The sequence below is a fragment of the Macrosteles quadrilineatus genome, unplaced genomic scaffold, assembly GCF_028750875.1.
Source record: "Macrosteles quadrilineatus isolate MER2022 unplaced genomic scaffold, UCM_ALF_1.0 Scaffold_8__2_contigs__length_117827958, whole genome shotgun sequence".
Classification (NCBI taxonomy): domain Eukaryota; kingdom Metazoa; phylum Arthropoda; class Insecta; order Hemiptera; family Cicadellidae; genus Macrosteles; species Macrosteles quadrilineatus.
The window spans coordinates 52,507,658-52,743,879 of record NW_026542601.1 but is presented as its reverse complement, the minus strand read 5'-3'; the positions used below and the strand labels follow the sequence as shown (position 1 = coordinate 52,743,879).

The 236,222-nt window shown below is 36.2% G+C and overlaps 3 protein-coding genes and 1 non-coding gene across 5 annotated transcripts; 2 read left to right on the top strand and 2 right to left on the bottom strand.

Moving 5' to 3' along the window:
* Positions 1-14,804: 14,804 nt before the first annotated feature.
* Positions 14,805-21,810, top strand: LOC129000386 (uncharacterized). The gene is made up of 4 exons (XM_054427350.1): positions 14,805-14,851; positions 19,106-19,331; positions 20,395-20,694; positions 21,369-21,810. The coding sequence occupies exons 1-4, from the start codon at positions 14,805-14,807 to the stop codon at positions 21,561-21,563; spliced, it is 768 nt and encodes a 255-aa protein (XP_054283325.1). The 3' UTR covers positions 21,564-21,810.
* A 32,321-nt stretch (positions 21,811-54,131) lies between these two features.
* LOC128999730 (cAMP-dependent protein kinase catalytic subunit 3) lies at positions 54,132-201,237 on the bottom strand. 2 transcript variants are annotated; one of them, XM_054426381.1, is made up of 9 exons: positions 201,214-201,237; positions 197,031-197,186; positions 78,625-78,793; positions 76,608-76,717; positions 70,648-70,801; positions 64,032-64,123; positions 60,803-60,984; positions 59,523-59,600; positions 54,132-56,592 (listed from the first exon to the last, which is right to left on the bottom strand). In XM_054426381.1, exons 2-9 carry the CDS (start codon positions 197,176-197,178, stop codon positions 56,467-56,469), a joined length of 1,059 nt encoding a protein of 352 aa, XP_054282356.1. In that variant the 5' UTR covers positions 197,179-197,186; positions 201,214-201,237; the 3' UTR covers positions 54,132-56,466. The 2 variants fall into 2 exon arrangements, with proteins under 2 accessions (XP_054282356.1, XP_054282355.1); XM_054426380.1 differs by lacking the exon at positions 201,214-201,237 and adding an exon at positions 199,656-199,730.
* Positions 181,271-181,362, bottom strand: Trnay-gua (transfer RNA tyrosine (anticodon GUA)). The gene is given in 2 exon segments: positions 181,271-181,306; positions 181,326-181,362. It is a non-coding gene; the product is annotated as a tRNA-Tyr (tRNA).
* Positions 197,527-234,388, top strand: LOC128999729 (intraflagellar transport protein 81 homolog). The gene is made up of 13 exons (XM_054426379.1): positions 197,527-197,706; positions 198,437-198,573; positions 202,264-202,444; positions 203,462-203,617; positions 204,708-204,903; positions 206,149-206,312; positions 207,789-207,974; positions 208,340-208,549; positions 213,754-213,865; positions 214,794-214,909; positions 227,727-227,875; positions 233,289-233,417; positions 234,273-234,388. The coding sequence occupies exons 1-13, from the start codon at positions 197,599-197,601 to the stop codon at positions 234,367-234,369; spliced, it is 1,941 nt and encodes a 646-aa protein (XP_054282354.1). The 5' UTR covers positions 197,527-197,598; the 3' UTR covers positions 234,370-234,388.
* The last annotated feature ends 1,834 nt before the right edge of the window (positions 234,389-236,222 follow it).

Below are 236,222 nucleotides of genomic sequence, written 5' to 3'. Positions count from 1 at the left end.
TTTGCGAAAAATTGAAAATATACAGAGTGTAACTGTCTAAAGGACCCTTTAGTCTTTACCAATCATTACCGACCATTGAAAGCATTATATTGAATTTAATAATAATATTCACAATTTAAAAACCAACCCGCCTCATTTTTCTTGTTTTCTTTTTTTCTTACAAATAAGAAAATCATACAATTTCTAGCTTCACGGAAAGCTTATATTTTCCCATGTCTCATTGTTACATTTTCAATTATCTTATTTGTTTCTAATAGTACCGTCTATCTGTTGTCTCCTTGAAATGAAATAGATATTCTAGTGCAATGCACTGAAGTAAGGTGAAAAGTCAACTTGCATTGACTCAGCTTATAATGTACCCTTACAAATTAACTTCGGATTAAATACAAATGGTCATTTACGGCATTGTCTTGTTGCATGAGCATAAACTAATAAACTAAAAAAAAAAACATATAGGCTCCTTACTGCCTTTAGTACAACTGGAATGTTTGAAATAACTGTCATATGCTATGATAGATATTTGGAAATACTCTAGTGCAGATGAAGATCTGTACTAGAGTGTAAATCCAAAATGTTGATCGTAGATAAAATCACGATTCTATGAAAGTATTTTTTTAAATCACTAATTTGCTATGTTACTAACCTTGTCACGTTCTCGTCTGCATATATACTAAATCATCAAACAGTTACACTACCAGTAACAAAATTAAATAAATTAGGTTTTACACGTGGTTATTCAAGATTCCACCAAATTGTAAGTAAAATACTGTAAACCTAACTATACAAATCTGTAAAATAGTTTAAGTATATACTTCAGAACTTAATAAAGCTTATACCTAACGTATCCAACGCTTTCGTATGTCGCTCCTGCTTTAGTCTAGTCAAAATATTGACTGAACCTTACAGACGAGAAAGCAATTCTGTAATACTTCCAGACACGTTCCGAAGAGAGTATTTTTGACAATTTCAGCTGCAAAAATAACTCATCAATCACGAAAATCGATCTTTACAATCTCATCTTAGTCTTTGCTACACTCCAACGTGCCTTTGACGACCTTTGAAACGCCATCTGGAAATATCTGCATTTTCTCAAACCCCTTGGGGAAAATATATTTCTCCCTTCACTCCTATAGTGAATCAAAAAGAGTTTAGTAAATCTACTAAGTGTATAAGGACTTCATTTATTTTTCCTGTCGTATAAAATATTAATAGTTTTACTCACATTAAGCTTAATAGTATTTTATAGGGCTATCTTTTTTATTTATTTAGATCTTTCGCTTACGTTACAGTTAATTGATATAACTTTGAACAATAGAGCGTTAGAAAACCTCAACCAGTCTACAAATATTAGCCCAGTTACAAATAGTTTGATTAAAACGGTTTTAAATATATTTTTGTATAAAATCCACATTAAAATAAATTAAATCTATATATATATGAGAATTCCCTCTACTTAAAGCAACACAAATTTATTTTTATTTTTTCACAAAATCTATTTCAATTCAAACTTGTTACACTGTAAAAAGAATAGGTTTTGTAAACACTACTTTATTTAGCTCTTGTAGTTTATCGGTCGTTTCCTACCCAAAACAGGCCATAACGTAACAACTGTGACATTATTGAGATTTATGCTGTATCCAGGCAGTAATTGTAATTGATGTTTGCTATGCAATAGTATACGCGCCACTGTGTACCACTCTGTTAGGCCTACAATTCACAATATTACTACAAAACTGTCACGTGATATTTACAAAAGAAATCAGACTATAAGGATATAGATAGAGGTTTATTTCCTATTTAAATTACATTGCAATCAACTAACAGCTTAGACGAAGCATGGCCAACATTTACAATAATTCCCATTATGAAGTAACTAATTAGAATTACAATTGAAAAAGACAAAGGTACAACGACAAAGACAAAGGGAGGTTGACGAATGCTTTAAATGGTGAATGCTATTGTTTTATATATATTTTTAATATTCGTTTCATATTTCCCATGAATAATGAGAGCTTCGTTCTGATTAAAAAATTGGATGAATCATGTAACTTATATAATTTATTTTGTGTTTTGTGCAAGTTCAACGCCATTAAATAACATAATAATTTCCAGCCTATTTAATAAAAAGATTTCGTATAGCTTCTGGCTGGAGCAATCTGTGTTGAGTGAAAGGAAGAAATACAGATTTACAGATACCTTGTTGGAATAAATAATATAATTAAATTGCAGTTGAAACCATCAAATTACTGTAAACTTTAAGTTCATTGTTCCTGATTTACTCACACGCTAGCAGTTTTAGTGGGTTCATTTTTATAGATGAAGAATAAGTTTGTGATGTTTGGAAAACTCTAAATATTTACTCCCAGATAAACTGTCAAGAATTTGAGAGGGCTTGGAGAAACTCGATAAAACACAAGAGAGAAGTAAGTAAAAATTAGAAATAACAAACATTGATGAGTTGGTGGCCCAGACGGAAGTGCAATGGTCAGTAAACCCATTGAAAAACACTTAAGCGTTATACGAACAGTTTCTGGTTTGGCCCAGCTCATTCCTGTGTTGTACCGCCTCACTCCTTTTTTTTCTTCTTACGTTCCATATGGATTTGCAAACAAAAAACTGTAACACTTGGCATGAAAAATAAAGTATGAAGTATTAACACTCTAATACAAGGCTGGGTAATATGTTTAAATAAGTTTTTAGTGTTTCACAGAATGTGTTCTAAAAGTCCATATTTGAAAACACCATGCATGTTTTTATAAATGTTGCTAGCCTAGTGATTAGCGTCTCGGACTTTGGTGCGAGAGGAACCGATTCTATCTCCGGCTAATCCACAAAGATTTCAGGAGTTGAACCAAATTTCCTTAAACGATTTTGTGATCCGGTCATTAAAATGCCACTTACAACTAAATGATAAACAAAAATTTAAGTTAGTAAACTAATATATTTATTTTTAGTTGGACGAACCATCATGTTCGTAAAGGTTTCTCCCCGTAAGGATCACAAACATCTGGTAAATAGCGAAGCAATTCTGTGATATTTGTGACAGATTCCCAGGAAGAAGTAAGAGATGAAACGCAGAAGTCGTTATGTGGCTATAAATATTTATAACTCATTACCTGAGACATGACGTTTGCTACGCGGAAGAAGCAGAATTCCATTAGAATTTGTCGAGTGGCAAAAAATTATTCCAATCCAATAAAATTATACAGAGATAGATTTTTACGGCTTCGTTTACGTTTGTAACCTTAAATGAAAGTCAAAGATAACAGAATCATAATTTTATTATTTAAAGATTATTTTTATTATTTCCTTAGCAGAATCAGTTTATATACTATAACATTTAGTTTTAAAACATATAGATATGCTTTACTTTATTAAATAAATTATATTAGATACAAAGACCAACACATTCCAAGGAGTACATTTTCCCGAACTTTGCAACAGGAGGGGGAAGCAAAAGAGGAGAACTATTCTTTAAAGTATGTCATAGAAAAAATTAAACTACAATTAACTACTGTATTTTGTTGAGGGGGAACTCTTTGACTCCAGGTCTTGGTCAAACTTTGTAGCCTCATCACGCAATAATGGCTGAACATATTTTTGATAAACTTACCAAGGTAATTTTGATAAATTGTGGGAAAGTTTTATAGAAAGAAATCCAAATTTATAATCCTTATACAGTTTAAAACTAACTGAAAAGATTAAATTTTTGCGTTTATTGGTTGCGAATTGACAACGCAAATGTAAACAAAGAAACAAAGAATGTAGCCTAAAAAAACACACAAAAACAATATACTTGTTAAATACAGTAATAGAAAAACATTCAGGTGATAACCATTGATCAAAGAATACTCAGAAGGTATTACAGACGGCTGGGAACTACCACTGATCAAATAGGTACAATATTTTTCAGATTTTGTTTACGCATTTTAAATTTGGACAAAAATAAATAATTTTAATTAGCTATTTGTAACTTACTAACAAACAACTGTCAAGTGAATACTTTCTTATGGCTCCTAGCGGGTCGTCCCCCTGAGGAGGTAGGGACTAACTGAATAATGTTTTAAAATGGTTTAGTAGCTCTATCTTAATTATTTTTTAAATACTTAACGGCCCCGAGAATTTGTTTTCCCCCTGTATAGGCTATTTGTGTATCCTCTCGTCAACAGTATATTCTAGTTGATTTTGTGTTAACGCTTGGGAAATAAACAAATAAACTCAAACTTTAATACTAGTAGTTATGATTATCCTATACACATGAACGATCCAACCATAAGGTTAGAAAAATTAACATTTCATTACAAATTCTTACAGTTAGTAATAGAATCTATTATTTAATAAAAAAATATAAATTCTTATAACATTGTAAAAATCAACTTATTAGTTATAGAAAAATATTAAGAGGCTTAACAATTCACATACCAAATTTTACGTACGGGAATTACGATCATGTCTGCGGTTTGATTGAGGGGTTCCTTCAAGGGAAAACCACCCTATTAAAATGTACTTGGAGCTTCACTGGAAATCCAATGAAATGGCATGATTAGAAGATATACTTCTAATTATGAGGTTAGTTGAGTAAACTATTTTAGGAGATAAGAACCTTAAACTTTTCTTGTATGAAATTAAAATATCTTAACGTTATTATTATTATCCATACGAAATAATTTAAATGTAGACCTATTCAGCCTTACAAGGAGAAAACTTGAAGTATTTTGATACAAAATTACGTTGAGACTGCCTTTAGAAACACTTTTACACTCGTACCAGATGCAAAATTTGTAGATTAACTTTGCATATAATGACGTTATTTACGACTACGTGTAAAAATACCCCGCCGCAGCAAACTTGCAGACTAAGCAAATTTCCATTTGCCTGATTGGATTTACACTAAAATGCATCCTTAAAAATATCACATTTATTTCCTATTTAAATAGAACTAGTTAAACGAGTACTTAGGTTTGCTGCAACAGGGAGGGTAAAAAGGTGTTTTTTGTTGTAAAATGTTAATAGGTTAGTAAGAAATTAAAGTATTATACAAATTCGATCAAAATATGTTCATAAACAAGCAAATTACAACAGTTGACTTATTCTCCATAAGAATAACATAGGAATTTTAAATTTACAATTTTTTTGAATTTTCTCCGTAACCATTAGGCGCACAATAATGCTTCAATATACTAAATGATTTGTTTTTTAAGCTCTACAAAATGGTTTGGAAAGAAATTGTGAAATTTTGTGTTTTTAGGGTCAAAAATGGGAACCCTATTTTTACCCAATAAAACCCCGTTCCCATGGTCCGATCATGCTGGTTCGCGAACTCGTTCGAATGAATGTAGGTTTACACGTTTATACCAAATTTCATCAAAATCGGATCATTTTTGCTAGAGTTAGCGTGCTAACGGTCACACACACACACATATATATACGAATTTGAACGGATGGTGTTTTTGGCCTCTAGGGACCTCAAAACGAAAAAAGTAAATCGGTCCCGGGTCCAGGTCTTACCATGAGTACTACGGTAATAGCTTATTCCCTTTATGGGAAATTCGCTAAAAGCTAAGTTTTTAAACCCAACGTGTACAGTAACTATTATAAGCTATTGTAACCCCCCGGTAGTTTTGATATGGAAAAAATCTTTTGGCAACAACACTAGTGTTTATACCATTCTCCTACAAATGAAATACCAGTAGTGATGAAAACCCCCAAAAATATCAATTAAGTAACTTGTTCTTCTCCAGAAACATTGTCCAGTTTTGATGCAATTTCGTATCTTTCAAATCACTTGTATTATTTTTACCGCAGCTCAGGATATTTTAAATAAAAGATTTTTTAGTCTGAAGCATGACTAATTAGGTCCTATTTTGATGTATACTTGTTTAAAAAAATTTTCGTTCCATTGATTTGCGTAATTTCCTCCTGGTTTGTCTATTTTCTCTTAGAATTTTAAGTAAATACAACCAATTTCCAATAGAAAGTTTGTTATATAGTTTTTACGACTTGTGATTAGAGTAAAATGTCCAACGATTGAGAGTCAACATGAGCATCGTGCCCTAATCGTAATGTATATTTTGTTTGTTATTATAAAATTGTTTATTTAAGGTTTATTTTTTGTATTTTTTGTAAGCTAACAAACTGATAAACTATCTGTGTGGCTTTTATAATAACAACTTTCCAGCTTCTACTGGGTTCATGCTATGTTATGTTTCAGGTACTTTTATCACATGAGGACGGGATTCGATTTCAGATTCCAAAGACGTCTGGAAGACTTTATTATTACAAAATCTGTTGGGAAAAGTCCACAATAATATCTTAAGGGTGTTTGGTAGAAAATTTGATCTCGGATTTTTTTGTTATTGTTCAAGTATACTAAAATTTAGAGACACAAACCTATATAAGAAATATTTTTTATGTTGAATATTAAGGGAATATGGATATTCAGGGGATATGGAGCTTGAAAGTAGTAAATTTGTCATATTTTGGTACCAATTCTCAGGGGGAATGGGTAATGCGATTCTAACAGGCAATTCTGGTGTGAAAAAATAAGATAATAATCATTAGCTATTTAAAATTTAAAATTCTTAACTTTTGAAATTTATTTTTATTTTTATAAAATTTTAAAATATAAAAAAATTAATAATTGTTAAAAAAATGTTATTGGTAAAATTCATCTATATGTTGGATTTTTTTATGCGATAATATGTTAACTCTTTTGGATTGTGAATTCGTACCTTTGATGCCTTGCACTGGCGGCACACTACTCGTTGAGTGTGTACACTCACGCCAGGGCTATAAAATACATTAACACAACACTATGTAATTATTAACATCATGTAACATTAACACAATACATGTATCGTTGTCAGCCCCAGCGTGAGTGTACACACTCTCAACGAGTAGTGCGCTGCCAGCGCAAGGCATCAAAGGTACGAATTCACAGCCCAAAAGAGTTAATATATCGCATTTTTTAAATTCCAACATATAGACGAAATTTGCCCAAAGACAAACAGCTATTTTTAAAAATTATTATAGTTTTTTTATTTTATAACAAACAAACAAAAAGTTTAAAGTTACAAAAATTAAATTTTAAATATCTAGTGATCATTATCTTATTTTTTCACCTGAATGCCAATTTGGGTGAGAATCGCATTACCCATTCCCCCTGTGAATTGGTACCAAAATATGACAAATTTACTACTTTCAAGCCCCGTATCTCCCTTAATATTCAACAAGAAAAAATATTTATTTTATATTTGTATCTCTAAATTTTAGTATAATTGAACAATAACAAAAATACCCCCGCCGCAGCAAACCTGACGCCTAAGCGAATTTCCATTTGGCTAAATTGATTTTCAATTGATCTATTTAAATAACATTAGGTTTAACGGATACCTAGGTTTGCTGATACAAGGAAACTAATAAAGTGTGTGTTTTAAGTAAAATAATTATTGCTTAGTATAAAATGAATATATTTGCCAAGTTTGATCAAAAGATATCCATAAACAAGCAAACTACAACATTTTACAATATTCTCCATAAGAATAACATGGGAATTTTAAATTTACCATTTTTTAAGTTTTCTCCGTAACCAATAACCGTACAAAAACACTTTGATATACTGAATTGTTTGTTTTTTAAAGCTCTTTAAGAAGGTTTAGAGATAAATTGTGAAATTTTGTGTTTTGAGGGTCAAAAGTGAGAAAACCCAATTTTTACCCCATAAAACCCTGTTCCCATGGTCCGATCATGCTGGATCATGCTCATTCAAGTTTATCCCGCCTTACACCTTCAAACCAAATTTCATCAAAATCGGATAAAAATTACTCAAGTTATCGTGTTCACGGACACACACACACACACACACATATATATATATATATATACATATATAAAAATTTGAACGAGTGGTGGCCTCTGGGGACATCAAAATGAAAAAGTAAATCGGTCCCGGGCCTAAGTCTTACCATGAGACCTACGGTAATAGCTACTTCCCTATAGGGAAATTCGCTAAAACCGAGATAAAATTTTCGACCAAACACCCTTAAATAACACTCACGTTCTCATACTATTCCGGCACCGTATTTTTAGCATTTTCGTCACACTACTCGTACATAACACCACAGACATGCCCAATAAGAACTGTGACAACTTCAGCCATAGACTTCAACTCATCCATCACGAGAATCGATAGCAATACATTCTCGTAGCCACAGTAATACATCGTAAAATCTGCATTCACTACTTTTCCGTTTCTTTGTACCTACGAAATACCGGGATTCCAGGTAATTCTGAAAAAAACCTCTTGTACTCAGATAAAATTATGGTATTTTTACACAAGTATTTCATAAGTAGTATTGTATACAAATGGCTACTTTGCCGATTGGTAACTCTGTGTTATAGGTTAGTCATAGTTTTTTGTCTAGAGGTAACATTTTTAGGAGAACTCCGTTTCGTTGGCAGCCATTGTGACGTTTTGGGCTCATTAAAGTTGGTCATCACTGAGTAACAGTACTCCGTGAAAACGTTGTAAATGGCCAACTACAACGAGGCCTAACGTCTGCTCAAGTTAACTGCGATATAACACAATTATCCCGGAATAACACTGTATTGCAGTTAATTGTTACCATTAGTCTTATTTCTAGTACTTTTAATAGCTTTCCCCAGATTAGTTGTAAACATGTTTGAAACATATGTTTACCTGTAAAAGAATATGGAGACTAATACAACATTCATAGACGAAATGTTGGACCTATGAAGCTTGTATTGTATTTAAAATTGAAATAGACATTTCAATACCAACAAAGAACCTTAACGAGCTGTACATTAACGAGATGCATTACGTTTTAATTGATAGTTTAAAAAAATTATCTAATGACTCATAACTTTACATTAAGTTATGTATTAATTGTACATGTTTGAATATACAAAAACTTTCTATTGTATTCAAAATAGTAGTTTTCAGTCGATATCACTCACTTAGGCCTACGTCTAACCAAATACTTAACCCCGAAATCATCTCCAGACATAATAATACAATAAAAGTTACCAAATGTAGTATACAAATTCAACACCATTAGCGTGTAGTATTTGCTAATAATACCAACTTCACAATTTAAACGGCAAATATAAAATCCTATAGCATTTTCAAAATAATATACTATAAATAAAGTGAATATCTCTTACATAACATAGTAAAAGTAACCTATTCACCTATTTCGATGAACGACTATGATTAGTAATTGACATTATGATAACACGTTTGATAATTTAATTCATTTTCAATTTCCAATACAGTAACATGAATCATACTGATGACTTAACACTCTGTTTGGTATACAACAACCATAGAGAGTAACCACTGTAATTACCTTATGTCTTGTTTACATTTCTGTGTGTGTTTAAATGGTTAGACTATTATCAATAATGTTGTCAAAGAGGTGTTTTGTTCATCACCAATAATGGATTAAACATACTCCATTGTAATATATCAGCACTACGCTATGAATGAACCAAAGGCTCATGGTTCGTTTCCGTCCGTTTTTTTTTTTTTTGTAGTGGGTGATTTGTTCTTTACTAGATTTATTGTTATTTATCAAACTGTGTGACAATTATTAATCTAACTGTAATCATATATTTTAAAACTACGGTTTGTTCTATGGTGAAACCAATAAGTAGAAAAAATAACTGTAAAATCCAACTAAAATAAAATCAAAATATTTCGAGTGATAAATTCTTAACCTCAATTTGATCCAACCAAATTGATGTAAAATGATGTACACTTTAATCTGTTGTATAGTGACAGCCGAAAATATAGTTTTTCCATTAGTAACAAATTTAGTAGTTTTTGAACAATACGCATGTTTAAAAAAAACTTGGACAATAATATTCCACCACACTTTGGCGCAAATTTATAACACTATTTCATCCAAATGCTTCTACCTCTTTCGGATCTTCAACTTTAAATATCTGGCAGACTATATTGACATTTTAAAAGGTTTGGAGTGCTGCAAAGTCTCTGGTAATGCAGCATTTAAAACGGTAGACATCAACTTGTAGTATTTTCTTTTTAAACGAGATGTATATTCAAGATATACATTTTTATTTATTATCGTATCGCAGGACTACTAACATATCGTATCGTATCATTAGCCTAAAAGTTATTGTATTACATCACAAACAGCGGTAAAAAGAATACCTTGTCATCGAATACAAAATTATCACTACAAATCTAGCGTGTAGGTAATATTTTAACAGACCTAGATTTGATATTCGATTTTATTAGAGGTTGGTTATAATAAGGAATATGATAATTGTAATGAAGGTAATTAGGTGCTACTAAGGTGGTAGCAATTCTTATCCTAATTTTCTTGAAACTATAAAATTGTTTACCGAGTTTTATAATAGAGTTTATTTTCGTAGACATAAAATGTCTACAAGTTTTTCTATACATTGGGCTTTAAATAAATGATCCTGGCTAATGAAACAGCTGATCTTAGTCAGTAACAAAGCTACACAGATCATCTCACACCATTCTACACTCATCCTTCACTCATATTTGGGAAAATTAACCGCCCCTAAGTGGCGTCCCCATCCTAATGATTGATAATTGATTGATTTGATACAATTTTTGTCCAAACATAGTGTTTATGGGAAACATTTAAACTTTCCCCGTAACTCTTTTCAGTGAGATGAATATAAATATGTTAGAATTACAGTAGTTGTGCTATTGAAACTTTTACAAAAAATATCTTTAACCTTTGTTTAAGATTTGATCGCATTAATCTCCCATCAATCAAAACTTGCAAGACAAGTTAGGCCGCTTCAGGTGATATGGTGTTGAGTAAAGTGGTGTATGAGACGAGAGAAATAACTTATCATTTGGTTTGTAGATAATCACAAAGACCTAACAGTAAAAAGCAAAATAGGAAGAAAGAGGAAGAAAGAGGAAGAAATCTATTTATTCCCAATTTTTTCAGAAATGTGTCGGGGAGGAATGAATATATGATAGGTGAGAAAAAAATCATCTCGGTGGGGGGGCGGGGGCGGGTGATGGGAGGGGTAAATGCCCCGATTTGCGATTGGTGAGTTGTAGCTTAAATTGTTTAGTGTAAAAGTTAAAGCTTATTAAATTTGCTACAACTTTGATCGTATACATTGTAAGTGAAAAACGCATGGTTTCTGAGATATCCACGCTCAAAAAGAAATAATGTTCGAAAAACGATTTTCAACTCACATTTTTCATAAAAATCTTATTAAATAAGTTATAAATCCTAACTCTAGATATTTATAAGTTTTTTGACAATTTAATTAAATTTAAAAGAGAATATAAAATAGCTTGAAAACTGAGTGGTTACTGCTCATATTGCGATCAGAAGCTAAAATGATCCTTTAAAATACAGAGCCAAGATCTCCTTGGTCATTGGGCTAATCTAGATCAGTTACAAAGCTACACAATGCATCTCTCCGTTCTACACACGTTCTTCATTCATATGAATTTGGCTTAATATAAGTAGTTTGCATTGAATTTTATTATTAATAATGTTATATATTTTTTTTACTTGCTGTTGTTAAATTCATTGTATAACAATAACCCATTCAATAGTCGAATATCTAAGAAACTATTGTTTTGTATATTTCAGATAAAACTGTGTAAAATGTAAGAGATACTATATGACAATGGTATTGGCAAAATACATTTGATCAGTACTTAATGTCCTTGATAAAATAGTCCTAAGTAAGAAATATTGTGTTTTTTTTACAAAATCTTCCTTGGGCATACAGTTTGTGGGTTAACTTGCTGTAAATTAGCAATATGCATTATAGCAATAATTTCTTCAGCTCTCAATTGTGTATGGAGTTGTTGAACATACGGAACAGTTGCAGCAGTCACTGTACCGTGATTGATGAGTCACTGTCTGCTGCCAGGTTTACAACACTGTTTGTCACAGATACTTGCTTAGTTGTGTAAGGAGTTGTAGAACAGATGGGAACAGTTGCAACAGTCACTGTACCATGATTGATCAGTCACAGACTGACAGGTTTATAGCACTGTTTGTCACAGATACTTGCTTAGTTGTGTAAGGAGTTGTTGAACAGATGGAACAGTTTCGGCAATCACTGCACTGTGATTGACGAGTCACTGTCTGACAGGTTTATAGCACTGTTTATCACAGATACTTGCTTAGTTGTGTAAGGAGTTGTAGATCAGATGGGAACAGTTGCAACAGTCACTGCACCACGATTGATGAGTCACTGACTGACAGGTTTATAGCACTGTTTGTCGTAGATACTTGCTCAGTTGTGTAAGGAGTTGTTGAACACATGAGAACAGTTCCAGCAATCACTGTACCGTGATTGATGAGTCACCTACTGTCTGACAGGTTTACAGCACTGTTTGTCACAGATACTTGCTCAGATGTGTAAGGAGTTGTTGAACAGATGGGAACAGTTCCAGCAATCACTGTACCGTGATTGATGAGTCACTGACTGACAGGCACTGTCACAGATACTCAGTTGTGTTAGGTGTTGTTGAACAGTCGCAGCAGTTACTGTGTCTATTCTGAGTATTCGATATACACGTGACTTACATTGTTTTTCTGTATTACCTGTTGATAAGATTGTAAATAAAGAAATACTTTCATGTTATTAAAATGTCCTAATAAAAAAAATATATATGATATGGAAATTTTGTCTTCAAAAAGAAATTATTTTAACAAAATGTTACATTTTTGTTTTATATACTTCATATTTTTTATTTTGCTAATAATTTTTTTGGTCGACACCAGTAGTTCAGTCAGAAAGCGGTCCAAACCTATCAAATGTTTGTGGATTTAACTCATCCCTCACGCACTGAAGTACAAGCCGCTGACCACTATGCTACCAACACACCATATCTGATGCCACAGTCCTTTCATTTGGTTTTCCTGTAGTATCTTCTTTTCTATAAATATAGCCAACCTAAATCTATGAAAAGTTTAAAAAATACACACCTTTATCCATCTGTTATTTGTGTCCTCAAATTGGTTTCCGTTCCCCATTGAAAGTGTAAGTTAAGTACGGAGGATCTTACACATTCTTCAACTGTAACTTGAGACATTTTATCAGACATTATTGGTATTGGGACAAAGTACACAAAGGGGAAAGCCGACCTGTGATGTGGAGAGGACCAATGATATAAGCGGATAACGAAGCCACACATCGGCACAGAAACAAAGCTAGTCAGCTATTGTCCCTACAGTTGCCAAAGTAACGGTGCGATGTGCCGGGGCTCAGTGTTACCTGTGTTGTAGTCAGGTAAGGAATGCTTTTAGATATGTTTTTGGCTCCCTTTTAGCAGACATTTAACAACTTTGTGTGTGTTTTTTTTAAATTTTAATCACGGAACGGTTTCAGCATTTTTAAAGGGTGGTCACTCCCTTTAAAACTTTCAAGGGCCATAAAGATGGCGAAAGTTTAGAATGGTCGGAGAGGATTAGGTAAAGGCAGCTAATGAGGGGGGCATATAGGATGGAGAATGAGGCATAGACCTACTTTAAAAAAACAGTTCTTAGGAAGAATGTTTAAAAGGAAAGTGGGTGGATCATGTGAAACGATGTGGGGAAGAGAGGATCGAAATAGTATACAGTATGTTTTATATTTTATTCTTACAGTTGTTCTATTTTATGAGGAAATTGTCCAAACCCTGGTCTTGGTACTATCTAACGCCCACTTTGTAATAAGAAACGTTAATGGATAGCTTATAGTTGGTTAACTTAAAAATGAATAAATAAAAAAATGAAAAAATTAATAAATGAACAAATCAAAAAAGAATAAACGAATAAATGAATGAACGAATGAACGAATGAACGAATGAACGAATGAACGAATGAACGAATAAACTAATAAACTAATACACGAATATAAACGAATAAACGAATAAATGAATAAATGATTTTATTTTCATTTAGTATAAAGTTATTACATACATGGACAGTGTTTGGAAATTGACTGGCCGTTTAATTGCGTCTTAATTTTTGGTAAAGTGAAGATAACAAATAAAACAAGCGCCTTGAGATTTTACTTAATTCGTAATTTTAAAAATGCCATTACGTCAAATTAATCAATTTAATTCAGTCGGTAGGTTAATCCATGAGATTTATAAGATTTTATGGTTTAAATTGAACGGCTTAGTGTTTTAAAAGCAGCTTAAAACAAATCGAACTAGATATTGTTTACCATTTAGCTTTATGAAATTACCAACCATGGCTGTTTTAGTTACATTTCATTTTAACCAGTGGATACAGTGGTAAATTTTACATGGCATTTCATGCTAATTTGTGTGTTGACTAGTTTCTGTAGTTAAATATGACAACAATTTCCACTAATTTGCAGCCTGATAAAACACATGTTCCAACCAAGTAAATCACATTTTTTTTTTTTATACCAAACTGGAAGAGAATTCTAAAATGAAATCCTACACACAAAACTTACAAGCAAGACTTACAAAATATTGCCTTCCTATTACTGATTTTAAAAGTAAATTTTGTTCAATGTGGTTTTTGTAGGTAGCCATGTACCTTTACATTTAAGGTATTGTTACTTGTTTTTAACGATTTAAAGAAATAAACAAATTATAAGGTAGGGTAAGCTTGACCTCTGGTAACTCTGTCACCACAGGTTTCAATTTTACATTAGGATTGGAGTCTACGAGATTATTCAAGGAGATGGCTGTACATACTCATCTTAGTATGAAATATAGCTTTTTTCAACTTATAAATGTGCACATCACCCTGTGCTGATGATTATTTTGAGGAACTGAGAAGATAATGTCAGTCTCTCTATTCAGCCTCGGCCTTTGTGGCATTAAAGACAGGTGAGGGGATGGTGGGAGGGGGAGAGTACATAATTCTGGTCTTCAGCCAGTTAGACACTTTTTGCCCCTCCATAAAAGAATATACACTCCTATTATTTCATTTGTCACACTATTTTCATGGCTGTATTATCAAAGAAAATATTTATGTACAGAAAAATAATTTTAACAACAGATTAAGTAATTTGTCGAAGAACAATATTATTTCTTGTATCTCAAGTTGTCAAATATGTAGATACTAATCCAAACGAGATTATGTAATTTTTAACTATATGCAAGACTCCTTTGTTATATATATAATTTGTCTGTTCGTCTAGTCTATTTTTTAGTTCATTGCAACAAAACTATATTCTATGTTTATGTCTCCAACTCACACAACACAAACACTGATTATGAGACCAAAAGTCCATCGTTGAGGAAAATTCTTCACTATATAGTAAGTAGGCTAAACATAGGTTCGGGTTCAAAAATGGTGTAAAAATGGTGATTATAAAAAATAAAATATAATCGATTATTTACATCCCAACAAATATGAAGCACTGGCGGTTTTACCCAGTACAAGGCGTTTCATTGGAATTGCATCTGACTTTGTCTAACTTCAAAAATAACTCAATTTCAAAATATATTTCATATTTTTATATCTATGTTTATCTTGGCGTAAAAATCTCGAAGTAGATCAAGGAATTTTAATTGCAATGTGCCGACTTACCGCCAGGAAATAAAAATTGGAATCAATGGCTGAAATTAATTTTTGGATTCTCACTAAGAAATAGTTGGATATCTATTATAATTTTCTTGCGAACAAAATCCAAGTAGTTCCACATCTGTATTTGTCACATATCTAATCCCATATCTACCCTGCTGAGTCTCGTAACCTACTTCTCGGCGTCTGGCTTCTCTCTATTGTTATTTTTCAATCCGACATAAATTACTTCATATGCCAGGTGTGCAACAGGATGTCTTGCTGCCACGTTGTATTGTTAAGTAGGATTGCTCAAAAATCACATTATGATTTATTGGGCTTGAATTATTGGGCTTTAGTATTATTCTATGCAATTAAAATCGAACTATGATAATGCTCCTGTTACGATTAGTGGGGTAAAGTTACGATATTTAAAAATTAGACGTATTTGTACTTTATTTACTTAATTTATCATACGAAAAGCCCGAGTGAAAGTAAAATTGAGTCTTGTAACAAAGTATACATCTTTTAAATTATGCCTATTGACTCGATAAAGTTCTATCGATTTAACACTTGTAAATTGATAAATATGTCCTTTATAAATATGTTATGTGCAATAAAGGTTTTTACAGTATAGTATATGTTAGAGTTACTATTATAAAATTACCTAATATAGATAATCGATATATAATGGGGAAAGAAACTTCAACGGGCATAGGTGTACTTCAATTTAATATGAATGTAGGATGGATGTAGATTGTAGTGAGATGGGTTTCATAGCTTTGTTACTTCCTGAAATCTTTGAAGCTGTCTCTTTAACCAAAATCAATGATCTAGGACACACAATTTTTATTTCAATTGGAGTTCCAGAATATAGGGTGAGTAGAGCATTTGATTGGCTGATCCAACAGAGACAGATGGCAGATGCAGATATTCGATATTTTCATCTATAGCCTATCAATTATAAAATGAAACTGTTATAACCTAACCTAACTAACCAAACTTGCTGATTATGAAAAAAACAAATAAAGCTTGCTGATGATGATGATAATGATAAAATAAACTAATCGATTACATATTTTCAATCAATATTAGGGTAGCCCAGTTAAGAAACATGTTAAAAGTCATGACGTTACTCAGCCAAATATCTGTGATCATCCAATCAAAAGACTCCATTTGCCCTTTATGCCGGAACTCAAATAAAAATAAAAATTATGCATGAACCAAAAAGCTTCTCAATTTTCTTAGAATGAAATCGACGATCTACAGATTGTTAGTAGAGAGATCTCTATAATCAAACAGGTAAGCTGTATAGAAAAAACTTCTTCGTCCATTGAAAATTGTTTATGATAAAGCTGAGGTGTTTCATTTGCAATTAAATCAGTAATTTTAAAGTTTTTGAACAGAAAGAAATTATTCATTTTCTTATAGCACGCCTAGAAGAGTGTACGCACACAACACTACAGTTACACTTAGAAAAATATTATTTAATAAAATAGATCAAAGAATGAAAAAAAAGAAAATGGATCTGATTAAAATAGATGGAAGGCTCAACTCATAAGACACCGCAGAGAGGAAATCGTTTTACCATCTAAAATATAAACAGTGAGTTAACCAAGTGTAAGTTTATGTATTTTTAAGGTTCGTAGTTTTAAAAATATCCGAATATTGGACAAAAAGATATGCAATAATTACAACAAGTCCTGAATGTTTTAAAACAGTCCCCTATATACTGGTACCTAGGGAGTATGACCTATTTGAATTAGTTGGCACGCTTTATATTTAACCAACCAAAGTTGGCAGGAATGACAAAGGTTTGGGGTGGAAGGGTTGACTTCCGTATCTGTGAAGCCAATTAATGTCATTAGCCTTGAAATTTAGCTAGCGGTAACATTCCAGGGTAGCTGGAGTGGACAGTTTAACCTGTCCCAAAACTGACTAACCAACACCAGACAGGCAATTTAAAAAGCATAACACGTTTTTATTCATATTATGGAGCACATTTGCTAACATAATCTATCAAGCTTAGACGTTTGGTGGTTTAAAGTAACTTATCCTTACCATTGTTTAAAAATATTCCGTATGGTAAAAAGTATTACATAATATAATTGTTTCGATACTTATTTTTATATTTCCACACAAATTAATACAAACCCTTAATTTTTACAGGATACAACATCGGTGTTTTTATTTTGTTATTTTTAATTTAATTTTATTTATTTAGTTTTAATATTTATTTTATTATTTTTTATTATTCAATATAGGAGTATAAATGTTTTATTTTATTTTCTAGCTACATTAGAGGAAAATTAAGAACAGCTAATATATTTTTCAAGTCACTTATAATAATTTTCCAGCTTCATAAAGTCAGGTAGTTTCAACAGTTTTATCGATTTGAAAAATTGAGTTTACATAATTAATTAATGTTTCAAATGTTAAATATTCAAACTTTGAGTTTATTAGACTGAACGCAGAGGGATATAAATTAGTTGAAATTATTCAAAATTAACTAAATGATCTATGAGAAGATTCGTCATCATGTCAAAATAATTCAAATGAAACCATTAATCTACGATCGCAACTACTGTCATTCGCTACTGTACTTAAATTCTAAATCTATTGGTTGAAGGTTATACCATTGACTATTGTTATATAGTCAATGGTTATACCTACAGGTGGCTGGTTTTTATTTTCACTGAGAGAAATAAAATGCACAGTTGGGCTTGAAAGAACCATAGTATTGGAACCATAGTGCTATTGTTCATGGTATTGTATGTTTTGAGCGTAGAGCCAAAGATAAAATCTACGCCCTTGTATTGCTTAGTCTAAGGTAGAGCACATATAAGCGGTACACATACACCTACACATAGGTCATTGGCACGCATGAAGCCGTACACTAAGTGGGTTACCTGTACTTACAATACAATATTACAATAGACTAGGCTTATTGCAATGTACGATACCCAACAGATGGTAGGATTAGTAGATTTAACATCACCCTTCCTTTAAAGGCTCTATTTACACACCTATCCCAAAGTTGTGAAGGAGCAAATTAAAACTTTGCAGTCTTTATTACGTATGTAGTGTGAAATAGTGTAATGCTAGTTTGAATCAAAACTTACTACAAACGTAGGCATTTTTCTATCTGAATTATTGTTTTATATTTCGGGGTTTTATTCACGCTATTGATATTGTTTACGTTCTCTTACCCTGGTCATGAACCTGTTTGACCCGTTCTTAGATCAAATCATTATTGGTAGCCCAATTACAAATGACACTTGCAACAAGAATAGATATTGCTAGGAATCGAACCAGCAATCTTCAAATTTGAAGGCGTATTTACACCCTGTGAGTAAATTAGCACTAGAAATAAACACTTCACCCTTCAACAACCACGTTAGGGGTTTTTTACTTTTCTAAGACTCATTTTATACACATTTACTTATTTTTTTTATGTGTTTTTTGTTCCTCCTAGGTAAACCTTGCTTTTTTAACTCTTTTTCCCATTTTCAATAAAAAGTGTCTCAAGGCTACAATTCAACATGAAGGTTTTTGTTTACACTGTTCCTTTCCAGACCTCATAAGATGTACTTAGCCCCATCCCCCACCGACTCAGAGCCTGAGGGCTGGCTCCTCGACACCCTGATGGGGACAGACGCCCAGGTGGCGGACCAGGAGTTCTGGCAGAGTGACAATACTCTGGACTCCGGAGGGCCTTTGGAGTATCGAACATTATTTGACTGCAGAGGTTTCATTTTTAACATCGGCCAGGCAAACGACCACAGTCCGAGCTGTCTCCAGGTATGTGTTTTATCAACGACCTTTGGATACTGAAGTAGTCGATCTACTTGGACTCGATGTAGCCATGTTTAAAATTTAAAAGAAATTTGGTTGAATGGGTCATTCGTAGAGTGGGCTACAGTTTAAGATTCCATTTTCCTTTTTGGTTCATCTAATAATATTTTTTATGCGACTTAAAAGAGACTTTATAGTAAAAAGTTGGCACAGATCACAAAGTGCACTCGGTCGAAGGCTCAAGGTTTAAACTAAGTTCATTTGTAGGGTATAACTGACGACAACCAAAAACAAAAGGCTTACCTTACGATCCAATTAATTTATTGTGGAGACCTAGGTTTCTACGCCGGAGCGTTATCGTCAGTCCTAGGCTAAGCTAAACTTTTTGTGTTTCATCTCTTACTTGAATTAGAAACCCATCCAAATTTCCTGGCTGTTAACCTCCTCGACAATAGTGAAGCTACATATAGGCTCAAAAGAGTTAATCCAATAGACCTTCCAAATCGTTTTTAGTTAAACTTTTTAAAAGTTTTTGTATGTTAGTGCACTTGATGGAGTGTAACTAACCCATGTTAAAATGGTTATTGAATTTACTTATTATTCTAGTATTGAATAGATTGTAAATAAATACTTGTAAAAAAAAAATCTCTTACTTGAGATATTGTCGGTTGAATAGAATATTTACAAATATAGACACTGATTATACATAAATATTTACAAAGACACTGTGGAGAAGTTAGATGCATGGCCATGATCTTGTCAGTCCTAACCTCCAAAAAAATCTTTAAGGTGTTTTGGTATAATTTATACCCAGCTGTAATTTTGTGCATGTTTACCTATGGACACTGCAGTATCAAAATTGGACTCAGTCCCGTTTTCTTGCGCTGTGTTGCCTTCATCGCCATCTTCAGAACAGAAATGTAAATGATTTGATTTTATAAAATGGCCTTTGATAAACATTGAACTAAACCATGCTATTATTTTTACATGCATTTTTTCCTGTAGATCCTGATTGATACTCAGACTTTTTATTCCCTATACTTGTGCTTAATTTAACTTTATTCCACAGGCTCCCAGACCTACCACTTTGCCGTTATCTCCGTCTCCGGAACAACTGGCTACTCTGCTACGCCCCAGCTCTCCGGGGGACCGTCACCTCGCCGCGGTGTTGCGCACGCCCCTGCCTTGCCCCAGCCTGGCGCTGCTCAGGTGTGTGGAGGTGGATCCGGGGACGGCAGAGGCAGAGTTGGCGGCGCCCCGGGGGCAGTTCCTGAAGGCGGCGTCCAACTTACACTCTCGTTTAGTCGACCTCGACTCTGAAAATAGCTGTCTGCTGCACCAAGGCATTCTACTGAGAGTGGACTTTCAGGTGAATTCGGTTTTATAAATTAGATTGTATTTTAGGGTGCCTAGATCCATTTATTTCATTCGGTATAGTAAGTTTATGGCATTTGTTTGGTTTTAGTACGGTTTGTGCCTTACACCTAAAAGGTAGCAAGATATTATCTATTTGAAACAAGAGTTTAATAAAGACTTTTCTTTTAGTTAGAATAAAAAAACCATTCATCTACAAGGTATTAAAAATTGGGTGGAGTGAATACAAATAAAATGCGTAGGTATATTCACTCGACCCAAGAACGTCCACTCTTTAACTAAATAAATGTACTTAAAGTTAACAAATAATATAATTTTTGTGTTTCATTTTTAGTTTTTGAATATTTATATCAGTTGTAATTGAATACTGCAAGATTACACATGTTAGTTTGTTTTGTTTCTTCAAAGAGGGGTATTCCAGATTTTTCGTCTGTATGTCACACTCTAAAGATTAAATTGCTAACCTCAAATAAAATTACTGTATTCCATAAATACTCTTTTTTTACTTCATATTTGTTTATAACTCATTTGACGATTGAGAAGTTGTAATCACCGCTGAAACATATATACCAAGTTTCTCCACAAGTCTTTGGATCGTCTGATGAGGTGCGTTCTAACTATTATTTTTCAGATTTGCTTAGCTTCACCTTACTGGATTAATACTTGCAGGAACTCCTAGCCACGACCGACTACCTGGTAACCCAAGCAAGACGTCTCCACCAGGATCTTCAGGACGTACTCTACCTCAACGACCTGCTCTGGATGCTGAGAGGACGACTAGAGCGGGTGTCCAAGAGACGGTGGCCTTTCCTAGAGGGTCACGTACCTCTTGGAGTCCGAGAAGAAGCGAACCTGGTCGTCTGATGGTGTAGATTCTAGGCTAAGTCAAAACATATTTTAATGCTTATGTGTTTTAGTGCAGACATTTGTGTTTCATTGGGAGGTGTGAGAAAATATCGGAGATTTTTGGATAAGTGAAGTTTTGCATAGTATTTTCTTCACTTAAGAGCCTTGGATAATTCCAGGTGGGCTCTGTGCGAAAACATTGAATACTGTAATTCCTAATGCAGATATACTGACGAATTGTAATTTTGTCTTTCAGTAAAGAAGATACTGGGTTCGTTTTGGAAGTTCTTTTTTATTAAAACATTATGCAATAGAAAGGATCTTTTCACTGAAGACCGGTGTGATACTACCTCTTAACAGTCTCAGAGGATGGAAAAATAAGCAAATTAAAAGATTATTTTTTTTTTCTTTAGTCGTGACTCACTTTTCGTAGGTACCGCACCACTTGTCTACCGCACGCACTTGGTAAATTTACTTGATTGATGTACTCTAACATTTGTCCTCTCTTCTTATGTGTGGGTGTGTTTATTTAAGTTTTGCATCACCATTCCAATGACAACCTCATGGAGGACTACTCAGCCTATCATTTTATATTTGCTGATGGCCTTAGGAGTACGAAACCGTTTTAGTTTGGCAAAAACACATTACATTACTGAAGATTAGATACTGTACATACACTTATACTGTATTTAATTTACCTGGGGTTCCACCAAATCATATTATAATATTACACTAAATTTGTGTTATTTGTGCAGCAAGGAAACGGAGGGGAAAATAAAATTCATTCATCATGTACTAACGGTAAAAAAAGTATACTGGTATCTGCATGTGGGGATTTTTCAAAGATTGCAACGAGTTAGCTTTTTATTAAGTTAGTTTTGTTGTATTGACATGGTATTAGAATAATGGAATAAGAATAAGATTTTTAATATCGAAGAATATTATATACCAAATCCAAGCAGTTTATTATTATGAATGGAATTAAAATACTCGCTAATTGTAATTCTGTTACCAGTGGTACAGGATATAAAAAATAACATTTATAATAATATTATTTGTTATTTTTGTTTCTGGTGTATTATTCCTTCAATGTGTACTTTGTAATATTTTAGGGTTAGTTTTGTAAATATGTAAATTTTAATAAACCCAAATAAATATCCTAAGTGGATAAGCGAACAACAGAATAAGTATCATTTGCCCCTTAGTGTATAAGTAACTTAGAAACGTAGATAATCTTATTCTACATATAAAAGGTCGATAGTCTTAAGTAATCAATATGCTATTTAAATATATGTTATTTAAATAGATTTGATTGAAAATCTATTCTGGCAAATGGAAATTCGGCAGGTTTGCTGCGGCGGGGGTATTTTAACCTAAATGTGAGTGAAGAATGAGTGTAGGATGAGTGGCACGATCTTGTAGTCTTGTTAGTGACTAAGCCCCACATGTTCCTTTGACACGGCTGTTAATTAATAGCCCATACAGCCAATGACAACTAAGGGACCTAACAGTTTATAGTGAAATCCGAACCACATTTTCCCTTGTATTTAACGAATTGGTCTAATTATCAGGATAGTACTGCGGATAGTCGTAGAGGACGTTAATACACAACAGGGATCATCGGATCCACAGTGCATGTCTATATCCACAATTTGTAACCTCCTAGGATTACAGGGCGACGCCACCGTCCTAGTTTATTCAGTTAATGTATAGGCAATAGTATGTATAGGTAATAGTTAATGTAAGGCATTAAAATGAACTGGGTTTGACCAATTAATATTGTTCCTTAACACAAAAATCGTTAAATGCTGTCTTGGGTACTTACAAAAAGGCAACTACTCTCTTCCTTGACACTTTTGAGCCTGAAAACAAAAATGTTTAAAAACTGAAAACGTCGTTTAAAAATGTGATCTGTTTAACTAAAAACGTTTGTTTAAATTATTAAAACCTATTGTATCGTAGAGAAGATGAGATTTCTGAATGTCTGTCTTTTTTATAAAAGTAAAAAAATCTAATAGTTAATGCAAAAAAACCCTGAACTTAGTGGACTAGAGCTTTACACAAAGTGGGCCATGAAACCTACCAACATGGGTAGGCTCCATGTTCTTAAAATCTAATCTTGCTACACCCCAAGGGCATAAGAAGATTCCAGTAAGAGCGTTCGGACGTAGTTATCAAATCTCCATAGCAAAATTGCAATTTTTACATCTTTTCCTATTTACTTTATGTACGGTTTGATAAGCAATATTAGGTTTGACCATTGACTATTTGATACTGAAGGTTACACTAATGATAATTAAATACAGTGGCACAACAGGTGTGTGTTTTCTACAGTATATTCAAAGAACCGCGTTTATCAATTTTTCCATCTTCCCTATTTTAAAACACGAGTAAACAAACCAATTATTATATGCACATTTAAAGGTGGTAGCAAGTTTATATGTAAAACAAGTACATGTAATATCTTGGAATTACTAAACCTCAGTTGTGTAGAATTTTAAAACAAACCCTGAGACATGAAGAACAGAGGTAGATAGAATTGTACGACACATTGTCTTGACAAGTGAGACTGAAACATCTGGCGTTGACAAGTACTTTAAACACACAGAAACAAACACAAACGCACACGCAAACACACCAACACGGACACATACACACACGCATTAAGCAATAGTATGTCCCCAAGTGCAGTTCCATATACAACACGAATAAAATTTAAAAACTTGGTGACAATGCTTAAACACACGTACGTTGCATAATATTTGAGTTGACTTAGTTAATCTTTACTTTTATACTTAACATTTTTACATAAAAAAATACAGTTATGCTCATTAAAAAATCAAATAGTTACAAACAATATTTTATTTTAAACCTCTACCTTCACTATGGTATGAGGAAACTGCTCAACGGTCGTATCTTATTTTATTTAGAAAACTGAGTTATTATAATAAACGTTGCCAATTAGACACAGTAACAATAAACTTAAATTTATGATCCGAATAGAAACTATAAGTAACTTAGATTAAAATGTTATGACCGTACTTCTGGTGTAAAATTATTTATAATTAAGACACTGAATCTTGGATTATTTACTTTGCCTGCATATCTGGAAAAATTCACACTAAATGTGTAAACCAACTGCTGTTCTGATTATAAGAAGGTTTCAACTGACTACAAGATCCCCATCCGTAGAACGAGTACACACAGCTAAGTACTAGGCCTAAATAAAATTGCTACAAACTTTTGCAAAATGTTAAAAAAAAATAAGTCATGTCAGCTTTACTTATATCCATCTCATATTTTAGTGAGATATGGATGAGTTTAATTATACAAACTGAATCAATATAGATTAAATTATTAACACAACATTCATCATCGTGGGCTGTGTCATAACAAACACTCAATTATGTTGAACTAAAGTTATTAGAAGATATAATACCAAAAAGATATAATCTTAACAATAGAGCTCAATATAAAGTTGCCATCGGCGAAGCTAAACTTGCACAATGAAACTGGAAAAGACTTACTTAAAGCACACACGAGGAGCTTTACATAATCTATAAGATAAAGTTTGTAATCAATTAAAGTTTTAAGTGTTCATGGAAACCGATTTTAGCTTCTACAGATTTATCCACTGTTGTGAGTTTGCTGAAACTTTATAAAATCATATTGAACTTGAAACGTTGTTATCATTTTAGAACTTGTTCTACAGATTTATCCACTGTTGTGAGTTTGCTGAAACTTTATAAAATCATATTGAACTTGAAACCTTGTTATCATTTTAGAACTTTTTGGTGTGCAGCTTAACACGATTTTTCATGGAAATACAGACCTTGTCATGTCATTTTTACATTCATTATCTTAACTTTTGTTTATGAAGAAATAGAGTACATTGAACAGTGTTACTACTGGTAATATTTTGGGTTAAAAATAAATTAAATATAACGATTTTGGTGTAAAATAAGGCAAAGTTAGTCGGGGAACACTTAGTTTGCCTGATCTTACAACTAAAAAACTTCTATTTCAGTTATTTCTCGTCTGATATTTTTTATCTTGGTATTGTTTGATAGGGAGCTAAAAATTCTAAAAAAAAGTATTCTTGGCATTTTTGCACAGGATTAGCATGTTTGAGCTATTTAAGGTATAAAAATTCAAATGGCCACCAATATGCAATTTACAATCAGACCAACTTTATTATTTTTTCTATATTAGGTCTTGTGTATGTTAACATGCTTACTAATGACAAACTTCACAGATAAAAATATTTTTCTATAAAAACAAAATGGCGGATATCTTGGTAAATATGCATTTTCAGACATACCTTCTCATTAACTTTTTTCTTCCTTTCCGTATGAGGATTCATTTCCCAAAGTCCTGTATACTACCTATATCCACACAGCTAGCTGCAAAAAACAATTAGTTCGAATTATGGTAAAAATAATAACAAAACAATCAATGCAGAAATAATCCTACATGGATCCATATGATTAGCAGATGTTACTTTTTAAAAGTGCCTGCTTTGAGAGAATTACACAAATATTGCAACTATACCTTTTTTTGACAGAGGGTCAGGCTTTCAAGTAACCATGGGATTGCATCGCAGCTGGAACAGCTTATTTTGCACACAACCATACCTTATGAGGTTTGTTTTCTTACTCTTGTACATTTAACATATTTATGAAAAAGCGTTATTGTTTTCAAGCAAGTGTTCTACATTCAACTATCTTAAAACATTGCCAGAAGTAGTTGTTCGTGCGTTTCGAGCGTTTATTGCTCGTCTTTATTTTCTAAAAATATCAGGCAGTTTTTGAGAATGCATTCTGAAAGATTTCTTGATATGACACTCTTATGCGAATTAGGTATTTTCTTGTAAAACGAAGACGCAAAAAATACTTTATCCTTCTTGGGCAATAACCATCATGATTGAAACGGCAAATGTCTTATTACTGGTCGAGCAATATAACCATATATATGCAATAAGTGCTTTAAACCCAGTTTAATGAACTTTTAAATTCGTCCTAATGTAAAGGAATGAAACAAAAGTAGAAAGGCTCATTTTAACTTTGTAACACAGAACAAAACTCAACAAAAGAGTCCCAAGGGCTTGTGAAACTACTTGAGTGTTAATTAGTACTTCGCAAATGTTACTGATACTGCTTGGGGTTACATTTAATTATCAACTTAATTAAATTAAATAATGTGTCATTTTCACTTCAAGAGAAAGTTGAATTTACAATTTATAAATAATTTTTAATAACACAGGGCTTTAAATATTTTCATGATCATCATTTTACTTGTTGGTGTTATAAATATAATCTTAAAAACTTCCAACATAGTACCAGAGGTCCTAACATTGCTCGGTGGTATTTGATTTGTTTGGGTTGTTGTACAATCAGCTAAAGTTTTGTAGAAACCTACAGAAAAGGTTTATTTTTATTCGAAACCATTTAATTCTAATTATAAATGTACTCTTATAATAAATAACATACTTAAATGTAGTCTAGTATATGTCTTTAGTACAAGGTATGATACCTTAAAAGGTCGGTAGAGAGCTCAAGGAAACCCATTGATAATGGTCATTTAGGTACAGCGTTGAACCAAATGAAAAAACACATTTGCTGTCCATTGAACTTGCAACCTTTTGATGATCAGACAAGCACTGGAACAACAAACTGTTATTCGGCAATATAGAAATATCTGAAAATGTGAGTTTATGTGAGTGATAGAATGTTGTCAAGTTACAACTCAAAGCTACAATCAGCTGACAGAAACTCAATTCCAATAATTTTATACCCCAAGTGGTTGACACAATCACTCCGTGATTTCTCTGCTTACGAGACAAAAAAATCCGGCGTAAACGAAAATATGATTTTTTTGTACTTTCAGGAAATACAAACGAGAATAGTTATTTGTGTAACTAGTGGTGAAAGTGGCACTTAGCTGCACACGAGAGCAATGTTTACGCACGAGCCGCAGGCGAGTGCGGAATGATCTCGAGTGCAGCAAAGGCCTTTTTCACTCGTGTTACACATTATATTTTTCCTACAGTCACTATAAAGTATATAAATAATTAGTCTTTCAAACACTATACAACACGTTTTTAGGTTCAGCTGGCAACACAAATAGGTGCCCTAGAGAAAGTAGTACGCGCGGTCCGTATCACTCCGCTATTTTTCCTCGGCAAGAAATGTGCTCCGTGTTTTGAGAATATAATATAGTTCCGTATGTTTTTGTAATTTGAAGTGGTTTCCGTGCCTAAAAAAACGCTTTAAATGTATTTTCTTGTTTATTAAGATCGTAGGAATGTTTTAAAAACGTTTAAAAGAAAAGTCCAGAAAGTTCAGAAATACCGAAACTATAAACACGAAATGACAGGTTAAATCGTAGTTATAATAGTCCATCAGCTGCTCATAGTATTATTATCTTTAAGTGTTGCCAACCTATTTCCAAGCGTACACGGATTACGTGCATAATAGAACCACGCTGCTTTGTGTTGTTTCGTTGGAATCCTGATGTGCGGCAAAGTATAAACCGTACGGCAAAGTATAAACCGTACGGCAAAGTATAAATGTGCAGCAATTAGCAGCTTTCTGTACTATAAACAGTACAAGGAAGCCAACTTTGTCGGGTGACTGTAGGAAAATATCATTTTAGTACCAACAATTACTCAACAATACGGAAAAACTCAAAACAAAGCAATCAGTCAATCAATATTTTATTTTTATGAAACTTTTGTTGTTTGTGTGTCTGAAAATGGTGTATGTTTCAACACCGATAGATTAATAATTTTCTAGTTTTCTAACTGTTCATTTTGCTAATCAAATTTGTTTAACAAATTATCCGCTTTCTAGGTCGAAATTTAGTGCATTTAATGTATGTATGTGTAGTTGAGTGAGTTGGTGTCTCATAGTAACTCATTAAGTAGGGCGACGGACTTCGGATCCACTGATGTAGTCGGTTCGGTTCCAGGTGAACGCCACTACATTTGATATGTTCAGTCATAGATCTATGCTTGTACTAACCAGCTCAAGGGTGCCATTATTTTACCATGGAGAGACAGCAATGGGTTGCTTTTCTGTATACGTTCCGAGGTTTATGTGAACAGACAAATTCAAGGTCAATGAGGATGTTGACTTCTTAACAAAATCTAAGAGCATGAATGTGCACGAATGTATTATGAAACAAGCCGGTGCGTGCGACAGTGTTTCCCAGTTTCATTGTACAAGTTTGGAGACGGTAACTTTATATTGAGCTCTATTGTTGCGTTCAAATCCTTTTTGCTGTGGTATTATGCTTGACAAAGGCATTCTTGCAGCTTCATTAATTATAAGTTTTCAATCGCGGTAACTGATGGCGCTGCTGTTATGGTGATTATAATTTTTTGAATGCATCGCTAACAGTAAAGATAATACAAATATAGATTATTAGGCTGATGTTCATCTTTGATAGTAAGTTTATGTTGTTGGAAGAATAAATTGTAGAGAATATTTTCCCTCATTGTTAGCTAAAAAAGGTTTTCACGACGATTTGGAGGAAAGTACTTCAAACATTCCTGGAGGTTTCTGTGTCAGGTTTTTGTGATTTTCCAGCGATGGTTTGGTTTTTTGCTAATCTTGTTATGCTTAGGTATTTTCTCCCCCGAGGGCGGGAACAGATTCAATTGATCAAAATCTTTTACTAATCGTGATTCATTTACATTTCCGCAAAAGCCAAAACGCCATCCGTTCAAATACATAAAATAAACCCTATATACATATCATAATCATTATTTAATCACTAAAAACAAAAAATACAATTATAATTATAGAAAACTAAAGTTAATTTTGGATTTCGTGAATCGGGATTTCTTATTTCCTTAATTTTGTACATACTATATACTGTAATATTTCTTTCAAAACTCAACTGAATGATTTTTTAGAATATCGCATTTGATTTGTGCTATGGTGTTGGTTAATTTACCCTAGAGTAATCTTTGGATAAGGATGTAGACCATATGTAGACTATATTTTATATGGACCAGGTATAGTATATTTTCGTTTAAAAAATGACATAGTTGAATGAACTCACAAAATTTGCATCAATCAAAGATTCATTTTTCTCTCTTGGTTGCTCGTGTGACTTAGTATAGCTTACAGTAAGTCACCATATCAGTTTGTGGTAAAATGTCGGTACAATCGACAGAAATCTGTAATAAAAAACAGCGCATTCAATTCAACTATGTCGACATGGATTTCTAAAATTAGCGGAAACTTTAACATGAGGAGGAAATGTGAAGTTCTGACAATTGTTAAAGCCTATGCCATGTCTAGTATAATGCCTGTGATCACTTGATCCATGTTAGAAGGTAAGAGCCTATATTTTATCGAGCACATAACTCATCGGGCCCAACAGTCCACAATCTGAATTGCTAATTGTGCGTATGTTAACCGCAGACCGCAATGCTCAGCTTAAGGGAGAAACACATTTCAGACATGACCAGAAAAATGTATAATCTAAAACATGTATTTTTTGTAATTTAGACTCAGACAAAATTTGAGCCCAACTTAAAGAACGGTGACAGGAAAATCAAAAGATAATTTCAATCGTATATATTAAAAAACTTATGACAACAAGCCTGACTATACTACTGGGCCGAATTACACGCGGGTTGTACCAAAAGGAAGGTTATCGGTTCTATATATTCAGGTTTTATTTATAATGTTTTATTTTAGAATATTTATGTTGATTGGTCAAAAATGGAAATTCAACTTAACTTATGGAGATTTAACATGGGGTTAATTCTATATATTAATAGACGAGCATGTTTATTGAAAACCTTTTTACTCAGCTCCTGTGCATCGCAGGGAAAATCTATGCATAGTGTTGGAAAGATGTTTGTCTGTATATATGTAGAACACCTTTATAAATTATAATAGGTTCAAAGTAAGCAAAACAAATGAATTTTACATTTTTAAAAAATTAACATGGTCTTTATGGGTTACCATGTTGGTGACGAAATAATAACAAAACGTAATTAGAAAATCAAAACAAATGGAAGAAATTCCAATCGAATGTTTTATTTCCAGCGTGGGATGAAAATAGAGAAGTTTGCAAAATATATATTTTTGGTCGAGTTTTCGACCACGGGACGAGCTCTAATTTGCAGTAAAAGGATTGATGGGATGAAAGACAAGATTATTGATTACTGTAGAGGAATAATTTAGACTTAAGATGAATTTTTAGTCTCAGAATCATAGTAGATTGAAAAGAATGTTGTTTTCTTGTAAAGAAACTGTATAGTTTTGCAACTTACCGTCTCGATATACTCAGCTTATTTTTCTATCGTCTAATGATTCGTGTATTTTATGTATAAAATAATTCTTTTCTGAAAAATAAGGGTTAATATTTGTGAACTCTATGTTTTAACTGATCTGCGAATTTACTTTATTTCAACTAACAAATTTGACAAGTAATAATTGTAATGAGAGTGAGAATGAATGAAAAGAACTTTTATCACCTTTAGAAAGGTTTTTAATAACTTGAACAATACTACATTGAATTATAATGGATTTGTTTACAAACACAACAAAACAATAATAAAGAATTGAAGACACATGTTTTTTCACTACAATAATGTTATAACAGTAGTAAAATATATAATAAAATCCTGTGCTATAAACATTTCTTCTACTTAGAATGGGATACAATGAAGTACACTATTGCAAATTCAATACAGTATAATCAAATAAAGTACGACACAATTTAATACATTTTATTAAATCCAATACCCTGCAAGGTGTTCCTGTACTCTATAGAAGAATTCGATGTCAGATCCATCGTGTACGCTATATTCTACCCAATTAAAATGTGTTGCATATAATACGCAAAAACGTCAAACTATTAATGCGATAAATAAGCACCATCATGTTTTCCATCAGACTTTTACTTAAACTGAATGAAGAGAGGTAAAATGACGGATTTCTCTAAAATTCACTTAAATGTCAGTTTAAAACAGCCACAAGAGTTAATAGGCGTCCATATACTTTACATTTTACGGGGTGAAACTTTGTGATTTATGTGCAGAATGTTCTGTAGTAAAAAAGTTAAAATGTAGTGTTTGATTTTTGATGAGTACATTAGTAAAATAATGAAGTAAAAAAATTGATTTTAATTCACAATCGAATCTGTTGTATTGTAACGACGGTTGTGTTTTAACTTAAAAAGTATTTTAAAATCGCAGTGACTCTGGAAACAATAGTAAAATGCAGATGAAGGTATTATGTATTATTATACATCACCACCAGTGATTAAAGTTTAACTCAAAATAACTCCACACTAAAAAACTGAGGTCTCATTGGCTAAATAATCTAACAATAATTATATTATCAAACAAATAAAGAGTTACGAAAATATAAATAACTATTTAAAACAATTAACACACTCATATCCATTCATTTGTTTGGGTTACGTGATGCAGGGGTACCAAAAAGAAATGTTGAAATTGTCACATGGTTGTTCCTTTTTCCCCCGTTGTGTGAGCTATAGAGCTATGTGGACTTTTGACAGGTTGGCATAACACAGTAAATACAACTGTAGCCCTCTTTCGCGCTACCTACTGAGAAATCGACTAATCTTTACAGAACATTAAAACATAACTTAATTAAAACTTAATCAATTATAGATGTGTAATACTATAGTATACCGTAAATTTATGGAAGCAAATTTTATCAAACTGTGCCCTCTCCCAATGCAAACGCAAAGCTTGAGTTTAACTGCAATAAACATTTTATACTTATATGCAAACCCCGTACGAAGGACAGGTACTCTGCAACTGCAAGTTCTTTATAACCTGGAGACTACAAATGAAGAAGTGACTGAAGGGGGGTTCTAAGTGTGTGAGAGGGTGAGAGAAAGTGACGAGGAAACTCAGACTTGGGGGGGGGGGGTAATTATCTCAAGGGAGGCTTTTAGTGAAGCTGGCGTCTCAGACTCGTTGAGGGTTGTTAGAATTATTCAATCAACTACGGTTATAAATTTAAAATATCTTCTAAACTAATCAAACCTTCGCGTTTATCCGATCACGAGTAAAAGTTAAATGACCTCGTTTACTCTGTACGGGGATATGTTACGGTTTAATAAGTTAATATTAGTTTTAGATATTGCATTGAGTCAATTGATTGTAGAAATTGTGATAATGTGCTTAATCACTAATTAAAAAAATACATACTGAGTCAACTTCTTGGTCAAATTTCATATCACACTGTTTGTTGCTGGGTTATTAACAATTTCGTCATTGATTATAAAGCCTGAGTAAATACTGGTCAGTTGTGTGTGTTCAAGGAAGGTGTGCACTCGCACCATTTAAATAACTCAACTTTATTTAAATAACACTGGACATAACCCAAAAAATATTGATAAAACCAGACATTTACAATAGAAATATTACAAAAATAGGTCATTGAAATCATTATCTATATAATCAAACATTGAACCTATAATAAAGATAAAACAAGGAAAATAGTTAATTGAAATTCTATTACAATCCATCGACCAAATCTATGACTGGTTATGTAATATGTATGTACTTTAATGGAATCACTGACATTTTTTTAATAAATTTCAAACTTGATTAAAATTTGTGTTTGCGATATTCTATCATGGCTTATAAAACATATAGTTACAGAAAAAATATTACAGAAATATATTACAGGAATATTACAGAAAAAATATTTAAGAGGAAATAAAGAAAAAAACATCCAAAATAATAACAAGCGTTTTCGTGAAGGTACAAAATTGATAAAACTAACTAAATTTCAATTAAAAAGACGCTTTGTGGCTTCGGTTAGGGTTTTATTACTTTAACTTCGTAATTTTTTGCTACAAAAATATGTACATTCACCCTCAAAAATATTTATTTCTCGTAATAAAAACTTGCATAGCCAACAGTATTGTTCCTGTTGAGCTAAATCAGTCAATGGATAAACGTTAACTTCGTTTGTTTTAGTAAGGAAAACATTGTTTGGGCGAGGAAAACATTTGAGTAAGGAAAAGTAATGTTTAGTACAGGCAAAATCGTATATTTTGCTAGATTGGAACTCTAAGATTTTCAAATAGCTCAGCTGTACGAAAATGAGCTGTTTTTGTACACAGAGTGATAGAAAAGTTTAATGTTGTATTCAAACTAAACATTATAAATATTTAAAACTTTTGAAAGTGTATTCTTCATTAAAAAATTAGATTTATGAAATTATAACTTACATTTTTTTTTAAGTTAGTATACCGTTGGCCAAGAAATGAAACATAGACCTACGTTTACAACAGGTGTATTGCACTTAATTGCATGGTATAGTTTATGAGTTCAGGAATTTTTTAAGTGGGCATTAATAAATATAGTTTTTAAGTGCAGTTAATATTTTTTGTAAATATTCATAGATTGGAGTAAGAATATCACAAAAACTAATAAAAGATGTCGAAAGTTGAACCAAAGGCGGGAACATCTTTTCGGGCAGAAGTGTGGCCAAAGTTCTAAATGAAGGAAGTTTTCCTAATTGGCAAGAAGATGATACGACTGCCGATAAGGAGACAGAAACGACTAAAGTTACTAACTTTTGAACAAATAGATTTCCATTTTCCAAATTTTTAACTAGATGTAATATAAAATATTGGTTCTGATCATTTTTTATGTTCAACCATGAATAAACAATCTTTTACTTTATTGTCTTTGGTGCTTAACAAAGTAAAGTAGGCCTAACTCAAACTTTTAAACTATCATTATCTACTTCAAAAGCCAATATAAAATATATTGAAGATATTATTTTAAAATTAAAGAAAAATAGTCCTGGTATAGATGGAATAAGGGTATGCGATTTAAAAAAGTGTAATTTAGAAGCCCGCTGAAGGGCTGGTTAATACTGTATAATAAATGTATCGCTTGATGAGGGCGGAATGACAACTCTGCTAAAAACTGCTATTATAAGGCCTGTTTATAAATCAGGTTGTTATAATTCATACCAGAACTATGACCCAATTTTGATTCTGTCTTCAATAGATAAAATAATGGAAAGGTACATAGCACAACATTTATATAAATACTTAGCATAAAATTATGTAATAAATAAAAGTCAGTATGGTTTCTAGAAAAACAAAAGTACAGAGTTATTGCTAAAAGATAATACTAACAAAGAATTAGCGCAGGGCAATCAAGTAATGATAACTTTTATAGACTTTACTAAAGATTTTGATACACTGCAGTTTGATGAAATATTTACAGCACTCAAGGACATAGGAATTGCTGGCAGGTTTTTAGAATGGTTTAGAGACTATCCGAAAAACAGGAATATTATTGTAAAAGTGCATAGTACATTTAGTGAAGAAGCAGCACTTTTTTCTGGGGTACCTCAAGGAAGTATTTTGGGCCCAATCTTATGTAATAAATAAAAGTCAGTATGGTTTCTAGAAAAACAAACGTACAGAGTTATTGCTAAAAGATAATACTAACAAAGAGTTAAAACAGAAATATTATTGTAAAAGTGCATAGTACATTTAGTGAAGAAGCAGCACTTTTTTCTGGGGTACCTCAAGGAAGTATTTTGGGCCCAATCTTATATATAATACATGCAAATACACTCCCAAAATATATATAAGAAGCAATGGTTTTTATGTACGCTGATGACACTGCCCTTGTCGTATCAAACAAAAATATAATAGAGGCAGAAAAAATGAGCAGAATGCTATTTAGAATGGTTTCATGACTATGGATTGATAATAAATGGCAAAGCGTCCAAGGTCATGCATGTGCATTCACCTGAATTTAAATGTTATAATGTAAGTACTACTTACCATAATTTTGATTGTTTACATGATCATACTCCCCCTGTTTATCCCAAAAAGTTGATTTTAGAACTTGAATTTCAGTTAAGTGCTTAACTTCAATTTCAAATATTAAACCAAGCGAGACTGGCAAACTTAAAAGTAATACCGTCCTTAACTAAACCGAACATTTCGCGACAACGAAAATTCAAGCTAACTTCTAAATGAAGGAAGTTTGACCCAATCTAATTGGCAGCATCCGGTATAATCGTTCCAGTAACACTTATAAAACTCATCATTGGTTCAACTAACTTTAATTTCAACTATCTCATGGAACCATTGTCACTTCAACTTCATCTTTTCCCAATCTAACTTTGCATTATCAGTGTGAAATTCACTGTTCATTGCCATAAAACGTTATAGATTATGAATTGGTTGAATGTGAATTAAACAATACTTTAATTGGATTATTGTATTTAGCTTAGATGATGGCAAAATATTCATCACACTGGTTGAAATAGTATATTTCATCACTAAGGCGTAAAGTGTATTTTCAACCCTTTTTCATTTGTCGACCTCGTCCGTTTAACTTCAGCTGGTGTTAAGGAAGAGTCATTTTAGACTAGTGATGAAATGCTATCTTAACATGGGAAAAGTACTTAATCCTTTAAGTATGGCTCGAAGGCACAGCATAAAAAAGGTGTAACGTGACCATTTGTACCCCACAAATGATCCTCTTAGCTCATTGAGTATGGCGGTGGCATGGCAGACTGATGACATCTTGATTGTGGAATTACCGAAATAAGGGAAGGAACCTCTTGCCTCGGAAAACAGGGACGTTCGTTGAACTTAACCTACTCGTACATTAATGTTTAACTTTTACGTATAACAAATTTAAAATATCATCGGAATATTGTATTTCTACAGAAGCACCACGTAAAATTCTGATCAAGAAATGATTTATAGTATTATTCTAGTTCCTAAAAATTAATTTCAAAGACTATTGTTTAGGATTCCTTAAAATTTCCTTTCGAATCTCTAAAAGTAATAATTGTGATAAATCTTGATATTAACAGTAATACAATTCAAGTATTTTTGATATAATACTGATTATACAGTATTCAGATGAAAATTAATTCAGTTTTACTTAGAAAGACAAGGTAATCTACGGAGGATTGCATAAAACGTAGGGCCAGAGTATGCAAAAAATATTTTAAAATCGTGGCTTAGCTACTTTTATGTTGAATGCATTATTTCACTCTCCATAACCACGTAGTCAGATAATATTCTATTAAAGTTCTATAAGAGAATCCTCAGGGTCTAGACTGATACTGAGTATGCTACGTATTGAGATTTGTTATGACTATTTCCTTTACTCCTACTAAAACTAGATGTGTCTAGGTAAAAAATAAATAGACAATTGGAAACAATAATACATTATGGCAATCGAACAAATGTTCAAACAGATTGCATCTGTCGATAAAATTAATAAAAACTAATTTACCCTCAACTAACTTAAACGCTACCTCTTTGGATGCAAAAACTCCTCGCGGACAGTTGAAAAAGAGCTGACTGCAATTTCTCAACAGGTACAAACTTGTTATAACTTTCTTAATTTTAAAGTTGTTCTGATTCTGCCTACCAAGAAAAGTATCAAAGTTGTTTTGTAATATTCCGATCGCGCTGGATTCAAAACAAACTAGTTGTAGCCGAATTCAATTTCACCAAAATCATTGAGTACTAGCTTTGACTATTGCCGCAACTCAGTATCCAATATTCAATGGTACTAGTAAGAAAGTTGAAGTTAAAACTTTAAGATGTGGTTTATAATTATCATTGTTCCCCCTAAGCAAGTACTTTATCGAAAAATTTTAATTTTGACCGAATGTAGAAAACAATTTGGCTCTCAAAATCCTCTATGAAAACGCAATCCATTAGATAAGTGTAGGGCATTCGGACACATCGGCTTTTTATTGTTTAGGCAATTTGATATATTAATCTTGTATGTTTACTTTGGCATGGATTTGTTTTTTTGAAAATGCTCTGGAAAGAGTAGAAAACGTGAGTAAAAAAAAATAATAATTATGATATCATAGGGTTCGTGAAACATTCTGAAGAGTGTATGATATTTTGTTTTCTATATGTGACTGCATTCCAAACCAATGACAACATTGTCTCCTCTACATGCGGATACAGTATTAGGGGGGGATACGTAAAACAATCATGTATTACATAATATGAAATCAACTCTTACTGTAGCCAAAAAATAGATCTGACCAGCTATTCTGTATTTAATTTTTTTAACTGGGTGTCATTAGATACAGGATTTGATATGCTAAATGCTTTTACAAAGCGTTTGAAAGTTTTTTGCCTGTTTTTTGCATAGCTTTTGCTTTAGTTTTATTTTTGCATGGTTTGCTTGTTTCCCTATCATCATATTTATCTAGCATGTATTTGTAAGTCAAGATGGACTATTTATTATTTATTTTGCATTGCGAGTGAAATAACCTATTGCATTGCATGGCCAAATAAAACATCGAATCATTGAAATGAAAGTGTTCTTGGCATTTTTTTATCAAATAGTAAATTCTTAGTAATGTCAATATCACAAAAATTAAAATTGCCGCCATTTTTTAATTTTGTATTGGCCCAAGTAATTTTTCCCCTAACATAGGTATCTTTTACTTTTCACATCCGTAACCACATCTGTAATAGACTCTGGTTTTTTATAATCCGTCCAAAGGCATTCGCAAATTATTTATCTAAACTATTTTTGCACCAGCGCATTACATCTGGGGGCTTGGAGGAGGGGGTTTCTCAATAATATTGTAGGTAGAACATACAAATTTATGAAAAAATCACTTAAGATTAAAATTAAAACTGGCCACAAAAACTTATCAGTAAACAATTTCCTTCAATGTTTATGAGGCTACAACGAGGGGTTTAACCGTTTGCCGAAAGAATTTAGAAGGACCGATATTGTAAAAAATCCATTGGACCTCAACAGCTGAAAATCGTTTTCGGAATTATAACTAAACGAGTCGCAATTTCCAGTTATGGTTTAATCCTGAGAGAGTGAATTCGTTTGCATTCTGAGTAGTGGATTATACAGTAGCTTTCCAGCTTTGCAAAACATAGAGTCAGTTGGCCTGCCGATGAAAAAAAACTTTATTCGATTTAATTTGTCATGTGATCATAAACTTATTATTGATTGCAACATACTGTAATGTACGAAAAACTAAGCAATGAACCAAAACTAAGTGTTAGGCAGATTTTCAAATCATGGCGTCAGCTGCTGCCGATAAAAAACTCGTTTCTATAAAACTTATAGGCCTAAGCTTACTAAAATTTACAACTGTGAAAAAATGTCGTGGAAACTCTAAAAAACAATTAGCAATAAACATAAATCTCTCTACGTTCCAAAAGTACTTTCTTTATTCGTCAAAAAGTTATCATACTCAGTAATGTATGTTCTTCAGATTTATACAGTTCAATAATGAATTATACATACAACTTAAACTGTACGAATATTGCTACAAAAAAGAATTTTTCACTCTAGTGTAATTATGCTAAAATTACTTGTATCCATGAAGAAATTTTAAATTTTTAACACAATATAGAGCTTACGATTGCTATAGGCTATATATATATATATTATATATGTTAGTGCTCTAAAACCTGTGTTCTATCCTGATTAATGTAAAACAACAACAGGCTAATGGATTACATGTACTTATTCGACGAAAAATCAGGAAAATTCAATTTATAAAAGAATTTCTATACTCATTTGAGAATATCTTGGAACGCATATACAGAGAGTACGTTTTTCAGTGTATAAGTAAGAAACTAAAAAAAGGGGTCTTTCCCCCCTGAAACATCTGGCGTGTACAGATTATCATGCAACGATTGTCCCAAAGTATATATAGGCCAATCAGGTCGTTCATTTAGGAAAAGGTATGTAGAACATCTTCCCAAGCCTAAATTGCAAACACAAAAATCGAAGTTTGCAGAACACCTAATGAACGAAAATCACAATGTCAACAGTTGTATAGATAATTTAGAGATATTACACAAATGTAATAAAGGTAACAAAATGAACGTTCTTGAAACCTTTGAAATTTATAAAGCAATCAAAAATTCCCCAAATGATGTTTTGAACGAGAAGTTAAATTTTGGATCAAACATTTTATTTGATAGAGTGACCAAACTACAGTACAATAGAAGAGATAAACAGCTGGTTCCCCTCCCCCAAGGTCAACACCATCAAGTAGGCATCGGCTAACCTACACTCTTATCAAACCCCGCAGTCTGGTTTTGTCCTTGGCCGGCCTCACGCGCATGTACATGATTTGTAAATATAAATGTTTTCGTGTGTGTTTATGTGTATGTGTGAAGTAATTTTGACGACGGCTTATGCAAGAAAATATGTTTGACTTTTGAAGACTGAAGAGATTTGAAAATGGGGTTTTAACCCCGAAACTAGTCATCCAAGACAATAGAGGATTGATTGACGACAGGTTAGTAACCTCATTTTATGTCTGATGTAGATAACCTGATATGTAGTTGTGTTGACTATCAGTGTATTATTTTTGTAGTGAATAGTGGTAATAGTGGTATAGTGTAGTGAAAAATAGCGTTCGTACCACGGGCCGAAATGGAGTTACAGCTCTCGATCGTTTTAAACTATCTCGAGCCGGCAAAACCTCATTTTCGGCCCTAGGTACGAAATATACTATTTTATACTGGTGCCAAAAATGATTTATTCAGATGTGAAGTAAATGTTTTTATGATGACTCGGAAACTTATAATACCCATGAAACAAAGCTCTGTATTTTTCGATACGTAATAAAATGGCGGTTTAAATGTCGTCATTATTCATTAACTTTATAAGTAGTTTTACTGTTGAATTATTAATTATCGCTACGATTTTATATATAAACCTACCCCACTGTTGAAATACTAATTTTATTACTTATTAATTCTATACTATCTTAGGTCTACAAAATGTATCTCCAAATTCAAAAGTTTAATTTATATTTTATAATGTTACAGTGAAATGTTTAAAATATCTTGAAATTCGTTGATTTTTGTTGGATTCTTCTGAAAGAATACTTTGAAAGGAGCTGATTGCATTCTCACAAATTGCAAAACTTGTTACAAGTTTGGTCATTTTGAAGTTGTTCCTATTTTGATATACTTAGTTTTCCACAGCAAAAATATAATGTTTATTCTCTATACTAAAGTGTTTGATGTAAATAATGATTTTAAGCTCATTGTTTAATACAAAATGCCTAATTGTTATATTGGTGTTGATTTTTCGGTATAATCTAAATTTTCAGTTCACATTTATTTATCTATCTGCCTTATATAAATTACAGTACATTCTTTCCACCCTTGGTTTTTAGTGAATTCCTTTATAGGGAAGAAGCTTATACCATACCATAGGCTACATGGAAACACCTAGACCCAGGACAGATTTTATTTCTCATTTTGATGTCTACTGATGCCAAAGACACTATTCGTTTGAATGTTAATATAAATAGATATATATATATATAACTAAGATACAGTATATAAACTACTTGATCTGTTAAAATTGCGATAGTGTACAATAGACCAAATCGATATATGTCAAACAATGTAGGACAACAAAGTTTTAATCGGAAATAGTTTTAGTCCTAGGCTTGAAACTTTTAGTACGTTACTAAGGTATTCAGTATAACACCCTTATATTCTACAACTATAATATCCAACTTACATTATTTGCTGTAGTATGATTTAACTGAAAAGTCCAGTTCTTAAAGCCATTCCATACATTTTCGTTCTGAAAGATCGACTTTTCGAAGTAGCTTTTTTTGTAAACGACTTATTTACAAGACTTTAGAGGAAACACTAAAACATTTATCTTAACGTTTGTTAGTTCTTCATCTATTACTTCCTCCAAATAGACTTTGTCTTTTCACAAATATTCATCTTGTTCAATCCTTTACTAACCTTGGCTTAGATTTTCCTGATGAAGATTTATCCTTCATAGGTAAAGACCCAATTGGGGTCTTTATGTGTTCCCTATAAACTTTGTTCCATGGTCTAATCGATAGCTTGAATTACTTTGGTTTGTATGATTTATATTCAAGCAGCCAAGGCAGTTAAAAACAAATAATTGGTGAAATTTAGAAAAGTGTAGCGTTGTATTTTTATTAGAGCAATTTCTTTGTGAAAATCAGCCAAAATAATTACATAATTTTAATGCAACAAAGAAATTCAACAAAAAAGTAACCTAATTATAAATGTAAAAACAGTGATAATTACAAATAGAAAAGAAAACTGAAAAATGTTCAGTGAATATTTCACTCTAACGTCAGTTTAAAACAGCCACAAGAGTTAATAGGCGTCCATCTACTTTACATTTTACGGGGTGAAACTTTGTGATTTATGTGCAGAATGTTCTGTGATAACAAACATTGTTGAATTTCAGAGAGTTGTTTGTTTTGGAAAACTCTGTATACAAACCAAACAGTTCTGCAATCCCCATATTCATGTAGTTTTTAAAACTAAGTTAGTATTAGTTTTACAGTTTGTTTCGCAATTTGTATGTTTACGTTTATTTAAGAGCACGGTCCAAACTTACTCTGATATACGTATATCACCAACCTTCATAGCCTAATATCGAATGTCACAACCTCGAAGAATTTGGGTCAAACATATAAGTATTTTATGGGACATCAATCAATATGTTTTCACTACAGTATCCTTTATTGTGGGATTGTTGTTTACTTATTGTCTTCGACTACAGGTAGGTTTAAAGTAAAAAAAAACTTATATGTGAGCGTATATTAAAAAAATTATTTATTAAGCTTTTCCAATTTGAATATTGTTTTTATAATCAATAATAGAGGTGTAACTATTATTACAGTAAATTTAAAGAACGAAAGTATCTTCTTCCGCATTCTTTCCCAATTCCAAAGCATTGACGTAACGGTAAACAGCATGATACAAAATATATCGTCCAAACCATAAGTACGGTTACTTTGCTCTGTATGTATAAATGTACTTTGCTGCTTATATGTATGTAGGCTACTTGGACGTACTTTTCATTTTATTTTTAGTGCGTTGGAGGCTATGTAATAGTTTACCAAATCAATTAAAACAGAACCCCTTTAAAATATAATTGATATTTTTAAACCCATTTTTATTTAAAAATTTAAAAAAACTAAAGTTAAATTTAACGAATCACATAGAAGGTTGGGTGAGAAGAGAGTATCAGGAAGGGGTGATAGGGGCTGTAGGTGATGAAACTAACGTGAGAGAGGGTAATTATCAAAGGGGAGACATTTAGGGTTGCCGGAGATTACTGATGGAACTATATCTGTACGTTATGAGGTGTCGCATTGAAAATTAAAATATTAGTACGAATTGCAACTTTTTGTTCTATATTAAATGCCAAATGTATATGATCAATTAAGCTTAGTATAAAGTTAAACTTTAACTTTATACTAAGCCTAATTGGTCATATATATTGGCTTTCCCTTCAAGGAACTAATAAGGCCAATACACATACCAACAAATTGAGAAAATACAAACGATTCTCAATAATCTGATACATTATGGACTAGGACTATATTGGTGCCATGAAATATTGATCATTATGTTTTAAAAGTGAATTAGCTAGAATAGCTAAAATAGATAAGAAAAAAGGTATAATTTTTGAATAAGTGGACTGTATTTTTTTTACTGATGAATTTTGTTTACATAAAAGGATCAAGTGGACATTGTCTGAACAATAATGTAAATTTGTTGAAATAGATCCTTTATAATAATAAAAGGAATCACTTACTGTTCATCGTTAACTTCTTGGAAGTTAAATACAAATATTTTATAATAATTTTCTAGCATACTTGTTTGGAATAATTGGAATTGAAATAATGAACACTAATAAATACTTAAGAGTTAGAAAAGAGGTGGGTAGCCCTATCAAGAAAACCACCATGACTTAAGAGTATGATTTATATAGTTTATTCATGAATAAGTACAAATACAATGTACATCTCAGTCGTCAAAGGCAGTACTTACAGTAGATTTTAAACTATCAAAGCTATCTAAACTTAAGTTTTGTGACTTAGAATTATAGAACTCGATTTTCATTTCTACTACAAAAGGGAGCAATTCGAACTATCTTCCAAACCAGTCCAATAACTTCTTATAAAGATTTCTTTCTGTGTTTAAGAATTTTTACTTTTCCTTGCTTGTACATTCTTAAAAAACTCTTAAAAAAATTTCTCTATCTTTACAACCACCAGATCTTGCCCATATTAGCTGCGAAACAGCCGCAATCTTCAGATACCTAAGCATTCTACAGCTTAAAAAACAAAAACATCTATATTATAACAGAATCCTGTTCTTCAATGATTAGCCGAATCATCTAAAAATTGAGTCAAACCCTCTATTTTTTTATCCTCCGGAATATACTAATATCTAAATGCTACTATCGTGTCCGTGAGTTTATTGCTGACGGGCAGTCATGGGCATAATATAAGGCGATTTGTATATATTTTATGCATTAATGTAATTGACGTAACAAATGCATGTAAGTCCGTTTAAATAAATGACTTTTTGACTTTATCCCATAACGCTGACTCAGTGAAGTTATTAGGTACATTATTCTCATAAAATGTGATTTACAAATAAATATTTTTCCAAATCAAATTAAGTTACATAAATTATGCTACCAAGGTATTACTTATACAATTAGCAGTAACAATAAGCTATTGGGATGGGTAACTTGTTTGAGATGACAATTCAAACTCCGAAAAAATAAAGGCATTAAAACAGAATGTTTTGCTCTTCTAAAATCTTTTAATCCGTCCTTGTTTTGTTCCTGGTTGCTGCAACACAATGCGGATGAAATTTTGTGTTATGTATGTGTCTTTTACTAACTAAAATAATAGTTGTAATAATAGATCATTATCACACACTTGAAACAAATAATACAATAACACCAATACATTTGGTAACAGCAATTTTTTTTTAAATTATAAAGATATCAAGATCATAATAGTAATGTCTGATTTGGTTGATAAAGCTTTACTCAATACTAAAGAATTTTTCCGGTTATATTAAATTCAACTCAACACATACTACACGCTTTTAGTTGATATGAAATTTATGCTTTTAAAGTCTTTAATGTATTCAAGTCATAGTAATAAGTCTCAAAGTGGTATAACTACAGATAATCTGTCATATTATGACTAAGGAAAATTATATTTTTCTTTTAAAAGTTTTATATTTGTCCAATGTTTAAACTAAACCCTTACCTTTGAGAGTCATTTGAATATATTAACAAGTTTGCATTAAAACTTTCAAGGCAGTGACATGATATAAAATGCCTACCTTAAAAATGTCAAACGTCCACGATGTATGTTCCCTTCAAGTTATGCTACTAAGGCGTATTTTTCACTTACATGTAGGCCTAGGGAGTTGAGAACGGGGTAAGTCAGGAGTCAGATGCCGTGGTCGCGACTGTGTTACTGTACAAAGATCAGCTTTTTCTTAGTCGCCAAAGTTCAAGTGCAACTGGGTCCTGGTCCGAAAAATTAGCAGTCAATGATTACCTCATGCTACACAAATTTTGGGGACATGTGTAAACTTTGGTACGGTCATAACCTACCAAGGTGCAATTATATCTAAATCTCAATATCCAAAGTAGAGTAGCTCGTTGAGAAGGGGTCGAGGCCTAGCGAGGTTGTCGTTCCATCAAGGGCTTATCACTGGCATTCACAGGCCATTAAAATCACAATTTATTCGCCTTTATAAAACACAAAACATTATCCTGTATACAAAAAAGATAATTTTTCTAGGAATATACACGATTGTTTAATATTGTCAGATTTCGACCCTTCTCATCCAAAATCCGTCAAAAGTCAACCAGCTCGAGTTAAAAGCAATTATTGTAAACTGTATGCAATAAAAAAAATATAATTTGCCAACGAAATCAAGATATTTTAAACGAGGGAAAATATTTTTCTGTAACAATATTGTTATTTGAATGCTTTATAAAATGTATGAATATAAAATAACCGATTCAGCAATGTTTGTAACGGAGGCATTCAAGAGAATATCAGTAAATCTCCGTGACCGCACCATCACTAATATAGAAATATTTAGAAATAAATACTGTAATACGTTTAAAAAATTACTAAATACATTTCTTTATAATTTTCATGGTAAGCCTTAACTACAAATCGTTATTATAGGTATACATGATTAAATATAGGCCAACACATCTACATACTTTATGCTATTATTGTGTAATAGCATTAAATAGGTACTGAAGTAGGCATCCCATTTATGGACAAACTGTATCCAATTAAAAAAAAATAACTAGTAGGATGATCTACTTCTAGAATGTGCTATTGTCAACATTTTCTTTTATTATGCATTTAATTTATGATGCTGTGATTAATATAACATAAAATATGTTTTCACCACACTATGATGTTTTTAGCTGTTTTACATACGTTGATTGGTGGCTGAATGTTACGTTTTACTGGCCATGCCAGCTGTCATCGTCATTTGGGGACCGAGCAGGTTTTTACATCCCTGGGGCCGCAAAATCAACTGTTCCCTTATTTATTAAAACAATAATGTAAATATACAAGCTGTAACCATAGCATTGCAATAGACTTGTTTTTTTTTTGTCACTGCTGCCTAGCAACTGTTTATTATTATTTTTGCTGATTCCTCAAATTATTTCTTCACATATAAGAATAACCCTTAAGTTGTAGTTGTGTTGACTGTTAGTGTACATTATTATTGTGGTGAATTGTAGTAAGGGTATAGTGTGGTGAAAAATTGCGATCGTACCACGGACCGAAATGGTTTTGCAGCTCTCGATCGTTTTAAGTTCTAGACTTTGTCTCGAACTTAAAAAACTATCTCGGGCCAGCAAAACCTCATTTTCGGCCCTAGGTACGAAATATACTATTTCGTTTACAATAAGCTGAAATTGGTTCTTTGATGAAAAGTTGGTGTATTCAACAGAAATTTGTCATATGCATTGGCTCACTCTGTCAATGGTATTTTCCCTACGGTTACTTTCATGTGACAACTTTGGGAATGCAATGTTTAGTTTTGTTCATAGTCAAAGATAATACAGGGTGCAGGGAAGTATCCCTACTTTTAAGATGACACTGTGAGATGTGGGGATGTGCTGGAGGAGTGGGGTTAAATGAGGCTGTTTCTATGGGATTTTCTAATAATAGCACTAGCACTATCAGTAATAGACATGGCTTGGTTGAGTGAGCAATGTGCAATCACTTGCCGCAAAACTGTTCCATTTTTGTGTGGGTGAAGGACTTTTGTGTATGTGGTGGTGAATTAGGAAGGGGATTTGGGGCTCAAAAAACCGTCCAGATTCCTGAAAACATTGAGGTTGTCAGAAGATCGATTTTGCAGTCTCCTCAAATTTCTGCTTGTAAGCAGATGCATAATGCATCCACACTGGTGTTGTCTAATCGTACTGTCCCTCGTATTCTCCATGAGGACCTACACCTCCATCTTTACAAGATGGTAGTTACTCACACAATGGGACTGGCAACAACGAATGCAGGCATATTAAATCTTAATTTGCGGGCCTGCCTCATGATGCTCGGGTTTTGTTTAGTTATTAGGCACACTTCCATATTTCTGGAGCAGTAAATAATTGCACTATTGGAGTTCACTGCACTATTCTAACCCTAGGGAGGTTCAGAAGAGGATCCTAGATGCTTTAAATGATGCAATTCACATTGCAGTTGGCCGCATTCCATTACAAATGCTTCACAGAGTTATGATGAACTCCAGAACCAGACTACAGCAGTGTATTGTGTAGTGTGTGACAAAGAGGGACACCACCTTCAAGATTTGCTGTTTAAAACCAAGTAAAGTTATTAAAATAGACTCCCAGATTCAACCTTTTAATCCCAATATAATGTTTAGTTCCTACATATTTTATTGTTGTCTTTTGAATATACCACCCCACCCTGTATTGTTGTCATTTTCAATCAGTTTGTCTACATAACAAAGTGTCTCACTAAATAGTTATGTAAAGCTTTGAAATCTAGACTTCAACGTGTTTGTCAGCTAATTATCTTACACGAATCAATAAACTTCAACATTCCTCTAACTTCGAGGACATACTTTACAAGACAGGCAAATTTTTTGAACTCCTAAATTAAGAAAGTTTACAGATCTAATTGAGTTTACCTCTCATAACTATTCAATGAACTATTAGAGACTTGTGAAATATTTGGTATGCTTAAATATTTGAGAAAAGTGTACATTGCTTAAAATTTATGTATGCATATTTTTTTGTTATTACAGTTTTACATCATACACCAAAAGAAAGTAAAAATAAGCATATTTTTCGGTTTTGTGTGATTGTGTTTCCATCAGAATCGCACAAGTGCTCTTGTTTGTTTGTGTTTAGGAGGTTTTTGAATCCACCATCCGTTCATGGACATTGTTCAATGTTTTCAAAGCTACTTGTGTTTTAAACCTTTTAAAAAAGCATTTTTATCTTATGATTATAGAGGACGTTTCCAAACTTCCTTTGTACAGTCTATTTGTAAATCACAGAAAATTAATTGACCACTAATTACTCATATCTATGTTTCATTTACTTTGTATTCATGTAATGAGATTTTAGTATACTTATATTGTCAAAGTCCTCCATAGATCACCTCGTCCACACGGGTTTGAAATTTCCCCATGTTCTTAAACAACAAATCTGTATTAAAGCTTTAAAATGTTCTCAAATATTTCATACTTTTGTCTCCATTGTTGAACTTAAGTAAAGCTACAAATATTTTCTCTTTGCAGAATGAAGCATAGCATAGAAACTAAATGTATTACCTAACTTGGTTGTAGTTTAAGTGCTGTATTTTAAACTACCACAAGAGAGTGGCGTAACATATTGTGGAACTTCTTTCATTTAAAAAGTTAGTTTAAGCTTGTGTTTCACAAAAGCACCTTTTGACATCCAAGACTTGATTAAACAAAACTGACAAATTAACATTACAAACCCTTAACTAGTTAGTAAAATATTTAATCGTAACCCAAAATCTGTAGGGCTTGCCTTCAAATGTGCAGTTTACTGGTTCAATCCCAAAAAAAATCAATAGTGAAACATGCTCATTTACAAAAGCAGTGCTGTATCAACCCCCGGGTATCAAGACCGGAGTTTTGATGGTTCCCTGATAATAAATGTAAACAAACCCCAAATATCTATCTCAATTAAAAAAATATATATATGTTTCTGGTATTTCCCTAAGTTGTACACTGTATAATGTACAGAAAGAGGGAGAGAAATTTTGTAGGAGCAAGCTGGTCTAATGGTTAGAATGCGGGACTTCGGTTCCAGAGGTCCCGGGTTCAAATCCCACCAAATCACCAATGGATTTTATCCATGTGATAATGCCTCAACCCCTAGGTCTAGCCTGAAGTAATGTGAAAAATAATTCCGGGCTCATGCCTAGAGTCCTAGGAAAAATATGTACAGAAAGAGAGTTCAACACACTCTCAAAATGTTTTTGTAAAATGTTGATGTTATCAGTCAAAAAAATTTTAAGTATGGAAATGTTTATAAAATATGGGAGATTTTCCTTAAGAACAAACTTTTTAGTTAAGATACAAAAACTAGTTAAAAGACTTTATAAGAGCTGTACCACTGCATATATTATCCCCCACATTATTACCTACCAGTGCGATGAAATACTTAACTTACAATAAGCAATCAAAAATTAATTAAATCCTTTTTCAACACACTATGATATTTTTAGCCGTTTTACAAACGTTAATTGGAGGCTGAAAGCTAAGTATTGCTGTCCATGCCAACTGTCATTGTTATTTGGGATGGATACTGCTTGTGTATACATATTGCATTGAAATAGACTTGTTTTATTGTCACCACTGTCTAGTAACTATTTATTATCTTTGCTGATTTATCTAAATATTTCTTCATGTGCTTCACAAGCTGAAATTGTGTGCATTTGTTGTAAATATTTTCTCAATTTTGTATACTGTGTTGATAAATATCGTTCGTACCACTGGCCGAATGGGTTTTGCAGCTCTCAATCGTTACAAGTTCTCGACTTTGTTAACTTCATCTTGAGAACGCAAAACCTCATTTTCAGCCCTAGGTCTGAAATATACCGTACTATTAAACACCTCTCCTTTTTAACATCTCTTTTTTTTTTTGTAAAATGAGTAAACCAGTGAATGGCTATTTCGTATACAAACATCGAGCATACTGAGCATATTGAGCTTATTGTTTTGCCTTGTCTATCACAAATGGTATAAGTAACTTTGGAACCTGATTCCAATCAACTCTATCACTGGTTCAAAAATGAAGTGCCAATCATCCTTTGCTAACACAAAAAAATTAAGTGTTTTAACCAGTTCATCTTCTAGCTTCCCACTATAGAGTCTCCTACAAAGAGGGTTGGTTGTATTTGTCATGGTTCTTTGATTATTGATGCAATATAATATATATACTATACGTAATACACAGTAATATGTCAAGGTACACTTCTGTACTTATTTAAAGATCAAAATACGCACCAGCAATTATTTAAGGAGCCGCTCATTTACTGGGTCCCAAATTTGGGTATAACCAGTGAATGACCAATGTGTCAGTCTTTTATTATCTAGATTTAAATCAATTTTCTTTCAATGTTTTGGAAACAATGTTTTCTGATGGTTAAGAGCTTGTCAGGAAATACAAAATCTCATCAGAAATCATGTGTGTACACTATAACCAGAATTACAGAGAATACAGTTTTAAAATAATTTACCAGATAAATAGTGGCCATTTACTGGAATACATGTTATAAGGCCCCGGCCACACGAGGCGAATTTAAGCCGCGCGGCTTATCTTCGCGCGAAGTGCCTGGCCACGTGAATCCTGTTGGGTTTTCCCAGTATCAGTACTCTATTAACACATAGTTCAGTTAACTCTTATTAATCATGGACGAAACACTTAGTTTGTGCATTAGAGGCTTGTCGTAATCTAGAACCAAATGTTAACATAAATCATTGGGTCCATCCCTTCATAACGGAAAAACCAATTTTGTGTTCTAAACCTTTTACGAGCACATGTGAAACCATAGTTCGGAGTTTGTATGTATCAAACATGGTTTAAACACCACACAACTGGTAAAAAACACACGAAACAAACTCAAAAACCATTGGAAATGTCCGAAGAATATCTCCAATAAGCGCTTCTGCCACAAGGTCGAACCGTATCGTGTGGCCACCTCATAAGACTGCATGTGTCATCCCCTCCAACGCGGCTTAACTTCGCGCGGTCGAGGGACGACATGGCGCGGCTCAACCGCACATGCGGCTTAACTTCGCCTCGTGTGGCCACTCTCATTTGATTCAATGTGTTGTCGACCCCCTTAACTTCGCGCGGCTTAACTTCCGCCTTAACTTAACCGCCTCGTGTGGCCGGGGCCTAACAATCCTGAAATAATTTTTATTATATGCAGGTTTTTTTAATTACTTTTTTTTGTAAGTAAATGTTATTGCTCTTTTCCTTTAGAGTTTTTTCCCGTGCGGTTTCCCGGATTAGAATAGGACTGCAGCTTTCCCGCATCGTTAAAAAAGGTCACAGGGTTTGGAAGATCCTTATCTTCATGCTTTCAACTTTCTTCTGCACTAAGTTTTATTCTTATCTTTGGCTTGGTCCTCAAAATCTTTGGTCTTTCCCGTCACTCTTCTTTCATCATGCCCTCATCAAATTTTCCGTATTCATTTTGACCTACCCCACAGAGAAGTAAGGAAGAGAGGACAGAGAGAGACATGCAATGGCGTACATTTAAGTGGTGTCTAGGGCAAAGGCCCTCATGTATTACAACACTCACAGAGGAGAAAGACCCTGGGAATTTTCAAAGTGTGCTCGCTGTTTGGGCTCTCCCTTACTCGTGATAAGTATTATTCTGCCTCAACATAGGCCTACCAGAACTGAAAGGGCACGGTTTTCCCATGATGTTCCCTCTGTACCTTACCTCTCTGTGCCGACCCACACTGGTAGACCCTGAGACTGATCCTACTGTGCAGAAGGGCTGATGGTGCATTGTCAGAGACCAGCGCCTTCAAACCCTAGTCATGAAGTGTGACATGGGGCTGCACCCAAGGATCATTAAATTTTTATGGTATTTATATTTTTAAAGGCAAGGTTCCAATCTTAAATATTCTTAACAATAGAAAAATCTACTGTAGAATAATGTTTAAGGGGAAAACGGAATCTAAGGAGATATAGTCCAGTCAATGAATGCTCAAAAGGGGGGTGTAGAGGACATTGCGAGGGGGAAATTTTTTTTCTGCGGGAATGTGTTCGGGGTAGTTAGAAGATAAAAATACCAAAAGTCCCCGCCCCTGGCCCTGCTGCTTCAACGGGGGGAGGGGGGAAAGACCCCATTTTTTAGTTTTTTACTTCTACACTGAAAACCGTGCATCGTACGGAAAAAATGTAAATTATAAAAAGAAAGATGATGAAATTCTCTACAAGAATGATCATATTCATTTCTTCCGTATATGCATTAGTTTAAAAGATATTCTCAAAATAATATAAAAATTCTTAAATAAATTGATTTTTCACGCGTTTTTTTGTCAAATAAGTTTATATAATCCATTAGCCTGTTGTTGTTTCACATCAATCAGGATAGAAAACAGGTTTTTGAACACTAACCTATATAATATAATATATCAATCGTATATATTGTGTTAAAAATAGTTTATATAAATTTAAATAAATTATATATATTTGTCATGGAAACAAGTAATTTTGGCATAATTATTATATTAAAAATTAAAAAGATTATGTTTGTAGCTATATTTGTCCAGGTTTATTTATAACAATTACCAAAACCAAGACTTAATATTATTGTTCATGATCTGGCTCACTTGGGACGAGAGGGTCCGACTTCTGTTCCAAAAACTGGTGCCATCTGGAACTGAAAACCACCATCTAAGACATCTCCATCTCCATCATTCAATTCTTGTTGATTAACCTCAATATTGGCTATCAAAGTGAGAATTCGGTGTAGGCCTGTATATTCTTCATCTTCCTCATTCATCAGAATGGGCATTTCATGTAAAAAGATCCCTTAGCAGTTCTGGCATAATGGAGAACTCTTATTGGACATTTTCTTGCATGCACAAATTGCACATCTGGCACTGTTATAATCTTGAGTACATTTGCAAAAAACTTGGTTAAGGGATTAACTGTTCCTGGTTACTATAATTTTGGTGTCTCTTTTCAAATGAATATCTACTGACTAGTGGCGGTCCCTTGGGGGGGGGGGGGAGTTCTGATTAGAAACTATCTTTGTATATGGTATAGTTTAAATTTATTAGTCCAGTGCAATTAGGTTATGACCCGGACAAAATTGATAACCGGCTGAAAATTGGTGGAAATGTTCAAAACAATGTCCTGAGTGGCCCACACAAAGTACCAAGAAATCCCAGTTGGGGAACGGCCGCCATTTTGAAAAAAAAACTGCCGCTATCTTGGAAATTTAGATTTCTTGCTGTATCTTTTGAAGTAATTGTCCGAAAGACCTTATTTAAGTCTCAAATTAAACGTTTTGGGCTCACGTATGAGGGTAATATATAATTATAGAGTTTATTATGTTCTAAGCATAAATATTATTTATATTAACATCAAAAATGTCTATAATAATGATATAGATACGGTTATGTCACCACTCTTATACGAATTGTGGATATTTATATGCATGCAACGTGGATGCGATACTCCCTGGTGTGGATTAACGTCCGCACGGGTGAGTACTACGACTATCCGCAGTACTATCCTGATAATTAGACCAATTCGTAATTACCAAGGCAAAAATGTGGTTCGGATTCCACTATAAACTGTAGGTCCCTTAGTTGCCATTAGCTGTATGGGCTATTAATTAACCTGTGTGTAAGGAATAAGTCGGTCTTAGTCACTAACAAGACTACAAGATCGCGCCACTCATCCTACACTCATCTCCATTCACACTTGGCTTAAAATACCTACTTTGTATGGTTGCCATTTCATAGAACAATATTAACAGTATAGATATTGAGTCTAATAAACAAGAATTGGATTATGGAGAGACCATGAACAATAGTATTAAGTCTTGGTTTCAGTAATTGTTATAGATAAACCTGGACATAGCTACAAACATAATCTTTTTGATTTTTAATGTAATAATTATGCCAAAACTACTTGTTTCCATGACAAATATACATAATTTATTTAAATTTATATAAACTATTTTTAACACAATATATACGATTGATATATTATATTATATAGGTTAGTGTTCAAAAACCTGTTTTCTATCCTAATTAATGTGAAACAACAACAGGCTAATGGATTATATAAACTTATTTGACAAAAACACGTGAAAATCAATTTATTTAACAATTTTTATATTATTTTGAGAATATCTTTTAAACTAATGCATATACGGAAGAAATGAATATGACCATTCTTGTAAAGAATTTCATCATCTTTCTTTTTATGATTTACATTTTTTCCGTACGATGCACGGTTTTCAGTGTAGAAGTAAAAAACTAAAAATTGGGGTCTTTCCCCCCCTCCCCCCGTTGAAGCAGCAGGGCCAGGGGCGGGGACTTTTGGTATTTTTATCTTCTAACTACCCCGAACACATTCCCGCAGAAAAAAAATTTCCCCCTCTCCATGTCCTCTACAATCCCTTTATTGACTGGACTAATATTAAAACTGAAAAGGAAGGAAAACACTCTGTATAAAACTAACCTTGTTTTATTTTTAAGACACATTAACTTACACTGTACAAAACTATTATTGTTCATGTGAAAATTTAATGTACTGACACACAAATACTAAATAATTAAATATAACTCTTTGAGTTTAAAAAACTAATAAATGATCACAGTTAAATACAAATATAAACAAATCTTCTTGAAATACTGCACAACTGGATGAAATTGTAATCTTATTCACTAACAATAGAGCAAGGGTGTTCTTAGCCAAATAAAAATCTATATGTTTTATAGTAATTTAACAATGGAAACTTTCATTTGTTATCTTGACACGAAAGCTAACTGAATTCTCAACACATAAAAGTTATCTCAATGGTGAGTTGGGGCAGAAATGGTGTTCTGACTCTGCTTTTCCAAAAAACACTTCTGTATATAGGCATATAATAGGAGAGCTGTGTTTTTCTGAGATAATGGTAAGCGTATACAGGCATTGGAATATTTACAACTACGCAACAATAAAAATTTTGGCTATCTCAAAAATTTTTCAAAGCAGCGATTTTGAAATTGAAATCCAATTTGTTAACGTTCTTAAGGGTGCATTATTTTTCAAACACTATAAAACATTTGTCAATCCTTTTTAGGAGTCACAATTCTGTTTGGGTTTTGTTACCATCTTACAGAATTTTAATTTAGTTCTAACACATTGGGTGCGGCGGTATCCATATGGATACCTGGAGTCCATCACGTAGAGGCGGCGGTATCCATATGGATACTTGGGTCCTCCTGAACTTCAATATTTTCCTGTGGCTCAGCCGTTTGATATTTCGAACTAATACTTTGTAGCCACCTGCGTTGACACAGTTGAATGACCGTGGTGACCTTGGTTTCTATTTTTGTCGCGTTATCAGTAGGGGGGGCGGGATGGGGGTGGGCGAGCGCGCCACGTGCGTTTGTTTACGACCCTTTGCAGAATGTTTCCACGTTAGCGTGTAGTGGGTGACTTGCTTTTTGTTGTGTTGTAGGTTGGTAGTAAAATTTCCCCATAAAATCCCCGTCTGGCAAACTTAAAAATCAACTTTTTGTCCCGTCTTTCTCCCTCCAATTGTTAATACGATGGGACCGGCTACGTTCCAAGCAGTGCTGCTATATGTGAGTGTTTAGCGAACTACGTCGACTCTTGTTATAAAACAGGACATCACCGCACGTTATTTGCTATTCGTCATACCGAAATATGAGAGCCAATCACCCGGCAATCGGGTTTGTTCGACGCTGCGGGCTGCGCCGTACTGGGGCTACGCCTGCTGTTTGATGGTCCGCAGCGAACGTGTTAAAACAGAACTGAGCATATCCAATAGTTATAAGTTTGAAAGATGCCCTTGAAAGTATACTTGATGTAGCCCATATATTGTTTTACAGAAAAATACCCTTGCTATATTGTGCAAAAACACATCTACTCTTTTCATGTAAGTATATTTCATAATACAATGTTATTACTGGTACAGTAAACTAAACCTTGACAAAACACCAAATCCTATAAAACTTGTTCTAAAAGTGCCTTAAAACACTTAATCAATTGGTGTTTACATGGTGTGCTACTATAAAATGTGAAGACAAACTCATCTTACAATCTTACATTCTTGTTTAGGTTTACATTTTGTTTTTAGCCATACGTTTTTCATTACGGTTGTCTTTATTTATATGTATGTTTGTATTACATGTTTATGTACCGTACTTCAATTTATAAAAAGTGAAAAAAAAGTCTCCTTAAAAAGTTCAAGAAGTACTTTATACAGGGTTTTTCCTGGGACATTAATATTGTTTAATTCAGTATTAGGTTTAAAAGATAAGTATGCATTAGAATAGGAAGCTTTTAGATTCAATGATAAGATATTGATGTCTGTGTAAGAAAAACTAAGGATTTGGGTATTTAGTTTCAAGTGGTTCATCCATGGAAATCAAATAGTTAAGTCAACAATTATATTTCCACTTTTTTGGCACAGTTGGTAAAAGTTTCATTGTAAAAGTTTTCAAAAATTATCATTGTTTCTAGTATAAAATGTACCATATTTTTTAACAATAAACAAATGAAAACATATACCAAACTTTTAAAATTATTAAAACAACGCTAACTATCCGTTTGTATATACAAATTTCACTAGCTTAAATCTATAACATAAAGCTCTGAATGCTATGTATAAAGCTTGGCTATCTAAAAGACTACCAAAGCCTTTTCTGTATCACAATCAAAATTAGCAACATAAAATAAGTCTCCTATGAAATAAAAAATGAGCTTAAACAAATATCGAGTGGTGGACGAAAGATAGCTTTAGGAACTAGGAGTGCGTGTTTCGCTTTTGTATCAGAAGTCATCGAAAAGCTTCATATCTACTTCACTAACACACGGTGCTGACTTCCAGTCGGCCTCAGGATACTCGTCAAAGTTGCGGGTGTCTCCCTCGTACGCTATCCTGGGAACTATGGGAGGCTGAAATAGACAAGTTCTTATTACATGGAGTCAGATTACCCATCAAATTTTGTATTTGAAACATAACTGGAAAATTATTTTATACAAGTGACATCCATAACAAGTAAAAGGGATCGCCTACAAGCCTCAGATGCAGCCAAGCATACTAGATGAAATCTGACACCATCGTTCTTTGTTTTACAACTACTGTTTTTGTCCTTATGAGAAACAGGGGACAACTATGGGGTGGACAGCCAAGCTGAACAGGAATCGCATAGAGGGCCACTACACGTGGCTGGCCCAAGCTGTGGAGCTACCTTCAGCACTGAAAATGTAGTGTCATTAAATAAAGTGAGAGGGCCACTAAGTGTGGCCTTCCCAATCTAAAGGAAAGGAAAAGAGAACAATAAATGTGACCATAAAGGATTAAACAGCTTCTGCAGTTGGGGCAGAATTGTAAATTACCCAAACTATCCTCGGTCACAACCAATGGTGGACATATTTTGTTATCTTGTTTAAATAAAAAATCCCCTAACAGATTACTGGAGAAATTCATTTCTCAATGGAACAAAATTTCCTAAGCAAAGTCCCCCTCCCTAGTGATTCCAAATTTATAGACTTGAAACAAGGAGAACAAGGAAGAACAAGGAACAAAGGAACTAGGAAGAAGAAAAAGGAGGTTAGAACTCTTAGAGCATGGGTATTGTTGCTGCACGACAAATGCAAACTACAGAGTAACTTAGTGGAACAAAATAAGTTACGGCATATAGTCTATTAGTCTATACTTTAAAACTTAGAAGCAGTTTAAGTTAGCTGTAGGCGTAGATAAGAGAACTTCAAATGCTAGTTACTGTAGACTCCCTCCTATCCGGACACCTTTCAACCGGACATCGGTTTAACCGGACTACACTTGGCGGAAATGACATCTCTTTAACTGGACAATTTTTATCAGCACATCGGTTTAACCGGACTAGATCGGCAGGAAGTGGGCTGTACTGAAACGACTGTTCTCGTGGGAAAGATTTGAGACCAGTGATTAGGTGTCTAAAAACAATGCTCTCCTAAATAATTTAAGTCAAATATTTGGGCTACCTATTAAGTTTTTGGGGACGTCGGTTTAACCGGAAAACCCGTTATCCGGACTGGCCTCGGTCTCGAGGAGTCCGGATAAGAGGGAGTCTACTGTAGGCCTATATAGAACAGGCTGCAAACCCGTGCAAAGTGCCGTGGAGTATCCCGATCAATTTAAACAATATTTTGTTGACTCTGTCTGTCAAATTGTCAAGGACACTCCACCCTGTTCTGCTGAGGCTGTCAGCAATGTTAATTCTTAATTCTGCACCTTGTTCCTTGCTGAAATGGAATAATGTCACCACTGACTACACTGTGAAAGTAGTTAACAATTTCAAGCCCTCACCTTGTGCTGATGTTTACGGCATGTCGCCCAACTTTCTGAAGAGCATAGTTAAATATTTGGCTGTGCCCCTGGCATTAATTCTCAACTTGTGTTTTGATCAAGGTTACTTCCGTGATGAGTTAAAATTATCAAAGACAGTGCCTGTGTTTAAAAAGGCGACGCGAGCCTAGTCTGCAGCTACCATCCTATCAGCATTATTCCAAAGTTCTTGAAACTATCATCAACAGACAACTAATGGATTATTTTGTAGTTAACAGCCTATTGAACAACTCCCTACATTGTTTTAGAAAACTCAATTAACCATTACAGCTGTTGCAGCCCTCATGGAAAACTTATATCAGGCTTTTGAATGTGAGGAGTCTGTGCTGCTAACAATTGAAATTATATTAGAATTTAAAAAAAAGTATAAAATAATTTATATTGGTATACATAAGTATAGGGTAGAAATTAAAAGTGTGTGCACGGCTCGACTTTCAAACCAAGTTGAGCCTATAGGCTAGGTTTAGTCTATAGTATTGGACTATAGTATAAAAGCTCGGGTCATTTAGAACCAAGTCAAGTTAAATCGAACATAGCTATTATCCTGCCGATATGGCCATGGTAATGTCTTAGAGATTGCCAGATGCTAACAATTTTGTTGTAGATGATGAAGAGCACGGGAAATGATTAAGATGTCTCTGCAATATCGCAAAAAATTTTCACGATCACGATATGACTACAATCGCTGCAGGTAATCAGATAAAAATAAAGGACGAATCAGGTTTTCTCAATAATGGCCGAATGATTTTGATAAAAATTAAGTATGTTATAATCCTTTAAATTCTGAATAAAATGGTATGAATTTATTCCATTTCTATAAAAAGTTATGGTTCAAAAGTTATTGTAACATATGTTATATTCCCATAAAAAACCCCATAAAATAAAAAAAATGATTTTAGGAAAATACTGGGTTATTTGATTAAATTAATGTGTTTTGGTCCTTATAACTAAACAAAATAGTGCAACACGGTTCAAAAGATATTGCAACTTTTGTGAATTTCCCTGTTAAATATTATAGTTACTCCCACCACTTACCCATGATAAAGGTAGTTGACAAGCTTATGGGAGAAAGTATGTGTCAGATTGCTGATAACGTTTATTTGATCTTGTCAAGAATTCACGCTCTTGTGCCAGAGCAATATGGTCATTTAAAGTCATAAAAATACATTGGTTTAATGTTTTGACAAGAAAAATGTTGCAAAGCCAATTAAACACAAATAGTTTTAGCATTTAAATTTTCTTTGTTGCTGGCTAAATTTGGGATCTGTGTACGGCTGGCTAAATTTCGGATCTGTGTTGACACATTTTGTGATCGCAGGGACATGATTGTCATCACCCACAACCACAGCTTAGCTAAATCATGAATGACTACGGTTTTTTCAGAGAAATTGTGAAAATATTGATCTGAATAGATTTGAGTAAATCCACCTGTTATATTTTTAAAATTATTTTAGTAATAAGCTATAAAATATTTGTTATATAACAGTTAACCAACCTTGAGTCTTCTCTGACACACATCTTGCCAGTTGACACCCTTGAACCATCTATGCCTCTTTATGTCATCAGCACCATTCTGTAACAAATCAAAGAAAATGAATATTTCTATGATTTGCAACTAAAACAGAACTTCTCATATTTTTCTTGATTCTGTGTTGTAAGACATAAAGTAAATTTCAACAAAATGATAAAGAAAATTAACACCGGTCACGACATAATTGGATGAGTCCCCTGCAGTTGTGGTGAAGGTAAATCTATAGGAACTCATGGACATATCCACGTATCCATCCATATATGTGAACATCTTGCCCCTTCACGAGGACATTAACATCTCTCACAATAGTGGCAGAATCGTGACATCTTCTGTGTTTGTGAGGACATCATCCTCATTTCATACGATCGCCCAAAGTCATGAACATCTCTTTGGTCTCAGAATATCCATGAACAAAACTGACAAAAAAATATGGTAACCTATTTCTTTACACAAAACGTTGTTTTTTTGCTGATTTGTGGTGATAACTATTAAGGAGCTTTAGTAATTCTGAGCTGGTGGGAAGAGTTGATGTAATTTATTAAAACTAGGCCACACACTGCCGTTACAGACAAAGAGACGTTAGTGCAGATGGAGGAGATTCATGTTGCTTTGTGTTTTTTTTTTTTTTCTGATAAGACTGACAAAGGGCACATTAGACAACTGAATACATTGGATTACAAAGTGTCGGAGTGAGCGACAACTATAACTTCGTAAGATAAATAATCTCAACTCAATCAAAATATGATTGATCTGCAATTTGGTCCCACTTGTGTGCATTGATGTCGAGTTAATAATTTTTGCCTCTTATTTTAGGGTAGTTTTTGAAGCATGGACAGTCTCTGTGGTTTTGTTATTAGAGGAACTATTTAGTATTTAGAAATAGTTATTTTCACTTGATTTAGATTGGTTGATTTAAATTTATTGGTGAGTCGGTGGCTCAGTCGATAGCGTCGCCGACTTCGGGCCCAAGGCAGAAGTGTCGTGGGTTCGGATCCTGGTCACTGCCACTAACTTTTATCAGTACGGTTCACCTTTGTACTGTCCCGGCTCACCCCTTGCTTTGCTGAATACGTTCCACGCACATGGAATGTTAACATGGTAATGTGCTTGAGGATACATTTCAAAATTGAGTTTATCCAAGAGTGATGCATCTACAATGGAGTATGTCTATGTTTCATTTTGTGACAATGCTAGGATAGTTGAAAACAGATAACAGATAACAGAAAAACCAGCATTTTACTTACCTTCATATTCCCTAACCTCTTTGTTCTGTCTCCCACCAGAAGTTTCTTGATCAGATCTTTTGCAACAGGATCCAGGTTTCTCGGCCATTCTATTTTGCCAGCTAAAATCTTCTCGTATATACCGAAAGGGTTATCATCAAAGAATGGTGGGTAGCCAGCAAGCATCTCATAAATTAGCACTCCTGAAAAAGAAGAAACAAACAATAAAAACAAAGAACTTACTGATTAAGAAAACAATCAATGATAAAAAACCGTTAATATGTAATTTTAAACTACAAGATTCAGTTCAGACTTAGAATAGGTATATATTTGACACCATGATAAGTAGACAAGCTTTATGATAGTAGCACAGTGTGAAGTAATTAATTTATTTCAGCAGAAGTAATTTTATTTTTACGGTTGAGTTTGTCTCCGTTAGTTGAGTCAGTGGTTGGATGTGACTAATGCGTACAAATCACATTCTAGTAAAACATGGTTAATAATGATATGAGACAGAGAGGGAGTGGAGGGTGTCATAAAAGTTTTGAGTTAGTGAGAATGAAAATCATAGACACTATTTATCTCACTAGACACCCACTAGTTCCCACCATTCACACATTCTATGATATGAATTGTTGCTGTTCACAAGCATAGACTTTATAATAATAAGATAGTTGTCAGTAAATTTAGGTCTCCAAAGAACTCTAGTCAGGGCCAAAAGAGCTAGTTTAAATGTGACACTAACACTGGGCTATTTACTTTGCTAGGCCTATAACTATTCCAGCCAGTTTCCACTCTAGTGCGGTGATTAGTTTTGTCACAGTAACCAATAACAACGACAAGGAAAGTTGTCGCTTTTACCTTGTACGAATCGTCTTCTGTGATTACATTTCCATGACCCACAACGTTTATATGGTTTCGTTATGATGGTAACGTTGGGGTTTTAAAGTATATCACCACAGTTAACGAATATCCATGGAGAAAAGTGTATGGACTTAAAAAATGTACATGAGTAAGGGATTGTGCAGAAGGCCACAAACATTTACGGAGAGGTATTGATTCTCTGTCAAGACAGTAATTGAAGTTGAAGAAACTTGGTTTCCACATTGGTTTCTTTGAGGTTACCAGGGTTTAAATTTGTGCTTGGAAGTCTAAGAGACCTATCCTTAAGCTTGGCAATCACTGGCAATAGCAAATTGCGATTCACTTGAAAATGTTCAGTAATTTTGGCTACTTCCAGGCTTGGATTTACCACTAGGCCTTTTAGGCCATGGCCTAGGGCCGCAAGCATGAGGGGGCTGTAGAGGATTGACAATAAACATTTTTTTCAAACCATCAGTTTGCGGTAATTGCAGGTGACAACAATGATGTCCCCGTAATTGCAGCCCAAAGGAGGTGTTCCCGATCCCGCCGCTATCGTGTCGTGGGTGTGTGTGACGACATTCCCTTGATTTAGGATAAGTGTTCACGATTTCTCCGCAATCGTGGGGGACAATGATGATTTTCCCGTGATTGTGGCCCGCTGGACATCATTTTCAATATTTCACCGCTATTGCAGGGAATTTCTCCCAGTGGGGTGGGGGCTGCTCAAGTAATTTGGCCTAGAGCCGCAAGTACCTTCAATATGGCACTGGTTACTTCCAAAAACAAAATTTGTGAACAACTGCAGCCGGCCTGCGCCGGGTAAAGAATTGTGCAAGCTCCCTCCACCCCTTATGCACATTTTCTACATCCAATCGCATTTCTCCATTCACTTCAATTAATTAACAATAGATTTTAAAACACGAGAGATGATTTGTGAGTTTTTGGGTACCGGTAGTGAAATTATAGACAACCAGAGTAATTGTATATACATACCGTTTGGATATAAAGCAATAAGTAAAAACTAAACACTCATTAGAGAAATTTAATAACAGAAAACCAAACACAAGGGGTGACAAATGGATCAGAACTGGGGGAATTTATAGTGAGTGTACCCCATTTAAGAGATGATACAGGGCTGGCGTCCCTGTTATGTGAATTTTAACATTATGACTGTATGTAAGGGTGATGGAGGAGGATTCTGGAGAACGAAATGAGTTTAAATCTGTTCCTAGAAAGATGTGTTTGAGGTATTGTGACTTTTACTAGGTGCCGATCGGCAAATACACATGTTTTTATTAAATAAGGCTACAAGTGTCCACGAGGAAACTTTTAGTAGTCATTTCTCAAGGTTTAATAGGGTGTTAATGCCTTATATCATAGACATCTGATCACATAAAGCATTTCATAAGTGGCAGGAGCCTTGATTTTCCTCCACATTGCTATTTAAACAATAGAATACCGTATGTACTTACATTGATACATACATTGATATACTTACATTTGATTGATATTGATATATTTCATTGTTATTTACATCATCATTATAAGATATTTACAAGTGTTTCATTGGTTTCATTTTACAAAACCTGTAATCAGATCATATTTTCAAGTCTTGTTTACGTTAACTCTATTTCAGAAAAAAGAGTCTTTCCAGCAGCTAGAGTTGGCTTAATTAGTATGGGGGTTTAAGAAGGAGGTTTAATCGTGCAGCTCCTTAAGTGGAGAGTTTCCTTTCTGTTTCTACAAATGTATTCGCTTATGGATTGGATTGGACGGATAGAGTCTGATGCGTGTCTAATGTTGTCATGGTGTATATCAATATGTCTGGTTTGTTGGAAGGCTATTGTATGAAGAATAGTTTCACAGATTTTACAGAAAAGCTGAGAGCAAGACCTTTTCTACTACGGGAGAACAATCCGAATTAGTGTGGGGACCAGCTAAAATAATAGTGGGGGGATGCCCAACTCATAATGGTTAAAGAGGAAATAACGATATAAAAATTGCATTCCTATTATAACATTTATTTGATACCCTATTTTATTTGATTCTTTACTTTGTTTCATGTATTGTTGATCATATGTTGATTATTTTTTGTTAAGAGTTACATTAGAGTTTTTAGATCTGAGACCATGAAGTTGTGTACTAGTTTGTACACAACATCTAGTGTGTTATTCTTTGTTAGTGAATTAAATTTGTCTTTCAGGTAAATAGTCTCAGTATTATTACATAAAGTTCTTAATCTCATTCCTTTAAGTTAATTTTAGTAAGAACTGTAAGTTTGGTAATCCAACATTCCTGGTTCCAAAAGTGTCAAATTATCGAGAGTCCACTGTACTGAGAATGATCAGAAAGCTAATACCACCAATCAGTTTTATCTAAAACTCACCCAGCGCCCACCAATCAACAGCTCGGTTGTGTCCCTTGGACTGGATGATTTCTGGAGCCAAATACTCTGGAGTTCCACACAAAGTCCACGTCCTAATACAGACATCTTGTTATTATAACAGCAACACAAATTTGTAATGTCAATTATCATTATCATTATGTTATTCATAGAATGATGAATTGCCTTCATCTGGTTTTTATGTTCCTGATGAAGAACACAGAAATAAAAAGAAATGAATTTACAGACTGTGTCCTGATATTACTTCATATTATAGGTTCAATAAGTAAAACATAATAAAAGCCTGCTCACTGAAATCATAAGAAGACTCACATACTTTTTATAGTTAGCAGAGTGGTTATTGGACATAGAAATAAAAAAGTTGCTGGTTCAATCCTGAGAAAATGTTAGTAGCTTTATGTCGGTTCGGTTACAAACTGGGACCATCTGTCCTTGACCATTAACACGTTCGCTGCTGAAGGCACCAGGAGCTGAACTAATGCTCGCCGCTGCGTAACATTGCCACCGATACACTGAATTACAGTAAAAACAACAGTAGTTATACCTGATGACAATGTTCTGCAATAAAACTGGCTATGGACATAGTACTAAGTGATTCTGATTCTGATAGATAGCAGCACTACCCAGGTCGCAGTCGGTAAAGTAGTGTTGCTATCTAGCAGGAAAGAGGTGGGACAAAGCCCCGTTCTAAACGACCCTTGTGGTGATTGTGTGAAACTATATTTTTTATTGTCAGAAAAGTACGTCCCCACAAGCTGCAAAGAAATATAGGACTGGCTGTGTGGAGTTGGAGTAGCTGGTTGATCCATGGAAACGTTAAACAACAATGAACAGTGACGTTCCGGGACGTTCCTAGCTTCTGGCTCAATGGCCCGGCTGACGTTCCGGACACAAACGTACAGCAAACGTGTTAATAATTAAGTGGTCATGACTAATACATTCGAGACACTACCAGGGCCCTGTTTCATAAAAATACTAGTCTAGTAATTACTAGTCTAGTAAATACTAGTCCCGTATTTACCTGTCCTACTAATTTGTGTTTCATAAACGTTTTTATACCGCTAGTAAATACTAGTGTATTTTACTAGTCACGTGACCAAAAATACTAGTCACGTGACCAACTTTACAAGGTAAACTTTCAAAACAAATTTCTAACCTCAATCACGGGTTTTCTGGCGCTTTATAAAGGGTTTAAATTTTGTTTTCATTTGATACAAAAAGTAAATAGTTGTAGAAACGCAGTGTTTTCTTTGAATTAATAACTATATAGACACATAAGTAAAACAATCACATATTATTTATCAAAACGCTATTACTTATGTTCATCAATAACCCCGCCGACGCGCCGGCGCGGCGCGGCGTCGTGTCGCTGCAATCAACACGGTGATTGTAGTAGCTAGCCGGTTGTAGGCCTAGTTGCGGCGCTCAACAGTTGGGTGGAAATTGATCTGTTGCTGCCGCATTCGCTGTGATTTGTATAGTTTTTGTTTTATTTTGACATATAAAATTAAGCTTGCTATGAGTAAAGAAAAGAAGGCTCAAATTTTGAATTTAACCCTTAGAGTGCCAGGCGAGAAATAAAAGTAACGCTCAAAAAATGCCGATGATTTTTCCCGAAGGTCGCGCTAAAAATGCCGAGCGCGATCTGGCGATTTTTAGGTTAAAATTTCGTAAAAATCGAATTTTCGATATTTCGACCAACGAAAATCGATGTATCGCATCTAGCAACTTTCGACTCAATGTTAATATATGGGTTAAAAGAATCCGAGTATTTATTCGGTTGTTATGACAGCTGTTCGATCATTACGAAACGTCCGGTCAGCCGGACGTTGGCACTTTTGGCTCGTTCTAAAAACGTCCGGTCGGCCGGACGTTGGCACTTTTGGCTCGTTTTAAAAACGTCCGGTTCCCCGGACGTTGGCACTCAAAGGGTTAATTAAATCGTCTAAGGACATTTTGTTAGGAACGTTTTCAAGTACCCTAACCTATGTTTTCAAATATTCGAATCCATAAGAACATTTGGGTTAAAAACCATCCTGTGATATTCTAATTTTGAGTCAACAAACCATGAATAATAAGCCTAAACGTTTATTGATGTAACAAATAATTGCAACGCCGTTACAAGCAATGGAAAAGTAGGTTTTCAAGTATAGTAAAACATGGCATATATGCGCTTAGCTCAGAGGTAGAGATTTCGCTTCTCATGTGGTGGGTCCCAGGTTCAAATCCGCACCACTCACTATACTTTAGTTCCATTAATTAAACTTTTACATGCTTTACAAGCTCTAATCAACATCTAATTTTTTTATTACTTTGAATAACAAATTCGGAATACCAAAATAGATTAAAAAAGTCATGTTTTTATGATAAGCAGTTCAGTCCAACGCCCAAAAATCAAATATAGGCCTACAAAATTGTTAGTACATCACAGGGTTTTAGCTATTTAGGGAAACAAATAATAAGCACCTAAAAAAATACAATGCAACTCCTCTTTAAAATTGTCTTACTATTATTTCCTATTAAAATGTCTTTAAATAAAACCGAGAGCCTTGGGTGTAAAATAATCTGATTAATGTTGCAATGTTGGATACATTTTTGTACATCTTTGTATGCAGTTTTAATTTGGTTTCTCTCAAAGCTTAAAAATCTTTTCTCTGTGATAGCTAAATAGTTGATATAACAATGAAATTTAACTCAAGTAAAATTATACTAAAATTTCACAGAAATTGATAACTTATAATTATAATTAATTCTAATAGGGCGATTGTACAAACATTATAAAATTCAATTTCACTCATTTTGTACTACGCCAAATTTATTAATTGTAATTTATATCTAATAATAATTATCATTTTAGCACTCACAGATCTATTTTTATCTTAAATTGCAAACGTGAGCCAATTCGCACTTGCAAAAAGAACTTAATAATTCATTTTTTTAAATGATGTGAGTAATGAAATAACTCTCTTTCCAAAAATACTAGTCTACTTCAAATAATACGGGTGTAGAGAGGTTGTTAGAAAATGGCAAGTATTTACCAGTGTAATTTACAAGAGTAAAACTTATTTATGAAACACATTGCTGTCTAGACTAGTAAAAACCACTAGTAATACTAGTCCCTACACTAGTAACTAGTATTTTACACCAGTAGGTTTATGAAACGTAGACTTGTAAAATACACTAGTATTACTAGTCCATGGACTAGTAAATACTAGACTAGTAGTTTTATGAAACAGGGCCCAGGCTGACCACACAGATTGAGAATTCCGGGAGGTTTGCGTAAATGTATTGAATCAAGAACTATGCGGAAATTTTGAACCACACTGGAATAACCTGTTTTAGTTTGTGGTCACGTTGAAATTGCGATCGTCATCTGTGGACACAGCAAAATCGTTAACATCTTCGGAGGTCGTGGCAAAATCTAGAAAAAGTTCTGCGGTCACGGGAAGATTAAAAAACATCTTCCGCGGTCGCGGATAATCAAGAACACCTTGCGCAGTCACGGTGATATTGAGAATATCTTCCGTGGTCGCGGCAACATACAGAATATCTTCCAAGGTCATGTTAAATTTGAGAGCATCTTCTGCGGTCATGGCAAAATTGAGAAACCTTCAATAGTCACAGTAAGATCGAGAACATATTCTGTGGTCAAAGCGAAATCATGAACATATTGTATTTCGGCCGTTTCCACGATTTTGGCGAAACCGTAAACATCTTCTGCAGTCACAGTAAACTTTTAACATCTTCAGAAGTCACGGTGAAATAATGAACGTCTTCCACAGTCATTGTACAGTTGAGTACATAGTCCACGATCACAACAAAATCGTTAAGATCTTCTGTGGTCATGTAAAAATCAAGAACATTTAGTAATCACAGCAAAATCATGAGTATCTTCCGAGTTTAAAAAGATCTTGAACATCTCCTGCGGTCATGGGACATCATCGTTCATCATCAATAAAAATAAAATCATCAATTTTTAATTGCGCATCTTCGTAAAGCTCTCCGTGGTCGCAGAAATTTGAGCTCAATTCAATCCAAGCTTGGCCCAACAATAATTTTCTGTTCGTATTTCTCGTGTCAACCGTTGGTCCGACCAGACCCAAAAATATGAAATTCTCGGACCCGCAGACCATACTAGGTACACTTGGGGACTAGGAATCAAGACTGGCTGGGAAAACCAGGTTTTTTTGTCGGGAAATCTGAGAAAAATTAGAGAATTTTGTATAGGGGTTCTGTCCAAAACAACCGATTCTTTTTTCAGTCTGTGGAGTAAAACATAACAGTTAAACGATTTACATTACGATTAAACATTAAACAATAACATTAAACGATTTACGATTTACAGGCCACAGTAGGAAGTACCTATTCAAATTTTAAAAACAAAGCAACAACCAGTGTTGGGAAGTAGCGCGCTACAAGTAGCGACGCTACAGTAGCGCGCTACTTTTTTTGTAGCGTTAGCTGTAGCTACGCTACTTTTAAGATTTCATAGCTTTAGCTGTAGCTAGCTACATTTTTAAAGTAGTTGTAGCGGAACTTTAGCTACTTTTCTCGCTACATTAACATTGTTTGAGATAGTGATTTTTATCATAACCTCAACCTTACGTGAAACAACCTCTTTCAAACTGAGATTTTCAAAAAAATTAGGCCTACTTCCTTGGCTTCATACAGCTGGTTGCAGCCGTTTCATTCCCTATTACAACGTTGTGTGGACATGGAGGCCATTAAATGAGTGTTATCCACATTTTTGGCTCTCATTTCCTTAATTTACTACTCTATATGATTACTGTCAGATAAAATAAAATCGCTAGTTGCAGACGACGTTTAAACGATACCGGTGACAAGAGAAGCTATTGAATGCTTGCAAGTGATTGACAGGGAAATTAGTAATCAATTTAGTTTCTTTATTATATTGATAGTGTACCAACTTGGGTTTTAATGGAACCCAACACTAAACCTTAAAGTAATGAGAAAGCTGGTCTAGCTTCAGCTGTTGATTGTGGTTCGTCATCACAAGCCCTTCCTTGGTTAGATTACAAAGATTGTTCAAAGGTTTACTAAATTAACAAAGAGGAAATTACCTGATGAGATTTAAGATGTGCCTAGACTACATGATAATTGTAACAAAAAAATCTCCATATGAAACTTAGATTGAAAAAATAGCATAGTTTACTCCTGCTAAAAGCTCTTGTATAGGCCTATTCCTAGGCTATGCTATGGGTTAAGACGAATACCAAGTTCAATTATTAGGAATATATCTGTTTAGTCCTTTGCAAGAACAAGCCTACTACAGCCAACTTTGTTACATAGCCAAGTAGGCCTACATGTTATTTTTACTTTACAAATTTCAACATGTTTAAATCAAAAGCCGATTTCAGGATAACTTAAGTTGCTGAATACTGTTTTCTGTACCAACTATAGGTTGAAGCACAATTTGCCCTATGCATAATGACAATAAAGGACGATTTCTTGATATTGAAAAGTGTTATTCATAGAACAAGTAACTTATCACTATGGTTAAAAGTTATAGCAATGTCGTTTTTTAACATTAAAAGTAAAGAAATGCAATAAACTCCAATTTCAGGAGGCTAGTCTCTGTAACACAAAAAAGTATTTTTAAATAATCGTTTTACAGTTTTATTGGTCTTAATTGTTGATAAGACATCTATAAATGAATCTATGTTAAAGAAATAAAATGAGCTTTTAAAATATAGTTTTTTGTATGTCCTTTGAACTTAATGAAATTTACATATAAGATGCTTAAAAATAATGCAATATTTAAAAAATAAGTTCTAAATATGATGATGGGACACCCAACTATTTGGTTCTGTTGTTGTAATTTTAGGTTTATAATGCCAACAAATTAAATACAATCTAGGAATAAATTGTTTTCCAAGTAATGTTAGATACAATACTGACATTTTTTGTTTAAATGTTTGTTCAATAAAAATGTAGTTGCAATTGATTTTACATTTACCTAATGTGCGTGGAATAAAAAGTAACGTCTTTGGAAGAAAAGTAGCTAAAATTGTAGCTGTAGCTACATTTCATTGTAGCTGTAGTTGTAGCTAGCTACTTTTTCGGAACTGTAGCAGTAGTTGTAGCTAGCTACATTTTAAAAGTAGCTTCCCCAACACTGGCAACAACATATCAATTGACAAAGCAAATTTAGGTTTAAACAAGGGTAAAAGCAAGAATTTTAGATATAAATTTTAATCATTTTTTCAAGTACTCCTCAGACTACCCTTGGGGTTTTTTTGTACCCCAACCCCCGGCCCCTCTTTTGGAAAAGTCAGAAGGACGCCCATGATCTCACTTTTTTCTACACTCATTCTTCACTCATATTTGGGTTAAATACACACGTAGATGGTGTTTCCATCTCAGTGGTGATTATAATAGTTGGCATTTATTAATTTGGTAGCATTCTGCTGCTAACTCTTACCAATGTATATTATGCATGAATGTTCATATAGTTAGTTCATTGTGCCTGCTAGATCATATGAATGAAATGTCTAAAGCTCTAAGGGTCTAAGGCCTTGACTTATTTGTATAATGCTAGCTATAAATTCAATTTAACACTTAAGCAGCTAGCAGTTACCTGTCATGTAAGACCTTGGCAAAACCAAAATCTGTGATCTTAAGATGTCCATCTCTATCCAACAGAAGATTCTCTGGTTTCAAGTCTCTGTAGACGACGGACAGCGAGTGAAGGTACTCCAACGCCACCACAATCTCTGAGGCGTAGAAGTTGGCTGGAATAAAAATCAATTATTATACATTATGCATGGTCTACTGTAGAAACATTGAACGATCTCAAATTTTAAGGAGAGAAGAGACGATATAGAACTGTTAGCTCCCTTAGCATTTGGGCTTTAAGGTACCTTCTAGGGCATTAGGGTAAATTTTGGGTGGCTTAATGTTTAAGGTATCAGGGTACTGTTTTGGGGGGCACCTTAATGTTTTACTGTCATCATATAAATACACCCCAACAGCACAATGGGCTTGCTGGGAACTTGTTCCAAGTCCATTGGCCCAAGTCCCCAAGCCTGGTTTAGACTCAGGGACCAAAGTCTGTAGGCTTGGTTTTGACTTGTTTTAGAGACCGAAGTTGGCAGTTGTTCAACTTGTTATGGGTTTGGCTCCCCAAGTCCAACCCAAGTCCCAACCCCAAACCTACAGTGAACTCATGGGCACAAACCCACTCTAAGCTTGGAATGGTGGATACAAAACGGGTCTGGTGGATTAAGCAGGCTCATTATGGACTTGTTCGGGACTTGGAGACCCAAGCCCAATTTTAGTAGGCTCATATTGGACTTGGCTTAGACTCATATTGGAATTGGTTTTAGCACATTTTAGACTTGGGCAAACAAGCTCACACTGATAAATTAAACAGGCTCATTATGGACTTGGAGACCCAAGCCAGCTTTTAGTAGGCTCATATTGGACTTGGCCTAGACTCATATTGGAATTGGTTTTAGCACATTTTAGACTTGGGCAAACAAGCTCACACCTATAGACTCACTCAGAACTTGGTACGAAGTTTTATATACTTCAATTACTGTCATGATCAGAGATAATAATAATAATTATTATTAGAATAGGCTATAGTAATAGTAATAGTAATATAATGTATACCTATTTAACATATAAGCTGTTTCACACCATTCATTTGCTAGCCCACATTTTTTCTTATAATTAATTTTTTACCAAGAAAGATTTATGATAAAATAAAGCCTATTTTATGAGTGATCTTGAAAAAATATTGGTTATATATGAGGTTTAGAAAGCAAGACATTCACATTTCAAGACAATTTATTAATATAATAAATACAACGCCCACTATCTTCCACTTCACCTTCAACTTCTTTTCTGAACCCATCAACTCCACCGCTTGCTTCAGAAGATCTATAAAAAATACAATTGCATTAGAATTATTTGGTTTATTAAAATTTATCATTTAAATCATTTCTCATTATTTTTATTTGTTATTATAATTATTTGATTATTTGGAGTTTGTTGGTGTTGCAAACACAGGGTGTTAACTTACCTTTGTTTTCAAAATTGTTATCAAACTTTTATTTCTTACTATTTTACTTTTATACGTAAACTAATGATTTGGCCTGTTTTTATCTGTAGACTAGGATTGACTATAATGGTTAAGGTCAAACACAAATTTTGGCACTGTTCTGTTGGGTTCAGCAGTAGACTATTAGAGTATAGTATAGTGAGTGACGTTGTCGATTCAGTGAAGCGCTGAGTATGTCAAAGGTTAAAGCACAAAAGGTTTAGGTTATAAACAAAATTCTACGGGTTCTTGATGCAATGAAATTAATTGTTTGCTTAACTTAGCTTACTTATATCATCATAGACTAACCAACACAAGTATATTTTTTATCAATGGAGTTTAAATCTTACCTTTACAGGAATCCCTTAATTCTTCTTTGCTTCGTCTTGGTATCAAAACCATAAACAAAACTCACAACTAGTAACGAAACGAGTAACTCACAACACCAGAACTAGATAAGTGAGAACTGACAACTGAGAGTGAGGAAGTCTAAATCCAACAAAAATGGTGGTTCAGCACAAAGAAACAGGTTTTAGGAGCGTTCTGGGTAGGGGTGGAGGGAAAATTCTTTTGTCATATGGCACTGCTCACTTTAGACTCACATGAACAAGCTTGTCGTGGGTCTGGTTAGGTGTTTAAATTGTGGACTTGGCCAACCAGGTTATATATGTAAATAAAACAAGTTTAGTTTTGGCGCATTCACACAAGTTCACTTAACCAAAGCTGTTTTAAATTTGTAGTGGGTTCCAAACTCCAAGTTTGTCATACCAATTCAGAAATATGTAAAAACCAAGTTTGGTCCAAGCTCACGTGCTGTCTGGGCAGATTAATAGTAAAACTTTTGGTTGACACACACACAGTAAGGTTATGTAAGACATAGCAAAATGCTTGATTTGAGGTACAGGTAACTCACAAACAAATTACCAATCCTGACCAATAACTTCCACCCCAGTCCAGTGGCGGCAGGCACGCAGGGGTCGCAGTGAGGCGGGGGGCTGCGAGCCTTGACCGGACTTTTTCGGTAAATTTTTTGGTAACTTTTTTTACCTATCATAACAATAATTATATGAGTATTACCATAAATTTTTATGAAAAATTATAGGGCTGTGTTTAGAATCGATGTGGATAACAGAATGAACTTTATTTTAACGAACAAATCGTGAATTAACCTAGGAGGCTAGAACACTAGCTATTAACTCATTCTATTCTTCTGTGAGATAAATTTGTTTACTTCATGTAAGGTCAAAAATGTTACCTTTGGGTCTCGGGCCAAGATCATAGGTTGGTTCAAAATCAGTTTGCTTTGAAAAGTGTTGATTTTTAGAAGAGAATATCAATTTTTAGAGCTGAGCTGAGCCTGGCCTGGGAGCTTGAGGGATTTGATTTAAGCTTTTATGACCGCGATAACATTGTGACCACAGAACACGTCTGCGAGAATCACACCCACACTTTTAAAAGACACACTTTTGCAGCGATCACAAATTCCAACAAGGACATTCCAACATTCCCCCGCAGGTGAGGATGACAATTTCTCCACAGATGCAGGATATGTTCAATATTTTGACGCTATCGCAGAAGACAATGATGACATTTCTTTTCCTGCAAGAGAAATTTAGGATTTTGCCTCGATTGCGTGAGACGATGGATATGTAGTCTACACAACCGCAGGAGATCCAAATCCTGGGTTTGGATCCAATCACGGAAAACGATAATCTTTCCTTGACCTATGAATATATTCAGGATTTTGCCACGATAATTGAAGATGATCATAATCATCTAGAATTTAGGCGTCATAATGCCTCGGGAGATGTTGTGTTAAGCCCAAGTGCAAGCTTATGTAGAAATACCTGTGACAATGTTGGGACAATTGGGAGAGAGTGGCACGGGGAAAAAACATGGCGGGTTCATATCGCTGCCTGAGTCAGCCATAGTTTATTTTAGGTAATTAACCCTCTCCCACAAGCTTTGCCACTGATACGTGATCTAATCACAGGAAGTAGGCCAGAACTGAAATAAGATTTAAACCCTCGGTCTATGGTGGTGTTTCCTGGATGGAGAGAAAACTCTTATTCATTAGTCAGACCTTTACAGTCTACCACATTAATTATTGTTAATCCAAAACCCAGGTGTGCAGTTGTTTTGTTTTAACTTTCCTTCCTAGGTTGCAAGACATGTCAGGCAAAGCTTTCTGCAATATTTTCAATTTTTATTCGCTCAAATTGTTTTAAGAGAAGTTTTAGTTATCGGTTATGATACTCTCGATTGTCATGTCAATAAACGATATTGGCACTTGGGGATCAAAAGGTTAATGGTGTAAGAGTTGGTGTGTGGGACGTCGCACCGGCCAGCCTATTGCCATGGTAATAACAGTAATAGCAATTGTGTAAGCATAAACATGCACAGAAGCTCCACTTTGAATTAGTGCAATAGCTGTTTCGGTAGGCCGAGGTTGCGACATTACCACTTTTATCTTAGAGGAGGCCTTCATTGAAAAAACTCACGTTTTAGTATTTACACTTTATCTTTACAATTAACTTAATAATTTAAGGTGTAATCGATTTTTACATGGTTTAGAATATCCCATCATTTAAGGTCTAGGTATTAATTAGATCCTAGTGAACATTTAATTTTAAGGGAAATTATGTAAAAGGTGGATTATCGTTTGAATTATTTCAGTTTATCCTTGGTGAAACCCTAAAAAAGGAAGACAATTTGGGTATTTTTGAGCCACGAGCTCAGTAACTCACAATAAGTTTATGTTCTAATAAGTTTCTTATAAGTGACAGTAGTAGTTAATATGTTTATAACATATGGTAATTGTTCTACATATGTTTTGTGTAATTTTGTTGAACAAAAATCTCTCAAATACTTCATTAGATTTACCAACAAAAAACTTATCAAATCGTTGAACAACTTCATCTAATTCAATATCTTCAAACAGCTAGAAAAAATTAAAAGGCGAGAGAAGCTATACGGTGATATGAGGAAGACGGAGCCTGATCAGTTTAAACTTGATGAACCAGTGCTTTTCAGATTCAAACCAAAGTGTTGGCTGAGAGCAAAGATTGTTCAAGTTGGTCCTGAACCACGATCGTACAAAATCCAGACTGATGATGGACGAGAATACCGAAGAAACTCATGGTTCCTAAGAAGAGACAAGTCATTCAGAATCTCCCATGATGTGAATAAAGGTCAATCGTCCAGGTCAGAAGAACATAACAATGACTCAGCTCCTGTTGTAAGACGAGGGGAAAGGATTAGAAGAACACCAAATAAATTTGACTTGTGAAGGAGGGATGACAGTAGTAGTTAATATGTTTATAACATATGGTAATTGTTCTACATATGTTTTGTGTTATTGTTTTTATATTTTGATTGAGTTTTTGTTAAATTAGAAATAAACAACCTTTCTTGAGTTCAGTATAATTATTTAATAATTAATCTAATGACAATAAGCTGAATGAACAATCAAGATGAATGTCTTGTACTATATATTTCATCAATATAACTCTTGTACATTATTAGATGGTATTTTGCATAATGCTTGTATCATCTATAAGACACCAAGAGAACTTTTTTTAATTTCCAACAGTTCCATAACCCTCCCTCTTTTAACACAGTATTTTAATTAAGAACCAAACTTTAAAACAAAACTGCTGTATTCTGTGTAGAGTTTTATGATAAAAGGCCATTAAAACTTGAGTCCAAGTCAATTAATTGCTACTGAATCATGTTATATTGGCTGAATGAGTTTCTTGACAGTTTAATGGCTCTTTTGAAGTGTTTTGTAATGGAAACTCTCAGTTTTAGAGATTGCAGCCAAATACTTACTATATAATAGTGTTACTACAGTGTTGGTAAAATAATCTGACAACAAAAAGTGTTTTCAACACATTACTATATGGGAGACTGAAAGCTATGTTTTACTGTTCATGCCAGCTGTCATCGTCATTTGGGGGCCGAGCAGGTTTTTACATCCCTAGGGCAGAAAATTAGCTGTTCGTTTATTTTCTTAAAACAGTAATCTATATATTAAATACACAAGCAGTGCATTGCAATAGAATTTACATATATTCTATTATTTACATCCAGCACACTTGGTCATTGGTTCAGTAACCTTGATTTTTATTCTAAAACTAGTTTTAGCTTCAACATAGGAAAGAGATTTCCCCTTCTATCAATATAGTCAACGCTTAAAATTTGTACTTGTTCTACTATTCCAAGGTTTTACTTTCTGGTTTTTTTTTTATGAAGAAACGAATATTTTGTCCAACAAAAACGCCACCTAGTTAAGTCCTCCTCCCCTTCACAGCATTACCAACAAAGCAAAAAAAATAAAAACAAAAGACATAATTTATTATCTTGTCTAGTTTGATTTACTTATCTGCCAGCCTTGCTTCATCAGATTCCTCCAAACCCATTGCTTTTTCAGTTTTAACTCAAACTGTTTTATTTTTTATCTTTGAACAATGTTGATTGATTAGAAGACTCACCTGTACTCGTTGTGAAGGTGCCTGCATTCCTCAGGTATGAAAACAATTCTCCTCCACAGACATATTCAAACAGCATGTAAAGGTTACTGGGATCTCTGTAGTGCCACTTCCTGCAGAAAGAAACATTCAAAAATCAATTCTCAGAATTAAAAGGTTGGACAAAATCTGATTACAATTCATATGGTGAATAAGCCAAAAGAAATCTTGATGTCAAAGTCGAAAATTTACATAGCAGCATCAGAAATTGAGATGGAGCTGCAATTCATTTTACTCAGAACAGGCAGGATTTTCATAATTAAGGCCTAATCGAATTATGTATTCTTAAATTAGTATTAGTTGTCTGTTCGGTTATTATTGTTACCTCCGTAATTCATTTTAAAGTTTAACTCGAACCCTAAGAAAGGTTTCTAAAATTAATCATCTACATGGCCAATATTGTACCAAGGAGTTGTCTTAAATAAGTACACTATTTCTGGGATAATCTTGGCAATATTATGTATTCTTAAATTAAGTGTTAATAAGTGTTCATGACCTCTTGTAGAAAGAAATATCTATTTTATTTATTTAATTACTTTATGATTCAAGTGTTAACCAATATAACCCATAGGCACATATTATTAACTCCTTGTTTAAAGTTTATTTTTGGTGATGGTGAATTTATATTACTTTTAAGATTATTGCAACACTTTTCCATCGTAATTAGTGAATTTGTATTTTCTTTAACAATCGCCATGCTGGATGGTGGGAAGAAAACTCAACCTTTTTCAAACCTTGAAATACAGCCTTTCCCAAATTATTACATTGATTTTAGATTTAAATTAAAATAATAACCATATCTTCCTAATCAGTTATTTTTTAACAGTTCAAAGCCGAGTTAATATATCCTATCATATATGATTATTGTTATTGATACGCATAATACAAACATTAATAATTCTCTCTGACAGTATAAGCTACATCTTTCGCCAAATAGTTTTTGATCATTGATTTCAGATAACAACTACAATTAGAACACTACCTTCCCAATCGATTCATACAATCGGTGCCAACTAAGAAAGTCCAAACAACGGACTTTAAATCTTCATTAGCACGAAAGAGAGACAGTTTGAACCTTGTTTCTTCTATTATGTTGGAGTAAGATTTAATCTCCACAAGTACTCCTTGTAGCTATTTGGCACAAAGCCTAAGCACCTGTCTACCTTTATATCATATTTGCTTTGGAGAATTTAGCAAATTGGCCGAGAGAATAAAATTAGAAACTAAATTTACAGTTTTGCAGTTGCAAGTTGAAACGTATTTGGCTGTATTCATGTGAATGATATAGGAAAAGATTTTGTTGAAGAGGAAACTGCACTAAAGAATAGCTAGGGAGGGGACACTTGCATGAGACTAATGCACTCTGAAATTCTTAATAACCTATTTACTACCTCAAATTAAATTTTAAAGAGTACAGTAGGCCTACAGTAATAGAGTACCTATAGTTAGAACAGTTAATTAGGTATTTAAAAAAAACAAAAAAACTAGAGGTTATAAACAGTAATCAATCTTCTCTATTAGATATTCTGCACCTGAAATAGGTAGCTGACAACGTTGTAATTCTAGGAGAGTTACACAAAAGATGTATTTAAGACTTTAGTGCATGTAGTCCTACTTATTCTCTATTTACAGTTTGTTCACACAAATAATTATTGGTTTTAAACAAATATCAAGCAAATATGAAATATTTAATTGTCAACAGTCAGTTTTATTCCAGTTAGACCAATAGTTAGGTAACGAAGTGCTCTGCTAATAACATCAGAAGGTTGCCAATTTGATTACGTAAAAAGTCAGTAGCTTTTTGATGGTTCAACACCGGACCCAGCTGTGCTTGGTCATTAAAGTAATAATATAAAATGGTCCTAGCTAATGATACAGCCAGAAAGCATATAGTCAGTAATCTACACGCTACACCCTTGGTGCATTCAAGATCAACTACGAGTAGCACACAAATTACTCCAAAATGATCTACAGTACTCACATGTTTACAATAAAAGGGTGTCTGACTAGGAGCAGGATGTTTTTCTCATTTTTCACATGGTCGACTTGTTTTAATCTGATGACATCACTGATGGACAGGATCTTCATGGCAAAATATTTATTTGAACTTTTTTCTCTGCAAAGACAGACACGGCCAAACGTTCCAGTTCCTGCAATAAAAATGAAAAACTATTATTTTCTATTTATTACAGGTTTGCGTGATCTTACTGTAAGGATTGGTCGGTATAATCTAACGATTGTATATTAAGAAGTATTTGTTCCAATTAAACGCACAACTACATCCGACTGGGTTAAAATTTTCAAAAAAGATAGGTCATGAATCTGGCCAGAAAATTGGCCTTGTACATTTTCATACAGTTAATGTTGATGTCTCCTCCTTCTTAGCTCCTTGTTGTAGGCACTTTGCCAAAACAAGCAAAAGCCTTTCTCGTTGGCAACAAAAAGAATACGTGGACCCACAACTACATTTACACTATTTAATTACATGTCAATTGTTTTACAGAATAAATGATGAGGTGTGTAACCGTTGTTTACAATAGGTTGAAAGAACTATATTCTATACAGTGTCCTCTCCCGACAAGTAACTATTCCATCATACTCAAATAAAAATAGTAAAATTTCGAAAAGTGTGATTCTAGAAAATATTTCAACACCATATTCTCTGGCATAGTGATTACCAGTAATTGCTTTACTTTTAGTAATAAAAGCTTGCCTTAGTCACTAACAAGACTACAAGATCGCGCCACTCATCCTACATTCATCTCCATTCATACTTGGCTTAAAATACCTACTTTGTATCCTGGTCGCCATTTAATAAGAAAGTACATTAAAGAAAGTATAAGTTCGTTATCAAAATAACTACAGAACTAGTAGAGTAGGTCTACAGTATACATATTATGAGTGCAGCTACTATACAACCACAATCACAATTCGGACACGATTTAACTATTTTTTACTATCAAATCAGAAACATAATTAGTAAAGGGGGTTTTTATTGTGTTTTACGAACAATCCCAATCCACACTACATAGAGACGACTGGAACATCAATAACTGATTAGCCAGGCGATAAATAATAGTCTGCAGTTGGCGTAAACAGTCTTGAAACAAAATGAATTCATGAGTTCTTGAATCTGATTTGGATATTTTGGTTACTGGGTCGTAGAGTCGACCGTGACACAAAAACACACAACACTCACACTCACGCACACACACGATAGTCTGAGTGCAATGATTTACGATTGTTGTCAACACAACCTTAACCTCGCCATTGTTATAATAATTTTTCTTGTCCAAAAATAAACCCTTAAACATAAGTTATTAAGTTTGGTCTGTCTTGCGGTTCATTAATTATGTTGCTAATTTTGGGATTAGCTTTTCTACTTTAACAGGGTGTGGACATAAATTAAAGAAATAGTATGTCTATACCTATTACGGACACTAGTCCGGAAAATGGGTGTTCACCGGACCAGTAAAATGACTGTTCTCATACTCGCTCCATGCACGTAATGAAATCCCATTTCAAGCAGGCGGCAATCAGATGTTTCTCGAACTAAATCAAATCAAAAGTACCAATTTGGTTTTAATAAAATGTTTAAGAATATGCATAGTGAACTAATGAAGCTACTATACGGATTATGTTAACGGAAGCTTGTCAACATTATCGTTCTTAAAAGTATTTATTTTACTTTCCAAACCATTGGAAATTAAATTTATTGATCACATAGTAATATATTTATTTACGCATGATAAAAACTAGGAACCATCAGAACATTTCTTGTTAAATTACAATGTTTTCCATTTTCCCAATATAAAAAGTAAAAATTATGTTGTTTTGGAGGATAAATGTAATCGATAAATGTCTAGGAAATATATTAATGGGGTTTTTTCTTGTAGATATAATTTGATCAAAAAGTGATGATACGGAATAATTTTCCGACTAATTTCGTGTATCTGAGTGGGTGGTTCGAGTAGCATCGTGCTCGCATGGTATTCAGAGGGTCGTCGGTAAAATCCTGCGCAAGTTAGTAGCTTGTTGATGGGCCGAAGCTATCCTTGATCATTCATCATTGAGCATTTAAAAGTGGCCGTGACAAAGGTACTCAAAGCCCAAATTTTTCTACACTCATTCTTCACTCATATTCAAGTTAAACCCCTCAGCATTGTGCCTCTGCCTCAATGTAATGATGCAAAACTAATTTTATACGACAAGTCGTATTTTCGCTTCGCTAGACTCAATAGAGTAGTTGAACCCTTCTCTTTCACCCTCCACGAAACAATAAACAAAGCAAACTTTCAACCCCCAACGCTTAAAAGAGTTAAGAATATGTCTACTTCTCTTGGACTGAGGCCAGAATCGATGTCTGTCTTTTTGTGTCTGCGAAACATCAAGATGTAAACACGCCCACTATTAAGCCGGAAGGCCAAGGGATTATATTATTTTAAAACTATAAACAACTTTGACTTTAGTTTCTAAAACTGATCCGAATTAATTCGATCTATGATGTGTATATCCTTTACTGTACTATAACATGTACTGCAACCTCTGTTTTCTTAAACAAGTTAAATCATTGTTTATTTTTAAACAAATCTTAGTAAGTTGTAAAAAATGACTGCTGCAAACCGCATATAAATTTCTTAGAAACTAAACAAATCTATATATAATATCTTTTTTTAAAGTGCACATTGGTAGTTGCCGACATGTTTCGAAAACTAGACGAGGTCATCCTGCTGTTATATTGTAAATCAAAACATTTTTTTTAACTTTAGGTATATATCTAGAAAAACATAATTTCTCAGTTATCATTTGTCCAAACTAAGCTTATCAGATGACGTTTAAATCTGCATCATTTACTAAATTTTATGTAACCTGTTTTTTATAAACGGTTTTTGTGGAGTTTGGCATAAAATATTTTAAAAGCTGCGATTTTGAAACGAAGCAAAAGGTTTTTTGCACATAGGTAGTAGTTAGACGAATACACATTTTTGAAAGAATGTCAGACTAGAAGAATGTAGCCAAACTAGGTGTAATAAAAGTGATTTTAAAAAATCCAGACAGACGCAAAATGGTTCGAGATAAGACACATGTAGAATTGAAAATTTGCTTTTTTGACCTCTCGAATAATCTGGTAAAGTTTGTCCTGGACACCCTGTATATAAAATGGCTAAAATAAAATAGATCTCAATGATAAAAAGGTAATCAAAACAGTTTATGTGATAACAACAACAACTTTGATAATATAAATTACAAGTAAAATACAATCTGAAACATTAAGTAAATGTAGATGGCTGCAAAAACAGTGAATATAAAAATACAACATTATGCACTCGCGTGAGAACGTATACGTTTGTTTTAAATATGTGATTAAAAGTAGAGTCTAAATAAGATTAAATTATACCTACTACAATATGCTCAATGCTCAATTAATATGCTCAATTTCTAGTTAAGAGCATACTTGTTACTACACTCAATGCACGTAGTAAAACTACTATACTATTTCTACTCAACAAATAAGCAAGTCACTAAAATTTCCCAAAAACAGCACATAAAGTATATTTATTGAAAATATTACATTACACTGTATTTATATTTCACTTCACTGTATAGTTAACAACGATATAATGACTTGTAATGGTCGTGGTTAAAACAATAAGTTAAAATGTAGGCCTATTTGTTGCTGAGGAGGTGTTCTTCACTCGAGGGCCGAGTACTCCAATGTTGCTGACGTGACGTAGCCCGGCGCTGCACTCTGGCTCTTCAATACGGTCAAATTTCATAATCACTTCCCTTAAAGGTAAATTAGATAGTATGGGGTTTTTCACAATCCCTGTTTTGAGTCGTGTAAATTATTAAAATGACTACCGTAATGTGTTAAAATATTACATAGTGTATTTTCTACTAAACCTCGTGCAAAAATAACACATTTATTGTTGCGCTGTCCAGAATGTTATGTTGGCGATTCGACAACATTGTAAGTTTAAGTATTTGTATTTATTATAAGCGTCAACTTTTTTTCGTAGGTAGGTTTAACCACAATAATCGTGAATCTGACAAAAATAAACTTGAGTTTGAAAACAATAATCATACATTTTACGTAAAAATATATTTAGGCGCAAGATGTCTGAATATGAGAATAGAATAAATTGCAACTCACTCAAAGATTTATAAGAAAACAAAAATTCACAAAATCTTCTCAAATGTATTTCGAATTCCGACAATGAGGTTTATCCTCTAAACCTCGAAATGCCTCAGTTACGCTCACTACAGTGAAATGTTTATTGTTACCGAAATACTTGTTTTACTATCCGCACTCATATTTTACAAACACTGCCGTCTCATTGGCTGTTTATATTTTACGAGTCGTAGACGCTTCGCTTCTTTTCCCACTTTGAAGATTTAGAGTGGAAAATATAAATAAATAACTTGTGAGTTTCCAGAAACGAGAACAAAATAAGACTAAAAGGTCTTGAGGATATACGTGTCAACCTAGTTATTTATACTTAACTTACAATGTGTTTGTTCATTCTTTTTTAAGGCATTGTGAAACCATTAACAACATGACGGAACAGCTCTCTGCCGTCACCGTAACTGTGTAACGTGAAAGCTCTCATACCCTTCTTGTCACCAAAATAATACCGGTACGGTGAAAAACGTGAGTAACCTTAGTGTAAAAGGAGCGTTACAATGTTAAATGATTTCTTCTTAGTATATTACAGTAGTGACAAATTTCCTTCCATTTTATGATGTAACTAGCAACAGAGCCCGTTGTGGTTAAATACAACCTCTAGTAAAATAATGGTTGTGAAATCCATACACCACTTTACTCACTAATATTAATGGTACAGATTAAGCATATGACATTACAATCGCATACTTAACATAAGAAACTCACTTTAAACACAAATGCAAATTGCTAACAACAACATAATCAAAAGAAAAATCAATTAAATAACAATATAACAATAAGCTGTTATCTTAGGTATTCAAATGCCTCTCAATTTGTCATTAACCTACCTTATTACTGTCATTTAAAGAAGGAACTCCAATAATACTAATGCGAAACTTACTCGTAGTTAAAATTATGGTTTGTATTCTACATTTATTTAATAGTGATTTTCATAACCTTTATACTTTTAGCTATTATTATTAAAAAGTTATTAATGTAAAAACCTTTGTAAGCTTACTTTAAAATAGGTAATGTAGTATATTATACTTTACGTTGATGATGGAGTATTGAAAACTGTGCTATGCATTATTGAAATTTTTCAGAAATATAAAAACATTCATTCTTTCATTTAAATACACCGAAAGCTATGCAACGTTACCAGACTGACGATTCAAAAATGACACCAAAATTGATTGAAGTGGTACGTTTAAAGGAGAAATAGTCTTAATCCCAAGAATACTGATGATTTCATCCGAATTACTCTCTGAATTTAAGCAACTACAATTTCCTATGTGTCTTGCTTTCGCAATCACCAACTAGTAAGGCACTAGGCCAATCCCTGACTATCGTCTGTTTCAATTTAGAAAATGCATGCTTTTCACACGGACAGCTGTATGTTGCGTGCTCAAGTGGTGGTAGGTACGTCTAAAAACTTATATATTCATACACCTAATGAAAAAAAAACCATTGTTTATCCACTGGCAAATAAGTAAAATATTCTATTTTTATTTTTAGTATACACTTTTATTATTTATCGTAAAGAACAAATTACCATTTAAAATAATACAGTAGTTGTTATACGCAGCAACGCTGCTAGTTGTTTGGTTATTGTTAACTATTCTGCTTATTGTTAATGGTTGTGAGTTACTGTGTTTCAATGTATTTTTTTAACCATCATATTATGTTATGTAAGTTAGGGAATATTTTCCTTTAAATTGGTTTTGTCAAATGCTACGATACGAGACATCAAACTCCAAATGCAACTACAGTAAAAGAGGAGACAAATATGGTTCTGGTACATATATAATCGCTATTTAGTGGAAAGAGTTTAGAGAACGGATACAGTTCTCCTCGCCTGAAATCTTTACCTTCTTTCATGGATAGAACTATAGAGAACCACCAGGTGATGGTTTTATAGAGTGGCTGAATTGCATTGGCTATGAACGTCTCTTAAATCACACAACGGCACAAGATCGAACCTGGTCCTCCAGTGAGGTGATTCCCAGCGCTGTAAAAATATAAATTCTGTCGAATATTTTTTCTCCCGCAAAGATTGAATGCAGGATGGGTATAACAGACCACTTTGCAAATATATTATGTAATAATAACATTTTTTCAAGATAAATTGTCTATATGATGAGTATGGACAGAAACATATTACATAGTCCATAAACAATAATCGAGAAAAAATATTCCTGAACTACTTAAGCTTACTTAAGCTAACAAAGTTACACAGACTCCAGATTGGTACCTAACTTTTCCATCCTTGTCGACGTCCTTAAAGCGTGTACTAATTATACCGTCATGGATAATTATGAATTATTTAGGCGTTACCGTGAAATGTTTAAGCTCAGAGGAAAGCCAGCCTTCGAAGACTGTCCAAATTACAGCCAGTAGGTGCTAGATTGGGCATAAACATAGAGTGTGAACTGTAAGGGTCTAAATGACGACAATGACCTTGAGTCGCACCTCTTAGCTTGGGTCAGCGAAACAGTGTTGTCGTATATGTTTACACATAATATGTGAAAATATGTTTATGTGTAATACTACTATTTAACTACTTACAAAAAAATATCAAACAGCACAAATTCATTTAAATGTTTTTTGTTTACAGAATACTGTAGCCTAATGTATAGTTTAGAGAATAAAGATAACTTGTTTATTTTATTTTGATGCACGATCATAATATGCTCGAAGAAAAGAAAAAAGTTATCTTTATTCTCTAAATTATAGATTATTCTGTAAACAAGAAACATTTAGGTATGGACTGTTTTATGAACTTTATTTTATGTCATATTTTACACTTAGGGCCTATTCTGTAAGCTAGCACACAAATATTATTATGTACTACCAAATTAAAGGAGTAGACAATTCTCTGTTTATATTGACTGTATAATCTATGGTATTATTGAGTACTGCTGTATGTTGCATTTTCATCAGGAGCTTGCCAGACTGGCATCCATCTTCTTTGCAACGTAGACGCCCAATGTTATAATGCGTAGTTTTCTACCCAAATACCAGTTTTCTTGAGGTACTGACTTTAAACCATCGAGTTTTTTGTCCCAAAATCCCCCAATTCCAATCTTTTAACAAAACCCTTCCGCTGGAACATAGTTTGCTCGTATTAAAGTGTATAATGTGATCCAATACTATAGACTAATAATTCTTGTGTTTAAATTTTTACGCTTGACCGTTTTGCTAATTTCAGTCTTGTTGTCTTTTGTCATCGGTTGATCAATTTCAGTCTTGTAAAAAGTCAGTTTTCGAAGTGCGAATATCTCCAGTTTTACGTCAATGGTGTCACAACACAACTTGTCTAAATGTAGACTGACTATTTCTGTCTTTGTCAGTAACATCTTCAATCATACATCTACCGTCTTTCTCACTCTGTATTTTGCTTTGCGACTTTCAGTTCTGGTTGGTAAAAATTATCTAAACTTTTTACGTCTTAGTTCTGCTCAATCAAAAAAGTTGTCTCTTTAAACTAGATATACGTGAGTAAAATTATAAAAAAGCTTTTTTCTTGTTTTCTACTTATCTTACAGTTGTGTAAAAGCGACATAAATTAAAAGCGTGTAACATTTCATTACAATGTCGCGAGTAAAATCTATATAAATAAAATTAGAGTTTTGTCTGTACATTGCTCAGAATCATAAACTTTTAGGTTATTTTTACGTGTTATACATTAGAGAAACCGAAACAAGTCTCATCTAAATTTATGTCTGTCTTCCAGTCTGTTACGACCCAAGAGCCATTTTACGCGGCCTACTCCTGAAAAACGAGAGTACCTATCAAGTTCCAAATCATTTTAATGCATTCACTGGATTGGCGAGATTGTCTTTAGCCATTAAAATATGGCGTCACCACTTTGTAAATAAAATTACGGACGTTTAAAAACCCATTTTTGTTCGATTTTTGTAAAGTTTTCTCCCAATGTTTAGCACATATTCTTCTATGAAATAACGAACAGCTGTTCAAATCAAGATTATTTCTTCTAGCTGTCACTGATATGTTTACATTGAATGTTGTTTACAAATACCGCAACCATTTCCGATCACGTTTTGAAAGCAAATCCAAACCAAGTACGGTGCAATTAGACCTAAACCGGGACATCCAAAAAAAAAGTTTCAAACCAGTGCCAAATTGTTGAGTACACTTCCCTCAATATGTAAAAAAAAGTTACACTGATTTGAGTGTCGGGTTTGGGGGGAGGGGGTGAAAATGGGGTGAAAATAGGACTTTTTTTACTTTTTCGCAAATACCTCAAAAACTGTGCGTTTTTCTTAAAATATAATAAATTACACAAATAATCTACATTAACTTTCGAACAAAATGATACCATACAATACCTATCTACTATGAACGGTTCAGGTAATATTGAGCGGTAAATGTGATTTTTTTCTTAAAATTCTAAAAAAAGTTGTTTTTTAAATGAAAGAAACCCATGGACACCCATAAAAAAAGTTTCTAATGAATGCCAAATTGTTCAATAAACCTCCCTTAATATGTATAAAAAAGTTACACGGATTTGAGTGTCGGATTTGGGAAGGAGGGTTAAAAGAAAAGGGGGGGTGGATGGGACTTTTTTTACTTTTTTGCAAAATACCTCAAAAACGGTGAGTTTTTCTCTAAATATAATGAATTACAAAAATAATCTATATTAAATTTCAAACAAGATGATGCCATACAATACCTATCTACTATGAACGGTTCAGGTAATATTGAGGGGTAAATGTGATTTTTTTCTTAAAATTCTAAAAAAGTTGTTTTTTAAATGGAGGAAACCCATGGACACCCATAAAAAAAGTTTCTAATGAGTGCCAAATTGTTCAATAAACCTCCCTTAATATGTATAAAAAAGTTACACGGATTTGAGTGTCAGATTTGGGAAGGAGGGTTAAAAGAAAAGGGGGGGGGAATGGGACTTTTTTGCTATTTTCCAAATATCTCGAAAACGGTGCGTTTTTCTTAAAATATAATGAATTACAAAAATAATCTATATTAAATTTCAAACAAGATGATGCCATACAATACCTATCTACTATGAACGGTTCAGGTAATATTGAGGGGTAAATGTGATTTTTTTCTTAAAATTCTAAAAAAGTTGTTTTTTAAATGGAGGAAACCCATGGACACCCATAAAAAAAGTTTCTAATGAGTGCCAAATTGTTCAATAAACCTCCCTTAATATGTATAAAAAAGTTACACGGATTTGAGTGTCAGATTTGGGAAGGAGGGTTAAAAGAAAAGGGGGGGGGGAATGGGACTTTTTTGCTATTTTCCAAATATCTCGAAAACGGTGCGTTTTTCTTAAAATATAATGAATTACAAAAATAATCTATATTAAATTTCAAACAAGATGATGCCATACAATACCTATCTACTATGAACGGTTCAGGTAATATTGAGGGGTAAATGTGATTTTTTTCTTAAATTTCTAAAAAAAAGTAGTTTTTTTATCTGGAGGAAACCCATGGACACCCATAAAAAAAGTTTCTAACAAGTGCCAAATTGTTCAATAACACTCCCTTAATATGTGTAAAAAAGTTACACTGATTTTCGTGCCGGTCTTGGGTGTGAAAACGGGGTTGGGAATTTTATTCATAAGTAATTTTGTAAATTTTGTTAAGTAACACTTTTTATTTTCCATTTTATCACAAATATAACTACAATATAAATAAATATGACTTACTTACCTAAAAAAGACAAACCTACCTAGATACGGGAACAGGGTGAACTTTCTACCGTTTGAATTCTTAAGAAGATGGAATAAAAAATAACTGAAGTTACAACGATTTTTAGTTGTAAAATTATTGTGATTAAGGCTGCGCTATTCAGGGTTGCCTCATTTTACAAATAAAAATCGTAATATTTATTTATTTTTTATCATTTTAAAAGATAAATAAAAGTGTTACAGACATTTTTTCATAAAATTAGCCATTTCTAGCAATTTCAATTTTAAAAAATTAAATGGCCGCCATTTTACAATTTTTATTGGAATAAGATATTTTTTTCTAACGTGGGTCTATTTTACCACAACATACATACCAAGTTTGTTAATGATCGGTTAAAAAATTCAAAGATGAAATAATGTTTTTGTGAAAAAAACAAAATGGCAAATATCTGGTTAACGAAGCGATTTTGGAAAAAAATACACTTGATTTTCTTTTTATTTTCACCCATAGAACCATTTCCTGGGGTTTGGCTGTTTACTTACAGGACTCCCTGTATACAGGATGTCTCACCTAAAGTGAACCAATAGCTAACTTTTTTATCATGGGTTATACAGTTAGTTGACTTCTTATGGGACACTCCCCTTTATTTTTTTAGATGATTTGGAATGGTTCCCAATTTTAAAAATATGTTCGCCATTTTTATAATATGGCCGACAACTTTGTTATTTCTTATGGAACACCCTGTAGTTTATGATTGTTTTAGTATATAAATCCAATTTAAAAACATTTTTAATTTTGACATTTTCTCTTAAAAGCTACTCGTTTAGGAGTTACAGCATGTTACACTTATGGAAAAAGGCTTGTTGTGTACATTCCGCATCCTGTAGCTCATAAACGAGTAAGTTAATAGAGAAAATGCAAAGAACAAAAACTTTTTTATGGGTATCCATGGTTTTCCTGCATTTAAAAAACAACTTTTTAGAATTAAAAACTAAAAATCACATTTACCCCTCAATATCTCCTAACACGTTCATGGTAGATAGGTATTGTATGGCATCATCTTGTTTGAAATTTAATATAGATTATTTTTGTAATTCATTATATTTTAAGAAAAACGCACCGTTTTCGAGATATTTGGAAAATAGCAAAAAAAGTCCCATTCCCCCCCCCCTTTTCTTTTAACCCTCCTTCCCAAATCCGACACTCAAATCCGTGTAACTTTTTTATAAATATTAAGGGAGGATAATTGAACAATTTGGCACTCATTAGAAACTTTTTTTATGGGTGTCCATGGGTTTCCTCCATTAAAAAAACAACTTTTTTTTTGAATTTTAAGAAAAAAATCACATTTACCCCTCAATATTACCTGAACCGTTCATAGTAGATAGGTATTGTATGGTATCATTTTGTTCGAAATTTAATGTAGATTATATTTGTAATTTGTTATATTTAGAGAAAAACGCACCGTTTTTGAGGTATTTGCAAAAAAGTAAAAAAAAACCAACCAACCCCCCCTTTTCTTTTAACCCTCCTTCCCAAATCCGACACTCAAATCCGTGTAACCTTTTTATACATATCAAGGGAGGTTTATTGAACAATTTGGCACTCATTAGAAACTTTTTTTATAGGTGTCCATGGGTTTCCTCCATTTAAAAAACAACTTTTTTAGAATTTTAAGAAAAAATCACATTTACCCCTCAATATTACCTGAACCGTTCATAGTAGATAGGTATTGTATGGTATCATTTTGTTAGACATTTAATGTAGATTATTTTTGTAATTTATTATATTTTAAGAAAAACGCACCGTTTTTGAGGTATTTGCGAAAAAGTAAAAAAAGTCCTATTTTCACCCCAATTTTCACCCCCTCCCCCCCAAACCCGACACTCAAATCAGTGTAACTTTTTTTTACACATTGAGGGAAGTGTATTCAACAATTTGGCACTGGTTTGAAACTTTTTTTTTGGATTTCCCGGTTTGCTCTTTTTTAAGCTAATTGCACTGTACTAATTAAGATTAAAAACGTTTTTCCATACATAACGGATTTAATTAATCGCAAGTGCAATAATTTGTATGGTAACAGTAAATGAAAATAGAGATTCTTTGTGCATTAAATTGTTCTTGAGTTTTGATAACCGGGAAATAGACCTTGAATCAGTGTTGTATATTGCTGGGAAACTTACATTTTTTAAATGAGCGTTTTCAGTCAAGACTCGGCACACGACCGACGCGCGTCTACTTGTCCATAGTAAAAATAAAAGTAGGCCTACCGTGTATTTATGTTTTATTCGATATGTGTATAAGTGTAAGTTCATGTATGTGTTTCAAAAACTCCAAGATGCACCTAATGGGGAAGCTCAAGACCTTATATTAGGACTGATGATGGCGATTTAATTTCGCCGAAATGCATCTCCTGTAATAGGATACATTAGGATCGACCGGCGGACACAGGTAATTTAGCCCTTTATTGATTGTCATACCGATCCGGAACAACAACAAACGACATAAAATGAAGTTATGTATAATAAATAGTTTGGCCAGCATATCTGAAAATATGCAAACCAACTACTGTTCTTTATATAAGAAGGTTTCAAGTGATACTATAAGATCCCCGTGCGTAGAACGGGTACACAGCTAGTGTTTAAATAAAATGCTAAACTAAATAAAAGACCAATAAAATATTTACATTTCTTATACTTTTAAAATATTTTTAGGATACGTCTAAAACTGTGTAATTCAACGTATCAAATTATATTTATTTAGAATATTTTTAGTTATTTTCAAGTTTTTGCACTGTATCTGTATACGCCAGAGACTCCAGACGGCTATTTAAATGCCTTTGATGGAAACGGTCCAATCTCTAAGTAAACTAAAGCCTGCAATTCTTTTCGGCGATTGCCAATAACAGATATCGATTGAACGATGTCTACTACTGAATACTGAGTTAGTAGGCCTACATCACTATTAATAAAGTTTCTTTCTTCAATAACTTTTTAGAATTCTTAGTCACACTTAATATTTCAACTTATCAGATTCGATATTTCATAAAACTATTATTTTAATCAATAGATTTGCCGGGTGTTGAGTGGGTTATATTGGTTTGATTCCGAGCTTAGTCCGATTCTGGACGCTGATGATATTCGCCAATGGGCTAAGCATCGATGATGTATGGTGACGAGAGTCTGGACTATTCCCTTACAAAATACGTACACAATTCTAAGAATGCAGAAAACACAAAATAATAATTAAAAATGCGTGACAGCGACAGGCTTTCTTTAATAGCTTGAACGATTTTCTCTCTTTTCTATCCCCCACTATTTCCATTATTTGCGCTACATTTCAAAGCCGTTGTCTGCAGGAAGAAATCAGTCTTTTGAATGAGCAAGACTGACTTTGCTGCGTCAAAGAGTACGAGTACAACAAAGGTTCTGTGTATAAATCTGTTGAATATGTTCAACACATTTTTACCATAACTAAACAAAATGTGTCATGCTTTACTTTTTGTTACACTAGTACTGTAGTATGAAGTCGTTGTAAACCTATCCTCGACCCCAATATCTCTAACAGAATTTTCGCTAAATTTTCACTACAAATAACCCCACCCCTTTACAACATCTCACTTGGGACTCTTTTGACTACCATTTGTGAGAACATTTCAACGCGAAACTAGCAAATTCAATTTTTGTTCACTTTTCTAATGTATTTGCCAAAAATCCAATAACCCTCTCTTTGTCTTCAGACATAATTCTTAGCTATGTTTAAGCCAATTATTTACAACGATTCATTCCTCTTTACATCATCCTGAGTTGAGGCTCAATTTTAAATAGATAGATCCTATTCTAGATTTCTAATTGGTTTCTCCTTTCTGACGTTTTTCACCGAAAAATAATATAACCCAACGTCTATAAACTCATGTTTAGCCACCTTTTTATTCTCAACCATAATTTTTACCAACACTTTGCCAAGTATTTACTAAAATCCATTTTCCATTTTTGTATCCAGCTAGTTTTACTAACGCAAATTTGTATTTAAGAGTATAAGAGCAAAAGGTTTAGGTTTCCCGGTTTACTAGCCTCTTTCGAAATGCACCAATTTAGCCTATGGCCTAGTTTACAGCGTCCTTTGCGACCCGTTAAATCCATCGATTGTTTCGGTGTCAACCGTGTCCGATTAAATTCGTTTGCCAAACTTTTCGCACTGCGCCATCTTCCCTCCTCCGTGGCTGAACATGTAGACTCAGACTAATTTTAAACCGTTTATCAGTTGTTATAAGCCAAAACTCACCCACAATTTCTTGTACTTCCGAAGAAACACTTTCGATTAGTGAGAGTTCAGTACACCTCTTAATAAGTAGTTATTTTCGATCATCAGTGGCACTAAGGCGGTATAAATTAACATATCAAGTATAACCTGTCTTTAACCTGTCTCATTACCAGCCACTCCTCCCAGACACTTGACCTTACATACTCAGCGCTTCGCTGGAGGCTATATTTGATAATACACCATTTCTGAGCATTAGTTATTCTTCCTCCCTCCCTGACCTTTATGATACATGACCTTACATATGCCAAAATAAGACATCTCTAAACGGTTTAACTTTTTCAAGGAAGAATTTGATTCTTCAGTTTTGTTTAGAACTAAAGGTGTTTGTCAGTGGTTTATCGTACCTAGACGTTAACAACCAGTTAACGCATTGGTTGCCTAGTGGTTCAAGAATATTCATGACATTTGTCTATTGGTTGCCGACTTAAGCGGTGTGACGAAGAAATACCGGATATACATAAGGTAATGTTCGCCGGCCGATGTGTTTCTGTATAGGAATGTACAGAATCGAATTTAGGTAATCGATGTAGATGTCTCTTGGATTAGTTTCCGGCCGGTTTGGATGAATTCGGGTTTAAGGTTTGGAACATACTAAAGTAAAGGTTATTTGTGCCTAATACTTAAATACAAAAGACAATATTACAGCTAGCCTAAATGTTATGAGGGAGCGGGCTGGAGGTCCTGGCAGGTCGACCGAAGCTTATTGTGCATATGGTAAAAGTAAATATATAATAGTGCGTATCCATATATACGGTTTTCGTGTATTTGTAATTTGACAACATTTGTTAGACGAATATGAAGAATTTAATTTTTTTGTAGTGTGACACAAGTCTGTTAAAACAATGGTGACCAATAAGAAGCAAACTTACTTTACTTAATACTTTATTATGAAATGGCGACCACACGAATGTAGGCATTTTAAGCCAAGTATGAATGTCTGGGTACGAAAACCATTGACTATTGGAGAGTTTCGGCAGAAAAGTGAGAGCCTGAGCGACAGGTGGCAGGTGAGAATGTATTTTTACACTAGCCGTAGTAAGAATAGACCAGTCCTTCTTGCGTCTTCGTACGCTGCACATTATAGTGAACATCCAAGTGCACTGAATACGATGAAAAAACTAATATCGATAGTCAATGAATCTTCAGAAATTAGTTTATTCTCTGTGGTGATTCTCTATGGAGCAGGCAACGTACTGCGTTTAAGGAAAACATTTATGAATATCTTTTAAATTATGGAAATAAGTAAAGAAACCTCCCCTTTTAAACCTCTTTTCATTGGTCACATCGGACTTCTAAAACACATGCTTTAGTATGATTTATAAAAACTTTAATCTAAAAAAAAACTCGTAGGTTAATCATTTACTAAATACGCCTAGACCTTGTAACCTTGTCACCTTGTTGTGTGTTGTACCTTGTCACGAGTGGTAAAATAAGTGGGACAAGACTCGCATGGTGCAAAGCAACATAAGAAAACTCTTATTTATATTTTAAATTTTCTTATAACGCCCAGCAAGGGGTAAGCCAGCATAAAAGCAATAATGGACACTACTGTGCTACGCTACCTACATAAATAGAATACATAACTTAATAGTAGATGAAGCGAAGGAACTCCAATCCAAGACATCACTTGGTTGCACTACCTGGGCAAGTGAGTTCATGGAGCATATTCAGGAACTGAGCAATCGAGTTCAGGAACTGAGCAATCGAGTTCATAAACTGAGCAATCGAGTTCACAAACTGAGCAATCGAGTTCAGGAACTGAGCAATCGAGTTCAGGAACTGAGCAATCGAGTTCATAAACTGAGCAATCGAGTTCACAAACTGAGCAATCGAGTTCAGGAACTGAGCAATCGAGTTCAGGAACTGAGCAATCGAGTTCATAAACTGAGCAATCGAGTTAACAAACTGAGCAATCGAGTTCATAAACTGAGCAATCGAGTTCATAAACTGAGCAATCGAGTTCAGAAACTGAGCAATCGAGTTCACAAACTGAGCAATCGAGTTCACAAACTGAGCAATCGAGTTCAGAAACTGAGCAATCGAGTTCAGAAACTGAGCAATCGAGTTCATAAACTGAGCAATAGAGTTCAGAAACTGAGCAATCGAGTTCACAAACTGAGCAATCGAGTTCAGGAACTGAGCAATCGAGTTAATTCATCTCGTAAGATTCCGCACATATATTTCTTGGATAGGTTCAGATAAATGTAAATAAAAACCTGATTTTTTGTATGACTATTAAAATAATTGGCAGCTTAAGTTTGACTCAAATAGTCTGCAAAACAAAAGAAATAATGATTTATTCCACCACAATTAAATAACAATCATTAAAGAACAAAACATGATCAAATACGTTTGAACGTTGTAACTTATAATATCAAACACCAAACAATTTTGTACACATAATTATCGTGCAGCACTTCACATGTACTTGTTTATCAACAAAACCGCTTCTAATATGCATCAGGAAGGTGTTAAACGGGAGTGATCAACATTAGTGTCGGGTTGGCTCGACTTGCCAAGTGAATACGAGACGAAACTGGCAAACATCGTCTTACAAACACACATGTACAATACACACACAATACTAGTCTCTCACACTAACACACACTAGTTCTATAACGCACTTCTATAAGTTGGCAAGTGAAGCTTAAAATTTATTTTCAGCAACTGTGAATAAAATTACCACCAGCGCCACACAATCGTACATTGTCTCTTGGCTGAGGTTTAAACGTAGCATTTAATTGCGACTGATCCAAACTGAGATGTTTTTAACGGACAATTTTTTTTATGTGTACATAGTACAAAGTAGCACAATTTTGGTTCAATAATTCCCTTTACTGATGGGGACATTTTCCGAACCGCATCGAATACTCATCGATAGATCGATCATGTCTCATCGAATACATCACTGGACTTTTCTTGAAACTAGCTAAATCTTTAAAATAAAATGTTGAACATAATACTGTATTTATGTCTTCCCAAGCTATATCCCTTTGCTTTAATCTTGTATTGCTTCAAGCTAACACAGCTACAGCTAACTGCTCTTGCCAATGTATAACTATTCTGTCTGTTTTGGTCGATTGAAAATGTAACTTGCTTTAGATACTACTGTACTACACCAACGCAATAAGAATTTCAAGAACAAAATACAAATAAATTTAAATTTCAATTAGTATGAATATCGACAAAGGATGGTAGTAAAATATATAGGAATAGGACGGAACACAAATGAATCAGAATAACAACAAGATAGTATATTTTCTATCAGAACTATTTTCTTCGATACAATAAATTTTCAAAGGGGAAATGTACAGCAAATGTCCTATACTTCGTGGTTATACTTTTTACTGAGAGGATGAAAATCGACTTAAGCCCCACAGAGCATGTATTGAGAATAGCAGTTTTCGCTGTTGTATATTTTGTAACTAGACCTAAAGTGAGTCGTTTCAGTTTAAGTTTGTCGAGGTCGAAAGATGAAAGAGGGCCAAAAGAAACATTTTGTCCGTGCGATTATCTATATTTTTCGTCATACTGTACGATTATTAAAGCAAAATAATTCACAAAACGTAAATCTCGTATGACTATATAAACCTTCATAAATTAGCTCCCAAAATGTTGCTATTACGAACAGCTAATTCTGCTATTTAGATGCAATAAGTATTACTCTGCCAACACAATAATACTGCCATATTTTATTCTTGGATTTTGGCTAGGCTATATTTAAAAGGGTAGAGTGATATTTTGTAAATAGGGACTATTTTTTTTACAAACCAGCGGATGAATCACTAAGTCAGACAATTTAGAGCTGATGTCCTCGACTTTGTAGTAGATTCTTTTTTTAAGATTTGAAAAGAGCTACTAAGCCCCGCAACGAATTTTTCAGCTGTTTTCGCTGCAGTATAACGAAAGCTCTGGAGATTGAATTCTAATTTAACCTTGAACCAGGTGGATAAATTCACCAGTGGGCGCCGATGGTTGACTGATGTCCTGATAGCCTTATGACTTATGACTGACACGACATCGCCCTACCGAGGTCGCCAGCTCTCCTTATACAGCGGCTATCAAATAATCGGCAATCCTAATTGGTATCGGCGCCAGGTACAACCGATCCAGCTGTTTTACTTTACTACCCAAAGAAACATAAGAGTAGGCGAACAAGGTTCTTGTTTATAACACGACAATTTAGATAGCAAGCAAGTTGTTTTATGTTTTGGTGTACCAAAGTTGATAGAATATGAATTCGGAATTAAATTCACGTAGTAACTCTGCGACGTTTGTTTTGTTTACAAATTGTCTTGTAATTGAAGTTATTTGATTTAACTTTAAGTTTTCTGTTCGAAAGCATGTAGGTTAAGAGACGCAACAAAAGGGTAGCCTACGGAGTAAGATTGTGAACCTTGATGAGAATATATTTCGTCTAGACTCTGGACAGTATAACATGCAGCCCTTTAATAGATTAAAAAGTTAGACATTTTAACTTCTAAAATACACCTAAATGACTTAATAACGTTCAAGGACTAAAATTCGATCGCAGCTTATGTTTGTGTATAAAATTGCCAGTTAGCCTAACACTGATATTGATATCTGATTGTCCCCTTTATTGTTTTCTTATTCATGCATTCCAGAAGATATCAAAGCGAAACCCCTCTGCCTACTTTGTCACGTGTTTAAACGCAGCTTGGGTGTATTCTAACCCGAATGTAAATCGGAGACGAGTGTCGGACGAGTAACATATTTTACCAGCATTGTTAATGCTACTGACTAAAGACAGGCAGCTGTATTTTAGCCAGGAGCATTATTTAAACGCATAATGATCAAGCTCCACTTTCAAGTTTCGTATCATTAAACACCTATTGATTTCTCAGGATCGAACCGGAGACCATCTCTGACTAGACATTTAAGCATACACTGCAGTTTCCTGCTAGGCTGGCGTGTTATTTGAGGGAAAGCGTTCCCATGACGGGAAATGGGCAGAACGGTGGCACACATACAGAAACGTGTCAGATGAAAATCACTAAATCATTGTGATACTTTATGCAAACTAAGCAAACTGAGAACTTCTATGATTATCTGGGGTGTTTCACTTTAAAATAGCAGTCCAAGATTATTGACAGGATGAAAATACGTAAATTTTAAGATTTCAATGGCTGAATAACAGCTGAATTTCTGTTAAGCTCCAAAAAATATCAAGGTTATCCAGTCGATCCTGAGAAACGTCGGAACCTTTTTTGTGGCACCATTGACTATTAATATTGATAGCCTAGTCAACGACGGCACATAACTGGTTCTATGATAATTAGCATTTTAACTAGAGTTCCAGTCTAAAGAAGTGGCGTATCTCAGTCAGTAATGAGTCATTCCACTCTTCCCACACTCCATATTATAACAGTGATATATAATTAAAATCACTTGAACCAATAAAACAATAGCAATGTATATTGTATTAAAAATCTTACATCGATAAATAAATATCAAAGTAGTTTTGTATATACAGTACAATACTTGTAAATGGTTTTTTTTTATTTTTACGTTTTATTCCTTTAAGGAAGTTAAAACGAGTCTATTTTCGATTTCTGTCTGTGTCTTTGTCAGTTGCTATACCGCACAAGTAGCCAACCTTTATACGTCAACGTTTCAAGGGTATACAGAAGCTCTGTTTTAGACGAAATGTGTTCATCATTCTCTATAATCTGTAGTCTACATTACAGAACGCTTACACTAGGTGTATCGTCTAATTGAACGGTGCCTGAGTGTGTTATATATTTCTGTTAATATCATCATTATTGAATTTATAATTACAGCGAGTGAGTGTGTGTGATGTATGTGTGTGCGTGTGGTGGTACCACTCGGTACGGATATTATAAAATGCTCACCACTTGTATCGATTACGGGGGACAAACTAAACTCCAACCCTCAACTCCTGTCTCGAGGGGAGGAAATCAACGAACACTGATAACCATTGATTATACGGTGTTTTGCAGAAGATATCTGCACTTCTTCAACTTAATCTTTAGTTCACAGACCTGTTAGTAAGAAAAATTAGCTCAATACGACTTATTTTAGAATAGCCTATTCTAACGTAATCTAACCAAGCAACACTGTCAACTATTGAAAATTAAGGCTTGAAAAGAAAATTCCTCATTTCTTTGACATTTTATGTTAAACAAAGATACCTAGTTAAGTAAAATAAGCAATGCGTATCCTATTTAAACATAACGTAGCCGTAAATAACCTAACCTAAACAACAACCACTTATGAATTTTATTCAAGCTAAGAAGTCTGAAGATACGCAATAAGAAGGGTATTTATAGCCTAATATATAGTACCCCCGCCGCAGCAAACCTGCAGACTAAGCGAATTTCAACTTGTCTGATTTGTTTTTATTAAAATATTTCCATAAATAAGACATATTTATTCCCAATTTAAATAAAATTAGATTTAACGAGTGCTTAGGTTTGCTGCTACGGGGAAGGTAAAAAGTGTTTTTTTTTGTCATACTTCAATAGTATGAATATAGTATAAATAAATTTGCCAAATTTTATCAATATATTTCCACAAACAAGTAAACTACAACAGTTTTCATTTTCTCCATAAGAATTACATGGGAATTTTAAATTACACTATTTTCGTTTTTTCTCCGTGACCATTAGGCATACAACAGCGCTTCAATATACTAAATTATTTATTTTTTTAAGCTCTGCAAAACGATTTAGGAAGAAATTGTAAATTTATTTGTTTTTAGGATCAAAAACGGGAAAACCGCATTTTTACCCCATAAAATCCCACATAAACTCCCCGTAAAACCCCCCATAAACTCCCCGTTCCCATGGTCCGATTATGCTGGTTCGCGAACTCGTCCGAATAAACGTAGGTTTATACATTTGTACTCAATTTAATCAAAATCGGATCATTTTTGCTCGAGTCATCGCGCTAACGGACACACTTTTTGTCCGCATATTGTCAGAGTCGTATATTCATATTGATATATATATAAATTATTCCCTATATGGGAAATTCGCTAAAAAGTAGTACAGTATAACATTTTGTGCTAAGTGTACACTTAAAAAATATACCGGTACACAATAACAATTGTGTCTCTTAGAATACAAACATTTATTGGTTCAATGAAATAATGTCATGGAAAAAACTGTCATGTAGTATAACACATAAGATTAAAGAGTTGATTCAATTTCAAGATATTATGTAAACATGAATGTGTCTCGTGAGGTTTTTAGCCCCGTCGAGTGTTTTGGGTTACTAAAATAGAAGGTTCCACTTGGGTACCAAGGTCGGCTTAAAATCGCGTTTTATTATTGTGCTTTTAAACCCTTTAAAATCAATTTTCTTTTATTACTTTTAGCAAGGTAAACCAAAAATGTATTATTTTTTCGCATAATTGGTTATTAATCTTCTTGAGGGATTCACCCACTTTGCATTTTATTTATTTCTAGAGGTCACTTTTAAGATCCAGTGATGCTGACTAGCTTTCTTTATACGGTAAGTAAATCACTCTTTTTGGTGTGGATATAAAATTTAAAAAAATAATTAATTATAAATTAATAGTTTTATTTACCAAGGCTAATATAAAAAACATAATCTTTAATAAAAGGGCTATGCATTGAATTAGTTTTGCTTCGGCAACAAGTTTTGATCTCAATTAAAATTTGAAATCTGCACACAGAACCCTCGTTTGAATCAATTTTAATATTTTACCAACATAGCTGTTTTACCACAATTCTCGTTATACAAGTTATGTTAGGCTCACTCACAAGAAGGATTAGCACATACATACTACAAGCAGTTATACAGCAATACAGCAACGTTAAGTTTATGACAGGGTTTGGTTTAAGTTCATGGATTTAAGGTTAAATCCTTATGGAAAAATGCCAGCTGAATTCGTTCCTAATGTCTCAACAAAATTAAACAAAATTATCAAAATTAGTCTGCAGCGTATATCACCGAGGTGAGTTAAATTGAAAGATAGTTTGAAATAATTAAACCTACAGTGACGAAGACAAATTATTTTAGTTTTGAACAGTGACGTTTTCACGTAAACGTAGTTTGTTTTTGTGAGAAACGACAACTGCCAGTTCTCGGTAAACGCTTTCGCTAAGTAACACCTTGTTAGGAAGCGCAACACGTACTTTCAAATAGTTATGAGGTTCGCGACCATGCGACAGTTATTGAGCCAACTTGTCAAATGTAGGTTGACGTTGGTATTGTGGTTTTTGCGCAGTCGATAGCTGAAATTGGTTATGTAAACGAGTTGTTTAAATGAAGTGGGGTGAATATAAATATACAGAATTTTAGAATAAGCATGCCTTTGGATAGTACATGGGACACCCACTCCCTACTGAAAAGCCGTTGCTATTTATTTATACATTGATATTTATACAAATAAAATATAGTCGCCACACAAAGAGTGAACTAATTATTAAATGGTTCAGTGCTTAAAAAGTCGACCAAAAATATTTAATGTACAGGCTTCTCTATTTCCACCCCAAGCTGTAAATAAAACATGTGATTGTAGTTTCTTCCATTTGCTTTGATTTTCTGTAAATATTTTGTTGTTATTTCGTCACCAGCATGGCAACCCATAACGCCCATGTTATTTTAAGACATTTTAAATTCATTTTTTGTGCTTATTTTTGAGCCTATTTTAGTTTATAAATGGATTCTACACATCTACAGGAAAATATCTTTCTAACAGTAAGCGTAGATTTTCCCTGCGATGCATACGAACTGAGTAAAACGGTTGTTAAAGAAACATGCTTGTCTATTAATATATCGATATTACCAAAACTCTAGTTTTTCTCATATTTTAATACTTTGATAATTGATATGGCATGTGATGTTGTGTAATTTGCCATTTGAGATTGGCTTGGTTTACTAACCATGGCTAACCATAGGAATCAGTAATTGACAGTAGCACTCCGATGATGGCTCTTTCAACTAAGAACATTTTCATTCTAAACCTGTATACAACTTGCACAACGAGATGGGATATCTACTACTCTACATAGTAAAAGTAAGATTTCACAAAAAATAATTAAAACACCACAGCAATCGAAATTACTCACATGTATGTGAAATTTTCACTCTGTTATTCTCATAAAATTACATAGTTTAATTGTATTTCGGAACTAAACGCAACTCAAACGTGAACGGGGCGAATGTGAGAATATCCATACGTTGGAATAACAATGATTTAATATTTGTCAAAGCTATACAAATCATTCCCCCTGCATTCATGTGCATTAAAATAAGTACTTAACGTACGTTGTAGCATTAGTCAAGTGATTACGTGATATTCACCACACAACTCAAAACTTAACATTTCTTATCATGTAAACAAAACCCTCTAATTACTTACAAAAAGGTCAACGAAAATCAACTAATCGATGTCCAAACAGGAGGCAAGTAAATCACACACACACAGCATTCAACTGTCCTTTTACTAAACAAATCAAACTAAACAGTAGTCAACAAATCGGATTCCCCAATAGAAAAACTAACAGAATCAAGTAACTGACCTATCAAGCGAAACAGAACAGTAGTCTAGCAACCTTAGCATCTGGTATAGACTATTAATTACAGCGTCTGGACGGAAAACAACACGAAACCAACAAATCTGAAAGATGTCACATATAATTAATTTCCCACGCCGTGAAAGTAGGTTGATCGTGTGTGTGTGTGTATGTATTTGTTCACAAGTGTGTGCGTGTATTTATGTGTATATATTCACATGTGTGCGTGAACTGGAGGGGGTGTCAGTGGCACAAATCCAGAGTTTCCTATATTTATAGAGCCTCTACGTCAAATGGAGAGTCCTTGGGTTGGTCCCCTAGCTTATGTCGCTCCAGCGCTGTATTGACGGTGGTAATAGATGAATAGATTAGGTATATTTACATGGTCTTAGAAGCAATAGTGTTGAACATAAGAGGTAATATGGTTATAGTCATCCAATAATATTTTAATGTCAAAGAAAATATTAAACAATATTTTTATGGAAAGTTATCTACATAATCATACTGTATTAGGATCATCATCTATGGAGGAAATCCCATACGAAGTAAAAAGCGGCATACTCCGGGACATCTTTATGGGTCAAAGTTAGAAGACAATTTAAAATTGCACTTGCTCTAAAAACACTTTACTTAGCAGATAGTAACCCTTTGTTTTATTTGAAAGATATTTTTATCTTCGATTTTTCAACCGCTTATCTTTATAAAACTCGATTCGTATGGCAAGGTGGCAAAGCCATTTCAAAATGTCGGCTATAACATTATTAATCTTAAAAATCAACAGTCAAAAACACACAGATTTATCAAAATAAGGCTTTTAGCTTAAAACCGGGTGCCAATTTTTAAATTTTAAATCAAAACCAATGTAAAATTTTGTAATAAACCAGTCTCTACCACCTTTAGAACGATGATACCGGGAGTCAAACTTCGTACATTGTGCATTCTTCTTGTACCTAAATTAAACTAAATATTTCATAGTTAAATGAATGTTTAAAACACGAAGGGTATCTATAAGCGGAAGGTGTAACGACCCAAAAGCCGTCAAGGGGATAAAAGCCGTTTTTAAGTTTTATTTAGAAGTATTAGTTTTCGTTCGGGGTAAACCGCGCCCGCGTTGACAACGGCATCGAAGGAGCAGGCCTACGTCATCGTAGTGGGGAGGAAATTAGTTAGCTACCCTGCCGCCAGGAGCGATGGGGAAGAAGGGCCAGAGGAGCCGACCTCGAGTTCAGTTATCTACCGGCCTCAGATTGATAAGGACGTCGCTGTTTGGAGCAATCCAACAATTAGCAAAGACCCGAGTCATCCTGGTGAGTTAAATAAAGTTTTCCCCTTGGTGGTGGAGCCCTTAACTATTGTGTGCTACCGTTATAGAATTCCGTTTATTTTTAGTTGTAGAGAAGTTTTAATTTTTATTTTAATTGTGCCGCAAAAGCGCGCTGCGCGCGACTTGCACGCTGTTTCCCGCCGTCAGCACACATACCCTCGGCTCTTACTTGCCACGAAATTTATTCAAATCACCCGAGTAATATCCGTAGGGATTATCCCGTTACCCCGAGCCGTCTTACGTAAATTTTGGTTTAAGAAACCCCGTACCGACTCTGGTGATCGACCGAGCCTAATTTTCCCGACACGTTTACTTTGGTGATTACCAAGTATAACGACCGAGTCTCGTTTTAGTTAAGTTTCTAATTAATTAGGTTATTCGCATTCATCATAGGTTATTCAAAATTCTAAATTTAATTTCACATATTTTTCGAGTGGCTATGATGAGCACTTTTTGAAGGTAAGCTTAACATTGTAAGCATTATTGTTGTAATTAATATTCTGAGCCAATAAACTCGAAACGCTAATTAATTAACGAACACGTTAGAGTCCTGGACTATCTCATAGTAGGCTAAGCTATCTGGACAAATTTAAGGTGTGACAGAATTTCAGGTGAGACGACAAACACGTGCTTTAAAATATAATTTTGTCTCTCAACCCGAAATTTCGTCATATCAAATGGCGATCCGAACAGGGACTATTGAATGTTAACGATATTTTATGGCGCCCGAAGGCATAGTCGATAATTAATTCTTTTGGCTCAGGATTTAATAAATATTACACATACGAACATTACCATAATCAGTTTTGTGTACGAGACGTAATATTACAGTGGAATATTGGTTTTATACCGTAGAACTAGATACGATTAAACGTCAGTACTGTTGTTTAACGTACTACGTTTGTGTAATAGAATTACAGGATATTTATTGGAATTTAATTGATTTCGAACTTAACCGTTTATACACCGTGTTTATTTGTACCAGTGTTTATACATTTCCTCTGATAATTTATTGTTATTCGATTATAATTATTTAAGTAGGAAATAGTTAACACTGCCTTCCGATTTAATTCATAGTATTCTGTAAGAATTGTTCTGCTTTAAGAAGGCTAGTCGACCGGTCAGTTCACTAGTGTTGCGCTTGCCTATTGTTCTCTGTATGAATGGGTAAGAGATAAGAGCGGCCCGATCAGCTGTTTGATAACGGTTTGTTATTGGAGTTTCCCCGTAGTTCTTTCAATTCTAGTGGGCTTATTTCTGACAATATTTACATCCATTGCATTGCGTAATATTTATAACGAAATTGACGCGCTTTAAATATTTGGGATCAGAACTGTTTTATAATAATATTGTTGATTAACATATTGTTATACTTCTGGTTGTCCTAATATTTAACAGCAATCAGAATACCCCAGTTTTATTGTATTGTAATACATTTAATATTGTTACACACAGGAAATAATATTGTTTGATATATAATACAGGATTATTATATTTTGGATTGAGCCTAATTACGACGGTTTACGTACACGTTAGTGATATAATAATATTGTTGGTTAACATATTATTGTATTGCTCAGTAACAATTAATTCACAACGATCATTAGGTTAACGTATTATCGGAACTTTGTTTACTTTTTGCGATTGTAAACATTGATTGTTGGGGTATTGTATCAGTGGTTTAAATATTATACTGAACATTTGCGATTAGCGACGAGCCTTACGACAGTTACACAGTCTTTTACGTATTTTTTTTCGACAACAACCATTATCGTCGACTGTTGTATTTCCTAATAATAATTTAAAAATGACACCTTGGGAATTATTTTTGCGCCTTTGGACTTATCTTTTCCCAGTTATGTATATGCTGACTCCAGATGAATCAGGGAAAAGGCCCCCGCGCAAAAACAATGACCCACCGCCAACTGCTACCGCTCCCGCCGTCACAACCGCTCCCGCCGTCACAACCGCTCCCGCCGTCACAACCGCTCCCGCCGTCACAACCGCTCCCGCTGTTACTACCGCTCCCACCGTTACCACTACAACTGCCGTCACCACTTCAACGTATGTCGCTACAGCAACCACCGCTGCCACTGCCGTTACCACTCGTGGGTCTACGGAATCGATCGTGCCGCGCACACCGTTTGACGAACCGCGCGTCGGGTGGATTTATAGACTGAGCAAAGAGGAGCTGCAGAATGAGATGAGTAAATACGGCCTTTCTACGGCAGGTACGGCAGATGAACTTAGGAAGAGTTTTGTGGATTTTTGGCGATCGCCATTCTCCGCAATTACCCGTACCGAACCCTACCGGACCGTTGATCCTCCACGCACTCTTAATATCCCGCCGGCGAATTGCGGGTTGGAATACGCGTCTAAGGACAAGTTAGGCGTTCATACCGCCCTCGACGAACGTGACAGTGTACGGGAGATACTTGGGTTGTCACCGAATGCGGACTCTACGCTAGTGAGACGGGTCCTAGCCTCAATGGTGAATACCTTGAGGTCAAACGACGCGACTCCCACGGGACACTACGCGACCGACACGGTTCCTGCTCACGCCGCACCCCCTACCACGAATTATGCCGATCTGTGCTACGGTGCGGTACCACGTCCTAACGCCTCGGCAACTCGCGAGTTGCGAGATGCCGATCCATCGAGCCACGCTGGCCCCTCAGGCCGCCAATCGCTAGACGGAGCCTCCATTTACAACGTCGTTCGTAAGTGGAACCTTCGTTTTGACGGTCGCAAAGACCCGGTATCGTTCCTGGAACGCTTGGAGGAGCTAATGGAGGCGTATTCCTTAGCCCCAGACCAGGTCTTCAGGGCTCTGCCGGAACTGTTGACTAGTAACGCCTTGTTATGGTACCGCAATAACCGGGAAGCGTGGGCCGATTTCCAGGATTTTCGTAGCCATTTCGAAATCCAATATCTACCTCTCGGTTATCGCCGTAACTTGGACGAAGAGATTCGTAAGCGGACACAGGGTGACCAGGAGCCGTTCAGAGATTTTGTGGTCGCGTTAAGCACGCTAATTCGAAGGAGAGGATCCATTTCGTCCCACGATAAGATTGACTTGATTTATACGAATATGCGACCCGAATACAAACTTATGGTTCGACGCCAGGACTGCTTGACTCTGACCGAACTGATTAAGCGTGCCGAGGAGTACGAGTCCTACGTTAGGGATAAGAGCACGTTTCGTCCTCCACCCCCTCCGGCTATCTCTCTCATTCCTGAAACCGCGTATCACGGGCGAAGGCGTTCTGAACGTCCGGTCGATAACGCCGCAGTCACTGCTGAGCCACCACGCGAATCGAGCTCCCGGACCTACCCGCAGCACCAAAGGTACGACCGCGCGCGGCAAGGACCGAGTTCGCGATCCAAGGCACAAACCCTATCCGTGCCCAACTCCCACACGAGTGTGAGAGGGGTGGCACTGGAGAAAACCGTCCACGTCAACAACCAGTACGTTTGCTGGAATTGTGACCGTACGGGACACTTGTTCCGCGACTGCCCCGAACCAAGAACATGGAAGTGTTTTTATTGCAAAACCAAAGGCGTCTCGACCGCAAAATGCAATTGTAAAGCGGGAAACGCACACAGGATTCAGCTAAGGAGGGGGAGGCTGAGTCCAAATCCCCGATCCGGACCACAACCCCCCAAGAATGGAGCGCGTGGCTCCAACGAATAAAAGATTTCCCTGTCTCGACCAATCACGATGTTGTTTCCCTCGATACAAGACCCTTCGTAACCGTAGAAATTTTCAGTCGACCGTTTAGGGCACTCGTGGATACCGGCGCTATGGTCAGCCTCATTGGTGACCGTCTCGCAACGTTTTTACAATCCCGAGGGGTCCCGCCTATAGACAGCGATGTCGATATAAGAATGGCGAATGGCATGCTGTCTCACATCACGACTGGATACCGAGTTCGCGGATTATTCGGCGGACTCGAATACGAATGGGACGCGTTGCATGTGACGGGATTGACTTGCGATTTAGTCTTAGGAATATCGCAAGTTAACGACCTCGGCTTGGTGCGATTTGAACTCACTGTAGGACGAGGTCCTGGAGAATGTTCCGGACCCACCGAAGACGTAGCTGCAGTGAGTAGGCTGTCGGTTGATCAGAGCGTGCGACTAAAGACGTTTCTAGCTAACGAACTCGCGCTCTTCGATAAGGTCAGCGGCAAAACCCACCTTATAGAGCACGTGATAACTCTTAAGGAGGGTGCCGAACCGGTAAAACAGCGATCGTACCCACGTAATCCGGCAATGCAGGATATTATTAAGAAAGAAGTCGAAACCATGCTTGAGGATGGGGTTATCGAGCCTGCGAATAGCCCCTGGAGCTCTAACATCGTGATGGTTAAGAAATCTTCCGGCGGGCTGCGACCTTGTGTAGATTTGCGACGAGTTAACGAAGCCTCGGTGCGTGACGCATATCCTTTGCCCCGAATAAATTTTATCTTGGAGAAATTGAGGACGGCAAAGTTTATCAGCACACTCGACTTGAAGCAGGGCTATTGGCAAGTTCCTCTCTCGGAGAATAGTAGGCCAATCACTGCTTTTACCGTGCCTGGACTTGGTGTTTACCAGTTCACCGTGATGCCGTTTGGCCTCCATTCCGCTGGTGCTACGTTCCAACGACTCCTAGACCGAGTGATAGGCCCGGAACTTGAGCCCTACGCGTTCGCCTACCTCGACGATTTAGTTCTGGTGTCTACTACATTCGACAAACACCTTGACTTGTTACAGGAGGTATTCGGTAGGCTAAGAAACGCCGGATTACGACTAAACCCGGAGAAATGCAACTTCTGTAAGACGGAACTACGATACCTCGGACATATAGTGAATGATCAGGGCATAGGCACCGATCCCGAGAAGGTAGCTGCCATCAAACACTTCCCCCGACCTATCAACGTCAAAACCCTGCGGAGCTTCCTTGGTTTAGCCTCCTGGTATAGACGTTTCGTCCGTGATTTTGCCGCCACTTCTCGACCTTTGACTCAACTTTTACGCAAAGATTGTAAGTGGAATTGGGACACAGAGCAGGAGCGGGCTTTTGAATCTCTGAAAGACAAGCTCGTTACCGCACCGATACTTGCGTGCCCCGATTTCTCAAAAACATTCGTCTTGCAAGTTGACGCTTCCGATTATGGTCTAGGCGCGGCGCTCACTCAGGACAACGACGGGAAGGAAGCTGTAGTAGCGTATGCGAGTCGTCTTCTCACTAATCAGGAGAAGAACTACTCTACGACCGAGAAAGAGTGCCTGGCACTCGTATGGGCAGCGAAGAAGTTTAGGCCGTACCTTGAAGGTTACCGGTTCGTAGCCGTCACCGATCACGTGGCTCTCAAATGGTTGTTACGACATCCCGAGCCAACCGGACGGCTAGCGCGCTGGATAATGGAGTTACAGCAACACGACTTTGAAGTTAAGTACCGCAAAGGGACCCTTAACCGTGTTGCTGATGCCTTATCCCGTCAACCGAACGTCCCGGTAACCCCCGACGTGAACGTCACGTCAGCCGAAGGTCGAGGCGGTACGGAAGCCTCTAGCGACACCGCACCCTCTTCACGTGACGACTGGGTAGCCGTCCTGTCGAGTAAAGTTAGGGCGAACCCTACAAAGTACCGGCATTACAACGTTCGAGGGGACAAACTTTACAAAACTAAGACCAATAAGAGCAACGGGGAATTGAGCTGGAAGTTATGCGTTCCAGAGGACCTGCAGGCCGAAGTTCTGCGCGAGACCCACGACCTGGCGATAGCCGGTCATCTCGGGGTCAAGAAAACCTTGGCGCGTGTGAACGAGAGATATTTTTGGCCTGGCTGGAGGAAATCCGTCAAGGCATACGTACGTTCCTGCCGAAAGTGTCAAGCATACAAGGTCCCTCAGGATAAGCCGGCCGGACAGATGTATTACCGTAACCCTAAGGGCCCGTGGCATGTTATTTCCACCGACTTGATGGGCCCGCTGCCTCGTTCGAAGAGCGGAAACACATTTATTCTGGCTTTCCAAGACGTATTTAGCAAGTGGACGGAGATGTGCCCTATCAGATCAGCTACCGCTAAGAACGTAGCGTCCAAGTTTAGGGAGCGAATTCTCCTACGATACGGGTCTCCAGAAGTCTTACTTTGCGATAACGGGGTCCAGTTTGTGTCGAAAGTGTTTAGAGACTTGGCTGAGGATTGGCGCATCGAATTTCGCAACACGGCGCCTTACTCTCCTCAGTCGAACCCCATCGAGCGCCAGAATCGCGTGATCAAGACCATGGTGTCACAGTACGTGGGCGAAGACCATCGCACTTGGGACACGCATCTGCCTGAGTTCCAGTTCGCGTTGAACTCCGCGATTCATGACTCAACGGGTTACTCTCCGGCGGTCCTATTACTGGGCAGACAGCTGCGCCCACCGCGAGCCCTGGCAGATTCCCACCTGGGTCTAGCCGAAGCGTCCGTCGACGAGTCGTTGGAGGATATCCACGACCAGCGTCAAGCGCGGTTCCGCCATATCTACGACAAATGCCGTAAGAATCTGGAGGCTGCTTTCCGGCGACAGGCCAACTACTACAACCTACGACGCAGGCCCGCAAATTTTAACGTAGGTGACGTGGTGCTACGCAGAATGCGCACGCTCTCCTCGGCCGCTGATTCCGTCGTAGGCAAGTTGGCACCGAAATTCCGAGGGCCATGTACAATACGAGGACGTATTGGGGCGAATCTATACTCCGTTTCCGACCCCTCGAGCCGTGCATACGTGACAGTACATGCGAAGGATCTAAAGCCGTTCGTCGAGCGCTAGCACGCGAAATACGAGAGCGACGCGCGAGGTGGCTTACTGGTGGGTCCACGGACATTTGATTACCGTTCGCCACTCGTGCCGGCATGCGCCGCGTGTCACGATATGAAGGTAGAGCGCGCGATACTTTAAGGTTACTATGTGTTTCCCTTCCTTAGGTGGGTCATATGGTGGCGGGTGCAGTTCATTAGCTTAGAGTTGACGATGCATGTTTGCTTTCAGGTTGAGATCACCCGCTATCACTTTAGACTGCTTCTGCCTTTTTAGCTAGTGCACGATAAGCTTGATTTTCTCCGCTGTAGTAATTGCATGCTTTCCGCTTTCTATTGACACACAATTTTCTGATTTTTCTTACCCGACCCCGACACCGTTCACCCTTCACCGTCATCGTTCTCCCGTTCCATCGTTCTCCGTTTTGTACACGAATTTCCCGCTTGAACCATGTACGCATTCGCCCTACGTCCGAACATCCCAGTCGCCACGGATGAGTTGACGACCCTCTACCCAAACGAGCTGATCTCGGAGGGGGTTATCGATGCGTTCCTCCGCATCGTTGAGCGGCGCAGCACGCTATTCGGCATGGCCTCCGTTTTCGCGTTGCGAGTCCGGTTCCGTGCTGCCTTTTTGGGTGGGGGCTATGACGCCGTTCAGAATGAACTGGGACGAACCGATCTTTTTTGCCGCGACATCGTCCTGGTTCCGCTTTTGTTGACTCACATCAGCGACGTTGGTCATTGGTCGCTGATTATCGCCCGGCCCAAAGATAGACTCATCCTGGCCTACGATTCGGCCGACACAAACCTCGATGGCGAGATGCGCTGGGTCCTGGAGTTATTCCGGACTCATGCTCATGACCACCAGCGTGAGTTCGTGTCGACCGAATGGCGTCTGTTAGGGACACCCGAATCGCTTCCCCGCCAGATAGACGACAATTCTTGCGGGATCTACGTTTGCGTTTTCTCGGATTGGGTGGCCCGTGGTCGGAACTTCAACCGTAGTTTTTGCCCACTCGTTGCCCGGAAGACCGTTTTCCGGGTCCTCATCCGTCAGCGGTTCGACAATGAAGACTACGGGATGTTGGAGCCAGAAGACCCCAGGAGGGACAACCGGTTCGCCGGCACGCCACCGCCCGTCCAGCCACCCCGGATTGTTTTGAGTTCTCCAAAGGACGACGTGGTCCTCGGTCCCTTCACCGACCACGACCCGCTGCTCCAGGAGCTAGAAGAGGCTATTAACGCGCCATCGTGGACGACCGTCTCACCTTTCTTTCCCCCACTGGTGAAAACCGTGGGTGGAGAGGATGCAGGCCTCGTCAGGGTACCGGGACCAGCCACACCATCTGAGGCAACCGCCGGACCCTCCGCCCCGAGGGAGGGGGAAGAGTCATTAACCCAGCCGACAGAGTTCGCCGAAGCGTCTGTAGCAGCTGACGACGACGTTATAATCCTGGACACATCCGACTTGGAAGGCGAGGAGGAAGAGGAACCACCCCGTCGACCCGCGGTTGCAACGGCCGCGCTGGTGGAGGTATCCCCAGCCGACCGTCGCAATGCTCCCGCCGATGCACGTCACGCCCTGATCGCCACCGCGTCGACTAGCCGGCCAGTGCCACGGGAGGTACGCGCCCTCCTGTCCAACTTGCCGTTGGAAGACACGGGGCGGCGCAGGAAGAACCAAAGGATGAAGGTCTTCAGGGAAGACGGTACGTTTTTCCGGGTCCGAACGAAGAAGCTGCGGACAATGAAGGACATCTATTGAGGCGACGCGCCCATTTAAAGAAGAGTTTTTAGTTTCCGTTTTCTTTGTTTTCGCTCAAGTAGAGCTTCGCGACAGATGTCGTTAATACCCTAAGTTTGGGTATTCTTTTTTTCTTTTTTTTCGTTTTTCTTTTTTTCTCTGCGAGGTAAGAAGGGGGTGTAACGACCCAAAAGCCGTCAAGGGGATAAAAGCCGTTTTTAAGTTTTATTTAGAAGTATTAGTTTTCGTTCGGGGTAAACCGCGCCCGCGTTGACAACGGCATCGAAGGAGCAGGCCTACGTCATCGTAGTGGGGAGGAAATTAGTTAGCTACCCTGCCGCCAGGAGCGATGGGGAAGAAGGGCCAGAGGAGCCGACCTCGAGTTCAGTTATCTACCGGCCTCAGATTGATAAGGACGTCGCTGTTTGGAGCAATCCAACAATTAGCAAAGACCCGAGTCATCCTGGTGAGTTAAATAAAGTTTTCCCCTTGGTGGTGGAGCCCTTAACTATTGTGTGCTACCGTTATAGAATTCCGTTTATTTTTAGTTGTAGAGAAGTTTTAATTTTTATTTTAATTGTGCCGCAAAAGCGCGCTGCGCGCGACTTGCACGCTGTTTCCCGCCGTCAGCACACATACCCTCGGCTCTTACTTGCCACGAAATTTATTCAAATCACCCGAGTAATATCCGTAGGGATTATCCCGTTACCCCGAGCCGTCTTACGTAAATTTTGGTTTAAGAAACCCCGTACCGACTCTGGTGATCGACCGAGCCTAATTTTCCCGACACGTTTACTTTGGTGATTACCAAGTATAACGACCGAGTCTCGTTTTAGTTAAGTTTCTAATTAATTAGGTTATTCGCATTCATCATAGGTTATTCAAAATTCTAAATTTAATTTCACATATTTTTCGAGTGGCTATGATGAGCACTTTTTGAAGGTAAGCTTAACATTGTAAGCATTATTGTTGTAATTAATATTCTGAGCCAATAAACTCGAAACGCTAATTAATTAACGAACACGTTAGAGTCCTGGACTATCTCATAGTAGGCTAAGCTATCTGGACAAATTTAAGGTGTGACAGAATTTCAGGTGAGACGACAAACACGTGCTTTAAAATATAATTTTGTCTCTCAACCCGAAATTTCGTCATAAAGTCTTTCACAAAGAACCCAAACAGTGATTAGTCGAGAGAGAGAAAGGAGGAATGAAAGAGGAGAGAGCTAAAAGTCAGTGTAAACAAAGGGGTTAAGAGGGAGAACACGTAAACCAATAAGGTGAGAAGTAGAAAGGTCCGTTGATGGATGCGGCGCCGATAAAATAGAACAACACAACTTTACCTAACAAGATGTCTTCAACTCTTTTATATCTACTTTTGGATTTGTTACAGCAAAACTGATCTTTCCACGCCGGTCATATTCATTTCATCTTGTGTTCCAGTCTTGGTTCGAATCTAACACAAAGCGAGTAAACGTCTTGTCCGAAATAACGACATTTTCCCTCGACTATTGCCTCATTTCACAGCCTCTCACAATTATATTACAGCTTAATTAGGACTCTCAGGACTCAAGTTCTTCTCGGTTCACTCCTAGCTCCTAGATCATCAGCTACACATGCAATCTAGAGTAAGGTACCATACCATGGTATAGAGTATGGCCTATGCAACGTATTGGAACTTATTTATTAGTCCTTTTCTCTTCCGTGTTATGCTTGTTGTCAACTTAAATTATAACCTTTTTACGTTTGTTGTTTTATTGTTGTTGTAAATTTCATATTCCATCTTGTTATCGAAATTGTATGCTATTTTGTACTTGCATATAAAAATGGTCATCCTTAAATAAATTAATTAATGCAATAATAATAATGACAAATATATAGATTACAGATTATATACATACTACTGCGTATTTAATAAACTACCCCGGTGACTATTTTAAAGTACTGTAGATTGCAAAACATTCACCAAAAAGAAAATTATAAAACTTTAATATTACCTCTCAAATTTTAAATTGATATTTCCAACACTACATTAGTTACGCACCGTGTACCAAGTAGGTTCAAAGAGATTTATTCAATTTCAATGAGTTACGTTGTAACGACCCAAAACCCGTCAAGGGGTAAAAACCCGATTTTTAAAAAGTTCATTTTAAATATTATAATTTTCTACGTTCGGGGTAAGCCGCGCCCGCGTTGTCAGCGGCATCGTAGGGACAAGGGTCCTACGTCATCGTAGAGGGGATGACGCTAGTTACCTACCCCGCCGCCAGGGGCGATGGCGAAGAAGGACCAGAAGAGCGGACCTCATGATCAGTCGTCCACCCGCTACCGAACCGTCAGTACGCTTGCTGTTTGGAGACAATCCAACAGTCTATAACCTCCTAAATTCTGGTCAATTAAAGATTTCCCCCGTTCCTGGTAGAATCATAAGTCATCAGGTTAGTGTGCCACCGAATTTATTTTGTTTAATCTCATTTTTAGAGAAGTTTTATTATTTTTATTTTACTGTGCCGCAGTCGCGCGCACCCCGCACGCTTTTTCACGTACGAGCACACTACCTTTTGTCTTAAACCAGCTTCGGAAATCAGTTAAGTTGCCGGAACGGTTTACGTACGACTTACCCCGTTACCCCGGACCGTCCTACGTAAATTTGGTTTAAAAACCCCGTATCGACTCTGGTGATCGACCGAGTCTAATTTTCCCGACACGTTTACTTTGGTGATTACCAAGTATAACGACCGAATCACGTTTTAGTTCAGTTTCTAATTAATTAGGCTTATTCACATGTCGATAGGTTATTCACAATTCTAAATTTAACTTCACATATTTTTCGAGTGGCTATGATGAGCACTTGTTGAAGGTAAGCTTAACATTGTAAGCATTATTGTTGTAATTAATATTCTGAGCCAATAAACTCGAAACGATAATTAATTAACAAACACGTTAGAGCCCTGGACTATCTCATTGTAGGCTAAGCTATCTGGACAAATTTAAGGTGTGACAGAATTTCAGGTGAGACGACAATCACGTACTATAAAATCTCAATTTTGTCTCTCAATCCGAAATTTCGTCATATCAAATGGCGATCCGAACAGGGACTATTGAATGTTAACGATATTTTATGGCGCCCGAAGGCATAGTCGATAATTAATTCTTTTGGCTCAGGATTTAATAAATATTACACATACGAACATTACCATAATCAGTTTTGTGTACGAGACGTAATATTACAGTGGAATATTGGTTTTATACCGTAGAACTAGATACGATTAAACGTCAGTACTGTTGTTTAACGTACTACGTTTGTGTAATAGAATTACAGGATATTTATTGGAATTTAATTGATTTCGAACTTAACCGTTTATACACCGTGTTTATTTGTACCAGTGTTTATACATTTCCTCTGATAATTTATTGTTATTCGATTATAATTATTTAAGTAGGAAATAGTTAACACTGCCTTCCGATTTAATTCATAGTATTCTGTAAGAATTGTTCTGCTTTAAGAAGGCTAGTTCGACCGGTCAGTTCACTAGTGTTGCGCTTGCCTATTGTTCTCTGTATGAATGGGTAAGAGATAAGAGCGGCCCGATCAGCTGTTTGATAACGGTTTGTTATTGGAGTTTCCCCGTAGTTCTTCAATTCTAGTGGGCTTATTTCTGACAATATTTACATCCATTGCATTGCGTAATATTTATAACGAAATTGACGCGCTTTAAATATTTGGGATCAGAACTGTTTTATAATAATATTGTTGATTAACATATTGTTATACTTCTGGTTGTCCTAATATTTAACAGCAATCAGAATACCCCAGTTTTATTGTATTGTAATACATTTAATATTGTTACACACAGGAAATAATATTGTTTGATATATAATACAGGATTATTATATTTTGGATTGAGCCTAATTACGACGGTTTACGTACACGTTAGTGATATATAATATTGTTGGTTAACATATTATTGTATTGCTCAGTAACAATTAATTCACAACGATCATTAGGTTAACGTATTATCGGAACTTTGTTTACTTTTTGCGATTGTAAACATTGATTGTTGGGGTATTGTATCAGTGGTTTAAATATTATACTGAACATTTGCGATTAGCGACGAGCCTTACGACAGTTACACAGTCTTTTACGTATTTTTTTTCGACAACAACCATTATCGTCGACTGTTGTATTTCCTAATAATAATTTAAAAATGACACCTTGGGAATTATTTTTGCGCCTTTGGACTTATCTTTTCCCAGTTATGTATATGCTGACTCCAGATGAATCAGGGAAAAGGCCCCCGCGCAAAAACAATGACCCACCGCCAACTGCTACCGCTCCCGCCGTCACAACCGCTCCCGCCGTCACAACCGCTCCCGCCGTCACAACCGCTCCCGCCGTCACAACCGCTCCCGCTGTTACTACCGCTCCCACCGTTACCACTACAACTGCCGTCACCACTTCAACGTATGTCGCTACAGCAACCACCGCTGCCACTGCCGTTACCACTCGTGGGTCTACGGAATCGATCGTGCCGCGCACACCGTTTGACGAACCGCGCGTCGGGTGGATTTATAGACTGAGCAAAGAGGAGCTGCAGAATGAGATGAGTAAATACGGCCTTTCTACGGCAGGTACGGCAGATGAACTTAGGAAGAGTTTTGTGGATTTTTGGCGATCGCCATTCTCCGCAATTACCCGTACCGAACCCTACCGGACCGTTGATCCTCCACGCACTCTTAATATCCCGCCGGCGAATTGCGGGTTGGAATACGCGTCTAAGGACAAGTTAGGCGTTCATACCGCCCTCGACGAACGTGACAGTGTACGGGAGATACTTGGGTTGTCACCGAATGCGGACTCTACGCTAGTGAGACGGGTCCTAGCCTCAATGGTGAATACCTTGAGGTCAAACGACGCGACTCCCACGGGACACTACGCGACCGACACGGTTCCTGCTCACGCCGCACCCCCTACCACGAATTATGCCGATCTGTGCTACGGTGCGGTACCACGTCCTAACGCCTCGGCAACTCGCGAGTTGCGAGATGCCGATCCATCGAGCCACGCTGGCCCCTCAGGCCGCCAATCGCTAGACGGAGCCTCCATTTACAACGTCGTTCGTAAGTGGAACCTTCGTTTTGACGGTCGCAAAGACCCGGTATCGTTCCTGGAACGCTTGGAGGAGCTAATGGAGGCGTATTCCTTAGCCCCAGACCAGGTCTTCAGGGCTCTGCCGGAACTGTTGACTAGTAACGCCTTGTTATGGTACCGCAATAACCGGGAAGCGTGGGCCGATTTCCAGGATTTTCGTAGCCATTTCGAAATCCAATATCTACCTCTCGGTTATCGCCGTAACTTGGACGAAGAGATTCGTAAGCGGACACAGGGTGACCAGGAGCCGTTCAGAGATTTTGTGGTCGCGTTAAGCACGCTAATTCGAAGGAGAGGATCCATTTCGTCCCACGATAAGATTGACTTGATTTATACGAATATGCGACCCGAATACAAACTTATGGTTCGACGCCAGGACTGCTTGACTCTGACCGAACTGATTAAGCGTGCCGAGGAGTACGAGTCCTACGTTAGGGATAAGAGCACGTTTCGTCCTCCACCCCCTCCGGCTATCTCTCTCATTCCTGAAACCGCGTATCACGGGCGAAGGCGTTCTGAACGTCCGGTCGATAACGCCGCAGTCACTGCTGAGCCACCACGCGAATCGAGCTCCCGGACCTACCCGCAGCACCAAAGGTACGACCGCGCGCGGCAAGGACCGAGTTCGCGATCCAAGGCACAAACCCTATCCGTGCCCAACTCCCACACGAGTGTGAGAGGGGTGGCACTGGAGAAAACCGTCCACGTCAACAACCAGTACGTTTGCTGGAATTGTGACCGTACGGGACACTTGTTCCGCGACTGCCCCGAACCAAGAACATGGAAGTGTTTTTATTGCAAAACCAAAGGCGTCTCGACCGCAAAATGCAATTGTAAAGCGGGAAACGCACACAGGATTCAGCTAAGGAGGGGGAGGCTGAGTCCAAATCCCCGATCCGGACCACAACCCCCCAAGAATGGAGCGCGTGGCTCCAACGAATAAAAGATTTCCCTGTCTCGACCAATCACGATGTTGTTTCCCTCGATACAAGACCCTTCGTAACCGTAGAAATTTTCAGTCGACCGTTTAGGGCACTCGTGGATACCGGCGCTATGGTCAGCCTCATTGGTGACCGTCTCGCAACGTTTTTACAATCCCGAGGGGTCCCGCCTATAGACAGCGATGTCGATATAAGAATGGCGAATGGCATGCTGTCTCACATCACGACTGGATACCGAGTTCGCGGATTATTCGGCGGACTCGAATACGAATGGGACGCGTTGCATGTGACGGGATTGACTTGCGATTTAGTCTTAGGAATATCGCAAGTTAACGACCTCGGCTTGGTGCGATTTGAACTCACTGTAGGACGAGGTCCTGGAGAATGTTCCGGACCCACCGAAGACGTAGCTGCAGTGAGTAGGCTGTCGGTTGATCAGAGCGTGCGACTAAAGACGTTTCTAGCTAACGAACTCGCGCTCTTCGATAAGGTCAGCGGCAAAACCCACCTTATAGAGCACGTGATAACTCTTAAGGAGGGTGCCGAACCGGTAAAACAGCGATCGTACCCACGTAATCCGGCAATGCAGGATATTATTAAGAAAGAAGTCGAAACCATGCTTGAGGATGGGGTTATCGAGCCTGCGAATAGCCCCTGGAGCTCTAACATCGTGATGGTTAAGAAATCTTCCGGCGGGCTGCGACCTTGTGTAGATTTGCGACGAGTTAACGAAGCCTCGGTGCGTGACGCATATCCTTTGCCCCGAATAAATTTTATCTTGGAGAAATTGAGGACGGCAAAGTTTATCAGCACACTCGACTTGAAGCAGGGCTATTGGCAAGTTCCTCTCTCGGAGAATAGTAGGCCAATCACTGCTTTTACCGTGCCTGGACTTGGTGTTTACCAGTTCACCGTGATGCCGTTTGGCCTCCATTCCGCTGGTGCTACGTTCCAACGACTCCTAGACCGAGTGATAGGCCCGGAACTTGAGCCCTACGCGTTCGCCTACCTCGACGATTTAGTTCTGGTGTCTACTACATTCGACAAACACCTTGACTTGTTACAGGAGGTATTCGGTAGGCTAAGAAACGCCGGATTACGACTAAACCCGGAGAAATGCAACTTCTGTAAGACGGAACTACGATACCTCGGACATATAGTGAATGATCAGGGCATAGGCACCGATCCCGAGAAGGTAGCTGCCATCAAACACTTCCCCCGACCTATCAACGTCAAAACCCTGCGGAGCTTCCTTGGTTTAGCCTCCTGGTATAGACGTTTCGTCCGTGATTTTGCCGCCACTTCTCGACCTTTGACTCAACTTTTACGCAAAGATTGTAAGTGGAATTGGGACACAGAGCAGGAGCGGGCTTTTGAATCTCTGAAAGACAAGCTCGTTACCGCACCGATACTTGCGTGCCCCGATTTCTCAAAAACATTCGTCTTGCAAGTTGACGCTTCCGATTATGGTCTAGGCGCGGCGCTCACTCAGGACAACGACGGGAAGGAAGCTGTAGTAGCGTATGCGAGTCGTCTTCTCACTAATCAGGAGAAGAACTACTCTACGACCGAGAAAGAGTGCCTGGCACTCGTATGGGCAGCGAAGAAGTTTAGGCCGTACCTTGAAGGTTACCGGTTCGTAGCCGTCACCGATCACGTGGCTCTCAAATGGTTGTTACGACATCCCGAGCCAACCGGACGGCTAGCGCGCTGGATAATGGAGTTACAGCAACACGACTTTGAAGTTAAGTACCGCAAAGGGACCCTTAACCGTGTTGCTGATGCCTTATCCCGTCAACCGAACGTCCCGGTAACCCCCGACGTGAACGTCACGTCAGCCGAAGGTCGAGGCGGTACGGAAGCCTCTAGCGACACCGCACCCTCTTCACGTGACGACTGGGTAGCCGTCCTGTCGAGTAAAGTTAGGGCGAACCCTACAAAGTACCGGCATTACAACGTTCGAGGGGACAAACTTTACAAAACTAAGACCAATAAGAGCAACGGGGAATTGAGCTGGAAGTTATGCGTTCCAGAGGACCTGCAGGCCGAAGTTCTGCGCGAGACCCACGACCTGGCGATAGCCGGTCATCTCGGGGTCAAGAAAACCTTGGCGCGTGTGAACGAGAGATATTTTTGGCCTGGCTGGAGGAAATCCGTCAAGGCATACGTACGTTCCTGCCGAAAGTGTCAAGCATACAAGGTCCCTCAGGATAAGCCGGCCGGACAGATGTATTACCGTAACCCTAAGGGCCCGTGGCATGTTATTTCCACCGACTTGATGGGCCCGCTGCCTCGTTCGAAGAGCGGAAACACATTTATTCTGGCTTTCCAAGACGTATTTAGCAAGTGGACGGAGATGTGCCCTATCAGATCAGCTACCGCTAAGAACGTAGCGTCCAAGTTTAGGGAGCGAATTCTCCTACGATACGGGTCTCCAGAAGTCTTACTTTGCGATAACGGGGTCCAGTTTGTGTCGAAAGTGTTTAGAGACTTGGCTGAGGATTGGCGCATCGAATTTCGCAACACGGCGCCTTACTCTCCTCAGTCGAACCCCATCGAGCGCCAGAATCGCGTGATCAAGACCATGGTGTCACAGTACGTGGGCGAAGACCATCGCACTTGGGACACGCATCTGCCTGAGTTCCAGTTCGCGTTGAACTCCGCGATTCATGACTCAACGGGTTACTCTCCGGCGGTCCTATTACTGGGCAGACAGCTGCGCCCACCGCGAGCCCTGGCAGATTCCCACCTGGGTCTAGCCGAAGCGTCCGTCGACGAGTCGTTGGAGGATATCCACGACCAGCGTCAAGCGCGGTTCCGCCATATCTACGACAAATGCCGTAAGAATCTGGAGGCTGCTTTCCGGCGACAGGCCAACTACTACAACCTACGACGCAGGCCCGCAAATTTTAACGTAGGTGACGTGGTGCTACGCAGAATGCGCACGCTCTCCTCGGCCGCTGATTCCGTCGTAGGCAAGTTGGCACCGAAATTCCGAGGGCCATGTACAATACGAGGACGTATTGGGGCGAATCTATACTCCGTTTCCGACCCCTCGAGCCGTGCATACGTGACAGTACATGCGAAGGATCTAAAGCCGTTCGTCGAGCGCTAGCACGCGAAATACGAGAGCGACGCGCGAGGTGGCTTACTGGTGGGTCCACGGACATTTGATTACCGTTCGCCACTCGTGCCGGCATGCGCCGCGTGTCACGATATGAAGGTAGAGCGCGCGATACTTTAAGGTTACTATGTGTTTCCCTTCCTTAGGTGGGTCATATGGTGGCGGGTGCAGTTCATTAGCTTAGAGTTGACGATGCATGTTTGCTTTCAGGTTGAGATCACCCGCTATCACTTTAGACTGCTTCTGCCTTTTTAGCTAGTGCACGATAAGCTTGATTTTCTCCGCTGTAGTAATTGCATGCTTTCCGCTTTCTATTGACACACAATTTTCTGATTTTTCTTACCCGACCCCGACACCGTTCACCCTTCACCGTCATCGTTCTCCCGTTCCATCGTTCTCCGTTTTGTACACGAATTTCCCGCTTGAACCATGTACGCATTCGCCCTACGTCCGAACATCCCAGTCGCCACGGATGAGTTGACGACCCTCTACCCAAACGAGCTGATCTCGGAGGGGGTTATCGATGCGTTCCTCCGCATCGTTGAGCGGCGCAGCACGCTATTCGGCATGGCCTCCGTTTTCGCGTTGCGAGTCCGGTTCCGTGCTGCCTTTTTGGGTGGGGGCTATGACGCCGTTCAGAATGAACTGGGACGAACCGATCTTTTTTGCCGCGACATCGTCCTGGTTCCGCTTTTGTTGACTCACATCAGCGACGTTGGTCATTGGTCGCTGATTATCGCCCGGCCCAAAGATAGACTCATCCTGGCCTACGATTCGGCCGACACAAACCTCGATGGCGAGATGCGCTGGGTCCTGGAGTTATTCCGGACTCATGCTCATGACCACCAGCGTGAGTTCGTGTCGACCGAATGGCGTCTGTTAGGGACACCCGAATCGCTTCCCCGCCAGATAGACGACAATTCTTGCGGGATCTACGTTTGCGTTTTCTCGGATTGGGTGGCCCGTGGTCGGAACTTCAACCGTAGTTTTTGCCCACTCGTTGCCCGGAAGACCGTTTTCCGGGTCCTCATCCGTCAGCGGTTCGACAATGAAGACTACGGGATGTTGGAGCCAGAAGACCCCAGGAGGGACAACCGGTTCGCCGGCACGCCACCGCCCGTCCAGCCACCCCGGATTGTTTTGAGTTCTCCAAAGGACGACGTGGTCCTCGGTCCCTTCACCGACCACGACCCGCTGCTCCAGGAGCTAGAAGAGGCTATTAACGCGCCATCGTGGACGACCGTCTCACCTTTCTTTCCCCCACTGGTGAAAACCGTGGGTGGAGAGGATGCAGGCCTCGTCAGGGTACCGGGACCAGCCACACCATCTGAGGCAACCGCCGGACCCTCCGCCCCGAGGGAGGGGGAAGAGTCATTAACCCAGCCGACAGAGTTCGCCGAAGCGTCTGTAGCAGCTGACGACGACGTTATAATCCTGGACACATCCGACTTGGAAGGCGAGGAGGAAGAGGAACCACCCCGTCGACCCGCGGTTGCAACGGCCGCGCTGGTGGAGGTATCCCCAGCCGACCGTCGCAATGCTCCCGCCGATGCACGTCACGCCCTGATCGCCACCGCGTCGACTAGCCGGCCAGTGCCACAGGAGGTGCGCGACCTCCTGTCCAATTTGCCGTTGGAAGACACGAGGCGGCGAAGGAAAAATCAGAGGATGAAGGTGTTCAGGGGAGATGGAACGTTTTTCCGAGTCCGGACGAAGAAACTGCGTACGATGAAGGACATATATTGAGGCGACGTGCCCATTTTAAGACGAGTCTCAATTTTGTTATGTTTACGCTCGAGTGAGCTTCGCGGCAGATGCCGACAATACCCTAGGTTTGGGTATTCTTTTTTTTTCTTTTTTCCGTTTTTCTTTTTTTCTCTGCGATGTAAGAAGGGGGTGTAACGACCCAAAACCCGTCAAGGGGTAAAAACCCGATTTTTAAAAAGTTCATTTTAAATATTATAATTTTCTACGTTCGGGGTAAGCCGCGCCCGCGTTGTCAGCGGCATCGTAGGGACAAGGGTCCTACGTCATCGTAGAGGGGATGACGCTAGTTACCTACCCCGCCGCCAGGGGCGATGGCGAAGAAGGACCAGAAGAGCGGACCTCATGATCAGTCGTCCACCCGCTACCGAACCGTCAGTACGCTTGCTGTTTGGAGACAATCCAACAGTCTATAACCTCCTAAATTCTGGTCAATTAAAGATTTCCCCCGTTCCTGGTAGAATCATAAGTCATCAGGTTAGTGTGCCACCGAATTTATTTTGTTTAATCTCATTTTTAGAGAAGTTTTATTATTTTTATTTTACTGTGCCGCAGTCGCGCGCACCCCGCACGCTTTTTCACGTACGAGCACACTACCTTTTGTCTTAAACCAGCTTCGGAAATCAGTTAAGTTGCCGGAACGGTTTACGTACGGCTTACCCCGTTACCCCGGACCGTCCTACGTAAATTTGGTTTAAAAACCCCGTATCGACTCTGGTGATCGACCGAGTCTAATTTTCCCGACACGTTTACTTTGGTGATTACCAAGTATAACGACCGAATCACGTTTTAGTTCAGTTTCTAATTAATTAGGCTTATTCACATGTCGATAGGTTATTCACAATTCTAAATTTAACTTCACATATTTTTCGAGTGGCTATGATGAGCACTTGTTGAAGGTAAGCTTAACATTGTAAGCATTATTGTTGTAATTAATATTCTGAGCCAATAAACTCGAAACGATAATTAATTAACAAACACGTTAGAGCCCTGGACTATCTCATTGTAGGCTAAGCTATCTGGACAAATTTAAGGTGTGACAGAATTTCAGGTGAGACGACAATCACGTACTATAAAATCTCAATTTTGTCTCTCAATCCGAAATTTCGTCATAACGTCTTCTGGCGTGGGTTACAAGTTACCAGGATTATTTGCAGCCGTTTCCTACGCTCGTTAATCTTGTTATTTTTGGCGGGAAAGTGAGTTAATTACCGCGGTTTTAACGGAGACCCCAGCTGGCGGGAGCGGTGTACGACGTTGGCTATTACTTGAGTTGGGAACAAGACGTAAAGCTCAACTGTTTGGTAAAGGAATGTTATTTCACCTGTAAGTTTAAACATTCCGGTCGCCTCATGAAGGTCTGACCGGATAAATATTCCGCCGCAAAACCCAGTGTGTTCTATAACTCATTTTACAGTACCCCTGTCTGTGAAAATATTGGAACATTGACAATTTTGCCTCTGAACTGTTTAAATGTACATTGTTTCAATATCATATGTTTTACTTTTTATATTAAGCTGTGTTCATGTCTATGTTTGTGTGATCAAAATAAAAGTGTGAATTCCTTTCTTTAATATAATTTTGTTTCTCATTAATTTAAAAGTTTATTCTTATAAGTAATCAAGAGAAAGAATGCCTTGGACAAGTACGTATCAATAGGTTATGGGCTATTCTACAAACAACGTATTTTTTTTTAAATTACTTTTAAAGAAGCTATATAATATTTTTCTTCATTGATTTGCCAATGTAACTGTTGATTTTTTTTTTTTCTTGGAACAAGTATAAAATTGGTTAGACATTATGGCAAATTCAAATGAAAAGATATGTATAGAGAAACTTTTGGGTGCAAGTAATTGGACTAAATGGAAGATGCTTATCCAGTTGTTGTTAAGACAACAAGGCTTGTTGAGTTTCATAATGGGATCTGAAGTAAGACCTATTACTAACATCTCTGGATCTGAGCAAAATGCTATTGCAGATTGGGACAGAAAAGATGCTTCTGCTATGTTATACCTTATGTCATCTTTAGGCGATGAACCATCTACACTGGTTTTGACTTGCTCGACTTCTAAAGAAGTTTGGGATTGTTTAATATCTGTGTATGAACAGTCTAGTGAACAAAGGCTAGATCGTTTGCTAGAAGAGTTCTTTAGGTGGGATCGGGATCCTAATGAGGACATAGCTACCCATGTTGCAAAGCTTCAAAAACATTTTGCCGAGTTAAATGATGCACTTGAGAAACAAAAGGAATCAAAGCTTAGTGATAGAGTTTTAATTGCAAGAATTTTATCTACTTTGGGGCCAAGCTTTCGTGAATTTAGAAATGTATGGGAAGCTATGCCATCTAAGGATAGAACAATTAAAACACTAGTTGAAAAGCTTCGCACTATAGAGCAGCGTGATAACGTGGAGTTACTTAAAACTGCTTTATATGTTTCAAAACCCATGGGTACAAGGGTTAAAACAGAAAAACAAGGGCAGAGTAATCAGAATCAAAAGCAGGTAACTAAGATATTTTGTTTTAAGTGTAAACAAAAAGGGCATAAGGTTCCTGATTGTCCACTTAAAAAGAAGTCTACATCTGATAAGAAGGATGTGTCTGCAAAACATAGTTTTATGAGCGGGAATGAGTTAACTTTTGCAAATCGGGACGTTTGGATTGCGAATTGTGGTGCTACTCATCATGTAACGTGGTGTAAAGATTATTTTACAGAGTATTCACAATTTTCAGAACCACAACTTATGTCTGGCTTCAGTGATAATGCTTCTGATAAAAAGTGTTATGCCGAGGGATCTGGGATCATTGTTGTTGAAACTAAAGTTGGTAAGGAGCTAATTCAAACGACTGTAGAAAACGTTTTGTATGTACCTAATTCTAGAGCTCATCTGTTGTCAGTCAGCAAGGCAGCGAAGAAGAACCATGTGTTTTCTGCTGACAATCTTGGATGTAAATTTACCCTAAATTGTATTGTTACATTGACTGGACGTTGGCATGGGGATTTATATTTTCTTAACATGCGTGCTATTTGTCCTATACAACCCACTGTACAATTTACATGTAAGAAAGATTCTTTACAGCTATGGCACGAACGGCTAGGTCATCAGAATCAACGCCATGTTAAACAAGTTTTGAAGATGAATGGAATTAATGTGACTGGAGACATGGGTCTGTGTAATGGATGTGTTCTTGGTAAATCTCATCGTGGTTCATTTCATTCTCGTCCAACTTGTCCTGAGGTGGTTGGTGAACTGATCAGTACAGATGTCTGCGGACCTATGGAGGTCACTTCTCTTGGAGGTAACCACTATTTTGTATTGTTTAAAGACTACTACAGTAAGTATCGCCAAGTATTTTTCATAAAGAATAAAAGTGAAGTAGCTGATTGTATGCGCATCTTTCTTGCAGAAGCAAAACAAGGTGGAAAGATCATAAAAGAAATGTTTTTTGATAACGGGTCTGAATTCCTATCAAAGGAAACTACGAGAATCATTCAGGAGTATGGTATTAAGTACCGGTATGGTATACGTACAACTTCTCCCTACTGCCCTGAACAGAATGGTTCTGTTGAGAGGGATAATCGAACGATTGTGGAGTCTGCTCGTTCTATGCTTCAGAGGAAAGGCTTACCGAAGTTTCTTTGGGGTGAGGCTTGTAATACTGCAGTTTACCTCCTTAATCTTACAGGACCAAGTCCTGTAGATGGCAAATCACCACTGCAATTGTGGTCGGGTAAGAGTGTTCCAGGTCTGCAACACCTCAGAGTATTTGGAACTAACTGCTTTGTACATCAGCCGAAGCAAAAGCGGAAAAAGTGGGATGCTAAAAGCATTGATGGAATCTTTGTTGGGTATCATGGTCTGAGAGATGGATACAGAGTGTATGTACCAAGCAAACGACAAACTGTTATTAGCCATGATGTTATATTTCAATCTGAGATATCCCAAGGAAGTACTGCTCCTGATAATGAGCCATTTTCGAGCGATGTAGTTCATTTTGACATCACTTCAAAAACAACAGAAGTGGAAACTGACAAAGCGGCACCTCCTATTGTTTTGGGGGGAGGTGAGCAGTGTGATGTATTGTCTCAAAATGAAACCACGGAAGTGGAAACTGATGAAGTGGCAACTCCTACTGTTTTGGAGGGAGGTGAGCAAGTCGAGTGTGTTGTATTGTCTAAAAATGAAACCACAAAAGACGTGTTGCGACAAGGAAAACGAGTGAAAAATGTACCAAGTTGGATGAGCAGTGGAAATTTTGATCTGATGCTGGTTCAATCAGAAAGACAGATGTTTCCAAGGTCTTACAAGGAAGCAATGGTGTTGTATGATGCATCTGACTGGAAGGCTGCTATGGGCGATGAAATAAAATCCATTCATGAAAATAAAACTTGGATTTTGGTGGATAAACCAGAAGGAGCTCGTGTCCTGGGAAGTTAAGTATTACTTCGTCAGAGAAAGATTCTTGGAAGGACTTGTTGATGTTGAACATGTATCTACAACATATCAACTTGCCGACATCCTTACTAAACCTCTCAATCGAGTAAGGTTTACACAGCTTAAAGTAAACATTGGACTTTGTGACATTTAGTTTCAAAATTGTGAAGGGAGTATTGGAACATTGACAATTTTGCCTCTGAACTGTTTAAATGTACATTGTTTCAATATCATATGTTTTACTTTTTATATTAAGCTGTATTCATGTCTATGTTTGTGTGATCAAAATAAAAGTGTGAATTCCTTTCTTTAATATAATTTGTTTCTCATTAATTTAAAAGTTTATTCTTATAAGTAATCAAGAGAAAGAATTCCTTGGACAAGTTCGTATCAATAGAAAAAATACTAAATAGAAATGAAATAATGATTAAAGACAAAGTATTGACCAATAGTTCACATTTTTAAACTAAACAATTGAAAACTCATTACTCCTGCTGTTTGTTTTGTACAGTCACCTCCCTTATCCGGCCAACTCAAGACTGAACTCTGACCGGATAAACCGATGTGCTCTGGAACTATAGTTTACAGATTAAATGCAAAGGTATCGTATGACAGAAGTGCATGAGTCATTAAAGTTTTAGTTTAGAAAAACGTCCTCAGCTTCCATCCTAGCGATCACAACCGGTTAAAATTATATCTGATAAAACGTGACCGGTTTAAAGGGATGTCTTTTTGAAAGGTAGCCGATTTGAATGAGGCTAATGTACAGTCAAATATTTGTCAGCAAGAATGTCATTCACTTGATGGGTCAGCAAGATTAGGCAAAATGTCTATGAATCACAAAGTAAGGCAAAAACCATGACTATGCGTTTACCAAACACAGCGAAATGCTGTAAAGGCCAGACTGGAGATAAGCACATGAGACGATAACCTTTTTCCTGTCTTTGTTCAAATAGTTGTTTCGAATTTGAACAGTACCCTACTAAGTACTTATTATTGAATACCTGTACACTGAGTTTCAAAAGAAATATTGTACTGCGGATAAAAAGATCTTTTAAATTTACATTTTAGTATATCCATGACCCCTGTCCACGAATATTATTGTTTTGCAACGCCTTGGGTATTTTTTTTGTTACACAATACCTCCAAAAGTAAGCTCAATAAAATCGTTACTAGGTTTAGTAAAATTAATTTTAAACTATTACTCATCGGCTTCGGCAGATAGACATGTTTTTTCCAAGGGTAAATCCTGCTGGGGGCAGTGATAAGGAGGCCACAAGGCCGTTGATAATAGAAGAGGTCATCATTATCAGTCGAGCCTCTCTTTACGTTCAGTAATAGAAACTTTCCGCAAAACTCACCTTTGCTCTTTGCCACCCGGATGAGTTAATGCTTATCCACCATCATGACAAGCGGGTTGTTTAAAGAACAAATGTAGTAAAAAGTCTTAAGTTCAAGAAATTGATTAAAAACACTTCACGATATTTACGGTTACTGAATAGATATGAATAGTGCATGTGTTACTGTATGGCAAACATCGTGAACCAAATTCTATTACAGTGGATATTTTAATCTTTTAATGTAATGAAATATACTAACAACGGCAACAAGAATAAATAGAAGGAGTTGATGATTATTTTTAACTAAACTCTACAAAGTATCGCCTGCAATAACTTTAACATTTGAAATACATAAATACTTGGACTAAAGTACGACATTACTCTAGACAAAATTAGTTAAACTTTTTTATTTGTTATAAAACATCCAAAACATTAAAGTACATATAATAAGTGGTTAAGGGAACCTAACCTTACCCATAATGGCACTCGAATGTTTTATGTACGTGCGAAAAGCAACAACATTGTTTTAACATTATAAAACCAAATAAATCTCGAATACGACTCACTAGAACGAACAATTCGAATGGAATACTATGTAATATATACTCCAAAACAGTTTCTCTGTTAGATGGATAATAGATATGCGTAATAACCTACAACCAAATGCAAAGTCCGCCACAGCTAATCATATGCGTCCGTCCCAGAAAGCAAACAAGTGGGTGCAGAATCATTGGCACACGTTTAAACATTTATCTTAACACCTTGTAGGACAATTAACTGTAATTGTTACTCCAATTAATTAGTCAATTATAGTTAAGTGACGTCGATTATACCCAATAGATTTTAGCAAAATACAAAACTGTCGTGGACAGCGTAAATATTAGTACTAAATTTGAGTGAAAAGATTGGAGTTTTGATTCAGAAATTCGTAAAACATATCAGTAGGAGTCATATACTTAGTTTAGTTCAGAAAATATATACGCATATTTCTTTGATAACGATAACTACCGGTCAAAATCATATGTTACTAAGCATGGCAATTCCTGGTAAGTTCCACCACTGTTAGAATTTGCCCCATGCTAAATTTTAAGTTATGTATGGTTAGGTTCCTTCAAATTTCAATGATGGCGACCCTCTCCCTGATAAGACTCCATAGTCAGTTAAAAGGAAGATTGTTTTATAAAGTCCGGTTAAGACGATGTTTGGTTGAAAGATAGGTTCATAAGAACTTGCCAAACACCACAAATAGTTGGAGGTTTAGTAAATAAGACAACGAAGGTTGGCATACCACTGTACATAGAGTAATTGAACTACTCTCGAGTTATTACATGACTGGCAAATCCACAGAGTAACAAATTACTCAAGACTTCACATAAACCAGTCCAACACTGGTCCTACACTGTAGCAACATATTTCAGTTTCATCCAAGTAATTCAACTACAATTTCATCAAATAATACTATTATAATGTAAACTAGCATATTACACTAATGTTTGATAACAGTATAATGTGTGCTATGTATTTCTAAAATTTAAACCACAGTACTTTGTAGTGTCCCAATCTATATGTATTGTATTCCAATTACTCATTCAAGATCCTTCATAAGAAGATTTAATACAATTTTATCGGTTAAATAAAAATGTAAAACTTCATTAATGTTAATTGCAATACAAAAATATCCGATTTTGTGAAAAATACTAGCATTTAACCATTGCCTATAAATAGTCATATATTCTACTGAGCCGTGACTATTTCCACCGGGCGAATGTCACGACTCATGATCAATGGTTCAAGTGTGTTTTTTTTATAGTAGGCTAGTTCAGTGTTTCTCACTCCACGACCCCGAACAAGGCTGTGGGTTTTGTTCTTATTACTCCCACCGCCGACGATTCAGAGGCTCCGAGACTTTCGTTAGCGCTGCATCGGCATAAATTTTGCATCGTCTTACATCTTAATTTTGTAGTATGTTTGCGTTGTATTTTTGCCTTTTTCTTACTTGTGTGAAGATATTCTCTACTATGCAGTAAATTAAGAGCGCCCAGCGCGCTTGATGGGTAAGTTTGGACTATTTTCTGATACTTAGGTTAGTGCACATGGTTGCACTAGGTTTGGAACCTAGTCTTGGGGTCGTGGAACCCTTTTGATAGTTAGTTTCCCTTTTCTCTGTTGTTTTGTATAATTCAGGGCTTTGCCCGAAATGCTAGGCCTAGAATTGACTGAGAAATGTTTGTTGGAAGGCCGCTATTTGAGAGAAACTGCCAAGTCAGTTTTGGGTCCTTCTGACTGTTTTGTGGTAGGCCTAGGCTTACAATTTTTGCTCAGTAAATGTAATTGTCTTAGGCTACTACTTCTGGTAGTCTTTTGTTTCTGTGTCCCGTACTATTTTTAGTGTTGTTTTGTCTTGTAAAATGTTCAGTTTGTGTTACCCAGTCAAGTATTGTTAAAGTCTTTTATTTTGCTTTGTCCTTGCCAAACTAGTTAAATTAAGTTGAATTAACTGCTCTTAAAGCTCCCCAGAAAGTTTGAGTCATTTTATTCAAGTTTTAAGAAAGTTACAGTAATTTTTAGTTTGGCAATTCTCCATTCAGGTTTGAACTGGGTAACACGGAAGGCCACTGGTTTCAGCCTTTGAGTTAAGGTTTGGGATGGTCTGGAGAAGCTGCTGGAACATTTCCCCCAGCTTTTAAGACCATTCCGAACAAATTCGGATCACAACTTTTGGAGAAATTAGCAAAAATACATGAGTCGTTGCGTTAGGCCTAAAATTTTTGTATGGAACGTTTTTTGTCAATTTTAAAGTATTTTTCTGTGTTTAGATGTCTATTGTTTATTGTTAACTTGTTCTTCTGGCCACTTTGGACCAGACAATTTAAATATTTTCTCTCTATTGGTGAAATTTACCACTGTCACATACCTGTCTGGCCTGCTGACGGTTTTACCGCAAATATTAATGTTACCATTCTTGTACTGTTTAACCTGTTAATTGTTATGTTTAAAATATTGTTATTGTTTGAAATGTTTTATATTGATAAAGAGCTGTTAAAGAGAGATAAACCTTTTAAAAATTTATAATTTTTTTGAAAATATTATGTTAGGCCTAATCTGTGGATTTTTGGAAGTCAGTGAAAATAGTGAAATGTGTGACAGTGAATTTTGCGGGTATGGACTTGAACTCTTTCTGGTACTACTGTGTTTCTGGGTTTGTTACTCAGGGCCCGTGAGGAGGAACATGTAGCAGCCGCATCAGCATTGACGGAGTGGATTCTACTGCTCTTGGCCACCCCTGGATCATGGCCCCCCTCTTCCGTCATGCTCGTTTCCCCCTCCGGTGCTGCTTGCCCAGAAACATTGAACTGAACGCCCTACCGCAAGTTACTTAGACCTAATTTATTGTTACCGCTATGGACTGAGGGATTTTAATTGTTATTTTGTTAATTTGTGCACAGATCTCTATTAATTGTTATTCCTTTTAAATTTTAAATTCTTTAGCCTAGGCTACTTGTTGATTTTTTTAGATTTTATAATTTTTTTACATATTCTATTAAATTTCAATTTTGGGGCCCCTAAATTTTCTATACTTACCATGAAATGAATTTATTAAAAGAGTCATTAGATATTTCATTGTTGTAATTTGTTAATTTAAAAGGTTAAAACTGATTAAATTTACTTTGACTGAAATTAGCCTATTTTGAATTTTTTTAAATTAATGTTTGTAAGTGAGTAGGTCAGAGTGGTATCAAAATTTTTTAAAGTTTAATTGAGAGTATTTAATTCATGTATTATTGTTAATTATTGTTGTGTTATTCTTTTAAATGGTTAATTACAGCTCGTTTCTCTCAAATGGCGTGTTGTTCTTGAACCTCCATCCATGGTTCTCATTTGTTAAGTAAAGTTTTGTGAGCCGCTCCTCGGGCCTGCGCATGGATCACGCTTCCTTTTCGTTAGTCTGGGTGCAGGCACGAGGGCATGGTTCATCTGGTAGCAGAGCGTGGTTAGTGGGTTGCGTCTTGGGTGCCTTGTCGTGAAACTTGGTTTCACGACTCGGATACTTAGGGATGCGATCACTGTCCACGTTCTATTTTTTGTTTTGTTTGAAGAGCCGTGGATGGATTGGTTTCTTGGAAATGTCTGGCCTGGCAGTTTTGGAAAAGGGCCTTGTTGTGTTGTGGTGGGGCGTAAACACATTTTATTAGGAGCTCGCCCTTTGGCCGAGGCACCGGGTGGAATCGGTGGTAATGACTTGCATCCTTCGGGAGCAAGAGTGTCAAAAGCATGGTCATGTGTCAAAAAAAAAAAAAAAAAAGGTTTGTGTGTACACCCCATCACACAAGTGTTAGGTGTTGTCTAGTGTATGTATCGGTGTATGTTTGTGTGTGTGTACGTTCGTGGGTCATTTGTTGTTGTTTTTTCTTGCGGTACTTGCGGTATGAATGGGCAGGTTCTTCTTTTGGGCCCCATCAGGTGCGCAGGCATCAACGTCCAGAAGCCTTAGGAATTAAATTTCTGTGTTGGTTTTGTGAAAAAATTTTGTTGGCTGTTGTTTTGAGTCAAGTGCTGGTTGAGACTCGGTATGGCGTCAATTGTGCCGGAATATTTGAGGAAGCCGGAGCTGGTGTACGAGGTGCGGTCCCGGGGGGAGACTCCTGGAACTGATGTACGCACTTTGCGTACACAGTTCAGACAAATTGCTAGCATGCCTCAAGCTTGGGTTGAGTCTCTCAGTTTGGATGAGGAACTGGAGGCATGTAAAGAGAGGATGGAAGAGCTAAGTGGGGAAATTGATAGTTGGAGTAGTTTGCCTATGGGCTCAGCTAAGGGTTCGGCTATCACACAGCTGACGCACTGGCGTAAGCGTCTGCTCTTGGTTTCAGGGCAACCTGAAATCCAGGATGAAGACAAGAGTTGGGTGGAGGCCAGAATCCTTGAGCTGGAAGGTATTTTGGAGAGTATTAAGGCAGGAAAGTCTGTCAAAGAGAAAGTTGAAATTTTTGAAGACAACCGTTCTTCGGAAATTTCAACGAAGTGCCAAAGTCTGTTGTTGAAGTTGTGGCTTCAGTGGGTACCCCCCAGGCTCCGCCTACGCCAAGTACACTGCTCCAGTTGCCTGCAAGTGTTCAAATGTCAAATGCAAATGTCACACCGTCCCCCTCTCACACGTCCACCTTGGCTGCGGCTACGCTGAATGTCCAGTCCCCATCTCCCTTTCCTTCTCAAGTTCATAGTTCCCCTTCCATCTCTAACTCCTTTGGCAAACTTCCCCATCCCCTTGCCTCTGTCCTGAGTGGTTTCCGGCCGGTGGACGGGTTAGATGTGAATGGTCTTTGTTTTTTTCTGGAGAGTGTTTTGCGCATGCGTGAATACCCTGGCATGTCAGACGCAACTTTGATGGAACTCATTGCTCCATACTGTCTGAAACCGTTGGGGGACAGATTGCTTGATTGTTTGCGCAGAGGCGTCACCTTTGATGTTTTTCATAAAGAAGTTTTGGAGCTTTTCATGCCCCGTCGGGTCATGGAGAAGCTGAAAGTTGAGAGAGTTTTTCGTCCTCAGCAGCCAGCCGAGTCTCTCAGCCAGTACGTGGGGGACATTCGCACGGTGGAAAGGGTCTTGCGTTTGGGGATCAGTGAGCTTGAGCTCATTGACTTTGTGCTTCAGGGGTTGAAGCCTGAGGAACGCTCCCGTCTGGTTTTTGCACCACGGCCTTCATCTTTTGCGGATCTGGACAGACTTTCCATCCTTTCGAGATCTGTCCAGGACGCTGATTTTCAGAGAGACCAAGCGGCGGGGCATCTTCCCCTAGCTGGTCATCATGCTGTCGTAGCACCCGTGGGGTTGGGTCCTGAACCGCCGCAGTGGCAGAGGCAACCTGTCGTTTGTTTTGGTTGTGGGCAACCAGGTCACATTCGGCGGCATTGCCGTCAAGGTGGAAATTTTGGACATGGTCCAAAAAACTAGTTTGCTCACAGGAGGAAAATTTGCCCAATCCTTCCTGTGAGGTTGTTGGTGATAATGTAAAGGGCAATAATTTGAAAGTTTTTTCAAGTAAGTCAAAGTCTAAATTAAAGTCAGTTAATGTTTCTGTTGCCTCCCCTTCTGGGAGTGTTGTGCCTGTGACCGAGCCTCTGCTGCGGGGGATTGCGGGCCTTGCTACCATGGGCGTGAAAGCGGCGCGCTCAACTTGCCCACGTCTCAACATCTTCATAGGTTCCACGGTGCAGAAGGCCCTAGTGGATTCTGGGTCAGCCCGTTGCCTCATTTCCTTGTCCCTTTTTGAAAAACTTGAATCGTCTGGGCTTATCAAGCAAGTTGAGCGAAAAACCCCTATCTGCTGGACTGCGTCAAATTCACCCCTTCCCATCATCTATGAAGCCCGTTTCAAGTTCAAAATTGAACATTTTTCTTGGGTTTGGAGTTTTTGGGTGGCTAAGGACCTTTGTTTCCCTGTCATTTTGGGAGCGGATTTTATCAAGCACACTGGCCTAATTTTGGATTTAGGCAGAGGTCAGTGTTTTTTCCGATTTGCGAGGCGGGTATTAATATCTTTTGCTGATGAAATTGGTGGTGGTGCTGCGGTAGTCGAGCCTGAGATACCCAGCAAGCCAACAATTGATCCGTTAGGGCATCTGACTACTTGCGAGGCTGAAGCCATCAGAACCTTGTGTTCTCGTTTCCCAGATGTGCTGACGCCAAAGCTTGGAGTCACTAACCTGTTAGAGTATGAGATTCGTCTAACAGATACCCGTCCCGTTCGCTCTCACCCATACAAATTAGCTCCACCCAAAATGGAAACTCTCAGAAAAATCATTGACGAACTTCTGGAAAATGGTGTCATTGAACCTTCCCGTTCGAGCTACGCTAGTCCAGCCTTTCTCGTCCCAAAACCCAATGGCAAGTCCCGAATGGTTTTGGACTATCGCAAATTGAATGCGCAAATTGAAATCGACTCTGTGCCTCTCCCCGATTTGCATTCTGCGTTTGATTGGTTCGGTAAGGCCAAGTATTTTTCTGTTTTTGATCTGAATCAGGCCTATCATCAGATTCCTTTGAAACCTGAGTCTCGACCTCTCACTGCTTTCTGCGTTCCGTGGAATTTGTATCAGTTCACAAGAGTTCCGATGGGTCTTGCTGTGGGGGCCCAGACTCTCACCAGACTCCTTGATTCCATCTTTCATGATGTCAAGTTCAAGTTTGTGTTCAATTACCTCGACGATCTCTTGGTGTACAGTGAGAGCTTCGAAGATCACCTGATTCATCTTGAAGAAGTCATGAGTAGATTGAATAGGGCTGGCCTTACCGTGAATCCTGACAAGGTTAGTTTTGCAAAGCCGGAAATTTCGTTCCTTGGTCATCTTATCTCTCATAGAGGCGTCTGCATCGACCCCGCTAGAACCCAGGCTATCAGGGAGTTTCCTCCTCCCAGAGATGTCAAGGGTATTGCTAGGTTCATCGGCATGGTAGGTTTTTACCGACGCTTCATCCCCAATGTTGCTGAATTGGCGGCTCCTCTCAATGAGCTTCGGAAGAAGGGCGCCAAGTTTGTCTGGGGTGAAGCGCAGCAGACGTCTTTTGATCTTCTCAAGGAGGCTATCATGCAGCCCCCTGTTTTGGCGATGCCGGATTTCAATCAAAACTTTGTCTTGCAAACAGATGCTTCCTCCGTCGCTATTGCGGCTGTGTTGTCACAAGAGGTGGATGGTGTTAGGCAGCTAATTGCGTACGCCTCACGCACTTTGAGTCCCTGCGAAAAGAAAAGCTCTTCGGTGTATGAACTCGAGTGTTTGGCTGTCGTGTTTGGAGTCAATAAATTCAGACGCTTTTTGGAGCACAAAGAGTTTTTATTGGAAACCGACAACCAGGCACTCTCGTGGCTTCTCGCACATCCACGCCAGCTTGGGAAAATTGGTCGTTGGGTTGTCCAAATATCGTCCCTTAAGTTCCAAGTGCAACACGTTCGAGGCACTCAGAATGTGATTGCAGACACACTATCTAGGATGTACCATTCACCCGACGATCCTCCTTCTGACCAAGAGCAACCGGGTTGTGCCGTGCTCTTGGAGTTTCCACTCGCCTTTTCTGATTTCATTCCCCATCAGCTGAAGGATCCTGAGCTGGCAAAGATCATTGGTGAGCTTCAAAATGGGGGAGCCCACCCCCCATATTTTCTGTCCCAGGGTGCCCTTTGCTGTCGCGCTCGGCAGCGAGGTAAACCTAAAGTTGTGCTGCCTAGTCTTCTAATCCCTATGGTCTTTGAGTATTTTCATTCTTCTCCTGTGGGTGGGCATCTAGGTATCCACAAGACCATTGCGAAGGTTAGGGAAATGTTCATCTGGAAGGGTATGGATCGGGATCTTGCTGCTAGGGTGCGTTCTTGTCAAACGTGCTCACTGAGCAAGCCCGCTCAAAACTCTAAGTTTGGTTTGTTGTCATCTGAGGTGGCGGAAAGACCTTTGGAGAAGGTTTTCATTGACTATGTAGGGCCTCTCCCGCGTAGCAAGTCAGGAAATAAGTTCCTACTTGTTTGTGTGGATGCCTTCTCCAAGTTTTGTTGGCTTTTTCCCTTAAGGAATGCCACTGCACAGCTCACCGTGCAGGTACTTCGAACTCACCTCTTCCAACATTTTGGAATACCCGCCACCATTGTTTCCGACAACGGAACACAGTTTGTTTCCCATCTGTTCAAAAGAATGTGCTTTGGGCACGGAATCCGCCATGTGACTACTTCCCCTTACTATCCACAGCCTTCTCATGCTGAAAGGTTCAATCGCAATCTTCGTTCCGCTCTCATAGCTTTCCATGCTGACAAGCAGACCACCTGGGATCAGGAACTCCCTTGGCTTCAGTTTGCTTTCAATACTGCTCACCATGAGAGTCACAAGGCGGTCCCTTTCGAGCTGTTTCTAGGCTATCCGCCTAACAACCCGTTAGCGAATGTGTGGGGAATTGGCGACCTTCTGCCACCTCCTGGTGCGGCTGATGTCAAGGCAACTTGGCAAGCGGCCAGGAGAAACTTGATCAGAGCTAGGGAATTGGTCCGGAGGAAGCACAATCATGGTAGAGTAGACAACCCTTTCCAGGTGGGGGATTTGGTGTTTTGTAAAGCTCATCCAGCCAGTTCGGCTGTGGACAAGAGAGCTGCAAAGTTGTGTCATCGGTGGTCAGGTCCCCACCGCATCCTGAGGTTTTTGACGCCTGTCACGGCGGAGCTTGGAGATCCGCGGACTGGAAAAGTGTTCCGGAGGGCGCACATTTCTCATCTCAAGCCCTTCCGCGGAACTCTTCCGTAGGCAATTTTCTTTCCTCTTGTGTCTGGGTGGGAAGTGCACTGGGCCAGAGAACCTGATCACTTCTCCTGTCCCCTGTGTTCTGCGGAGGAATTTCCCTCACAAAATTTTCCAGCTCTGGCCAGAGCAAACCCTGGGGGTGAGTTTTCCCCTCAGTTTGGAAGTCCCTTGGCGTTCCCCACCGCAGACACTTGAGTTGTCTTTCAGGTCAATCTCTTTTCAGGAAGTGGGGGAGAGGCTTGTTTGTTTGTCCCTTTTGGAGAGGAGTGTCCTCTTTTGGGGAGGGAGGTTGAGCCGTGACTATTTCCACCGGGCGAATGTCACGACTCATGATCAATGGTTCAAGTGTTTTTTTTTTATAGTAGGCTAGTTCAGTGTTTCTCACTCCACGACCCCGAACAAGGCTGTGGGTTTTGTTCTTATTACTCCCACCGCCGACGATTCAGAGGCTCCGAGACTTTCGTTAGCGCTGCATCGGCATAAATTTTGCATCGTCTTACATCTTAATTTTGTAGTATGTTTGCGTTGTATTTTTGCCTTTTTCTTACTTGTGTGAAGATATTCTCTACTATGCAGTAAATTAAGAGCGCCCAGCGCGCTTGATGGGTAAGTTTGGACTATTTTCTGATACTTAGGTTAGTGCACATGGTTGCACTAGGTTTGGAACCTAGTCTTGGGGTCGTGGAACCCTTTTGATAGTTAGTTTCCCTTTTCTCTGTTGTTTTGTATAATTCAGGGCTTTGCCCGAAATGCTAGGCCTAGAATTGACTGAGAAATGTTTGTTGGAAGGCCGCTATTTGAGAGAAACTGCCAAGTCAGTTTTGGGTCCTTCTGACTGTTTTGTGGTAGGCCTAGGCTTACAATTTTTGCTCAGTAAATGTAATTGTCTTAGGCTACTACTTCTGGTAGTCTTTTGTTTCTGTGTCCCGTACTATTTTTAGTGTTGTTTTGTCTTGTAAAATGTTCAGTTTGTGTTACCCAGTCAAGTATTGTTAAAGTCTTTTATTTTGCTTTGTCCTTGCCAAACTAGTTAAATTAAGTTGAATTAACTGCTCTTAAAGCTCCCCAGAAAGTTTGAGTCATTTTATTCAAGTTTTAAGAAAGTTACAGTAATTTTTAGTTTGGCAATTCTCCATTCAGGTTTGAACTGGGTAACACGGAAGGCCACTGGTTTCAGCCTTTGAGTTAAGGTTTGGGATGGTCTGGAGAAGCTGCTGGAACATTTCCCCCAGCTTTTAAGACCATTCCGAACAAATTCGGATCACAACTTTTGGAGAAATTAGCAAAAATACATGAGTCGTTGCGTTAGGCCTAAAATTTTTGTATGGAACGTTTTTTGTCAATTTTAAAGTATTTTTCTGTGTTTAGATGTCTATTGTTTATTGTTAACTTGTTCTTCTGGCCACTTTGGACCAGACAATTTAAATATTTTCTCTCTATTGGTGAAATTTACCACTGTCACATACCTGTCTGGCCTGCTGACGGTTTTACCGCAAATATTAATGTTACCATTCTTGTACTGTTTAACCTGTTAATTGTTATGTTTAAAATATTGTTATTGTTTGAAATGTTTTATATTGATAAAGAGCTGTTAAAGAGAGATAAACCTTTTAAAAATTTATAATTTTTTTGAAAATATTATGTTAGGCCTAATCTGTGGATTTTTGGAAGTCAGTGAAAATAGTGAAATGTGTGACAGTGAATTTTGCGGGTATGGACTTGAACTCTTTCTGGTACTACTGTGTTTCTGGGTTTGTTACTCAGGGCCCGTGAGGAGGAACATGTAGCAGCCGCATCAGCATTGACGGAGTGGATTCTACTGCTCTTGGCCACCCCTGGATCATGGCCCCCCTCTTCCGTCATGCTCGTTTCCCCCTCCGGTGCTGCTTGCCCAGAAACATTGAACTGAACGCCCTACCGCAAGTTACTTAGACCTAATTTATTGTTACCGCTATGGACTGAGGGATTTTAATTGTTATTTTGTTAATTTGTGCACAGATCTCTATTAATTGTTATTCCTTTTAAATTTTAAATTCTTTAGCCTAGGCTACTTGTTGATTTTTTTAGATTTTATAATTTTTTTACATATTCTATTAAATTTCAATTTTGGGGCCCCTAAATTTTCTATAGTTACCATGAAATGAATTTATTAAAAGAGTCATTAGATATTTCATTGTTGTAATTTGTTAATTTAAAAGGTTAAAACTGATTAAATTTACTTTGACTGAAATTAGCCTATTTTGAATTTTTTTAAATTAATGTTTGTAAGTGAGTAGGTCAGAGTGGTATCAAAATTTTTTAAAGTTTAATTGAGAGTATTTAATTCATGTATTATTGTTAATTATTGTTGTGTTATTCTTTTAAATGGTTAATTACAGCTCGTTTCTCTCAAATGGCGTGTTGTTCTTGAACCTCCATCCATGGTTCTCATTTGTTAAGTAAAGTTTTGTGAGCCGCTCCTCGGGCCTGCGCATGGATCACGCTTCCTTTTCGTTAGTCTGGGTGCAGGCACGAGGGCATGGTTCACTACTCACATAAATTTGAATTTTATGGTAATGTGTGTTACATTAAGTATCCAATGTTACATTCTACAGTATTTAGACACGCATGCAATGTTTTTTTTATTGTTGTCCACTTACATTGTTGAAGAGTAGTTCCCATTTCAACTCACCTGTAAAATATCAATCTGAATAATATTTTCAACAACAATATAATAACAACGAACAAATTAACAAAAAGTAACTAATTATGCTTGTCTACTTTAAAAACACAAGAACAACAAGTTTTTTGCTAACTCAAACAGAATATTTAGTGGTTCAATACGAACTTGATAAAGCTTAAGAGTAGTTAAAGACATAAAACTATTATTTGATCAAAATTTCAAACACAACCTCTAAAGAAAACGCTGCAAAGTACATGGAGGTTGCATTACGTTTATTTTGCTCCTTTGTCTAAGTCTAAATTACGAAGTAAAAAAATATTACGTTGAAAGTGAGTATTCTTGTAAGTTTAAAATAAGGATCAGATATAATAAAATAATCATTTTAAAATCAATTTCTTTATTATTTTTTACTCAAAATCAGGACTAGATGTCCTGATAATTCATGACTAGATGTTCTGGTGATAGTTGGTTATCATTCGGATGGATAGCTTTTGTGCGGTATGAAATGGAAATTCAAATAAGCCCATATTTTTCCTAAATACAAATCCCAAATATGAATATAAGATGATATACCTTGTATATCTTTGTTTCTGCCTAAAATAAACTGGTTCTTTAGCAGGATCTATTCATCATAGCCAAATCGTCCAGCTCGAATCGTCAAACGGGGAAGAGTTTTCGTTTAAATATATCTTCAAAACAAAAATGATATTTAAGAACGGATTTCGTCATTGTAATCAGCGCGAAACTTTTTTGTCCAATGTTGGGAAAAGCCGCCGTTTTTTATCGTAATTTTAGGGGCTCTCCCGTGCACCGATTTGGCCAACTTTTAGTATGTCACTCTGCCCACCCAACACTACAAAATAAAGCCATAACACGTTTTCTTGCAGTATTTGAACAATCCCTGTGTCTTTTTTTAGTTTGCTTAGACTATAAAGATTGATTATTTTTTATATATGTTTTTAATTTTCTCATATTTGTCTATATAAATGTTGGACAACTTCAGATTTGTGTTCAGCACCCCCAAAACATAAAGTTAAGCCTTAAAAACAATTACCTATAAACTTTCCACTTCAAAACACCTTTTTACTGGACTAATATATTCTCATCCATCAACACTGTCCCCATACAATCTTTACTTTCCACCATATGGCAAGCAAAATTGCATTCTTCTACTGTACTGAAAAGGCAAACGCATTTTACCTTGAAAAGTAATTTTCTTCGAGTGTGTAGGGTAGGTAGCACTTATAATGCATTCTCATTTACATACATACAGACGGATGCCGGAGCCAACTCGATATTTATATTCCCCCTACATGCTTGACACTGGACGAGCTATCAAACGGTGTTTGGTGACGAATAAACAGTTTGTATGATAAATACTGCGTATCTGAAGAGTGTTAATAATATCATATAATAAGTGGCATGGTAATTGCCAAATTGTACGTATTGTTGCATTTTCATATCAATTTGTCACATATTGAAAATACTCATGGATTTATCATGCTTCTGGGTAAATTGAAGACATTTTAAGGTTAGTTTTGTCCGGTTAATTTTTCTTTTTCTGCTTTTATCTTCTTAACCAAATAGAGAGATTTTTCTATACACTAATAGTATAGTAAACATCTTTAAATCTATCCTTAAAAACCCATCACACATGAAACAGCCTTCAGTTTATTGGAAATGAAATTAGATCCAGTTATATTTTGTATAAATGGTCCTGCATAAACAGTGGGTATTAGATCGAAAAAAAAATCCCAACGCATATAAGTCCATTCTACAGTCTACACCATCCTTCTCTGGCCTTTTCAAGAAGAGGACCTCCTTTGCAGTTGCAGTACGCTGCGGCGATTATACACTGGGTTAGATTAAGTAGTTTTAGATTGTTTCATAAACATAACGAATAAAGCAACATATTTACAAAATCACCCTGTTTCTAAACGCATGAAAAAAGCACGATACAAATGTGCAGCACAGCATTGTACCAGTCTAAATGTATTGTTCATTCATAAAGTGATAATGACATTAGTGTTCCAATTTTCATTGGAGTTTGTTCCTGGATTTGAACTACAAGCCCAATTGTCCGGTAAAGGTCAACAGCGGTCAGACAGGGAAAGTCACAGAAAAGTCTAACGTTCCTCTGTCTGTAGAGGAACAGAGGAACTGGTTTCGGATCAACAATCTTGATCTTGACCTCAGCGTGCTGATCCACGCGAGCAGCGTTCGGAGAAAGTAAACTGATGCCTCACACGTGGTTCGGCAAATCTGCATTGTAGAGACTGCTTTGGTTCTTTTCCGTTACTGTAGTTCCTAAAACTTATTTGGTTTCATCATTGACTAACCAACACAAGTAGAAATTCCATTGTAAATTTTGAAGCTCGTTTTTCGTGTCTAGTTCATGTCCGGTGGCACTGGTGGATAGTGTCGAGGAAATTTTGTTTCTATTATTTTAGAGCTAATTTCATAATTGCTGTGCTTTACTGTTTGGTTATATAACTAGAGGATGAGTTATTGTTTATGATTATATAGTTTTATTTGGTTAGACGGGGTTTTAAATGACTGAAATAACGAAAAACAAATTGTAAACAAAACACGACCACTAGAGTGCACCGGACAGAACAAACGATAAAATTTGCGGTTTCATATATTCACCAAAATATGAATTGCCCCTATAGAAAAATATATGTTTCACTACCACTTCAACACACATATATTTTGTCCAGTCCTCTTTCTCAGTCCAATCCACTCCACTTTCTTAATCCAATCAGTCCACTTACTCAATCCAGTTCAGTCCACTATCTCAATCCAGTCCACTCCACTTTCTCAATCCAGTTCAATCGACTAACTGAATCCAGTTCAGTCCACGTACTCACTCCAGTCCAGTCCGCTTTCTCAATCCAGTTCAGTCCACTTTCTCACTCCTATGCACTTCACTTTCTCATTCCAGTTCAATCAACTAACTCAATTCGGTTCAGTCCACTAACTCAATCAAGTTCACTCCACCAATCCAGTTCAGCCCACTTACTCAATCCAGTTCACTCCATATACTACCTAGTCATTTCACTCACTCCAGTTGAATCCACTTTCTCAATCCAGTGCAGTCCAATTTTCACTCCGGTTCACTCCACTTACTCAATCCAGTTCAGCCCTCATACTCACTCTAGTCCACTCCACTCTCTCAATCCAGTTCAGTCAATTAACTCAATCCAGTTCAGTCCACTAACTCAATCCAATTCACTCCACATACTCACTCCAGTCTAGTCCACTAACTTAATCGAGTTCACTCTACTCTCTCAATCCAGTTCAGTCAACGAACTCACTCAAATCCAGTCCACTTACTCACTCCAGTCCACTCTACTTCCTCAATCCAGTTCAAACCACTAACTCAATCCAGTTCACTTTCACATTTCAGTTCGGTCTATTTTCTCAATCCAATCGATTCCACTTTCCCAATCCAGTCAACTCCATTTTCTCAATCCAGTTCAGTCCGATAACTCAATCCAGTTCACTCCACATACTCACTCAAGTCCAGTCCACCTACTCAATCCAGTTCAGTCCATTTCCCCAATCCAGTTCAGTCCAGTTACTCACTCCGGTTCACTCCACTTACTCAATCCAGTTCAGCCCTCATACTCACTCCAGTCCACTCCACTCTCTCAATCCAGTTCAGTCCACTAACTCAATCCAATTCACTCCACATAATCACTCCAGTCAGTCCACTAACTTAATCGAGTTCACTCTACTCTCTCAATCCAGTTCAGTCAACGAACTCACTCAAATCCAGTCCACTTACACACTCCAGTCCACTCTACTTCCTCAATCCAGTTCAAACCACTAACTCAATCCAGTTCACTTTCACACTTCAGTTCGGTCTACTTTCTCAATCCAATTGACTCCACTTTCCCAATCCAGTCCACTCCATTTTCTCAATCCAGTTCAGTCCAATAACTCAATCCAGTTCACTCCACATACTCACTCCAGTCCAGTCCACCTACTCAATCCAGTTCAGTCCAGTTACTCAATCCAGGTCAGTCAACTTACTCACTCTAGAACAGTCCACTTTCTCAATCCAGTCCACTCCACTCTCTCAATCTAGTTCAGTCCAATTACTCAATCCAGTTCACTCCACATACTCACTCCAGTTCTGTCCACCTACTCAATCCAGTTCGGTCCAGTTCCCCAATCCAGTTCAGTCCAGTTACTCACTCAAGTCCACTCCACTTTCTTAATCCAGTTCAGTGTACTATCCCAATCCAGTTCACTCCACATACTCACTACAGTCACAGTCCAGTCAACTTTCTCAATCCTGTTCAGTTTACTTTCTCACTCCAGTCCACTCTACTTTCACAATCCAGTCCACTCCACTATCTCAATCCAGTTCACTCCTCTAACTCAACCAAGGTCACTCCAATAACTCAATATAGTCCAGTCCCGTTACTCAATCCAGTTCAGTCCACTGTATGCTATCTTCAAGAAGGAGGATATATATTTGAATGAATAAAATTAATACTATCAATATCACCAATATTTAATTAATTTCAGAGGCATCATCAGAGACATCACAAAGCTGAAGGTTATGTTTATGTTTGTAATAATAAATTTTATAAATCTAACATACATATGTGTAATTAAAAATATAAAATTATTCTGTTTATGTACAATTAGAACATTAAGGTAAAATTAGGCCTACCAAAATATTTGTTAAAATATTGCATAAATTTAGTAATGTTACTATTTGAATTTGACCATAATCAGTATTTACTAAATTGTCCATTTTTATCAATAATACTGTGTGCCCGTTCTACGCAAGGGGATCTTATAGTGGTCAGTTGAAACCTTCCTATATAAAGAACAGCAGTTGGTTGTTATATTTTCAGATATGCTGGCCAAACTATCATATACAAACAAATACAGTATCTGACAGTTTCAAGTTAAAAAAATGCGTAATAGATCTATGAGGGGTACACTTCCATATCTGTTGGCACAAACAACCAAATGAGTAATATTGATTATTAGATTGTTTAATTCGATATATCTTTTGGTTAGTTAGGTTAGGTTAACCTTACCTAACTAACCAAACGATATATAGTTAAAATACTATACCTCAACCTCGCCACTTAACATTCAGGTTGGAAATTTCACTGAGTAATATGCGCTACCAACTTATGAATAAGCCTTCGAACCCAAGAGATGGACAATTGGTCTATTTGCTGTATGGTCCAGCGAGCAGCACATAGCGTTGAGAAGACACATTGGAAAGGCGATTTGAGCATAATCCGTAAACCTCTGTTACAATCAAACACTGCAGTTGTCACTTTACACTTTACACAACCACCATTAAAGTGCCGACAATGAGTTGAAACCTTTTATGTAAGCTATTGGTAACGCTTGTGTAAAAAATGTAAGTTTCCCAGCCACTGATTCAAGGTCTTTTTCCCGGTTATCAAACCTCAAGAAAATTGTATACACAAAGAATCTCTATTTTCATTTACGGTTACCCTACACATTATTGCACTTGCGATTAATTAATACCGTTATGTAAAGAAAAACGGTTTTAATCCAACTTGGTTTGGATTTGCTTTTGAAACGTGATCGGAAATGATTGCGGTATTTGCAAACATTCAATGTAAACATATCAGTGATAGCCAGAGAGAAATAATCTTGATCCGAACAGCTGTTCGCTATTTCATTGATGATTATGTTGATAAACATTGGGGTAAAACTTGACAAAAATGTCACAAAATTGGGTTTTTAAACGTCCGTAGTTTTATTTACAAAGTAGTGAGGCCATATTTTAATAGCTAAAGACACTCTCGCCAATCCAGTGAATACATTAAAATGATTCGGATCTTGATAGGTACTCTCGTTTTTCAGGAGAAGGCCGCGTAAAATGGCTCTTGGGCCGTGACAGACGGAAGACAGACAGACAGACAGGCAGACAGACAGAAATTGGTATGAGACTTGTTTCGGCTTCTTTAATGTATAAAACGTAAAAATAACCTAAAAATTTATGATTCTGAGCAATATACAGACAAAACTCGAATTTTATTAATACAGTATAGATAGATAGATAGATGATTCCCATGCATTTAGTTTATTTTATTTAGTTTATTTAGTAATTTAGTATTTTTGATTGAAATAGTGTGGTCCGTTTCTAGACAATGTTTTGCTATTTATTGCAGATTTTTATCTAACTGATGCTAACCTAAAACACAGATTAAGAGTGACGCATCATGAAGAGTGACCCTCTTTAACCAACCTAACCCAGATTTATTCAACCCAAACTAACTTACTAAAAAAAGCTAAACTAAGCTATCAAACCTAACTTGCGGTGAGTTATTGAAATTAAAAAATAGTCAAGTTGAATTAACAACGGAAAATGACACTGTTTTCTTTGTCCTTGTACGATCTGCATAACGGGTTTGTGCTGTTGCAGTCCTAGTCATGGAATGTCTGGAGGTTATGCGTCGGCGATGGAAGAGTTATGGCGGAATAAAATGATAAAATTGAAATAAGTTGAGTAGGCGTAGAGTATAAAAAGGTGATTTATATCAAACTTGTAGTGGAACGTCGCAAATTAATAGAATAATGTTAATAGGTAGTTCAAATGTTTGAAATGTAATACATTTCTTTTTCATGATGTACTTATTTTGTCTGTTTTATTCAAGTCCTAGTCAATGGTTCTATCCGTACATAGTTAATGATTATTCGCCCTGTCATGGACGACTCAACGTGTATCTTTAGATCAATCAATCAATCGTTGAGATGGGGACGCTATTGATATTGATGAGATAAATAGAATACAGCTTTGGGAAACATTTTAATGTTTACAGTATAAGTTATTCGTCAAAATTACCAAATAAAAATACTCCAATCTATAGAAAGGATGGGAGCGAACTGATCAAGGGGTTATGCGAGGAGTTTTGGCCCCCGAAGCCTTAGGTTCAATACCCGACAATCACAAATCACTTTTATCAATGTGATAATGGCAGAGCCCTCCAGTCCAGACCCTAGATGGAAGTAAAAATAAAATGTAATAAAGTGCCTGGCGTCTTAGGATGTGAAGGTAGGACATACAAAGTAGGGAGAGAAAAGGTGACAAAGGATGGCAAAGGATGTGCCCACGATAACCTTCCCGCATCACATCCCTCGATTATGTACCAAGAGATCAGGTTCACGGTACACCGCAGAATGGCGGGAACGTCGAGTCAGCTGTTCACTGACAGGTGATCTGATCAGCTGATTAACCACAGGAACCGGAAGTAGACCAATGTCCGGTGGTCACACCCCTTGCTCCGATTATTGCTGAGGTATTCTCGGTTAGAAAAGCTGTTTGTTTGGAAAACAAATTGATTTTTTTTTACTTTAGGTCAACGAAATTGCTATAGAGTAGAAAGTGTATTTAAGTGTAGATAAAATTGCTTAAGATCAATGATTGAAATTGATTCGGTGATAGTGTACTGCTAGCAGATAAGCAATTTGTAAACTATTTTAACCAAACCTATCTTGATAACAAAATCACTACTACAGTGGCATGCCTATCGATGAGAAAGCAACAACCAGTTAACCGATAATCAATACACGCTCTTAGTCTTATGGTAGAAAAAATTTAACTTATCGTCTGACTATTAAAATTCCTTCAAATTCAAGCTTTGTTTGAATCACTGCTTGTAGAGAGTTATAAGGAATATCGGGAATATTCGAAAAATACGATGTTTTCCTAGTAGTATTAATTTTTTAGACAATATTGACTTCATTTCTTTGGTAAAACTAGGTAGTAATATTTTTAAAATCAATTATTTGTTTATTTAAAATCTCCGCATGACAAACACTTTACGTGAGTAGTGGATACATAGGGCTGCTGAGGAGTGACGTCACAAGAGCCATGTGGTGCTTAATTGACGGTTAAGCATCTGGTGGTAATGGTGCGTGACCTAGCACGTGGTGTGGTGGGTTACGGTATGGTGACGTCATGATGACGACATGCTGAGGTGTGAAAGTTAGGTGGATCGATATTTTCAAGGTTATTGTTGTGGTTTAAAAAAAAACAGCATATCGGTAAAGGGATAAGTACCGATATGCTGATTTTTAAATTCTTTATTGAAAAATCAAAATTTACATAAAAGGAATATAATTGTTTTGAAAACTTAAACCTAATACAGTTCTAAGCTAAAACTAAACATTTGGATCATAGAAGTTATTGGAGGTCTACTACAGTGACAACAGTTGTCAAATTGTCATCCACACATGTTGCAAGCGAAACAGTGTTTGCATCGGTAAGAAGAGTAAATTACGATTTTTTTGTCCATGCATATTTTACACTCAAAGTTTGTTTCTTTTATTGGAAACATAGTAGGAATTTCGTTAAATTTGAGAAATTAGCTATATATACGATATAAAACTGTGCGAGATAGCTATTTGTACATGTTACCTTTGCAATGTTTGCGATATAATTTGTTGTTAATGAGATGTTGTCTTTAGCTAGTTCCACTACAGACTAATGAGAGACCCATCATACACATTCTTTTATGCTGTTTATGATTGCTATCTGGTATACAGCAAACATTCGCAATTGAAATATTTCCACTTTTGTCTTTGCATTTTATAAGATCGTCAAGTGAAAAGTTTGTTATTATGTACATATTACGAAAAGTGTTTGGATTTTGGTTTGCAATGTTTCTGTGGGAAAACTTATTAAAAACCACTATTTTATTATGTCACCATTATAAACATAAATTCAGAACTAAACTAAAATATCACTTTAATCCTGCAAGGTGTATCAGCTATTTAACTGGTATGGAAAAGTAATGTACACAGTGTTTTTACTTCTTCGTGAACAGTTGGCGGTACATGCGGGCAGATCATTGTTCCACTAATTACAACCATGTGCCACATTTGCAACATAGTACCTTATATTTCTAAGACTTGTTTATTCATTCAAATCGTTATGTTTTTGAATGATTTTTAAAATAACAAACATTTGGTATATTGCACATTGCTTAATGTTAGACGTACAAACGATCAAGCTATATAAAAACAAATTTCCCACTCTTTACCCTTTAATTTACTATTTATTTAAAGCAAATGTTAACTCTCATTAAATACTCTTGGTTGTATTCTAATCCAACGTATTTCTGTTTATCGTTTGTCCTTTTGTGAAACTGTTTGAATGTTTTTTTATTGCTATTTGTAGTACAGAAAACTATTCAATTTAACTAATTTCACTGTTAAATATGTTCAAATGTTAGGTAAGGCTTCTTTCACCGTCAACCAGTCTTTCTAATATATCCATCACTTCCTTGCTAAATATGGATCCTTTTTACACTGGATGATATTATATAAGCATCGGTGCATGACCTAGCACGTGACCTAGGACATGGTGTAGTGGGTTACGTCATGGTGACGTGTCAGAGCTAGGGTGGATCGATATTTTCAAGGTCGTTGTTTGGGTTTAAAAAAATCAGCATATCGGTAGTGGGATGAATACCGATATGCTGATTTTTTTTTTTAAATTCTTTATTGAAAATTTAAAATACACACAATTGTAATTTGTAAACCCTTCACACCAATCGATACAATGGAAGTATCTCGTAATTTATTTATTGGTTCTTTCGTTTTGCTGTTGAGATTATTAAATGCGAATGGAGGTTCAAATAGAAATGGAAAGACAATTCCTGTATTTAAATCTAAGTTAGGAATACTAGTTCCTTTATGATATATTCATTTTTGTTTCCTCGAAAAGCTTGAAATTCTACTACACAAGGTTTTTCTTGAATCTCTTCAACTCTGTCAGCGAAGGAAATCTTCCTCTCCATATCGTTTTAAGATAACAACTGGTTTCCACACCACGGTAGATCCCTTTTTTATAGATCAGGCCGTACAGTTGTCAGCGCGTTGGTGTATATTTAACGTGGGCACCTTCCCCCAGTAGGCCTACCCCACGTGATGTTCACATATTTGCTGTCCTGTTTACATCAGCCATCAGCTACAACTTATCTGTTGTTTCTTTTTTATTCCTTCTATTTTTCTCCGTCTTGTAAATTCATTACACCTTGAACATCACTCGTCTGTTCTGCTTCTGTTGAAATTGTTTCGTGGTTTTCCTTTGTCACTTGTTCCTCCGTTACACTGACAGAACTAGAACCATCTATCTTTTCTTCGTCAATGTTTTCCTTCTGTTCCAATGCGTTAACTTGTCTCCACATTTCCACCTCCTCAGGTATCCGGTTGAAAATCGATGTATCTACAGGTCCATGCAATATCTGAACGTCTGGTTGTTTTTCCATCGTTTCTACTAAGTAATCTTTTACGACAGGGGAAGAAAAAACTAGCTGCCTCATGTATCTAGTTATCGATGATGTAGCACAACTCAATAAATAAAATTCAGAATTGGTAAGTAAAATTTTTTCATCATGTTTGGTTAGCTCTCTAAATCTAACTTGCTGCTCGCCTCGTTGTTTAACAACATCTATCTCTATGTCGCAGTCTGAGAGCCTGATTGCAGTTTTTCTTCCAAACAGATTATTCTCCAAATAACATTCTATCAAATGCAAATGTCTAATAAACGATTCCCAAGCATTTTCTGAAAACAACAAAGTTTTATTTCCATGATTTAATAGGACAGTAGGAGAATAATCCAACGGTTTGTACATACCGATGGATATAATTTTTGTCATACATCTTGAAACTGGATATGATATACGAAGAAATACTTCTATCAACTTGTGTAGTGGCATTTCCTCTTCTTGTTTCCTCTTCCTTTTTCCGATTACCTTAGTTACGATGTTGGTGTTTTCATCATTTTCTGTACGTGATTCTTCTTCGTTAAAAGATAAAAATTCAGATACTGCTTCTTTACATTGGTTTTTGTTTTCTTTATCTTTTAATAACATTGCTGTTGTTGTTTCCGTTGCACACTGCGATGATCCCATCTGGGAAAGCGATGTTTCCTAGACTGAGAGTATGGATAAACTGAAGTTGTCCGTTTACTCTGAGTTCTATTTATACCCTCCCACAACGAGTGTTTACATCTACAACACTACTTTTACAATTCCTGTCAGAGGGGTGTATGTTACAATCTTATCATGCAGAATCAAACAATAAGCGGATGTTCCTTCGGGTATATTTTCATCAAATTCCAATTCCAACTTTATATCCACGCTTGAAGATTTTACAGATTCATTTTGTTTAGAACAATCTATAACCACAATTGGAGCTTTCGAGGCGAATTGTTCCGGTGATATTAGAGGAGTGTTTATTTTTCCATAATATGATGTTTGAAATCGAGCATACATATCATAAAGTACGCTGTATCTTTTCATACCAAACGAAATATTCAAATTATCGTAAGGGAAAAACTGGGAGTTTAAAAATAATTTGCAATTTGTTAGTTTACAATGATCAAATGTGGCGGCGTTTCCAGTTATCACGTTTCTTTTTTTAGTCTGCAACCCGAATATTACGTACCTTGGTTTTTCTAAATGAGTTGAAGTCTTTACAGTCCAGGTGTGTCGATTTGTAACAGGAAACTCTGGATATTCATGTAGTTCCCAGCTTCTAAATGGTATGACTATGTCTCGATCAGATTTCAATTGTTTTAACAATGTTATTCTATGTTGATCGGCCAACCTTAAATGCGGTACTCTCCAAACAATCTTGTTTAAAGTCAACCGCCAATCTAAATTTGCTTCAGTCGTTCCGGCAGCAGCTTTAATGACATCTTTGTCAGTTGAAGATCGTAACAACACCAATTCTTGTTTTACATTGATTGTGATTCTTCTATAATCTTCGGCGAATCCTAAAAACATTTTTAAAGGTATGTAAAAGTCAAAATTTCCCTTTGAGTCAGGCGTTATCGTATCACTTTCGGGTGCGACCCATCCAGCAGTTAGTAGAATATTCTTCTCGTTTGGAGTAAAAGACACTAACCCCTTCATTGTAGTAGCGATTCCCAGAGTCCACTGTAACACCTGAAATTTCATATCTTATTTCCTCAAAGAGAAATGCTATTGCATTATTGATAAAAGGTACTGTCGTTCCTTCGGATCCATCCTTTTTTGTAACCTTTCCTTCTATATACAAATAGCTTTCGTTCGGCAGCGTGTAAACATCTTGCTGTTGTATAGGAATCCGGATTTCATCATTATTATTTAATTTCGATGAAGCGTAAGGGTTGTGAGTGTGATATTCCTTTTCCCATAAGGTCTCGTCGAATGTCGGACCGTGAGTTATATCCAGTATGTCCATGGTTGACAACTTTAAATCCAAGCTTCTGCAGAAAGCGTAGGTTATCACTTGTTAACTCTTCTACTGCTCTTGAACTACTGATGTGTTCCTGGCGATGCGGATTCTTTTTAAAAGACAACCCCATTTTTAAGATGTAGATCTTATGTGTAACCTTACAGTTATAGGTTCCCCTCTAAAGTCTACGATATTTCCGTCTTGATCCAATATGTTCAGAACGATGTCTGATATATAACTGGTGTTTAACGGTAGGTACACCAGATTATTAGGCCTTTCAATTAACTTGAACCCTGGAGGAACAGACGGGTAGAACGTATGTAATATATGACTATTTTCTCCGTTTCTGTATGATCCCTGTATAATATTACAAGTAATATCTATTGTGGTCACTTTTAAGATATTTACAGTTGAATCTCCAGTATGTGGCTTGTTAGCTTCTAATATACCTCTTGATTTAGTAAACCCTAATAATTCACCTATTGTCTGCTCCTTACTGAAATCTAAAAAATATTTTGAAGTAATGTCCGTTTTCATTGTGTTGTTGTTTCCTAATATCGCAATATTATCTTTCCCCAAATTCTTCTGTATTAAGTCGTTTATATCATCGATTTCGTAGGATCCTGTAGGGAGGGAATACTCTTCAAGGTCGTAATATTCATTTTTACTGTCCTTCGTTTTGTAGTAATGCAATTTGTTGTTTATCCCCTCAACAATGTTAGGAATAGAGTTATACGTAGTAAGATCTAACAAAGCCGCTTCCCATATTTTATCCTTCTGCAATCGTAACGCAGGAAAAAGTATACTACGCATTATAGATGAGTTACTCGTTATCGAGACGGTATAGGACGACATCTTAAGTGTTACTAACACTTTTTGCTAAAAACTCCAAACATAAATGCCCACAAATCGATGTATCATCAGGTTGTTCTCTTTCATAATTGTAAAATACATTCGTTGCTGTTCGAAAATATCGCTGCAATTCATTTGGTGGAGGTAAATTTCCAAAACTATCGAAATAATAGACGGATTTATTGAGTTTCTTGTAACAAACCCAATGTGTACCGGGTCCATCGCTATTATCCAAATTTACTATTCCGGTTTCATTTTTCCACATTTTATTAGGTAGCCCGTCCTTCATAAAAACTCCTCTGAAGAAAGGAATCTTTAAACAAGATGCATATTGAAATAAGTCTTTATTAGTCAACGCTTTATTAGGAATGATTAATTGGTTCTTTTTATTTAATACGCACGATACGGTCTTAGATACAGTCCTTGACCTTTTTTTAACATTGACCATAGTGATTGCTTAGATTTTCTCTTGCCAGTGTTAGATCTTCGCTTCCTTCTTATATTACCTCCACGTTTTTTTGTAGATGTTTTTCTTCTTCTTCTTCTTCTTCCACCTCCTATTGCTGTTTTTCCCCTCATTGCTGCTGCGACCGCTAACGCTGTTGCTCTTTCACCAACACTGGCGTCACTCGATTTTACTCTTTGCCAAGCTTTTTCAGCAAGTACTCTATCAGCTATCGATCTGTTTGTGGAATCCGTAAACTTCGAATACGATATATCGTGCTGTTTACACGCTTGATCTAACTTGTTTATTCCAGGATCACCTCTTGCCAAGCGTTTCTTCAGTTTAGTACCCGGGCCGCAATATTGATAACCAGGAATGTGCAATTCAACAGGCAGTAAATCAATTGATTTATTAACTATTGATCCGAAAGGGATATGTCGTAAAGGCTTCGTCAGTAGAGATAGTGCTGAAGACACAACTCCTCCTCCTTCCTTATATAGCTCTGGATGATGACTGGTACGAGTAACCTCTATCATCGGTATTTATAGCACAATAGCGATATATCAAGTACAGTGTACTATACGGGTTCTTTGTAAGGAATGTTTAACTCTTGGTGATCTCTGGTTGTTTTATATTTTAAAGAGAGGTTCGGAATTTCATCGTTTTATGATCAATAAAGTACTTTTGCACAATATACGTGTTGATCCACTCTTCTTTTTTGTTTTTTTCAATCTTCGGTTTGTTTACTACCAAAAGGTTATAAAAATCAAAGAATATTTCACTTAAAACTCTTACAATATAGTTTACGTTAACAGCGTCATCAAAATGTTCCGGAGGACCGACTTCTGTTAATTTTCTACTTCCACAGTTGTAATCCTTACCATCGTTAAGTTTAAGACTGTTTGAGGTTTCTAGTAGTAATGTTTGTAGATTGACAGCATCTTTACTCTCAATAGGGTCGTTTACAAATTGTAAACGTTTATTACCGATATCGTAGTCACCATTCGGTGTTACAGGTAACCTGTCTCCTTTAGCATTAGACCTCGATCTAATGCCTTGATCGGAATATCGTCCAAACTTATCCACACTCATAATTAAACTGCTAATTATTTGCTTGACCAAATGTGTTTATACATTCCTTCTATACTATTATTTGTCTGTTTCGTAGTTCATCAATTAAAGCCACCCATTCGTTTTCTAGACCCGTGTGGCCTGCTTCTATTGCTTCATGTATTAATCTCATACGATCTACTAATTTATTTGCATCATTGTAATAGATTATGTTTGTGCTGTAAGTGTTTTTTAACAGTCCTTCGCCTGAAGGTGTTGGACTATTCACTTTTATTTTCTTGTGTTGTATGTTTATTTCAGCTGAAGAAATAGCTCTTCTTTTTAATGGATTTTTTTTAGACGGAAACAGGTCAGATATTACGTTTCTATACTTTTCCGATCGATTTCTATATATCGGGTTGTCTGGTAAATATCCTTTTCTATGAGTGTTTGTATCGTGACAAATAGTTTTGAAATGTTTCAAGTCTCTTGCACTGTATCTACTCGGTTTGCTTCTAAATATTAATTCAAACAATCCCAGAGTACCTTTATACTTCTTATCACCAATTAAAATGTTATCATCCTCATCCACATCGAGTAGACTGTTACCGATCATCATTCCTTTTCTTTCTAGCCTCGCTCCGTAAACATGATAATTCCTGTTAGCTGGTGTTGAGTGTAACATTTTCAATACATACTTCCTTCCAAGTTCACCTTTGGATGCTATTTCTGTGCCCAACTTGCTTATGTTTGATGGATTGGTTATTTCCTCCTCTTTTCTTTCGACCTCTGAGACTTCTTCGTCCTCTTCCGTTATGTCTTTATCCCTAACATCTTCCATCGGTTCAGATGCGTCGGACTCTTCGGATAATTCAGTATCCTCATAACGATCTATTTCATGTTGTTCCTCTTCATATTTAGATAACGGAAGAATAATTTCTCCTTCTGTAGAAGGTCCAAGTTTTCTCAGCTTTTGCGTCATCTCTTTTATGGGTTCGATAACAGGTTTAAATGTTGATTCTAAAAATGCATCCCTTTCATTTATACCCAACCTCAATGCTCTATTTTTTCGCCTAATAGCATCACTGAGAGATTTAATCTCTTTTAACAAATTTTCTTGCTTAACCATGTTCGCACCTTGAACACAGGTATAATAATGTCCATCTCAATTTTTTTCAGTGTATTAAAACAAATTTATCAAATCCGATTCGATATCGACCGTTTTTCACAGGTTCGTCTTTGTCAATAACTAAAAACCCATATTTATCTGCCCAAGCCTTCCCACAAAGCTCTTTGAATTGTTCAAACCTCATATCTGCACCAACATGATCGTTATAAATGTGTTTTAGGTTTGTATCATCTTGCTTGAATATAACTATAAAGTTAGCGTTATCTCTGATCAATTGCTTTGGAATTTTACTATACGTCTGGCCTATATATATACAGTCTATATTATTATGTCTACCCATAGCAAAGTAATTTCTAACTGCGTCCTGATTTTCGCAGGATACGTCATCAAATATAAAGATAGAGTATGGTTTAGCTTCGTTCGGGTGCATTATATTCTCGCTTGCATTAAATTTGAAAAATTTGACATCTGGTACTTCGGATAGGATTTTATCTAAAAGTTGATACTTTGGTTGTTGTAAAGACTTTGAAAATATATATATGTTATTGAACCTTAATCCTTTTGGATTGGTAATCATGTTAAACACCACATTTGTTTTTCCACAGTTTGATGGACCTGTCACAATGCAACGAACCGTATTAGGAAACAACAGACCATGTCTACCCTCGTTGTTATTAACATTATCAACAGTCAATCGGTCTACATTGTCTATGTCGAAATGCTCCTTATGATGTATTATCTCCATGTTCCTCTTTGATGGTTCAAGATTGACTGGTTGATTGGTCTAGATCAAGTCCTTTTTGGGTATCCATGAGTCTTCACTTTCTTTAAAACCCAACCAACGCACTAAGACTCTGTCTTTACTTCGTTTTAACACCTTCTCAACGAGATAAACATCCCCGACTGTGGACTTTAACATTTCATGACCGTAGAACCCACCTTGCAGTAATTGTCCTCTATTATCTTTCAAAATATATGTTTCGGGTAGAGTTGGCTGCACTTTATAGACAGTAAATACTTCATTCGTCCAATTCGGTAAGTATTTTTTGCTAAACACTCCTTTGTATTTACTTATTCTGACTTTGTCACCGACATAAAACTTTGCAGGCTTTCTTTTTTCTATCTTCGGTCTAGTATTGTGAGTAATGTTTTGTAAAACGAGTTTTTCATTGTCCTCGTTTACCTCATTCGGTGTCATACCAATCGTTCTGTGGTAGTTGTTATTATAATCATTTATTAGCTTTGTTAAAACATCATACCAAATATGCGAACCTCTGTTTGAAAACATCTTGTACATCGCTCCTTTAAGGGTTCTATTAAATCTTTCAATAATTGCCGATTTTTTCTCAGACTTTGTAGAGTAGTGGTTTATGTTATGTTTTTTCATTATTTGTTGAAAGTGTTTATTGAAGTACTCTTTACCATCGTCAGTTTGTAGATGCTTTATTGTGTTTTTATCTCTTTGAATGATAGTTTCCATGGCTTTGGCAACTGTTGAGCCCGATTTGTCTTTTAGCGGAAAGGCATCGGCTTTCTTGCTAAAACAGTTTATAACTGTCAATATATAATTGAATCCTTTATTTATTTTGCTATACGGTCTAACTTCGATTAAATCTGCTTGATACAAATCATTTATTCCCTTAACCACAGTATTTCTTCTTGGAAAGTTTATTCTTGCGGGTTTATGCAGCTCATTTACAATCTTGCTTTTTAGATCCATGTTCTATGTTTACTCCCTTAGGTCCAAAGTGCAACTGAAGATTACCTGTCGTCAAACTATTTATGTCATGCCTGTTTGATATTAATCATTAGGAAAACATTATCTGGTAATAGGCATAAGGGAATAGTGACCATATGGTAAAGTGTGAATACCGTCAGCGAGAATCACTCTTTTGTCGTCATTTGCAGACAATGCTCTCTTCACTTCTGTGACACTGTACAGATTATGGTTTAAGCTTCTGATGGTGTTGAAGGTTGCAGTGACGCTTTTATTTTCAAACAAACATTTCTTGTACTGTTCAAAGCTCAATTTCTTCTTTAAATAAAGCTTATTGATTCCCTTTGCTTTCTTGACAATCCTATCGTCCTCAACAATGTTAGGATTAAATAGTTTAAATGCGTATAATTTTGACATGAGAGAAACATGTTCTTCCATAGGTATACCATTCGTTTCATCCTTAAACTTGCCTAATACTTTCTTATTTTTCTCGTCGTAGTTGGAATGATTCTTTGGGTAATCGGAAAAATCAAAGTCATTCTTGTGTGGAAAGGTTCTTAAATCTTCATACATATCCAGGGTTTTTATCCAATAGTTGAATGCGTCGGTATCCATGTATGTAATACCAATGTTGTCCCTTCCGTAGTAAGCAACCATTTTGTTGTAATGGAAGTCATACATATGCGTTTTAGAAATGTCAAGTATAGACATACCTACATACAGAGGACGATCCATCTTTACAGTTGTTTTATTCATACACACCGCAACAAGGCTTTCGTTTATAATAATTGACGTTTTAAAATTAGGTTGTTGAACTAGTTTTTGTAATTTCCGTGCATTTGTAACTAGTTTTACATTTTTATGTTTTCTTTTGTTTTCCAAGGTTTTGCCAAAAATTGCATTATTCATTAGTTTAAAAAAATCCTTTTGAAAGGTCGACGTGGCTGCTGTTCTTCGTGTTGTATTGGAATCAATATATGGTTTTAACCAACAGGATTGAGAAAACTGAATGGCTCGATGGACTTTTGTAAGATGAAGACCGAGTTCGATAGCTTGTTGAACCACCCAGAAGTGAGCAACATAACGTTGTTTGTTAAAAAGTGTCATCATTAATTTAGGAAATTTTCCATTTGAAGGTACCTCGGTCCTTGCTAGGAGCGGAAGGTCGTAATGAAGATCGTGCAGGACTTCTGGATATTCAAAGTCACAGTCCAAAATACATCCGGTATCGCCATACTTTGAAATGAGGGATATATCGCCGATGGAGTCTGGATCAACCCACTTGAAATCGCCATATGGTAACGGTTTGGACATAGCCCATCCATAAAGATTATTCGCGTCAAAGTACCCTAAGTATACTGAGTCTTTTTTTTCATCATAGTTAGGAAGATGTTTGTTGTTAGCTTTAACGTGTCTGGTTACGCTTTGAGTTAAACCACCTCTAACGCCGGATTCAATCATTAACAACATGTCAATGTCTGTAAGCAGTTCTAGATTGCATTGTGTCTCTTTTAACATGGCTTGCCAAGCTAAACCTGGAGACGTGTAAGAATGGAGTGGGTCTAACCCATATGCATTCAAACAAGTGTTTCGAAATTCTTCCATTACGTCGCATAGAAGGGTTACATCTAGTTTTACGTAGAAATCAGAGTACTCTCCAAGGGTCCTCATATTCAGTTCGTTCCATACCCTACAAGCGTGCTCATAATCCTCCGATGTAACTTCACATTCGTTGAGCTTATTGTAGAAATGATGACGAGCAGGAAGTGAAGTCTCATTGAATCTATGTAACCCATCAACATAATCGTACGGGAACACTCCTTTACGCAGCACTAAATTAATCTTCTCAGGAGGAACAATCTTAAGTGTTTCTACTAGATTATCTCTTTTTAGGTTTTCCGATAATTTCATAAGACTTGATGGCATAAACCTGAAAGAATCAATAAATCGAAGTTTCATTTTTCCAATCTTTTTAGAGAAACTAATGAATTTTTCCGTGCTGGTAGCTAAAACATCGATAGGCCCATCATCTCTTCCTAGTTCTGGAACTATGAAATGTGCATCGTACCCACTAAGATTGTGTAAAACTACAGGGATGAACCGTGGTATCTTATAGTTTAGATTGCAACTATTGCAAGCAGGTCCTCTATAATCGCCACTGAGATGATCGTGGTCATGGACTCTCACATTATCCTCAGTAAATTCTTTCTTACAAAGGTAACATAATGCTGCTGATTCGTGTTGTACGAGCTGTTCTTCTTCAAGTACCTTCATTGGTATTATACCATTATACAACTTTTCGACTTTTTTAGCGATATCGTAGAGGGTATCCATAAACAACTTAGCGGCGTCTTCACCTCGATACAATTGCGGCTGCGATGTCAAACCAAAGCGTTGTAGATGTTCTTCATTCAATGTTGATTTTATAAGTAAGCAAAAACTATTTGGTTTATGTGCTTGGTACTTGGTTCGTCTATTAGCTTCGCAATCTGAAAGCTCGATGGGAATCAATGTCGATTCAAAATCTGCGTAGATTACTAAAGGTATGCGATATTGTTTAACAGTATTGTTAAAGACAATGTTTGATTTACTAGGATCTGGTAATTTGATTTTTACAGTATCTTTTTGAGTGCATAGAAGTTGATGTTCCAATAGCCATCGTGAACCTCCTCTTTCCAAAGATTTATTTACATAACAAAAACACCTTTTACATATTGTTTTTCTTCCTTTATATTTAGACAACTGTTTAGATACAAGAGCTGCAAAGTCTTTGATATATACATAATGGTTTATATCTCCTTTATTTATAAGGAGCAAGTCCGTATGATCTACACGTTCAGACGTTGTAATTCGCAGAGGGTACACGTTGTTAGACGAATCTAAAGCAAAAACGTTTACGGATGCATTTGGGTTTTGTTTTTCAAACTTGGAGATACATGATAAAGAAACGGGGTAGGTTACCCCTTGGAAGTTGTATTTATGCTGAACATTGTGATAGTGTCGGCTAGGATTTTTTGGAGTATTCTTAACATATTTTGCAAGCATCGCATATTTAAAACATTCGTTATCTTCGTTTTGCACGTTGATACAAGATTTGGTTGAGCTTATTTTCTTTGGTAGAGGGATGTAGCTGCTTCCTCGAATTCCATACCCATGTTTGTGTACTCTGATGTCTAGTCCTGTTATGTCTAACAAACCCCATCCAGAACCTCTTCCTTCATGTTCTTGTAATTTAGTCAAGAGTTCCTCAAAACATTCAGATACAACTTGTTCAATGTCTGTTGAAAACATAGCGGTTCTATTTTTTGTAAGGAAGCCTCTTGGAGAAATTTCATTTTGCGTGTTTGTAAACGTAGCATCTAGTAACAGCCCAAACTTTATAAAATTTAATCTTTTTAATTCACTCTGCAAAGTATTTACTACCAACCTTTTTGCACTTTTCATAAATTCTTCAAGTTTCAATTTCGCATTATCAATCTTAAAGTGTGTTACAACACTACCAGGTAGTGCATGGGCGTGTAATTCTACCTCAACTGGTGGAGCTGGTGCATAATGAATTACACTTGGTCTTGAAACTTGGTGGTGAGCTAACATTTGATCTATTGCTTCCAGTTGTTCTTCTTCATTTTGATCTATTTCAATTCCAACTCTATTATGTTCAATTTCTTCATGAATGACCAAAAGCAACGCATCTTTAAATAATGCTGCACAAGTATTGCATCGAAACATGTTGTAGGTAGGATCTTTACCAATAGTTCTTGAAAATTCGTGTTGAGCTAATATATGATCTATTGCTTCCAGTTGTTCTTCATTCCTATCAATTTCTATTACGTCTATATTATGTTCGATTTCTTCATGAATGTTTAAAAGCAGTTCATCTTTAAATAATGCTTCACAAGTATTGCAACGGAACATGGTATGGGTATTAACTCGACAATAGTTCATCCGTTAATAATGACACCCTACGAAATCGTCTCTCTTTTATACCAAATAAGGTGGAGGGAGGTAGGGGAGGGGGTATAATATCTCTAAGTGGAAGGGGATAAACTAGGATATTTTATGTTTTAAAGTGTGACTTTCAAAATCAAACCAATTATCTTCAATAGCTTGTAAGTAGGTCAAGGTCAAATGATAATTTTTTTTTTAACAAGAATACATCATTAAATGATTCACTATAATAACCATAAAATGAACTATTCTAATTTTTTTTGTATTTTTTAAGTCTAGTCTTTAATACAATTTATTCAGATTCATCATCAGAATCTGAAGGAAATAATCTACGGCAAACAGGATAAACCCCTCTCGCAGCATTCGAAATTAGTTCTTCTATATTGCTACATCTTGGAGTTTCTTGGTGGTTAAAACTTTCCATTTCTTCTAAGCATACATTTTTGTAAATGTCCAAAGAGTCTGGATTTCCATTCATTAGTTTAGAATTACTCAACTCAATTTCTTCCTCAAATGTGTTTTCTGCATTATTTTGTTCATTAGCATCTTCTTCATATGAAACATCCAATTCAAATTCGTCTTCAATTTCTTCATCTTCTTCACTATCGTTTTCTTGAGAAATATTAAATAACATATTCAGTACGTTAGGAAAGATATTCTCTTTGGGTGCCATGGTCGAAGGTTAATAGTGACTGATGGTAAGAATGTGAATGACTTATAGTGTGACGGACCTCCTTATATATCCATTAAAAAGGGTGGGAGAAGGAAGGTTGGAGTAAGAGGTGAAAGTATAAAAGATTGATCATTTTGCTATGAGATATATTTATATACTACATTATTGTTCTCATTACAACTGTTTCACTCGGTTTTTAGTGTGGTAAGAAGTTAAAACACATTTTTTTATATTCCCATTATTGTAAGTGGAGTTTCAGACAATCCAAGTGATACAGCTTGCTCCAATTGCAATTCTAGGATTCTAATGTATTTTATGGTTAGTTGTAGAGTTTTAAATTTGGAATCACTTCTTTTTACAAAAGGTAGTTTACTTCGCAATTGTTCATATGCAATATTAAGTATTTCATTTCTTTTCCTCTCTCTAGCATTCCTTGCCTCTTTCCTCATCTTGGAACACTCGTTTCGAGTTGAAATGGAAGTGCGATTGACATACGTTGAAGAATCTCTCTCTTATATAGCCACTCTCCACTACTTTTTACTATTTATCATATAAAAAAAGTATGTTCAATGTAAGTAACTTCCCCCTCCCTTCCCCATCTCTCTTGGAGCTGGGATGTATGACAGGGTTAAACCAATAATAATAAAAATAAAAACTTAGAATGAGGAGGGTCTCTAATACGAATGAGTTTCCTCATCCAGGGTTGCATGTGTACTTACTCCTGATATCACTAAAGTAATAATGAACTATAGTTCGGCCGCTTAGAAAACGACCTGTGCGCTAATGATAAACCAATGCTAAAGGAGGTCGCTTTCTAAGCGGCCGAACGTGTACATGTTGCTCGAAATCGAACAATTGCAAAGAAGTAAAGTAGTTATTTAAAAACAAATAACTTATTTAAAAACGATTAAAAGTCATAATTTCCCATGAGTTTAAAAGACTCAACTCATAGATTACGTACCTAACAGTTACATATCATAAATATTTCTTGTAAATAGTTTATCATATTTCAAAGCTGATCTGGTTTTAAGTGTATTCTACAAATGTTTCCCACTTATGACCACAGCTGTCTTATATATGATTCCCTCACTTCTTCCACCGACAACACAAAGTGTTTTTTATACAATGTAAGGATTAAAACTCACATTTTTCAGAAATCATTGTTTATCAAAACATTAGAATTAACTTAACTTATTAACTTATGTAATAGTTTAGTTTAACATTATGTGTTTCTTTTGTCTATAAAACGAATCTAGGTCAAGGTCATAAGTAAATTAAAAAAAACCCCAAAGCCTAGTGCATAACTATTTTGTTTTACCATGCATGAAAAAAACACGGAGTAAAGAAACAAACTACTAAAGCCAAGTACTAAAAAGCCAAGTGCACAACTGTATTCTTTTAACATGCGTGAAAGTAATAAAGGAAAAACAAACTATGATAGCCTACTACAAAAATCAATTGCTCTATCATGCAAAGAATAAGACAGGATGAGAGGTTGGTATGGTTGGTATATGGAATTTTAATTTATTTTAAATTGTCTTGCAACAATCCACTGGCCATTGAAAACGCTAAGGTTTCTAATCCTCTGAGATATACGTAAGAATGATCAAACATTATGATTTTTTTAAACAGAATTTGAAATTTTACTTATACAGGTAAATTAGTTTGAAACATTGCAAGAATTTTAATTTCAAAGATATGTTAGTATTTCTCCATGTTGATAAACCACAGGTTACTTAAAATCGCTAAGGATTTTTTTTTAGATCCGCTGGGTTTTAGACAAGGATTAACACTGTTTTACTTTTTAATTTTGTTAAACAATTTCAAAGATATGTTAGTGTTTCTCCATGTTGATAAACCACTGGTCACTTAAAATCGCTAAGGATTTTTTTTAGATCCGCTGGGTTTTAGACAAGGATTAACACTGTTTTACTTTTTAATTTTGTTAAACAATTTCAAAGATATGTTAGTATTTCTCCATGTTGATAAACCACTGGTCACTTAAAATCGCTAAGGATTTTTTTAGATCCGCTGGGTTTTAGACAAGGATTAACACTGTTTTACTTTTTAATTTTGTTAAACAATTTCAAAGATATGTTAGTATTTCTCCATGTTGATAAACCTCTGGTCACTTAAAATCGCTAAGGATTTTTTTAGATCCGCTGGGTTTTAGACAAGGATTAACACTGTTTTACTTTCTAATTTTGTTAAACAATTTCAAAGATATGTTAGTGTTTCTCCATGTTGATAAACCGCTGGTCACTTAAAATCGCCAAGGATTTTTTTTAGATCCGCTGGGTTTTAGACAAGGATTAACACTGTTTTACTTTTAAATTTTGTTAAATAATTTCAAAGATATGTTAGTGTTTCTCCATGTTGATAAACCACTGGTCACTTAAAATCGCTAAAGATTTTTTTAGATCCGCTGGGTTTTAGACAAAGATTAACACTGTTTTACTTTTTAATTTTGTTAAACAATTTCAAAAATATGTTAGTATTTCTCCATGTTGATAAACCTCTGGTCACTTAAAATCGCTAAGGATTTTTTTAGATCCGCTGGGTTTTAGACAAGGATTAACACTGTTTTACTTTCTAATTTTGTTAAACAATTTCAAAGATATGTTAGTGTTTCTCCATGTTGATAAACCGCTGGTAACTTAAAATCGCCAAGGATTTTTTTAGATCCGCTGGGTTTTAGACAAGGATTAACACTGTTTTACTTTTAAATTTTGTTAAATAATTTCAAAGATATGTTAGTGTTTCTCCATGTTGATAAACCACTGGTCACTTAAAATCGCTAAAGATTTTTTTAGATCCGCTGGGTTTTAGACAAAGATTAACACTGTTTTACTTTTTAATTTTGTTAAACAATTTCAAAAATATGTTAGTGTTTCTCCATGTTGATAAACCACTGGTCACTTAAAATCGCTAAAAGGATTTTTTTAGATCCGCTGGGTTTTAGACAAAGATTAACACTGTTTTACTTTTTAATTTTGTTAAACAATTTCAAAGATATGTTAGTGTTTCTCCATGTTGATAAACCACTGGTCACTTAAAATCGTTAAGGATTTTTTAGATCCGCTGGGTTTTAGACAAGGATTGACACTGTTTCGTTCAAAAATAATTTAACTATTGATGTAAGTTGGAACTATTCATGTTTCAAAGATCGTAGGTCATGTACAAGCTGCTAGAGCTACGTTTCCGCAAAATCTTTTCCACATGAATTATAACAACCCTATGCTTCGAATTCTAAAGTTTACGTAAACTTTTAAGATAGAATGGTTGGTGTACAATTCCATTATTTAAATTTAGAACCTAGCCATAAATATTTTACGATTAAACTTAACAGTAAAATAGTAAGCAAGTATTACAATGTTGGTCAGACATTGCAATAATTCTTACATTTTACACAGTTCACCTTTTGATGTTCGACCTCAACTATCAAACAATGAACTGTGTAAGGATGATGGCGTGCGCAGTCTCTTTTATAGACAGTAGGCGTGGTTTTACTAATTAATGCGAGGGGCACTTCAGTACGCAGACGACACCCCATTGGTGTGGGCGTGGTCTACTCAACCAATGAAATGCGGGGGGGGGGGGGGCAATACACATGGGAAAGCGAAATGGCGTGCATAACAAACCGAATTCGAGAAATTGCAATGTATTCCAAACCTTAATTTAAAACGAATAATAGTCGTAATTTCCAATTACTTAAAAGAGCCAACTCAAAAATGTTGTAATCAATCACTCGGATACAGTTGTTATCAAAACTGAAAACATACGTTTTTGTGTGTATCACGTGTTTACTACGAACAGCTGTAATTAGTATTACGAATTATTCATCTGTTTAAGTAAAAAATAATCTTTTCTTCATAAGAAATACATTGAGATTTTTTGATGACCCGTGGGGTAAAGCCTGAGAACTTTTATTACAGGAATTTGTGAAAAAGGGCGTCTACATAAACAAAAAATGCTTAATTTTGACACATCGTTTGTAAAAAAATTCGTTCACTATTAACAGAGGATTAGTGTTTCGTAGAAATCGCCTTCACGTAGTAGGAGGGAATAGAGCTACAGAAAATAAACATGTGAAATGCTCGTTACTCAAATATAAATTAGCATTGCAATATGAATAACCTCTAGATTATGTAGAATAAATAATAACCAGCCTTAATCTTCAAGCTTCTAGCTAAAAAGAATCAAACTATACCTTATGTATATTTATATACAATTAATATTTACCTGTGATAATGAAATGTCTTGAGAACTGCTGAAATATTCAAACTGAAATATACGACTGAATCTAGCTGCAAACAGGCTAACTGTAGAATATTACTTTTACCATCCTTTCACTATTTAACAATTAACTAATGAATGTTTGCAATGGTCAAATAGTTTTACTTTATAATGTTCCAGATAGAAACGTTCTGAATACAAAACTTTAAAGATCTAGCTTGCTGCGATGTTTTTTTACTTCGACGTAAAAGAACCAAGTAAAGAGTATTTTCTCAATGACAGTGGGGTGATTGAACGTTTCAGCTCTCTGGATTGGAACATTGCATAGATGAGCATAGATGTTCTATGTTCTATCACGAAGAACGAACCGTTGAAACACATGCGGGCGTTACAGGGATCTTCACTAACTGGAGAAGCTACCGTTGAAACAATGAAATTACCAGTACCCGCATTAGTTTTGGTCTACACGCTTTGTCAATTCATTTTGTTTTCATTTGAATTAAAAGGATATTTTTCCGAATTGGTTTTAAAATAACAAACAATTTGCAAGTCAACAATTTTGTTAGGGATTGTACACAACCTCTTGATGACACGTTGTAGCTTACGTGATAGTGTTAATATAAATATCTCACAGTAGGTTTATATAATGTAAAAGATTGTTTGCTAAAAAACGCAAATTTGCTTTAAAATTAATTGTAGATAACAGTATTGAAGGAAGGGATTTTATTTTGTACACATTGGTTGTTTATACAATACATCTATATTGTTTGATTGGTAAACTCGCATAGAGTGGTTACACTAGAAACAGACAAATTGAATCCAACAATTCAGAGTACAATAATAACAACATACAAGATAACACTATTTTATCCACTACAGATAATATTCCTCATCTGATCTACAACAAACCATTACATCAAGACACTCATATATTCAACAGATATATATACATATATATATATAATATCATCCAGTTTAAATGGATCCGACTTTAGCATGGAAGTGTTAGATGTATTAGAGATACTGGATGACGGTGAAAGAAACCGTTACATGTGAACGTAGTTAACAGTGAAAATAGTGAACGGTGAAAATAGTTAAATTAAATAGCTTTCTGTACCACAGGTAGCAATACAAAACCAAAAACCACTTTCCACTAATTTTTATCGCATAAAGGACAAACATAGAACAAACAATAAACAGAACTGGACATTGAATTTTATAAATACAAACAAGAATATTTGATAAGAGTTGGCATTTGTTTTATTAAATAGTAAATAACTGTGTAGATAGTGGGAAATTTGGTTTTTTTTATATAGCTTGATCGCTTTGTACATCTACCATTATATGTTTTACGATTTGATTGGTAAACTTGAATACCAATTGTGTCACAAACTGTTATAAGAATTATTCACAATTTTTACTGGAACATTCATTGCTATATATTACTGTTGATTTTGTATTGAAGCGATTTTTTTATGTATATGAGTGGTTATTTGTTGTAGATTAAACAATGTGTAGTATACCAAGTGTTTGTTATTTGAAAAAACCATTCGAAACATATAGATTTGAATGAATGGGTGAGTCTTGTTGAAATAGAAATATCAAGGTACTATGTTTAAACCGCGGCACGTAGTTGTAATTAGTAGAGCAATGCTCTGCCCGCATACCGCCAACTGTTAAACAGCTGATACACCTTGCAGGATTAAAGTGTTGTTTTAGTTTGGATCTGAATTTTATGTTTGTAATAGTAAAATAATAAAATAGTGGTTATATTAAGTTTTATGTACGGAACATTGCAAACCAAAAAATCAAAAAACACTTTTTCGTAATATGTACATAATAACAAACTTTTCACTTAACGATCTCATAAAATGTAAAGACAGAAGTGGTAATAGTTCAATTGCGACTGTTTGTTGTATATAAACAATGATTCTAGGTAGCCATTAGAAAAACTATAAAAGAAGGTTTAAGATCGGGTCTCTCATCAGTCTGTTGTGAAACTAGCTAAAGACAACATCTTATTAAAAAAGATTGTTTGCTAAAATCAGTAATTTGTATTAAAATTAATTGAAGATATCAGTATTGAGGAGGGTATTTTTAGCTTATACACCTTGATTATTTATACATGTACCAGTACATCTATATTATCTGATTGGTAAACTCGCATAAAGTGGTTTCACTAGAGACAGACAAATGGAATCCAACAATTCAAAGTTAAATAATAACAACATACAAGATAACACTATTTCATCCACTACAGATAATATTCCTTATCTGAGCTACAATAGAGCATTACATCAAGACATTCCAGAACAAATAAATATAATATCATCTAGTGTAAAAAGATCCATATTTAGCAAGGAAGTGATGGATATATTAGAAAGACTGGTTGACGGTGAAAGAAGCCTTACCTAACATTTGAACATATTTAACAGTGGAATTAGTTAAATTGAATAGTTTTCTGTACTACAACTAGCAATAAAAAAACATTCAAACAGTTTCACAAAAGGACAAACGATAAACAGAAATACGTTGGATTACAATACAACCAAGAGTAATGAGAGTTAACATTTGCTTTAAATAAATAGTAAATTATAGGGTAAAGAGTGGGAAATTTGTTTTTATATAGCTTGATCGTTTGTACGTCTAACATTAAGCAATGTACAATATACCAAATGTTTGTTATTTTAAAAATCATTCAAAAACATAACGATTTGGATGAATAAACAAGTCTTAGAAATATAAGGTACTATGTTGCAAATGTGGCACATGGTTGTAATTAGTGGAACAATGCTCTGCCCGCATGTACCGCCAACTGTTCACGAAGAAGTAGAAACACTGTGTACATTACTTTTCCATACCAGTTAAATAGCTGATACACCTTGCAGGATTAAAGTGATATTTTAGTTTAGTTCTGAATTTATGTTTATAATGGTGACATAATAAAATAGTGGTTTTTAATAAGTTTTCTCACAGAAACATTGCAAACCAAAATCCAAACACTTTTCGTAATATGTACATAATAACAAACTTTTCACTTGACGATCTTATAAAATGCAAAGACAAAAGTGGAAATATTTCAATTGCGAATGTTTGCTGTATACCAGATAGCAATCATAAACAGCATAAAAGAATGTGTATGATGGGTCTCTCATTAGTCTGTAGTGGAACTAGCTAAAGACAACATCTCATTAACAACAAATTATATCGCAAACATTGCAAAGGTAACATGTACAAATAGTTATCTCCAACAGTTTTATGTCGTATATATAGCTAATTTCTCAAATTTAACAAAATTCCTACTATGTTTCCAATAAAAGAAGCAAACTTTGAGTGTATAATATGCATGGACAAAAAAATCGTAATTTACTCTTCTTACCAATGCAAACACTGTTTCGCTTGCGACATGTGTGGATGACAATTTGACAACTGTTGTTACTGTAGTAGACCTAACTCTATGATCCAAATGTTTAGTTTAGCTTAGATCTGTATTAGGTTTAAGTTTGAAAACAATTATATTCCTCGTATGTCAATTTTGATTTTTTCAATAAAGAATTTAAAAATCAGCATATCGGTACTTATCCCTTTACCGATATGCTGATTTTTTTTTAAACCACAACAATAACCTTGAAAATATCGATCCACCTAACTTTCACACCTCAGCATGTCGTCATCATGACGTCACCATACCGTAACCCACCACACCACGTGCTAGGTCACGCACCATTACCACCAGATGCTTAACCGTCAATTAAGCACCACATGGCTCTTGTGACGTCACTCCTCAGCAGCCCTATGTATCCACTACTTACGTGGGAAATAAAAACGTATCAAAAACAGCTGAGAAGTGCTGAGAAATAAAGGGTTGCCGTGAGAACTGAAGTGACAGAATGGTCGAGGTCACATCATTATGAGACATCACGTCAAATTATGAGACATTACGTCACATTAGAGTCGCATCCGGCACATTGGTTAATTTGTAGCGTCCTCAGGGCCGCGCGCTTTGTTCTATGGCAATACGAAATTATTACTTGTGTGATTACCAAAAGTTTGGAATTACTGCAAACTGTCCTCTTATGTGGATTGTTTAAATTTTACTAAGTCCTAGTTAAACTTTTACTGTTGATACAACAGTCCGATGAAACTAATAAACTTTAGAGATGTTTTGCTCAATTCGAACCATGTAACCTGTTAAATTTTACTTAAAACATTTCTTTAACATATATTGGTAAATCTGATTGTTTGATTATAAAATTGAGACGTTTGGAAGTTATCATGTTACAGTAATTAATGAACTCCACTTTAGATACACAATTTTAAAAAAATGCCTAAGCAAATATAGAACATTAATAAAACTTTATAAAAATCAGTATAACATAATTTTGTAAATATTTATTTCAAGCGTCTGTTAAAAGTTCTGTAAATTGTCTTGACTCCCGTCCGTAGGATAAGAAGTATACACAGAAGTCCTGCTCTATATTCTGTAACAATGTGGAACAGAGAAACCCCGTGACATGTTTGTTTTAACAAATTCTCTTAGCAAATAACAAATTCTATTAAATATAGGTAGCCAATAGTATATTTAATATTTGAATAAAAAATCACAGTCGTAGAGAATCTCTAAATCTCTAAATCTCGTTTTCATTACAAAAGTATTACAAGAGTTTTACCACAGTCATTTGCAAAAAATGTTAGGCGTTCGAATGTATTTACTTTTGGGGTCAGAAATTAGTTGTACCAAAATCTATATGTCAGCAATAACGATTAACTGACTTTCTATATTAACTTTTTCCTTTACCATGCGAAGTAAACATTCTATCATATTTATTAGTTCATAGGTTTGAAAAGTTTTAAAATAGACAAGGTTGAGTAAACAGAAACACAAAGTTCGTAGCTTCATAGGTCATGGTATCGGTCCCAATCCTCGGATCGAACTTTGACCGTGCTATTATTGTAGGAAACTGTCACAATTAATTAATATAATGATTTGTATGTTTTATTCCCGAAGACGAAAACAGTATAATAAATACAGGGTGATTGATATAAGTGTGCCAGCTGTTTTATTCAAAAACTATAAGAGATATCAAAAAAATTAAATGGTAAGTGCCTTGGATTTTTTATTTTAAAAATTGTAGTCAAGTCGAAAATTTTTTTTTAGTTGCCATTTTTCCAATATGGCCGCCAACTTTGATTTTTTTTTAAACACCCTGTATTTTATGATGTATTCTGGTAGAAAATGTAATTTTAAGACAATTTTACTATTGTGTTTTTTCCCATAAACCTAACCGTTTCAAAGATAATAATGGTTAAAGTTGTGAAATTTTGAATAGTTTTCGAATAAAACAGCTGGCATGCTTGCTTAGGACTTTATCTAAACTCTTTCTCACGCTGAAATTTTCAGCAATCACCCTGTATAGTAAAAAAAAATATTTACCTCGTAAACTTAATTGGTTGAATGAGCACTTCTTGACACAATTTTGTTAGATCATTAGAGTCGTTATTTATTGTAAGCGTAGATTTGTGGAAATGCTACGAAAGATGCACAAATGTACGCAAAGTGTCAATGAAATCGCTTGCTGCTGAACTCCCTGGCGACCTTTTGAGGTTTCATTGATTGACCAAAAAGAGCGTTCAGGGACTCCGGTAATTATTTAGGGTAGGTATTCTAATGCATTTACGATAACACTCGAAATTGATATGCTGTAATATAGTACAAACTAAAGTGTATTACCGTAATATTGATTAATCATCTCCAAAACACCACGGCTTACGCCTAATTCTTAGAGAGATTGTATTTCGTATAGATAATCAATATACATTAGCTCAGTCAGTAGATAAATACCCCTGCCACAGCAAACCTGCAGACTAAGCTAATTTCCATTTGTCAGGGGTACAATTAAATCTATTTGAATAACATTACGTTAAACGAGTCCCATGCAAGAAAACAGCCAAGTTTATGATATATTTGTCGTTTGTCATTATTTGACCAGAAAGAGGGGTTTAGATGCCAACATCTTATTCTTACATCTTATATTAAGATTGTTTCTTTTTACAATTTTATGTTTTCTCTTGTATCCCCAAATCCACATACAATTAGGATTTTACTTTGGATTCCACATTTCGGCATTTTGAACACAAACTTTGACCTCCACTTTCACTCAACCTTTGACATATCCACCCTCTCTCTCGCTCTCTCTCTCTTACTCATGCAAGCACTCATCACATACTCTGTCTCACTCACACTCACTTATCCCAACTACGACCACGGGCTTGCATCACTTAACTACCTAATTAGGTCACTAAACATCCAAGCCCGTATTTTCTAACGTCATGACAGATAACAAGCTCAGAATACATTACATGTTTTGCCGATTAAATTTACATTTTATTTTTAAACTTATGTATGGAATTGAATATTAATATCTCATACATTTATAATCGTTTATAAATGCAATGCAATGCTGAGATGAAATAGAGGGGCTCTTGAAAAAAATACTTATACTTAATTATACATCTTTGCATTCACTACCAATAAAAATGTCCAGAATCTTTTATTTGCCTTCTTAGATCCGGGTCTTATCTTGCTGAAGATTTCGCCGATACTTGTAACCTAACGACTTGATAAGACTATTCGTGTTTCAGAATCGATACCCGTGGGAAAAAGAGATAACTTATGCGTGTGTGGGATATTTTAAACATTAAAACCTAACGATTTGTCATGTTGTTTTGATTATGTGGAATTTTCCACTGAATCAGTAAAACATTTTTGTAGCCCGGCGTAGTTAAGGCACAAAGCCAATAAAAAGTGTACAATTAACCATTACTGTAGTATTAGTTGCATACTATTTTGTTAGGTGTATTGATTACACCAAAACTTCTAGCAATTCATGTCATCACAAAAGAAGAAAATAAAAAGGAGGGAGACAAAGTATCGATCCATATTGGCACGTAAGACTGAAATTTGGATCTACCAAAACCAAAAAACCCTATTGGAACAATTTTATTTAACATAGGATTTTTATAGGAGCTATTTAATAAAATAATAGGTCACTTTGAGCGTTGCCTTTCGCCAAACAAAATCGCATCGATTCACAAACACTCCTATCTAGATGGCCTTAGCACTTGACACCATTTCAACAAGAAGCACAAAAATGTCACAAGTCTTATCACTATGTTCCTGCTGCTGCTGGCTCTAACTCTCGACCGGGTCATAAAACAAGTATAAAGTTATTAGTTGAATAAGATATTTAAGTATCTAAGTATTATAATAAACAAATGGCTATTTATGTGTATTACATGTTCTACTAAATTATAAGCATAATATTTTAAACCTTGAGTCATTGAGTTGCAAATTCTAACCTCCGAATGCAAATTGCATTCAAATTCAAGTAGGCCTACCAGGCAGAAGTAGTATGTCAACAAAGTCAGTCAACATACTTGTATGGAAGATGTCTCTGTCACTTCGCATCTTCATGGTCAGAAATATTATTTCATCACTATGGTCAAAAAGTGAAATAGGCTCTTTTCTTCACGAGTTAGGACTTCAACCAAGAAAATAATTGTGGGTCCTACTTGGCCCGTGAGATAATCTATATTTTTTCCTACAGTCACCTGACAAAGCGGGCTTCCTTGCACTGATTATAGTACAGAAAGCGGCTAATTGCAGTGTTCACTTACTTTTGCCACACCCTTTTTACACACAGTTATTTTTTGCCGCACACCAGTATTCCGGCCAAAACAAAAAACAGCGTGCTTTTGAAAGTAATCAGTGTACGCTCGGAGATATTTTGGCAACGATACTACGACTACGATCAGCTGTTGCTGTGTTTCCCATTCCGTTCAACGCTTGGATTTAACCTAACCTAAAACGAGTAGTTTAATGGTTTATAATATTTGCAGGAAAAATATAATGTGTAAGCGAGTACAAACTTTTCATATATTTCATACACAAATAACTATCGTCATACTACACAATTATTTATACTTTTAAACTATTTTTTTATTTTTACTTTTGGACAAAAATGGCTTTTGTGTTTATGTATTGCAATTAAATTTGCGGCCAAATCAAAAACTTGTAATCCATAAACCATCGATGTTTTGTATAATACCTTACTAATTTAGTTCAATTGTGTATCTTATTTTTTAAATTGTATTGCCATATTGTAACTTGGTGTCTATTTGATAGTGAAGAAAAAGGTTGACTTCGCACTTTGGGCAAAGGCATATTGCAAGCATTGTTTTCGGAAGTTTGCTAACATGTAAACTAAAATTATGCACTGTTGGTGCAATATATACAATTTCTTTACATATGTAACTCAACTTGTGGATTAACTAACTCATGCATTTGTAACGCCTACTGTAAGGTCAAATCAAATTTTAAAAAAGGTAAGAATGGCTTAATTATAGACAACCGTTAGTCTCTAAATCTACATGCCTATAGACTATAGACAGCCGTTATACCATGTTACATCTACCCGCCTATACACTATAGACAGCCGCTATACCATGTTACATCTACCCGCCTATACACTATAGACAGTCGCTATACCATGTTACATCTACCCGCCTGTAGACTATAGACAGCCGCTATACCATGTTACATCTACCCGCCTATACACTATAGACAGCCGCTATACCATGTTACATCTACCCGCCTATAGACTATAGACAGCCGCTATTCCATGTTACATCTACCCGCCTATAGACAGCCGCTATACCATGTTACATCTACCCGCCTATAGACTATAGACAGCCGCTATACCATGTTACATCTACCCGCCTATACACTATAGACAGCCGCTATACCATGTTACATCTACCCGCCTATAGACTATAGACAGCCGCTATTCCATGTTACATCTACCCGCCTATAGACAGCCGCTATACCATGTTACATCTACCCGCCTATACACTATAGACAGCCGCTATACCATGTTACATCTACCCGCCTATAGACTATAGACAGCCGCTATACCATGTTACATCTACCCGCCTGTAGACTATAGACAGCCGCTATACCATGTTACTTCTTCTCGCCTATAGACTATAGACTGCCGCTATACCATGTTACATCTACCCGCCTATAGACTATAGACAGCCACTATACCAGGCCCACTGCCAAACGACGAGGCAGTCCCGGCCTTGCCGTTCCTGATGAACGATTACTAAGGTCGAGCTACGGAGGAAAACCGCAGTCAAGAGGGAAGTTTAGCTATTAATATTTCCCAGGGAGTAGCAATTCCTGGACATTTTGTTGGGAATTGTCAGTGGCTGTAAACATCTTCAACCTTCCAAGGATTATAAAATATTTATGTTTTCGTTATTGTTTTGTTAAGGGTTTCTGTTATAACCGGCAGTGTATTATGTTACTGATTGGTTGTTATAGTTCTTATAGTCAAAAGTTTCCCGGTTTGATCCTGAGAAAAGTGAATAACTTAGGGACAAAACTGGGTCCAGTTGTCCTTCATTATCGGGCTTTTAATAAATTTGACATGGCTGAAGAAACTTTGTTAGTCAGGCGGAGGCATCTAACTACTTCCAGTATCTTTGCAAAAACATGATTTAAAAAGCTATGGACTTTTTTTTAGCTTTTGCCTCAACGTATTGCCCCTCAACGTAAATAACTATAATTAAGAACACGTGTAATTAATATAAAACTTCTGTAATACTATTTCAACATCTTTTAATTATACATGAAGTACAATTATATTATTGTTTTAGCAAAATAAACTTTTCCTCTAAACCCAGTACAGCTAAAAAAATAAATCCGTATACATTTTAACATTCTACTATAGATTTATTTAAAGTCTGCAAATTAAAATACACTCACTGTTAGCACATGTAAAAATAGGAAATTAAGCGACCAACAGGTTAACGCACAGTTAATTTCGATTTCATCACAGAAAAAATCAACTCTTTAATTCTGAGATTAAAAAGATCAAAGAGTTAACTCTTATTCTGTGATTGCATGTACAGTATTAAGTTTAACTTATTGAAGGCCAAGACGAGACACAACGAGAATAAAGGTCGAAAGATAAATCAGCTGTGAAAGACTGGATCGTAAAACCACAGGGTCTCTCAGAATTAAGTAGCAAAGCAGACCAAGCTTAACAGAGAAGCGGCAGAGGCGATAAAACTGAGAATGAATTGGTCAACAGAAAACATTGTGGCCTTCCGCGGATGTTGTTGTGCTAGACTCGAAAACAGCAAAGGCTTCTGTGTCTGACTACACTTTAAAGTTATAAATATGTTTACATTTCTTTTATGAGTTTGACAATTTAATTCCAATCAGTGAAGCCTCTTTTATTATCCTAGTTAATAAGACCAAAACTACCTTAGTAAACCAGTATTTATTCATAAACAATTATATTTATGCTGCCTTTAGCACAGTTAAACCTCTGGAATGATTCAAATTATTTATTGAAAATAACATCAACAAAAGCAAACAAAGAGACAGTTTTTTACACAAAAGATGTCCATCCCGACATACAGAATATATTTTATTCAGAGTTTGTTTAAATATTACAATTATTTGTTTTACATTTGAGCTTTTTAGGGACTTATGACCCTACAAGCTTGTTTTTAATTATGATATTGACGAATAAGTTTAAAACTAATTAAAAAAGTAAAAATAAGTGGAAAATTTGCACATGCGATTAAAATTCATCATAATTAAAGATTCGACAAAAATCTATGTCATAAATATTTACCGATGGCATTTTACAAATTGGTGTCCCTAATTTTTATTTTCTATTTCTTATGATTCCGTGATACAGTATTAATGGTGGCATGACAAGTATGACGAGTAGAGCTTCACTTTCAAATCTGAATGAAACAATGCCAATGCTCAATCAATCAATTATACTATCAGAAGGAAGACGAAAGTCACGACCAGGGTTTGGACCGTTCCCTTAAAAAGTTATAAGAAAAGCTGACATAAAAATCCCACAATGGTCAAATTGTTCATCATCTTACACTCTCTTGGGTCGCTTATTGTGGACAGTGGATGCAAACAAGATCGTTTCTTCTCTAATCTTTTACGTTATTGTGGCTTGGCACTATGTCTACTTCGCCACCTGTCGTCGTATTTCGCCAGCACTGACCTGCTCTACCGCTCTTGTCAAGGTCTTTGTTCGCGATATTTATTATACAGATTAATTTAATCGTCATAATCTTAGCCAAAATCTAAAAATAAGTCGAAACGAGTTTTCGCGGTCGGTCGATTCCCTCCAGCGGACAAGGAGTAAGTTGTTTGGATGATTTATAAGCTTCTGGCAGTCGTGTTATAGCGGATGGGTTAAATTAATGTAATTACATTTAACACGAGAGTGTATACAAGTAGTTGCTATATCTGCGTTTCGCAACGAGGTGAGAACGTTAGATAAAATGATGTGGTTCTTCAGACACTAGTTAACAGTTAAACACCCACCACGGGTTGAAGAACTAGTCATTTGTAACACCTTTATGACATTACTGATTAATCATTTGCATCAGCACATAATACTATTAAGATTTCTCTATCGATAGAAGCAGCCAACACCTTTTCAGAATTGGTATTTAATTTTAAAAATATCTAGTCGAGTTGAGCCTCCAACTGAGTATGCTAATGCCAATTACTGATTTCTTTCAAAAATGCTAACTTTTTAAAGCTTGTAGCATAAAACATTTTTTATATCTTATATCTAGAATTTCGACAGTAGAACTCTCTATGAGGGGCTCAATTAACAACGTTCGATTCGAACGAAAAACTTGCTACAGCTGATCCAAATAGACGTTATGTCCACTTCAGTATCTAACTTTTAATGTTGCTAGTTTTATTTCAAGACTAACATAATAAACACACCCTTATTTTTTGTTTATTCATCGTTCTTCAGAAGAAGACATTCTAACGCAGACCAACAATACTCATCTAGAGGGAAGGTGTTCAGCAAAGATGCGCTGTCGATTTCCCCTTGAACATTCAGATCAAGGGTACACTGTTAAGACAGCCTTTAGTTAATCAACCTCTCATGACCAAGGTAAAGCACACCCAGCTGCCTAGACCCACACGACGTCAGGGTGCTTTATCACCCGGCGTTGAGTGGGTCTTGTTTGTTTTCTTTCTCTTTAGTCTTGTACACCTACGTCAAAAGATTGTGTCACAATAGGTCTACAATGTGTCTTTATTTTGTATATGTATATATGAGTGCAAAAACTCTTGCTGTTAAATGTAAGCCGCTCTATGACCTGTTTCCATTTAATGAGTCTCGTATAGATTGTTTCTATTAAAGTTATAATTATGTTTTAGTTGTTCCAAATATGTAAGTTGGTAGGGACATAAAGTTGCTCTGTTTAAATGTAATTTGTCCAAAATGACAGCATTATTCTTAAAGTTATACATGACACAGAATATCCTAAGTAGGAAATTTGTGAATTCGTTAAAATGTTGGCGTTTAAGAAAGAAAAGCCCTGGGATATTACACAGCAGGTTTTAGCTCGGACCAATTTGAAGTTGCCTTCATTTAGCTATCAGTTTCGTATACATTTCAAATACTTAACATTCAAATTTAAGTTTCATTTTTACTACCAGTATGTTATTTTTTATTTAACAAATTGCCTTTCTTTTAGGTGGTAGTGGAAATCTAATTTACGTTATTGTCTCTGCATTCAAATATAATGGGTTGTAATGATTACAACACAGAATGATACTTGTATGATAAAAATTATAAAATATTGTATGATTTTAAAAAAATGATAAAATAGGACGAGGAAAATTCTTAAACATTTTTGTCATTGAGACTCTTTCATGCCTTCGGTTATAAATCAGCTCATTAGCACGTTTACAAAGTGATTTATTTTTAGGCAGTTTTTTTTTTATAATTTCGATTAACAACTAATTGGGCTTTTCAACCGATGATAATAGTTTTTCCTTACAAAGAAACACGGTCTTCCTCACGGGAACTTTATTGATGACGGGAGTAACAATGGATTCATCGGAGTTTTTGTTTACCGCAAGTTATTTTGGGTAACATCATGTCTAATATTTCTACCAGTCTATAACTTTATCTATTTTACGATATAATGTTTAGTTCCAAAATAAAAAAATTACATGATACAAAGTATTAATGTAAACATTCCCTAAGAAACTTTTCAGGAAATAACGAGTCAATAAAGAATTGAAAGGACGATTTAGCTTCAAGTATGACGAACTGTTATCAGATGAACTTGAGACGACAGAGATTCTTTGATGACTAGAACAGATAACAGAGGGCAAATAGAACCAGAAGCAAAAACCCAACACACATGAAGGTTGTTTTGGTAAATTGGTTGAGCGCCATGTGGAATAACGCTGATTCAATGTAAACATTTTTGTACCTCTTTGCTAAGTTGAGACTACTGAGTTGTATTGATTTCAATATTTACTTAAACACATCACAAAAAATAAATACCTTTGGGTGCGGCTAATTTAGTGAAACCCCTCGGACTTTGATCTTGGAAACAAAAAGATACTCTAATGTAATTACTAAACATGCCATAATTAGTTTCCCGATTCAAAGAACAAAAGCTGCTTGTACTGTACTCTAAAAGGAAAGGTCTTGCATAGGAAATTAACTTTCTCTAAATTGAAGAATTACACTAAAATTCATACGATTGTTAATATAATGAAAATATCGCTACGCTCTTAGTACCATTCAGTTTGTTGAACCGGTTTCAATATAAATTTCTAGACAAAACCATTGAAAAAAATCTCTATGTCATAAGGGTTTGAAAACGAAAAGATACAATAATTGTTTAGTAATAAAGATACAAGTATTCTGATTTATTAATAACACGAGCGTTTTGACGAGATTGTATTTTACTAACAAATACAGCCATAAACCAAAGTTGTACCATGTTAAAATCTATGATGAATTAATAGCAAATAACTGTCGAGCTGTCTATTTTAAAGTAGTAATTCGCACAACAGTCTTTCACTAAAATATGTTTTTCAATCGTGCTGTACATAGTCGCTGCGTTTTACTGGTTTAAAAAAAATATATAAATAAACTCATTTTAAAACTCTTCGAAGATAAACTACTAACAACAAATTTGAAATGGAAAAAAGTTTCTCCTTCGAGCCGGATTTGAACCAGCGACCTATGGATGTCTATGTTGAATATACCTCTACAGTCCACCGCTCTACCAACTGAGCTATCGAAGGAACTGAATGTGGTACGGTTACTTTTACTTTCTAACTGAGAAAAAGTAACAGATTGAGCAGCTGGTGGTCACCAAGGTTATCAATACCAGCTGGCGTTGGCTCCCAAAATATTCGTTTCGTAATATTATAGCGATAGTTCTCCACTACAGAGCAAGTTCTTCTAGCTTGAGTGATCTCTCGTTTCACAGATTTCTAGATAGACGGACTGTGCACAGCGTCATGGAATCATCATACCACTAAATCAAAACCTGATTCAATCGGTGATTATTTGTGAGACTTGGACCTTTATGACACGTCCCATGCTCCAAATAAATAGACCCAATATCCACAAGGTATTGTATGGTGGATGCATCATACTTTACTTGTATTCAGATTGTTTTACGTTAACGTGCAAGTTGCCGTTTCAATTAATCTAATTACAAACAAGTCTTTTTTAAGCCGACAACCCTAGCTAGGACTTTACTTAGAGAAATACCTAAGTTAAAAACTTTCATGGAGTATACCCTGTGCTGTCATACACCCGGAATAGAACCACTACTCTCTCCAGACCTACTGTCCGATGGTCAGGTCCGCGGGTAGACCATGGTGGGATGTACAGAGGAGTCACAAGGCCTCGCCCGACCAGCGACCTTGACGTGGGCGACCCCGGTCACTGACAACATCATCTGTGACAGTCTCACGACCGTTGCGAGGATCCGCAACCGCAACAAACTCTCTGACCCAACGCCGGACAACTCGGTAATTTGGTCAGTTTAGGTTGAACCCAACCGACCTAACAGAACCTAACCTCACCTCATTTGGTGGTAGTTAGTTGAGACAATTTGTTCTGCACTAATCCGGGTCTCGTAGGGTCGAACAAGTACAGTACTTCGATTACGACAATACGGCTGGATCAATGTGTCATCTCTAGAAATTTTAAAGAGCATCGGAGCGTACAAAAAGTCCATAAACCAAAATACTCTTTTCAAAGATGGGACTACAAAGTGAGTTTGAAGTTGTAGTAGCTTGTGCCAGTTAAATAGTGATTAATCTAGTTCCAATGTTGTCAAGGACCGTTTACCATAATCAATTGTTGTATCCACTACAGTGTAAAACATTAGTTAATTACATAACATAGAATTAATGTAATCCCATTATAATAACGGTAACTGTTATGAATACAGCATAATTATAAAGTATTAGTACCATAGCTGTTGCACTTCCTTACTCAAAAGTTGAAAAATCTTAATTTAGAAGCTATTTAAAAAAATGTTCTTTAGCCAAGAACACCAGAGCAACATTATCGCGTTTATGCCATATTAATTTCAAAGTTTAAAATTTGTGTCTGAAAATAACCATTAATCTCGTATACACCTCTAGTAGACTATATTCACTTAAAACCGTGGAAATTTAACATTATATTTTTTCCCAATAGTCGACGTGTTTTTGTGTCATTTTAACATAAATAAACAGTATTTATCCTGGTTTTAAAAAGGTAAAATGGGTAAACAATCTAGGGTCATAAATGTCACAATCGAACAAACCCCCCTAATTTACATCATATGATCACCTTCATTTGTGTGGACAGTTTTTTTGAAGTGGTGCCCCTGTTAGAAAGTTCATTATAATACGCAGTGAACTGAAAAAACAATGCTTTTAATGACAGATTTCCATTAAAATTCACTTTCAGTTTTAATAAACAAAATTTGTAATTTTATCTTTGATGGATAATGAACAAGTTCTTCATTATTGATAACAGCAAAAGCGTTTCAATTAATTGTTACGTAGTTAACTTGCCTTTCAAGGGCAAATATCGATAACAAATTCATAACAAATATTTACCATAAAAAGTCCTAATATCGCAGTTGTTCTGAAGTATTTCCGACGCAGTTTATTTTAGAAAGTAGTTTTGTTTTCAATAGAGTCAATACAAATAAAATACCCCCGCCGCAGCAAACCTGCAGACTAAGCGAATTTCAACTCGTCTGATTACATTTTTACTAAAATATTTCCATAAATAAGACATATTATTCCCTATTTAAATAACATTAGATTTAACGAGTGCTTAGGTTTGCTGCTACGGGGAAGGTAAAAAGTGTTTTTTGACCATACGTCAATAGTATAGGATGAAATAAATAAATTTGCCAAATTTTATCAATATATACCCATAAACAAGTAAACTACAACAATTTTCATTTTCTCCATAAGAATAACATGGGAATTTTTAATTACACTATTTTTGAATTTTCTCCGTGACCGTTAGGCATACAACAGCGCTTCAATATACTAAATTATTTCTTTTTTTAAGCTCTACAAAATGGTTTAGAAAGAAATCGCCAAATTTTTTGTTTTTAGGTTCAAAAATGGGAAAACCCCATTTTTACCCCATAAAACCCCCCATAAACCCCCGTTCCCATGGTCCGATTATGCTGGATCGCGAACTCGTTCGAATAAACGTAGGTTTACACGTTTGTACCAAATTTCATCAAAATCGGATCATTTTTGCTCGAGTTATCGCGCTAACGGACACACATATATATAAATATATATATAAATATATATATATATGAATTTGAACGGATGGTGTTTTTGGCCTCTAGGGACCTCAAAATGAAAAATTAAATCGGTCTCGGGTCCAGGTCTTACCATGAGTACTACGGTAATAGCTTATTCCCTATATGGGAAATTCGCTAAAAAAACCTTTTTTAAAGATATTTATTTTTGAAGATGTTCTAACCTTTGTAGCAATGAAATATGTACCACCAACTAGATAGGAGCTTATAATCAATAATAATTTATCACGTTGTAAGAGATGTTTTGTGGCTATCGATATTACTGATGACTACGACACATTGATTATTTATAATTGTTGTGTACACGATGATAATATGATACAGTAAGAATCACACACTAGAGTAAAAAAGTCTCGTTGTCCAGTGATGAAATCAGAAAGAGGTGGTAATAGTTTACATCGGTGGAAACCATTTGTATTAAGTTCCATCACAACTAGAGGGTACAGTCGACGAAGCCCAAGCCTAACCTATTACACCTGTGTCTTACTTATATTGTACAAGTTTTAATGTTGACTAAATTGTTGCTCTTTAAGAAAAATAGTCTGGTTTAATTTATAAAGTAGGCTAATGAGATATACTAAGTATATAGTATATATAAGTATATACTATATATGGGTCAGCTAAGTATAGGCCTATAGTGTTTTTTAGAATAAACATTTACAGAGGGTACTGACAATTAACATCCGGGAACTTTTTTTGGTCGTGCTCTACTGACGATACTGTAAACGATTTGATTTGATTTGATACCTAAAACTACACGAACGCCAAAAATACAAAAGTACTCTATAAAAATTCGTGTTTTGCTCTAAATCCAACATAACCTCAAAGTGTACCATAACCAAACATGCAAGAACGAGGCACACGTGTTTTCTGACGTCAAAAGTGCGATGCAGTGAATGCGCAATGTTTTGATTGGCTCTCCACGTTGCTGGAAAGTTTGTTTACTTTTTACACTGGGGAAAACAATCAGCTGGCTAGAACTACTTTACTGTGTATCTTATTTCACAGGTACACGCATACCCACCCAATAATGTCCCCTGTCTACATTCTATTTTCCTTCATTAGTTCTAAATGCATAAATTGTTATTTCTGTTCGTTCGGCTTGGTGAAAGAACTGATGTGACGGAAATCAGTAATTGACAGAAGGACACACTACCAAGTTCAAGTAAATTGTCATCTCAAATCTTCCCTAACATGGAACAATACAATGCAATCTTTATTCAACAGCTAAAAGCATAGAATGGTGTCATATATTTTTTTAAAGATAAGTTACAGTTTTTTAATATAGGGTCAAACGCCAATTAAATGAAAATGGAATGTCGAGTCCAATTCATTGTCAAAGCATTAATACACTCTTTTCTGATCTGACCCTTTCTCAGGGGTGCCCATCCCCCCCTAGACTCATGACGCACCCCCCCCCCCCAATTGAGCAACAGCCCCCCCATAAATGATGTACACAACAAATGAGAAACATTATTCCCCCGCCCAGCACTATTTGTAAAACTATAAAAGAAGTTTTATAATTTTTTTTAGATATTTAAAATTCAAACCCAGTTAATCTATATCAATAAAGTTATAGTTTTTTCTGTACATTGCTCAGAATTATACATATTTTGGGTTATTTATGTTTTATACATTGAAGAAGTTGAAACATGTCTTATCTCCATTTATGTCCGTCTGTGACGGCCCAGAAGGCATTTTATATAGCCTACTCAATGCCTACTCTAAAGAAAACTAGAGTACCGATTATGATTCTAATGGTTTAATTGTATCCACAGGATTGGCGAGAGAGTCCTTATAGCCATTAAAATATGGCCTCACTATTTTGGAAATAAAATAACGGACGATCAAAAATACAATTTTGTGTGATTTTTCTAGTTTATTTTCTCCATGTTTACTACATACGTCATTAATTTATGAAATTCTAATAATCTGTTAAGAGAACACGTCATATATGAAATTACGAACAGCTGTTTTGATAAAGATTCCTTTTCCTAGCTGTCACTGATATGTTTACATAAATGTTCTTTAAGAATACTGTGTAGGCCCTAACCATTTCCGATCACGTTTGTAAGCAAATCCAAAACCAAGTGAGATTAATATCCGTGTGGCTTTGGCTTATATAACGGGTTTGATTTATAACGAGTACTAATATGTAACTGTAAATTACATTAAATAACTAGCCATCATCCAGGTCGGGAACCGGAGATTCTGTGTGTATCAAGTTGTACTTGAATTTTGATTACAGGGAAAAGACCGTGAATCAGTGTTGTACAGGACTGGAAAACTTATCTTTCTATATAAATAAAATTAGAGTTTTATAAGTCACCTCAATTTAAGGAATTTTGTATTGGCAGATTATCCATAACGAATTGTCAGCGTCTTTCTCGAAATAACGATCCCCTCTCCCTCCCTTTAGAAACATCACAGCTCCTTTGATGAAAATGAAATGGAAACAACGCTTGCGCCAACAATCGTCTGCTCCGTTATACACTTCTGTCTGCTGTGCGCTATGTTACAACAGATTTTAGTCAGATACAACAGCTGGGGAATGATGACGATATAATGCTTAGTACACTGTGATTGAGTGATAACCATGGTAACTTTAGTAAGGCTGTGATTGGCCAATGAGTAGGCCTAAATATGGCGACTTGTTGAATTTGTGTATGAATTGAAGAGAAACCTATTAATGAACAGAAGAACAAAGAAAGAGAATAAGAAGATTGTTCTCGTTACATTCTTTTAGCGAATTTCCCATATAGGGAATAAGCTATTACCGTAGTACTCATGGTAAGACCTGGACCCGGGACCGATTTTTTTTTTCGTTTTGAGGTCCCTAGAGGCCAAAAACACCATCCGTTCAAATTCATATATATATATATATATATATATATATATATATATATATATATATTTATATATATATGTGTCCGTTAGCGCGATAACTCGAGCAAAAATGATCCGATTTTGATTAAATTTGGTACAAACGTGTAAACCTACGTTTATTCGAACGAGTTCGCGAACCAGCATGATCGGACCATGGGAACGGGGGTTTATGGGGGGTTTTATGGGGTAAAAATGGGTTTTTCCCATTTTTGACCCAAAAAACATCAAATTTTGCAATTTCTTTCTAAACTATTTTGTAGAGCTTAAAAAAACAAATAATTTAGTATATTGAAGCGTTATAATGCGCCTAATGGTTACGGAGAAAATTCCAAAAAATTGCAAATTTAAAATTCCCATGTTATTCTTATGGAGAATAAGTAAACTGTTGTAGTTTGCTTGTTTATTAACATATTTTGCCCAAATTTGGAACATGTTTTTATTTCTTACTAACAATTAACAATTTACATAAAAAACACTTTTACCCTCCCTGTTGCAGCAAACCTAAGTATGTTTTAAACTGATTCTATTTAAATAGGGATAAATGTGATATTTTTAAGGAGACATTTTAGGGTAAATCCAATCAGGCTAATGGAAATTCGCTTAGTCTGCAGGTTTGCTGCGGCGGGGGTATTTTAAGAGTGTTTTAATTATCTCTAAATATAATTTTACACTTTTTTATTACTTATCTATCAATTCCTATGCTGTGATACAGCACCTATCGGTAGCCTATCTGTCTATCATGAGCAGTACCTTATAACACTTTCTAACTAAAGGTTCCTTTAATATTTACGTTATTTATAGCAATGTAATGTTTGGCTAGTGATTAGTTGAGTTTGAGTTAGCTACAATTTTAAACGTAGCCGTTTGTACAACTGAATCAAGATAAATTATTTGAAATTTACAATAATAGTGATTGTGCAATATTGAATTTCGTTTATAAAAATGTAAATCGTGACTTAATGGCTGTTTACAGCGTTTTAATGAGTTTGTCATCTGTTTTTATACTATATTGGATTAACCGTATTTTCATCCCCCCCCCCTCTCCCTATTAACTCAGGTAATCGAGTATACACAATAGTGTAAAGTATTGTAGCCTATGGTACTTGCTACTTGATTGCATTTTAACGAGCTTTATGTCAACAAAGCATTCTGCTGTGTAGCTGTCTGTACCACGCGTTATCTTTTATCTATCACAGCAGTTGAGCCATCCCGTGCGCTCCCTCTCTTAAGATCTCACGTCTTGCTAATCTTAAATAATAACTTTCTACACGAATCCTAAACCATCCTAAAATCCTATTTTAACTAATTTAATTCAATAATATAACTATTGTCTTATCCACTTTCTATCTGGCGATTTCGTAATGAATTTTGGATTGTCGTCACGTTGAACACTGTTGCAATTAACTTTAGCCCCCCCCCATTTGAATTTTTTGAGCCCCCCCCAGGAATTTCAATGACGCAGTCTGCGTCACGGCCCCCCCCTTGTGGGCACCCCTGCCTTTCTAAAATTAAACACGTTTTCCAGTTCGTATCGCTGACTAGTGACTAGCCGCTGCTGACCGCTGCTGACGCCATGAGCTGAGGCAGTTGAGGTCGTCGTCCTCACACCTAGTTACCTGGTCGCCTCGCGTACTTCTCTTTGTTCTCGGTTGCAAGCCACAGAGTAAGAAACATGGAGTTGTCATAACTTCATGCGTGATTCCACGGATGCATCCTTAAAGTAGTTTCGACGTCTAAAAAAGTATGCAGTTTTGAACGATGACAATATTACAAGTATAATTGAAAGATAATTTAGAAACAATCTCGAAGTATCAGACTTCCATGACGAGAACCAACACTGTTAAATTTCTAACCCAAGAGATCAGTTGTTTTTAATTTTCTAGTTCCGTAATTATGTCGCCCGGACTCTACAGGTGGTTTACACAACAAAATCCTCAGAGTACCAGGATTATTGCTGATGGTAAACTACGTATATGTTTATCTTGGTTGAAATTTCAAATCGGATACATCCCAAAGTGATAATGTTCATCTTTTATATTGGTTGAATAAATTTGGAGAAAATACCTCCGGTTTATCAAACGCACAGAACTTTCTTTCTAATTCCATTAGCAATCATAAAGTTAATTTTGACTTGCTTATTTGGAAGTGCGTCTTGACTGGCTCCCGGAAACGCACTGTCCAGAAATCTCTAGGTGAAAAGAACTGTACCGGGGTAAGTATCCTACATGAAATGATTGGAAAATATGCATGACACGTTCTTTTGCTAATATTGAGCTTTTAAATGCTGGCGGTGTACGTTAAATCATCGATGTATATAACCTACAACGTAAAAGAACCCATTTCTTGCTCACATCTCTGAGGAATCTCGGGTTTGTAACCTGCCTGAGATGAAGGCGTGCGTAGGCCAGAGAGAAAGGAAACAGGCCAAACAGAGACACAGAGATAAGGAAGGTGGGCGATGATTCAGCCAAGACATAGCTGAAGACTGTCCTGGATCTCTCAGGGTAAAACGACGACCTACTTTCCCAGAGCACTATTTTGAAACTCTTCAACAAGACCCATAGCTGTTCGACGCAAATACAGGTTAACATAACCTAACCGACGTTACATAGGCCTCAACCCCAACAACCCACCCGACCAAACGTGTACCACACTCCACACTCCACCTCACTAAGGCCCATTCTACACGATTTGATTTGCTAATAGATTTGCCCAAATAAATAACCCCGCCGCGGAAAACCTGCAGACTAGGCGAATTTCCATTTACCTGGCTGGGTTTCTACTTAAATAATTCCTTTAAAATATCAAATTAATTTTTTATTTAATTTACGTTAGGTTTAATGAGTATTTGGTAGGGTTGCTGCTACAGTTAACCTAATAAATATTATTTTTGTTGAAGTGTTAGTAGCGTAGAATTAAATAGCCTAAATAAATATGCCAAGTTTGATAAAAAAAATATAAACATAAACAAGCAAACTACAACAATTTGCTTATTCTCCAAAAGAAACACAAAGGAATTTTTAAATTAACGTTTTACGAATTTTCTTCCAAATCATTAATCGTATACCGATAATAATGCTAATATAGGCTACTGAATTATTTATTTTTCAAACCCCATTAAAACTCACATTATTTAAATAGAAAATAAATCTGAAAACTTTTTAGGGAATATTTGAGTAAAAATCCAACCTCTCAAAATGGAAATTCGCTTGGACTGCAGGTCTGCTGCGGCGGGGATTTATATCAAGTCTTAGTTTATTTTCAACATTAATTCGTAATATTTGTAATATGTTTAGTGTAAAGTATTGACTGTCAACTGAAATGACTGAAATTGACACGCTAGGGGGCGATGCAATAAACCCCAATCTGTATGGTACCCCAATGGTAGCTGGAGAAGCTAGTAAGTAAGCATTAAAATATAACGCGTATCCCAAACTATTTCATTATTTGTTTGTTTTTGTTTATTTTTACACCCAATTGTTTTATCCAGTCATATTTTCCAATATTGATCAGATTCAGCAAGTACCGTTTCAAGGCTCGATGGAGAATTGTCACAGTTATGCCACGGCTACACGAGAAGTGCGGAAATACTTTCGCCACAATCGATTGTCCACGGAGCGAGGAGATAGGGCCTGACGACGACTGGAGGACTCTTGCGAAACGTCAGAATTTCGTCCGAAACCAAGATTTATGGGGCTTTTCCCAGCACTTGAGAAACAAAGGCCTCAGTTTTATCATTGAATTCACGTAAAATTATTCTGCGTATGGTTTAAACTATTTCTCGAACTGTAGGCTAAAAATGTTGTTGTATATTTGTAAAAAAAAACCTATTTGAGAGCATTTTTTTGTACAAATTACTAGGTGCAAAGGTGGGTTATTTGTTCAAAAATAATGTCTGTTTGGAACTGATGTCTGGCCTACTGATCAAATACAATGAATGTAATCTAATCCATACTGACACAGATATTTTCGCATGAAATAACTTAGTGCTTATCAAATACTACAAAACTTCTAATCAAACTAATGTATCAATTCTAGACTTTCTAATCGTGCATTCTTCTTTAATACTTTCTAGTCATTTTCATTTGTAAATAGTTCAATAGGGGTTCTTTCGAAAGATAGAACCACTGACTATAAACCTCTACAATAGTGTATAGTCAATGATAGAACGCAGCCAGTAAAAAAAAATTAACTCTTAACTTAGACTCCTATTGTGTGCTGCTTTCAATTGCCGATTGCTGTTGAAAACTTAAATTTTTTAACTGAGACAAAAATATCAATCAAATAAAAGAGTGAAAGATAAAATTATTGTGAACTGTGGCATCTTTTACGTCATATTATAAACTGTTATAGGCTACTATAGAAAACTAAAGAAACATGACTTTGACAGTACCGTAGCTCATTCAGTTATTTGCTCACTCAACAAAGCTCGACTCTTGAACAAAAAAAGGTAACAGCTATTCAGTCCTAAAAGTAAACAGTTTGGGTCTCCAGTAGGTACCAATCACCAATCACCAATCCATCTACAGCTACTGTACGTGATTTCTATTAAAGTAAACCCAATGCTGTTAAAAATGCAGATATAACACAAATCTAGGGTATTATTCTTACTTGATGATAATTCTGTCCCCTGGGCATATTTTCAGAGGCAACCAATTAGGGGTATAGTTCAAGTACATTAACAATATATTTAGTACAAGGTAATTTCTGACGTGAAACAATATAGACCACAGTGTATCAAAGCTACAATTTGCCAAAGCGCTTTGTTCACAAATTGCTGTGCCGACCTAGACGTGTTATCACCACGTGACCTTGAATGTCATTGGCTGGCTATTGTTGCTGTTATCAGCGTATCAGTGGAGCCAAAGATATCTGCACGCTCAGCTTACCTTTCCTTCTACAAAAGTAACTCAGGAATCTACTGAGTTAATTGATTTGGTCGTAATTTGAAATAAGCTTTTTAAAACAATCTAATTGAGTTTTATGTTTGTCAAATTCCCTAAATAAATAAATACTAACCAATTATAGATGTTTTATCCAGCAGTGGCATTGTGTATTGCATACGTTTATCTGCGTTAATGCGGGGGGGGGGGGGGGTTATGGAGCTGTAAACCTGTTATAACAAAATAAAACATTTCATTCTATTATCACTGTCAAACATTTTTGCATGGATTACAGGAGTATTCAAGTCAACTCATTTATCTCATGATTTTAGTACCACCTTAGTCACTATAACCATTGTGGCACCAGTATCATAGATCAAAAGAAGTAGACACTATACACCTTTTATCTATGCCAGTATCGTGAAATCAGTTGTAACCCTGAGAAAAAACTATAAATTCGGTTCGTTTGAGAAAATATAATCATATGCATTCTCCGTTATAAATGTTGTGCAACGATTTACCGTCAAATTTATACCCATGTAAAACAAAAATTTGTGGCAACGGTTGAAAAGTAATCGTGTAAGTACAGTAGTTTAAAAATGTTTCCCAACATTTGTGTAGTTTAATTTCACCCCACCATTATTTTATGAACGCATTCTAGGTTCGGTTGACCTAGCCTCGATCAGCTTCACACTTTTTAATATTAATTTAAAGTTTATCGAAAATGAAACCAAACTCATTTTACTTTTAAACAATAGGTAATAAAAGGCAACAGGCAATAAAAAAGGTATGAAAATCATTAGTTGTTAGCATTGGCTTTAGATACAGAAGTAGAGTCCAATCCATATAAGTTATGTTGGGTGCAGCCGGATTTTTCTCAAAACGAATTAGTTGAATGAACTACGACCAAAGTTCAATTTTCCTCTTTTGGGGTTCACATACGTCAACGTCATGAACTTAAAAATGTACTAAGATATCAGATAAATTGGTAAGTTGTACTATTTGACTACATACACCCTGAATACGATAAGCGTATTGTAGATATGTAGTCAATTGTTGTACTCGCAGAATATTAATCTCCATATTTAGAACGGGACGTCTAGTTTAAGAGTTGAGATTTAATCAAGAGCTCTATTTTTAGAAAGTCAATAAATCATCACCGGCCGAGTGAGATAAACTGTAAAACATCGATCGCCTCTTTCGTCGAGACTGTACAACTTTTAAATTCTTTAATATTTTCGAACAATTTTCTGTTAAAATGTTACACTCATACGTTTGCAAAAGTTAAAATTCTATTGGAAAAGTAGGCATATTTATTGTAATTTTATGTTTTTAAAGTTCGCAAAAAACAGATTCTCAACCTTATCTGAGGTGTAGGTAAGCGTTCAGCTATGTTAAGACGAGCCAATTTGCCTGGTAAAGCTCGCAAGGGACAGTCGTTGACAATATATAGCTGAGTGTAATTATTGACTACTTACTTACTTACTTACTCCCCCGACGTCGTTGACCAGCTCTTGCTGGATGGACTGAGTCAAAAATAAAAATAATATTTATATACATCTTTACAAGTTTGGTGGCAGGTTAGACGCCATAAAATCCCCATATGTTCATTGAGTAATCTTCAGTGTAATCTTTGCTTAACAGTTACAACTTATGTTTTTCCCCTTTGTACTGTATTTTTAATTTGCTAGTATACTGTGGATAAACACATGTTACAAGTCATTTGTTTACTTTTTCCTTGTTATTTTGTCCAAACAAAATTTTTACTTGGCAACCCATAAGGCCAATGTTAAATATTAAATTTTCAAATAAGTTGTGTAGCGAAATAAGAATTTTCCTGAGTTAGTGGCATGACCAATGACGCTTAGGGCTATACATAAAATTTAAAAAAATTAGACAAAACCCTTCCGCTGGATTTTGAGATATATATATATTACTTACAGACAGACAGACAGACATACATACATACAAACAGACATAGCTCGTTTGAGTATAGGATTATCAAACAAGTTATAACGCGTTATCAATTGAAATTATAGGTTGTATACAGTTGACAATAGTATTGAACGAAGTACGTTGTTATAGTACTTTGAGAACAATATCATTGCAATTTCAAATAATCTCTAAATAATGGGTTTGATGGTTTTATTGCTCATAAAAACGACGCAGATCGTAATAAGAAATCGTATCTAGCAGTCGTAACCGTATCGCCTTGTTTTATCATTCTGATTATGAACGAAATGACAGATGACACCAAGCACTTTTATTAGGCCTATACTTATATCCAGGAAAAAAATCAATAAAGAATCAAACAAATGTTGGTGAGTAGGATTTTTTTTAATTCCCCACGAGTATTTTTTTTTTATTGTGATTTAGGTAACAGTTAACCACTCCAGATAAGTACAGTAGGTAGGCCTACGTGCAACTTATATTTTATTTCAAACAGTATACAATGCTGTTTTTAACGTGTATGATTGCGATGAACTATTTTTAATGGACATTTCATACGCTTTAGGAAAAGTTAGTGTGAGTAAAACACTAACTAGTCCAGGAGCTGAGGGGGGTTGAGCATGCATGAAAGTAGTACGCAATGTTATTGCTGATTATTGTAATATGGACTGTGGTGATCAAAATTACGTATGTCGCCTATTTCAAAAGTGGTCGATAAGGTGGGGGGGAGGGGGCAAACATGGCGGTTTGCGCTATGCGTTAAAACGCTGATAGTTCGAAAACGGTAAAAGATAGAACATCGGTTAAAACGTCGTTGTAATCCTAAAAATGTGGACAATAATAATGGTCATTGGGTCCGAGGTCGTATCTCTATAAATAAACAAGTTATTGTATAAAATATGTAAAAATGGACTTTTCGTGTAGATTTTTTACCGAAAGTAGAATTAATTTGTGAGTGTCGCAAAGAAGTAATATCAAATATCTTTGCTGATAGTTGTAATATGGACTGTGGTGATACAAAATACGCATGTCGCCTACTTTTCAGGTGGTCGAGAACTTGGGGGGAGGGGGGCAAAGATGGCGGAACGCGCTATACATCGAAATGACTGTAGCTCGAGAACGGTACGAGATAGGACATCGGTTAAAACGAAGTTTTAATCCAAAAAATATTACCAATAGAAAAGGTCATTGGGTAAAAAGTCGTATCTTAACTAATAAAAAAGTTATAACAATAATAAGTTTAACAAAATCTACATCGTACAGCTATTTTTTTCGAAAATCGTATGGATTGTTGATAAATAATAGTGTAATTACTTTATTACTCGGCTACATATTAACTAGATGCATTTTCTTATAAGAAAAAAATATATTATTACGAATACATATGGTTTAAAATGTAAAACATGGCCTCCAAACGCCTTGGGGTTCGTCCGTTAGGTTGCGTTATAATTGCTGCTGTTTTTAAAATAATGATTGCTTGTATTTTGTATTTCATTATACACTGAGTATATAAATGAAATAATGATAAATAAATAATCAAACAAATAAGATAATAATCAAATATGAAATATAATATATAGTAGTTTAATTCCATTGTAAATATAAACACCATAAACTTTAAATTTCTTGACCGCTCTCATGCATTAATTATATATAGATGTATATACATTTGTATCAAAGAAAATATTTACAATTTTTTATTTGTATTACAGGTGCTAAGAGAAATTAAAAAGGTACCTATTTAAATTCAACAAATAATATGAACAACCAGTGTAATTGTTATGGATAGAATGAAGAGATTTGCGAAACCCCAAGTATTATATGTAGTTTGGAGGCCATGTTTTACATTTTAAACCATATGTATTCGTAATAATATATTTTTTTCTTATAAGAAAATGCATCTAGTTAATATGTAGCCGAGTAATAAAGTAATTACACTATTATTTATCAACAATCCATACGATTTTCGAAAAAAATAGCTGTACGATGTAGATTTTGTTAAACTTATTATTGTTATAACTTTTTTATTAGTTAAGATACGACTTTTTACCCAATGACCTTTTCTATTGGTAATATTTTTTGGATTAAAACTTCGTTTTAACCGATGTCCTATCTCGTACCGTTCTCGAGCTACAGTCATTTCGATGTATAGCGCGTTCCGCCATCTTTGCCCCCCTCCCCCCAAGTTCTCGACCACCTGAAAAGTAGGCGACATGCGTATTTTGTATCACCACAGTCCATATTACAACTATCAGCAAAGATATTTGATATTACTTCTTTGCGACACTCACAAATTAATTCTACTTTCGGTAAAAAATCTACACGAAAAGTCCATTTTTACATATTTTATACAATAACTTGTTTATTTATAGAGATACGACCTCGGACCCAATGACCATTATTATTGTCCACATTTTTAGGATTACAACGACGTTTTAACCGATGTTCTATCTTTTACCGTTTTCGAACTATCAGCGTTTTAACGCATAGCGCAAACCGCCATGTTTGCCCCCTCCCCCCCACCTTATCGACCACTTTTGAAATAGGCGACATACGTAATTTTGATCACCACAGTCCATATTACAATAATCATCAATAACATTGCGTACTACTTTCATGCATGCTCAACCCCCCTCAGCTCCTGGACTAAACGGTAAGCGTAAAAATGGACATTTAAAATACAATTTTAAAAAGTATTCATGTCCTTTCAAAAGTTAGAAGTGTTGAAGTATAGTAAGAATAAAGTAAAACATGAGTATAAGAGCTTCGCTGTTCGTTCGTTCAGCAAAAAAATGAGTACTGTATACATCAAGTCTTCTCTTTCTTCTGTGCATATACATAATTAATACGCATACTGCGGCAGGGAGAAGTGCAAAATCACGTACCGGTATTCAATAGAATACGATGTCGTAAAATAACAAATATAACTGCTGGTTGTAATGAACTGGTTTGTAATAAAACTGCTGGCTGGCTATCATTTTCTTACAGGAACAAGCAGGTGCAAAGGCATTACTGACCAGCAACCAACTACACCACTTTTTACACACCTCTCTATATTTTACCTAATACTATTCCACGCAGGTGAGGTGCATTTTACCACAACCCAAAGTCTGAATGATGCAGAGCAGGAAGAATAAGTTCCCCTCTTAGACCCTTCCATTGTGAGCTCACCCTCTGTGACGTCACCCTTGTTGTGCATGGCCTTAGCAACAATGTACTTCATACCAGTTAGACAAATTGAACCATTCAATCACTATAAAATCCTTTAGTTAGTTGGAATCCATACAAGAAGCAAAAGATACTCGGGAGTAAGATGGACATGATCGAGATCAAAAGTATTTTCTAGAAATTCTAGAAAATATAGTAATATAGTGTCTAACTGTGTAAAAGTACTTACCTATAGTTTTTATGAAATCGAAGTCCTCCAGTCCCAAATCCTTTTCACCATCAGAAGAATCCGAAGTATTGGAAGAATCTACGGAAGACGGAGGTTCCTTAGGAAGGCTCTCTTGACGCCCGCACCTCGCAACTTTTGACGATGCCATTATGTTTCCTCGAAAATAAAATAATAATTAAAACACAAACTGAAACAAGTGACTATTATATTAAATTCACTCTAAAAGTTTCAATGAATCGACGAGTAAGCTAGCATTTTCATGAAACTTATCGCGATCTCTATGAAAGTTGAACGCGCGGGCCGGCACAACAATCCCTTTACCGGCGTGGAATGAAATGTTGACTGTTGAGCGAGTTTGGTAGATTATTTCGCCGTGGAAGGGGCAGTGTTGCGGTGCTTGTGAGAGCGCTCTAGCGGTCAAACTCGGAACTTTAGATCAGCTGACGCTGTTGCCATGGAGACCAAGGAGGATACAATGCAGACGCAGACAGGTTATGTTATGGTTGAAGTTGAAAGGGAAGTTAGAAAAAGTAGTGATTTTTACATTTGTGTCTACGTTTAGGCGAAAATGAGTGAAATATTAAAATACATTGTTAGTAAGCTCAATGAACAACCTTTTAATAAGAAGTATAATTTGATATCATTTGATTCTTTGAGCCCAGAAGATCTTCTGCAGGTAAATAAAATTACATCAGTGTATGTTTTGAGCATTACAATACAAAGGAAGCAGTTCATAAACTGCTCTTTGTAAAATCAATAGTGTGTTTGAACTTTTATTTTTAGATAATTTAAAATTATAATCAAACAGAGTTATGTGTATAATGGTACCTTAAATTATTATGGATAGATGGGTTCGTCTCATTTGAATTTTTAAAACTGGAAAATAAATATTTTTTGGTCTGTACAGTCTAAATAATTTGACTACCATTATTTTAAGGTGCATTTTAAAATAACATAGGTACCGGTATTTCTAAAATGCATGTTCCCTCAAAAATAAAATAGGTACGTAGGCACATTTCCTGTTACAACAAAAGCAAACATCAACTGTGATAGGTACTGGTAGCCTACATAGTCAAGCGATATAAAAGGCAGCTACTATAAATCACTACTGATTTAATTTCTAGTATCATGAGGTAAACAGTAACACTAGAACCCTATATCAGGTTGGAAAATGATCACGCCAAGCAAAACTGTTAGGCAAAAAGGTCAATCACATTTTGTAATATTATAATGACGTCTTTAAACCATTTGACTATGTAAGCACCTATTTTCATAAACAAACATGTTGCATGTAGACAAATATCAGTGTACTAAGTAAGTGCTAAAAAGATTGTATATGAGTTAGTCAGTGTTAAGTAAATTAATAAATAAATATAAACAACACTTGTATAACCTTTCCGTACCAGGTACTAACGGATGTTTTGGCGGAGGTTGAGCCAAGCAACAAGGTTGATGTTCGTGCAGAGGAACCTGAACAAACCGTTGTCCGTTTGCTGACCATGCTGCGAGTCCTCAAGTACAAACCCAGTAAAGAAATAAACGTGTAAGTACTGATTGTTTGAAAAGATGTTGGCGGCCTTTTTTCTTGCATTTGCCTGTCTAAAAGGGTCACCAGTGGTGGCTGATACAGTACAGTAGTGAGCTGATACAGTACAGGAGTGGATTCATACATTGTCACGCCAATCATTGTCATACATTATACCTATGGAGACCAACTGAGACACCATCAACTTATCGTTAACTTTAAAGCTACTCTATGAGAGATTCATCTTATATTGGATTCATACAACGCTGATTCATCATAGAGTTATTTCTAACCTGTGTTAGCCCCCAAGGTTGATATAACGGCCATCGTGCGAATGACAATATTCAGGCCTATACTTAAAAACACATAGTCTTAATAAAATTCACTTAGAAACTGTACGCATCTGATACCTCCTATAAAACCTGGGAGGCAGATTTTGATTTAATACAATGGATTGATTGTTTACCAATATTGTTAGTTTGGTGAACTGTATCTTGGATCAGACCAAGGACTGGATGTTCTAAGACATTGTCTCCCTGCGAAAGTGATAGTACCTTAGGTTATTTTTACGGATATAATCCTTTGAGGTTGGTCATTTATGATTTTTAAAATGCGAGGAGCTGTCCAGGCAAGGCTTAATAGGAGAGTTAAACCTACCGCGACCCAATGTTGTAGAATATTATTCATCTATTGAATAAATACATCTATTGAATTAAAAAATATAGTTTTTTAGTACAGTATATGTTTCTAAGTGATATTAACTGTCACGATCAGGACCGTGGGAGAATGGCGGTTTTAAAAGCGAATAGGCGGATGACAGAATTCCTGTTATAAATCCATACAGTAAATTGATTAAACATTTTGGAAGATATAATCCTTGTACAAGTGAACAATACATATTTATATTTTAATTACTTACAAGAACACAATACAGATATTTTGTATTTTGTAGTACCTACAGAAGTTCAATCTTTGTACAGTGAAATAGAATCACACCACATTTAAAAATTATCTAAGTACTGTAGCGGGGTGATGGTTAACAAAGAGTGTGGTTAAACATTAATCGAGGTTCTATTGTACACCAGTAACTTGGTACTCACCGAAAACTTTATTCACCCCTAAAAAGTACACTTTTCTCAAAAAGTGTGGGTCTTTGTTGCACTTATCACTGTCCATGGTTCTCGAGCAAGTAAGTGTGATGAAGAAAGAACACTAGTGTCGCTTCTTTTAGCACAACCTTTTTCTATGAAATTGAACATTAAGCACTAATGAAGTGGATAAGAGATAAGATGCTTCTAACAAAAACCTCTCTTAAAGCTGAGAGTTTAATTTTACTTTTATCTCAAGTGCAGTAAGATAATAAATTGCTCATTTGGAGGTTATCATGTTTTAATCACCAACTTGACTGAGTAGAAATATAAAAAAAAAAACAATGTAAAAAAGAATTAACTTTCCCAAAAGTAATTTTAACTTTCACAAGATATTTTTTTCAGATTACTCTTTAAGTTCAAATTTATCAAATATTTATTTTCAAATTAATATAACTCCTATATCATTATCTGGGAAACAATTTTTACTATCACACTAAGCCTTCTTACCTATCCTACCTTCTTTACTATTAAGTTGCTCATCAACTGGATCTTAATAAAAGATTAAATCCTAATTTATGTATTTGGACTAGGCCTAGAGTATATAAATGCAAAGTGAGATATATCCCATTTTACTAAAGATGAGATGAGATGGGTAAATACCCCCGTCGCAGCAAACCTGCATACTAAGCGAATTTCCATTTACCCGGCTTGATTTCTACTAAAATATTCCCTATAAATTTTCAGATTTATTTCCTATTTAAATAACATTAATTTTAGTGAGTAGTTAGGTTTGCTGCTACGGGGAAGATGTTGAGGTGTGTTTTTTCAATTGAAATATTGATAGCTTAGTATGAAATAAACCAAATTGCCAAATTTGATTAAAATATATCCATAAACAAGCAAACTAGAACAGTTTATTTATTCTCCATAAGAATAACATGGGAATTTTAAATTTACAATTTTTTAAATTTTCTCCGTAGTCAATGAACATTCAAAAACACTTCAATATACTAAATTATTTGTTTTTTAAAGCTCTTCAAAATGGTGTAGAGAGAAATTTAGAAATTTTAAGTTTTTAGGGTCAAAAATGAGAAAAACCCATTTTTACCCCATAAAACCCCCCATAAACCCCTGTCCCATGGTCCGATTATGCTGGTTCGCAAACTCGTTAGAATAAATGTAGGTTTACACGTTTGTACCAAATTTCATCAAAATCGGATGAATTTTGCTCGAGTTATCGCGCTAACGTACACATATATAAATATATATATATATATGAATTTGAACGGATGGTGTTTTTGGCCTCTGGAAGTTAACTAAGTTAAAACTTAGTAGGTACCGTAGCACTTTTTCAATTTATTGATATTAATTTGCTTTTTAACATCTAAAGAACTATTCACAACCAAAAGAAGAAAAAAATATTATAACTGTTAATTTTCTGACGTTGTTTCCATCAAAAGATAACTGTAATACAAGGTACCTAACATGTACTCTAAATTAGTAATCAATCAATTCACAACCTAACCACACCTAATTTTCAAAACACATGGACTATTTAGTAACTTACCAGGAGTATCGAGGATAGTTTTCAAAAGGCTCAACATCTTGAATGAACGAAGAGCGTGAAAATGAGAGAATGGACGCGCATCACTAACTTTAACCGCGGGTCTGCCCAAAATACTTTACTACTGGTGTGTGGGTGGATGTCATGTCATAATCAACTAGTGAAGAACTCTCCTATCCGATCTAGACCAACTGGAGTCTTTTGAATTTCTAATACCGGTAATATATTTTTTTAAATTTGTTAGTAATTTTTTATTTTAGGTTGTATTGTTTTTGGTCAAATGATTAAACTGTAACAAGGAGCATATTTAATTTACTTCTAAATCAAATTAAAATAAAACAATAATTTTGTGATTGATTTATACAGTACATGGTACCAAAAAAGTTTTTGTTCATTATAAGATTTGCTTAGCAACATAAAAATTAAATAGGCCTAATACACGTTTCAGTTTAGTTTTTTTTACCTTATTAAACATGACCAATTACACCTGTAAAATATTAATAACCTGTGTGTTGCTCTACAAACTTTAGCCCTTTGATGAAGTATTTAATCACTTTCTTGTTCAATTGTTGTAGACTTTGTTGTGAACTCAACAAATCACAATCCTTCACCTCTAAAATCGAGTTGGGTTTGTTTGATAAAACCTTCTACTTCAAGTTACCCCAAATAAAATAATCGGTGTGCATCCATGTCTATGAGCAATCACTGAAACCACTCAGTAAATTATCAATATGATTCTTGTATTATTCTATTCTAAGCTTCATATTTTTAATCAGCATTATTGGGTCTCAAATGCTGTAGAGTAGTAAAAGTGCATATAGTACTGAGTGTCAAGTCTTTTGATGGCTTACATTATGATAAGCTACTTAATGCTGCTAAACATCATCATTGTGTCATATTATACATTTCACTAAAACTAATAAATCACTTTGATGGATTTTAGACAAATTGGTTTGAAAAGAATAAAATTTAAGAAATTAATAAAACAATTAATTTATTTCCAACTTTGGCCATTGATCGTGAAAAGAGTCACTTCAGATCATTTTGTTCCAGAGGTCAGTTTCGCCAGGGGCTGGTGCAAGGAGATAAGAGAGTTATTCACCCTATACTGGAATGGCTGCTTAAGAATATGGAAGATCTGCGCAAGAGAGCTTACATTGCAAAGTTTCTGGTGAAGATCGAAATCCCTCCAGAGATCCTGGGTGATGCCGATATCGCAAATCTTGTGGAACAGGTAAAGCGGAAATCATGGGAAATACTGAGTTATATTTTAAATGATCTCTGTCACAATGATGCCAAGTTTTTGTTGTGGTCATCATCTTGTTGAGGCCAAGTTCAGATGGAGGGCTACAACAAACATTGCACAGTTACAAGAATGAACTAATTATATGAACAAAAAACAGGCCACTAAAACAGCAATTGGGTTGGAGACTTTGCCTAATGTCCCCTGTACCTTTTAAAGCTGATCGACGGTAGTAAATAATATTTCTTACATTACCTCACAGAGAAGGATGAAATTTGCTTTGGGGATGATTATGCACTTTCAGCTCTAATATTTTGTGTGGGAAATACTTGTGACAAGCAAGGAAGAGTCCGAGCAGCAAGCATGTTGCGGAAATTCCTATCAAACAGGGCAAAGAGTCTTCCTTCACCATAAGCGTTGTAGCACGTCACAGCGAAGGGGGGTGGCATTGGACTTTGCCTTAGACACCACTTAAGTGTACTGAATTGAATGTTTCCTGTGTACGTTTTCTGTGGTTATACCTACAGCTCAAGGGATAAATCATGAAATTTATTAACAGTGATTGAACAACAATTGATTGGATCTTAAATTATTAACTAATGGATGTTCAAAGTAGAGAAATATTTCTTATATTTGGACTACTGATTGTTTGGGTCGATAAGGTTTGCTTATATTAAGGTAATAGGCTAAGTGTGTTTTAAAATATCTGAATAGAACTAGACAAAATTAAATTTTTGCTAAAAAATAATTTTTTCTTGCAAATTTCAAATTTAAAAATATACTATAATAATTTTCTTGGATACAGAGATAGCGTTTAGGCATAACATCAGTCGCAAAAAGATCTCCTGAATTATGTAGATTAGTGTCACTGTCACTATCATTTCAAAGTATATTTTACTTTTACCAATAATATTATTGAAACAATAATAATAAGACAAAAATAATTTAACTTTTGAAAAACTTTACCCTTAAGTGATTGTTAATACTTATGGTCAATTGTCTGTTAAGTACGACAGACTGATTGAAGAGTTCAAAGCTACACACAAGGAGAGCGAGAATGTCAAGTCAACTGGAAACTCCGTGGCCGAGCTACGATCCGATATTGAGGCGATGGAGAAGGAACACAACATTGTGTCCAAGAAGATTGAGAGAATGCAGAGAAAGGTAATTGTATTTTGGGGTTTTTGTAATTTTTTTGTTGCAATTTGGGTAAGTCATGAACAAACTGCATGGAATCATGGGGTATTGCTACCGCAAGTGGTTTGCATGCTAGTGATGCAAAGATTGTCAGTTTGATGCTAAGGAAAGCTTAAAATACTCAAGTTTTAAACAGGTTTTAAACCATTCAAAATGTTTCTGTTGGATGACCAAGAATCTGTTCAGTTATTGGACTGCATTAATTCAAAACATTACTTGAACATTATTGGTAGTATTTGAAGATAGGGAAACAATGTTGATCATAGAAGTAAAATCATCTTGTTCTTTACAAGAAAGTGAGATGCAGCCTGGTGTCTAGAGTGTTGTGTAGCATTTACTTTTGGATACTGATGGTATAGACAAGCTGTAGCCTGTTTTGAATTTCAGCCGACCATGTGTCGGTTGAAGTGTGTTAAAGAATTGCACACAACACCTATTTTGCTTCTTTTTTTGCATTGGTTTAGAAGAGGAAGACATGTCAGATAAAAGACAAAGGACATTATGTAAAACCAATTTATTAATAGACAAATAAAAAATTGGGCCATTTATGGGAACAAAGTTAAAACACATTTCTGCTTTTCCAATGCCCTCAAAACCTGTCCATCTCCTTGCTTTGTCATATGTGTGGTTATGTGTTCTGTTTAAATTGTAGATTTTTTACAACAGCTACCAGTTATTTTTTGAAAGACAACAAAGGCATAATTATTATTATGAAAATGTTCTTTCTTTTGAATCACCACTGATTCTCTGAGGCTACATTTTTGTTGCTTACTCACGGCTAATGGTCACGATTATTAAGGGCATAAAGGGGCACTCCCCCCTTTTTTGGAAATTGATGTATTTTTAATAATAACACAACCCCTTATCTTTCTAGTCGGTTCCACCCCCTTCTTCTAATGGTCAATAGCCGCCACTCATTACATCAAGTAAAATTTGTGTATTTATGTGTTAATTGGAAAGTGAAACTTGAACAAACCTCATGAAAAGTATTTTTTTTCACACCCTGCAGTTGATTGAATATTTGATAGTTGAAAGTTTTAAACAAATTTAATTCCAGGTAGAAAATGTAGAAAACAAGGACACTTTACTAGAGGCTTGCAGAGAACTGAGGGTTGAGCGAGAAAGGCAGAAAGATTTGACCAATCAAAAAGCCGAAGAAGGAGTTGCAATTCAGCAATTACAGCAGAAAGCAACAAGACTGAGTCAGCAGTTGAGGGAACTGAGGCAGAACTCTTCAGGAGCCACTTCTCAAGGTAACTCAAAACATACATCTGCATGTACAGTATGTAACACTTTGGACTATTAACAAAACTAGTCATTTCATCCCAATGTTAATGTTTGTCACCAGTTTTTCAGTTAAAATGTTTGTATAGTTTGATTGTGCGACAGTGTGCATTGATGTCAATCACTAAGTTCTTTCATTTTTTGTTGTAGCTTTCGGATTTTTGAATAACAAAATTGGTTTGAATACTAAATATATATAGCTTCTGTGAAATACAATAGTTGCTTATTGCTGCAACTAGTTTCGAACTTTCAGGAATTCATCTGAAAGATGTCAAAATCGCTTCATCAGAAGGTTGTCAATTCACATGATCACAAACAAACACGAACATTACTGGCGTGTATTGAAACAATGATATGCTCTTGTCTCTATACATCCACCTGGTAGTGTTTGTTAATATACCCTTTCTTTCATTATTTTTATGTCCTTGCTTCTGATGTTTCTGTTATGTGTGTGTGTGAACCTACAACCTTCTGATGAAGCGATTTTGACTATTTTCACGATTGAAGATGACATGTCAAAATTAGTTGCAGGATTAGGCAACAATTAAAATACTTAAAAGCAGGTATTTGAACCAAATCTTTTACTATTTCTGTTGAATGTTCTAGCCAAATCAAACATATTGAACAAACAATTTTTAAGCTATATATAGCTCTTATATGTTTCATAAACTATATCAATAACAAAAATGATTGTGAATAGAAAGTAGACTAAACAGTATGTCTGAAGAAACAGCATCTGGTTGCATTTGTAGGGGGTTTTCCTTAAGCTTTTGAATCAACTACTTTGTATTTTTGTAATTCGTATTTTTATTTTTGAATGTAACATAATTTTCCTGGCCAAGAAGATAACACAGACAGACGTCTTGGTGATTCACCATACCTAATTAATTAATTATCTACCACACTATATGGTCAACCAAAAGCTCTCTATGTGTAGTAGCTCTAAGCTTCAATTACAGTTGTTTACAGAACATGTTGAATTTAGCTTTTAGCCAACTTTGTTGAGTTTGACTTGCATAGACATTTGTCAGTGAAAGTTATGTATGGTTACTCTTGCATCCGACATCAGGCTTTGAAAATCAAAGGGTCGACCAGTCTTTTCCTAACTGTGACCTTTGAGCATTTCATTGGCTTATAGAGGTTTACATTCAAGGTACCTAAATATCTTAAAACCTTCACTTAATGAAATCTTTACTCAGGTTTTCTGTTTGCAGGTTTGCTGCAAAGGTTGGAGGAGGAGATTAAAATGACATCTTACATTGTAAACCAAAAGCTGCCTCGAGAGATTGAACAAAGACAGAAGGAAGTTGATGTTCTCTCGATGGTGGCAAATGAACCAGTGTTGACCAGAAGCAACTTAGACCTACTGCAGGCCAAAGTACGTGGAGAATTTTAAACGTCTAAGTTTTAACATGTGTTTTGTTGTGTTTGTCCAGTTAAGACCCTCCCCTGGTCATTCCTCCAAAATCTGGGGGTAGAAGAATAAATTACCGTAACTATAGCATGTAAAACCACCGCATGTACATTACTCATATAGATATAGTAACTTTTTTTCTTTTATTTTCCAAAAAATACAAATTTACAAAACACATACAATTCCAAGCCACAAAAGCCAATATGGCTTGCCTGCAGCAATTATTCTAATTTTATTATTTCACAGTGTTTTTTTATTCAATCAGTCTTTGTTATTCAATCAGTCTTTTGTTTCCCTTGTTTTTCTGTAAGAATTCAATAATATACCAAACCAATCATAGAATTTAGACGTTAGATTGTGAAACTGACAAGACCATGGCTTGAACCCTACCTTAAAAAAAATTCTATTGGTGCAAAACACATTAAAATACTCGCTACTAAGTAGTGAATCTTCTTATCTTCTTACGTGTGGATTAACGTCCGCACGAGTGAGTACTATCCTGATAATTAGACTAATTCGTATATACCAAGGCAAAAATGTGGTTCGGATTCCACATAAACTGTGGTCCCTTAGTTGCCATTAGCAGTATGGGCTATTAATTAACAGCTGTGTCTAAGGAAGATGTCGGCCATAGTCACTAACAAGACTACAAGATGGCGCCACTCATCCTACAGTCATCTCCATTCATACATGGCTTAAAATACCTACTTTGTATGGTCGCCATTTCATCTAAAAGTATTAAAATAAAAGTAAAGTATTAAAGTATTAAGTATGTCGCTAACTCAAAAATTAAGGCCTACCATATTTCTTATAGTTAGAGAAAACTTATGATTAATTTTGGTTTACAGGGGCGGTGAAATGCACAAGTAAATAAATAAAAGTTTTTAGGTTACAGATTAAAAAAAAATATTGCTCTTTAGTGCAACGAGATCAGGCTTGATGCAAATTTAAAAATTTAGTAATCACATCACGCAATAGCGGTTGAACTTATCTAAGCTAAATTTACCAAAATTATTTCTACAAACAGTAAGAATGTCTTTTAATAAATCAATCATAATTTTATAATGCCTATATCATAAAAAAAACTAAGTTTGCATTTTTAACATCACGCTTATAGGTTTCTATGATGGTTACCAGATAAAAAAGGTAAATTTGAACAAAGAATCGTCTTTATAAACCAGCTAATATACGACCTAAATACAGTACAAAGGAAAAAAGCATTTGAGCAAAGACCATTGATCAAAGAATACATAGAATTTATTCTTGTAGAATGTATATACAACATAATTTAATCTGCAGTAAATCATTTAAAGTCTATTCTATCAAGTATTTTTTGAGTCTCCCCTAGTAAAAAAGTTCTAAAACTAGTGGCTAATATTGATCGTAAGGGACACAAATTCAAACCTCTTTTCCTGAAATTAACAATGTTTTTGCAATCAGGTGCAAGTTGTGACAAGTGAAGTAAACGAACTGGTAGAGCGCCATCTAGCCACCAGCAATCCGTCAGATGACAAACTGGCGCCGTTTCGACAACAAGCTGCAATCATCGGTAGGAAGAAAGACACCATCGCTGAGCAGTTTTCAGAACTGAGAGTGCAGCATAACAAACTACTTGATGAAATCAGCGTAAGTCAAAACTCAAAGGAAAAAAGGATTTTTCTTTGTTAATCTCTTTTTTAATTCAATTGGTTGTCTATTGGTTGGAGTGTCATGTTCTCTGTCAGCAAAAACTAAAACATCTTGAGGGAAAACCTTTTATTTTTGTGCAAATTTGACGTAACTTCAACAAACTGTAACCTTTAAGAATATTAATACAGAGGCAAAGTTAAAGTGTTTTGTTTTACAATTAGCAGATTTGAAACAGCAGTGAAGAATTTTTTAAACCCTAAGTTAGGTTTGTAACCTGCTGCAAAGCACAGGTAAATCTAAATTACAAGCAAAAACAGGTCCGTGTCATTGTAATAATTAGCTGACTCCATCACTGTTTCCAGTCAGTGACAGAACAGCTGCGTCAGGCGGGGGGTGAAACTGGTGTGTTACGAGGGGATGAGTTCAAACGCTACGTCACTAAGCTGCGTGCTCGTAGCTCCATATACAAGCGGAGCCGAGCTGAACTTGCGGCAATGAAGGCAGAAGCTGGAGTACTGGCTCGTACTCTTGACATACTCAAGGCTAGACTTTCACAACTAGCACCTATAGAGGTATTAGCACTGTTACTGTAGAGTAGTTAAAACGTAAGTGTTTAAAGTGAGTAGTGTGTGGTAAATAAAGGGAGTCCTATAAGTTAAGTGCCGATATTTGCGTAGTTGTTTTTCAGGGTCAAAATAAAGAGGGAATCAGTAACTAATTTTTTTCAAACAACAATTTTTTTTTTGTACCTATAGTTGAGATTTCTTTCTCATACGCTTGTTGAAGCTGGAATCAGTGTCAGCTGAAATCTGCTGTGCAAGCGTATGAAAAAAGTAAAGAGCTTCCGCTCCTTTATCAGCTGTGCTTTCAGAACACGCTAAAGTAGCATAGCAGCTAGGTGGTGCCGCCACTGCCTTAGCACCGCAGAGCACAGCTGGTATAAGAGGGAAAGCTCTCACTGTGGATTGACTTTGCTATTTTTAAGTATTTTGTCTAATCAGGTACAGACAGACATCAGATTTCAGCTGTCACTGTTCCAGTTACGGCAAGCGTATGAGAAAGACAACTCAACCAGTAGCGGCTAGCCCATAAGGACTCTCGGACGCCGCCCTCCCAACAATACAGAAATCAATATTTTTTTTTATGTAATAAAAAAAATAATATGTCGTAATTAAAATTAAATTACAATTACTTACGACTACTTAATCAATATGATAATAATATGAAATGAAATAGTTTTAAATTTTGAATCCAGTAATGACTGTTTTGCAATAGTCGCTTTCATAATGTGGATTGCGGACGGCGGCAACCTCCGTCCCAAACTCAATGCATGTAGTCTTATGGTAGAAACACCTAACAGCGCTGAGGGTGCCGTGACGTCATTCCAATGCTTTACAATAGGGACTCTGGGGCAGAGTCCAAAGCTGCGTGCGCATCCATAAATCAGGGCAGCCACCCTAAACTGGATAATTCTGCATCACACACGATTAGGATAGGAAGAACCATGTTGGCAGCGCTGGAGCCATCATCCACACTGTCACTACCATAAACATTAACTAACCTCACTTCTTTCCATGTCCATGACCACAGTTCAGTTATAGTTTAGTGCCAAACGACCTGTTGTTTTGTGATCAATAGTGTTTGTGTTTAGTGATAGTGATGGAGGCGTAAGGAAGGCAGCGGTAGTTTGTTGAAGATTGAAAGAGCTAAGTAGAAATTATTAATAGTTATACTTAATTGATTGAGTTAGTTAGTTGGTATCTTTGAGTCAATAAGTTACGTCTGTAGTTTTAGTATAGGCTAACCTAATCAACCCGAAAACTAAGTAAACTAACCATATTTTAAGTAAAGTGACTCGGACAATTTTAGTTATAGTTACTTATTATTAGTCTTAATAAGTTATTACGGGTAAATTTGCCGTGGGTTGAAGGCCTAAATCTAAATAATAATGGACGGCGGCATTTCGTTGTCGTCGACGGCTAACGTCACTAACGAAGTTAGCCTGATTATCAATGAAGGGATCAAAAATATTGACCACAGAATTTCTTTGAAAAAATTAGGACCTCCTAGACCTTTCATGAACATAAACCAAATTCAAAACAGTTCAAAGAATAAGAATAGCTTCACACAAAAATTTTCGCCACATATGTACAATCATGCAGATTGGCTATGTGGTTGTTCAATTAAAAATTCATTTTTCTGCTACACTTGTTTGGTCATGGGGGTTCAAGATAGAGCATGGACTGTAGACGGCATTTCAGACCTTAAACATCTACTGGAAAAAGTAAAAAAACACAAAACAAGTGAAAAACACATAAATGCGTCAATAGAATATGCTGTTTTAGGTAAAGTTGATGTTAGATGCCAATTGGACAATGCATATAGGTTAAAAATACAAAAACAAAATGAAGATGTTTCGAAAAATCGATACATTCTAAGTAAGCTAATTGATGCAATTAAATTTTGTGGAGCGTTTGAATTAGCATTACGAGGACATGATGAACGCGAAAAATTCTAAAAATCCTGGCATATTTCGTGGTTTGGTTAACCTTATGGCGGAGCTGGATGTAACATTGCAACAGCACATAAATCAAACAAATAACCGAGTGTTTTTGGGTCTGTCTAAAACCATACAGAACGAGTTATTGGACTCAATATATTACGTTTGTCTGCAAATGATTCGTGACGAATTGACACAAACCGACTATGTTGCTATTGAAGCCGACGAAACAACAGACTGTGCCACTTTATCCCAACTAGTATTTGTTATTAGGTACGAGCTGAATGGCACGATTCACGAGCGATTTATCACTTTTATTAGACCAAAAGGCCATGATGCAGAATCAGTTAGCGAAACAATTTTTGAAGTATTAGAGCAATTAAACCTCGACAAAACTCCTGATAAAGTCATTGCCCAGAGCTACGATGGGGCTTCCGTAATGAGTGGCCAACACACGGGAGTACAAGCGCGTGTAAAATCTAAATATGAGAATGCAAATTTTGTCCACTGTTACGCACATCAATTAAACTTAATCATTGAACGCAGTGCTACACAAAATAAGCAGGTTAAGATATTCTTCAGTAATATCGAGGGGTTTTCATCATTCTTTTCCCAGTCAACAAAGAGAACTGCAGTTCTCGATGAGATAGTAAAACGTCGTATTCCAAAAAGCTCAGGTACTCGGTGGAATTTTAAATCCAGAATTGTAAGCACAATTTTTAATTATCAAAGAGAGTTGGAGGAATGTTTAAGTTACATACTCGACGATGACACCAATGACTATGCCACAATAAATAAAGCTGTTGGCCTAAGAAGTATTCTAAAAGACGAAGACTTTATTTTCTGGCTGGACTTTTTCAATCAAATACTGCCCCACAGTGACATTCTGTACAACCAACTGCAGCAAACAACAATTGATTGCGTCAAGGCGTTTAAGTTTGTCGGCGATTTCAAAACTGTGGTAGATCGCGTAAGAAACTTGACCATGTTAGATCAACCGAGAGATAGTGAACCCGAATCGAGCAAAAAGCGGAGAAGACACGACGATCAAAAACGCGTCGTCGCAAAGGAAGTGTGTGACATAATTACGTCGGGAATTGATGACCGTTTTACGTTTGTAAATCATTTGTCCGCGGCAAAACTGTTTCAGCCAAGTTTGTTTGGGGAGTTTAAAACCAAGTTTCCCGAAAAAGAGTTACACGCTGCTGCGGAACTATTTAGCCTAAATAAAACTGAATTGAAACAGGAGTTAAATGTTATTTACAATAGGGATGATTTTTCAACGGCCACAGGGTCATTAAGACTACTCAACTTTGTCTATGACAACAACCTCAAAGATGTGCTTCCAGAGTCAATCAAACTTTTAAAAATCATAAGCACAATACCTATGACTACTTCGGAAAGTGAACGTTGTTTCTCTACTTTGAAACGAATTAAAACGTTTACCAGGAGTACCATGAAACAAGACAGACTAAGTGCGCTTGCTATGTGTTCTATCGAAAAAAAGCTGTTGTCAACTTTAAACTTCAACGAAAAAGTAATAGATCACTTCGCCGGGCAGAAAGAAAGGAGGATGGATTTCACATTCAAACAGTACAATTAAAGTTAGGCCTTATCCTCATGGTATGGTTTTCTACTCATATTGCCGTGGATGTTTTAATATAAAATACAATTAGTCAAGCCTTACCCTCATGGTTTGGTTTTCTATTCGTTATTGCCGTGGGTGTTTAAATTATACAATTCAATCAATGTCAGGCCTTACCGTTTGGTTATCTACTCATTATTGCCGTGGATTTTTTACTATTAAATTATCAATTGTTAGTTATATTTTCAATACAGTGTAGTCCCGTTTTACAAGGCCGTAGGCAGGGAGGGGGGTTAGAGGGTAAAACCCCTCCCCCAAAATTCCGAAATTGAGCAGTACAAATTAAAACTAGGTTTAAAAAGTTGAATTATGAAATAGAAACCACAATAGAGGATTAATTGTTATGTTTTGCAATATCTATTCATATTTAATATAGGCCTAGTTCTATTAGGATAATAAATCTGACCTATTAAATAAATTGGTAAAAACTATTTAAAAAATATACTTTACTTTACTCTACTTATGTCTATTTGCTCATGCATGACAAACAACAGGTGAAATGGGAGTTTTTGGACAATTATTGGACACAGTTTTAGGTGTTAAAATTGCTTCAGAAAGTCACCAAACGGCTTTAAAAATTAAAAAATTTTTCCGGGGCCGGACCCCCCTCTTCTGTTGGGGGGTGCTCCACACCCCCCAAACCCCCCGGAGCCCCCCCCCTAGACTAGGTCCTAGAGCCGCCACTGAACTCAACTACCTTTATAGTCCTTAAAAGAATACTATCAACAGATCTTTGACAAAAAAATCCCTCAACCACACATTTAGAAAAAATTGTAAATTGATGCTACTACTATTCTTAATGAATGTGTAAATAAAGATTAATTGTCTATTGTCTATTGTCTACAAGAACAATTTGTGGTTGGAAAAAATTTAATTTCAGATTTCCTCTTTATTTTGAGCCTGAAAAACAATTACCCGCCTGAGTTTGGCACTTAAATTATAGAACTTATTATGCTGTTTCAACGTGTTTTGTCTCATCAGGTAAAGACAGACAGTAAATTCTTCCTTTCACTGTACTACAGCAAACTTATTTAGAAGAGTTCCAGTTATGGCAAGCGTTGGAGAAAGAAAACTCAACTACAAAAACATTCCTTGCCAATAACATTGATGTGACTAACAACTAGTCCATCTCAAATGAACAAGTTGTTTACCAGATTACGCAAGTTTGTAATTTTTTAACAAATTTTTTACTTTTTAAACGATTTTCAAATTAGAAACTTAGTATGTATGTTAAGGAAGATAACTATTTTAGAGAAAGTTGTTCATTTTTGTGAAATTAGGCAAAACTAAAAAAAAGTCACTATTTGAAATTGTATACTGGAATAAGTTAAATTTCTGCACTAAAATAGGTCTCCTTTACCTTATTCCAAAACTTTTTTGGTGGTTTGAAATTATGTCAATAGCAACGAAATATTTTAATTGTGTATTATATATTTTTTTACCAGGATTATTTATTTTTGGATTCTTATAAGTGTACCATCGCAACAAAAAAATATCCTATGTCAGTGGTACCATGATCGTCACATGATCATGACAACACCCTTGTGCTCTACATAACATAATATGTTATGTAGAGCACAAATAGAATATATTTTTATTAGAATACATTTACAGTTTTTTATCTTTTATAGGAAACCTCAAGTCATGCTGGGAAAGACTCTTTTGATGACCATGATAACTCAGCTGCTGATCTCAAAACTAAAATTGCGATGAAGAAGGCACAGTTGACACCTCTTATCAAAGGTTTGTAACATATCAGTTTTTTTGTATATTTAGCCACCTACCAGTTCCTTTGACTGTTTATATTTTATATTTTCCAATCAATTAGGAAACCTTTAGGATCTGCTTCATGAAAACGGATTTGTGTCATTTATTGAAAAACTAGATGAAGAAGGAGAAATTGAGAAAGTCCTGATTTGAGATTTGTTCTGAACTGAAGTCCCGATTGTTTACCAATGGAGAGTGAGCTTTCCTGAGAAAGATATATTTTTGCAAGTTGGTCTTTGATTTAGGTAAAAGGGATAATGGCTCAGATCGATAAAGTTGTCCCACAGGTACCGCTAAGTTCTGGCAAAAGATTGTAACCAGTTTAAGATACGCTCATCATCGCCATCTACGGAATGCTTGGATTTCTCTAGCACAAAAGGGTTATATTTACTGCAGCATCTAACATGAATACTCACGTAATTAATGTAATGCTAGGAAATAAATGTGACAATTTCAAGGGAATAATTTATTGAAAATCCAGCCATGTAAATGGAGATCTGCTTAGCCTGCAGGTTTTTCTGTGGTGGAGGTATTTTTCATTAATTGGTCAGCAGACAATTTGAATTTACAAATATAAATTGGTGCAGGTGACTGTAGAAACCCGTGTAGACGGAATGGAGACGTACATACATATGTTATCGTCTGACTGTTGAGTCGGTCTGGTGGTTTTGGCTATTTATATTTTGCAATGAATATACATATATTTATATATATATACTTTCTTGGTATAGTTTCAATCTTCCAACAACTAAAAGGTAAAATAGAATATTAGACAGTAGCAAACTCTGTGAGTGGTTCATTCAAGTTATTTTTGAATAAAATATGTGTCCATATCGATGAAAAATGTCTACTTCAGTATCCAACAGTCTAATATTTAATAATCCTTCTCTGTTTTGTCCAACAGAATTGCAACCACTGCGGGAGACAGCACAAGCTGTAACAGCAGAGTATGAAGAACGGAAACAATCGTATGACCGCATGTCGGCTGCCCTAGATAGCACTACCGCTAAACTAGAACAGGTAGCTTTGGCTCTTATGTAAAATATTAAAAATCATTTTTAAGAGTTGTTAGCCTCCGGATTACGTTTGAATATTTATAATGGTTTAAATACCTGCATTCAGTAATCCAATATGCTGCTTGTGGCAACTATAGTTTCGGTTCACAGGGAACCATCTTCAGGCCGTACAAGGCGTCGTTATTCACTTCCATATATGAAGGTCGTCATTTAATAAATAAGTACATAGAACACAAACACACGAAAACGCACATTGACACGAACATTTAACATTAAAAATACCGAGTACTCGGGAACATGAGACAGGTGACGCGACCAGGTTGTGACACATAGCGGCACGCTATATTTCTTATAGTGTCAGCGCTTCGTGTGGCAGGGCTGCATGGCGAACTCGTCAGCCCACCGCGAGCAAGCGAACGGCTTCCCCCACTGACCTTCCCCAACCTTCTTCCCACCGACCTTTCCCAACCCTCTACCTTCTTCCCACTTCACCGGCACCCACGATCAAGAACTCTCACAGAAGAAGTGTTCCCCAGGAAAAACCTACTAAATGGATAAGTCCTTAGATTAATTGTGTACAATATATATAGATTAATATGTCAGGCTAGTTAGCAAACAAGGGGGATACCTACAAGGGTCGCCCCGACATAGGAAAAATGTAGGAATTAACAATTACGGTTCGAGGCTTTCAGCCTCGGACCATCTGCAACAGGATTAGGGCAACACGTTTTCCCCAGAAGTTTCCATAGTTCTTTTAATTAAATTGTTTGGCATTTCCTATTTAAGTAGTTCAATAACCAGTCAATCATCTCATTAACAGTCATTTTCTAGGTCACAAGTTTTGGAAGGATAGTTTTTTAGTAAATTAAATTAGTTGTATTAGCATAAATCAAAGCTGGCTATGCAAGCTTCCGGTCTGGGTAAAAGATCTCCGTCCTCTGGTCCCCAACACGTCTTTCATTAATTAATTTGGTAGCAGAATCAGCACGCTTAATTTAGTTTTACACCTCAGTCAATCAATCAGTAATCAACAAATTAGTTCCATTGCAAACGGCTAACGGCCACATATGGTAGCAGGCTAGGCCTAGGACCGGATCGCTTTAGCCAGTTTTGTTTTAACATCAACAGTCAGGCAAAAATTTTTTTTAAAGGGAACCTTCTGGGGAGACGAGTTTTCTAGCAACAAAATTTCTGTTCATTAGAAAAAATTCTGTTCAGTGGAATAATCGACATTGGAGGGAACTTAGCAAGATTTCATGAATTACATTTTATTTTCAAAATTAAAGCAAAAGCTAGGATGATCAAGGTTAGTGTGGGCCTATCTGAATTTTTACTGCAGTCACAAAATTGGTAGTAACTTACAGTAATACTCAATAGGCTAGTATTTTAAGCTTTATAAGTGTAGTATGAGTCCTTATGGTGTTGTTAATTATGAATTTATTTAGGAATTTGTTTGCAAAAGTGCTTAAATTGGGTTTTTGTTCGCCCCAACCTCTGAACGCATTACCGTTCATCGTTCAGTACAGCAAGCTTTTATAAGGTAGCTTACAGCAATGTTTTGTTGTTTGGGGAACAGTGCTCATAATTTTTAGTGGTTTATTTATTTAAAAATTCTTTGCAATTCAGTGTAGCGACAGATTTTGGGACGTGTTTTAAGTTACGGTAAATTTCATGTAAAAAAAAAAAATAAATACCCTAAGTGGGGTTAATAATTTTAGTTAATCGTGTATCGTGTTAATGTTGTTTCACAGTAAATAAATTATTTGTAGTTGATGTTAGGCTAGTGATTTTGTAGAAATTTAGTTGATTTTATAGGCTTTGCAAAAAAGACTCCGATGTCGGTGTTTCCTTTGTTTGGTTTCCTTTATTGTTAGAAATAAATGAATCAAATAAGAAGTTCAATGAAACTTCAGGTAATCGGCGACTCATATGCCGCACGATTTCACAATTTTTCTCAGGCAAATCCTGAATTAACTGGAAATCTGCAATCAATTTTAATTCGAAGCATTTCTGGAGCAAGAGTGTATGACCTCAAGAAGTTTATCAAGTCAAACATTTCTGTCATACAGTCGCATATTCCGTTATTAGTCTTTTTGGGTAACAACGATTTTTTGGCGAATGTGGAAATAACAGTTTTTAAGAACACCTTTTTGTCTTTTTTGAGATTATTGCGTCGGAATTATCCTGGAATGGTTATTGTCTTTACGACGTTGCCGCTTTATCCTAGGATAAGAAATCCAGTGTCAGCAGTAAACCGTCTACGTCAAATGAACAGATTTTTGCTCACATTAACTTCTGAGTTCACCAAGGTAATAGGCCTACCCGACGAATTGAACGACGTAAAATATTTTCATGTCTATTATGGACGATCAATGCGTCGTGATGGGATTCATTTCAACAACTTCAGCAGCTTAATTTTCAGCATTAGTTCCAGAAATAGAAAGAACTATCTCTCAATTTCACACATAGGATTTTATTTATTTTCACCTCCTTTTTTGTTACGCTTTTGGTATTCAGTCTAGTTACTGTATGCTCCGGAGAACAGCTTCAGCGACGAATTTTTTTTCTCACAGGACAAATCATGTCAGGCATTTTCAAAATTTTTAGAAATGCTAAGGAAAAATGTTTAAAAAAAAAAAATCCTCGTTTCCTTGTTTGGTAGCGTACCTAGGTTTTCCCCTTTCCTGCGAATTTTGAATAGTCAAACAGGCAATCTAGAGTTGCGGAAAACCCTAGGCAGTAGGTGTTTTGTGGTTATATATATATATATTTTTTTTTTCTCTCAGCTTTCTTGTCTCCGAATTTTGGGTGGAATGCCTTCACGGATCTATTCGCCCGACGAGTTGCCAACAGGCACTTCTTGGGTTTGCTCACTAAATGCGCAGGATGCGACCAGTCAGTGTCATGTGTTAGGAATCACGCCCTCGCCGACCTTGTCAGAAAATAGAGCATTATTAAGCGATTTTTTAAAGAAACTTCAACTGAACGGCGGACCCGATCCTCTGCCAATCAACGCCAGGCCGGATTTGACCCGCCCAGCAAGCACCCTGCCAACTCAGGCTGATGGTAAGACAGCCACACTTTTGACCACGCCCCAGGCCCCTGATTTGTCGGCCCTCTCTAGCGTCAACACAGCGTCAGCTAAGGGCGAAGCAACGCCGAGTGAGACTCCTCATGCTGGTGACAATCAGTTGAATGACGCGAATGCTGGTTCCGCGGCCGACGTCATGACCTGGAATTCCGGTAGTTCGCATTCTCCTCAAATGAATTGGGCTCAGTTAGTTCAAGAAACCGCGATCGCAGTCGGTCAACAGGTGTTTTCGGCAATGGCCAAAAGCCATTCCCCTCCTCGCGCAATGCAGGGCAAAGCAAGAGTTTTGGAGGATCTTGCAAGGTACCTACCAATGACTACGGGTTCTGAGCCGCGCAAGTTGACGGAGTTTTTAATGTCTGCCGCCAAAATTGCCAATTTAGGTTTGTTCGACGATGAGGATGTGTTATTGGCGATTCTTCCCCGCACAGCGGAACAGTTGAGATCTTTTTGGCTTAAGGGAGTCGCCGACCACGTCAGCCTAGTGCAAGTGATCGCGCGTGTTAGAGATTTTTTTCTTCCTGCGCAGATTAGGCATGACATAGTATCATCAATGGTTTATAGGGTTCAACGGCCTTCGGAGTCCATTTCAGAATTTATAGACAGCATTTCTGGCGCGTCGTCACTCCTGATTTCCGATTTCACCGAGCGCGACGTGCTGGACACCGTGCTGAACGGTTTGAATGCACCGACGCGGGCGGCTCTTGCCGCTTTTCCTGCTGCTGGTAGTCTGTCTGACCTCAGGGCCTTGGTTCCCAGGGTTCAGACGGTCCGCGCGCTGGAGCAGGGGCACGCCGCCTCGCGGCCGGAGACCGTGCAGCGCGGTGTAGAGCACCATCAAAATCATTCAAGTTCTTCGCACAATTGGAATGGGCGGCGAGACAACCGTCGATTTTCAGGCCACAGTGCTCCAAATTTTTCAAATGTTCCACGACAAACTTCCCCACCGCACATTCCCCGTTTTCCATTCAATCAGCCAAATCAACTTCCTTTCAAGCCACACCCCCCATCACAACAATTTTTTCCTAGGCACAATCCTAGATCTCCAACTCAAGGACAGGGAAACTCCAGAGGGGGGCACAGTTAGGCGCCGCAGCGCTCCCCCTAGTTCAATCTGTCAATCAGGCGCCCAGAAAGCCCAACGTGACTAATAAACCCAAGGGTTCACCAAGCATCCCGGCAAATGAGCTTTGCTATGTCACTCTCGATTTTAGAGGAATGTTTAAGGAGGCCCTTATTGATACCGGATCGTCCTTCTGTTTGCTTCAGTAAATACCCAACTTCCTTCTCAGCCATATCTGCCTCCGGCGAACCCATCAATTTTAAATTTACAGTCAAGATTCATTTCAAGATTAAGCACCTTTCATGGACTTATCCTTTCTTTGTTACCGATAATTTGCCAGTCCCCATTTTGATAGGATCTGATTTTCTAACCAAGACCAAGGCAGTAATCAACATGTCCAACCATTCTCTAAGCTTTCCCTATGGATCCCCTCAGGCTCTAACAGCATTATCACTTAGTTGTATCCCAGGCACCGAGCAGAAATACGACTCAGTCAGTATGGGGGAGAATTTAAATCCACAACAGCGCAAGTCAGTCACTCAGTTGCTTTCTCAGTTCCCTGAAACCATCACCAGCAAGTTAGGCCGAACGAACATTCTGAAATACCATATTCGAATCAAAGAAACAAAGATTGTCCGAAACAAGCCATATCAATACGCTCCTCCCAAGCTTCATCTTATGCGGCAACACATCGACGAACTACTGCAGAAGGGGGTAATAAGACCCTCTACGTCACAGTATGCCTCCGCGGCCTTTTTAGTACCCAAAAAGGGCGGGAAAACACGCATGGTCGTCGACTACAGAAATCTCAATTCCATTTTGGAACTCGACGCCACGCCAATGCCCACGATAGAAAGCGCCTTTCAGCATTTAGGTCAAGCTCGTTGGTTTACGCTCCTCGACTTAAACTCTGCGTACAACCAAATCCCCCTTTCCGAAGAGTCAAAGCAATACACGTCGTTTGTTGTTCCTTGGGCTCAATATGAGTTCAATTTCCTCCCTTTTGGACTCGCGTCAGGTAGTATGGTTCTCACCTCGTTGATCGACAAAATTTTCGGCGACATAAAATTCAAGTACATTTACAATTTTTTTGATGACTTGTGCGTTTACAGCGACACAACCTTTGAAGATCACATTGAAAAGGTCAAATCGGTAATTCAACGTCTCCGCGACTCAGGACTCACTGTCAATCCAGAAAAAATTACGGTAGCGTCAAACAGAGTTCAGTTTCTTGGTCATGTCTTCTCAAATCACACCATTTCAATCCATCCTGATAGGACACGTCCCATAGATGAATTCCCTACCCCCAAAAACATCAAGCAGTTGTCCCGCTTCCTTGGAATGACAGCATTTTATGCCCGTTTCATAAAGGACTATGCCACAATTACCATACCATTAAATCATCTAAAGAAAAAGGGAGTCCCCTTCATCTTTGGTCCCGACCAGGTCACAGCGTTTGAAACCTTAAAGAAGGCTTTGGTCTCCTCCACTATTCTCCGTATGCCCGATTTCAATAAACAATTCGTCGTGCACACCGATGCCTCCGGTTCCTCAATTGGAGCTGTCCTTCTCCAACCTCATGGTGATCAGCTGTTCCCAGTTTCGTATGCATCCCGTGCCCTTAATAAACATGAACTCAACTACTCCACACTTCAACTTGAATGTCTTGCAATAGTTTTCGCCTTACAAAAGTATCATCAGTATCTGGAACACCGAGAGTTCGAGCTTCACTCGGACTGCTCAGCCCTCACTTGGCTTCTAAACCACCCTCGTCAAATTGGCAAAATTGCACGCTGGATCTCCTTCATCAACTCATTCAAATTCAAAATCTATCACATTCGAGGAAAAGACAACGTGATCGCTGATTGTCTCTCCCGGCTTTTCGAGAACACCGAGCCAACAGAAACAGCTTCTCCCATTGAACAACCGCCTGTTTTATCTCTTTTTTCCCTACCTGAGGTTTTCAAGGATATCAGCAGCCATCAAATCGATGATCCCGACCTCAGGAAAATCATTAGGTCAGCCAACAAGCCCCCAAATTACTCCGTAGAAAACCATACCCTTCTTTACCGGCTCCCAAATCAAACCAAGGCCAGAGTAGTCGTTCCCCGGAAACTTTTCGACCTTTTGTTTGCATACTATCACGAGTCTCCCACTTCAGCCCATTTAGGCATCAGCAAGACCCTTGCCCGCATCGAACCCTTTTTCTGGGCACCAGACCTCAAAACCTTCATCGCTGATAAAGTTCGAGCTTGTGTCAAATGCCAAAGGTGCAAGCAAGCACCAAACACAAAGGTGGGGAAACTCTCTTCTGAAATAGTAACTCAACCGTGGGAGAAAATATTCATCGACCATATTGGCCCTCTGCCACTCTCTCTCAACCGAAACCAGTACATCCTAACCGTAGTTGATTCCTTTTCCAAGTTTTGCCTCATGATCCCTGTCAGGAATATCAAGGCCGAAACCACCGCATCAGTGCTAACCAAGCAAGTTTTCTCAATCTTTGGTCCACCAAAATTTCTAGTTTCCGACAACGTCTCCTCCTTCAAGTCAGTAACAGTCAAAAACCTTTGCATGGGACTAGGCATTCAGCACATCTACACCAGTCCCTATTACCCCAACCCTTCCCACGCCGAAAGAGTAAACAAGCAGATAAAGATCGCGATCAGAATTTTTCACCACGAACACCAGAAACGCTGGGATCAGGAACTACATTGGTTTCAGGTGGCATTTAATTCCGCACGGCATGACTCTACCAAAATTTCCCCAGCTCGTTTGTTCCTCGGAAGAAATATTTCACACCCCTTAGAACTCCATTGGAATTTGGACAGGCTAATCGACGATCAGGCTTCCCCACAATCTTCGAATGAAGAGTGGAGAAGAGCCGTCGAGAACCTCACAAAGGCTAGGCAGCTCAGGCAACAAAAATATGATCTGGACAGATTACCCAACCCTTACAAGATAGGCGACTGGGTAATGTTCAGAGAACACCACCTCAGTAGGGCCGCCGACGCCATCAATCAGAAATTACTCCCTGTTTGGTCCAAACCATGTGTAATTGAAGCTTTATCTTCTCCCGTCACAGCACGTTTGATCAATCCCTCAACCGGAAAATTTGTTAGGAACGCACATGTGTCTCATTTAAAAAGATTTTTTCAACCACAATTCTAAAGAACAACCCATTTTACCCAGGCCGGAAAGCTATGCTGAAGTGATATTAGGTTAAGTCTTCTCTGTCTGTCACTGTCCCCGCCAACGTCCGGGGGAGTGTGAGTCTCAGGGTATCCTTCCCTAGGATGGGCTGCCCTACACGTCCTCCTCCGTGCGTTGTCGGCCAAATCTTTTACCCCTCCCTTTTCGTCTCTGACACCCTCACTGAGTTAAGTAAAGAATTTTTTTATTGAATATTACTTTCCACGGGCGTCTACATTTTATTTTTATTTTTGTTATTTTTACCCCGTAGGAAAGGGCTCAGTGATGGCACCTTCTGTGGTGGCTTGTGCACAGTCATTGGTCTAGAGACAAACTCTCTTACTATTCTTTCCTATCCTTCCCTGTCTTATTTTCATACTTCTTAACTTAAGTAGTCGCTAAGGTAGTAGCATTTAGGTCTAGGGATAAGTTAGTTATCAATCAATGTCATATCCATGTACAGTAAGATATAGGAACCACAGAGCAAAAGAGAAAGAAATAGGATATTTTTTTTGATCTTTATAAATACTCCAAAATGAGTGAGAATTCCCCAAAATCCACAATCACCTATCCTCACCTCAATTTAGCGCTCATCGATGCGTATATGTGCATGCGTTATTTTCTGCATGCGTAATTTTCTGCATGCGAAGTGTTCTTCAAAAAAAAAAAAAAAGAAATTATTAAAAGAAGTACAAATTTTATTAAATCTAAAAGAGTACATCAGCTGAATTCCAAAACCACAGTCTTCATCAAGTGCGCAACACATGTGACAGCAATGGACACTATGAAGTAATTACCTTCATCTCCAGTAGCAACGGCAGTTTGACAGTCTTCCCCGCAATCATACGCTGAGAGAGTGACATCTCGCCTTGGGCACTTCCAGCATCGCTCCGGCCTTGTCCGCATGAGCAGCCTACGGCATATACATTACCTGCATCCAGCATCGATCCGGCCTTGTCCGCATGAGCAGCCTACGGCATATACATTACCTGCATCCAGCATCGCTCCGGCCTTGTCCGCATGAGCAGCCGAAGGCACTACACATCATCACCTACACTGCTGCCGAACTCCTAGCCCATGTCATCAACACACCTCTCAGAACCATCAGCATAGCACCGGAAGCCGCACCATTTTCTCCATCATCTGCCCATAGTACTCAACCCTCAAACATTTCAATAAAAAAAAATAAATAAATAAAAAAAAAATAAAAAAAAAATAAATAAATAAAAAAATATACATATTTGGGAAGTGCAGTTGTCCGTCCCTTTTCATAAATTTGCATTTTAACTCAACAATCTCAATTTAGTAGGCTAGGGAAAAGAACTGTCGTCCCCACAAAACTTCCTCTTTTCGCAGGGGGGGTGGATCCCGCTCTCTGCCGTGGTTGGTTCGGGAAATTCAGGGTGTCCGAGGTGCCAATTACAACCGGGCTGGTCTGAACCTCCAGCCTTCCACATCTGGAAGCAAATCATCCGAAAGTTCCCTCACACACAAAAAAAAACAAACAAACACACCTATGATACCCTTCTCCAACCTTTAGCAAAACTGTCTTTTTTGGCTTTTCTTTGCTCCAAGGGGGGGTGGTTGTGACACATAGCGGCACGCTATATTTCTTATAGTGTCAGCGCTTCGTGTGGCAGGGCTGCATGGCGAACTCGTCAGCCCACCGCGAGCAAGCGAACGGCTTCCCCCACCGACCCAACCAACCTTCATCCCAACCTTCTTCCCACCGACCTTTCCCAACCAGTGTTGCCAATTGCGGGGAAAATCCTCGTTTTTCGAGGATTTCCAGACCTTGCGAGGATTTATGCGAGGATTAAGATTTTGCGAGTATTTTCGAGGATTTTCAGGTAAAGCAACTAGGATTTTCTGATAATCAAGTATTCTCAGTGTCTGGGTCTCTTTAAGAATATATTGAAAATCCCTCTGAATCTAATCATTGAAAGAACAGTTTCAGCAACTGAAAAAAGTCAATCAATCAATAAATCAACCAATCAAGATCTAAGAACAAGTAGATGAAGAAGAAGACAATGAGAATGAAATGAGGGTGAACTTAGAACTAACTGCCGAACTGGAAACTGGACTGAGGTGAAGTGAAGTGAAGTAATTCTATGCTCAGCTCCAGCTGTCGCTGTCATGTCAGCTCAGCTGAGCTGCGTGCTATAAGCCTGTAATCATGAAGCGAATGTGAATTCGAATTGAACTATTGTTATGAGGATATAACTGGGACCGATGTGTGTTTAACAACAAACTACCCTACCTTTTTTTAGCTTTTTCACACAGAAACTTGTCGTTTGTTGGTTGCCTTCAGTTCAAATTTTCTTTCAATTAGGCCTACGTAGTGAAATTATTAAAACCTAACAAATTATGATTTATTAGGTCTACTCAGCTGTTCATTATGATTGGGCTTTAAATCAATTATCCTGTCTGATGAAATAGCTTTGTCATCAGTAACAAAGTTACACAGATCATCTCACACCATTCTACACTCATCTTTCACTCGAATTTGAGTAAAAATACGTACCTAGGTGTCGTCCCCATCTGAATGATTTATAATTTAATTTTTAAAGCTAATAACTAGTATATTATTATTAATGAAGGTTATAAGTATGATATAATTTATAAAGTATTTTTTTCAGGTACCGTATAAACACAGGTTTTTTTTCTTATTTAGGCGGCTGTGATTTAATATAACCTTGAGTGAATTATTATACCCTAAAATAAAAAATAAAATAAAAAATTGTTTATAATTTGTTAAAGAATTTCGACGTTGACATAAGCACACCCACAAATTAACCAAGACCAACTACAAGTACAAGTACTTATTCAGATTTGACAAAGAGTCAGGGTTCAGGGATGGAAAACCTACTTTTACCATTGATTATAATGCATGCGTTAAATCATAGATAAATATAATTCCATTGTGTTGGTTGGTCTATGGCTAGACCACACTCATACTATTTAACAAAACCCATAATTTTTAAAGTACAATAGGTTACGCATCTATGTTTGGTTATTTGCACCTCTAGTAAAAAAAGAAAACGTGGAAACGTATATTATAATGTAAATATGGGGAAATTTCAAATTATTTTAATCTTTTTTGATGCTAACGAGGATTTTGCGAGTAATTTTAGAACCCTTGCGAGGAAAATCGAGGATTTCCGTCGTTTCGTGCGGGGAAAATCAAAGAGGTTGGTTGGCAACACTGTTCCCAACCCTCTACCTTCTTCCCACTTCACCGGCACCCACGATCAAGAACTCTCACAGAAGAAGTGTTCTCCAGGAAAAACCTACTAAATGGATAAGTCCTTAGATTAATTGTGTACAATATATATAGATTAATATGTCAGGCTAGTTAGCAAACAAGGGGGATACCTACAAGGGTCGCCCCGACATAGGAAAAATGTAGGAATTAACAATTACGGTTCGAGGCTTTCAGCCTCGGACCATCTGCAACAGGATTAGGGCAACACGTTTTCCCCAGAAGTTTCCATAGTTCTTTTAATTAAATTGTTTGGCATTTCCTATTTAAGTAGTTCAATAACCAGTCAATCATCTCATTAACAGTCATTTTCTAGGTCACAAGTTTTGGAAGGATAGTTTTTTAGTAAATTAGTTGTATTAGCATAAATCAAAGCTGGCTATGCAAGCTTCCGGTCTGGGTAAAAGATCTCCGTCCTCTGGTCCCCAACACGTCTTTCATTAATTAATTTGGTAGCAGAATCAGCACGCTTAATTTAGTTTTACACCTCAGTCAATCAATCAGTAATCAACAAATTAGTTCCATTGCAAACGGCTAACCGCCACAAGGTGGAAGTTGTAGCTCGAACTACAATGGAACTACTACATGGAAGTTCGAGCTACAACTTCCACCCGGTCGCGTCACCTGTCTCGTGTTCCCGAGTACTCGGTATTTTTAATGTTAAATGTTCGTGTCAATGTGCGTTTTCGTGTGTTCGTGTTCTATGTACTTATTTATTAAATGACGACCTTCATATATGGAAGTGAATAACGACGCCTTGTACGGCCTGAAGATGGTTCCCTGTGAACCGAAACTATAGTTGCCACAAGCAGCATATTGGATTACTGAATGCAGGTATTTAAACGATTATAAATATTAAAAATCAGTTAAATATAAAAAATACCTAAAAACCTTCACAGAAACATGTGTCTGTGGGGGAATGTTTGTTGTTTAAGTTATTTTCTAGATAAGGTTTTATGAATGAACTGTTTAAAAAGCTATGATCATCATAGAAATTTTTGTCTTAGGACGCTAGGCACGAGCCCGAGATTATTTTTTACATTACGTCAGGCTAAACCTAGGGATTGCGGCATTTTCACTTAGATAAAATCCATTGGTGATTATCATAAACATTTCTGCAGATCTGATGCACGATTTAAATGCTGGAAAACACTGCAACAAAAAACTAATACATTTGATAATGTAATTTTATTGGGCATGAGGATTTAGCTCCAGTATAAATAAATCATCGACCTTAACCTAAACTCACTGTTGTGTCAATTATTGTAACATGCAGTAATTTTATAAGTACAGTAAAACATTTTAAATAATTCAAAGAGAAGTAAGAATTGTCTTGTTTGATGGCTTTTAGTGGAGACACTTGAATACTTACTTGAATACTTGAATCCTGCATCTTTGACAGATCTAGTCTGATAGATTGCGTCATAATTTATAATATTAATAATATAAGTACAGTTCTCAACTACAAAAACAACAGCTCTCTTTGCCTGAGAGACTAAACTTTTTGTTCTTTGGGCTCCCATTATTGAAAATGTTGTCATTAAACCAGCTTTGTGTGACCCAGGTTACATTCAGGTGATGATATTTTTTTATTTATTTTGTGTTTTTACACCAGTGGCGTTTTTGCCTTTTGAAAGTATACATTTAAAGAATGAAGTGCAGTATATATATGAATCAATAATTGCAAAAAAAACAAGAAGTATATTTGGAACCAAAATAAAAATCCCATTCTTATAATTTAAGAAATAAGAACAAAAATATACAACCACACAGAACTAGTTTTTTTTTAAAGAAACCATCTTATGCAGGTAAAAGATTTTTTTTTAATTTATTCCAAATAATATTAAAACAGAAATAGATCCTAACAAATTAAAAAATATTGAAAGAGTTTTTAATAAATTTAGCAATTTATTCTTTTGAAGATAACTCTGTGATTATTTTGACACTATTTATTGTACAATGTACATAAAAATGAATAAAGATATTTTAATTGAATTGAATTGAAAGGGAACAGTCCAAACCCTAGTCTTGTTACTATTTAACGTCGACCTTTTTGTTAGATAGCATCATTAATTCATAGCCCAATGACATATGGCATCTGGGTCTCGAAACGATCTCGCTTGGATTTGAACCAGCAACCTTCAGATTTGAAGGCGAGCACTATAACCATTCGGCTACCCAGACAACTTTATGATCATGTTGACATGTTGTAGGAGGTGCTCCGTCTGAGAGAGGAGAGGCAAGTGGCAGAGACAGGTCAGTTTGAGGCAGCAGCTCGCATTCAGGTGTTGCAGGTGATGATAGAGCGAGTGGCGGAAGAGGTCAGGCGGTATGTGGAGAAAGACCAGTCACCAACAATCAGGTGACTAGCAAGTTGTATCTAGCTGAATCTTGTGTTCTACTTGAATAAAATACTTCATGATGGATATATTATCATAGATTGGATCTTTGGCTATACGTATAACTTGTCATTTCATTACATCTCCATGTTAATGATGTCACCAGTTTTTTGAATGAAAAAAAATTGACGTAGTTTAATTTAGTCACTAGAAGATGGTTCCGTTTTCAATTACTAATTTCTGTTCTATATTCCTACTTTTTAATCAAGCTAAACTAAACATACTCTACTCTGTTATCAAATTTTCAATTTTCCACAATTAGTAAAAAAGAACTGAATATCAGATTATTTTTGTTTTGAACAAAGTCAATAAAAGCAGATGATGACTTGAAGTTAACACATCACACACAATGAGAAACACACACATCAATGAGTGAAAGAAACAACCCAGTCAGCATAAAAATTGTTGGAAAAGAAAATAAATTGTTTCAAAATTGTTTCAAAATTGTTTCGAAATTGTTTTAAAATTGTTTTAAAATTGACAAATTTGGAATTTTGTCTATATTAAAATGAGTTTAAAATTGTTGTACAACAATTTCAAAATTATTGTACAACAATTTTGAAATTGTTATAAAATATTTTTGAAGTTGTTTTAAAACAATTTTGAAATTGTTGTATAACAATTTTAAAGTTGTTGTATAACAATTTTAAAGTTGTTGTATAACAATTTTGAAGTTGTTTGGAAATTGTTTTAAAATAGACAAATTTGGAACTTTGTTAGGGTTAATTTCTATTTGAGTTCATAAATAATAAGTACGCCTATAGCAACTAATTAAATATAACATTAATTGATTAGTTTACTATCAAAAACAATGGTGAATAAATAAAAACAAATAAGTATACTGAAATTCTTCTATTTGAAGTAAACAAATTAAAAAAAGTAGAGAAATAATAAAAACACAGTCTACTACATTCTGGATTAAAAAATATAAATGGATGCATGGATATAAAAATAAAATATTCATGGACAAACTTTAAGTTCTCTACCAGTCAGCACAGAATAAGTTATTATCTTTTCAATTGCAAAGTTAACATTCATATATAGCAACCATTAGTTTGCCTAGGCCTAGACCTAATTATTTAGGAGGGCTTGTATAAACTAAGTAACAAACAATGAGGTTATTTTATAGCAGCAAATTATCATCATTCTAGTTTATAAGATTTAGATTGCTTAACGCTTACAACTCAATAAATAAATATGGGGAACAAAAAAATATTGAAACCCAAACAGCCAACAATAAAAGACAAAGATACATGAAATGCAAGGACATGATTTTTTGAGACCAAGTAGGACTGTGTTATGATAAAAAATTAATGCAAACAACAATGCTCGTGGTTTTGTCAATTGAAAGATAAAATGTCCATAAAAAAGGATTTAACTTATAAAATAACACTGTATATTAATTCGAAGTTTAATATGAAACCGTAAACAGTTTTGAAGGGAGTAGGCAACGGCCAGCGGCAAATTGAATCTTCAAGATGAAAGTACAAGTAAAAAGTTAAATTTAACAGCTAATATAAAACTATTATTCCCATGATCAAAAAGGTTTGGGATCTAATGATAATTACCCTAGTAATAAATAAATAAGTTGTCAAGGAATGACAGTGATACAACTTTTATGAGCTTTGCTACTGAGTCATAAGTTTTTTGAAGTACTTGACTTGATATGATTGTCGAGATAAAATATTTATGGCTTTGAGACTGCTAATGTGGTTTCTATTGCATAATTACTCTATAGTAATAAATGATGAAAATGTAAGCAAACATTTTATAAAAAAACCTTTTATGTTCTTCTAACAATTTTTTATGTCATACTTAAAATGGCCCACACAATTATTTAAGGACAATTACCACTAAAAATTACCCATATTTACTAAAAACAGTACATTTCAGTAAAAAAATATAAGTTCATTCCCAGATTTCCCGGTTCGTAGACACTCTGACAATACATTATTTACACATCATTCAAGCGTCGGCGGCTTCATGATCCTCATCTTCCTGTTCTTCAGGTGCTCTTTGACACCCTGCCCTAAAATTATAACACACAGATTAATATTATATTTCGTTACTAGGGACCCCTGAATGTTTACAGCTGTTACGTTAAGCAAATGGCATTATAGCAAAAGCTAGTCTAGAATGTTGACGTCGGCAGCTTGACTTAAAAAAATGAAAACTTAATTTCTAAAAAACTGAAACCCTAAACTGAAATTGTGCCTTTCACATTCCCTAGTTCTCAGAATTATCTTTCTTTCGACACAAAAATAGTGAAAATCCATCAAGTGGTAGATTCAGAATCGTGAAATAAAAAAACCCCTGTCAAGTATTAATGATTGTTGCAGTATTTGTCTGAGATAAATAAAATCACCTGAGCTTTAGTATAACAATATACTATCAAAACTGAAGCATCCGGAATTAAGAGAGAAAGCTAGTAGCATATTGTTTTGTTAGCCTATGTTTTTAACCTCACTAAGTGAATTTTGTAATACAAATTATCACACTATACATACCCTTTCTAAGTCTTTGATTTTAATTGTGTCTGTGGCAGCCATGAAGCAACTGATTTCTCTATTTTGCTTTATTCAATGTTGGCCCATCTCTTCTTCGTCATTTCTTCAAAAAACAAAATGCATTTAATAGAACATTGCAAAAAAAAAATTTCTGCAATTTTTGTGGCGTTAACATTTATTAAAAATTATATAATAAATGAATAGCCTAACATGTATGTTTGCCCTCAATATTTTTTTATAATTTATAAGTCTACACATATTTTAAAATAGCCACTTTGTTCTAAATTTTATAAGGATTAGGCCTACAAAAATATAATAATATAAGGAAGAAAATTTGAAAATAAATAAGTTATGGGTGAAAAACAGATTTCGTACATTAAGCGTTAGCTAAGAATGCATAGCCTAACCATGGCTAGGAATCTGGCCGATAATTTACATCAATATCACTACCTAGTTCTTCAGGATCATCAACCAGCCCTTCAAAATCACTAACTTTAATCTTTTTATAATGGACCACGTATTTTTTTTTTAATTTTTAACACTAAGACAATGGAAACGTTTAATAAAACACATCAGTCATCGGTGGTTAACCAAGTTGTTTACAAATACGCACGTCAGCTGCCTGCTAAAATATTTTTGGAACTAAAATGAAAAGCGTCTAGAAACATACATCAGGAGAAAGCTTAGAATCTGCCGAAAACGATACCAATCTTGATCCAGTTCAATCTGATTAAGTCAGTCCCAGAGCCTTCGCCATAAACGATGTTTGTGTGTCGCAAAAGCGACGCATAACGCCACGGCGGATGTGTTGTGCATCGATTACGCGGTGCTTAACACTCGGAGGGCTAAATTATGAGTTAACCAAGTTTCAAGGTCTAGTAAGTTAACATATTTATAAAGTTAACTTAGAGTTGAAAAACCCCTGCAGCCCTTAACACAACAAGTTTAAAAATAGGCTAACTTAACTTAAATCAATCCCTAGCTGATGTAACTTAGCTAGGCCTAAGCCTAAATACCTAGTCATATTACTTTTAAGCAGTTACCGCATTAGGCGACAGGCCCTACAATGTCATTTTCTATTTGAGTTGGGGACGCCACCTAATTGAGTAATTCAATTCAATTATGAGTTTATAAACTTAATGTTAGATGTCTTGTGTAAGTTAGGTCTAAGTTATTTTAGTTTTGGTTACTGTAAATCCAACTGTATCATTTAGCAACGACCATTTACTAAAAACCCAAGGTAACTTACAGTTTCAGTAACATAGCCTGTTATATTTATGAGAAACAAAAGGAAATTCATAAGAGTTTGCTCACATAGGCTAGGCCAATTCTAGAGATGGGCCATAATCATGTTACCTACCAAATACCTATCAAAGTTATTGGTTAACTTAGACCAGGAACTATTGGAGTACCTCTATTTCATTTTAGGTTAGGCCTATATGTTAGTTTAGAATAACTGAATCACCACTGACTGAAAAGGCCTAAATAAGTTATAACTCACCTTGTTTGCTGCATAAGAAGCTATGTAGGATAAAAACAGTAAACTTAATGCACCTAATAACTTTTCAAACAAACAAAATGCTGTGATGCCCGTCAGCCCGTGATCATGATCAAATCAAATCAACAGACTGGAGACTGCTGTAGTCAGTGAACTGCGAAACTCTGGTAGAGTCTAGAGTAGATGATACTTGTAAGAATGTTAAAACTCATCCAGTATACTTATACAATTACAAATAATAAATAATTTATTTTCACTACTGTTAACCTGTTGTTATTAACCATTAAACTTATACAGGTCGCGCAATTGATGGTCTAGGTCTAACTTGAGTTTGAGTTTGGCAGTCTGCCCCTCCTCCATCTCCATGACTCTTTCACTTGATTTTACCACTATCGTACTGTATTTTAATCAAAATCGCGGGGAGCTGTCGTTGCTGACGCATTGGCCACATACAATGAATACACAAACTAGTTTGTGTATTCATTGCCACATACACACAGCACAACACACTGACTATTATCCTACAAGTATAAGTGTCCCATAAGGAAAAATAGAAAAAATGTGCGAAAGATTTAAAATTTGGGCGAAAAAACACGAAAATCATTATAAATCTTTTTACAAAACAGACCATTTCAAGATTATGGATGGCCATTGTAATTTTTGTAACTTATATTACTGAAAGGAAAGCCGCTTTCATAAATATAATATTCAGAACATTTTGGTTTTATAACATTAATTATTATTTTAATGATTTTTAGAAGTTGCATTTAAATTGGTTTAAAACAATTTTAAGACTGTTGTAAACTTATATCAATACAATTGTGATACGTGTTTTCGAAACATTATTATAATTGTTTCAAAACTATTTTAAAACTGTTGCAAACTTATATCAAAACAATTTTGATATGTGTTTTCGAAATAGTATTAAAATTGTTTCTAAACAATTTTAAAACTGTTGCAAACTTATATCAAAACAATTTTGATATGTGTTTTCGAAATAGTATTAAAATTGTTTCTAAACAATTTTAAAACTGTTGCAAACTTATATCAAAACAATTTTGATATGTGTTTTCGAAATAATATTAAAATTGTTTTAAAACAATTTTAAAATTGTTGCACACTCATATCAAAACAATTTTAATATAGTTACTAACCATCTATATTAAAACAATTTTGAAATTGTTTAAAACCTATATTAAAATTGTTTTATATCCAAACTTATTTTGAAATTGTTGCGAACTCTTTTAAAATTGTTGTACAACAATTTTTTTGGCTTTTCAACAATTTTTATGCTGACTGGGAATGTGGCAATCCAATTATAATTAAATAACCCTTAAGTTGACCACAATTTTCATGGATTTCTCTGTGCAGAGATAAGCTCCAACAGAAAATAGTGCAACAAGAGAGATTGTCTCGGCAGCTGAAAGAGGAACAGCAGAGAGTTCGGTCTGATCTGGAGAAGAAAGCGAAACAGCGACAGTTATGGACAGATCTGCAGGCGTGAGTAGCCTAGGTTTAACCAAAATATTTTCTAGACTTATTTGTCTTCAACGGTTGTTCAAATTTATTTTTAAAAGGGCGCCATCTTGTTCTTGAGCAGGAATAATTAATTGTATTAACAAGGAAAAAGAAAAACGTAAAACTCCATATTTGGAAGGTAAGGTGTCATTAGACAACCACTATAATCCTAAATTGACAAGTTGAATAAAATTATAAAAGCTTAAAAACATGAACTCTTTGTAATTCGAATGGTTAACTTTTCTCCTGATTAATTGAATCTCTTGATTATTCAAAAGTATTGATAATAAATTCAAATTTATTTTCCTGACGCACCAATTTTGAATTATTTAGAGTTTACTGTAGTAATAAAATGGCCCTGCTGTGCATGACCTTTAAAAGTTTCACAATACAATAAAACAGCTGATAATTCTTGATTAACATATGAGTGTGCAGATTCATTTATTGCAACATTAAATATTCTAATAAAGAATTTTGCAACCTCTTATTATTACAAATTATAATGTTGTAGTTTGTACTGTACTCACATAGTCTAATGTAATACAAATAATAAGCAAATAAGCTTTGCATCTAAAAGGTTGTAGTGTCGTTTTGACTATTTTAAAAGGTCACATGTTTGATCCTGAGAAGGCAGTGGTTTTTTTGAAAGGTTCAAAACTGGATCAGCTGTCCTTGACAAATGTTTCTGGCTAAAGAAACAGCTGGTCTTAATCAGGGACGTAGCTACATAACTCTCACTCCATTCTTCACTGGTCTTGCATTCATATTTGTCTTGAATATGAACCTAAAATGAATAGCTTAAATTTTTGCTACCTCAAGGTTTCTTTTATCTTTCAGACTACTTGAGTGTAAAAAGCAATGCCAAGAAGATGCAAAGAGAAATGCAGGAATTCTACATAGGGTAAAAGGTGCTGAGACTCTAGTACTTCAGTAAGTGGATTATTAATTAATTGTTACGGTATTTACTGTAATTAAATTTGTAGTTTGTTTAGTAATGTATTGTCTGTAATAAAGTACTATTTGTGCTGGAATTTTGAATTAATTTTGACCGTATCCTAAAGTTTGGCCATGTTTTCGTGAACAAAAAACCTAAGTTTTTCATCGTTAAAAAAATTAGAGTCAACTTAAGTAATTTTAATAAAGTTCTTTTTTAACAGCAAAGTTAAACCAAGAACCATGAAGATATGAAAAGAAATTAAGAAATTAACGTGAATAAATTACTCAAAATACAACTTACAAGAAACAAAAATCCTACTAATATTATAAATGTGAAAGTAGCGATGTTTGTATGTAATTTGCTCATTGTTGTGTAATAACTTGTACCCACATTGTGTTTGTATGGCCATGCCCCACGTGGGTTCAAAGTTTCCATGTTATTCTTATGAGTATTCATATTAAAAGGAATTAAAGAATTTTGCTTGCTTAAACTAAACAAGTTGGTTCTTAGGTTATTAGCAAAAAGGGTTATTAAGTTAGGTTATTAGGTTCTGTGTAAAAAGTTACAAGGTTTTCCACTAAATTAGGGCGCAACACTATTATTATAATTTTTTTTTTTTGCATTTATGACAACCGGAGCGGCTGAAGGGAGCCTCTCGGGATGAAGCAAGATGAAACAATGACGCCATCACACCAGCAGTTACTGTCATAACCTAACCTAACTAACCAAACTTGCTGATAATGAAAAAAATCGAATGAAGGAAATTTTGTTCATAAAATAAAATTATAAATACCTCAAATTCTAAAAAAAGATGTACAATTAAGAAGAAATGGCATTCTAAACAAAATCTTTGACAAAAAGTTAAGTGACACCGATGGGAATCGATCCAGATACCTCTTGCACATCAGCCGAGTTCTCTATCCACTATGCCACGAACACCGATGGCTGTACATCACACACCAGCAAAGAAAGAAGCAGACAAATTTAATTACACGAGTCACGAGAAACAATGACGTCATCATCTTCATCTCAAGAGGCTCCCTTCAGCCGCTTTCTATGAACAGCTAATTTAAACCAAGCAGAATCAAAAAGCTGTGATTCACAATGAGAACTGTCAATGTTGGATTGTTTACAGTTATGTTTGTTCATCATACTGCAGCAATAACAGCCGCTCTTAATGCATGCGTTTTGGGTCTAAAGTAGCATTTTTACTCTCTAGGGAGTAAAAATCGTTTTTAGCCTCTAGAGAGTAAAAATCAGCTGTGTCAACTCAGTTGTAAATTTCGATTGTAAACAATTGTATGTATCGAAAGTATGTATCGATTGTTTAATCGATTCTAGTTAATTGTTGCTTTATTGTATATAGTTCAACATATCGATACGAAAGCATAATGTACGCTAACACAATCGTAATAGACGAAACATTTGAATCACTAACTTAACAGCTGCTTGTTTTCATTTAGCAAATCAAATTGAAAACAAGCTAGAAGTAGTTTGAGAGGTATCTTCAAATGAAAACTATTTCAGTTTTGTAACATAGTTTGTTCAAATAATGGTACAATATGACACAAAATATAGTTCATCACGGGCAAAAAGTGTGTCTTCAACACTCAACTAATTTTCCGACCTCTTTAAGCTCAGGTCAAAAAGAGTCACTTTAGGCCCTAGTGATGAAATATACTATTAATTTAGTAAATAATTTGTGATATTATGTTTGATAGTTGACTTTTTTCTATTGTTTAGCTGCAGTGGTAGAACATTATGGCTATGACAGACTGTAAACTTAAAGAACTAAATTATCTCAAACCGTGTCCTACCCCATTGCGAACGCATAGAGCCCGAGTAAAACT

Coding starts and splice junctions, on each gene's coding strand:
- LOC129000386 (XM_054427350.1), top strand. CDS start 14,805: ATGTCAGTCTCTCTATTCAGCCTCGGCCTTTGTGGCATTAAAGACAG. Junction 14,852..19,105: donor CTTTGTGGCATTAAAGACAG/GTGAGGGGATGG, acceptor GTTCCTTTCCAG/ACCTCATAAGATGTACTTAG. Junction 20,695..21,368: donor TACTGAGAGTGGACTTTCAG/GTGAATTCGGTT, acceptor TAATACTTGCAG/GAACTCCTAGCCACGACCGA.
- LOC128999729 (XM_054426379.1), top strand. CDS start 197,599: ATGAGTGAAATATTAAAATACATTGTTAGTAAGCTCAATGAACAACCT. Junction 202,445..203,461: donor TCGCAAATCTTGTGGAACAG/GTAAAGCGGAAA, acceptor TTGTCTGTTAAG/TACGACAGACTGATTGAAGA. Junction 203,618..204,707: donor TTGAGAGAATGCAGAGAAAG/GTAATTGTATTT, acceptor ATTTAATTCCAG/GTAGAAAATGTAGAAAACAA.
- LOC128999730 (XM_054426381.1), bottom strand. CDS start 197,178: ATGGCATCGTCAAAAGTTGCGAGGTGCGGGCGTCAAGAGAGCCTTCCT. Junction 60,985..64,031: donor TGTTGATTGGTGGGCGCTGG/GTGAGTTTTAGA, acceptor CTTCTTTTTCAG/GAGTGCTAATTTATGAGATG. Junction 59,601..60,802: donor AGAGGTTAGGGAATATGAAG/GTAAGTAAAATG, acceptor GATTTGTTACAG/AATGGTGCTGATGACATAAA.